Genomic DNA, 288,358 nt, shown 5'->3' on the forward strand with positions numbered 1-288,358 from the left:
TATAGAAAACAGTAGTACCCACAATTCACATTATACCAAACAGTAGTGCCCCCAATTCACATTATACCAAACAGTAGTGCCCACAATTCATATTATACCAAACAGTAGTGCCCACAGTTCACAATATACCAAACAGTAGTGCCCACAATTCATATTATACCGAATAGTAGTGCCCACAGTTCACATAATACCAAACAGTAGTGCCCACAATTCATATTATACCAAACAGTAGTGCCCACAGTTCACATTATACCAAACAGTAGTGCCCACAGTTTACATTATACCAAACAGCAGTGCCACAATTCATATTATACCAGACAGTAGTGCCCACAATTCATATTATACCAAACAGTAGTGCCCAAAATTCATATTATACCAAACAGTAGGGCCCACAATTCATATTATACCAAACAGTAGTGTCCATAATTCATATAATGCCAAAAAGTAGTGCCCACAATTCATATTATATCAAACAGTAGTGTCCACAATTCATAATAAACCAAACAGTAGTGCCCACAATTCATATTATACCAAACAGTAGTGCCCACTATTCATAGTAGACCAAACAGTAGTGTCCACAATTCATATTATACCAAACAGTAGTGCCCACTTTTCATAGTATACCAAACAGTAGTGCCCACAATTCAAAGTTTACCAAACAGTAGTGCCCACAATTCATATTATACCAAACAGTAGTTCCCACAATTCATATTATACCAAACAGTAGTGCCCACAATTCGTAGTATACCAAACAGTAGTGCCCACAATTCATAGTATACCAAACAGTAGTGCCCACAATTCATAGTATACCAAACAGTCTCAATCCTTGACTTGTCGAATAATTTGGAGTTAGATTGAATAGGTTGGAAACCCTTATGACCTAAAAAAGTCAAAAACTGACAGATTTTTTGACAGACAGCAGCTTTCGACTTCAATTGAATATACCCATAAGAATTAATTCATTGGCTGTCCAGGTTCCAACTCCTTGCCAGCACTTTTGTGACCATTGGATAGGCAATAATGTTTTCTAGCCACAACTCTATTTTTATGTTATGCCCACAAGTCATATTATAGAAAACAGTAGTACCCACAATTCACATTATACCAAACAGTAGTGCCCCCAATTCACATTATACCAAACAGTAGTGCCCACAATTCATATTATACCAAACAGTAGTGCCCACAGTTCACAATATACCAAACAGTAGTGCCCACAATTCATATTATACCGAATAGTAGTGCCCACAGTTCACATAATACCAAACAGTAGTGCCCACAATTCATATTATACCAAACAGTAGTGCCCACAGTTCACATTATACCAAACAGTAGTGCCCACAGTTTACATTATACCAAACAGCAGTGCCACAATTCATATTATACCAGACAGTAGTGCCAACAATTCGTATTATAGCAAACAGTAGTGCCCACAATTCATATTATACCAGACAGTAGTGCCCACAATTCATATTATACCAAACAGTAGTGCCCAAAATTCATATTATACCAGACAGTAGTGCCCACAATTCATATTATACCAAACAGTAGTGTCCATAATTCATATAATGCCAAAAAGTAGTGCCCACAATTCATATTATACCAAACAGTAGTGTCCACTATTCATAGTAGACCAAACAGTAGTGTCCACAATTCATATTATACCAAACAGTAGTGTCCACAATTCATATTAAACCAAACAGTAGTGCCCACAATTCATATTATACCAAACAGTAGTGCCCACTATTCATAGTAGACCAAACAGTAGTGCCCACAATACATAGTATACCAAACAGTAGTGCCCACTTTTCATAGTATACCAAACAGTAGTGCCCACAATTCAAAGTTTACCAAACAGTAGTGCCCACAATTCATATTATACCAAACAGTAGTGTCCACTATTCATATTATACCAAACAGTAATGTCCACAATTCATATTATACCAAACAGTAGTGCCCACAATTCATATTATACCAAACAGTAGTGCTCACTATTCATAGTAGACCAAACAGTAGTGTCCACAATTCATATTATACCAAACAGTAGTGCCCACAATTCATATTATACCAAACAGTAGTGCCCACTATTCATAGTAGACCAAACAGTAGTGCCCACAATACATAGTATACCAAACAGTAGTGCCCACTTTTCATAGTATACCAAAGAGTAGTGCCCACAATTCCTATTATACCAAACAGTAGCGCCCACAATTCATAGTATACCAAACAGTAGTGCCCACAATTCATTTTATACCAAACAGTAGTTCCCACAATTCATATTATACCAAACAGTAGTGCCCACAAGTCATAGTATACCAAACAGTCTCATTCCTTGACTTGTCGAATAATTTGGAGTTAGATTGAATAGGTTGGAAACCCTTATGACCTAAAAAAGTCGAAAACTGACAGATTTTTTGACAGACAGCAGCTTTCGACTTCAATTGAATATACCCATAAGAATTAATTCATTGGCTGTCCAGGTTCCAACTCCTTGCCAGCACTTTTGTGACCATTGGATAGGCAATAATGTTTTCTAGCCTCAACTCTATTTTTATGTTATGCCCACAAGTCATATTATAGAAAACAGTAGTACCCACAATTCACATTATACCAAACAGTAGTGCCCCCAATTCACATTATACCAAACAGTAGTGCCCACAATTCATATTATACCAAACAGTAGTGCCCACAGTTCACAATATACCAAACAGTAGTGCCCACAATTCATATTATACCGAATAGTAGTGCCCACAGTTCACATAATACCAAACAGTAGTGCCCACAATTCATATTATACCAAACAGTAGTGCCCACAGTTCACATTATGCCAAACAGTAGTGCCCACAGTTTACATTATACCAAACAGCAGTGCCACAATTCATATTATACCAGACAGTAGTGCCAACAATTCGTATTATAGCAAACAGTAGTGCCCACAATTCATATTATACCAGACAGTAGTGCCCACAATTCATATTATACCAAACAGTAGTGCCCAAAATTCATATTATACCAGACAGTAGTGCCCACAATTCATATTATACCAAACAGTAGTGTCCATAATTCATATAATGCCAAAAAGTAGTGCCCACAATTCATATTATACCAAACAGTAGTGTCCACAATTCATAATAAACCAAACAGTAGTGCCCACAATTCATATTATACCAAACAGTAGTGCCCACTATTCATAGTAGACCAAACAGTAGTGCCCACAATACATAGTATACCAAACAGTAGTGCCAACTTTTCATAGTATACCAAACAGTAGTGCCCACAATTCAAAGTTTACCAAACCGTAGTGCCCACAATTCATAGTTTACCAAACAGTAGTGCCCACAATTCATATTATACCAAACAGTAGTGTCCACTATTCATAGTAGACCAAACAGTAATGTCCACAATTCATATTATACCAAACAGTAGTGCCCACAATTCATATTATACCAAACAGTAGTGCCCACTATTCATAGTAGACCAAACAGTAGTGTCCACAATTCATATTATACCAAACAGTAGTGCCCACAATTCATATTATAACAAACAGTAGTGCCCACTATTCATAGTAGACCAAACAGTAGTGCCCACAATACATAGTATACCAAACAGTAGTGCCCACTTTTCATAGTATACCAAAGAGTAGTGCCCACAATTCCTATTATACCAAATAGTAGCGCCCACAATTCATAGTATACCAAACAGTAGTGCCCACAATTCATATTATACCAAACAGTAGTTCCCACAATTCATATTATACCAAACAGTAGTGCCCACAATTCGTAGTACACCAAACAGTAGTGCCCACAATTCATAGTATACCAAACAGTAGTGCCCACAATTCATAGTATACCAAACAGTCTCATTCCTTGACTTGTCGAATAATTTGGAGTTAGATTGAATAGGTTGGAAACCCTTACGACCTAAAAAAGTCGAAAACTGACAGATTTTTTGACAGACAGCAGCTTTCGACTTCAATTGAATATACCCATAAGAATTAATTCATTGGCTGTCCAGGTTCCAACTCCTTGCCAGAACTTTTGTGACCATTGGATAGGCAATAATGTTTTCTAGCCTCAACTCTATTTTTATGTTATTCCCACAAGTCATATTATAGAAAACAGTAGTACCCACAATTCACATTATACCAAACAGTAGTGCCCCCAATTCTCATTATACCAAACAGTAGTGCCCACAATTCATATTATACCAAACAGTAGTGCCCACAGTTCACAATATACCAAACAGTAGTGCCCACAATTCATATTATACCGAATAGTAGTGCCCACAGTTCACATAATACCAAACAGTAGTGCCCACAATTCATATTATACCAAACAGTAGTGCCCACAGTTCACATTATACCAAACAGTAGTGCCCACTGTTAACATTATACCAAACAGCAGTGCCACAATTCATATTATACCAAACAGTGGTGCCCACAATTCATATTATACCAAACAGTAGTGCTCACAATTCATATTATACCAGACAGTAGTGCCAACAATTCGTATTATAGCAAACAGTAGTGCCCACAATTCATATTATACCAGACAGTAGTGCTCACAATTCATATTATACCAAACAGTAGTGCCCACAATTCATATTATACCAGACAGTAGTGCCCACAATTCATATTATACTAAACAGTAGTGTCCATAATTCATATAATACCAAAAAGTAGTGCCCACAATTCATAGTATACCAAACAGTAGAGCCCACAATTCATAGTTTACCAAACAGTAGTAGCCACAATTCATATTATACCAAACAGTAGTGTCCACTATTCATAGTAGACCAAACAGTAGTGTCCACAATTCATATTATACCAAACAGTAGTGCCCACAATTCCTATTATACCAAACAGTAGCGCCCACAATTCATAGTATACCAAACAGTAGTGCCCACAATTCATATTATACCAAACAGTAGTGCCCACAATTCATAGTATACCAAACAGTAGTGCCCACAATTCATAGTATACTAAACAGTAGTGCCCACAATTCATAGTATACCAAACAGTCTCATTCCTTGACTTTTCGAATAATTTGGAGTTAGATTGAATAGGTCGGAAACCCTTATTACCTAAAAAAGTCGAAAACTGACGTATTTTTTGACAGACGGCAGCTTTCGACTTCAATTGAATATATCCCTAAGAATTAATTAATTGGCTGTCCAGGTTCCAACTACTTGCCAGAACTTTTGTGACCATTGGATAGGCAATAATATTTTCTAGCCTCAACTCTATTTTTATGTCATGCCCACTAGTCATATTATAGAAAACAGTAGTACCCACAATTCACATTATACCAAACAGTAGTGCCCCCAATTCACATTATACCAAACAGTAGTGCCCACAATTCATATTATACCAAACAGTAGTGCCCACAGTTCACATAATACCAAACAGTAGTGTCCACAATTCATATTATTCCAAACAGTAGTGCCCACAGTTCACATTATACCAAACAGTAGTGCCCACAGTTTACATTATACCAAACAGCAGAGCCACAATTCATATTATACCAAACAGTAGTGCCCACAATTCATATTATACCAAACAGTAGGGCCAACAATTCATATTATACCAAACCGTAGTGCCCACAATTCATATTATACTTAATAGTAGTGCCCACAAATCATATTATACCAAACAGTAGTGACCACTATTCATAGTACACCAAACAGTAGTGCCCACAATTCATAGTATACCGAACAATAGTGCCCACTATTCATATTATACCAAACAGTAGTGCCCACAATTCATATTATACCAAACAATAGTGTCCACAATTCATATTATACCAAACAGTAGTGCCCACAATTCATATTATACCAAACAGTAGTGCCCACTATTCATAGTATACCAAACAGTAGTGCCCACTATTCATATTATACCAAACAGTAGTGCCCACAATACATATTATACCACACAGTAGTACCCACTATTCATATTATACCACATAGTAGTGCCCACAATTCATATTATACCACACAGTAGTGCCCACAATTCATATTATACCAAACAGTAGTACCCACTATTCATATTATACCACACAGTAGTGCCCACTATTCATATTATACCAAACACTAGTGTCCACAATTCATATTATACCAAACAGTAGTGCCCACAAGTCATATTATACCAAACAGTAGTGCCAACTATTCATAGTAAACCAAACAGTAGTGCCCACAATACATAGTATAGCAAACAGTTGTGCCCACTTTTCATAGTATACCAAACAGTAATGCCCACAATTCATAGTATACCAAACAGTAGTGCCCACAATTCATAGTTTACAAAACAGTAGTGCCCACAATTCATATTATACCAAACAGTAGTGCCCACAATTCATATTATACCAAACAGTAGTGTCCACAATTCATATTATACCAAACATTAGTGCCCACAGTTCATATTATACCACATAGTAGTGCCCACAATTCATATTATACCACACATTAGTACCCACTATTCATATTATACCACATAGTAGTGCCCACAATTCATATTATACCACACATTAGTACCCACTATTCATATTATACCACATAGTAGTGCCCACAATTCATATTATACCACACAGTAGTGCCCACAATTCATATTATACCACACAGTAGTACCCACTATTCATATTATACCACACAGTAGTGCCCACAATTCATATTATACCACACAGTAGTGCTCATATGATCCACACAGAACTAAGTGCCTCCAGGTAATATGATACACAGAGCAAAGTTACTGTTGTTAATTTTATGGCACAGTGAGCCGGGGCTGGTCCGTAACATGCTCACACACACTCAGATGCTTGTGGATGGAACTAATTGTTCAATTTCAGAATTACAGTCACTAAGTAATACAGTAGGACAAATGGCCCAATTCATGTTTGTATGTAATAGCGATTATTAAGGATTAGGTATTGCTAATGTTAGCAAGTGATTCTGCCACTCAGAAAAGAAGAAAGATGCACACCGGAGCCATCGCAACCTCAATCGCAACTGCGTATACATGTGCATCCTATCTGCAATAACGAGGAGCATCGACTACTAGGGCAGCCCTATGGCTATGCAGACTGGTCGCGGAACTAGCGGTGTTGGCGCCATGCTTCTCTGTGTACATGATCCCAGCTGTAGGCCGATACACACCCCAAAAATACCGCCACCCCCCATTAACTCCCCCAAATGGTCCCATCCTGTCAATCACTCTGCGATTAAGTCGTCACTGCGAGTGCAATTGCAAATGTACCTTGCCGCGTGCTGAATGTATTCACGGCACATATGCATTCTGCCAATACTCGCTCCATTGCGTGACCACTGACCACTGCGTACAAACATGAATAATATCATATTTACGTTATATCCCAATACATACATCTCCATATAACCCTGCTAGTTCCATGTACATATTGCAGTAAGAATACGAAGGAATGCTGGATTTAAAGCGTCCTATTAGGGGAAGGGGGCCGAATGGTCAGTAGTCCAGAGCAAGTGTGTCAGATAAGCTTAAGAAAAACAAAAGTCAGTCAGATGTATCTTTAAAGTCGCTATGTACTGTATGTTGTTTTCTACATTATATAGTTTTTTAAAAACATTTTAAGTTTGCTGCCATTTTGCAAATACAATAATGAACATTAGTAAATATAAGAAGTAAACTTACTGCAGGAGATAATGTGATACGATTTGTATACATACAGTATTTCTGTTATTAGTGCCTTGACACCTCACCTATGAGACAGGTGAGTGAGGATAGTCAGGTAGTAAGGTGTATTGTCAGACCATGTTTGTCTAGTGTATTTCCTGAAGACTCTCCCCAGCTTGCTCTGCACCTCCACATGGTTAGCGGAATGAGCTGCTATGATTGGTAATATGCACCAGCGCCTATATACACTCACATACAGTAGTGACACTATGATGCTGCTATATGGAGAGCATACACTGGGGTCTCATCTCCCTCCACTTCCTAATGTGTGCTCCTGGTCACCTCTGAACCGTCCCTTAGTTTCCTCCATCTTCCACAGCACAGGTTGGGGTCATCAGTACAAAGAAGTACACTCCATCTGTACACCTATCAGTTTATAGAATTCATCCACTGATCAGTTTTACATTTGTTGCAGGTATTGTGCGTCGGTGAATCCCAGACGCAGGGCAGGAACACGGGTGGATCATGCCAGTGACCCTGTATCTCTGTCACATTAATCATCATCATTTCTTCTAATGAATTATGTGATATAGAGGAATTAGATCTTCTGATTTGATGGTGTGATTACTGCTTCTCAATAAATTGTATTCCAAGCATCACTTTAAGTGTTTCTCAAATCATTTTAATACTCTAGGTTTTAAAGAGAAAATAATAAATAATAAATCAGTGCATGCCAGAGATGCTATCAGCATCTCAGCCCAGCGATCGCCTCTGCCTGATTGACAGGCAGAGGCATTCTCTGGACGGGAGGGGGCGGGCCGGCGGCATTGGGCCACCATTTTAGGGGTGCAGTCCGGGCAATGCAGGCGTGCCCGGACCATGTGGGGGGATGTCACCCACAACCGCTGCGACCTGGAGAGCGACAAGTAGCTCCCTGACAGTGCGCAGGTAGGGAGCTACTTGTCAAGTACAAAAGCATCACTGCTGTGCAATGCTTTTGTAGTTGTGCGGGGCGGTAGGGCCTGACATGCAGGGTGGACTAGTACTGTGTTGGGCATCCCCCCGCATGTCAGGGTGGCTGATTGTAGCTATGGACGGCTATGATCAGGTCTGAATTAGGTGTGGCATGGACACAGGAGATCCTGATGTGCCGGCTCTTTCCAACTCCAATATCTACGTAGCCCTGGCTGCACTATTACATGGGAAAATCCATAATCTCACCGGCTACATTCTAATGAAGTGTCAGTATAAGGATTGGAGGTGCAGGGAGGCCATTATTCTGTGTATTGGATAAAGGAGATAGAATGGGGCTCTGTTCTCAAGAGTCTTTCGTGCTCTCAGAATTCATCTTCCTGAAAGCAGACATAAGGCTCATTTTCCTAATTATAGGGAAGATCCATGATAGCAAAGGGATGAGGCTGAGCACAAAGACAGTTTATGTACCCAATTGGTGAGAACATAGAATGGCGCAACTACAGATGTGTCCTCATACACTTTGGCTTTCATTGCGCCAAACAGCCCCCTCTCAGCGCATCAAGTCCTGTGCAACTTGGCCGAGCTGAGCAACTTCCTCGCTCACAATGTGCATCGTATTTGCATAAATAAAACTGGTGGAGACAAAATGACATAGTGTGACATCTGTATATCTGCATAGAAAGTGCTACGATGCAGCGACCACAGCTTTTTATCACGAGTTCTCTATGACTTTGTATGTGCCTAAAACTAATTCCTGTGCAGTTCAAGTCACAGCCCAGCATTCTAGTACCCCCTCAGTGACTAACCCCCCCTACTGCCTAACGCTCCCCCCCCCCCCGGGCCCTAACCTCCACCCCAATACTTACCTTCAGGATGTTGGCTGTTGTTGTTCCTGCACCAGTCTCCTGAGGGATGTCGCGATTCCAGCGTCGGTCACATGACTGCCATCATCCCGACCGCCTGGAAGCCGTATACTGATGCAATTCACAGCAGCCCACCTAGTGGCCACCTGCATCTCCCCTCTTAGAGGTTATAATGGGAGGTTGGCAGGTTAGGGGGAGCTAGGCTGAAGCTTTGCCTATGGTGCAGAGAGACCTTGCACTGGTCATTGGTGGGGGGTGTAGGGATGTTTAGGGTACCTGCTGCCGGGTCCCAGAATGGAGCCATCCTGAATTAGGCAGAGCCAGAGACTGCTATGTTTATATAGAGCCTACCAGAGCTCTGCACCTGTGCTTCATTACTCCAGCCCTACCACCATGTAACAGAGCACTAGCAGCTCTTGAACCTGCCTCTCATGGACTGCTGTATGTGATGGAGGGGACTGACGGGGATCTGACCGGGGGTAGTGGTGGGGGGTGTAGGGGCGGCCAATAATGTTGTACCTCGGGGCCGCCTGACCCTTAAATATGCTACTGGTTGTGGTGTGTCTTATTTCAGTGGTTCCATCTCCTCTTCAGACAGGACATATTGGAGCTGTATCCAGAGTCTTGTTATCTGGCTATCATAGGTCCCACAATGACGTGTGTGATTGGATCAGTCCCTCCCTTTAAGGCTGTTGGGCTAAAACTAAAGTTTTAATAATGTTATGTATATTTTTGCATTAAGTTGCATTCATTACACCATACATTTGCTAGATTAGCAGGCTTTATCATTTTGACACCCTCTAATCTTAAAAGACAATTTGTTATTCTTGATACTTTTAATATATTGCACGTACTGTCATTTTGTTCTGCTCTAATAAATTCTAAACCAGATTTATCATTAATGACAACATAACTCCATAACAAATTAGCGATTAAGTTGTAATCTCAATAGCATTAAACCTTTTCTGGCAGTACTGTCATGTCTCCGTTGCGTGGGTTGTTGGCTTGTCCTGCTGCAAGGTCTAGCGTGCATCAGTGATCCCGATAGCGGCATTATTTATTTATGAACACTTTCTTATATAGCGCAGCAAATTCCGTTGCGCTTTACAATTGGAAATAACAATGATATAACAAAGCTGGGTGATAAACAGTCATAGAGGTAGGATATCTATCCGGTTGATAGATAGACAGTGTCTAGTTAGACAGTCAGTCGATAGACACCATATGTTAGACAGACATTAGGTTGACAGGGTCAAAAGGTAGGGGTGTGGTATAGAAGGTAGATAGTAACTAGGTTGACAGTGTCTAGGTCGACCACCATTGTTCGACAGTAACTAGGTCGACAAGGTCTGTAGGTCGACATGAGTTTTTAATGGTGGGTTTTGTGTAGTTTTCTTCGTAGAGTGACCAGGAACCCCAGTTAGTACACCGCGTTCGCTCGCAATGCTTCGGGCAAGGTGCCTCGCTCCGCTGCGCTCGGCACAGGTTACCGTTCCCAATTGTAGTCCACGTGGATCGTTAAGTATGAAAAGGTTCAAAAAAAGAAAAAAATCATGAAAAACTCAAGTCGACATTTTGACCTGTCGACCTAGAACATGTCGACCTACAGACCCTGTCGACCTACTTACTGTCGACCAATAGTGGTCGACCTAGATAGTGTCGACCTAGTTACTGTCGACCTAGAGACCGGATCCCAAAAGATAGACATGATCAAAAGGTTGCCATGAAAATGGTCGACATAAAAAAGGTAGACACAGTTTTTTTTTCCAATTTTACATGTTTTTGGACTATTTCATACCTTCTCTATCCATGTCGGCATAGAGGTGGATATAAACCTTGTGGCAAACGAAGCGAGCCCCACGAGGGTATGCCTTTCTACAATTGGGGGTCCCATATGACAAAACTATCCACACAAACCCCCAAAAAATGCAAAAAAAATGGAGTCTATCTTTCTTATGGCGACCATTTTCTTGTCGACCTTTTGACCATGTCAACTTTTTGACTTTCTAACATGTGGTGTCGATCTATTGACTGTGTAACTAGACCCTGTCTATCTTTTATACCACACCGGTAAATAGTACTATGAAAGGCATTCAGGCCCTCATTCCGAGTTGATCGCAGAGACTCATCGCATCGCAAACGGGCCGAAAACAAGTAAACGCGCATGCGCAAAAGCGTAAATACGCATGCACGAGCAGACCGATACGACACTTGTGCAGAAATACAACAAAGAAAACTGCTCGTAACACAGAAACGAAAACGGGGAGTGGCGAAGGCGTGACAGAGGCGCGACTTCGCTTTCTGATGACATGGGCATGAAAGTGGGCGTCTAGTGTGGGAGTATGCAACTAGCAGTAGGCGTGTTTTTTGCAAAAATGCTTTTTCGCAGTGAAACTTAACATAGCAAATCCTCGCTATCTTGCTGCAGCAGCCGAGTAGGTCTGCAGTTACTCTGCATTTGCGAAGTAGTGTTACAAGTGTGCATGCACTAATTAGCAGTTAATTGGAGAGCACATTCATCTGTTGTCCAATTACTTGCTAAACACTGTTCTGCTGAAGTACTTCAAACAGCAATTCTAAGCACCTATAAATCTGTCACGCAGCCAAATATGGCTTTTATTTTTGGGCAAGTTTTTTTGGAAAAAAATGATGTTAAGTGCATTCTTTAATGTTTGAAATACTACCAAATGCAAACAAGTGAAATTAACCAAACTTCTAAACTACATCAGCAACATCTAAACTACATAAAATGTTACCTTTGTATATCCCAAATATCAGGACCAACATAATGCAGCATACACTTAATTTTTTGCTTACATAAAACTTTTATCTTTGTTTAGAATATCTGTCAAGGTTTAAATTTCTGTCCTGTTGCCCATAGTAATACAAAACCCGAGTTGTGTCTTTTTTTATAATATGGCAATTAAAGTGTGGTGCAAGTCCAACCTGTTGTATTTTTCAAGATGCAATGCTTGTATGTTTTTTTGTTTTTTTCCCTTGTTCCCCAAGTGTCTATATGCTTTGCTAAACTTTCAAGGACTAAGATTAACATAATGCATTAACTTAAATAAAGGACACAAACTTTTTATTTATTTTTTATTTATTACTACTGTAATATATTTCGTGATCAAAACAACATGGCTACAGGTGAGTATCACAGGCAAAGATGGACCAAGCAGCAAGCAGATGGCATTGACACAAATGACATAGCAGAACTCAGTACTAGGGAAACTCCAGCTTCTGACAAAATAATATTTTAAAACAAAATAAATAATATGGTGTAAACACCCTGCCAGACCAATATATTTGGGGAACTGAGAAAGATTCATGAGCCACCACACACACACAACAATACACAGCACACTAGGAAGAGGAAGATGGCTCTGGTGTACTTGGAAAAAAGCTCACAGGCTACAAATATCTCAAAAAAGAAATAATACATTTCACTAAGACGGAGTTAGCCATTCTGGCCACACAAGCCTACACAAAAAATACATAAAGACAACATGTAAAACATGGGTGCGGCCCATCTGGAGAGACATCACTTTCTTCTTTTTTCCCCCGCCTGATGCTGTTCTTCTTGGCTTGGTCTGCGGAGCGACCTTCGTGGGCCCTGCCCAGTGGGATGTTCTTCCTGGGCAGGGGCAGGGGAGGGAGCCGATGTGGCTGGCTCTCTGCCACTGTGGGCAAGGGAGACAGCGATGGCCTGGAGCCCTTGCAAGATGTTATTTGCAAGGCTTTGGAATGAGGAGGCAAGTTGATCTTGTCCCAGCCTGATCTCTGCCAGACCTTGGCAGAGTTGAGCAACACCTTGCTCAACACTGGTTCGGTGCTCAGTGAGCCGGACAGCTATCTGGCTTACCTCCCGGATGACCCCGTCCTGAAAAGCATTTAGGCTCTCACCATACCTAGCTATTTCAAGCAGGATCTCCGGGATAGCAGAGGGTTGGGTGGGGGGGCCAATTGGAACCTGGATAGGTGGGATTTGTGGTCCCACACTGGCAGACCCACTAGGTCCCTCCACCTCAGCCTCAGCCACATAACCCTCCTGTGACTCTACCTGCTCACCCCCCTGTGCTGTGTTATGTGCAAAGCAAATAGAAGAATGTGTGGAAAAAGTGAAGAAAAAAAAAATATATGAGACTTTTGTTACCAAAAAAAAAACTAAAAAATATGTGTGTAAACTTACCTGGCAAGTCATGTCCCGTCAGTATTTCAGGCAGGTCCGTGTCCATATGAGACACCCCTGTCCCCTCCTCATAACTGACACAGTCCATCGCTATCTCCTCCAACTCGGTATACTCCACAGCGACAGATGGTCCTCCCCCTGTAGCCCTTGAGGCATTCCACTCCGCAGCCCTCTTGCCCTTCAGGCGGGATTTGAAGTCGGCCCAACTACATATGTTAGGGTAAATAGGGGCAAGGTATATTTTTAGTAAAAAATCTTGCTTTAATATATAGGACACATGTTCTGCATTTGGTTGCTATAGACAACATCACATGTAACTAGCTTTTTAACAATACTTTGCACAGATAATGGACTGCCAATATACACTTACCGTCGTCTAACTTCCTGGGATGTTCGGCCTATAGAGCCGACTTCATTCACAGAATAAGTGATGTCCCTCCAGATTCGATCTTTCGTAGCAGCACCCATGTTTTTGGGTCCTCTATGTATTTTTGACATGGCCTGTGTGACCAAAACACGCAACTCCCTCTTAGTGAATGCGGGCTGCCTTTTTTTGCGCCTTGAAGTAGCCTGTGAGCTTTGATCGCGTTCCTCATCACCATCTTCTTCATCACTAGCTGCTTGTGTATGTTGTGGTTGTGCGGATAATGCTGAATCTTCCTCAGTTTCCCCAGTCTGTCTGTCTGTCAGGGTAACCCCTCCTAACTGCTGGGTTTCAGAAGCTGTATTTTCTCTAGTACTGAGTCCTGCTTCTTCAGAATCCGCAGAGGCGGATTCCATCATTTGGCGACGCAATGCGAATTGTCTTTGCGTCAATGCGACCTGCTGCAGCTGCACGCGCTCCATATCTTCCGACAATTCCTCACGAGTAGCCATGTTGCTAATGACATGTCTGTACGCCCAGGTGTGTAGCTATTTATAGCTACGTGCGCAGCGAAAAGTCACACAGGTGTAAATTATGCAAATTGTGTGACTGATTGTACTGCTTATTTAAGAGCCTTGTTTGCAGCCTGTCAGTGGGTGTATGATGTTAAAAACTGCTGTGTTCTCATCGAAGGTGGTCGTCTTTGTTGCTTTGCAGAGTGAGTAATTTTAGCATTAACTTGCAGACAGATGTCCGTTTATCCGTTTTTGCGTTTTTTGGACTAAGTGTATTTTGTGAGTATTCCTACATTAGTCAATTATCAAGCAAAGTATGTATGGTGGTGCAATGGAACTGGCTTTATGTTTTTTTGAGAATATCTGTTTGATATTTAAATTTTTATTTTATTTTAATTTTTAAGAAATTTTAGCTGTACTTTACAGTCTGTATGTTATATTGTTCACACAGTTATTTGGTTTTCTCTTGTAGGTGTCTCTTTTTTGTCGGTCCAAGGCCCATTTTGTTTTCAGCCAAGTGGGCTAAGTTTCAGTTTTTTCTACTTGCCCAATTTCACCCACATTTATTGAGCAGGTAAGTAGCCTATACCTGTGTGTCCTGCTGTTTTTTGTATTTGTCTATATGATCTCTTAGACTCCTTTGTTTTTCTCTTGTAGGTGTCTCTTTTTTGTCGGTCCAAGGCCCATTTTGTTTTCAGCCAAGTGGGCTTAGTTTCAGTTTTTTTCTACTTGCCCAATTTCACCCACATTTATTGAGCAGGTAAGTAGCCTATACCTGTGTGTCCTGCTGTTTTTTGTATTTGTCTATATGATCTCTTAGACTCCTTTGTTTTTCTCTTGTAGGTGTCTCTTTTTTGTCGGTCCAAGGTCCACATAAAGGTCAAAAATATTAGGACTACTTGTTGGTGAGAATTTGAGTCCCTTTTCTAATAAAGAGAGTTCTGATTTCGACAACACTTTATCCGATAAATTAAAAACAGTGGGTTTGGATCTAGATGCTGGATTAATTAGAACCTCCTTGGATTTTTGTGTCCTCCCTCCTCCTCCTCTACATCCTCTATGCTTAGATCTCTGTTTCTTTTGGGAGTGGCTCGTTGTTCGGTGTCCATTGTCCACCTCACATTGGTTTTGGGGCGTGCTCCTAAAAAAACACCCTTTTGTTCATAGTTCTCAGTAGTTCTAGGGGTGTATCTTTCGCTACCTTTTCCCATCTCTGATCTGGTATTCCTGTATCTATTCATATTTGATCTTATTGGTGAATCTATGTCACTATCTTGTATATCCATCAATGGCTGGAATCTATTGTGATTTGTAAAATCACGTTGTTTGGAAGTGTATTGATCTCGTCTTTGTGTTCTATAAGTACCCTGATAAGTATTTTGTTTAAAATGAGTGGTATTTTCTGTGAATCTCTGTTTCTGTCTATACGTACGCACTGAATCATTCTCGTAATCATACAGATCACGTTTGAACTTTTTCTGATTTGTCTCCATGAGACTTTGTTCAAATTTTATGACTCTCTCATTTACAGCTTTATCTTTCCTTTCAAACTGTTCTTCATTTTTATATTTATCCATAGTTCTGTTTAGTTCTTCAATTTCCTTTTCAATCAAGGATACCTTATCATTCCTGCACCTGATAATCAGTTTCATTAGTTCCAGGGAACAATTATCCAATAATTGGTCCCATTCTTTCTGATAATTAGAATTATCATGAAAAATAGATGATTTGAAAAGTCGAAGACCTCTTGGGGATCATTTTCTTATATACATACTGTTGTAAATTAACACTGTCCAACCAGTTTTTAGATTCAGTTTTAAGAAGATTTTCTAATCTATTGAAATCTCTAATCAAATCTGGTTCATCAGGTACAGCTGATTTAACATTAGAGTCCCCTAAATCGGACCAATAGGATTGTCTTCTATCATTACGTTCTTTAACATTAGAAAAACAGCTCATGGCTGCAGCACTTACGGACCAAACAATATAGAAAAGTAAAAAGATATGTAAGTGTGCAGCCAACAGCAGCTGGTAAGGGGATGGTCAAATCCCCGAATATATTTGAAATAAAAACACAAAGTACCAGCGCTGGCTGTAAAAATTATATAAAGACGGTTTGCTGAATAAAATAACAATTTATTAAACCATTAAAAAACCAGGAGTAGATTCCTGTTATTATTCTTAATAACACTTAAAATTATAAATTCCCCCTGGGTATAATCACTTTTGCATCCACTCTCCTTTTACTCTCTTTTACTTTTCCATTTTGTTTTCAGCCAAGTGGGCTTAGTTTCAGTTTTTTCTACTTGCCCAATTTCACCCACATTTATTGAGCAGGTAAGTAGCCTATACCTGTGTGTACTGGAGTGTGTTTTTTTTTTGTGTGCGATTAATCGATGTAGTAGGTTTTTTTTGGGGTTTACTAAGCATTTTTTATAATCTAAGTAATGCTGTTATTTGCTGTATTAGGTACGAAAGTTTTTTTTTTTAAGATTTGGAAAAGGCTTTTACATTATTCATACTTAGTTGTTTGAATGTATTTTGTGTCAGTTATTATATGGGTATGTTTGAAATTGCAAATTAATTTAGATTTGTGATGTTAACCTATGTTAGAAATAATTAGCTAAAGTTTTTTTTTATTTTGTTTCCTTTTTTTTATTTTAACTCTTATTTTATTTGTGAAGAAATGTTGTATGCTCCTGCAGTAAGTTAACACCCATGCACTTTGACTTTGATTATGGCTGACAATGTGTGTTTCTAATTTAATTATTTCATTAAATATTCTTACCTTCATTTTAAGTTGGTGATGCCCATTTATGTGGCTGCTGAAGCCCTCCCACCACAACCCACGGAACCACTCCCACCCCAACCGCTGCATGCCCTCCAACCGCAACCGGCTCCTCATCAACCAAGGCAACGGAGGCGTGCTAGGCCACCAATTTTCCGTACCCGTGTCCTCCTTTTTGGGATGCCTGATGATGTGGTTTTGCGAAGATACAGGCTGCCACCTCATCTAATCCTAGACACTCTCTCCATAATAGAGAGTGATCTAGAACATTCCATTCGGTATCCTACAGCAATACCAGCATTGACACAATTCCTTGCTGTGTTACATTTTGTTGCCACTGGTTCATACCAGCATGTTGTGGGAGATCTGGTTGGCATGTTACAGGGCCAGTTCAGTAAGGTCCTGCGGCGTGTCAGCCAGGCTTTCATCAAGCGTGTGAAGCAATTTATTGCTATGCCTTTGGATGTTGGTGCCCTAGATGTGGTGAAGCGACAATTTGAGGAAGGTGGTAGTCGCTTCCCACATTTTATTGGGGTTGTGGATGGCACACATGTAGCTATTGTACCACCAAGACATAATGAAGAAATTTATAGAAACAGGAAACTGTTTCATTCTCTGAATGTAATGGTTGTTTGTGGGCCATCCCTCCAGATCCTGTCCCTGAATGCGAAGTTCCCTGGGAACTCCCATGATGCCTATGTAATTAGACAATCAGGGATATGGCAGAGATTAAGATCGAGGCAAGGACAAGACATGTGGTTATTGGGTGAGTGTTTTTATTTATTTACATACAATAATATTTATAATATTTACATTCTAATTATTTTCTTGTCTTCTCATCAAACAGGAGACCGTGGATATCCTTGCACCCCCTGGCTCATGACTCCTTACAGTAAGCCCAGGCCAGGACCACAGATGGCATTTAACTCCGCGCTTACTGCCACTAGACAGCTGGTGGAGCGCACAATTGGTGTCCTTAAAGGACGCTTTCGTGTGCTCCACCGCACTGGTGGCGACATCATGTATTCGCCAGAGATGGTAAGTAAAATAGTGGTCCTGTGCGCTATCCTACATAACATCGCTGTAAGGAGTCGCGTGGAGCTTCCTCAAACAGAGGAATTGCCTGATGAGGAGCCAGGGGTTGGGCGGAGATACGGTGGGGGGAGTGTTTCCCGGAGGGGCAGCGAAGTAAGGGCACGCATTGTGCAAGAATATTTCAGGTATAGTATTTTTTTTTATTTTTTTGTTACAGTTAGAAAAAACACTTTCAGTTTTTGTTAATTTTGCTATGATGTAATTAAGGTAGCTATTTAAAGGTCATTGTGTAATTGTTTTTGTGTGTGTGAATATATTATTATTTGTTTATGTAAATATTCAAACATGTTAACCTTACAATGTTTGTTTTAATTGTAAATTTTAATTAAGTTGCTAAATTTTTTTTCTTTCTAATCCTGTTTTCTTTAAATTACTAAACAACATATGATACTAAATGTTGTACACTTTGTGACTGTGCAGCTGATTGTTCATACAAAATGTGGTGAGTACACAGATTTTTTATTATTTTATAGTAAAAGTGTGTGTGTGTGTGTGTGTGTGTGGAATTGTGCGAATCGGTTCGTTTATTATCATACACTTCCGCGACTGCGTATTACCGCAATCGCGAACACCCCTCTACTCTTCACAGCACTGCAGCCAGCAATAAAGTTTCTGCAATGCACACATCAATAAAGTTTATTTAGATGACAGCATAGATTTTAGACCAATCACATGCCAACACACACACACTATAACTATATGCCCAAATATGGAAAACGCCATTACCATGATGCGTGCAGCACCCTTCACCCGGCGTAAGCTCCGCGTGCTGGTGGCGGTGATGGACCGCCGCGTAGGCCGCGTAGGGAACTTTGTCCCAAATAGCGTAAAGCGCGAGGCCTACGCGGAGGTCCGCCGCCTGCTAAGGATCCGTAGCCGGAGGACAATAATCCAGCCTGAAAGGCGCTGGAGCGATCTTAGAAGGCGTACGCCTGACTTGTTGGTGGAGTTACGCCAACAGATCCGGACCCTACGTGGCCGCAGTAAGTTACATTTTGGTATATGACTGATTTTACACATAACCTTTGCATACTTTCACTTGAGGGGGTAATTCCAAGTTTATCGCAGCAGGACATTTTTTAACAGTTGGCCAAAACCATGTGCACTGCACTGCAGGGGGGGCAGATATAACATGTGCAGAGAGAGATAGATTTGGGTGTGGTGAGTTCAATTTGCAATCTAAATTGCAGTGTAAAAATAAAGCAGCCAGTATTTACCCTGCACAGAAACAAAATAACCCACCCAAATCTAACTCTCTCTGCAAATGTTATATCTGCCCCCCCTGCAGTGCACATAGTTTTGCCCAACTGCTAAAAAATGTCCTGCTGCGATAAACTTGGAATAAGAATGGGTAAGTGACAGTGTGACAGTGACAGTGTGAAAATTAGCACACTTACAATAAGCATGAGTGTGTGTGGGTAGGGCAAGCAGTACTGCATACCTCCCAACATGATCCTCTCCAGGAGGGACAGAATAGTCTGCTTCTGGACTTGTCACTTTATTTTTTGTAAAAAGGTGTTTCAGCACAGGTGATGGGAAACATACATTAAGAGGGAAGTGACGGAGCACAACATTCTGTCCCTCCTAGAGAGGGTCATGTTGGGAGGTATGGTACTGACTGTATGTTGTTGTGCATAATTACAACACAGGCTCACAACTGAACACAATAACCTGCTCAGTGGTTTATTATTAAAAATGTTGGTGGTTTTGAGAACTGGTGATGTTGGCTATAACAAACATTCTGATTCTATATATTATCGGATAGAAGGTGCTGCAGAAAGTTACATTATGTTATGATTGGTTGCTAAGGACAACATCACCAGTATAAACATTTTACTAACTTAGTAATGTTACCCCTGTCTCTTTAACATGGGACAGAACAGAGTAATATGAATATGCTGATGTTCTAAATGTATAAGATTACACACTAAAAATTACATATGTCATTCTAGGGCGAGCACAACGGCAAGGTGCTGCTGCTGCTGCAGGGAGGCCACAACAGGCTCAACAACAACTACCATCCCCTTCTGGCTCCCCCTCCACCTCTCCTGCACAATCCCCCTCTCCTGCCCAATCCCACTCTCAAGCCACCTCACCCTCTCCTGCCCAATCCCCCTCTCCTGCCAAATCCCACTCTCAAGCCACCTCACCCTCTCCTGCCCAATCCCCCTCTCCTGCCCAATCCCACTCTCCTGCCCAATCCAACTCTCCTGCCCAATCCCACTCTCAAGCCACCTCACCCTCTCCTGCCCAATCCCCCTCTCCTGCCCAATCCCCCTCTCCTGCCCAATCCCCCTCTCCTGCCCAATCCCTCTCTCCTGCCCAAACCAACTCTCCAGCCACCTCACCCTCTCCAGCCAACTCAGCCTCATTTTCCCACTCACCCTCTCCAGCCCAAGGCCACTCTCTTACCAAATTCCCCTCTCTGCCACCCTCCCCCTTTGTGTCCCCAAAAAACTCACCACCACCCTCACCCTATCATTCCCAAACACCCTCTGAAATTACCTCCCTCTTCCATCCTCTCACCCAATTGGACCCTCCTTCCCCCATCCTGCCTCCTTCCCCCATCCAGCACCCATCTCCCATCCAGCCAACCTCACCCATCCAGCCTACATCCCCCAGCCAGCACACATCCCCCATCCAGCCTCCATCCCCCAGCCAGCCGATGTCACTGACAGAATGGGCAGCAGAGGCCCCGGAGTCACTAGAGGGAAGTGGCAGAGGAGAGTAAGTTCGCACCCATTCATTATTTATATTTTTTTTAAAAACAAGAAACATTAAAAAAAAATGCACTGTTGTACTGTGGCCAATCTTTTGTCTAGGTTAAATGCTTGTCTTCTTCATCATGGTATGGATGATGCATTCACATTTGTGTGCGGGACATTATATGTACAGTGTGTACATCTGGTTGTTAATCACTATGTTGACAGGTTTGCCTGCACAACAAGGTTTGTATGTTAAACATTTTATGCAACACATTTAGACCTGAGTATTATTTTTGTTGTGTTTTTACTTTTACAATTGAGCTTGGGTATTGCAATATTTTCTTACAATAGTCGCAGGAGTCACTTTGTTAGCCAGCCTAATGACACAATGATTTGTGTTGTGAAAATTACACTCACAAAATACTTATTTGCTTTTTCAAAACCTGTTTGACCTTATATTTGTTGTAAGGCAGGCTTACAGGGAGTGTGGGCATGCTAGGATATGTTGTCCTTCTGAAGATGTTGATATGCAGTATGATGATGCAGGTGAAAACTAAAAAAAAAAAAAAAAAAGCTTCACTACAGATGTGAATGAAGACCAGTATGGGGTTATATGTACTAATTTGGGGGTGTGATTCAAGATTGGATGTTTACCATAGCAAACAAACACTAACAACTTTTCTGTAATTTTCCACCTTCTAGAAGAGAAGTTTAATGTGATTGGTTGCTATGGGCAACATCACATCTTAAATATAACTCCCATCTTATGAAATGTACATAATGGTGTGTTAGACTTTTACACATTGTCATTTTGGAATGAAAAACATTGCTGAGTATGCTTGTGTGTTGGTAAGCTACTGTTTTGTCATTTATACATCCATGATGTATATCATTTTATATTAAAGTGTGCTTTGTGGAATTGTGATGTAATAGGTAATGTGAGATATTTTTTACATAACATTTTTACTCTGCATTTCAGATGTTGCCATTGGAGATCCCTCAAGCCTGGCAGGCATCATTGGGCGAATGCAGCATAATTTGGAGGCCATGTTGTGCGAAATTCAAAATTTAAAAGAATTTATTTTCCACAAATAATTATTTTTATTTAAAAAACTGTAAAAAAAAAGTTAAAAATACTTAAAAAAAACACACCTTTGTTTACAAAATAAAAAAAACATTTGAACCGTTATGCGCTTGTGATGTTTTGATTGTCCAAAAATTATAGCATATAGCAAATCAGAAATTGGTTAACTAACAAAAAAACAAAAAAAAATAAAAAGAGTATTAGTCTTATTTATTACATACAAATTAGGTTAGTTAGTAGCTTATTTATTTTAAAAACATGTAAACACATACATTCACACACTAAACATCCACACCAAATTAAACTATTTACATTTCGGCCAGGCACAGTTTACACATCTCTTGCACTTCTTTAAAAATAAACATGGTAATGTCCAATTATGCCTACAAAGTGTTCTTGAGGTATTCTTTGCAGACTTAATTGGTTATGCACACAATCAATTATTACACTAATTGGAATTTTAATTGAGGGACGCTTGCTGAGTTTGAATTGCAAGGTGTCATCTAAATTAGGGGAAAAAACCCATTGCTGTGCGTTTGTTTGCACAAACCTTAGCATATTTAAGATGAATGCGTAAATCTACGATGACATCGTATTTTTGCAAAGATGTTTGTGCGTATGCGTTAGATTCGCAATAATGCGATGTATTTTGGCATACGCCTACCATGTGTAGTACTGCGTGCGAAATAGCAAAATTACGATGTGGGCGGATGTTCGCAATTTTACAACATAATCGCAATTGTGCGATTATGTTGTGCGAACGAAAAATATAGCGAACAACTCGGAATGACCCCCTCAGTCTGTTCCTTAGTCACTGTAAATTGATAAGGGAATCTAGTTTGCTTACAAAGGCATAAGGAAAAAGTGCATGCCGGTGGGAGAGGGTGAGTGTCATTTGGGTTGGTAGCAGCCTAGCAGGGTAGTTCCGGAATGAACCCTCACTAGACAATCACAGTATTATTCTCCACTAGGGCATCAGCTGCTGCATACAGGTTTTCAGATGTCAAACACATTTCGAGCTTTAAAAAAGTTCCTTGAAAAAGAGCCAACTCCTGAACGAGCACATGGATAGTTCCCAACAGCAGCAAAAACATCATTATGACGTGACCGCGGTCAACCGGTCTTTTAAAACAGAAGACAAGGCACTGGTTCTTGTATGCACGAGTGAGAGTAAATTATATGCTCAATGGTGAGGCCCTTATGAAGTCATAGAAGCAGTGGGACCTGTTAACTGTAGGGTTCGACAGGCAGTTAGAAGGAAGGAGGTACAAATCTACCATGTAAATCTGGAAAGAGAGTGCTGGTCAGTACTCACTGGTGGCTAAAAAAAAATCAGCCTTCCGGTGCTTAAAGATTCTGCAATGACTATTACAAGTTAAATATGGTTTCTTGGTTTGATTCCTACCCTATGCCCCGGGTGGGCGAGCTGGTGGAGAACCTTGCAAACAACCAGTATCTCACCACTCTGGATTTGACAAAAGGATATTGGCAGATTCCTATAACTGAGGCTGCTAAGGACAAAACAGCCTTCTCTACCTCAGAGGGCTTATTTCAGTATAAAGTGCTGCCGTTTGGTTTATTGGTGCTCCGACAATTTTCTAGACAGCTATGAACAAGTTGCTGCAACCTCACAGAGAATATGCAGCTGCATATCTAGATGACATAGTCATCTTTAGTTCTGACTAGGAGTCTCACCTTCCAAGGGTAGAGGCAGTGTTATAGTCTTTATGGGCACATGGGTTTACTGCTGATCCTGAGAAGTGTGCCATTGGAATGGTGGAGGTGAAATACTTGGGATATATAATATTGTAGGCAGAGGGCAGGTAAAACCTCAGCCCAGTAAGATGGAAGCGGTCCACACATGGACTAAACCCAAATGTTGATCCGAGCTCAGAACATTCCTTGGCATATCTCCCATCATGACCCTCTCCGGGAGGGACAAAATGCTCTGCTTCTGGATTTTTCTCTTAATTTATGATTGCTGACACCTGTGTTGAACAGGTTAATGGGTTAGAAAGGTGTTTCAGCACAGGTGATGGCAACCATAAATTAAGAGGGAAGTCCAGGAGCAGAGCATTCTGTCCCTCCTGGAGAGGGTCATGTTGGGAGGTATGCCTTGGTCTGGTGGGTTACTACTGCAGATTCATTCGTGATTTTGCCACTAGGGTGGCACCACTAACTGAGTGTCTAAAAAAACAGTCCCCAGACAGAATAATATGGTCTAGACCAGCAGAGGCTGCATGGCAGGATTTAAGGCGTGCCTTGTGTGCAGAGCCTGTTTTGCAGGCTCCTGATTTCAAGAAGCAATTTATATTGCAGACAGGTGCCTCTGGTACAGGATTAGGGGCAGTCCTTTCCCACATTGTAGAAGAAGAAGAGAAACCCATCCTCTGTGTTAGCCGGACATTGCTGTCCAGGTAGTGCAAGTACTCAACTGTAGAACAGGAGTGCTAGACAATCAAGTGGGCTGCAGACTCGTTAAAATTTTATTGGGGTGAGAGTTCTCATTGGTTACCGATCATGGTCCCTTTACAGTGGATGCACATGAACAAAGAAGTGAACGCTCATGTGACCCGCTGGTTTTTGGCCTTGCAGTCATTTAAAATTGAGGTTCAGTATCATCCAGGGAAACAGCAGCTCAATGCTTATGCCCTTTCCAGAAGGTTTGTTGATCCCGATCCTCCAAGCAACTCTATGGTGAAGATAAGGGAGGAGGAGGAAGAGGGGGACGAAGGCGAACTCTGGAATATGGTAGAGGGCTGTGTACCCGGACGGATGGCACAAATTGATGTGGGCGAGGCAGGGAGCTTGCCTGAAAAATTATTAGATTCACCAGGGTGGTTGAAACTTAGGGGGAGGAGTGTGGCAGGGACAGCATAGTTCCACATGTAGTTAATGTGGAATGTCCAGATATCCCAGGTTTAGCAGAGCAAAAGCAGCAGGACTGAAGGGTCCAGTTCAGGTTTGGCCTCAATCAGTAGTCAGCCAGAAACTAAGCTAATTAATTAAACTGCACCTGTAATCAGCCTTTACGAATGTGTTCAGAGCACAGAATGGGGCTTCTGATGGTGACTAGCATCCAGAAGGGGGTGTGGGAATGTCAGGGCCACTGATCTATGCGGTGATAGGATCCTACGCTGCTATGCTGATATGATACTGTGCTACTATGAGCTGATGTGACCCCGTATTGCTGTAACATATGCTGTGTGGAGAACCGACTAACCACCTGAGCTGCAAGCCTGGTGTATGAGCTGTAACCTACCTGTGCTGGTAATAAAGAGTGCTGGACTTTTCATCTGGTATATGTGATTTCTTGTCACATTATGGGGTATATTTACTAAAATTCGTATTTTCCCGTCTGAGGTCAAAGTTCAATCACGAATGACATTGAAAGTGTAAAGTTGCAACTTTTTGAATTTATTACGACTAATTTACTAAGCTGTCGTATTCTGCATTTTCGGTTTTACTGATGTCGATGTCATTCGGTTTTTTTTGCAGTGTTTTACGTGAGTGACTTGTAAAACACTGCCTACTTTAATACAATGAATCTCGGCCGGATCTGAGAGATCCGTGCTGGGCTTTATTGTGCACCTTTTGAAAAATTGAAATCAGTGTTAAAATAAAATAAAAATTGTGTGGGGTCCCCCCTCCTAAGCCAAACCAGCCTCGGGCTCTTTGAGCCGGTCCTGGTTGTAAAAATATGGGGGGAAAAATGTCAGGGGTTCACCAATTTTAAACAACCAGCACCGGGCTCTGCGCCTGGTCCTGGTTCCAAAAATACGGGGGACAAAAAGCGTAGGGGTCCCCCGTATTTCTGAAACCAGCTCCGGGCTCCACTAGCCGGATACATAATGCCACAGCCGGGGGACACTTTTATCTAGGTCCCTGTGGCCCTGGCATTACATAACCAACTAGTAACCCCTGGCCGGGGTACCCTGGAGGAGTGGGGACCCCTTCAATCAAGGGGTCCCCCCCTCCAGCCACCCAAGGACCAGGGGTGAAGCCCGAGGCTGTCCCCCCATCCAAGGGCTGAGGATGGGAGGCTGATAGCCTTTGTGTCAAAAAATAAATATTGTTTTTAGTAGCAGTACTACAAGTCCCAGCAAGCCTCCCCCGCAAGCTGGTACTTGGAGAACCACAAGTACCAGCATGCGGTGGAAAACTGGGCCCACTGGTACCTGTAGTACTACTACTAAAAAAATACCCCAATAAAAACATAAGACACACACCTTGAAAGTAAAACTTTAATACATACATACACACCTCCATATACACATACTTACCTATGTTCACACGAGGGCCGGTCCTCTTCTCCATGTAGAATCCATGGTGTACCTGTTGAAAAAATTATACTCACAAAATCCAGTGTAGATGGCTCCTCTTTTAATCCATTTGTAATCCAGGTACTTTGCAAAATAACAAAACGGACACCCGACCACGCACTGAAAGGGGCCCCATGTTTTCACATGGGACCCCTTTCCCCGAATGCCAGGAACCCCCTCTGACTTATGTCTAAGACGGTTCCATCAGCCAATCAGGGAGCGCCACGTTGTGGCACCCTCCTGATTGGCTGTGTGCTCCTGTAGTGTATGACAGGCAGCACACGGCAGTGTTACAATGTAGCGCCTATGCGCTCCATTGTAACCAATGGTGGGAACTTTGTGGTCAGCGGTTGACCGAAAGTAACCTCACCGCTGACCACAAAGTTCCCATTATTGGTTATAATGGAGCGCATAGGTGCTACATTGTATCACTGCCGGGTGCTGCCTGTCATATAGTACAGGAGCACACACATAGGCGTGCGCAGGGGGGGTTCCTGGTGCGCACAGGCACCCCCTAATGTCTGTCTCCCCCCTCACACACACCGCTGCTGCTGCAGTATCGGCGATTGCCGAGTGTACTCATTTCTGTCCTCCCGCCCCTTGTGCCCGCCACCCCCTCTGGTTGTCATTCATTTGTATGGGTGCAGCATCACTGACATAATCCTGCTCCCAGTTCCTCTAACCTGTGGGATGTGTCGTGATGATGTCATGCCGCGTGCATGCCCGCTCATGCTCCCACCCACGTTCTCTCTCTCCTCATCATGTGCCAACGCCACAGAATACAGCGTTCCTCTTGGAGGAGGACAATTTCAAATTCAGTATCAATATATATTTCGAGAGATTAGGATATAATCTATGGTAATAAAATATACAAATGTAACATATATTAAACAGATTTTATATATATCTTTGCATCAATTCTCTATATTATTTAGTTTGCATTGAGTGCCAATATGTGGTGGTAGACACGCCTGATAGGTGGTGCTACACACGCCCATTAGGTGGTGTTAGACATGCCCAATAGGTGGTGCTAAACACGCCCTTCTAATCGTGCACCCCCTAATAAAATGTCCTGCGCACACCTATGAGCACACAGCCAATCAGGAGGGTGCCACAACGTGGCACTCCCTGATTGGCTGATGGAACCGTCTTAGACATAAGTCAGAGGGGGTTCCTGGCATTCGGGGAAAGGGGTCCCATGTGAAAACATGGGGCCCCTTTCAGTGCGAGGTCGGGTGTCCGTTTTGTTATTTTGCAAAGTACGTGGATTACAAATGGATTAAAAGAGGAGCCATCTACACTGGATTTTGTGAGTATCATTTTTTCAACAGGTACACCATGGATTCTACATGGAGAAGAGGACCGACCCTCGTGTGAACATAGGTAAGTATGTGTATATGGAGGTGTGGATGTATGTATTAAAGTTTTACTTTCAAGGTGTGTGTCTTATGTTTTTATTGGGGTATTTTTTTAGTAGTAGTACTACAGGTACCAGCGGGCCCAGTTTTCCACCGTATGCTGGTACTTGTGGTTCTCCAAGTACCAGCTTGCGGGGGAGGCTTGCTGGGACTTGTAGTACTGCTACTAAAAACAATATTCATTTTTTGACAAAAAGGCTATCAGCCTCCCATCCTCAGCCCTTGGATGGGGGGGACAGCCTCTGGCTTCACCCCTGGTCCTTGGGTGGCTGGAGGGGGGGGGACCCCTTGATTGATGGGGTCCCCACTCCTCCAGGGTACCCCGGCCAGGGGTGACTAGTTGGTTATGTAATGCCAGGGCCGCAGGGACCTAGATAAAAGTGTCCCCCGGCTGTGGCATTATGTATCTGGCTAGTGGAGCCCGGTGCTGGTTTCAGAAATACGGGGGACCCCTACGCTTTTTGTCCCCCGTATTTTTGGAACCAGGACCAAGCGCAGAGCCCGGTGCTGGTTGTTTAAATATGGGGGAACCCCTATAATTTTTTACCCCATATTTTTTCAACCAGGGCCGGCTCAAAGAGCCCGAGGCTGGTTTGGCTTAGGAGGGGGGACCCCACGCATTTTTTTTTTTAAATAACACTTTCCCACCCCTTCCCACTGAAAAACATGCACGGATCTCATGGATCCGTGCATGCCTATCCAATCACGGGGAAAAAAAGCAGGTCTGTTTTTTTTTTTAGCACTTTTTCACGAATTGTATTTCAGCACGGCAGTGTTTGGCTATTGTCGGCAGTGTTTGTAATTTGCACTTTTTAGTAAATGACCGATTTCTACCAAATTGCAGGCGTATTTGACCGATGGTGTATTGATTCGTAATTTTTTCCTAGGACTTCCAAAATATTACGAATGCCCTCATCACTGCAGAGATTTTTGCTTAGTAAATTCCCGAGATGACACTTTGAAGAAAAAACGTAATCTCGGTCAAAATCGGGACCTTAGTAAATATACCCCTATGTATGTATGAGAGAGACAAAGTGTATATGTACTGTATATATGAGAGACAGTTTGTATGTATATATGAATGTATATATGAAAGAGACAGACTAAGTACAGTATGTATGTATTTATGTTTGGATGTATGTATGTATGTATGTATGTATGAGAGACAGAGTATGTATGTATGTATGCATGTATGTATGTATGTATGAGAGACAGAGTATGTATGTATGTATGTATGTATGTATGAGAGACAGAGTATGTATGTATGTATGTATGTATGTATGAGAGACAGAGTATGTATGTATGTATGTATGTATGAGAGACAGAGTATGTATGTATGTATGTATGTATGTATGAGAGACAGAGTGAGTGTGTGTGTATGTATGTATGTATGAGAGACAGAGTATGTATGTATGTATGTATGTATGTATGAGAGACAGAGAATGTATGTATGTATGTATGTATGTATGAGAGACAGAGTATGTATGTATGTATGTATGTATGAGAGATAGAGCATGTATGTATGTATGTATGTATGAGAGACAGAGTATGTATGTATGTATGTATGTATGTATGAATGAGAGACAGAGTATGTATGTATGTATGTATGTATGTATGAGAGACAGAGTATGTATGTATGTATGTATGTATGTATGTATGAGAGAGACAGAGTATGTATGTATGTATGTATGTATGTATGTATGAGAGACAGAGTATGTAAGTACAAAACTATTGGATGATCATTGTGAATGTCTGAGGTAGTGATACAAAGCAAATTTGTTGAGGTGTTGTTTATTTTTCAGGTGGAACCATGGGTCCAACACACGACTTGACTGGGTGACAAAACGGAGCCATTGTTTTTGGCCTGAGAGCATGGCCATAGCCTGAAGGAGGTGGCGGCGTTTGTTGGTGTGTCCTTTGAAGACAGTGAGCAGGGGCAGTATCCACATGGCTTAACGCATTTCAAACCATCAGGTTCTTCCTCAGAAGCATTATGTGGCCCTCACCATCGAGCAGATATAAATACCCCCTTTAAGCATGGCCGCAACAAGGGGGTGCTAGGTGGACGCAAGACCCAGGCACTGGAATTGGGAGGCGCTGAGACCTCCTTCCACCTGCCGCTCCCCTGACCTGCTCACCCTCCGGAATCCCACCTGGTGCTCCTGACTGGTAGCCACATGTGCCGGCCACACATATTGCACAGCCCCGGGCTTACCTGGCTGGAGAGCAGCAAGTCTGCACTGTGCGCCACCGACCAACACAACCCCTGGATCGTCAGCTCCTTCGTCGCTGCATCTGCATCACACGGCCACTGGTGGCTCCCTATACCTGGGCGGGGGCTGTGATCCGACCTCCTCTCATTCCAGCTTGTACCTGTTTAGCTGCACCTCCCTAGTATGTTTCTCTGGATCCAGCCTCCCCCATATTCTCCCAGGCGTAGGACAAGAACAGTACTAGGTGTCCCTGTGTGAGGGCATGAAGATGGAGGGGAGCAGCCGCTGAGGGGCAGAATGTGAGCCATAGAGGAACAGTCATCTACCCACCACATAACTACAGCAGTGACCTCTTCCACCCAGGCAGCCTCCTGGAAAGCCAAGTCTCCAGCTTCACCCCCCAAGCACAGGAGCAAGACAAGAGTATATCATGTTAAGGTACACCCCCCCCCCCCCCATTACATGCACTCCCCCATCTCTTTCTCTCCCTCTTCTCTATGCCTCATCTCTCCTCTATCTTTCAATCCTCTCTCTTTTCCCCCCATCCTCTGTCTTGCGACCTGCTCTCTCATCCCCGTTCTATCTCTCTTCCCCTCTCTCACTCTCTCAAGTTTTTGTTTTGTTTTTTGGAAGAGGGAAGGGGACTAAATTACTGCCTTGCCCCGCGTGCCAGAAGTCCTATTTTCAGCCCTGCTTTAAGTAACTGTAACAGGTGATGTTCATTTTAGCTAAAGTTTGCAAACACTCCCCTTATGTGTGTAACCGGAAGTCCATAAACCAGAACCAAGATGGCCCCTCTGCACCTGGTTGGCATTTCAACATGCATTCCACAAACCCTTCTAATGCATATGCTTGAAGGTCATTAATAAGATGGTCATTTTCTAAGCGGTTTGCGTTCCAGCATGCGTTTCACTTACTCCCTCAATTTACAAATCACAGTGGAGAGGTCTGACGGAGATACTTCCCTTAATGGAAAGCTGCATTAGCCATGATGGGTAGAACCCTGATACATACTTCAAGTTTTATTATGCTGCCAGTGTGATCAGAAGCATTGTGTAAGCTGTGTGTAACACAAGTGTGTCTCCTGTGGGAACTAATGCTGAATGGAATCCCTGGTGTGACATCTCTGGTACTGTATCTATGTAATACTTTCATTTTGTCCATATTATCCAGGGTACCAAAGTGTAGTCGGCATTCAACAAATCGGAGCCAGTCTCCCGGCAATTCTTTCTTTGTTATACAGGGCTGAAAAATAATTCCTTGCTGCCACAATATGACGTGACATTGCTGCTGAGAGGACTCTTGACTTATTTAATTTTTTTAGGAAGGAGACTATAACTCTACACCATTCTTCTTGATACAGTTAGAGGTTCTTAGTTACCTGGGCTGAGCTTGTTCAAGGGGCACAGCGGGGGTGCAGGTCAGCTGATGAGGGGGATGGGGGTGTAATGTGCAAAGGATTTTTCTTGGATATTTTTCGGCGAGGCCACACTTTGCAGATTTGGACACGGCACCTAAGTATCACCCAGATCCACTGTATGATCTCCATTGATGGTTGCCAGCATTGGAGAACATAGCAAAAACCATCAATGGCATGCATTCATTCTATAATGTATCATCGATGTTTCTTACCATCAATGTTTTATGCATGTGCAGAAGATACATGCAGCTCCTGCTGCTGCACTCGCCTTACTGCAGCTGCTCTATCAGACTCAGGACGATTCAGGACGGAGGACTCCGCCGCTGTTTGCTGGGCTCCCGCTCTCTCCACGCTGCTGATGTCATAGTAGACCAGTAGATGCCTGGACCTGTCCCTTCCTGGCATATGCCTCACTATCACACTTCCCCCTCCGAGCCCCCATTGGTTTGTGAGACTGACAAATAAGCGAGCAGCAACCGCCCGCCAGTTTTGTGACTACATTTCCAAGAGCCCCTGCTCACAGAAGTCTACAGCGGAGGATCATGGGAAATGTAGTTGGACAAGTACCAGAGAGCTGTGGGCTGTCACGGACCTGCCTGCCAGGATTGTGTCCACTACCAGCATCCAGCAGATCTGTGCAGCAGCACTCAGTAAGCGTTACAAAAAATAACTACACATTTGGCCCATGTCTACCATCGATGGTGGTTCCCCCCATTGATGGCAAAACTATTATTAATTGGCCATAGACTATTGATGATTTTGAATCTTCTTTGGTCTTCCCTAGTCTCCACAGCCCTGGATACATATTGAATGATATTGAATTGAGTTATTCTGAGATTAATATAATTCCTACTAAGTATCTCCTTTATCATACTGTGCACCACTACAAACATATTAGAGGTTTCCTGATACTAATAGTCATAATAATCGATTTGACCAGTCAGGAGTGCTGGATATCACTAACAATAGGAAACTGTGACAAAATACTTTATTTCCATATTACCCATTATCTTCTCTTTAAAACCTACAGTAATAAAAGACTTTGAGAAACACTTAAAGTGATGCTTGGAATACAATTTATTGAGAAGCAGTAATCACACCATCAAATCAGAAGATCTAATTCCTCTACATCAAATAATTCATTAAAAGAAATGATGATGATTAATGTGACAGAGATACAGGGTCACTGGCATGATCCACCCGTGTTCCTGCCCTGCGTCTGGGATTCACCGACGCACAATACCTGCAACAAATGTAAAACTGATCAGTGGATGAATACTATAAACTGATAGGTGTACAGATGGAGTGTACTTCTTTGTACTGATGACCCCAACCTGTGCTGTGGAAGATGGAGGAAACTAAGGGACGGTTCAGAGGTGACCAGGACCACACATTAGGAAGTGGAGGGAGATGAGACCCCAGTATATGCTCTCCATATAGCGGCATCATAGTGTCACTACTATATGTGAGTGTATATAGGAGCTGGTGCATATTACCAATCGCAGCAGCTCATTCCGCTAACCATGTAGAGGTGCAGAGCAAGCTGGGGAGACACTTCAGTAAAGACACTAGACTAAAGGGCCCTACACACTGGCAGATAACACAGAACGATATGAACGTTCTCATTCATTAATGAACGAGAACTTGTTTATATCGTTCAGTTTGTAGGCACTAATGATGAGCGGGTTCGGTTTCTCGGAAACCGAACCCCCCCGAACTTCACCCATTTTACACGGGTCCGAGGCAGGTTCGAACCTTCCCGCCTTGCTCGGCTAACCCGAGCGCGCCCGAACGTCATCATCCCGCTGTCGGATTCTATATAAGCAGCTGCGCGTCGCCGCCATTTTCACTCGTGCATTGGAGATGATAGGGAGAGGACGTGGCTGGCGTCCTCTCCGTTTATTCACTTTATTGTTGAACTTGATTGCTTAATTGTGGGGAGGACTGGGGAGCAGCTGTTAGGAGGAGTACAGTGCAGAGTTTTGCTGATCAGTGACCACCAGTCCGATCTCTGCCTGAAAAAAACGCTCCATATCTGTGCTCAGTGTGCTGCATAATAATATATCTGTGCTCACACTGCTTAATTGTGGGGACTGGGGAGCAGCTGTATTATATAGCAGGAGTACAGTGCAGAGTTTTGCTGACAGTGACCACCAGTATACGTTGTCTGCCTATAAAACACTCCATATCTGTGCTCAGTGTGCTGCTTTATTGTGGGGACTGGGGACCACCAGTATAATTAATATTATATAGGAGGAGTACAGTGCAGAGTGACCACCAGTATACTATATATAGCAGTACGATTCGGAAGGCCACTGCTGTGCCTACCTCTGTGTCGTCATTAAGTATACTATCCATCTACATTCTATACCTGTGGTGCATTTTAGTTTTGCAGTTTGCCGACACAGTGACCACCAGTATACTATATATAGAAATACGATACGGAAGGCCACTGCTGTGCCTACCTCTGTGTCATCATTAAGTATACTATCCATCTACATTCTATACCTGTGGTGCATTTTAGTTTTGCAGTTTGCTGACACAGTGACCACCAGTATACTATATATAGCAGTACGATACGGAAGGCCACTGCTGTGCCTACCTCTGTGTTGTCATTAAGTATACTATCCATCTACATTCTATACCTGTGGTGCATTTTAGTTTTGCAGTTTGCTGACACAGTGACCACCAGTATACTATATATAGCAGTACGATACGGAAGGCCACTGCTGTGCCTACCGCTGTGTCATCATTAAGTATACTATCCATCTACATTCTATACCTGTGGTGCATTTTAGTTTTGCAGTTTGCCGACACAGTGTCCACCAGTATACTATATATAGCAGTACGATACGGAAGGCCACTGCTGTGCCTACCTCTGTGTTGTCATTAAGTATACTATCCATCTACATTCTATACCTGTGGTGCATTTTAGTTTTGCAGTTTGCTGACACAGTGACCACCAGTATACTATATATAGCAGTACGATACGGAAGGCCACTGCTGTGCCTACCTCTGTGTCATCATTAAGTATACTATCCATCTACATTCTATACCTGTGGTGCATTTTAGTTTTGCAGTTTGCTGACAGTGACCACCAGTATATATATATACAGCGACCTTGGTGCGCCTCTTTTTTTCTTTGCATCATGTGCTGTTTGGGGACAATTTTTTTGAAGTGCCATCCTGCCTGACACTGCAGTGCCACTCCTAGATGGGCCAGGTGTTTGTGTCGGCCACTTGTGTCGCTTAGCTTAGCCATCCAGCGACCTTGATGCGCCTCTTTTTTTCTTTGCATCATGTGCTGTTTGGGGACTATTTTTTTGAAGTGCCATCCTGTCTGACACTGCAGTGCCACTCCTAGATGGGCCAGGTGTTTGTGTCGGCCACTTGTGTCGCTTAGCTTAGTCATCCAGTGACCTTGGTGCACCTCTTTTTTTCTTTGCATCATGTGCTGTTTGGGGACTATTTTTTTTTAAGTGCCATCCTGCCTGACACTGCAGTGCCACTCCTAGATGGGCCAAGTGTTTGTGTCGGCCACTTGTGTCGCTTAGCTTAGTCACACAGCGACCTTGGTGCGCCTCTTTTTTTCTTTGCATCATGTGCTGTTTGGGGACAATTTTTTTGAAGTGCCATCCTGCCTGACACTGCAGTGCCACTCCTAGATGGGTCAGGTGTTTGTGTCGGCCACTTGGGTCGCTTATCTTACTCACACAGCTACCTCATTGCGCCTCTTTTTTTCTTTGCATCATGTGCTGTTTGGGGACTATTTTTTTGAAGTGCCATCCTGTCTGACACTGCAGTGCCACTCCTAGATGGGCCAGGTGTTTGTGTCGGCCACTTCTGTCGCTTAGCTTAGCCATCCAGCGACCTCGGTGCAAATTGTAGGACTAAAAATAATATTGTGAGGTGTGAGGTGTTCAGAATAGACTGAAAATGAGTGTAAATTATGGTTATTGAGGTTAATAATACTATGGGATCAAAATGACCCCGAAATTCTATGATTTAAGCTGTTTTTTAGTGGTTTTTGAAAAAAAAACACCCGAATCCAAAACACACCCGAATCCGACAAAAAAATTTCGGTGAAGTTTTGCCAAAACGCGTCCGAATCCAAAACACGGGCGCGGAACCGAACCCAAAACCAAAACACAAAACCCGAAAAATTTCCGGTGCACATCACTAGAGGCACCAACAATGAACGATGTGCGGTCCCGCGCTTGGTCATCGTTGGTGCAGGGTCGCTTATGCATGCAGGTCAATATGGACAATCTCGTCCATATTAGCATGCACTGCTATGGAGCCGGGTGATGGGGGGAGTGAAGAAACTTCACTCCCCCTGTCACTCCCCTCCTCCCCGTCGCCGGGTCGCCCCGCTGGTCGTATCGGCCAGTAGAAGGTCGTCTAATGTGTAGGGGGCATAACATGGTCTGACAATACACCTTACTACCTGGCTTCTCTCACTCACCTGTCTCATGGTGACACGGCACTAATAACAGAAATACTGTATGTATACAAATCGTATCACATTATTTCCTGCAGTAAGCTTACTTCTCTTCTTATATTTACTAATGTTCATTATTGTATTTGCAAAATGACAGCCAACTTATAATGTCTTAAAAAAAACTATATATATATATATATATATATATATATTAGTGATGAGCGGGTTCGGTTTCCGAGAAACCGAACCCCCCCGAACTTTACCCTTTTTACACGGGTCCGAGCCATACTCGGATTCTCCCGTATGGCTCGGTTAACCCGAGCGCGCCCGAACGTCATCATCCCGCTGTCGGATTCTCGCGAGATTCGGATTCTATATAAGCAGCCGCGCGTCGCCGCCATTTTCACTCGTGCATTGGAGATGATAGGGAGAGGACGTGGCTGACGTTCTCTCCGTTTATTGTAGAACACAGTTGACTTGATTGGTTGTTTTTTATTGCTTAATTGTGGGGAGGACTGGGGAGCAGCTGTTAGGAGGAGTACAGTGCAGAGTTTTGCTGATAAGTGACCACCAGTTTTTTTATCCGTTCTCTGCCTGAAAAAAACGCTCCATACCATATCTGTGCTCAGTGTGCTGCATGATATATATGTGCTGAGTGCTCACACTGCTTAATTGTGGGGACTGGGGAGCAGCTATAGCAGGAGTAGAGTGCAGAGTTTTGCTGACAGTGACCACCAGTATACGTTTGTCTGCCTGAAAAACACTCCATATCTGTGCTCAGTGTGCTGCTTTATTGTGGGGACTGGGGACCACCAGTATAATTAATATTATATAGGAGGAGTACAGTGCAGAGTGCACTGCTGTACCTACCTCTGTGTCGTCACTCGTCATCCATTAAGTATACTATCCATCTACATTGTATATCTGTGGTGCATTTTAGACTAGTTTAGCAGTTTGCTGACAGTGTCCACCAGTATACTATATATAGCAGTACGGTAGGCAACAGCTGTACCTACCTCTGTGTCGTCACTCGTCATCCATTAAGTATACTATCCATCTACATTGTATACCTGTGGTGCATTTTAGACTAGTTTAGCAGTTTGCTGACAGTGTCCACCAGTATACTATATATAGCAGTACGGTAGGCCACTGCTGTACCTACCTCTGTGTCGTCACTCGTCATCCATTAAGTATACTATCCATCTACATTTTATACCTGTGGTGCATTTTAGTTGTGCGCAGTATATATAGTAGTAGGCCATTGCTATTGATACTGGCATATAATTCCACACATTAAAATATGGAGAACAAAAATGTGGTTAAAAAAATAGGGAAAGATCAAGATCGACTTCCACCTCGTGCTGAAGCTGCTGCCACTAGTCATGGCCGAGAAGATGAAATTCCATCAACGTCGTCTGCCAAGGCCGATGCCCAATGTCATAGTACAGAGCATGTAAAATCCAAAACACAAAAGTTCAGTAAAATGACCCAAAAATCAAAATTAAAAGCGTCTGAGGAGAAGCGTAAACTTGCCAATATGCCATTTACGACACGGAGTGGCAAGGAACGGCTGAGGTCCTGGCCTATGTTCATGTTCTAGTGGTTCAGCTTCAAATGAGGATGGAAGCACTCATCCTCTCGCTAGAAAAAAGAAAAGACTTAAGCTGGCAAAAGCACAGCAAAGAACTGTGCGTTCATCGAAATCACAAATCCCCAAGGAGAGTCCAATTGTGTCGGTTGCGATGCCTGACCTTCCCAACACTGGACGGGAAGAGCTTGCGCCTTCCACCATTTGCACGCCCCCTGCAAGTGCTGGAAGGAGCACCCGCAGTCCAGTTCCTGATAGTCAAATTGAAGATGTCAGTGTTGAAGTACACCAGGATGAGGATATGGGTGTTGCTGGCGCTGGGGAGGAAATTGACAAGGAGGATTCTGATGGTGAGGTGGTTTGTTTAAGTCAGGCACCCGGGGAGACACCTGTTGTCCGTGGGAGGAATATGGCCATTGACATGCCTGGTCAAAATACAAAAAAAATCAGCTCTTCGGTGTGGAATTATTGCAACACAAATGCGGACAACAGGTGTCAAGCCGTGTGTTGCCTTTGTCAAGCTGTAATAAGTAGGGGTAAGGACGTTAACCACCTCGGAACATCCTCCCTTATACGTCACCTGCAGCGCATTCATCATAAGTCAGTGACAAGTTCAAAAACTTTGGGTGACAGCGGAAGCAGTCCACTGACCACTAAATCCCTTCCTCTTGTAACCAAGCTCCTGCAAACCACACCACCAACTCCCTCAGTGTCAATTTCCTCCTTACCCAGGAAAGCCAATAATCCTGCAGGCCATGTCACTGGCAAGTCTGACGAGTCCTCTCCTGCCTGGGATTCCTCCGATGCATCCTTGAGTGTAACGCCTACTGCTGCTGGCGCTGCTGTTGTTGCTGCTGGGAGTCGATCGTCATCCCAGAGGGGAAGTCGGAAGACCACTTGTGCTACTTCCAGTAAGCAATTGACTGTCCAACAGTCCTTTGCGAGGAAGATAAAATATCACAGCAGTCATCCTGCTGCAAAGTGGATAACTGAGGCCTTGGCAGCCTGGGCGGTGAGAAACGTGGTTCCGGTATCCATCGTTAATTCAGAGCCAACTATAGACTTGATTGAGGTACTGTGTCCCCGGTACCAAATACCATCTAGGTTCCATTTCTCTAGGCAGGCGATACCGAAAATGTACACAGACCTCAGATAAAGACTCACCAGTGTCCTAAAAAATGCAGTTGTAACCAATGTCCACTTAACCACGGACATGTGGACAAGTGGAGCAGGGCAGACTCAGGACTATATGACTGTGACAGCACACTGGGTAGATGTATTGCCTCCCGCTGCAAGAACAGCAGCGGCGGCACCAGTAGCAGCATCTTGCAAACGCCAACTCGTTCCTAGGCAGGCTACGCTTTGTATCACCGCTTTCCAGAATAGGCACACAGCTGAAAACCTCTTACGGCAACTGAGGAAGATCATCGCAGAATGGCTTACCCCAATTGGACTCTCCTGGGGATTTGTGACATCGGACAACGCCAGCAATATTGTGCGTGCACTACATCTGGGCAAATTCCAGCACGTCCCATGTTTTGCACATACCTTGAATTTGGTGGTGCAGAATTATTTAAAAAACGACAGGGGCGTGCAAGAGATGCTGTCGGTGGCCCGAAGAATTGCGACCCACTTTCGGCATTCATGCACCGCGTACAGAAGACTGGAGCACCACCAAACATTCCTGAACCTGCCCTGCCATCATCTGAAGCAAGAGGTGGTAACGAGGTGGAATCCAACCCTCTATATGCTTCAGAGGATGGAGGAGCAGCAAAAGGCCATTCAAGCCTATACATCTGCCCACGATATAGGCAAAGGAGGTGGAATGCACCTGACTCAAGCGCAGTGGAGAATGATTTCAACGTTGTGCAAGGTTCTGCAACCCTTTGAACTTGCCACACGTGAAGTCAGTTCAGACACTGCCAGCCTGAGTCAGGTCATTCCCCTCATCAGGCTTTTGCAGAAGAAGCTGGAGACATTAAAGGAGGAGCTAAAACAGAGCGATTCCGCTAGGCATGTGGGACTTGTGGATGGAGCCCTTCATTCGCTTAACCAGGATTCACGGGTGGTCAATCTGTTGAAATCAGAACACTACATTTTGGCCACCGTGCTCGATCCTAGATTTAAAACCTACGTTGTATCTCTCTTTCCTGCAGACACAAGTCTGCAGAGGTTCAAAGACCTGCTGGTGAGAAAATTGTCAAGTCAAACGGAACGTGACCAGTCACCATCTCCTCCTTCACATTCTCCCGCAACTGGGGGTGCGAGGAAAACGCTAAGAATTCCGAGCCCACCCGCTGGCGGTGATTCAGGGCAGTCTGGAGCGAGTGCTGACATCTGGTCCGGACTGAAGGACCTGCCAACGATTACTGACATGTCGTCTACTGTCACTGCATATGATTCTCTCACCATTGAAAGAATGGTGGAGGATTATATGAGTGACCGCATCCAAGTAGGCACGTCAGACAGTCCGTACGTATACTGGCAGGAAAAAGAGGCAATTTGGAGGCCCTTGCAGAAACTGGCTTTATTCTACCTAAGTTGCCCTCCCTCCAGTGTGTACTCCGAAAGAGTGTTTAGTGCAGCCGCTCACCTTGTCAGCAATCGGCGTACGAGGTTACTTCCAGAAAATGTGGAGAAGATGATGTTCTTTTAAATAAATTATAATCAATTCCTCCGTGGAGACATTCACCAGCAGCAATTGCATCCAGAAAGTACACGGGGACCTGAGATGGTGGATTCCAGTTGGGACGAATTAATAATCTGTGAGGAGGGGGATGTACACAGTGAAAGGGGTGAGGAATCGGAGGATGATGATGAGGTGGACATCTTGCCTCTGTAGAGCCAGTTTGTACAAGGAGAGATTGATTGCTTCTTTTTTGGTGGGGGCCCAAACCAACCAGTCATTTCAGTCACAGTCGTGTGGCAGACCCTGTCACTGAAATGATGGGTTCGTTAAAGTGTGCATGTCCTGTTTATACAACATAAGGGTGGGTGGGAGGGCCCAAGGACAATTCCATCTTGCACCTCATTTTTCTTTCATTTTTCTTTACATCATGTGCTGTTTGGGGAGTATTTTTTTGAAGGGCCATCCTGCCTGACACTGCAGTGCCACTCCTAGATGGGCCAGGTGTTTGTGTCGGCCACTTGTGTCGCTTAGCTTAGTCACACAGCGACCTTGGTGCGCCTCTTTTTTTCTTTGCATCATGTGCTGTTTGGGGACTATTTTTTTGAAGTGCCATCCTGTCTGACACTGCAGTGCCACTCCTAGATGGGCCAGGTGTTTGTGTCGGCCACTTGGGTCGCTTAGCTTAGTCACACAGCTACCTCATTGCGCCTCTTATTTTCTTTGCATCATGTGCTGTTTGGGGACAATTTTTTTGAAGTGCCATCCTGCCTGACACTGCAGTGCCACTCCTAGATGGGCCAGGTGTTTGTGTCGGCCACTTGTGTCGCTTAGCTTAGCCATCCAGCGACCTCGGTGCAAATTTTAGGACTAAAAATAATATTGTGAGGTGTGAGGTGTTCAGAATAGACTGAAAATGAGTGGAAATTATGGTTATTGAGGTTAACAGTACTATGGGATCAAAATGACCCCCAAATTCTATGATTTAAGCTGTTTTTTAGGGTTTTTTGAAAAAAACACCCGAATCCAAAACACACCCGAATCCGACAAAAAATTTTCGGTGAGGTTTTGCCAAAACGCATCCGAATCCAAAACACGGCCGCGGAACCGAACCCAAAACCAAATCACAAAACCCGAAAAATTTCCGGTGCACATCACTAATATATATATATATATATATATATATATATATATATATATATATAGTAGAAAACAACATATATAACGACTTTAAAGATACATCCGACTGAATTTCAGATGTGTCCACTTACATCTTTGCTATTTTGCTCAATTTGCCACAACATGCAAAACACGGCTAAGCTGTTTTTCATGAGTAGCGAGTGGATGGATTTAAAAAAATTGTTTGCCATAATAAAATATGTATAAAGTAACATTAAAGAAACAAATTAAGAAAAATCACAAGGCATGGCCAAATCTCTGAGTCTATGGCATGCAAAACTGTGCCATACATGGTGGGATACAGCAAAGATGTATGTGGACACATCTGCTTGTCTTTAATCTTATTTGACACACTTGCTCTGGACTACTGACCATTCCGTCCCCCTTCCCCTAATAGGACCCTTCAAATCCTGCATTCCCTTGTTTTATTACTGCAATATGTACATGGAACTAGCAGGGTATATAGAAATGTATGTAATGGGATACAACGTGTATATAATATAATTCATGTTTGTACGCAGTGGTCAGTGTTCACGCAATGGAGCGAGTATTGGCAGACCGCGCATGTGACGTGAATGCATTCAGCAAGCGCCAAGGTACATTTGCAATCGCGCTCACAGTAAGGACTTCATTGTAGAGTGGTTGACAGGATGGGACCATTTGGGGGAGTTAATGGGGGGTGGCGGTATTTTTGGGGTGTGTATCTGCCTTCAGCTGGGATCATGTACACAGAGAAGCATGGCGCCAGTGTTGCTACTTCCACGGCCAGTCTGCGTAGCCATATGGCTGCCCTAGTAGTCGATGCTCCTCGTTATTGCACATAGGATGCACATGTATAGGCAGTTGCGATTGAGGTTGCGTCTTTCTCCTTTTCTGAGTGACAGAATCACCTACTAACATGAGCAATTCCTAATCCTTAATAATCGCTATTACATACAAACATGAATTGGGCCATTTGTCCTACTGTATTACTTAGTGACTGTAATTCTGAAATTGAACAATTAGTTCCATCCACAAGCATCTGAGTGTGTGTGAGCATGTTACAGGGGCTGTGGCCACTGCTCACGGGGGCGTTCCATGAGTCAGGGGGGCCGGCCATTGTGGAGCGCCCCCATCTAACTTTGTCACAGGCATGTACAAGCGAGGGGGCAGGCGGATGGAGAAAAGGAAGGCTGCACATGGCTATGGCATTTCTCTGTGTGGCCAGACCCTTGTGGCATTTACCAGTCCAGCCATAAAATTAACAACAGTAACTTTGCTCTGTGTATCATATTAACTGGAGGCACTTAGTTCTGTGTGGATCATAAGAGCACTACTGTCTAGTATAATATGAATAGTGGGCACTACTGTTTGGTATAAAAGGAATTGTGGGCACTACTGTTTGGTATAATATGAATTGTGGGCACTACTGTTTGCCATAATATGAATTGTGGGCACTACTGTTTGGTATAACAGGAATTGTGGGCACTACTGTTTGGTATAATATGACTTGTGGGCACTACTGTTTGTCATATATACGTAACTTACCGTTGATAACGGTATTTTTCCTAAGTCCACAGGATAACATTGGGATATGATAAAGCAACAGCGGATTTGCACCAATCGGTCAAAGCTTTTCAGCCTCCCAGCATGCAATGGGCCCGTTCATATATCACCGCCTCCTGGCTCAGTCAAATCAGTTGTATTCCCAAAGCTCAAGGCAGGAGCTTCATAGATAGCCCTAATCAGGCAAGAAGAACACACATGCACACCCTTCCGTACAAGAAGGAAAAGGTTAGTGAGTAAAAGAATCCTCAAATCAGAAACATCAGGGTGGGATCCTGTGCATCATGTGGACTTAGGAGAAATACCGCTATCAACAGTAAGTTCTTACCATTATGTATATTTCTCCAGCATGGTCCACAGGTGATCCTCAGGATAACACTGGGATTTACCAAAGCAATTTAGTGGTGGGGACGCTCCTGATTAGATAGGAGAATCCTTTGCTCTAATTCAGCGTCCTGAGAGGCAAAGGTATCCATGGCATAATGTCTAATGAATGTGTTAATGGAAGACCATGTGGCTGCCTTACATATCTGTTCTGCTGAAGCACCACGTTGTGCTGCCCATGATGGACCTACCTTACAAGTAGAGTGAGCAGAAACATTAGCCGATACAGGGAGATCAGCTTGAGAATATACTTCCAAAATCATCATCTGAAGCCACCTTGCCAGTGTCTGCTTATCAGCAGGCCATCCTCTCTTGTGAAATCCATAGAGAATGAAGAGAGAATCTGTCTTCTTATGGCAGTGTTACGATCCACGTAGATCCTTAAGGCACGGACCACATCCAGCGATGCATCTCCTGCAGAAAGGCCCGGTTCCTGGAAAGCTGGGACTAGAATTTCTTCGTTAAGGTGGAATTTAGATGCCACCTTAGGAAGATACCCAGATCTAGTTCTGAGAACTCCTTTATCTGGATAAAATATCAGAAATGGGGAACGACATGACAATGCCCCAAAATCTGACACTCTTCTAGCTGACGCCATGGCCAGTAGAAAGAGAACTTTAGCTGTCAACCATTTAAGATCCACTTTATTAAGTGGTTCAGATGAGGCAACTTTAAGGGCCTTTTGGATTAAACCTAAGTCCCAAGGCACTGTAGGAGGAACAAAAGGAGTTTGAATGTGCAGCATTCCCTGGAAAAAAGTACGCACATCCTGTAAATTGGCAATTTTCTTTTGGAACCATACAGTTAATGCTGACACTTGCACTCTCAAGGAAGCCACCTTCAAACCTTTATCCATTCCTGCCTGAAGGAATGCTAAGACCCTGGAAATTCTGAAAGACCTAGGGTCCATTTTCCATTCACTGCACCAATGAATATAGGTTTGCCATATTCAGTGATAAATTCGAGCTGAGGAAGGTTTCCTTGCTCAGATCATTGTTTGAATTACCTGTTGTGAGAATCCTCTTGACTTCAGGATAGAGGTCTCAAGAGCCATGCCGTCAAAGACAGTCAATCCAGATGTCTGTCAAAACAAGGACCCTGCGTCAGTTGATCTGGACGTTGAGGGAGCAGGAATGGAGCTTCCATTTACATTCTCTGCAGATCTGTGTTCCAATGTCTTCTGCGCCAAGACGGAGCTATTAGTATCATGGAACTCTTTCCTTGCTTTAACTTTCTCACTACCTTGGGTAATAAGGTGATTGGAGGAAACACATAGGGCAGATGAAAATCCCATCTCACCGACAGGGCATCCACAAAGATCGCTCTGGGATCCTTTGTTCTTGACCCGTATGCGAGAACCTTGTTGTTCTGATGGGACACCATGAGATCTATCTCTGGCAACCCCCGCATGTCGACTAGGGTCTGGAAGACCTCCGGATGTAGAGCCCATTCGCTTGCCTGAATAGCATGTCGACTGAGAAAATCCGCATCCCAGTTTAGGACGGTATCCGTTCAGATGGTCGACAATATTAAGATCGACACTCATTAGGTCGACCACTATTTGTCAACATTGACATGGTCGACATGGATAAATTGTCGACACAAAAATGGTCAACACATGAAAAGGTTGACATGAGTTTAAAAAAAAATCTTTTGTGTAACTTTTTCATATTTTACAATCCACGTGGACTACGACTGGGAACGTTAACCTGTGCCGAGCGCAGTGGTAGCGGAGTGAGGCACCTCTCCCAAAGCTTGGCGAGTGAAGCGAGCCAAACGAGGTTCCATGGTGCATTAAATGGGGTTCCCCATCACTTTACGCAGGAAATGTCACCCAAAAAAGTAAAAAAAAAACTAATGTCGACATTTTCATGTGTCGACTTTTCATGTGTCGACCATTTGTCTATGTTGATCATGCCAATGTTGACCAATAGTGGTCGACCTAATGAATGTCGACCTTAACATTGTCGACCATTCATACTGGAACCGTTTAGGACTCCCGGAACGAGTACTGCGGACAAGGCTGGATGATGAAGTTCTGCCCACCTTAGTGTCTAATTTACCTCCTTCTTAGCTTATTAGCTGCGCCGAGTTCCTCTTTGATGGTTGAGGTACGCTACTGCCATTGCATTGTCTGAGCGGATCTGAACTGGTTTTCCCCGAAGGATGTCCTTTGCCTGAATCAGTGCCATGTATATGGCCCGAAGGTCGAATATATTTATTGGTAGGCAACCTTCTTCCTTGGTCCATTGCCCCTGGAAACAAAACCTTCCTGACACTGCTCCCCAGCTCTGGCATCCGTTGTCAGAATTTCCCAATCTGATATCCAAAAGGGTCTCTCCTTGTCCAGATGGGATGCCTGTAGCCACCAGGCTAACAACCTCCTAACTTCCACCATAAGGACCATAGTCTGCGTTTTTATTATCTGATGCAATCCATTCCATTTGGCAAGGATCAGATGCTGCAGAGGCCTTGAGTGGAACTTTGTATACGCCACCTTGTCGAATGTTGACACCATCAATCCCATCACATGCATTGCTGCGTGAATGGATACCTTTTGACTGTGTAGAAACTCCTGAATCCTTGACTGAACTTTGGAAATCTTGTTCAGATATAAAATTACTCTCTGAAGGCTTGAATCCAGTACAGCCCTCAAGTGAGTCATCCACTGTGACGAAACCAGAGACGATTTTGACCAATTTATGAGCCACCCATACTTTTGCAGACACATTATTGTCTGTTGCAGGTGACACAGGAGCAATTCTTGTGACTGTGCAAGGATTAAAAGATCGAAGAGGTATGGAAAAATTCTTATCCCCTGCTGGCGGAAATAAGCTGCAAATACCACCATCATTTTGGTAAGTACTCTGAGGGCTGTGGCTAATCCAATAGGTAGAGCCTGGAACTGAAAATGCTGTTGGAGAATAGCGAACCTGAGATAAGCACTGATGGGACCGAGCTTTAGGAACATGTAGGTCAGCATCCTGGATATCCAGGGATACCATATAATCCCCTGGCTCCATGGCCAAAATGATGGAACGTAAAGTCTCCAGATGAAACCGAGGTACCCAAATGTATTTGTTCAGCACTTTGAGAAACAGGATGGAGTAGAAACCCTGTCCTCATTGTGCAGGAGGAACTAGAATGATTACACCTGACTGAAGCAACTTCTGAACTGCCTCTTGGAAAGCCCTGGCCTTCGTCTCTACCCGAGACAGGCTGGTACAAAAAAAACTTAGAAAAGGGTGCTTCTTGAACGCCAATGCATAACCTAGAGATACCGCTTCCTGCACCCAGGCATCTGTTGTAGACTGATGCCAGATCTGTGCAAACTGAAGAAGTCAGCCCCTCACCCTGGGATCCCCCAGGTGGAGGCACACACCATCAGGCTGATGGCTTATCTTCTGCTTTAGAAACCGGTCCTCTGGTAGCCCAATGCTTTTTAGTCTTACCAGACTTGTTGTATTGGAGCTGCTTGCCATCACTTTTTCCTTTAGCTTATCCTTGAGACCGAAAGGGCCAAAAAGCTGGAACTTTAGGTTTGAATTTGTATGTGGAAGGAAACTTTACCTTGTTGGAGTCTGCTTCTGACTCCAAAATATATGTTAATTATTTACCAAAAAGAATATCTCCAGAAAAAGGCAAAGATTCCAAAACCTTCTAAGATTCTGAATCAGCTTTCCACGTACGTAGCCAAACTGCTCTGCGAGCAGCTATTGTTAAAACTTATGCCCTGGAAGCAATAGTACCTATATCCAGTGCTGCTTCTTCCAAGAATATCGCAGCCTGTTTAAAATGTGCTATATGGGATTTTTGCCTCTAGATGCCATTGAAAAATCCCCTTCCAATGCATCAGCCCAGGTAGCCACTGCCTTTGCCATCCAAGCTGAAGCCATGGCTGGTCTTATGACTGCCCCAGACAGGGAAAAAATGGTTTTTAAAAAACCATCCACTCTCCTATATGTGACATAATTTAATGATGTTGAAGGCAGAGGTTATGTAGATTTTCACACTAATCGAATACATGCGTATCTACTTTGGAAGCCACCTCTCTTTTTAAACAAGCTGGAAGAGGATAATTGGAATCCCATTTCCTAGGAATTCTAAACTACTTCCTGGGCATAGCCCAAGCCTCTTCCATGATTTCCATCAGTTGATCTGACTGAGGAAGCTCAGTTTTAACTGTTTTGGGGTGTTTAAACACAGGTGCCTTGGTTTTTAATACAGGCTCTGCTGATTCCTCTAAGGAATTAACTCAGCTATATCCACTGAGCCTCCTCCTTCCTTCTCCTCTTTGTATGAGTTTATTGAGCTTTCATCCTCCAATTAATCCTCATCTGAAACATGTGTAGCCTGTGAGGATGAAGATTTACTTACCACTGGCTTATCAGCCTGCTTCTTTTGAAATGCTACTGCTGGAAGTTATAAACCGCTGGTGTGAAGCTGCATGTATAGGTTAATCGTGTAACCTATCCCTGGTACAGGAGTTGGAATTATCTGCTCAGCTATACTAGATAATGTTTGTGCAAACATTGCCCAAGGGGGATCAACCTGTACATGAATCTGCCTTGTATTTTTCAAGAGACCCTGGTGAAAGCTAAATAAATTTGCACACAATCCATCCTGAACCAGATTCTGAGAGGTTATCCAACTTTGCAAGACAAACATGATATGAGTGTTGGTGTTGCTGTGTATGTATCTTCCTCACCTTTGCCGCTCTTAGACATTATAAATAATCAACACTTATACAGTATACTACACAATTTGACTGTAATCACTTTAAGCTTTTAAAGTGACATACAATCTGACCCTACCCTGCTATGCACCAGCATTGAGGATTGGAATAGACAAAACTGACAGAATATATAGTAAGTCAGCAATCACACTAGCAGTCAGTCACATGTTATACATTAGTATAGTAAGCAATATGAGCACATAATCAACTACAAATACATTTAATGTATATAGGAGAACATATTACTGAATTATGTTTAAAAAGATCTACTGTATTCAGATGCATAGCAAAAAAAACAACAGTAATAGTATACAGACTCATATGCAATAGGCACTTATCTAACTGTTCGTACTCAAAAGGTAGAGAGACTTAGTGCTGTACTACCCATACTCAGTAGAGTGGGATACAGGGAGACTTACCCCACTTCCAGGACCAATCAATACGTTTGCGAATGCTGAGTGGATCAAGACGCTACTAGTGAACACTGCTGCTCCATGAACCTATAGTGAACACAGATGCTCAGTGAACACAGACGTACCAGTCACACAGCCACCTATGCTGCGACTGGGTCCCCTTCATATACAGCGTCTCAGACAAAAACAGTTCATGGTGGGAGACTCTGAGGAAACTGGTCATGAACCAGGGAAAGGAGTGACCAAGAGAGCGTCTGACTCCCCACTGCTGACATCAACCCTAGGGATCGCGGCCTCATACTATTCCTGGAGCCTATGATCCCTAAGGCCTAGTGCTGGTGCACCAAAGGTGGCAGACGCATCAGCAACTGTTTGCTAGTCTCCTACAAAAACAGTGCAGCTGTGTCCGTATTACTCTTCTAAGCAGAACCGATGCCTTACCTTCTCCCCGTGCTCTGGCCACAACCTGGTAACGTCTGCTGGACCTGCTAGTATATCTGTCACAGACGCCCGCCGAAACAGCACTGTACTCGTGGGTAAGCATTGTTGCAACCCGGCGGAGAGTTGTTGGAGCGACTCTTTCTAAGGTACATATAAGACGCTTTTTAGAAAGATCACTCAAGAAAAAACAGTAAGACTATACAAATAAAATAAGAAAGCTTAGGGCTGCTAAAAACCAGCAGCCCTCTGACCATGGTCCGGCTCCTGCCGCACCAAAAAAAAAAACTGATTTGCCTGAGCCAGGAGGCGGGGATATATGGACAGGCCCGTTGCATGCTGGGAGGCCGAAAAGCTTTGACTGATTGGTGCAAATCTGCTGTCACTTCATCATATCCCAATGTTATCCTGTGGATAACCTGTGGACCCTGCCGGAGAAAATATGAATTGTGGACACTACTGTTTGGTATAATATGAATAGTGGGCATTACTGTTTGCTATAATATGAATTGTGGGCTCCACTATTTGGTATAATATGAATTGTTGGCACTACTGTTTGCTATAATATGAATAGTGGGCACTGCTGTTTGGTATACTATGAATTGTGGGCACTACTGTTTGGTATAATATGAATTGTGGACACTACTGTTTGGTATAATGTGAATTGTGGGCACTACTGTGTGGTATAATATGAATAACGGACACTACTGTTTGGTATAATATGAATTGTGGGAATTACTGTTTGGTATAATATCAATAGTGGACACTCCTGTTTGGTATAATATGAATTGTGAGCTCCACTGTTTGGTATAATATGAATTGTTGGCACTACTGTTTGCTATAATATTAATTGTGGACACTACTGTTTGATATAATATAAATTGTGGGCTCCACTGTTTGCTATAATATGAAATGTTGGCACTACTGTTTGGTATAATATGAATTGTTGGCACTACTGTTTGCTATAATATGAATTGTGTGCACTACTGTTTGCTATAATATGAATTGTGGGCACTACTGTTTGGTATAATATGAAATGTGGGCAGTGTTGTTTAGTATAATATGAATTGTGGACACTACTGTTTGGTATATGAACTGTGGGCACTACTGTTTGGTATAGTATGAATTGTGGGCAATACTGCTTGTATAACATCAAATGTGGGCACTACTGTTTGTTCTAATATGAATTGTGGGCACTACTGTTTGGTATAATATGAATTGTGGGCTCCACTGTTTGGTATAATATGAATTGTTGGCACTACTGTTTGGTATACTATGAATTGTTGGCACTACTGTTTGGCATAATATGAACTGTGGACACTACTGTTTGGTAAAATATGAACTGTGGACACTACTGTGTGGTATAATAGGAATTGTGGGCACTACTGTTTGGTATAATATGAATTGTTTCCACTACTGTTTGGCATAATATGAACTGTGGGCACTACTGTTTGGTATACAATGAATTGTTGGCACTACTGTTTGGCATAATATGAACTGTGGACACTACTGTGTGGTATAATAGGAATTGTGGACACTACTGTGTGTTATAATAGGAATTGTGGACACTACTGTGTGGTAGAGTAGGAATTGTAGACACTACTGTTTGGCATAATATGAACTGTGTGCATGACATAAAAATAGAGTTGAGGCTAGAAAACATTATTGCCTATTATTTTTTTTATATTTTTATAAGTTAAATACGATGAACACAATACATTTAATCATTTTGTTTATCCAACTCAAAACAAAAACAAAAAAATCCTTTAGTAATGACATGGCTCTACTGCGCTGGTAACCACAAAGCACTTGTGAATGGAAAACTTTACTTCTTCTGACACAGTTTTTTTGTTTAAAGTCTGGCAAATTTCTATAACCGCTAAAAACTCTTACTATGGGCTAGCTTGTCCTCATGGTTATAGTATACACTGATTTAAAGAAATGGTAATAGTTGGGGAAACATCAGCGCATAGAAACTTGCAGAAGAGTCTCTGGTGTTTCTCTTACCTGATTATACACTTTTATATACCAGCTATGCATTGCCAACATTTTTCAAGATTGATAAAAATTCCTGAAATTGAGACTTGCTTCCGAAAAGTAAAGCAGATAATATTTTTCTTTCATCCTCAAGTGTATCATGTATAAAACTGTGAGAAATCATATTTTTGACAAGTAACTACAAAAAAAAAGAAAAAAAAATGTTTAGTAACGATTAATATGTTACACTTTATATGGAAAGATAGTATATTAATACAACATTTCAGTACCATGCATCTTAATGTATGTGCAACATTAAATGTTGCATGCGGTGGGGTCAGAAGCAAATAACCATCATAATTAGCAACTTCAAATCTTTCACATTGTGCAGTATCCCGAAATAAGATAAAGCAGAAAGGATCATGGGTAACTCTTGTCTGTCACGCGCATCACTGTCGCTCATCCACCGATAAGTACAAGGGGGGTAATTCTGAGTTGATCGCAGCAGCAAGTTTGTTTGCAATTGGGCAAAACCATGTGCACTGCAGGGGGGGGCAGGTGTAACATTTGCAGAGAGAGTTAGATTTGGGTGGGTTATTTTGGTATAATATGTTTCTGTGCAGGTTAAATACTGGCTGCTGTATTTTTACACTGCAATTTAGATTTCAGTTTGAACACACCCCACCCAAATCTAACTCTCTCTGCACATGTTATATCTGCCCCTCCTGCAGTGCACATGGTTTTGCCCAACTGCTAACGATCAACTCAGAATTAGGCCCAAGGATATACTTTTTGGAAAACGGCTTTTTATGGAATAAATGCATTGAACTTTTCTCACTTATCGTCTGGTGTTCTGGACATTGAAAGATGTGTTTATGAAAATCAACTGAACTGTGAGTTGGGGTACGCTGTTATCTTTGCCACTGCAGAAAGAAACCTTTATGTGCTTTATATACCATCACTTGTTGTGAGTTGGGGTACACCCACTATGCTGTCTTTGGGGATCTAACACATCTGTTTAAAGATACCTTTATATGTTTGAAAATACAGTCCTTTCTGTGAGTTGGGGTATGCATACCCGAATATGACTTCCTAATCTAACTTAAAGGGAAGATATTTATGAACAGACGTGGTGAAGGCTTTGCACTATTCTATACCTCAAACATTAAGTCACTCGGGTGCAATGTGACTTGTAAACCTACTATTTATACTATTTATATTGTATTGCATTGTATCATTTTACATGTACCATCTTCAATGAGAGTAGAAGAAAAGATCTTCGACTGAAAGATAGAGAGAACCATCCTCCATAGGATTCCTGTATCCAAGGGAAGTCCTTTATTTTTTTTATTTTATTTTGGCGCTTGATGCTATGTCTTGGCTTCTACTGTATATATTCTTGATAATCTGTTAGAGAGTGGTGTTCTCTCTGTAGCCACACATTTTTCAGCAGCCAGGTGCGCCTGAAATAGATCCATTCCGTTTTTGTTTTTAGATTAAATTCAGAGTAAATTTGAGAATTTCAGAGACTATGGGCTGTATTCAATTGTTAAAACCGTGAATTCTCTGCGAATCGTGGGAAATTCTCCAAAGCGCCTATTCAATTGTCCGCGAAAACAGATTCAGGGTAGGTTTATCTCCTGAATGACTAATGAGGCACTTAGAAGTTTTTAACTACTTTTAATTGGCCAATAATGACATGTCATTTTTGGGGTGAAAAAGTGCAAAGTGATGGAAATTGGGGTACAAGGTATGGGACAAGTGTATTGGGGTGCTTTATGAGTGGGACAAGTGTTTTTAGACTTACAGGTGGGAGTAATCGTACCCCAAATTTAATTTTCTCAATTGTATAAAAATGCATATAACAGCCATTTGACCCAAATTAATTAGTTTTAGTATGGCCACTAATAGATTTCTACTGCACTTTGGGGTGGATTGTGAGTGGGACAAGTCCTTTTCGACTTGCAGGTGGATATAATTGGTCTGTCTCCACTTGTTTTTTAAAATCCCCTAAAATGACCCAAATATACTTATACCCATTTTTATGTAGCCCACATTTTATTTTTAGCCCTTATTTTGCTGAAAAATTGCTTTCTCCAATTTTTTTTAAAATGCATATAATAGCCATTTAACCCTACTTAAGTACCAGAAATATGTTTATTACAACCAATAATAAACTTTATACTGTTGTCCGGTGTTAGTTTAGCTTTTTGGGGGGTACAGACAGATTTACTTTTCACTTTCGCAACAATTTTAGCATCAATCCCGTTTTTGCAAATTTGCAATTAAATCGGGGGAATCCTGGGGGCCCGCGTACTGCAAAAAGTCTGTTTTTGTGAAAATGGTGAAACCGAGAATTACTGAAAATTATCGCAATTTCGCAACTAATTGAATTCAGCCCTAAGGTGTCCATTGGGCTCATGCACTGACTTTCAGTGGCATAGTGACGTGCGGTGGGGTCGTCCCTGCTGTGGCATATGATCGGATTCAACAGAGACTGCAATTCAATAGACAAATTAAAATAACATCTCTCTCAGCACAATTATAAGAAACACCATAACATTTGTGAAACCTTCTAATCTATTAAGTAGACCTTCTAGCGTATCCAATTCTAGTAACAAACTAGGATTAAAATATAAAGTTGTTAGTAAAAAGTCTGCCTCTTTACCCACTTACCCACTATATTACTTTTTAGAAAATGTTTGTAACAAAGTATACAATGACATGTGACATTGAATGCAGAAAGCACATGATTAAATACTCTCAAACTCTAGTAGGGGGATCAAAGGGCAGCTAGACACCATTCCTGCACTGCTAACGGCATCAGATTTGGGGATCACAGTATTTCCACGATCAACCTTCTCCTTTTCTATCTATATATCATACCTGCTGCCCACACTCCAGTCTCTCATTCTCTGTCCTATAACATCTGGAAAGACGGATGAAAAGCAGAAGTAGGGTGGTTCTAGTGACGCAGGCTTCACTCTCTACCTGTGTTCCTGTATGAACTTATCTCTCTCATTTGCATCACAAAACTATACCTGAAGCTTTCAAAATAGTATCGTGATTTTTTTTATATGTATTCTAACACTGTTCTCCACTACGTATACTCTTGTATTATCTGCCTCAAACCATAAGGTGAATATCAGTACTACTGAAAAACTTGATTTCTTGGAACCAGCCTTTCGGACAAGCCAACTCATTACAGCCAAGCCACACTGGTTATGCCCGATCTCATCTGATCTTGGAATCCAAGCAGTGTTGGGCTTGGTCAGTACTTGGATGGGAGACCACCTGGGAATACCAGCTGCTGGAAATTATTGGTCATTGTTGTACAGTATATGATTGGGGTAGAATCGCTTTTCAGTTGTGGACTGATGAATAGTTATATCCAAATAGCATCGGAGCCTGAGCAGTGATTCAAATCCTGCAGATGTACCTTTCCTGATTGGGATATATGCAGTAGTTATGATGGTCATTATTATTATTTTTTTATATCTAATATATACTTACCGATGGAGCGACGCTTATTGAGTGTGGCTGCTTCGCAGGCGGGGTGAGTGGCGTCCACAGGCGCGCCTGCGCCTCGGCCCACCATCGAGCGTACACAGATGCTCCCATTTAAAGTGAATGGGCCGTGTGTGCATCATAGATGCACATGTATCCCATTCGTGCCCGGCGGTGTGGCCGGCATGGCTCCATCTGTAGGAAAGGTTCCTTTTTCAATAGTGGACACAAGGTCAGTTTTTGTTAGCTGCTGGCCGTATAGTGTGCTGGCCGTATAGTGTCTCCCCGGTTCACCATATCACACAGTCTTTATACTGTATTTGAATAGTTGCTAAGATCTTCATTTGCTTATATAATGTTATTTACACTATGGCTCCACCTTTTTTCCATCTGTTCTTAATGCATTCCTAATTAAAGATTGCTTTATACAGCTTTTCACATGTAAAAACTACCCCATGGAAGAGAGTGCCCCCTACTAGAGCCTCTTCTTCTATTCCTTGTTGTTTATTTCATATGTATTTTGACCCCAGGGAGCACCACTGACAGCCACCAATTTACACCATAGGGACTGATGCATGGTGTCTATCTGTCAGAAACCCTGGGTTACTATAATACCAACAACAAGAAATGTCCTGTGCACTTTCCCAATACCCCACTTTCTGAGGGTGTCGTATGGTATGGCGGCGCTCGGGCTCCCGGCGACCAGCATACCAGCGCCGGGAGCCCGACCGCCAGCATACCGACAGCGTGGCGAGCGCAAAGGAGCCCCTTGCGGGCTCGCTGCGCTCGCCACGCTGCGGGTGCCACACTATTTTATTCTCCCTCCAGGGGGGGTCGTGGACCCCCACGAGGGAGAAAAGCTGTCGGTATGCCGGGTGTCGGGATTCCAGCACCGGTATACTGTGCGCCGGGATCCCGACATTCGGCATACTGAAGACCACCCCTTTCTGATACTCTCAAACTCACAGTATACTTTTGAATATTACTAGACAGAGGTACACTTTTTTATCTTTTCATTTTTTTTTTTACCACATGATTGTTTGTGGTCACCAGTTGATCCTTAAAAAGAATTTGAGGTACTGCCGAAAGTCCTTCCTGTAAGTAAAATTAAAAAGCATTGAGAATAGTAAATTGTAAATACACATTGACAATCGACATTATAATTTTATTTAACATTTTTAATTCACTGATATATATATATATATATATATATCGAGCAGGATGGGCGGCACTCAGGAGTCAATGCAGTAGCATCATGGATGATATGCTAATAAAGCTAATTTCACCGCTACTGCATTGACTCCTGAGTGTTGCCCATCCTGGTCCATATGCCTGGTATCACTTTACCTGGGATGGCACCGGAGCAAGTTACACCTTGCTGATCCACATTGGAGGAGTACCAGAACCAATGGTTTTATATATATATATATATATATATATATATATATAGACACATATATATGACATTTGCATCACTATATATATATATATATATATATATATAAATGTTGATCTACTTTTTGCCTGGGAGTTGAGTCCCTTGAGTGCCGGCCATTTCTATTGCTGCTGGATATATATATATATATATATATATACATCTACTATATATATATATATATATATATATATATAGAAACCAAATAAGTGGAGCACTCACCAGTCTTAGTCCTTAAACATGCACCAGATTTATTTTACTGACAGCATAATTCAGCTGTACCTTACAGCATAATAGGGTATCTCAATAGGGTATCTCAAATGTTTTCGGTCCCACACAGACCATCATCAGGAGAATATCAACAGATGTCAAAGAAAGCTGTCTCATCCACACCCCAAATCATCAGCTGCACATTTGGCCATGCCTCACCGGCTCCTTAAATACCCTAAAATTCAAAAAACGCGCCAAAAGGCGTCATAATGACTAGAGATGAGCGGGTTCGGTTTCTCTGAATCCGAACCCGCCAGAACTTCATGTTTTTTTTCACAGGTCCGAGCGACTCGGATCTTCCCGCCTTGCTCGGTTAACCCGAGCGCGCCCGAACGTCATCATGACGCTGTCGGATTCTCGCGAGGCTCGGATTCTATCGCGAGACTCGGATTCTATATAAGGAGCCGCGCGTCGCCGCCATTTTCACACGTGCATTGAGATTGATAGGGAGAGGACGTGGATGGCGTCCTCTCCATTTAGATTATAAGAGACTGAGAGAGATTTACTGGAGCTGACTAGGAGGAGTACTGTTACTGTAGAAGTGTAGAGACTGAGTGGAGAGAGTTTACTAGTGAGGACAGTGCAGTTTACTTTATAATCCGTTCTCTGCCTGAAAAAAGCGATACACAGCACACAGTGACTCAGTCACATACCATATCTGTGTGCACTGCTCAGGCTCAGGCCAGTGTGCTGCATCATCTATTATCTATATATAATATTATATATATCTGTCTGACTGCTCAGCTCACACAGCTTATAATTGTGGGGGAGACTGGGGAGCACTACTGCAGTGCCAGTTATAGGTTATAGCAGGAGCCAGGAGTACATAATATATTATATAGTGAGTGACCACCAGACACACAGTGCAGTTTATTTAATATATCCGTTCTCTGCCTGAAAAAAGCGATACACACAGTGACTCAGTCAGTCACATACCATATCTGTGTGCACTGCTCAGGCCAGTGTGCTGCATCATCTATATATATTATATATCTGTCTGACTGCTCAGCTCACACAGCTTATAATTGTGGGGGAGACTGGGGAGCACTACTGCAGTGCCAGTTATAGGTTATAGCAGGAGCCAGGAGTACATAATATATTATATAGTGAGTGACCACCAGACACACAGTGCAGTTTATTTAATATATCCGTTCTCTGCTGAAAAAAGCGATACACACAGTGACTCAGTCACATACCATATCTGTGTGCACTGCTCAGGCTCAGGCCAGTGTGCTGCATCATCTATTATCTATATATAATATTATATATATCTGTCTGACTGCTCAGCTCACACAGCTTATAATTGTGGGGGAGACTGGGGAGCACTACTGCAGTGCCAGTTATAGGTTATAGCAGGAGCCAGGAGTACATAATATATTATATAGTGAGTGACCACCAGACACACAGTGCAGTTTATTTAATATATCCGTTCTCTGCCTGAAAAAAGCGATACACACAGTGACTCAGTCAGTCACATACCATATCTGTGTGCACTGCTCAGGCTCAGGCCAGTGTGCTGCATCATCTATTATCTATATATAATATTATATATATCTGTCTGACTGCTCAGCTCACACAGCTTATAATTGTGGGGGAGACTGGGGAGCACTACTGCAGTGCCAGTTATAGGTTATAGCAGGAGCCAGGAGTACATAATATATTATATAGTGAGTGACCACCAGACACACAGTGCAGTTTATTTAATATATCCGTTCTCTGCCTGAAAAAAGCGATACACACAGTGACTCAGTCAGTCACATACCATATCTGTGTGCACTGCTCAGGCTCAGGCCAGTGTGCTGCATCATCTATTATCTATATATAATATTATATATATCTGTCTGACTGCTCAGCTCACACAGCTTATAATTGTGGGGGAGACTGGGGAGCACTACTGCAGTGCCAGTTATAGGTTATAGCAGGAGCCAGGAGTACATAATATATTATATAGTGAGTGACCACCAGACACACAGTGCAGTTTATTTAATATATCCGTTCTCTGCCTGAAAAAAGCGATACACACAGTGACTCAGTCAGTCACATACCATATCTGTGTGCACTGCTCAGGCTCAGGCCAGTGTGCTGCATCATCTATTATCTATATATAATATTATATATATCTGTCTGACTGCTCAGCTCACACAGCTTATAATTGTGGGGGAGACTGGGGAGCACTACTGCAGTGCCAGTTATAGGTTATAGCAGGAGCCAGGAGTACATAATATATTATATAGTGAGTGACCACCAGACACACAGTGCAGTTTATTTAATATATCCATTCTCTGCCTGAAAAAAGCGATACACACAGTGACTCAGTCAGTCACATACCATATCTGTGTGCACTGCTCAGGCTCAGGCCAGTGTGCTGCATCATCTATTATCTATATATAATATTATATATATCTGTCTGACTGCTCAGCTCACACAGCTTATAATTGTGGGGGAGACTGGGGAGCACTACTGCAGTGCCAGTTATAGGTTATAGCAGGAGCCAGGAGTACATAATATATTATATAGTGAGTGACCACCAGACACACAGTGCAGTTTATTTAATATATCCGTTCTCTGCCTGAAAAAAGCGATACACACAGTGACTCAGTCAGTCACATACCATATCTGTGTGCACTGCTCAGGCTCAGGCCAGTGTGCTGCATCATCTATTATCTATATATAATATTATATATATCTGTCTGACTGCTCAGCTCACACAGCTTATAATTGTGGGGGAGACTGGGGAGCACTACTGCAGTGCCAGTTATAGGTTATAGCAGGAGCCAGGAGTACATAATATATTATATAGTGAGTGACCACCAGACACACAGTGCAGTTTATTTAATATATCCGTTCTCTGCCTGAAAAAAGCGATACACACAGTGACTCAGTCAGTCACATACCATATCTGTGTGCACTGCTCAGGCTCAGGCCAGTGTGCTGCATCATCTATATATATTATATATCTGTCTGACTGCTCAGCTCACACAGCTTATAATTGTGGGGGAGACTGGGGAGCACTACTGCAGTGCCAGTTATAGGTTATAGCAGGAGCCAGGAGTACATATTATATTAAAATTAAACAGTGCACACTTTTGCTGCAGGAGTGCCACTGCCAGTGTGACTGACCAGTGACCTGACCACACTGACCACCAGTATAGTTAGTAGTATACTTATATTGTGATTGCCTGAAAAAGTTAAACACTCGTCGTGTGACTTCACTTGTGTGTTTTTTTTTTTTTATTCTATAAAAATAAAACTCATTCTGCTGACAGACAGTGTCCAGCAGGTCCGTCATTATATAATATATAATATATACCTGTCCGGCTGCAGTAGTGATATATATATATTTTTTATATCATTTATCATCCAGTCGCAGCAGACGCAGTACGGTAGTTCACAGCTGTGGCTACCTCTGTGTCTCTGCACTCGGCAGGCAGTCCGTCCATAATTGTAATACCACCTAACCGTGGATTTTTTTCATTCTTCTTTATACATACATAGTTACATAGAGAATCTTCTCTTTATCAACCAGTCTATATTAGCTGCAGACACAGTACAGTACGGTAGTTCACGGCTGTGGCTACCTCTGTGTCTGCACTCGGCAGGCAGTCCGTCCATAATTGTATACCACCTAACCGTGGTTTTTTTTCATTCTTCTTTATACATACATAGTTACATAGACATCTTCTCTTTATCAACCAGTCTATATTAGCTGCAGACACAGTACAGTACGGTAGTTCACGGCTGTGGCTACCTCTGTGTCTGCACTCGGCAGGCAGTCCGTCCATAATTGTATACCACCTAACCGTGGATTTTTTTCAGTCTTCTTTATACATACATAGTTACATAGACATCTTCTCTTTATCAACCAGTCTATATTAGCTGCAGACACAGTACAGTACGGTAGTTCACGGCTGTGGCTACCTCTGTGTCTGCAGTCGGCAGGCAGTCCATAATTGTATACTAGTATCCATCTCCATTGTTTACCTGAGGTGCCTTTTAGTTGTGCCTATTAAAATATGGAGAACAAAAATGTTGAGGTTCCAAAATTAGGGAAAGATCAAGATCCACTTCCACCTCGTGCTGAAGCTGCTGCCACTAGTCATGGCCGAGACGATGAAATGCCAGCAACGTCGTCTGCCAAGGCCGATGCCCAATGTCATAGTACAGAGCATGTCAAATCCAAAACACCAAATATCAGAAAAAAAAGGACTCCAAAACCTAAAATAAAATTGTCGGAGGAGAAGCGTAAACTTGCCAATATGCCATTTACCACACGGAGTGGCAAGGAACGGCTGAGGCCCTGGCCTATGTTCATGGCTAGTGGTTCAGCTTCACATGAGGATGGAAGCACTCAGCCTCTCGCTAGAAAAATGAAAAGACTCAAGCTGGCAAAAGCAGCACAGCAAAGAACTGTGCATTCTTCGAAATCCCAAATCCACAAGGAGAGTCCAATTGTGTCGGTTGCGATGCCTGACCTTCCCAACACTGGACGTGAAGAGCATGCGCCTTCCACCATTTGCACGCCCCCTGCAAGTGCTGGAAGGAGCACCCGCAGTCCAGTTCCTGATAGTCAGATTGAAGATGTCAGTGTTGAAGTACACCAGGATGAGGAGGATATGGGTGTTGCTGGCGCTGGGGAGGAAATTGACCAGGAGGATTCTGATGGTGAGGTGGTTTGTTTAAGTCAGGCACCCGGGGAGACACCTGTTGTCCGTGGGAGGAATATGACCGTTGACATGCCAGGTGAAAATACCAAAAAAATCAGCTCTTCGGTGTGGAGGTATTTCACCAGAAATGCGGACAACAGGTGTCAAGCCGTGTGTTCCCTTTGTCAAGCTGTAATAAGTAGGGGTAAGGACGTTAACCACCTCGGAACATCCTCCCTTATACGTCACCTGCAGCGCATTCATAATAAGTCAGTGACAAGTTCAAAAACTTTGGGTGACAGCGGAAGCAGTCCACTGACCAGTAAATCCCTTCCTCTTGTAACCAAGCTCACGCAAACCACCCCACCAACTCCCTCAGTGTCAATTTCCTCCTTCCCCAGGAATGCCAATAGTCCTGCAGGCCATGTCACTGGCAATTCTGACGAGTCCTCTCCTGCCTGGGATTCCTCCGATGCATCCTTGCGTGTAACGCCTACTGCTACTTGCGCTGCTGTTGTTGCCGCTGGGAGTCGATGGTCATCCCAGAGGGGAAGTCGTAAGCCCACTTGTACTACTTCCAGTAAGCAATTGACTGTTCAACAGTCCTTTGCGAGGAAGATGAAATATCACAGCAGTCATCCTACTGCAAAGCGGATAACTGAGGCCTTGACAACTATGTTGGTGTTAGACGTGCGTCCGGTATCCGCCGTTAGTTCACAGGGAACTAGACAATTTATTGAGGCAGTGTGCCCCCGTTACCAAATACCATCTAGGTTCCACTTCTCTAGGCAGGCGATACCGAGAATGTACACGGACGTCAGAAAAAGACTCACCAGTGTCCTAAAAAATGCAGTTGTACCCAATGTCCACTTAACCACGGACATGTGGACAAGTGGAGCAGGGCAGGGTCAGGACTATATGACTGTGACAGCCCACTGGGTAGATGTATGGACTCCCGCCGCAAGAACAGCAGCGGCGGCACCAGTAGCAGCATCTCGCAAACGCCAACTCTTTCCTAGGCAGGCTACGCTTTGTATCACCGCTTTCCAGAATACGCACACAGCTGAAAACCTCTTACGGCAACTGAGGAAGATCATCGCGGAATGGCTTACCCCAATTGGACTCTCCTGTGGATTTGTGGCATCGGACAACGCCAGCAATATTGTGTGTGCATTAAATATGGGCAAATTCCAGCATGTCCCATGTTTTGCACATACCTTGAATTTGGTGGTGCAGAATTTTTTAAAAAACGACAGAGGCGTGCAAGAGATGCTGTCGGTGGCCAGAAGAATTGCGGGACACTTTCGGCGTACAGGCACCACGTACAGAAGACTGGAGCACCACCAAAAACTACTGAACCTGCCCTGCCATCATCTGAAGCAAGAAGTGGTAACGAGGTGGAATTCAACCCTCTATATGCTTCAGAGGTTGGAGGAGCAGCAAAAGGCCATTCAAGCCTATACAATTGAGCACGATATAGGAGGTGGAATGCACCTGTCTCAAGTGCAGTGGAGAATGATTTCAACGTTGTGCAAGGTTCTGATGCCCTTTGAACTTGCCACACGTGAAGTCAGTTCAGACACTGCCAGCCTGAGTCAGGTCATTCCCCTCATCAGGCTTTTGCAGAAGAAGCTGGAGGCATTGAAGAAGGAGCTAAAAGGGAGCGATTCCGCTAGGCATGTGGGACTTGTGGATGCAGCCCTTAATTCGCTTAACAAGGATTCACGGGTGGTCAATCTGTTGAAATCAGAGCACTACATTTTGGCCACCGTGCTCGATCCTAGATTTAAAGCCTACCTTGGATCTCTCTTTCCGGCAGACACAAGTCTGCTGGGGTTGAAAGACCTGCTGGTGACTAAATTGTCAAGTCAAGCGGAACGCGACCTGTCAACATCTCCTCCTTCACATTCTCCCGCAACTGGGGGTGCGAGGAAAAGGCTCAGAATTCCGAGCCCACCCGCTGGCGGTGATGCAGGGCAGTCTGGAGCGACTGCTGATGCTGACATCTGGTCCGGACTGAAGGACCTGACAACGATTACGGACATGTCGTCTACTGTCACTGCATATGATTCTCTCAACATTGATAGAATGGTGGAGGATTATATGAGTGACCGCATCCAAGTAGGCACGTCACACAGTCCGTACTTATACTGGCAGGAAAAAGAGGCAATTTGGAGGCCCTTGCACAAACTGGCTTTATTCTACCTAAGTTGCCCTCCCACAAGTGTGTACTCCGAAAGAGTGTTTAGTGCCGCCGCTCACCTTGTCAGCAATCGGCGTACGAGGTTACATCCAGAAAATGTGGAGAAGATGATGTTCATTAAAATGAATTATAATCAATTCCTCCGCGGAGACATTGACCAGCAGCAATTGCCTCCACAAAGTACACAGGGAGCTGAGATGGTGGATTCCAGTGGGGACGAATTGATAATCTGTGAGGAGGGGGATGTACACGGTGATATATCGGAGGGTGAAGATGAGGTGGACATCTTGCCTCTGTAGAGCCAGTTTGTGCAAGGAGAGATTAATTGCTTCTTTTTTGGGGGGGGTCCAAACCAACCCGTCATATCAGTCACAGTCGTGTGGCAGACCCTGTCACTGAAATGATGGGTTGGTTAAAGTGTGCATGTCCTGTTTTGTTTATACAACATAAGGGTGGGTGGGAGGGCCCAAGGACAATTCCATCTTGCACCTCTTTTTTCTTTTCTTTTTCTTTGCATCATGTGCTGATTGGGGAGGGTTTTTTGGAAGGGACATCCTGCGTGACACTGCAGTGCCACTCCTAGATGGGCCCGGTGTTTGTGTCGGCCACTAGGGTCGCTAATCTTACTCACACAGCTACCTCATTGCGCCTCTTTTTTTCTTTGCGTCATGTGCTGTTTGGGGAGGGTTTTTTTGAAGGGACATCCTGCGTGACACTGCAGTGCCCCTCCTAGATGGGCCCGGTGTTTGTGTCGGCCACTAGGGTCGCTTATCTTACTCACACAGCGACCTCGGTGCAAATTTTAGGACTAAAAATAATATTGTGAGGTGTGAGGTATTCAGAATAGACTGAAAATGAGTGTAAATTATGGTTTTTGAGGTTAATAATACTATGGGATCAAAATGACCCCCAAATTCTATGATTTAAGCTGTTTTTTAGTGTTTTTTGAAAAAAACACCCGAATCCAAAACACACCCGAATCCGACAAAAAAAATTCGGTGAGGTTTTGCCAAAACGCGTTCGAACCCAAAACACGGCCGCGGAACCGAACCCAAAACCAAAACACAAAACCCGAAAAATTTCAGGCGCTCATCTCTAATAATGACATCACTATATGGGCGGGGCCACCAAAACCGCACTCAGTTATTACCAGTAAATATATTAACCCAATCTATTATACATCACCTACTACTTACTGCACCTCACAATGCCATTAATCGCGTGGCTAATCCACATACCAAAAATGTATATCCACCTCACCTCATGGAGCTGCGATCATCCATGGATGCCTAACAACTCCTTCCTGTATCCAGTGAACCGCAACACGTGACGTCGGGTCACGTGATCACGGAAGTGACGTGCCGCGATTGGTTGCTAAGCAACCACCGACTGGGTACGAACAAGACGACCCAGTCTAATACTACTCAGTGTCACATGACCATTGGGGATACATCCCCTACTGGTCGCATAGCAACCCTAAAAAGGATACATTCAAAACGATATATCTTACCCGTATAATCCTGGAAGGGAAATCCCTTTCATTCATTACAAGGGGTTATAATTTTAAATACACAACCTTATTTGGGACTATATATCCCATTTGTTATTCCCACGGGCTATCTAAACAATAAATGTACAGGTAAGGAGCAATATCGAAACCTCAAGTGGCCTATAATATCAGGTAAACATATACTAATCCAACTATTAAGAGGGCAAGGAGCCGGTGAACCATCGCGGACACTATATAACACATAACAGAAAAATACTCATTAAATCCCACATTGTTAAACAAAAAAAGTCTAATATCCTATCTAAAAGACATTTTACATTTTCTGAAAATTTAAAATCTAATCTTTGAAAAAAAATTTTTTATATATTTTTTATATTTTATATAATTTTTATAAAAATTTTTATTTTATTTTTTATTTTTTTTACATTTTTTTACTGTGCATTGGTCCTATATCTATTATCTCAAAAAGACCCCTAATATTACTAGACAGAGGTGCACTTTTTTATCTTTTAATTTTTTTTTTACCACATGATTGTTTGTGGTCACCAGTTGATCCTTAAAAAGAATTTGAGGTCTTGCCGAAAGTCCTTCCTGTAAGTAAAATTAAAAAGCATTGAGAATAGTAAATTGTAAATACACATTGACAATCGACATTATAATTTTATTTAACATTTTTAATTCACTGATATATATATATATATATATATATATATATATATATCGAGCAGGATGGGCGGCACTCAGGAGTCAATGCAGTAGCATCATGGATGATATGCTAATAAAACTAATTTCACCGCTACTGCATTGACTTCTGAGTGTCGCCCATCCTGGTCCATATGCCTGGTATCACCTTACCTGGGATGGCACCGGAGCAAGTTACACCTTGCTGATCCACATTGGAGGAGTATCAGAACCAATGGTTTTATATATATATATATATATATATATATATATATATAGACACATATATATGACATTTGCATCACTATATATATATATATATATATATAAATGTTGATCTACTTTTTGCCTGGGAGTAGAGTCCCTTGAGTGCCGGCCATTTCTATTGCTGCTGGATATATATATATATATATATATATACACATCTACTATATATATATATATATATATATATATATATATACGTACAATGGTGGTCATTCCGAGTTGTACGCGCTTTGCTGTTTTCGCAACGGAGCGATTAAGGCAAAAATGCGCATGCACATGGTACGCAGCGCGCATGCGCTAAGTATTTTAGCACAAAACTTAGTAAATTTACTCACGTCCGAACTAAGAATTTTCATCGTTGAAGTGATCGGAGTGTGATTGACAGGAAGTGGGTGTTTCTGGGCGGAAACTGTCCATTTTCTGGGAGTGTGCGGAAAAACGCAGGCGTGCCAGGTTAAAATGCGGGAGTGTCTGGAGAAACGGGGGAGTGGCTGACCGAACGCAGGGCGTGTTTGTGATGTCAAACCAGGAATGAAACGGGCTGAGCTGATCGCAATCTGTGAGTAGGTCTGGAGCTACTCAGAAACTGCTAAGAATTATTTAATCGCAATTCTGCTAATCTTTCGTTCGCAATTCTGATAAACTAAGATACACTCCCAGAGGGCGGTGGCTTAGCGTGTGCAATGCTGCTAAAAACAGCTAGCGAGCGAACAACTCGGAATGACCCCCAATATGTAATACAGATGCCGGCATCCCAATGTTTAAAATCCCGACAGGAGCAACGTAAGTATGCTCCCCCCTCTCCCCTACCCCTAACCTTCCCTTACCACAGCCTAGCCCTTTCCTCCCACTTAATGTTTAAGCATAACCGTCCCCCCGGTTGTACCTAATCCTACCCCCCCTCCCAGCAGCCTAACCCTTTCCCCTTAGTGCCTAACCTTCCACCAGTGGTATCTAACCTTAACACGCCCTCCTTCAGTCTAACCCTAACTACCCCCACCCCATCCCCGCAGCCTAACCCTAACCCCCCCCCCCCAGGTGACACCTAAACCTAACCTCCCCCCTGGCTATTACCCTAATGCAGATGCTATAGTTACAGTCAGGACTTCAGCTGTCGGGATATCCGGCATTGGTCTCCTGACCCTGTCATACAGTAGTGCAAATATTAGCATAGATGGTAGCAGTGAGCTATGGATTCTGTGTGGGACTGAAGGGTTCTGCCCATACAGGGAAGAAAAAGTAGCGGTGACCACATCTATTGACTGCTGAGGGAAACCAGCCCAAGTGGGGTTGTAAAAGAAAGCCAGTCAGGCTTCTGTGGCAATCAAAGAGCCCAGTGTGCCAGGAAACTGGAGGGGGCCACTGGAGATACGTATCTTTTTACGACACTGAAGAAGCCGCTGAAACCAGTCCAGGAGGTGGGGAAATGCGTTTGCACAGGACATGATATCAATCCTTTCTTGCAGCATTCACCTGCTCATTTATTATTGTGGAGCCGGCCGGTTCATTGTTTGTTGCAGTTACCCCAGTGTTAAGGGGGAAAGAAATTGGAAGATCTTACCAGCGTGATCCTGGTTAAAGCTGTATACATCTCATCAATGGGGAGAGGTACTACTGTTTTGGGTGCAGTGCATGATGTACCCTAAGTGCTTGCTGGAGGTTGATATATGCTGCATTGCATGTGTGCACTTAAGTGAATACTAACTGCTTTCAAGGATAAACATCATTTGGAGTGAGCTGCATGCTGAAATAACGTGCTTTAAATAACCCATACTAATCCATTGATAATCTTAGTTCTTAATGGACTTTATCTTCTGTTACTTGGCATGTGTGCACATAAATCAGTAACATTAGCTCTATAAGAGAGAGTGCTTCTAATTGTGTAGGAGTTACATGCTGAATCAACCTGCTCAAAATAAATCAGGACTAAAGGCTATTTCTAGGGGGAAACCCCATTGGAACTGAGATTTAGTTTAGTTTAATTCTCCTCTGGGGAGATATAGGAGCCAACGTGTGGAACCTTAGGTGTTATTATAACATTATAAAACTATAACACTGTGATGGTAATGTTTTTAGGTCATTAATTTGTTGATACTGGCTGGTATCTATTTTATTGGTTATTGTGTATGTTTATATATATTTTTATGATAAAATGTATATTAAAGTGAAAAGCGCTGTATCATTATTTGTTTAGTTCTGTTTCTTTGAGGTATTTGGGATCAAATCCTTGAGATTGGCTGCTTTTACTTTAATTAATGACGGCGCCAGGTGTATAATTCTAGTAGAGTTTTTGTGACAGGGAAGGTGGCCCGACTCAGCTCTGGGCCCTTGTGATGCTTCCCAAGCCCTCACTGACTTGCGTCCAACGGTCACAGAATGGGTTTAGGTCACATGAGACCTGGCCAATTAGGGGATTCCCGCTTACCATCAGTAACCACCTGTTACTGACTCCATCCACTGCGCAGTGGGCGGGTACATAGCTGCCACCACCAGGCTCCTTAATTCCGTGACACCTGGAACCACATTTCTGCTCAGGCTCCTACTGTTGGCACGTGGCAAACCGCTTGCTGCTGTGTATGTATCGACCCCCACTGGTCACTGACCAAGCCTCTGAATGGTAGCGTGGCAGAAGGTGGAACTTTGAGACGCTAGGCTCGTACCCTGGACAGCCAGAGAACGGGACTGTTATTGGACATTCCTGGTTGTCGCACGATGGAAGGCAATCGTCGTCTTAAGGCAAAAGATGTTTATTTGCTCAAATCAAGTCCTGAGAAGGACACGACCTGTTTCCAGGGGAACATCAATACAATAAGTTGTTCACAGCAGAATGAAGATGGTATAATAATATCTTACACAGGGCTGTAGCCCTCTTTTTATCTTACTCCAATACACAAGACCCACCCTGTTGTTTCCAACCAATGATTCCACAAGGCATGCTCACCTTTTAACATTGTCCTCTATGGACAGTGGGGAGTGGTCACTCCCCTTTGACCGTCCCCTCCAGGAGCTTTGGTGTCCACCCCAGAGTCGGTCTGTCTAGGGTTGAAGGAAGTTTTCCCGTGTAAACTACTTCCAAGAATCTGCTGGGGGACCCAGCTCACCATCTCTAGCCTGAAATCGGTCTCCAGAGATGGGAAGCTCAGATCCCCGGGCAGGGTTTCCTGCCCACCGAGGGTGATCCCTATGGAGCAACAGTAAAACACTCAGCTTGTTGGAAAGCTGATTCTTCCTTCTGCCTTTCCATGCAGCTCCCAGATTGGAGGCTATTTGGGAAGGCATTCTGTTTTTGTAGGAGAGGGCTAGGAAGGTCCAGCAGCCTGCACAAAGTCCTGGATTCACCCCCGGGACACAACCAACAAGTGCGTTTCACTTTGAATACATTTTAAATAACTGCACACATCTGTTCTAAATATACCCTGAGCCCGTGCCCTGCACCAGGCGCTAACCATAGTGTGCACTGCAGCTGGGGATCTGCTCTCCACAGCTCAGTGCTACACATGCACTTTATAAATAACCTTTGTTTCTTGTGCCTGGTGCCCTGTACCAGGCTTCACATATCCAGGTGCTGCAGGGCCTCACAACACAATATATCATTCTGTTTGTTATACATTATTACTTATGTGTGCCCAGCGCTCAGCGCTCAGTTCCCTGAACCCTCCAGCCTGACAGCTAGGGCTCCCCTAGCGCTGCTGAGGTCTGAGGAGCTGGCAGCTGCAGCAGGGGGTAACTTTTGCATGCCCCAGTGCTGGGCTGGCTTCCCTTAGTCCCGGGATTGTAGTTCTCTCTCCAGGCTCTGCATCCCGTTGTATTGAGGGCACCGGGAGTGCAATTCCTGGTTCCCAGCGTGGAGCCCTGTTGCCCCGTCGCAGCCTCCGGAGGTGATCTGAGGCTGCGGTGCAACCAATCCACCAGTGTGGCACAACACTGCGCACCAGGAGCCGGAAGTGCCGGACTGCTAGCCGCAACACCATGCAGCCGCACAGGGAGCAGGATAGCCTGGTCCCCCTGTGTGCGGCGCAGCAGCTCCCTCACCACCGGCGCACTGGGGGTTAACATTCACTGACGTGACCTCCGGAGAGGCCAGGTGCCGCAGCACATCAAGGCCCGCACATAAGACTGCCGTGCTCTATCGGGGCGGTGGGAGCAGAGCTCCCGGACCCCGGCAGTCGGCACTGAGCGCTGCAGCTGGAAAAGGTCTCCCGACTGCAGCGGATACCCCTTCTCCCCCAGCGCAGCACACCGAGGGGTTAACACTTCACTGCAGCGGCTAATGGAAAGAGGGTCCGACCGCGGCAGTGTAAAACATTTAAAAATACATTTTAAAACAGTTTTCATACTTGGCGCCTAACGCCACCACACATTTGTAAATAGCCGCCAAGCGCACATTGCCTTCACTAAAGGTGGCGCCGCAGCAAGGGGTTGACCCTTTCAGTGCCGTGGCGTCCATTAATCATGTGGCTAGGGGGTCTCCGGCCACAGTCCCATAGCGGCGGTACTCCCTGCACCTATGGTAGCTACGCCCAGTGCTATTTTTCAGCAGGAACCAGCAAGAACTCTGGGGGTGATGTATGAAAAACGTCATAACGGACGTTATGTGCCTGGGGGCGTATCACCACATTATCGTGGTGATACGCCCGCACCCGCCACCACAATGTATTACATGTGTGGCAGCCGATGCGGGAGGGCATTATCTTACCTGTCCCGCGATAGCACGCGATGTCCCTTCTCCCCTGCTTCCTGTCTGTGCCGCCGGAGGCCCCCGGCGCCTGCGCTATAATACTGTGTGGACCAGTAGAACAATGGAACAATGTCCACGTTCAATAAAGTTTATTTAAAAAAATAAATAAATAAGCGAGTGCACTTTTTGCAGACCTCGCCAGCCTGGGGGAGGCGTTCCAGCACGATTGCTTTACGAGACGAAAAGTGACAGCAGAGGAAATCATACATTGCTTCTGCCCTTCATCTCTCATACTCCACTGCGAGGAAACGGTAAGCATCGGGGGCGCACAGTGGTCAATGCACACGACGTTAACACGCCGTTCATACATTAGGGGGAAGCGCTAAATGCAGGCTTATGGTGCGCTCTGGTCAGCGGAAACCACATTGCACTTTCATACATCTCCCCCTCTGTTCCTGAACCTCTCTTTAAATGTGACATAATCAGTGACTGGTTTCCTGAACCTGTCCTGGGCCAAAATATATTTTCCAAAAGATAAGTTTCATTTTAAGTCCATTTTGAGTGGCTTTTAATCTAAAAACTATCTATCTATCTATCTATCTATCTATCTATCTATCTATCTATCTATCGATCTATCATCTCCTTTCTTAATAGCTCCACCTCCAGACTTATAGATCCTAAACCTATTTTACCAGAAAAATATTACTGGCTACGCCCCTGTATATAACCAGAGCCGGCCTTAGTCATAGGCATATTAGGCAATTGCCTAGGGCATTTGGGGTCTCTAGGGGCACAAGCAGCTTAAAATTATTAAAATGATATGCAGCATGCCTATATTCTGTGTGTGACTGCTGCTGTATCTGCATACTGTACAAAATGCTATGTTACAGTGTTTTCCTGGAAATCACTGTAACGTAGTATTTCGTATGCAGATACAGCCAGTCGCACACAGAATACAGGCATGCTGCATATCATTTTATTCAGCAGAAGCTGCTTGTGTGTCCTAGTCATAGCAATGCAAATAAGATGGCAAAAAGGCGTCCGACGTTAGCAGAACTGGCCCAGAAGCTGCATTGCATATTGAGGCAAAATATTTGTGGACACATCTGTATCCAAGCAGAGGTCACAGTGTTAGTGGCTGTGTGAGTGCTGTGTACAGGTGGGTAAGTTGTGCAATGGTGTTCAGCATATGTGTAAGGGGCATTTGGTTTGTTGTGTATAAATGCAATAATAATGGCGGCATATGTGTACACGGCATTATGTGTGTCATTATGTGTATAAGGGCATTAATAATGTGCGGCATATGTGTAAGGGACATTATGTGTATATGGGCATTAATAAAGGTTGGCATAATGTGAAAGGCGCATTATGTTTATAAGGACATTCATAATGTGTGTCATATGTGTAAGGGGCATTACTGTGTGGTATTATGTGTATAAGGTGCTCTACTGTGTATACGTTATATATAGAAAGGACAGTACTGTGTGGTCTAATGTATATGTATAAATAATAATAAAGAGCAATATGGTGTGGTGTAATATGAATAAGGAGCAATATGGTGTGGTGTAATATGAATAAGGAGCAATATAGTGTGGTGTAATGTGAATAAGGAGCAATATGGTGTGGTGTAATGTGAATAAGGAGCAATATGGTGTGGTGTAATATGAATAAGGGGCACTACTGTAAAGAGTAACGTCTAAAAGGTAAAGTGGTACTACTGTGAATAAGGGACACTATCGCATGATATGATGTGAATAAAGTTGCAGTACTGTGTGGCGTAATTTAAATTGGGAGTACTGTTGTGTGGCCATGCTCCTTCCCAGCAAGAAAATGCCCCTTTTTGGGCTGTGCCGCCGAATGTTCGCACTGTTCCTATTTAAAATATAGGGGTTAGGAGCACCAAAATAAGGACTGCTATGGATGAGGGGTGATGGTGCTGGGAAAGGGGTGCATGGTCAGAGGTGGAACTAGTGGCGGTGCTAGTGGGCGCCAGCCAATATCTTGCCTAGGGCATCATATTGGTTAGGGCCGTCTCTGTATATAACACATGTAACTGTGACAGGGAAGGTGGAACTTTCAGCTCTGGCCCCATAGCAGCTGCACTCCCTGCACCAATGGTAGAAACTCCCTGTATATAACACATGTAACTGTGACAGGGAAGGTGGCCCCTCTCAGCTCTGGCCCCATAGCAGCTGCACTCCCTGCACCTATGGCAGCAACTCCCTGTATATAACATATGTAACTGTGACAGGGAAGGTGGCCCCTCTCAGCTCTGGCCACATAGCAGCTGCACTCCCTGCACCTAATGCAGCAACTCCCTGTATATAACACATGCAACTGTGACAGGGAAGGTGGAACTCTCAGCTCTGGCCCCATAGCAGCTGCACTCCCTGCACCTATGGTAGCTACACCCTGTATATAACACATGTAACTGTGACAGGGAAGGTGGCCCCTCTCAGCTCTGGACCCCATAGCAGCTGCACTCCCTGCACCCATGGCAGCTACTCTCTGTATATAACACATGTAACTGTTACAGGGAAGGTGGCCCCTCTCAGCTCTGGGCCCCATAGCAGCTGCACTCCCTGCACCTATGGTAGCTACACCCTATATATAACACATGTAACTGTGACAGGGAAGGTGGCCTCTCTCAGCTCTGGCCCCATAGCAGCTGCACTCCCTGCACCTATGGTAGCTACACCCTGTATATAACACATGTAACTGTGACAGGGAAGGTGGCCCCTCTCAGCTCTGGGCCCCATAGCAGCTGCACTCCCTGCACCTATGGTAGCTACACCCTGTATATAACACATGTAACTGTGACAGGGAAGGTGGCCCCTCTCAGCTCTGGGCCCCATAGCAGCTGCACTCCCTGCACCTATGGTAGCTACACCCCTGTATATAACACATGTAACTGTGACACTGAAGGTGGCCTCTCTCAGCTCTGGCTCCATTGCAGCTGCACTCCCTGCACCTATGGTAGCTACACCCTGTATATAACGCATATAACTGTGATAGGGAAGGGGGCCCCTCTCAGCTCTGGGCCCCATAGCAGCTGCACTCCCTGCACCTATGGTAACTACACCCTGTATATAACACATGTAACTGTGACAGGGAAGGTGGCCCCTCTCAGCTCTGGGCACCTGTAATCCAGACAGGGCTGTGGGCGGAGACTCTGCAGAAGTGAGCTGTGTGTGCAAGGAGCAGGTTGTGAGGAGGTGAGCTCCTGCTGCAGAGAGTTTTACATAGGATGTTTTCCTGCTGGCTTCCCTGGGTGGGATGGATCTCCCCGGGGGAGAAAGCTCCCTGAATATGGACTGCATCCAGAGCACTTAAAGTGCTATGACAGTACATCCTGGAGCCATAGTAATAGGCAGACAGCCAGTGGAAGAAGTGGCCAGTTGTTCCATTAATGCGGACTCCCCCAAACTGCAGGAGGGTGCTCCTCTGAGTGAAGGTGTAACTCAGGGTGGAGTGGCAGCAGCTGTTGCCAGCCTGACTTTTAGTGAAGCGGGGGGTTCCCGGCCTTTGGACGCTGGGGAGAATGTGCCAGCAACCCCAGGAGATACAGAGGATGAGGAGTAGATGGAGATGTATGAAAATTACACTATTATAGAACTGCAGCAAGAAAGCCTGTCTCTGAACAATAAAATAGCAAGTAAAAAGAAGAAAAGGAACTCATGCTATAAATGGGAGCGGCCAATTTTGAAAGAAGAGCTTCTTGTGCTAACATCTGCCCTTGAAAGGGTTAAAGCTCAACTGACAGTGAAGCGGTTACAGGAGAAAAGCAAAGCAAAAAGTGACTTACCTGTTGATTCCTGTGAGTCTGTGGTTAAAGATAATCAAGAAATGGAGGTCTGTTAATCGGACAGACAAAGTTCTGTTGCGGAGGTACCGGTGGCAGCGGAGATTTGGGCTGGGGAGGCGTCTCACCAAGATTCAGCAGTGATGCAGGCAGGAAAGTATGCACAGGATACTGAGGTGGCAGGTGCAGCAGTAATTGCTGCTGAACTTGCTGGGCTGACGCCCATGCTGTGTGAACCTTCTACTGCTGGTGCAGCAGCTGAAAGTGAAGGTCTGGAAGTGGAGCGTTCTGACTTTCAGCTAAGGATGGTTATTATTGGTGTGGAAATCTTGTTGGCGGCAAGGGTGTAAAAGAGCACTGAGGCAGGCACCTCTGGGGCGACTTTGGGTGCAGGTAGGTGTTTGGCACCGAATGGCAAACCAGGGGTTAATGCCCAAGAATTGTTGTCTCTTTCTTCCGCAGGTACAGAACAGCAGTACCAGTGAACAGCACAAGGAATGCCAATTTTGCATAAGAATAAACTGTCATCTGGTGAACAACAGATCATTGAGACTGTATATGGACAAATGCTGGTACCGGAAAGAGCTCAAGTGGCAGCTCAGTTATTGCATAAGGAGCAAGTAAGATTGAATAAGGGGTCTGGGGAAGGTAATGCAATGTCTGTGCCATTGGATGATGTCAATAAGCAGCCAGTCCCAGGTACTATTTCCTATGCTAACATGGTTAATGCTAAGCCAGGTATAAGCGCTAATATTTTCCAAACAAATGTGGGATCAGGTCAGGTGGGGAAGAGGAGAAATTTAATTCAATTTAAATGGCTGGGAAAAGGTGAATCACCTTCCAAAAAAGTTTTCCTGCAAATGATCTTTAATTTGGGGTTCCATGCAACTGACCTATATGCCTGTATCCATCCAGTAAAAACTGCAGATTTCGATCTGAGTTTCATTTCATATCAGGGGCTTCAAGTTTTTGGGAGAAAATGGCAGGTGCGTAGGTCATCTAAGCCATATGATCATATAAGGCAGTGCTGGTTACAAAACAGGATAAGGTGAAGGTGAATATTTTGGTGAGGAATGAATCCATTCCTGTGCAAGATATAAAAAAGAGGAGTGTACTGCGCTGGTTGTTGTTTCTCCAATATTAATAAACAAACGTGGATGAATTAAAATATGTAAACAATTTATTCATTAGACAGTAAATGTACCATAGGGAACTTTGGGGCAGATGTATTAACCTGGAGAAGGCATAAGGAAGTGATAAACCAGTGATATGTGCAAGGTGATAAAGGTACTAGCCAATCAGCTCCAATATGTAAATTAACAGTTAGGATTTGATTGGCTGCTGCCTTTATCCCCTTGCACATATCACTGGTTTATCACTTCCTTATGCCTTCTCCAGGTTAATACATCTGCCCCTTGATCCTTTAGTCCGGGATCCCATGTGGACACACACCAGCAGCTATTTCTATTTGGTTCTCAGTTTTTATTCATGCCCAATTATATGCTTTTAAGTGTTATGGTACATTTACTGTCTAGTGAATAAATTGTTTACATATTTTAATTCATCCACGTTTGTTAATTAATATTGGGGAAACAACAACCAGCGCAGTACACTCCTCTTTTTTGCAGCTGTGTTCTTGGGACGACAATCCCTTACTGGCAGCAGAGACAGCGCATTGGGCCTTGCATTTCTATCTGTGCAAGATATAAAATACTGGTTAACAAGGTTTTGTGATGTGGAATCAGATTTGATAAAGGTTGGCTTTACCATGGGAGTGTGGGGAGGAGCGTGGGCTGCAATGGTCAAATTAAGGAATACAGACAGGGGATTTGCACATATTCTTTCTGCTGCCTATATTGGTAGAGATCATATACAATGTTTTTACCAGGGGCAACCAAGAACATGTTTCCGTTGTGGGGACTTCCGCCACTTAAGTAGCGATTGTACTGTGACTAAATGTACTTTATGTGGTAAACTGGGACATACTTCTAAGGAATGTAATAATATTACATGTAATCTGTGCGGGGAGGAGGGTCACCCCTACAGCAGATGCCCCTGGGCAGAACACAATATGGAGGAGGATGTGCCAACTGGGGGAAAGAAAGATGGTCAGAATCAGGCATTTCAGTGGGTAACAGGTAAGGAAGCAGCAGGCCAGGAGGGAAATCGGAAGACTGTGAGTAAGGAGGTAACATCTGTTGTGGTAGTGGAAAATCCTACAGTAGTGGATAAAAATTATTCCTTTCAAGAAGTAAAGAAAAGTAGTAAGAAAAAGAGAAAGGGAGAGGAAGCACAAGTGAGTTTAAGTAACCGGTTTGATGCTTTTACTTCAGATGAGGAGAATGAAGGGGAAATTGTTAGAAATGGGGAAGAGCCCGTTTTAGTCCCCAAGGTGAACAGACGCAGAGCAAGGAAAGTGGTAGTAAGTCCTAAGGTAGGGGTGGTGCAGGGCAAAAAGAGTAAGGAAAAGAAAAAGAATATTGGAAAGAGACAGGCAGCGGAAATAGAATCTGATGTGGAAATCCAGGACAGTCTGGAATGGGACCCAGTTGGCACAGAGCTGTCAGCCCCTCTCAGCTCTGGGCCCCATAGCAGCTGCACTCCCTGCACCTATGGTAGCTATACCTTGGGGGCTAGGTTGTTTGTTATTTTCTTTTTCATTTATGCTGCCATTGAAGCTCATTTTATTTAATGTAACTGAAAAGTTGTGTGTGACCCTTTGTAAAGTGTGTGTGTGTGTGTGGGTGTGTGTGTGTATGTGTGTGTGTGTGTGTGTGTTTGTGTGTATTTATATATATATATATATATATATGGAAGACATGAGCGGGTCCTGTTCCCTGAGAACTGCCCCCTCCCTCCCCCGCTCATCCCATCCCAAGCCCAGATCTGAGTTCGGCTCTGGACATCCCGCCAAACTCGGAAACCAGAACGAGGCAAAACGTCATCCTCCCACTGTTGGAATCTCGCGGGTTTTGGATTCCATATAAACAGCCACGCATCGCCGCCATTTTCACTCCGGTCTAGGAGAGTGAGGGAGACAGACCTCTGTATCTCTGTGTGTGTGGGGTCAGTGTGTGCTCCTGTCACTGTGGTGTCCCTGTGTTGATAGGGGAGCTGTCCTGGCTGTCACTGGTGTTAAATGTGCTGTTAGGTGCTGCAGCTGTACATGGGTGTTGCTGTCCTGGCTGCCACTGTGTTGTACAGGGGGCAGGGCACTGTCCTCCTGTATGCTCTAAAATATAGGGGTGCTGCTGACCCTGTATGTTGTAAAAATTCAGGGGTGCAGTTGTTAAACATTAAAAGCACACTGCTCCTGTATGCTGTAAAATATAGGGGTGTTGCTGTTAAAATATTATTACACTGGCCCTGTATGCTGTAAAAATGCAGGGGTGCAGTGAAAATCAATGTACACTGGCTCTGTCTTGTATGCTGTAATAATTCTAGGGTGAAGTGAAAATCAATGTACACTGGCCCTGTATTGTATGCTGTAAAAATCCAGGGCTGCAGTGAAAATAAATGTACACTGGACCTGTATGCTGTAAAAATTTAGGGGTGCTGTTGTTAAAATAAAAGTATACTGGTCCTGTATGCTGTAAAACTACAGGGGTCCAGTGAAAATATATGTACCCTGGCTTTGTCTTGTATGCTGTAAAATTACAGGGGTGTTGTGAAAATACAGGGGTGCTGGCACTGTCTGCAGTTGCGATGTGTTGGCCTGACCTTCACAACACTGTGTGGGAAGAGGAGGCTCCTACCACCATTTGCACGCCCCCTGCACCGCCAGTCCAGTTGCTGATATTGAGATTGAGGATGTCACTGTAGAAGTACACCAGGATGAGGAGGATATGGGTGTAGCTGGCGCTGCGGAGTAAATTGTCAATGAGGATTCTGATGGTGATGTGGTTTGTTTGAATAAGTCACCAGTGGAGACAGTTGTTGCCCATGGGATGAAAAAGCCCATTATCATGTCTGGGCAAAAAACCAAAAAATCCACCTCTTCGGTGTGAAATTATTTCTCCACAAATCCAGACAACAGGTGTCAAGCCATCTGATGCCTATGTCAATCCATAATAAGTAGGGGTAAGAACAGTAACCACCTAGGAACATCCTCCCTTATACGTCACCTGCATTGCATTCATCATGAGTCATTGTCAAGTACAGAAACTTTGGGTAATAGCGTAAGCAGTACGCTGACACCTAAATGATGTGGTTTTGTTTGAATATTATTTCTCTGTGAGGATGAGGATGTAAACACTGAAGGGCGGGAATCTGAGGATGAGGACGGCATCTTGCCACTGTAGAGCCAGTTTGTGCAAGGAGAGATTAATTGCTTCTTTTTTGGTGGGGGCCCAACCAAACCAATCATTTCAGCCAGTCATGTGGCAGACCCTGTCACTGACATTATTGGTTTGTTAAAGTGTGCATGTCCTGTTTATACAATAAAATGGTGGGTGGGAGGGCCTGAGGACAATTCCATCTTGCATGTCTTATCTTTTCAACATCATTCCAGGGGTGCTGACCTATATGAGGTGCTGCCCCTCTGCCCTATCAGTCCAGGGGTGCTGCCCCCCTGCCGTTTAAATCCAGGGGTGCTGTTGCCTGTCTGCGGTGCTGTGTAATTCTCCAGGGGTGCTGCCTTTGCTGTATAAGTCCAGGGGTGTTGCGTTATAATTCCAGGGGTGCTGCTGTACTTGATCCTAGGTTTAAATGAAAGCCTAAAGCAGATATGAAACAAGTTTCAACATCCCAAACAGATTTGTGAAAACCAGACGCAAAGGTGGAAATGGAAATTGCCAAAGTGTTTTTAAATAAAGTCGGGGAGACCACATTTGTGGCCAAAGTCAGTGTGACTCAGAAGAGACTGAATCATTATCCAGCACATCTGCCGGAGAGGTAAACGTGAGATTTTCTGCCAGAGCATTAGAGAGAGGTTCTTCTCAATTACTTCATGTTAGGGACTCACTCAACTGAATGGCTCCAATTAGTCAACCTTAATTTTGTTTTTTTATTGATGTTTCACATTTTGGGATTATTTATTTAGAAGATGTGCATTTCTTGTACAGGGTTCTTTTCCTAAGGGCTGCGTAGGGTTATCGCAAGACCTTGTGGTGTTAGAAGAACAGAGGGGGTCATTCCGAGTTGTTCGCTCGCAAGCCGATTTTAGCAGAGTTGCTCACGCTAAGCCGCCGCCTACTGGGAGTGAATCTTAGCATCTTAAAATTGCGAACGACATATTCGCAATATTGCGATTAAACACCTCGTAGCAGTTTCTGAGTAGCTTCAGACTTACTCGGCATCTGCGAGGATTTCAGTGCTTGTCGTTCCTGGTTTGACGTCACAAACACACCCAGCGTTCGCCCAGACACTCCCCCGTTTCTCCAGCCACTCCTGCGTTTTTCCCGGAAACGGTAGCGTTTTTTCCCACACGCACATAAAACGGCGTGTTTCCGCCCAGAAACACCCATTTCCTGTCAATCACATTACGATCGCCAGAACGATAAAAAAGCCGTGAGTAAAATTCCTAACTGCATAGCAAATTTACTTGGCGCAGTCGCAGTGCGAACATTGCGCATGTGCACTAAGCGGGAAATCGCTGCGATACGAAGATTTTTACCGAGCGAACGACTCGGAATGACCCCCAGAGTTTCAGTGATCTTGCATTGCATCAGCTTTCCATTGCACTGCAGCACTAGATGGGTCAGAAGCTACTGTGAAGCACAAATAGTTACTTAATAAGGTAGCTTATGGAGTCTCATGGCGGTTTACAGCCTGGAAGATGGCTGGCTTGCCAGGCTGAGGCATGTTGTGGGCGCAGATGTTAGCATTGCTTCCTCCCACAGTCCTACTTATAATATGAAATGAGTTTGGACTGTAGAGTGGTAAGCTCCACTAGGCAGGGGCTCAATAACAAAAAAAGTTACTGCACAATCGTGCTTAGTACTTTACCGAACCCACCCGAACTCAAGTTGCCCCATCCATGGCTGCTGTATGGACACAGGAGGGGCTGCTAAAACATCTAAGGGGCTGCTTTATTTAAAAATAAAATATGAATAAAATAAACAAGTCACACAGGTATGCTCACATGCATGTAACTGGGACACACAGGTATGCTCACATGCGTGTAACTGGGAGTTGTGATAAACAAAAATAAGCATCTGCCACAAAATATGTAAATAAAAATGCAATAAAAAAATAGGGAAATAAGAAACCCACGAGATTTTCACAAAATAAGTCTCCAGACTCCATTGAGGGAAAAATATCCAATCTTGATCCTGTGGTATACACAAGTTTATTTGCATCCCAGCACTAAATCCGAGATTATCTTAATCCCAGAAAATGGAGAAAGGGTTACAATTTTGGAGGCTTTGGTCCCCCTAGTTTTTCAGTTTGTCCAGTAATGTGGTAATTAATAATTTAAATATTTGCTTGAAGTTCTTTCTGTTCCACACCAATATAGGAGTGGAAGTGAAAGCCTATGTGTTGTTCCTGATTGCGTGTGCCTCTAATTTTTAATCACCTTCATGACACTGTCCTCTTCCTCTTGCCTCTTCTCATAATGTGAAAAGTCATCAAATATGGAGGTGGTATGTTTGTATCTAGCTATGATTTGGAGAACTTAGCAAGCTTTTTCCAGGGGGACCACCTGTCGCTGAAATGATGGGTTTATTAAACTGTGCATGCCCTTTTTAAACAACATAAGGGTGGGTGGGAGACAATTCCATCTTCCCCTCTTTTTTTTTTTTTTGCATGATGTGCTCTTTGGGGTCTAGTTTTTAAAACTGCCATCCTGTCTGTCACTGCAGTGCCACTCCTAGATGGGCCAGGTGTTTGTGCTGCCCACTTGTGTCGCTTAGCTTAGTCATCCAGCTACCTCGTTGCACCTCTTTTTTTTCTTTGCATCGTGCTCTTTGGGGCCTAGTTTTTAAAACTGTCATCCTGTCTGACACTGCAGTGCCACTCCTAGATGGGCCAGGTGTTTGTGCCACACACTTGTGTCGCTTAGCTTAGTCATCCATCTACCTCTTTGCAACAAATTGGCCTAAAAACAATATTGTGAGGTGTGAGGTGTTCAGAATAGACTGGAAATGAGTGGAAATTAATGTTATTGAGGTTAATAATACTGTAGGATCAAAATTACCCCCAAATTCTGTGATTTTAGGTGTTTTTATGTTTTTTTTAAAAATCATCAAGATCCAAAACCAAAACCCGAAAGGGTGGTTTTGGCAAAAACAATCCTGATCCAAAACACGAACAAGGATCAAGATCCAAAACCAAAACATAAAATCCGAAAAGTGCCCGCCGTGCAGCTCTAAAATATATATATATATATATATATATAAAATTCAATTTTTTGCCTTTAACTGCTCACTGTCCATTTTCTACAATAACAACTGTATTATCATGTGTAATATACCATAGGAATGTTGTTTAATAGATAATATTTGTAATGTTCTATGTGATGTAATCACTAGACATATATGCCAACCCCCCCCCCCCCCCCCTTTTTTTTTTGGTTCTAGTTCATTGTTGCGTTTTGGTTTTGCCAAAACTGTGCCCACTGATATTGGTTTTGGGTTTTGAATCTGTATTTGGGTCTTTTTATAAATTGACAAAAAAAACAGCTAAAATAACATAATTTTGACCTTTTTTTTGTTCCTACAGTATTATTAACCCCAATAATCATTTCCAGTCAATTTTGACCACCTCACAGCTCACAATATTGTTATCATAGAAAGTTTTAGAAACAGAGAATTTGACGGCAGATAAGAACCACTTGGCCCATCTAGTCTGCCCTTTTTTTTATTACAATATTTTTATCTCAAACCTTATTTGATCCTTATTTCTTTGTAAGGATATCCTTCTGTCTATCCCATGCATGTTTAAATTGCTCTACTGTCTTAGCTTCTACCACCTCTGATGGGAGGCTATTCCACTTATTACATTTTCTGTGAAGTAATTTTTCCTTAAATTCCCCCTGAACCTCCCCCCCCAGCCTCAGTGCATGTCCTCGTGTCCTATTGCTTCTCTTAATATTGGAGAATGTTTCCTTCCTGGACTTTGTTAAAACCCTTGATATATATGACAGTCTCTATCATGTCCGCCCTTTCCCTTCTCTGCTCCAAACTATACATATTGCGATTTTTTACTCTTTCTGTGTATATTTTGTGATGTAGGCCATGCACCATTTTAGTTGCTCTTCTTTGTATAGTCTCTAATGCAGAGGTTCCCAAACTCGGTCCTCAGGACCCCACACAGTGCATGTTTTGCAGGTCTCCTCACAGAATCACAAGTGAAATAATTAGCTTCTCCTGTGAACCTTTTAAAATGTGTCAGTGAGTAATGAATACACCTGTGCACCTGCTGGGTTACCTGCAAAACATGCACTGTGTGAGGTCCTGAGGACCGAGTTTGAGAACCTATGCTCTAATGTATCAATATCCTTCTGAAGTTATGGCCTCCAGAATTGAACACAGTATTCTAGATGAGGCCGCACCAATGACCTATGCAGTGGCATTATTACTTCTTTCTGCTGTTGGTTCCTCTCCCAATGCAGCCAAGCATCTGACTGGCCTTCCTCATTGCTTTGTTACATTGCTTACCTGCCTTTATGTCACCTGAGAAAGTGACTCCTAGATCCCTTTCCTCCTCAGTAGTTCCCAGTACAGCGCCATTATACTATATTTATCCTTTATGTCACCTGAGATAGTGACTCCTAGATCCCTTTCCTCCTCAGAAGTTTCCAGTATAGTGCCATTAATACTATATTTATCCTTTATGTCACCTGAGATAGTGACTCCTAGATCCCTTTCCTCCTCAGTAGTTCCCAGTATAGTGCCATTATACTATATTTATCCTTTATGTCACCTGAAATAGTGACTCCTAGATCCCTTACTCCTCAGTAGTTCCCAGCATAGTGCCATTAATACTATATTTATCCTTTATGTCACCTGAAATAGTGACTCCTAGATCCCTTTCCTCCTCAGTAGTTTCCAGTATAGTGCCATTAATACTATATTTATCCTTTATGTCACCTGAAATAGTGACTCCTAGATCCCTTTCCTCCTCAGTAGTTTCCAGTATAGTGCCCTTATACTATATTTATCCTTTATGTCACCTGAGATAATGACTCCTAGATCCCTTTCCTCCTCAGTAGTTCCCAGTATAGTGCCAATAATACTATATTTATCCTTTATGTCACCTGAAATAGTGACTCCTAGATCCCTTTCCTCCTCAGTAGTTTCCAGTATAGTGCCATTAATACTATATTTATCCTTTATGTCACCTGAGATAGTGACTCCTACATCCCTTTCCTCCTCAGTAGTTTCCAGTATAGCGCCATTAATACTATATCTTAGCCTTTATGTCACCTGAAATAGTGACTCCTAGATCCCTTTCCTCCTCAGTACTCCCCAGTATAGTGCCATTAATACTATATTTATCCTTTATGTCACCTGAAATAGTGACTCCTAGATCCCTTTCCTCCTCAGTACTCCCCAGTATAGTGCCATTATTACTATATTTAGCCTTTATGTCACCTGAGATAGTGACTCCTAGATCCCTTTCCTCCTCAGTAGTTCCCAGTATAGTGCCATTAATACTATATTTATCCTTTATGTCACCTGAAATAGTGACTCCTAGATCCCTTTCCTCCTCAGTAGTTCCCAGTATAGTGCCATTAATACTATATTTATCCTTTATGTCACCTGAAATAGTGACTCCTAGATCCCTTTCCTCCTCAGTAGTTCCCAGTATGGTGCCATTAATACTATATTTATCCTTTATGTCACCTGAAATAGTGACTCCTACATCCCTTTGCTCCTCAGTAGTTTCCAGTATAGTGCCATTAATACTATATTTATCCTTTATGTCACCTGAAATAGTGACTCCTAGATCCCTTTCCTCCTCAGTAGTTCCCAGTATAGTGCCCTTATACTATATTTATCCTTTATGTCACCTGAGATAATGACTCCTAGATCCCTTTCCTCCTCAGTAGTTCCCAGTATAGTGCCAATAATACTATATTTATCCTTTATGTCACCTGAAACAGTGACTCCTTGATCCCTTTCCTCCTCAGTAGTTCCCAGTATAGTGCCATTAATACTATATCTTAGCCTTTATGTTACCTGAAATAGTGACTCCTAGATCCCTTTCCTCCTCAGTACTCCCCAGTATAGTGCCATTATTACTATATTTAGCCTTTATGTCACCTGAGATAGTGACTCCTAGATCCCTTTCCTCCTCAGTAGTTCCCAGTATAGTGCCATTAATACTATATTTATCCTTTATGTCACCTGAAATAGTGACTCCTAGATCCCTTTCCTCCTCAGTAGTTCCCAGTATAGTGCCATTAATACTATATTTATCCTTTATGTCACCTGAAATAGTTACTCCTAGATCCCTTTCCTCCTCAGTACTCCCCAGTATAGTGCCAGTAATACTATATTTATCCTTTATGTCACCTGAAATAGTGACTCCTAGATCCCTTTCCTTCTCAGTAGTTTCCATTATAGCGCCATTATTACTATATTTAGCCTTTATGTCACCTGAGATAGTGACTCCTAGATCCCTTTCCTCCTCAGTAGTTCCCAGTATAGTGCCATTAATACTATATTTATCCTTTATGTCACCTGAAATAGTGACTCCTAGATCCCTTTCGTCCTCAGTAGTTCCCAGTATAGTGCCATTAATACTATAATTATCCTTTATGTCACCTGAAATAGTGACTCCTAGATCCCTTTCCTCCTCAGTAGTTTCCAGTATAGTGCCATTAATAATATATTTATCCTTTATGTCACCTGAGATAGTGACTCCTAGATCTCTTTCCTCCTCAGTAGTTTCCAGTATAGTGCCATTATTAATATATTTATCCTTTATGTCACCTGAAATAGTGACTCCTAGATCCCTTTTACTCCTCAGTAGTTTCCAGTATAGTGTCATTAATACTATATTTATCCTTTATTTCACCTGAAATAGTGACTCCTAGATCCCTTTCCTCCTCAGTAGTTCCCAGTATGGTGCCATTAATACTATATTTATCCTTTATGTCACCTGAAATAGTGACTCCTAGATCCCTTTCCTCCTCAGTAGTTTCCAGTATAGTGTCATTAATACTATATTTATCCTTTATGTCACCTGAGATAGTGACTCCTAGATCCCTTTCCTCCTCAGTAGTTTCTAGTATAGTGCCATTAATATTATATTCAGCCTTTGGATTTTTGAGACCCAAGTGCGTGATTTTGCATTTTTTGGCATTAAACTGTAATTGCCACGCTCTTGACCATTCCTCTAGTCTACCTAGATCCTCAATCATTTGTTTCACCCCACCTGGTGCGTCTACCCTGTTGCATACCTTTGTGTCATCTGCAAAAAGGCATACTTTCCCTTTATTGCCATTTGCAACGTCACCAATAAAGATATTAAAAAGCACTGGTCCAAGTACAGATCCCTGGGGTACTCCACTGGTAACATTTCAGCAACATAGGCCAAAGCCTGTCAGGCTAAACAAAGCAGCAGAGCAGTGGCACAAACATATGGCAGTAATTTCTGTTTAAAAATGTTTTGCAAATTAGTAATCTATTGGCCATAACCTATCAAACCATCTCACAAGTACTACCAATAGAAAACAAGACAACACAGAAATTTACTAAGAATCGTGTCTAGAATATTATTGCTTTAAAGTATTAGTAGTTACCAAACAGCAAAGAAAAAGTCCCTAACCCATGCGTAAAATAGCAACAGCAGACATGGATGCCCCCTACACATGTGCATATGCCCCCAGCACATGCCTATTCTTCTCACTGCCCAGTCTGTACCTCCCTCCTGGTGGCCCTGGGTCACTGATGACTGGCCCTCTGTGCCCATGTAAAGCCCCAATCAATCAGCCTTTCTGCTGAACAGCTCCTCAAAATAGACAGGCCATTCTCAACTATTGCCTTGAATCTGCCTCCCCTCCCCATTCCCAAATGTCTGGTTTCAGAGTCAATATGAGCCATGGTTTGGGTTGTCCCACCAGGAATGGATTCCTTATCAAGGCAAAACATAATCCTCCTGTTGGAGGACCCCGTGGCGGTTGACTCTGTGCCATATCACTCACGTGACACTGTTGTGTACTGCGTCGTGCTCTGCTGTGTCCATCTATAAGTGACTGTACTGTGTCCATCTACAAGTGGCCGTGCTGTGACCATCTCTAGGGTTTTTTGCATATGCACAAATCTTACAAATTGTTTTTACCATCGAATACTTTTGATGTGATGGTTAGTCATCATTGCATCAAAATTTTAATTTGTGGAAGTCCAGTCATCATTTGATGGTGGGCTTTCAATGTACATCCCTACTCCTTACTATCTAAAAAACAATATTTTCTAAGTCAGAATTCCTGAAAATAGTGCCAGTTGCAATATTTTTACCTTTTTTTTCGTGGGACACGGACCGCCTCTTAAATGTCTACCCGGAAGGTTTGCATCTAACTGAGTTTAACTGAAGTATTTTCACCTAAAAACAACTTAATTGCCAAAATGTTTGCCCCAAAACAGTCCCTTCAACTGATTACAAAATATTATAATTTGTGTCAAATTTTCAAAACTTCAAGTAAAAACTTAAAAAAATGTAAAAAATACAAAAAATTTAATTTAGTTTTAAAAAATTCATTTTTTAAGTTTGTACAACCTGTGTATGCTGTACCCAAGTGAGTTTGTTCACATACATATATATACCCTGTGACTCCATGCAGTGTGATCCAAGCTGCTAGTTGAAAAAATATATAAATATTTTTTTTTGTTATATTAGTTTGTACTGTTCTGTTCATAGCACCCTAGTACACTGTACCCCAGTGTTCTTTGTTCTCTTCATGTACATATAAAAGTGGTCTGACTAGTGGGAGCTGAACTGCGACTTAAAAAATTATAATAATATATATATATATATATATATATATATTTTGTATTATTTGTTTGTACTGTTCTGTGCAATGTACCCCAGTGTTCACATATATAGAAAAGCCCTTTGGATCCATGTGTGAGCTGAGCTGGCATCCTTGCACTGTATTAAGCCCATTGGTGCAGTAGCTTGTTTTGTGGGGGCCCAAACAAACCAGGCACTTCAGCAGAAATGTGGCAGTCCCTATCACTGAAGTGCTTGATTTGTTAACCTGTGCATGTCCATTTTAATATGCAACATAAGGGTGGGTGAGAGGTCCAAAGGACAATTCCATCTTGTAGCACTTTCATTTCTGCCACTGCTGTGTGGCAATGCTATAAACTGCAGTGTGTTTGTGCCCCTGCTCTGTTGATTAGTAGCACGGATGGTGTAATGTTCAGCATTGCTGCCTCACAGCACTGAGGCCATGGGTTCGGTGCCCACCATGGCTCTAATTGTATGGAGTTTGTACTGTATATTCTCGTGTTTGCATGAGTTTTTTCCGGGTGCTCCGGTTTCTTCCAGTTATCCAAAAAATATATATACTGGCTCCTTGTAAATATATACTAGATCCCAATAAATAAAAAAATGAAGCCTAGCGTGAATTTGTGTGTGTGCATGTACATGTGATAGGGAATATAGCTTGTAAGCTCCACTGAGCAGGGATTGATGTGAATAGTCAAATTTTCAATGTAAAAGTGCTGTGGAATATGTGTGCGCTATATAAATAACTGGTATTAAATAATAATAATAATAATAATAGTAACCAGTCAGCTTGCTGCAGCGTCATTACATTTAACGCATGGTGTTAGTTTTCAAATGAAATATTTGTCATTTATATACATTGTTTTTTTGTCTTTAAGTTTCATTAGTGCTTAATTTGCACATAAAGTATACACTTTCTAAATTATGGTGTTCAGAATTCAGGTTTCTTTTATTTATTTATTTCTAAAAAAAAAAGAAAGAAGTAACACAGTAGACAAAAAACAAACATGGAACCTCTACCTCAATAAATTGTGTGTGAAAAATGTAGTAAAAAATGTAACTATCATTTTAATTTAATGAACAAGTGAAAACATTGTACTGAGATCTTACCAAACAGCGCATAACATCTCCAACTATATCGCCGACAGACTTATTTTCTAATAATTGGTCATAGTCTTCAGTCTGGAAACAAAAGTTTATTTTATTATACTTTTATTATTTAACCACATTAGCAGTAAAATCTTTCTTATAGAATTATGTAGATATGCATACCACAAGGAATAAAATATAGGTGGTGATTTCATGAGCTTTTGTTTTTAGGAGGTAAATTGATTATAATCCTAGATGACAAAGACTAATAAACAAGTATGAAACATATAGTAATTTAATTGCTGCCTATCTCCCGTCTTCTCTATGCTTTTAAGATCAGCCCAGTCTATAGTCACCCTAGCACTTCCTCTCCTTTCACTAACTCTTAAACCTCTCTACAGATGGAGGCTTGCTCACCTAGCCTTCTCTGCTGCACCTAGGTGCACCAAGGTCTATTAGCGTAAACCTTTCATCTATTGTTCTCAGCTGCAATACAATACAGAGAGAACAATACTGCAGGGGATTAAATCATTACAGCAGGGGATTAAGTCCCACTGCCCTGGCTCAATTAATCCTATTAAAGGGAAAGATGTGGAGGGCTCCACCGGTAGACTGCTTCATCCACTTCACAGAAATAGTCCTCAAAAAGGTCTTTTATTATCTTCCTCCTGGACCTAAAAGCAGCATGCGAAACAGTGGACCACCCTATCCATCTTCAGACCCTCCAGTGCTTTGGTCTCTGTGGTTCTGTCCTTTCCTAGTTGTCCTCCCACCTCCTTAACCATTGCTTCATGACCTCCTTCTCTGACACATCCTCTACCAATCATAGGCGTGCGCAGCACATTTTATTAGGGGTGCACCGTTGGAGGGGTGTGTCTAGCACCACCTTTTGGGCGTGTTAGCACCATCTATTGACGGTCAACGCAATATAAAATATCCATCCTTGTACCAATCCTAATAATGCAGATACATTGTCAGATGTTGTGGAGTGCACCAAACAAACACCCCTGATGGCACTCACTGCAATTACACTGCTCCTCCTCAGCCTGGTCTGGCTCCCCCGCTCTTTCCCCTGCAAGCTCCAGCAGCTTACTTACAAGTCAGTCACTCACTGACACTGACAGTCGCAGACTAGTACTGCTGCTGCTGGAAAAAACGAGTGACGTGTCAATGCTGCTGCCGACCGCCTGCCAGTATTGAATTTGTTTTCCTAAGAGGAACGCTGGCTGCATGCTGATCCTCATCAGTGGCTGACGTTGGCATAGAATAGAAGGAGAGAGGTGGGCATGTGGCGGGTGGGCGTGCGAGCAGCATGACGTAATCACATCACATCACACTGGTTTTGTACATGGAGGTGGAGCCGGGAGTTTGAAAGCCGGTGGCAGTGGCACCCTTGATTAACCCAGGCGTCCGGTCAGTAATACAGTCCTGACAGGGTGCAGCGCAGAAGAGACTGTAATTAGCTTGCTCGGCGATTGCTGCATCAGGCATGTGAGATTGGGGTGCCAGACATTAGGGGGTGCCTGTGCACACCAGGCACCCCCCCCCCCCCCCCCCCTGCGCACACCTATGCTCCCAATCTCTGTTGGCTTTCCCCAAGGGTCTCTTCTTGGATCCTTTCTCTTCTCCATTTATTCCTCTACCCTTGGAGATCTAACAATCTTGATGCTTCCACATTCACAATACTGTATCTCTAGGAACAGAGCCAACTCTCATTCATGTACTTGTCATCTACTGCTAGAATAATGTGATCTCTTTGACTTTGGCTCTCCTCTCACTCATCTGTCTTTAATTCAATCTACAGATGTGTCCTCATACTTTGCTGCAGTCATTCAAAACAAAACAGCCCCTCTGTCACGCCAGGTGCCATGAGACTCTGCTACAGTAGCTCCTGGAAGCTTTTTTGCTTAAATTGCGTCTTAGGTACAATGTGAGGACACTGTGCTGATTAATCTGATATGCAACCCTTAACACAGAAACATAGAATTTGATGCCAGATAAGAACCACTTGGCCCATCTAGTGTGCCCCCTTTTTTAATCCTTTGGGTAATCGCAACCCTATTTGATCCTTAATTCTTTGTAAGGATATTCATATGCCTATCCCAAGCATGTTTCTATGTCTGTGTGTGGCTTAGGAGTCTATTTACTAAGCCTTAGACAGAGATAAAGGGGACAGAGATAAAGTACCAGCCAACCAGCTCCTGTTATTTTTCAAACCCAGCCTGCGACATGGCAGTTAGGAGCTGATTGGCTGCTGCTTTATCTCTGTCCACTTTAGCATTATCCAAGGCTTAGTAAATAGACCCCTGAGTCTCTAAATCTGCATACACAATGCTACGATGCAGCGCCCATGGCTTTTTCCCATACAAGGTTCTGTTATGCTTCGTATACAGATTCAGTTACCACCTCTCCAATCCACCACCTCACTGTCACTAAAGTCCTCAGTCACCCCACTTCCTCCAACATTTCTGACCTCATTTCTGTCCACACTTCCTCCCACCCTCTACACTGACTGCCGGTCCTTATCTCTACTTTTATCACTTACTGTCACTCCAATATTCAAAATGTCTTCCATGCTGATGCTTCACTCTGGAAATCACACCCTCACACTATCAAACCTTTGGTAAGTTTCCACACTTTCATTGAAGCCCTCAAGAATCACTACTTAATGCAACCCTATCAGCCATTCCACCCTAGGTGTTACTCCCATCCCACTAGACTGTAAGCCCTCACAGGCAGGACCTTCTTCCTTCATTCAGCCCTCCTAGCACTATCACTGACACATATGTACATACAGTATACTGTATTTCCATTTATATTTTCTCTTATCCTGACTGTCCAGCAACATATTGGGTATAAGTAGTGTCAGCGCAGTTTCCTCCATACTCCCCTCCTGTGCGATCCATCATTGCTTGGCTTTCCAAACTTTAGCTAGTCTCTCTATCCTCACCTATACTCCACTGTTTTTAGTTTTTCAAATGAGTTTATAATTATCATATACGCATTTTTGTAATAATTACAGAATTGCATTGTGACTTTTTTGCACTGCAGATATATTATGGTGTCCTATACATTATAATAGTAATATATAAAAGACCTACCACGACTAATTCAACACGTTCATCTGTATATCCCTAAACAGTGCACAAAAATAACAAAAACAAAACAGATAAATAAATAAAAAATCATAAACTGTATTTAAAAAAAATTAATCCTTATATGAGAGTTTATGTAAATGTAGCACCTTCTCCAATGGTGTATGGCGGTGACATAGCTGGGGGGGGGGTGCAGGGGTCACTCCCCCCGCTGACAAACTGTAATTACTGCTTCTATGCAGTGTCAGTTCTAGGCACCTAGTGCAAGGGGTGTAAAGTGTCTCCTGTACTACACAATGGAGTTTAGAGGTGGTGCTGCTATCTACCAGGCCTTGCTACCTCTGATCCAGTTCCTTGTGGGTTTTTTGTTGCACAGCGCAGTATAGCACGGCACAGTATAGCACGGCGCAGTATAGCACGGCGCAGTATACATCATGGGGTTTTCACACAGCCAAAGGGAGGAGAAGTTGTGAAGAGGAGCAGGCCGGCTGACAAATAGTAAGTTAAAGGGGGCAGGAAGGGGTGTTTTGGTTATAGATTGGCAAAGGGGGTACAAGGTTGGAGGAGACACAGAGGGCACAAGACCAGAGGTTACAAGGGCAACAAGGCGGGAAATGACACTGAGGTGCACAAGGGTGGAAGAGTTACAGGTGGTATAAGGCTGAGAGTGAAACTGGGGGCAAAGTGATGCAGGGGGCTTGTGGCTGGAGTGACACGACACTAGATAGTCACATGGGATATGAGGCTGGAGAGAACTAGGGGCATGGGACTGGGGTGAAGAGTTTGGAGATTATTTACGATTAACCGGCTTAGAAGAAAATGCTGGGGCACAGTAATCTTCATTAAGACACCAAGTCTAAAGAATCTTATGAGTACAAATGGTATACCAAATCACCAAATACAGCTAAATGTCACAAAATTGTCCAGGAAAGTTCACAAAATGATGTATTGTCTGGTTGTACATTTTGTCTGGATGACTTTGGTTATATCACTACACAAGGCATTTTCCAGACCTTATGATCTTATATATGAATAGTGAACAGCGAAGGACTTGGGGCGCTAAAGCGGCTCGGGCACTTGTGAACGCGCGCTTTTCACGGGGGCACGCCACCACGATGTACAGGGGCGTGCGGCAAGTCATGGGGGCATGGACTCGTGGCATGCCCCCATTACCATGGCGATGCTTGCTGGGGGCGGGGGCACACCGCGAGTCCTGGGGCGTGGACTGGCCGCACGCCCCCATTTCCATGGAGACCGGTGGGGGCGGCTGAACCGGAGAGCCGGAGGCTACGCTGTGCTCGGCCTTCCCAGCTCTATGAGGGACCAGACCGCCCCACCTGCCCATCGGCCCTACTACCATGTCCGGCCCTGGTAGTGAATACTTAATGCCCATTGAGGATCAATTTCTTCAGAGGTTCCGCTTTGCTGAGATGCCACCATATTGTCAATAGGTCAGTTTATTTAGTTCACACTAAAAACAATGTGATCGCAGCTGTGCTAAATTTAGCACAGCTACGATCAGGCACACTGACAAGCGGGGGGACGCCCAGCACAGGGCTATCCCGCCCCGCATGTCAGTCCTTGCACCGTCGCACAAGTACAAAAGCATCGCACAGCGGCGATGCTTTTGTACTGTAGGAGTAGCTCCCGACCAGCGCAGCTTCTGCGCGCTGGCAGGAGTTACTCGTTGCTGTGAGAGCAGCAGTGGCTGCGTGTGATGTCATGCAGCCACTGCGGCCCACCTCACGATGGTCCGGGCATGCCTGTTGCCTGGACCGCTCCCCATACAGGCTCGGACTGGCCCACAGGGGTACAGGGGAAACCACCGGTAGGCCCCACTGCCGGGGGGGGGCCCTCCTCCTCTAAGGATCAGGTTCTAGACTGTGCACTTGAATTATATATTATACATATGTTACCTTATACTGCACAGGATTATGATGTATTCTCTACAGTACATTGCTGTCATTAATCTGGCACATTATCATGCATGCACTAGCATTAATTACTATATAAATTATCAAGGAGTCCAGACCAGGTACGCTATAATGGTTAGCCAAACCTCTGTGGTGGCTGGCCACACCCCCTCTGGAGGCTGACCACACCTCTAATCATGGGCACCTACCACTGCATACCCTGCATTGCCTCCAGAACGTGCACAGGAACCTGTGATGGTGGATTCCAGTGGGGACGAATTAATACTCAGTGAGGAGGATGTACATGGTGAAAGGGATGAGGAATCAGAGGATGATGATGAGATGGACATCTTGCCTCTGTAGAGCCAGTTTGTGCAAGGAGAGATTGATTGCTTCTTTTTTGGTGGGGGCCCAAACAAACCAGTCATTTCAGCCAGTCGTGTGGAAAACCCTGTCGCTGAAATGATTGGTTTGTTAAAGTGTGCATGTCCTGTTTATACAACATAAGGGTGGGTGGGAGGGCCCAAGGACAATTCCATCTTACACCTCTTTTTCTTCTTTGCATCATGTGCTGTTTGGGGACTAGTTTTTTTTAAGTGCCATCCTGTCTGACACTGCAGTGCCACTCCTAGATGGGCCAGGTGTTTGTGCCGCCCTCTTGTGTCGCTTAGCTTTGTCATACAGCTACCTCGGTGGAACTTTTAGGCCTAAAAACAATATTGTGAGGTTTTCAGAATAGACTGGAAACTAGTGATGAGCGCCTGAAATTTTTCGGGTTTTGTGTTTTGGTTTTGGGTTCGGTTCCGCGGCCGTGTTTTGGGTTCGACCGCGTTTTGGCAAAACCTCACCGAATTTTTTTTGTCGGATTCGGGTGTGTTTTGGATTCGGGTGTTTTTTTCAAAAAACCCTAAAAAACAGCTTAAATCATAGAATTTGGGGGTCATTTTGATCCCATATTATTATTAACCTCAAAAACCATAATTTCCACTCATTTTCAGTCTATTCTGAATACCTCACACCTCACAATATTATTTTTAGTCCTAAAATTTGCACCGAGGTCGCTGGATGACTAAGCTAAGCGACCCTAGTGGCCGACACAAACACCTGGCCCATCTAGGAGTGGCACTGCAGTGTCACGCAGGATGTCCCTTCCAAAAAACCCTCCCCAAACAGCACATGACGCAAAGAAAAAAAGAGGCGCAATGAGGTAGCTGTGTGAGTAAGATTAGCGACCGTAGTGGCCGACACAAACACCGGGCCCATTTAGGAGTGGCACTGCAGTGTCACGCAGGATGTCCCTTCCAAAAAACCCTCCCCAAACAGCACATGACGCAAAGAAAAAAAGAGGCGCAATGAGGTAGCTGTGTGAGTAAGATTAGCGACCCTAGTGGCCGACACAAACACCGGGCCCATTTAGGAGTGGCACTGCAGTGTCACGCAGGATGTCCCTTCCAAAAAACCCTCCCCAAACAGCACATGACGCAAAGAAAAAAAAGAGGCGCAATGAGGTAGCTGTGTGAGTAAGATTAGCGACCGTAGTGGCCGACACAAACACCGGGCCCATTTAGGAGTGGCACTGCAGTGTCACGCAGGATGTCCCTTCCAAAAAACCCTCCCCAAACAGCACATGACGCAAAGAAAAAAAGAGGCGCAATGAGGTAGCTGTGTGAGTAAGATTAGCGACCCTAGTGGCCGACACAAACACCGGGCCCATCTAGGAGTGGCACTGCAGTGTCACGCAGGATGGCCCTTCCAAAAAACCCTCCCCAAACAGCACATGACGCAAAGAAAAAAAGAGGCGCAATGAGGTAGCTGACTGTGTGAGTAAGATAAGCGACCCTAGTGGCCGACACAAACACCGGGCCCATTTAGGAGTGGCACTGCAGTGTCACGCAGGATGTCCCTTCCAAAAAACCCTCCCCAAACAGCACATGACGCAAAGAAAAAAAGAGGCGCAATGAGGTAGCTGACTGTGTGAGTAAGATAAGCGACCCTAGTGGCCGACACAAACACCGGGCCCATTTAGGAGTGGCACTGCAGTGTCACGCAGGATGTCCCTTCCAAAAAACCCTCCCCAAACAGCACATGACGCAAAGAAAAATAAAAGAAAAAAGAGGTGCAAGATGGAATTGTCCTTGGGCCCTCCCACCCACCCTTATGTTGTATAAACAAAACAGGACATGCACACTTTAACCAACCCATCATTTCAGTGACAGGGTCTGCCACACGACTGTGACTGATATGACGGGTTGGTTTGGACCCCCCCCAAAAAAGAAGCAATTAATCTCTCCTTGCACAAACTGGCTCTACAGAGGCAAGATGTCCACCTCATCATCATCCTCCGATATATCACCGTGTACATCCCCCTCCTCACAGATTATCAATTCGTCCCCACTGGAATCCACCATCTCAGCTCCCTGTGTACTTTGTGGAGGCAATTGCTGCTGGTCAATGTCTCCGCGGAGGAATTGATTATAATTCATTTTAATGAACATCATCTTCTCCACATTTTCTGGATGTAACCTCGTACGCCGATTGCTGACAAGGTGAGCGGCGGCACTAAACACTCTTTCGGAGTACACACTTGTGGGAGGGCAACTTAGGTAGAATAAAGCCAGTTTGTGCAATGGCCTCCAAATTGCCTCTTTTTCCTGCCAGTATAAGTATGGACTGTGTGACGTGCCTACTTGGATGCGGTCACTCATATAATCCTCCACCATTCTTTCAATGGTGAGAGAATCATATGCAGTGACAGTAGACGACATGTCCGTAATCGTTGTCAGGTCCTTCAGTCCGGACCAGATGTCAGCATCAGCAGTCGCTCCAGACTGCCCTGCATCACCGCCAGCGGGTGGGCTCGGAATTCTGAGCCTTTTCCTCGCACCCCCAGTTGCGGGAGAATGTGAAGGAGGAGATGTTGACAGGTCGCGTTCCGCTTGACTTGACAGTTTTCTCACCAGCAGGTCTTTCAACCCCAGCAGACTTGTGTCTGCCGGAAAGAGAGATCCAAGGTAGGCTTTAAATCTAGGATCGAGCATGGTGGCCAAAATGTAGTGCTCTGATTTCAACAGATTGACCACCCGTGAATCCTTGTTAAGCGAATTAAGGGCTCCATCCACAAGTCCCACATGCCTAGCCAAATCGCTCCGTGTTAGCTCCTCCTTCAATGTCTCCAGCTTCTTCTGCAAAAGCCTGATGAGGGGAATGACCTGACTCAGGCTGGCAGTGTCTGAACTGACTTCACGTGTGGCAAGTTCAAAGGGCAGCAGAACCTTGCACAACGTTGAAATCATTCTCCACTGCGCTTGAGACAGGTGCATTCCACCTCCTATATCGTGCTCAATTGTATAGGCTTGAATGGCCTTTTGCTGCTCCTCCAACCTCTGAAGCATATAGAGGGTTGAATTCCACCTCGTTACCACTTCTTGCTTCAGATGATGGCAGGGCAGGTTCAGTAGTTTTTGGTGGTGCTCCAGTCTTCTGTACGTGGTGCCTGTACGCCGAAAGTGTCCCGCAATTCTTCTGGCCACCGACAGCATCTCTTGCACGCCCCTGTCGTTTTTTAAATAATTCTGCGCCACCAAATTCAAGGTATGTGCAAAACATGGGACGTGCTGGAATTTGCCCATATTTAATGCACACACAATATTGCTGGCGTTGTCCGATGCCACAAATCCACAGGAGAGTCCAATTGGGGTAAGCCATTCCGCGATGATCTTCCTCAGTTGCCGTAAGAGGTTTTCAGCTGTGTGCGTATTCTGGAAGGCGGTGATACAAAGCGTAGCCTGCCTAGGAAAGAGTTGGCGTTTGCGAGATGCTGCTACTGGTGCCGCCGCTGCTGTTCTTGCGGCGGGAGTCCATACATCTACCCAGTGGGCTGTCACAGTCATATAGTCCTGACCCTGCCCTGCTCCACTTGTCCACATGTCCGTGGTTAAGTGGACATTGGGTACAGCTGCATTTTTTAGGACACTGGTGACTCTTTTTCTGAGGTCTGTGTACATTTTCGGTATCGCCTGCCTAGAGAAATGGAACCTAGATGGTATTTGGTACCGGGGACACAGTACCTCCAACAAGTCTCTAGTTGGCTCTGCAGTAATGATGGATACCGGAACCACGTTTCTCACCACCCAGGATGCCAAGGCCTCAGTTATCCGCTTTGCAGTAGGATGACTGCTGTGATATTTCATCTTCCTCGCAAAGGACTGTTGGACAGTCAATTGCTTGGTGGAAGTAGTAAAAGTGGTCTTACGACTTCCCCTCTGGGATGACCATCGACTCCCAGCAGCAACAACAGCAGCGCCAGCAGCAGTAGGCGTTACACGCAAGGATGCATCGGAGGAATCCCAGGCAGGAGAGGACTCGTCAGAATTGCCAGTGACATGGCCTGCAGGACTATTGGCATTCCTGGGGAAGGAGGAAATTGACACTGAGGGAGTTGGTGGGGTGGTTTGCGTGAGCTTGGTTACAAGAGGAAGGGATTTACTGGTCAGTGGACTGCTTCCGCTGTCACCCAAAGTTTTTGAACTTGTCACTGACTTATTATGAATGCGCTGCAGGTGACGTATAAGGGAGGATGTTCCGAGGTGGTTAACGTCCTTACCCCTACTTATTACAGCTTGACAAAGGGAACACACGGCTTGACACCTGTTGTCCGCATTTCTGTTGAAATACCTCCACACCGAAGAGCTGATTTTTTTGGTATTTTCACCAGGCATGTCAACGGCCATATTCCTCCCACGGACAACAGGTGTCTCCCCGGGTGCCTGACTTAAACAAACCACCTCACCATCAGAATCCTCCTGGTCAATTTCCTCCCCAGCGCCAGCAACACCCATATCCTCCTCATCCTGGTGTACTTCAACACTGACATCTTCAATCTGACTATCAGGAACTGGACTGCGGGTGCTCCTTCCAGCACTTGCAGGGGGCGGGCAAATGGTGGAAGGCGCATGCTCTTCACGTCCAGTGTTGGGAAGGTCAGGCATCGCAACCGACACAATTGGACTCTCCTTGTGGATTTGGGATTTCGAAGAACGCACAGTTCTTTGCGGTGCTACTGCTTTTGCCAGCTTGAGTCTTTTCATTTTTCTAGCGAGAGGCTGAGTGCCTCCATCCTCATGTGAAGCTGAACCACTAGCCATGAACATAGGCCAGGGCCTCAGCCGTTCCTTGCCACTCCGTGTGGTAAATGGCATATTGGCAAGTTTACGCTTCTCCTCCGACAATTTTATTTTAGGTTTTGGAGTCCTTTTTTTACTGATATTTGGTGTTTTGGATTTGACATGCTCTGTACTATGACATTGGGCATCGGCCTTGGCAGACGACGTTGCTGGCATTTCATCGTCTCGGCCATGACTAGTGGCAGCAGCTTCAGCACGAGGTGGAAGTGGATCTTGATCTTTCCCTAATTTTGGAACCTCAACATTTTTGTTCTCCATATTTTAATAGGCACAACTAAAAGGCACCTCAGGTAAACAATGGAGATGGATGGATACTAGTATACAATTATGGACGGACTGCCGAGTGCCGACACAGAGGTAGCTACAGCCGTGAACTACCGTACTGTACTGTGTCTGCTGCTAATATAGACTGGTTGATAAAGAGATGTAGTAGTATGTATAAGTATAAAGAAGAAAGAAAAAAAAACCACGGGTAGGTGGTATACAATTATGGACGGACTGCCGAGTGCCGACACAGAGGTAGCTACAGCCATGGACTACCGTACTGTACTGTGTCTGCTGCTAATATAGACTGGTTGATAAAGAGATGTAGTAGTATGTATAAGTATAAAGAAGAAAGAAAAAAACCACGGGTAGGTGGTATACAATTATGGACGGACTGCCGAGTGCCGACACAGAGGTAGCTACAGCCGTGGACTACCGTACTGTACTGTGTCTGCTGCTAATATAGACTGGTTGATAAAGAGATGTAGTAGTATGTATAAGTATAAAGAAGAAAGAAAAAAAAACCACGGGTAGGTGGTATACAATTATGGACGGACTGCCGAGTGCCGACACAGAGGTAGCTACAGCCGTGGACTACCGTACTGTACTGTGTCTGCTGCTAATATAGACTGGTTGATAAAGAGATGTAGTAGTATGTATGTATAAAGAAGAAAGAAAAAAAAACCTCGGGTAGGTGGTATACAATTATGGACGGACTTCCGAGTGCCGACACAGAGGTAGCTACAGCCGTGAACTACCGTACTGTACTGTGTCTGCTGCTAATATAGACTGGTTGATAAAGAGATGTAGTAGTATGTATGTATAAAGAAGAAAGAAAAAAAAACCTCGGGTAGGTGGTATACAATTATGGACGGACTGCCGAGTGCCGACACAGAGGTAGCTACAGCCGTGAACTACCGTACTGTACTGTGTCTGCTGCTAATATAGACTGGTTGATAAAGAGATGTAGTAGTATGTATGTATAAAGACGAAAGAAAAAAAAACCTCGGGTAGGTGGTATACAATTATGGACGGACTGCCGAGTGCCGACACAGAGGTAGCTACAGCCGTGAACTACCGTACTGTACTGTGTCTGCTGCTAATATAGACTGGTTGATAAAGAGATGTAGTAGTATGTATGTATAAAGAAGAAAGAAAAAAAAACCACGGGTAGGTGGTATACAATTATGGACGGACTGCCGAGTGCCGACACAGAGGTAGCTACAGCCGTGGTCTACCGTACTGTACTGTGTCTGCTGCTAATATAGACTGGTTGATAAAGAGATGTAGTAGTATGTATGTATAAAGAAGAAAGAAAAAAAAACCACGGGTAGGTGGTATACAATTATGGATGGACTGCCGAGTGCCGACACAGAGGTAGCTACAGCCGTGAACTACCGTACTGTGTCTGCTGCGACTGGATGATAAATAATGATATAAAAAATATATATATATCACTACTGCAGCCGGACAGGTATATATTATATAATGACGGACCTGCTGGACACTGTCTGTCAGCAGAATGAGTTTTTTATAGAATAAAAAAAAAAAACACCACACAAGTGAAGTCACACGACGAGTGTTTAACTTTTTCAGGCAATCACAATATAGTATACTACTAACTATACTGGTGGTCAGTGTGGTCAGGTCACTGGTCAGTCACACTGGCAGTGGCACTCCTGCAGCAAAAGTGTGCACTGTTTAATTTTAATATAATATGTACTCCTGGCTCCTGCTATAACCTATAACTGGCACTGCAGTGCTCCCCAGTCTCCCCCACAATTATAAGCTGTGTGAGCTGAGCACAGTCAGATATATACATAGATGATGCAGCACACTGGGCTGAGCAGTGCACACAGATATGGTATGTGACTGAGTCACTGTGTGTATCGTTTTTTTCAGGCAGAGAACGGATATATTAAATAAAACTGCACTGTCTGGTGGTCACTGTGGTCAGTCACTAGTAAACTCTGCACTCTCTACACTTCTACAGTACTCCTAAGCTCCAGTAAATCAGGTCAATCTCTCTCTCTCTCTCTTCTAATCTAAATGGAGAGGACGCCAGCCACGTCCTCTCCCTATCAATCTCAATGCACGTGTGAAAATGGCGGCGACGCGCGGCTCCTTATATAGAATCCGAGTCTCGCGAGAATCCGACAGCGTCATGATGATGTTCGGGCGCGCTCGGGTTAACCGAGCAAGGTGGGAGGATCCGAGTCTGCTCGGACCCGTGAAAAAAACCATGAAGTTTGGGCGGGTTCGGATTCAGAGAAACCGAACCCGCTCATCTCTACTGGAAACGAGTGGAAATGAATGTTATTGAGGTTAAAAATACTGTAGGAGCAAAATTACCCCCAAATTCTGTGATTTAAGCTGTTTTTATGTTTTTTTTCTCCAAAAATCATCCAGATCCAAAACCAAAACACGAAAATGGAATTAGAACCAAAACCAAAACATAAAACACGAAAAGTGCCTGCCGCGCATCTCTAATAAATACCTTATGAAGATGATAGGACTACTATCCTAATGGAGACACTTGTGCTAATACAGGTTGAGTATCCCTTATCCAAAATGCTTGGGACCAGAGGTATTTTGAATATCGGATTTTTCCGTATTTTGGAATAATTGCATACCATAATGAGATATCATGGTGATGGGACCTAAGTTTAAGCTCAGAATGCATTTATGTTTCATATACACCTTATACACACAGCCTGAAGGTCATTTTAGACAATATTTTTTATAACTTTATGCATTAAACAAAGTGTGTCTACATTCACACAATTCATTTATGTTTCATATACACCTTATACACACAGCCTGAAAGTCATTTAATACAATATTTTTAATAACTTTGTGTATTAAACAAGGTTTGTGTACATTGAGCCATCAAAAAACAAAAGTTTCACTATCTCAGTCTCACTCAACAAAGTCCGTATTTCGGAATATTCCGTATTTAGGATATTTGGATATGGGATACTCAACCTGTACTGCATCTTATGGAAATTATTTTATCGGTCAATTGTTGGTCTTCACTTGAACATTATAAAAATTCTGAAATAATTACACAATGCGGGTGTAAAAATTGTTAAATTATGTGAACGAACAAACATTCAGTGACTGTACAGCAGAGTATAATACTGTATATTTGCACTAAGTAATGCTAACAGCAAAAGACTTAAAAAAACTGTTTCAAAATGCATATTAAATTCTGCAAAATATTATAAAAGCACTCCACTGGACTCCAATATAAAATTAAATTACGAAGATTGATTTCTTGTGTGAGTAAATATAATATTACAATGTAAGAAATGGGCTCACCAGTAATTTTAATAGAGTCTTAAACTCACATCCCAATTCAAAGGCTATTATTTTCTGGAAAGAAAAAAAAACACATGAGAATAATAATATACGTTAACACATTCACAATTATGTGTTACAGTCAAGTTTCAGCTGCATGAAAAGCAATTTTAATTAAGATTAATGTAAACTTCTATTATTGTATATCCAGCTAATTATAATTGGGGACAATGTGGAAATTACACTTCTTTTAAAACAGTAATATGGTCTAATATGTATATACTGTATATGACACTTTTTGTTTTATATTAATTACATCACTTTTACTAAATCACTTTCCAAGTGTATAGGTGGGGGCACTGGTGTCATTATTTGCAGCCCACCCTTGGAAAGGTTGAATCCCCTTTTGTCTTACAGAACCCGGCCATATTAGTACAGTAGACACTACAAAAGGGGGGTACATATGTATAAAGCTATTTTTTTTCCCAAAACTGTCCCCAAAATTGTGGATTTTTTTAATTGATGAAATGATGTGAATAAGAGCCATTTATCCCTTATTCAGTATGATTTTATTAACACATCTGCAAATTTGTTAATACAATTATAGTGAATGAAGGTTAAATCGCTACTATTTACATAATTTGATCATTTAAAAGAATCTACAATTTTTGGGTCATTTTTTTTTTAAACATTAGCTAGCTAAGTGGTTATAAGAATATAAGTGACTATCACTGTATTAACTCCACATTACAGACCAAAGGTATACAATTACCAGCAAGCTGTAGGACTGGTCAGCTACACATTGTCCTCTTGTTGCTCTCTCACTTTCAGAGCAATTCTGCAAAGGTGATAAAAAGCAGATTTGTATCTAGTGTATGCCATATTTATTATTGGTAAATCTCCACTTATAGGTCACACAGTGACATCACATGCATCATATTAACAGGTTATAAAGTACTGTTATAATGAATTACCATGTAACTGAGATTATCCATGACACTGTCGTGTAATAATAAACCTATAACAGTCTGAACAGGTAAATCATGGAACACGGCTAATACCAAGATTGTTCTAATAATATGTCGGAAAGATTTATGTTAAAAAACCATTAAACTCATTTCTGCAGCTGTTAGAGCGCCTTTATACTATTTTGAGTGCTGAACCAATTATCTCCATTTTGATATCTTGTAGCTGTTTTTGCTCCTGGTGGGGCCGGTATTACACCATTGACCATGACGTGGTGGTTTTTGTCAAGAGGCAAGAGTTTGTTTTGCAGGATAGAAGTATCAAAACATCCCACACCAACACAATCTACTTTTATTGTCAGCTTGTGCAAAATTTAGGTAACAGATATTTTTTTTTTTAGGTTTGAGATATTTAATAGTGAGCGTCTCCCCTCACCATATACAACAGCAAACCGCCAGCACAATGCGGGATTCTGTATCCCCCCCCTGCTCCCTGTCAAAGTCGAAAAATATTGTAATACATGCCCCATGTACTAACCCCATGCACATGCCCGCTGCTCGTGCACTCAGTCCTCCGTTCGTGCACATATCCGCAATTTGCGTAGGATCGCTCCGGCGATCATGCGCGTGATATGGGTATTTACTAGAGATGTGCACTTGAAATTTTTCGGGTTTTGGTTTTGGGTTCGGTTCCGCGGCCGTGTTTTGGGTTCGACCGCGTTTTGGCAAAACCTCACCGAATTTTTTTTGTCGGATTCGGGTGTGTTTTGGATTCGGGTGTTTTTTTCAAAAAACACTAAAAAACAGCTTAAATCATAGAATTTGGGGGTCATTTTGATCCCAAAGTATTATTAACCTCAAAAACCATAATTTCCACTCATTTTCAGTCTATTCTGAATACCTCACACCTCACAATATTATTTTTAGTCCTAAAATTTGCACCGAGGTCGCTGGATGACTAAGCTAAGCGACCCTAGTGGCCGACACAAACACCTGGCCCATCTAGGAGTGGCACTGCAGTGTCACGCAGGATGGCCCTTCCAAAAAACACTCCCCAAACAGCACATGATGCAAAGAAAAAAAGAGGCGCAATGAGGTAGCTGTGTGAGTAAGATAAGCGACCCTAGTGGCCGACACAAACACCTGGCCCATCTAGGAGTGGCACTGCAGTGTCACGCAGGATGGCCCTTCCAAAAAACACTCCCCAAACAGCACATGACGCAAAGAAAAAAAGAGGCGCAATGAGGTAGCTGTGTGAGTAAGATAAGCGACCCTAGTGGCCGACACAAACACCTGGCCCATCTAGGAGTGGCACTGCAGTGTCACGCAGGATGGCCCTTCCAAAAAACACTCCCCAAACAGCACATGACGCAAAGAAAAAAAGAGGCGCAATGAAGTAGCTGTGTGAGTAAGATAAGCGACCCTAGTGGCCGACACAAACACCTGGCCCATCTAGGAGTGGCACTGCAGTGTCACGCAGGATGGCCCTTCCAAAAAACACTCCCCAAACAGCACATGACGCAAAGAAAAAAAGAGGCGCAATGAGGTAGCTGTGTGAGTAAGATAAGCGACCCTAGTGGCCGACACAAACACCTGGCCCATCTAGGAGTGGCACTGCAGTGTCACGCAGGATGGCCCTTCCAAAAAACACTCCCCAAACAGCACATGACGCAAAGAAAAAAAGAGGCGCAATGAGGTAGCTGTGTGAGTAAGATAAGCGACCCTAGTGGCCGACACAAACACCGGGCCCATCTAGGAGTGGCACTGCAGTGTCACGCAGGATGGTCCTTCCAAAAAACACTCCCCAAACAGCACATGACGCAAATAAAAAAAGAGGCGCAATGAGGTAGCTGTGTGAGTAAGCTAAGCGACCCTAGTGGCCGACACAAACACCTGGCCCATCTAGGAGTGGCACTGCAGTGTCACGCAGGATGGCCCTTCCAAAAAACACTCCCCAAACAGCACATGACGCAAAGAAAAAAAGAGGCGCAATGAGGTAGCTGTGTGAGTAAGCTAAGCGACCCTAGTGGCCGACACAAACACCTGGCCCATCTAGGAGTGGCACTGCAGTGTCACGCAGGATGGCCCTTCCAAAAAACACTCCCCAAACAGCACATGACGCAAAGAAAAAAAAAGGCGCAATGAGGTAGCTGTGTGAGTAAGCTAAGCGACCCTAGTGGCCGACACAAACACCTGGCCCATCTAGGAGTGGCACTGCAGTGTCACGCAGGATGGCCCTTCCAAAAAACACTCCCCAAACAGCACATGACGCAAAGAAGAAAAAAAGAGGCGCAATGAGGTAGCTGTGTGAGTAAGCTAAGCGACCCTAGTGGCCGACACAAACACCTGGCCCAACTAGGAGTGGCACTGCAGTGTCACGCAGGATGGCCCTTCCAAAAAACACTCCCCAAACAGCACATGACGCAAATAAAAATGAAAGAAAAAAGAGGTGCAAGATGGAATTGTCCTTGGGCCCTCCCACCCACCCTTATGTTGTATAAACAGGACATGCACACTTTAACCAACCCATCATTTCAGTGACAGGGTCTGCCACACGACTGTGACTGAAATGACGGGTTGGTTTGGACCCCCACTGAAAAAGAAGCAATTAATCTCTCCTTGCACAAACTGGCTCTACAGAGGCAAGATGTCCACCTCATCATCATCCTCCGATATATCACCGTGTACATCCCGCTCCTCACAGATTATCAATTCGTCCCCACTGGAATCCACCATCTCAGCTCCCTGTGTACTTTGTGGAGGCAATTGCTGCTGGTCAATGTCTCCACGGAGGAATTGATTATAATTCATTTTAATGAACATCATCTTCTCCACATTTTCTGGAAGTAACCTCGTACGCCGATTGCTGACAAGGTGAGCGGCGGCACTAAACACTCTTTCGGAGTACACACTTGTGGGAGGGCAACTTAGGTAGAATAAAGCCAGTTTGTGCAAGGGCCTCCAAATTGCCTCTTTTTCCTGCCAGTATAAGTACGGACTGTCTGACGTGCCTACTTGGATGCGGTCACTCATATAATCCTCCACCATTCTTTCAATGGGGAGAGAATCATATGCAGTGACAGTAGACGACATGTCCGTAATCGTTGTCAGGTCCTTCAGTCCGGACCAGATGTCAGCATCAGCAGTCGCTCCAGACTGCCCTGCATCACCGCCAGCGGGTGGGCTCGGAATTCTGAGCCTTTTCCTCGCACCCCCAGTTGCTGGAGAATGTGAAGGAGGAGATGTTGACAGGTCGCGTTCCGCTTGACTTGACAATTTTCTCACCAGCAGGTCTTTGAACCCCAGCAGACTTGTGTCTGCCGGAAAGAGAGATCCAAGGTAGGTTTTAAATCTAGGATCGAGCACGGTGGCCAAAATGTAGTGCTCTGATTTCAACAGATTGACCACCCGTGAATCCTTGTTAAGCGAATTAAGGGCTCCATCCACAAGTCCCACATGCCTAGCGGAATCGCTCCCTTTTAGCTCCTCCTTCAATGCCTCCAGCTTCTTCTGCAAAAGCCTGATGAGGGGAATGACCTGACTCAGGCTGGCAGTGTCTGAACTGACTTCACGTGTTGCAAGTTCAAAAGGTTGCAGAACCTTGCACAACGTTGAAATCATTCTCCACTGCGCTTGAGACAGGTACATTCCACCTCCTATATCGTGCTCAATTGTATAGGCTTGAATGGCCTTTTGCTGCTCCTCCAACCTCTGAAGCATATATAGGGTTGAATTCCACCTCGTTACCACTTCTTGCTTCAGATGATGCTCCAGTCTTCTGTACGTGGTGCCTGTACGCCGAAAGTGTCCCGCAATTCTTCTGGCCACCGACAGCATCTCTTGCACGCCCCTGTCGTTTTTTAAAAAATTCTGCACCACCAAATTCAAGGTATGTGCAAAACATGGGACGTGCTGGAATTTGCCCATATTTAATGCACACACAATATTGCTGGCGTTGTCCGATGCCACAAATCCACAGGAGAGTCCAATTGGGGTAAGCCATTCCGCGATGATCTTCCTCAGTTGCCGTAAGAGGTTTTCAGCTGTGTGGTTATTCTGGAAACCGGTGATACAAAGCGTAGCCTGCCTAGGAAAGAGTTGGCGTTTGCGAGATGCTGCTACTGGTGCCGCCGCTGCTGTTCTTGCGGCGGGAGTCCATACATCTACCCAGTGGGCTGTCACAGTCATATAGTCCTGACCCTGCCCTGCTCCACTTGTCCACATGTCCGTGGTTAAGTGGACATTGGGTACAACTGCATTTTTTAGGACACCGGTGAGTCTTTTTCTGACGTCCGTGTACATTCTCGGTATCGCCTGCCTAGAGAAGTGGAACCTAGATGGTATTTGGTAACGGGGGCACACTACCTCAAGAAATTGTCTAGTTCCCTGTGAACTAACGGCGGATACCGGACGCACGTCTAACACCAACATAGTTGTCAAGGCCTCAGTTATCCGCTTTGCAACAGGATGACTGCTGTGATATTTCATCTTCCTCGCAAAGGACTGTTGGACAGTCAATTGCTTGGTGGAAGTAGTAAAAGTGGGCTTACGACTTCCCCTCTGGGATGACCATCGACTCCCAGCAGCAACAACAGCAGCGCCAGCAGCAGTAGGCGTTACACGCAAGGATGCATCGGAGGAATCCCAGGCAGGAGAGGACTCGTCAGAATTGCCAGTGACATGGCCTGCAGGACTATTGGCATTCCTGGGGAAGGAGGAAATTGACACTGAGGGAGTTGCTGGGGTGGTTTGCGTGAGCTTGGTTACAAGAGGAAGGGATTTACTGGTCAGTGGACTGCTTCCGCTGTCGCCCAAAGTTTTTGAACTTGTCACTGACTTATTATGAATGCGCTGCAGGTGACGTATAAGGGAGGATGTTCCGAGGTGGTTAACGTCCTTACCCCTACTTATTACAGCTTGACAAAGGCAACACACGGCTTGACAAATGTTGTCCGCATTTCTGTTGAAATACTTCCACACCGAAGAGCTGATTTTTTTGGTATTTTCACCAGGCATGTCAACGGCCCTATTCCTCCCACGGACAACAGGTGTCTCCCCGGGTGCCTGACTTAAACAAACCACCTCACCATCAGAATCCTCCTTGTCAATTTCCTCCCCAGCGCCAGCAACACCCATATCCTCCTCATCCTGGTGTACTTCAACACTGACATCTTCAATCTGACTATCAGGAACTGGACTGCGGGTGCTCCTTCCAGCACTTGCAGGGGGCGTGCAAATGGTGGAAGGCGCATGCTCTTCACGTCCAGTGTTGGGAAGGTCAGGCATCGCAACCGACACAATTGGACTCTCCTTGTGGATTTGGGATTTCGAAGAACGCACAGTTCTTTGCAGTGCTTTTGCCAGCTTGAGTCTTTTCATTTTTCTAGCGAGAGGCTGAGTGCTTCCATCCTCATGTGAAGCTGAACCACTAGCCATGAACATAGGCCAGGGCCTCAGCCGTTCCTTGCCACTCCGTGTGGTAAATGGCATATTGGCAAGTTTACGCTTCTCCTCCGACAATTTTATTTTAGATTTTGGAGTCCTTTTTTTACTGATATTTGGTGTTTTGGATTTTACATGCTCTGTACAATAACATTGGGCATCGGCCTTGGCAGACGACGTTGCTGGCATTTCATCGTCTCGGCCATGACTAGTGGCAGCAGCTTCAGCACGAGGTGGAAGTGGATCTTGATCTTTCCCTGATTTTGGAACCTCAACAACTAAAAGGCACCTCAGGTAAACAATGGAGATGGATGGATACTAGTATACTTATGGATGGACCAGCGACTGCCGACACAGAGGTAGCTACAGCCGTGGACTACCGTACTGTGTCTGCTGCTAATATAGACTGGATGATAATGAGATGAAATTAATATATATATATATATATATATATATAATATCACTAGTACTGCAGCCGGACAGGTATATATATTTATTATGTAATGACTGATGATGGACCTGCTGGACACTGTCAGCTCAGCAGCACCGCAGACTGCTACAGTAAGCTACTATAGTAGTATGTATCAAGAAGAAAGAAAAACAAAAAAAACACGGGTAGGTGGTATACAATTATGGATGGACCAGCGACTGCCGACACAGAGGTAGCTACAGCCGTGGACTACCGTACTGTGTCTGCTGCTAATATAGACTGGATGATAATGAGATGAAATTAATATATATATATATATAATATCACTAGTACTGCAGCCGGACAGGTATATATATTTATTATGTAATGACTGATGACGGACCTGCTGGACACTGTCAGCTCAGCAGCACCGCAGACTGCTACAGTAAGCTACTATAGTAGTATGTATCAAGAAGAAAGAAAAAAAAAAAAACCACGGGTAGGTGGTATACAATTATGGATGGACCAGCGACTGCCGACACAGAGGTAGCTACAGCCGTGGACTACCGTACTGTGTCTGCTGCTAATATAGACTGGATGATAATGAGATGAAATTAATATATATATATATATATATAATATCACTAGTACTGCAGCCGGACAGGTATATATATTTATTATGTAATGACTGATGACGGACCTGCTGGACACTGTCAGCTCAGCAGCACCGCAGACTGCTACAGTAAGCTACTATAGTAGTATGTATCAAGAAGAAAGAAAAAAAAAAAAAAACACGGGTAGGTGGTATACAATTATGGATGGACCAGCGACTGCCGACACAGAGGTAGCTACAGCCGTGGACTACCGTACTGTGTCTGCTGCTAATATAGACTGGATGATAATGAGATGAAATGAATATATATATATATATATATAATATCACTAGTACTGCAGCCAGACAGGTATATATATTTATTATGTAATGACTGATGACGGACCTGCTGGACACTGTCAGCTCAGCAGCACCGCAGACTGCTACAGTAAGCTACTATAGTAGTATGTATCAAGAAGAAAGAAAAAAAAAAAAAACACGGGTAGGTGGTATACAATTATGGATGGACCAGCGACTGCCGACACAGAGGTAGCTACAGCCGTGGACTACCGTACTGTGTCTGCTGCTAATATAGACTGGATGATAATGAGATGAAATTAATATATATATATATATATAATATCACTAGTACTGCAGCCGGACAGGTATATATATTTATTATGTAATGACTGATGACGGACCTGCTGGACACTGTCAGCTCAGCAGCACCGCAGACTGCTACAGTAAGCTACTATAGTAGTATGTATCAAGAAGAAAGAAAAAAAAAAACACGGGTAGGTGGTATGCAATTATATATATATTATATACAATTATATATATATATATATTTAACTGGTGGTGATTAATTAAACTGGTGGTCAGGTCACTGGTCACACTATCAGCAACTTGCAAGTAGTACTCGAGTCCTAAGCAGACAATCACAATATATACTGGTGGTCAGTGTGGTCACAATGGCAGTGTGGCACTCTGGCAGCAAAAGTGTGCACTGTACGTTAAAATATGTACTCCTGCTCTCAGACTCTAACTGCTCCCCACTGTCTCCCCCACAAGTCAGATATACAGTCACACTATCACTTCAGCAAGTAGTAGTACTCCTCCTAATGCTCCCCAAAATTACTAAAGTAAATACTGTGTCTCTCTCTACTCTAGTCTCACTCTCTTCTCTATAAACGGAGAGGACGCCAGCCACGTCCTCTCCCTATCAATCTCAATGCACGTGTGAAAATGGCGGCGACGCGCGGCTCCTTATTTAGAATCCGAGTCTCGTGATAGAATCCGAGCCTCGCGAGAATCCGACAGCGGGATGATGACGTTCGGGCGCGCTCGGGTTAACCGAGCATGGCGGGAAGATCCGAGTCGCTCGGCCCCGTGTAAAAAAACCTGAAGTTCGGGCGGGTTCGGATTCCGAGGAACCGAACCCGCTCATCTCTAGTATTTACGGCGGAGTTTGTGAGCGCGTAGAGGGTTATTAGAACATTACATATTTAACCCAAATAGTGCACATTGTACACATAGCCCCCTGCACCACATCAGAAAGAAATAGCTGTTTAAAATGATAACAGAACAAAGGGATTCACCTTTACAGGATAGGAGGGGACAGAACAAGGTTACAAGGTGGTGTTTGGTATCCAGCTGTAGGGTATTTTAAGGGAAACATTCTGGTGTTGGTTTGAGGAAAATCGCATGTTCCTGAGGATAGTTAGATGCAGAAGCAGAATATAGGTTTAAACTTTATTTGCTGTGTATTGTGTATGCGGGGGGAATCCAGAGGAGACCACCCACAGGAGCAGTTGAGAAAGACATAGCCCACCTTTTAAAATCAACCTATGACCCCTCCCGTAATGAAAAGGTACATCTCTGTGTCCAATAGACAAAGGGATTACAGTGACCATTGTATTGTTTTGGATGAAGTGAATAAAGAGAGCTTGCAGCAGGCTTGGGGACACAAGACACTGAACGCTATCTGTATGACCAGCGGAGGACCGACTCGGGTTGCGCTTGCGAAACATTCTCACGTATGTACATTCTCTGTAGCCATTATTCTGTTTAGAATTTCTTGTTAGCCTGTAGTGTATAAATTGTATTGTTTACCTTTTTAGAATCAATCCACAGTGGCCTTAGAACCCTGTGGTTTCAACTACAAATCGGTGTGGTGTCTTCAATTTCCTGCAAGGGAGTTTAAAGGGTATTTATCTGTATAAGGTGTATACGTATTGATAAGGTGTATGCACTGCGGGTACTTTATACCATCAGCGCTACTTAAGGTTTAAGGTATAACATCATTGCAGAGCTTTGCTGCATAAGGTTTAAAGTGTAATCATATCATTGCATTGTATAACTGTATAAGGTTTTAAGGTGTATTAAATGTGTGCGCGCACGCTGTGTGTGCTTTGTACCCACAGTGCGTCGTTTGTACGCTGAGTGCAAATACGGTACGGGACTCTGTGCGCAAATAGCGTACGAAGTACGTAGCGTGAGCTAGCGACCGCAGCAGCTCCATGGTAAAGGTGTGTTTAAAGGTATAGCTTTATGGTTTAAGATAATATCAACATTATCATCCCTTCCCCTCCGATGTCCCCAGGTCCTGTGTCCCTCCTATCCCTCTCTCCACCCTCATGTCCCCAGGGACTGTGTCCCTCCTATTCCTCTCTCCACCCTCATTTCCCCAGGGACTGTGTCCCTCCTTTCCCTCTCTCCCCCCCATGTCCCCAGGACCTGTGTCCCTACTTTCCCTCTCCCCCCCCCCATGTCCCCAGGTCCCGTGTCCCTACTTTCCCTCTCTCCACCCTCATGTCCCCAAGGACTGTGTCCCTCCTATTCCTCTCTCCACCCTCATTTCCCCAGGGACTGTGTCCCTACTTTCCCTCTCTCCACCCTCATGTCCGCAGGGACTGTGTTCCTCCTATCCCTCTCTCCACCCTCATGTCCCCAGGTCCTGTGTCCCTACTTTCCCTCTCTCCACCCTCATGTCCCCAGGTTCTGTGTCCCTACTTTCCCTCTCTCCCCCCCCATGTCCCCAGGTCCTGTGTCCCTACTTTCCCTCTCTCCACCCTCATGTCCCCAGGTCCTGTGTCCCTACTTTCCCTCTCTCCCCCACCATGTCCCCAGGTCCTGTGTCCCTATTTTCCCTCTCTCCCCCCCCCATGTCCCCAGGTCCTGTGTCCCTACTTTCCCTCTCTCCACCCCCATGTCCCCAGGTCCTGTGTCCCTACTTTCCCTCTCTCCACCCTCATGTCCCCAGGGACTGTGTCTCTCCTATCCCTCTCTCCACCCTCATGTCCCCAGGGACTGTGTCCCTCCTATCCCTCTCTACACCCCCATGTCCCCAGGTCCTGTGTCCCTCCTATCCCTCTATCCACTCCCATGTCCCCAGGTCCTTTGTCCCTCCTATCCCACTCTCCACCCTCATGTCCCCAGGGACTGTGTCCCTCCTATCCATCTCTCCACCCCCATGTCCCCAGGTCCTGTGTCCCTCCTATCCCTCTCTCCACCCTCATGTCCCCAGGGACTGTGTCTCTCCTATCCCTCTCTCCACCCTCATGTCCCCAGGGACTGTGTCCCTCCTATCCCTCTCTCCACCCCCATGTCCCCAGGTCCTGTGTCCCTCCTATCCCTCTATCCACTCCCATGTCCCCAGGTCCTTTGTCCCTCCTATCCCACACTCCACCCTCATGTCCCCAGGGACTGTGTCCCTCCTATCCATCTCTCCACCCCCATGTACCCAGGACCTGTGTCCCTCCTATCCATCTCTCCACCCCCATGTCCCCAGGTCCTGTGTCCCTCCTATCTCTCTCTCCACCCCCATGTCCCCAGGGACTGTGTCCCTCCTATCCCCCAGGTCCTGTGTCCCTCCTATCCCTCTCTCCACACCCATGTCCCCAGGGACTGTGTCCCTCCTATTCTTCTCTCCACCCCCATGTCCCCAGGTCCTGTGTCCCTACTTTCCATCTCTCCACCCCCATGTCCCCAGGGACTGTGTCCCTCCTATCCCTCTATCCACCATTATGTCCCCAGGGACTGTGTCACCTCCTATTCCTCTCTCCACCCCCATGTCCCCAGGGACTGTGTCACCTCCTCTCCCTCATGTGCCCAGGTCTTGTGTCAACCCCCATGTACTGTGTAACCCCCTTATGCCCCCAAGTCCTCTTTCCCCCCATCCCCTCCTGCCCCCCTGGGTGTGGATCATAGGGTCAACTGTGTCTAGGTTGACAGTGACTAGGTCGACACCTGAAATTGGTCGACATGGTTTATTTTTAATTTTTTTGAGTGTCGTTTTCTTCGTATAGCGACCATAAACCTCAACTGGTGCACCATGTCCCCTCGCTCGGCACAGGTTACCGTTCCCAATTGTAGTCCATGTGGATCGTAAAGTTTTAAAAAGTTTTTAAAAAAAAAGAAAAAAATTGTGAAAAAATCATGTTGGCCTTTTTCCATGTCGACCTAGTACACGTTGACCAATAGTGGTCGACCTAATGAGCGTCGACCTAAGTGCAGTCGACCTAAGGACTGGATCCCGCCCCCTCATGTCCTGTGTCACAGCTTCACCAGGCTCCTGCATCGCTACAGGGGGGAGGAAGGCTGAAGTTTTGCCTGGGGTACAAAGAAACCTTGCACCGGCCCTGGATAAAGCAGTGATAAGTGCAAGGTGATAACGCACAAGCCAATCAGCTTCAATGTGTAAATTGACAGTGTGGAGCTGATTGGCTGGTGCGTTATCACCTTGCACTTATCACTGCTTTATCACTTCTCCAAGCTTAATACATCTGCCCCAATGATTAATTGCTATTGTAGTTGTGAGCCCGTGATGCATAATATAATGTATTATAGGCATTTTCTAAATGAGTATATCATACATAATAATAAATAACAATTCTGCAGATTACCACCTGTGTTCTTGTATCATATTAGATATCAGGATGCTCCGTAATATTCTATAATGATATTTACCCTGTAATCTTCCTCAGCCTTTAATATGGAGAGTGCAGTATTGATATAAGCTTGCAGTGTGCATTTCTGAAACAGAGTAAAATGTTATTATCATACAGTACATTGGGGGTCATTCCGAGTCGATCGCTCGCTAGCAGATTTTAGCAGCCGTGCAAACGCTATGCCGCCGCCCACTGGGAGTGTATCTTAGCTTAGCAGAAGTGCGAACGAAAGGATCGGAGAGCGGCTACAAAATAATTTTGTGCGGTTTCAGAGTAGCTTCAGACCTACTCAGCGCTTGCGATCACTTCAGACTATTCAGTTCCTGTTTTGACGTCACAAACACGCCCTGCGTTCGCCCAGCCACGCCAGCGTTTTTCCTGGCACTCCCTGAAAATGATCAGTTGACACCCAGGAACGCCCACTACATGTCAATCACTCTGCGGTCAGCAGTGCGACTGAAAAGCTTCGCTAGACCCTGTGTGAAACTACATAGTTTGTTGTAATAGTACATCACGCGTGCGCATTGCGCCACATACGCATGCGCAGAAATGCCGATTTTTTTGCCTCATTGCTGCGCAGCGGCCGAAAGCAGCTAGCGATCAACTCGGAATGACCACCATAGTCACAGCATCCAAATCACAAACGTTACGTTATTAATACAGGGCCGGATTATGGGGCCCATTTATTAACATTATTTTTACTAAAATAATGTGAAAAGGGGAGTTTTCTGTTTTCACACCCTTTTCACATTATTTTAGTATCACCTGAATGAAGTAAAGGGCACTTGGAGCAGTTTTCACGAAAAAACTATGTAAAAAAATACTGCAGTGTGCCCTGTGGTAATCTCGCCAGTTTAGGCTGGTGTAATTATCACAGGGCAGCACTGCCATCTGCACCCTTTTGCCCTTGGCAGGGAAAGTTGTGCAGGAACTGGGCTCCAGTGATCAGCTTTGTGTGTCCGATGGACACACAAGCTGATCACAGTGTTAAAAATAAAAAAATCATACTTACCAGCCCCAGGAGCCGGTGGTAGCTGCGTCTGTGAGCTCTGCCGGGCGCCGGGTGCCCCATTTGCTGCGCTGTGACCCCAGTTCAGTAAAGTGATGCTGCAAAGTGGCAGCGCACTTTACAGCATCGGGGGTCGCAGCGCAGAAGAAGGGCCTGGCGCCCGGCAGCGCTCACCGGAGCAGCGGACATCAGCTCCTGGACTGGTAAGTATGAAATACGGGGGAGGGGGGCTCTTTTGTACACAGACGTAGTCGCGGCGGAGGGATCCCAGCGGCGGTAGTAAAGGGCGACGGCGCATGCGCAGCAGGACATCGGGGTATTTTTTTACTTGGGGGGCCTGGGGCACAGGGATGTGCGGTGAGGTAAATGGCTCAGGAGGCACTGGCTAGTACCAGAGCCAGATTTAAAAAAAAAATGATGAGCCAAAGGGTGCGTGTGGGCATTATACACAGGTGCAGCAGTATATACATGAGGGCATTATACACAGGTGCAGCAGTATATACATGTGGGCATTATACACAGGTGCAGCAGTATATACATGTGGTCATTATATACAGGTGCAGCTGTATATACATGTGGTCATTATACACAGGTGCAGCAGTATATACATGAGGGCATTATACACAGGTGCAGCAGTATATACATGTGGGCATTATACACAGGTGCAGCAGTATATACATGTGGGCATTATACACAGGTGCAGAAGTATATACATGTGGGCATTATACACAGGTGCAGCAGTATATACATGAGGGCATTATACACAGGTGCAGCAGTATATACATGTGGGCATTAAACACAGGTGCAGCAGTATATACATGTGGGCATTAAACACAGGTGCAGCAGTATATACATGTGGGCATTAAACACAGGTGCAGCAGTATATACATGTGGGCATTATACACAGGTGCAGCAGTATTTACATGTGGGCATTATACACAGGTGCAGCAGTATATACATGTGGGCATTATACACAGGTGCAGCAGTATATACATGTGGGCATTATACACAGGTGCAGCAGTATATACATGTGGGCATTAAACACAGGTGCAGCGGTATATACATGTGGGCATTATACACAGGTGCATCTGTATATACATGTGGGCATTATACACAGGTGCAGTGGTATATACATGTGGGCATTATACACAGGTGCATCGGTATATACATGTGGGCATTATACACAGGTGCAGCTGTATATACATGTGCATTATACACAGGTGCAGCAGTATATACATGTGGACATTATACACAGGTGCAGCAGTATATACATGTGGGCATTATACACAGGTGCAGCAGTATATACATGTGGGAATTATACACAGGTGCAGCGGTATATACATGTGGGCATTATACACAGGTGCATCGGTATATACATGTGGGCATTATACACAGGTGCAGCAGTATATACATGTGGGCATTATACACAGGTGCAGCGGTCTATACATGTGGGCATTATACACAGGTGCATCGGTATATACATGTGGGCGTTATACACAGGTGCAGCAGTATATACAATAATTGTGGTAACATGATGTTTTATATGGTAATAAACAGGAATAGTAGAGGTTTCTTACATCCAGAGGTTTCAGTTTCGGAATCTGATATGAGACACCATCTGTAAAAAGGGTAAAAAAAAATTACAAAACCATTAACAACATACAGTAAATGCATTAAAACAATAGTTTTGATAATTCTTATTACTTAATTTCTTTTTGATCAATATACATATACCGTACATGTAGGAATATACTGCCAGGGCCGGCTCCAGTCCTACTAGCACCCTGAGCTAGAATCTTTGACGCCCCCCACCCCAATGCGTGCTCCTAAGGCGCATGCGCTCCTGGGAAGGTGGGCGTGGCCTTGCAACTATATATTAGGTTATCAAACTATATATATATAAAAGCGCTGAACGGCGCTGAAACGTTGCCTTAAAACAGCCGACTTGTGTCATTTTTACTTGAACCTTTGAGTGCCGCCATTGGAGGGATATATATCTATATATATATATATATATATATATAAAATATCACACACCCCTCTATACACACAATTGGCAGCCTAAAGCTGGGTACACACTGGAGCGATGTCGTTCCAAAATGCTGTTGTGTACGCAGGATTGCCCACGCACATGAACGCTTGTGACATACGCTAGGTTTGATGTGTTGCACAACAAACCTAGCGATATCGGCAGCGTCATCATTTATGCTAATGAAGGACGGAACATGGCCATTCCATCCTTTATTAACATCAGGCATTTGAATGCCTGTCATCCCAGTGTGTACCCAGCTTTACACATAATGCCCACAGTAGTGCTCCTTACACATATTGCCCCCAGTGATGAGGATTGGGGGGAAAACACAACGGTCGGAAACATATGGGGAGGCTGTAATCTCTCTCTCCCTATCTCCCTGGTTACTGCTGGCATATACACACCCCAGTTTGGTTTCCCTCTCCTGTCTCCAGCAGCGGCCATCTCAAATATGGTGGTGGTTCATGAGTTCGCGAGCTTTGCTTGGCTTACAGCCGGCACCACATTAGAAATGGATGGCCACCCTTAAAAGCCCGGTGCCGCTCAAGACCACTCCAGTTGAACGTGCCTGGAATCTGCACTGTATAGTGTTATTGAATATCACACCAAGGGGATTATTTATGTAGCCAAATTATAGCTAACGTGTCAGTAATATAAATGTGTATAGTATGAGAATATATATGTGTTAAAATTGTGAGGTAAAAGTTCCTTTATTTATATATGTATATATACTAGGTGATTAATTGTGCCCTACGGGCGCTCTTCACACCGTCATAAAGGGCTATGCCCTCTTAACCCTTGCACGCCCTTGTGGCATGCAATATTTGTATTTTCTCTGACGTCCTAGTGGATGCTGGGAACTCCGTAAGGACCATGGGGAATAGCGGCTCCGCAGGAGACTGGGCACAACTAAAGAAAGCTTTAGGACTACCTGGTGTGCACTGGCTCCTCCCACTATGACCCTCCTCCAGACCTCAGTTAGAATCTTGTGAGCTGGATGCACACTAGGGGCTCTCCTGAGCTCCTAGAAAGAAAGTATATTTTAGGTTTTTTATTTTACAGTGAGATCTGCTGGCAACAGGCTCACTGCAACGAGGGACTAAGGGGAGAAGAAGCGAACCTACCTAACTGGTGGTAGTTTGGGCTTCTTAGGCTACTGGACACCATTAGCTCCAGAGGGATCGACCGCAGGACCCGTCCTTGGTGTTCGTTCCCGGAGCCGCGCCGCCGTCCCCCTTACAGAGCCAGAAGCATGAAGATGGTCCGGAAAATCGGCGGCAGAAGACTTCGGTCTTCACCAAGGTAGCGCACAGCACTGCAGCTGTTCGCCATTGCTCCTCATGTACACCTCACACTCCGGTCACTGATGGGTGCAGGGCGCTGGGGGGGGGGGCGCCCTGAGGGCAATATTACACACCTTGGCTGGCAAATCTACACCATATATAATCCCAGAGGCTATATAGGTGTAAATTAATACCCCTGCCAGAGTTTCAAAAACGCGGAAGAAGTCAGCCGAAAAAGGGGCGGGGCTATCTCCCTCAGCACACTGGCGCCATTTTTCCCTCACAGCTCCGCTGGAAGGAAGCTCCCTGGCTCTCCCCTGCAGTCTACAAGCTACAGAAGGGTAAAAAAGAGAGGGGGGGCACTAAATTTAGGCGCAGTATATATATAGCAGCTATAAGGGGATATAATTCAGTTAGTCCCTATATTATATAGCGCTCTGGTCTGTGCTGGTACACTCTCTCTCTGTCTGCCCAAAGGGCTTTGTGGGGTCCTGTCCTCTGTCAGAGCATTCCCTGTGTGTGTGCGGTGTGTCGGTACGGCTGTGTCGACATGTTTGATGAGGAGGCTTATGTGGAGGCGGAGCAGATGCCTATAAATATGATGTCACCCCCTGCGGGGCGGACACCTGAGTGGATGGACTTATGGAAGGAATTACGTGAAAGTGTCGACTCCTTACATAAAAAATTTGACGACATGCCAAATGCGGGACAGCCAGCTTCTCAGCTCGTGCCTGCCCAGGCGTCTGAAAGGCCATCAGGGGCTCTAAAACGCCCGCTACCTCAGATCGCAGACACAGATGTCGACACGGATACTGATACCAGTGTCGACGACGAAGAGACTAATGTAATGTCCAATAGTGCCACTCGTTACATAATTGAGGCAATGAAAAATGTATTACACATTTCTGATATTACCCCAGGTACCACAAAAAAGGGTATTATGTTTGGGGAGAAAAAACTACCAGTGGTTTTTCCCCCTTCTGAAGAATTAAATGAAGTGTGTGAAGTAGCGTGGGCTTCCCCCGATAAAAAATTGGTAATTTCTAAAAGGTTACTAATGACGTACCCTTTCCCGCCAGAGGATAGGTCACGTTGGGAGACACCCCCTACGGTGGATAAAGCGCTCACACGCTTGTCAAAGAAGGTGGCACTACCGTCTCCGGATACGGCCGCCCTAAAGGAGCCTGCTGATAGAAAGCAGGAGGCTATCCTGAAGTCTGTATATACACACTCAGGCATTATACTGAGACCAGCTATTGCTTCAGCATGGATGTGCAGTGCTGCAGCTGCGTGGTCAGATTCCCTGTCGGAAAATATTGACACCCTAGACAGGGACACTATATTGCTAACCATAGAGCATATAAAAGACGCAGTCTTATACATGAGAGATGCATAGAGGGATATCTGCCGGCTGGCATCTAAAATAAGTGCAATGTCCATTTCTGCCAGGAGAGGCTTATGGACTCGGCAGTGGACAGGGGATGCAGATTCTAAAAGGCACATGGAAGTTTTGCCTTATAAGGGTGAGGAGTTATTCAGGGATGGTCTCTCAGACCTGGTTTCCACAGCAACAGCTGGGAAGTCAGCATTTTTGCCCCATGTTCCCTCACAGCCTAAGAAAGCACCGTATTATCAGGTACAGTCCTTTCGGTCCCAGAAAAGCAGGCGGGGAAAAGGCGCGTCCTTTCTGCCCAGAGGCAGAGGTAGGGGGAAAAAGCTGCAACAAACAGCCGGTTCCCAGGAGCAAAAGTCCTCCCCCGCTTCCTTCAAGTCCGCCGCATGACGGTGGGGCTCCACAGGCGGAGCCAGGTACGGTGGGGGGCGCCTCAAAAATTTCAGCGATCAGTGGGCTCGCTCACAGGTGGATCCCTGGATCCTTCAAGTAGTATCTCAGGGGTACAAGCTGGAATTCGAGACGTCTCCCCCCCGCCGTTTCCTCAAATCTGCCTTGCCGACAACTCCCTCAGGCAGGGAGGCTGTGCTAGAGGCAATTCACAAGCTGTATTCCCAGCAGGTGATAGTCAAGGTGCCCCTATTTCAACAAGGACGGGGTTACTATTCCACAATGTTTGTGGTACCGAAACCGGACGGTTCGGCTAGACCCATTTTAAATTTGAAATCCTTGAACACATATATAAAAAAATTCAAGTTCAAGATGGAATCGCTCAGGGCGGTTATTGCAAGCTTGGACGAGGGGGATTACATGGTATCCCTGGACATCAAGGATGCTTACCTGCATGTCCCCATTTACCATCCTCACCAGGAGTACCTCAGATTTGTGGTACAGGATTGTCATTACCAATTCCAGACGCTGCCGTTTGGGCTGTCCACTGCACCGAGGGTATTTACCAAGGTAATGGCCGAAATGATGATACTCCTTCGAAAAAAGGGAGTTTTAATTATCCCGTACTTGGACGATCTCCTGATAAAGGCGCGGTCCAAGGAGCAGTTGTTGGTCGGGGTAGCACTATCTCGGGAAGTGCTACAACAGCACGGTTGGATTCTAAACATTCCAAAGTCACAGCTGGTTCCTACGACACGTCTACTGTTCCTGGGGATGGTTCTGGACACAGACCAGAAAAAAGTGTTTCTCCCGGAGGAGAAAGCCAAGGAGCTATCATCTCTAGTCAGAGGCCTCCTGCAACCAAAACAGGTATCGGTGCATAACTGCACGCGAGTCCAGGGAAAAATGGTAGCTTCATACGAAGCAATTCCATTCGGCAGGTTCCATGCAAGAACTTTTCAGTGGGACCTGTTGGACAAGTGGTCCGGATCGCATCTTCAGATGCATCGGCTGATAACCCTGTCTCCAAGGACCAGGGTATCTCTGCTGTGGTGGCTGCAGAGTGCTCATCTTCAAGAGGGCCGCAGATTCGGCATACAGGACTGGGTCCTGGTGACCAAGGATGCCAGCCTTCGAGGCTGGGGGGCAGTCACACAGGGAAGAAACTTCCAGGGACTATGGTCAAATCAGGAGATTTCCCTACACATAAAAATTCTGGAACTAAGGGCCATTTCCAATGCCCTAAGTCAAGCAAGACCCCTGCTTCAAAACCAACCGGTACTGATTCAATCAGACAACATCACGGCAGTCGCCCATGTAAATCGACAGGGCGGCACAAGAAGCAGGATGGCGATGGCAGAAGCCACAAAGATTCTCAGATTGGTGGAAAATCACATGTTAGCACTGTCAGCAGTGTTCATTCCGGGAGTGGGCAACTGGGAAGCAGACTTCCTCAGCAGGCACGACCTCCACCCGGGAGAGTGGGGACTTCATCCAGAAGTCTTCCAAATGCTGGTAAACCGTTGGGAAAGGCCACAGGTGGACATGATGGCTTCTCGCCTCAACAAAAAGTTACAAAGATATTGCGCCAGGTCAAGGGACCCTCAGGCGATAGCTGTGGACGCTCTAGTGACACCGTGGGTGTACCAGTCGGTTTATGTGTTCCCTCCTCTGCCTCTCATACCAAAGGTACTGAGAATAATAAGAAGACGAGGAGTAATAACGATACTCGTGGTTTCGGATTGGCCAAGAAGAGCTTGGTACCCAGAACTTCAAGAAATGATATCAGAGGACCCATGGCCTCTGCATCTCAGACAGGATCTGCTACAGCAGGGGCCCTGTCTGTTCCAAGACTTACCGCGGCTGCGTTTGACGGCATGGCGGTTGAACACCGGATCCTAAAAGAAAGGCCCCAACAGAGGAATTTCAGCTGGGTCGATTTCTGCACTTCCTACAGTCAGGAGTGACTATGGGCCTAAAATTGGGTTCCATTAAGGTCCAGATTTTGGCTCTGTCGATTTTCTTCCAGAAAGAACTGGCTTCACTGCCTGAAGTTCAGACATTTGTAAAGGGAGTGCTGCATATTCAGCCCCCTTTTGTGCCTCCAGTGGCACCTTGGGATCTCAACGTAGTGTTGAGTTTCCTAAAATCACATTGGTTTGAGTCACTTAAAACCGTGGATCTGAAATATCTCACGTGGAAAGTGGTCATGTTGTTGGCCTTGGCTTCGGCCAGGCGTGTGTCAGAATTGGCGGCTTTGTCGTGTAAAAGCCCTTATCTGATTTTCCATATGGATAGGGCAGAATTGAAGACTCGTCCCCAGTTTCTCCCTAAGGTGGTATCAGCTTTTCATTTGAACCAACCTATTGTGGTGCCTGCTGCTACTAGGGACTTGGAGGATTCCAAGTTACTGGATGTAGTCAGGGCCTTGAAAATGTATGTTTCCAGGACGGCTGGAGTCAGGAAAACTGACTCGATATTTATCCTGTATGCACCCAACAAGCTGGGTGCTCCTGCTTCTAAGCAGACGATTGCTCGCTGGATTTGTAGCACAATTCAGCTGGCGCATTCTGCAGCTGGACTGCCGCATCCTAAATCTGTAAAAGCCCATTCCACAAGGAAGGTAGGCTCTTCTTGGGCGGCTGCCCGAGGGGTCTCGGCTTTACAACTTTGCCGAGCTGCTACTTGGTCAGGGTCAAACATGTTTGCAAAATTCTACAAATTTGATACCCTGGCTGAGGAGGACCTTGAGTTCTCTCATTCGGTGCTGCAGAGTCATCCGCACTCTCCCGCCCGTTTGGGAGATTTGGTATAATCCCCATGGTCCTTACGGAGTTCCCAGCATCCACTAGGACGTCAGAGAAAATAAGATTTTACTCACCGGTAAATCTATTTCTCATAGTCCGTAGTGGATGCTGGGCGCCCATCCCAAGTGCGGATTGTCTGTAATACTTGTATATAGGGGGTCATTCCGAGTTGTTCGCTCGCAAGTGAATTTTAGCAGATTTGCTCATGCTAAGCCGCCGCCTACTGGGAGTGAATCTTAGCATCTTAAAATTGCGAACGATGTATTCGCAATATTGCGATTACACACCTCGTAGCAGTTTCTGAGTTGCTTCAGACTTACTCGGCATCTGCGATCATTTCACTGCTTGTCGTTCCTGGTTTGACGTCACAAACACACCCAGCGTTCGCCCAGACACTCCCCCGTTTCTCCAGCCACTCCTGCGTTTTTTCCGGAAACGGTAGCGTTTTTTCCCACACGCCCATAAAACGGCCTGTTTCCGCCCAGTAACACCCATTTCCTGTCAATCACATTACGATCGCCAGAACTATGAAAATGCCGTGAGTAAAATTCCTAAGTGCATAGCAAATTTACTTGGCGCAGTCGCAGTGCAGACATTGCGCATGCGCATTAAGCGGAAAATCGCTGCGATGCGAAGATTTTTACCGAGCGAACAACTCGGAATGACCCCCATAGTTATTGCCTAACTAAAGGGTTATTGTTATGAGCCATCTGTTGAGAGGCTCAGTTATAGTTCATACTGTTAACTGGGTATAGTATCACGAGTTATACGGTGTGATTGGTGTGGCTGGTATGAGTCTTACCCGGGATTCAAAATCCTTCCTTATTGTGTCAGCTCTTCCGGGCACCGTATCCTAACTGAGGTCTGGAGGAGGGTCATAGTGGGAGGAGCCAGTGCACACCAGGTAGTCCTAAAGCTTTCTTTAGTTGTGCCCAGTCTCCTGCGGAGCCGCTATTCCCCATGGTCCTTACGGAGTTCCCAGCATCCACTACGGACTACGAGAAATAGATTTACCGGTGAGTAAAATCTTATTATATGGAGTATTACCTCCAATTAAAATTGTGTGAGTGGTTAAATATTGCACGGACAAAGGGCGTCCGATGGTTAATGGGTCAAAGCTCCTTGCAACAACGTGAACAGCGCACGCAGAGCCTGATGAATCACCTAGTAGGTGCTGTGGTTGGGGGAGAGGCAGGTGCGGGGAGACGCAGATGGGGGAGAGGGTCCGAAACCACCACGGGTGGGGGAGGAGCGATTGCGGGGGTGTTGTGGGTGGGGGAGGGGTGGGTGCGGTGGTGCTGCAGGTGGTGAAGGGGCGGGGGTGCTGCGGGTGGGGGAGGGTGTCCGGAGCCACCGTGGGTGGTGGAGGGGGTGTGTGGGTGTGCCGCGGAAGGGGCCCAGAGGGACTGCAAGTGGGGGAGGGGCGGGAAATGCTTCTCCTGCTTCTCCTCCTGGAAGCAGCTAATCTTCTGCCCCCCCCCCCCCCCCCCCCCCCCCCCCCTTTGGCAGTGGCTCTCCCGGAGACTCGCACAGCAGCCAGTCACTATTGTTAACGCCGGTGTCCCAACGCGCCGCATTACAGGGAAGAAGATGCACTCAATGAACTACAGTTCCCAGCAGCCGTAAGGGGCGGAATGCTTCGGCGTTATGGGCTGCTGGGAGCTGTAGTTTATTTAGTGTGTCTTCTTCCCTGTAATGCGGCGCGTTGGGACACCGGTGATAACAATAGTGACTGGCTGGCAGAACTGACTGACTCTCTGAATCAATGTAAAAGGTGAGAGTGCTGTGAAGTGTGACACTGCACACCCACTGCACTGCACAGCACTGTCACCTTTTACATTGATCCAGCGTCCAGACATTACCCTCCGCGATATCACTAGTGATGTGCACCGGAAATTTTTTCGAGTTTTGTGTTTTGGTTTTGGGTTCGGATCCGCGGCCGTGTTTTGGGTTCGAGCGCGTTTTGGCAAAACCTCACCGAATTTTTTTTGTCGGATTCGGGTGTTTTATGGATTCGGGTGTTTTTTTCAAAAAACCCTAAAAAACAGCTTAAATCATAGAATTTGGGGGTCATTTTGATCCCATAGTATTATTAACCTCAATAACTATAATTTACACTCATTTCCAGTCTATTCTCAACACCTCACAATATTATTTTTAGTCCTAAAATTTGCACCAAGGTCGCTGGATGACTAAGATAAGCGACCCAATTGGCCGACACAAACACCTGGCCCATCTAGGAGTGGCACTGCAGTGTCAGGCAGGATGGCCCTTCAAAAAAATACTCCCCAAACAGCACATGACGCAAAGAAAAAAAGAGGCGCAATGAGGTAGCTGTGTGACTAAGATAAGCGACCCAAGTGGCCGACACAAACACCTGGCCCATCTAGGAGTGGCACTGCAGTGTCACGCAGGATGGCCCTTCAAAAAAATACTCCCCAAACAGCACATGACGCAAAGAAAAAAAGAGGCGCAATGAGGTAGCTGTGTGACTAAGATAAGCGACCCAAGTGGCCGACACAAACACCTGGCCCATCTAGGAGTGGCACTGCAGTGTCACGCAGGATGGCCCTTCAAAAAAATACTCCCCAAACAGCACATGACGCAAAGAAAAATTAAAGAAAAAAGAGGTGCAAGATGGAATTGTCCTTGGGCCCTCCCACCCACCCTTATGTTGTATAAACAGGACATGCACACTTTAACGAACCAATCATTTCAGCGACAGGGTCTGCCACACGACTGTGACTGAAATGACTGGTTGGTTTGGGCCCCCACCAAAAAAGAAGCAATCAATCTCTCCTTGCACAAACTGGCTCTACAGAGGCAAGATGTCCACCTCATCATCATCGTCCAATTCATCACCCCTTTCACTGTGTACAGCCCCCTCCTCACAGATTATTAATTCGTCCCCACTGGAATCCACCAGCTCAGGTCCCCGTGTACTTTCTGGAGGCAATTGCTGCTGGTGAATGTCTCCACGGAGGAATTGATTATAATTCATTTTAATGAACATCATCTTCTCCACATTTTCTGGAAGTAACCTCGTACGCCGATTGCTGACAAGGTGAGCGGCTGCACTAAACACTCTTTCGGAGTACACACTGGAGGGAGGGCAACTTAGGTAGAATAAAACCAGTTTCTGCAAGGGCTTCCAAATTGCCTCTTTTTCCTGCCAGTATACGTACGGACTGTCTGACGTGCCTACTTGGATGCGGTCACTCATATAATCCTCCACCATTCTTTCAATGGTGAGAGAATCATATGCAGTGACAGTAGATGACATGTCAGTAATCGTTGCCAGGTCCTTCAGTCCGGACCAGATGTCAGCACTCGCTCCAGACTGCCCTGCATCACCGCCAGTGGGTGTGCTCGGAATTCTTAGCCTTTTCCTTGCAGCCCCAGTTGCGGGAGAATGTGAAGTAGGAGCTGTTGACGGGTCACGTTCCGCTTGACTTGACAATTTTCTCACCAGCAGGTCTTTGAACCTCTGCAGACTTGTGTCTGCCGGAAAGAGAGATACAACGTAGGTTTTAAATCTAGGATTGAGCACGGTGGCCAAAATGTAGTGCTCTGATTTCAACAGATTGACCACCCATGAATCCTGGTTAAGCGAATGAAGGGCTCCATCCACAAGTCCCACATGCCTAGTGGAATCGCTCTGTTTTAGCTCCTCCTTCAATGTCTCCAGCTTCTTCTGCAAAAGCCTGATGAGGGGAATGACCTGACTCAGGCTGGCAGTGTCTGAACAGACTTCACGTGTGGCAAGTTCAAAAGGTTGCAGAACCTTGCACAACGTTGAAATCATTCTCCACTGCGCTTGAGACAGGTGCATTTCACCTCCTTTGCCTATATCGTGGGCAGATGTATAGGCTTGAATGGCCTTTTGCTGCTCCTCCATCCTCTGAAGCATATAGAGGGTTGAATTCCACCTCGTTACCACCTCTTGCTTCAGATGATGGCAGGGCAGGTTCAGGTGTTTTTGGTGGTGCTCCAGTGTTCTGTACGCGGTGCCTGTACGCCGAACGTGGCCCGCAATTCTTCTGGCCACCGACAGCATCTCTCGCACGCCCCTGTAATTTTTTAAATAATTCTGCACCACCAAATTTAAGGTATGTGCAAAACATGGGACGTGCTGGAATTTGCCCAGATGTAATGCACGCACAATATTGCTGGCGTTGTCCGATGCCACAAATCCCCAGAAGAGTCCAATTGGGGTAAGCCATTCTGCGATGAACTTCCTCAGTTGCCGTAAGAGGTTTTCAGCTGTGTGCTTATTCTGGAAAGTGGTGATACAAAGCGTAGCCTGCCTAGGAATGAGTTGGCGTTTGCGAGATGCTGCTACTGGTGCCGCCGCTGCTGTTCTTGCAGCGGGATGCAATACATCTACCCAGTGGGCTGTCACAGTCATGTAGTCCTGAGTCTGCCCTGCTCCACTTGTCCACATGTCCGTGGTTAAGTTGACATTGGGTACAACTGCATTTTTTAGGACACTGGTGACTCTTTTTCTGACATCTGTGTACATTTTCGGTATCGCCTGCCTAGAGAAATGGAACCTAGATGGTATTTGGTACCGGGGACACAGTACCTCAATCAAGTCTATAGTTGGCTCTGAAGTAACGATGGATACCGGAACCACGTTTCTCACCGCCCAGGCTGCCAAGGCCTCAGTTATCCGCTTTGCAGCAGGATGACTGCTTTGATATTTCATCTTCCTCGCAAAGGACTGTTGGACAGTCAATTGCTTACTGGAAGTAGTACAAGTGGTCTTCCGACTTCCCCTCTGGGATGACGATCGACTCCCAGCAGCAACAACAGCAGCGCCAGCAGCAGTAGGCGTTACACTCAAGGATGCATCGAAGGAATCCCAGGCAGGAGAGGACTCGCCAGACTTGCCAGTGACATGGCCTGCAGGACTATTGGCATTCCTGGGTAAGGAGGAAATTGACACTGAGGGAGTTGGTGGTGTGGTTTGCAGGAGCTTGGTTACAAGAGGAAGGGATTTACTGGTCAGTGGACTGCTTCCGCTGTCGCCCAAAGTTTTTGAACTTGTCACTGACTTATGATGAATGCGCTGCAGGTGATGTATAAGGGAGGATGTTCCAAGGTGGTTAACGTCCTTACCCCTACTTATTACAGCTTGACAAAGGCAACACACGGCTTGACACCTGTTGTCCGCATTTGTGTTGAAATAATTCCACAACGAAGAGGTGATTTTTTTTGTATTTTGACCAGGCATGTCAATGGCCATATTCCTCCCACGGACAACAGGTGTCTCCCCGGGTGCCTGACTTAAACAAACCACCTCACCATCAGAATCCTCCTTGTCAATTTCCTCCCCTGCGCCAGCAACACCCATATCCTCATCCTGGTGTAATTCAACACTGACATCTTCAATTTGACTATCAGGAACTGGACTGCGGGTGCTCCTTCCAGCACTTGCAGGTCCAGCACTTGCAGGGGGCGTGCAAATGGTGGAAAGCGCAAGTTCATCCCGTCCAGTGTTGGGAAGGTCAGGCATCGCAACCGACACAATTGGACTCTCCTTGGGGATTTGTAATTTCGAAGAACGCACAGTTCTTTGCTGAGCTTTTGCCAGCTTAAGTTGTTTCCATTTTCAAGCGAGAGGATGAGTGCTTCCATCCTCATGTGAAGCTGAACCACTAGCCATGAACATAGGCCAGGGCCTCAGCCGTTCCTTGCCACTCCGTGTCGTAAATGGCATATTGGCAAGTTTACGCTTCTCCTCAGATGCTTTTAATTTTGATTTTTGGGTCATTTTTTTACTGATCTTTTGTGTTTTGGATTTTACATGCTCTGTACTATGACATTGGGCATCGGCCTTGGCAGACGACGTTGATGGCATTTCATCGTCTCGGTCATGACTAGTGGCAGCAGCTTCAGCACGAGGTGGAAGTGGATCTTGATCTTTCCCTATTTTTTTAACCTCCACATTTTTGTTCTCCATATTTTAATGCGCACAACTAAAAGCCACCACAGGTATACAATGTAGATGGATGGATAGTATAGTATTATATTACTTATGGAGGACGAGTGACAACACAGAGGTAGGTACAGCCGTGGCCTACCGTACTGCTATATATATATATAATATACTGTATAATAATAACGGACCTGGTGGACACTGTCAGCAGACTGCTAAACTAGTATGAAAAAAAAAAAAGCCACCACAGGTATACAATGTTGATGGATGGATAGTATAATATTATATTACTTATGGAGGACGAGTGCACTGACGACACAGAGGTAGGTACAGCCGTGGCCTACCGTACTGCTATATATATATATATATATCCAAGCTATTTGTCCCGGCACTCCCTGTTCATGTAGATGAATGGCTGCGGTGCCCTCCCAGGTAAGATGAATACAATCTCCCAGTATGCAGTATAAGTAACAATGAGCGGCACTCAGCAGGCTTGTAGTAGAGAAAATGCAGTTAGTTTAATCCGACATGTTTCGGGGACAACCCCGTCCTCAGGGCCTAACCAGCCAAATAAGTGACATACTGGAGATATAAATACACACATGCCCAGGTGCAAAACATAATAAACAATTATACTCACCTGTTCAGCGGCGCCTGACTCCCGCTCGTGGGTCCGGCATCCATCGCGTCGCCTCCCGCTGACGTCAGTGGCCGGCCGCGTCACCCGCCCGTCTCCATGGGAACACCCGGAGACGTCAATACGCAGCCCTGCCGCCCGCCCCTCACGGAGGACGTGTTGTTGGTATAGCCAATCACAGCTGAGAGTCGGGCCGCCTCACAAGTGTTGCATAGCAACCTAAAGGAAAACAATAATAAACGAAGAAAAAATGTGATGTGAAACTAAACACGGTACATGAGATAAAAGACAATTAAAAACAACAAGACGTGTACCAAAGGTACTAACCAGTGGGGTAACTCCTACGGCTGGCCCCTAGCGTCCCTAGACCCTTATATTAGAATATTAAATAGTATTAAGCTTAGATAACTTCTATCACTATACTGACCTCTTACTAGGAAAACACTAAAGAAAACACTGGATGCCTAGATTCTCGTTAAGACCTCCAGGCGAAAGTGTGCCTAATTGGAAAATCCAGCGCGATTCCTTCTGTAAAAGAATCCTGTCCCTATTACCTCCCCTGAGTGTGTTAGGTACATGATCGATCAATATGGCCCTAATGCTGGCCACCCCATGTTTAGCCTGGACACAATGCCGGGCAAAGGGTTGGTCACTCGTTCCTTTCTCGTGGGCTTTCTTAATAGCACTCCTATGGAGTGCCATACGTTCTCGAAACTGCCTAATCGTTTTGCCGATATAGGCCAGCCCACAGGGGCAAGTAATTAAATAAATCACGTGTGTGGTCGTACAGGTAAGTCGATGTTTAATTTGATAAATTTTGCCAGTGGAGGGGTGTTTAAATGATGTGCCCGTAATCAACGTGTTACATGTAGCACAGCCAAGGCACCTGTAGCACCCATTCTTGGACCTGAGAAAATGACTCTCACGGTTTTTTGTAAGATCTGATATGTCCAACTTCATGACATAATCCCCTATGTTTCTGCCACGGGTGTGACTCGGTAATAATGATGTTTCAGCTAAGGTGGACAAAGAGGGGTCTGTCTGTATCATAGGCCACAGGTTTTTAGCTCGTCTCACCCTGTCCCTGGTTGCCGTGATGTATTTATTGACCCAAGGGAGTTTAGGGCCTGGCTGTGACTGCAATCTACTACTGGGGCACAGGGCTTGTGCTCTGGGAATCTGTAGTGCCCGGGCCCTTGCACTACGCAGTTCCTTAATAGGGTAACCCCTTTCAGCAAACTTAATTAGCATCTGATCCATGGTTCTGGCTGTCTCATCCGGGTCCGAAGTGATTCGTCGGACCCGCATGAACTGTGAGAAAGGTAGGCCTCTACGTAATGAAGGTGGATGGAAACTTTGATAGGCCATCAGTGTGTTTCTATCGGTACTTTTTACATAAAGTGAAGTGCTCAATTGGTCATTAATAATAGTAATAGTAACATCAAGATAATTGATAGTGCTGTCATCTATCTTATAGGTAAATTGTACAGCATGTTGGGTACTGTTATGGTCTTCCCATATGGCCATGAGTTGTTCCCTGGGTCCCTGCCACAGCACAATGAGGTCATCTATGTAGCGCCTATAATAGACGACCCGTATGGCTATGGCAGGGTCCAAGGTGAACATTTGTTTCTCTACCAAAGACATGAAGGCATTCGCGTACGATGGGGCCACTGCTGACCCCATCGCACAGCCTGCTAATTGTAACCAGAATTTGCCATTGTACACAAAATAATTCCTTCTAAGGACCTTATCCAACAAGGACAAGAAGAATGTTATATCAGGGCCCTGGTACCAGACATTATCCTGAATCAATTGTCTTACAGCCTCCACACCTGCCTCATGGGGAATGCAGGTGTAGAGGCTGGAGACATCAGCGCTACATAGTAAGGTCCCTTCAGGTAGAGGGCCCAACTCCTGTAGCTGTACCAGGAGGTTAGTAGTATCCTTTAGATACGACGGCAACTTCTGTACACATGGGTTCAAGTATGCATCAAGAAACACAGATATGGGGTGATACAGGGAACCCCTGGCCGATACTATCGGTCGGCCAGGGGGGTCCACCAGGCTTTTGTGGACCTTAGGCACTGTATAGAACAATGGTGCCTTAGGATGTTCTATTTTAAGCATGTTACAAGTCTTTGAAGGAATGATGTCTTGCCCAACCGCCGAATCCAAAAGAGAGTCCAACTCTTTCTTGTAATCTCTGGTGGGATCCATGGTCAAACGTTTGTATGTGTTGCTGTCACTGAGCTGACGTTCACTCTCCTTAATGTAGTCGTCAAGATCCTGTATGACTATAGATCCTCCCTTATCCGCCTTGCGGATTACTATGTCCGATCTGCAGGACAGTTCTTTAAGCGTTTCCAGTTCGGATCTGGTCATGTTAGTTGATATCGGTTTGTTCTCGGCATCTTGTTCCAACATTCGCGTGAAGGTTCGTATGGAAGGGTTTAGGCTGGGGGGATCAAATAGTGAGCGTGGGGCTATTTTTTGTACTTGCTTCGGTATCACCGATGTGGATGAATCGGGATCTGTCTCCATGTTGTTGAATAATTCACTCCTTCTAAGTGATCTATTGAGACGATGCACCTCTACCTTCCACTCTAATGGGTCCGGGGGGACCGTAGGGACAAAGGACAGTCCTTTTGATAAAGTCCGGTATTCAATTTCAGTTAACGGAGTGGAGGATAGATTAAATACTGTTTCTTTTAAGGTCGAGGAGGCCTGGGCGCGGATGGCTCTCTGGTTTTGGCCCGCCCTCCTCGTCCTCGTCCTCGTCCGCGGCCTGCGTTGGGGGTGCGGTTGGAACGGGGTTCTGTCCCCTGCGGCTGTACTCCTAAAGGGATACGGCCTCCTTGTGAGTGAGACACCCCTGTGCTTCCTTCCGACTCACTGGCTGACGTGCTAGTGCCTCCATAATATTCGCGTCCTCTGCGGGTACGTTGTCGTCGATTTGGATGTTCCTGTGGAGTGCGTTGTCCTCCTAGCCAGGGATAAACCTGTCGCTGCTGGTAATCCCTTTGGACAATACCAAGTTTCTCCTTTTTAAACCGCACCAGGTCCTGGCGGTATTGCTCCACTTGGGTATTTAATTTGGATATCCAATCAGTGTGTGTGTCAAGTGTTAGGACCGGTTTGTGTTCTCCTTCAAACACTAAAAGTTGTTCCCTGATGCTGTTAAGTTCCCTGGTAGACTCTTCAACTACCAGTAGGATGAGGTCCATTGAACACTTGTTAAGGATAGCAACCCACCGACGGCAAAATGAGGTGTTATAACGGCCGTGTTTAGTTTCACATCACATTTTTTCTTCGTTCATTATTGTTTTCCTTTAGGTTGCTATGCAACACTTGTGAGGCGGCCCGACTCTCAGCTGTGATTGGCTATACCAACAACACGTCCTCCGTGAGGGGCGGGCGGCAGGGCTGCGTATTGACGTCTCCGGGTGTTCCCATGGAGACGGGCGGGTGACGCGGCCGGCCACTGACGTCAGCGGGAGGCGACGCGATGGATGCCGGACCCACGAGCGGGAGTCAGGCGCCGCTGAACAGGTGAGTATAATTGTTTATTATGTTTTGCACCTGGGCATGTGTGTATTTATATCTCCAGTATGTCACTTATTTGGCTGGTTAGGCCCTGAGGACGGGGTTGTCCCCGAAACATGTCGGATTAAACTAACTGCATTTTCTCTACTACAAGCCTGCTGAGTGCCGCTCATTGTTACTTATACTGCATACTGGGAGATTGTATTCATCTTACCTGGGAGGGCACCGCAGCCATTCATCTACATGAACAGGGAGTGCCGGGACAAATAGCTTGGATATTCCTGGAGTCAAGGTGGGCTGGTGGCCCCAGCACTTTGGTTCAATCCAAGGCACCCCACATCTTTATCTTATGTGCACTAATTGCCGACACAGGTCCAACAACGTTTTAAACAGTTAACCTAACTGCATTTATCACCAGTGGAGTCCACGGCTGTTACCCCAGTTTATTTCACTACCCCTTTGGAATTATAAACCCAGCTCGGATGTCTAATACCGGCTCAGAAGTGGATGCGGCCCTGGAATTGATACAGCGAGATGCCAGCGAACGACTGAGCTTCTCAGACGCTGAGGCGAGGGCTATCTTGGTGGACAGAAAGCTTGAGGATGAAACCACCAAAAGTAGTAATGATGATTTATACAAAAAATGGCTGAGGATGAAACAAAAGGAGTGTGATTTTTTGTATCATGGTATATCCTTATCCGACTACTATAGGAACAACATGATACCCCGGGGCTTCAGGATACGCAACTCACCGACAATAGGCCGTTATAACACCTCATTTTGCCGTCGGTGGGTTGCTATCCTTAACAAGTGTTCAATGGACCTCATCCTACTGGTAGTTGAAGAGTCTACCAGGGAACTTAACAGCATCAGGGAACAACTTTTAGTGTTTGAAGGAGAACACAAACCGGTCCTAACACTTGACACACACACTGATTGGATATCCAAATTAAATACCCAAGTGGAGCAATACCGCCAGGACCTGGTGCGGTTTAAAAAGGAGAAACTTGGTATTGTCCAAAGGGATTACCAGCAGCGACAGGTTTATCCCTGGCTAGGAGGACAACGCACTCCACAGGAACATCCAAATCGACGACAACGTACCCGCAGAGGACGCGAATATTATGGAGGCACTAGCACGTCAGCCAGTGAGTCGGAAGGAAGCACAGGGGTGTCTCACTCACAAGGAGGCCGTATCCCTTTAGGAGTACAGCCGCAGGGGACAGAACCCCGTTCCAACCGCACCCCCAACGCAGGCCGCGGACGAGGACGAGGACGAGGAGGGCGGGCCAAAACCAGAGAGCCATCCGCCCCCAGGCCTCCTCGACCTTAAAAGAAACAGTATTTAATCTATCCTCCACTCCGTTAACTGAAATTGAATACCGGACTTTATCAAAAGGACTGTCCTTTGTCCCTACGGTCCCCCCGGACCCATTAGAGTGGAAGGTAGAGGTGCATCGTCTCAATAGATCACTTAGAAGGAGTGAATTCTTCAACAACATGGAGACAGATCCCGATTCATCCACATCGGTGATACCGAAGCAAGTACAAAAAATAGCCCCACGCTCACTATTTGATCCCCCCAGCCTAAACCCTTCCATACGAACCTTCACGCGAATGTTGGAACAAGATGCCGAGAACAAACCGATATCAACTAACATGACCAGATCCGAACTGGAAACGCTTAAAGAACTGTCCTGCAGATCGGACATAGTAATCCGCAAGGCGGATAAGGGAGGATCTATAGTCATACAGGATCTTGACGACTACATTAAGGAGAGTGAACGTCAGCTCAGTGACAGCAACACATACAAACGTTTGACCATGGATCCCACCAGAGATTACAAGAAAGAGTTGGACTCTCTTTTGGATTCGGCGGTTGGGCAAGACATCATTCCTTCAAAGACTTGTAACATGCTTAAAATAGAACATCCTAAGGCACCATTGTTCTATACAGTGCCTAAGGTCCACAAAAGCCTGGTGGACCCCCCTGGCCGACCGATAGTATCGGCCAGGGGTTCCCTGTATCACCCCATATCTGTGTTCCTTGATGCATACTTGAACCCATGTGTACAGAAGTTGCCGTCGTATCTAAAGGATACTACTAACCTCCTGGTACAGCTACAGGAGTTGGGCCCTCTACCTGAAGGGACCTTACTATGTAGCGCTGATGTCTCCAGCCTCTACACCTGCATTCCCCATGAGGCAGGTGTGGAGGCTGTAAGACAATTGATTCAGGATAATGTCTGGTACCAGGGCCCTGATATAACATTCTTCTTGTCCTTGTTGGATAAGGTCCTTAGAAGGAATTATTTTGTGTACAATGGCAAATTCTGGTTACAATTAGCAGGCTGTGCGATGGGGTCAGCAGTGGCCCCATCGTACGCGAATGCCTTCATGTCTTTGGTAGAGAAACAAATGTTCACCTTGGACCCTGCCATAGCCATACGGGTCGTCTATTATAGGCGCTACATAGATGACCTCATTGTGCTGTGGCAGGGCCCCAGGGAACAACTCATGGCCATATGGGAAGACCATAACAGTACCCAACATGCTGTACAATTTACCTATAAGATAGATGACAGCACTATCAATTATCTTGATGTTACTATTACTATTATTAATGACCAATTGAGCACTTCACTTTATGTAAAAAGTACCGATAGAAACACACTGATGGCCTATCAAAGTTTCCATCCACCTTCATTACGTAGAGGCCTACCTTTCTCACAGTTCATGCGGGTCCGACGAATCACTTCGGACCCGGATGTGACAGCCAGAACCATGGATCAGATGCTAATTAAGTTTGCTGAAAGGGGTTACCCTATTAAGGAACTGCGTAGTGCAAGGGCCCGGGCACTACAGATTCCCAGAGCACAAGCCCTGTGCCCCAGTAGTAGATTGCAGTCACAGCCAGGCCCTAAACTCCCTTGGGTCAATAAATACACCACGGCAACCAGGGACAGGGTGAGACGAGCTAAAAACCTGTGGCCTATGATACAGACAGACCCCTCTTTGTCCACCTTAGCTGAAACATCATTATTACCGAGTCACACCCGTGGCAGAAACATAGGGGATTATGTCATGAAGTTGGACATATCAGATCTTACAAAAAACCGTGAGAGTCATTTTCTCAGGTCCAAGAATGGGTGCTACAGGTGCCTTGGCTGTGCTACATGTAACACGTTGATTACGGGCACATCATTTAAACACCCCTCCACTGGCAAAATTTATCAAATTAAACATCGACTTACCTGTACGACCACACACGTGATTTATTTAATTACTTGCCCCTGTGGGCTGGCCTATATCGGCAAAACGATTAGGCAGTTTCGAGAACGTATGGCACTCCATAGGAGTTCTATTAAGAAAGCCCACGAGAAAGGAACGAGTGACCAACCCTTTGCCCGGCATTGTGTCCAGGCTAAACATGGGGTGGCCAGCATTAGGGCCATATTGATCGATCATGTACCTAACACACTCAGGGGAGGTAATAGGGACAGGATTCTTTTACAGAAGGAATCGCGCTGGATTTTCCAATTAGGCACACTTTCGCCTGGAGGTCTTAACGAGAATCTAGGCATCCAGTGTTTTCTTTAGTGTTTTCCTAGTAAGAGGTCAGTATAGTGATAGAAGTTATCTAAGCTTAATACTATTTAATATTCTAATATAAGGGTCTAGGGACGCTAGGGGCCAGCCGTAGGAGTTACCCCACTGGTTAGTACCTTTGGTACACGTCTTGTTGTTTTTAATTGTCTTTTATCTCATGTACCGTGTTTAGTTTCACATCACATTTTTTCTTCGTTTATTATTGTTTTCCTTTAGGTTGCTATGCAACACTTGTGAGGCGGCCCGACTCTCAGCTGTGATTGGCTATACCAACAACACGTCCTCCGTGAGGGGCGGGCGGCAGGGCTGCGTATTGACGTCTCCGGGTGTTCCCATGGAGACGGGCGGGTGACGCGGCCGGCCACTGACGTCAGCGGGAGGCGACGCGATGGATGCCGGACCCACGAGCGGGAGTCAGGCGCCGCTGAACAGGTGAGTATAATTGTTTATTATGTTTTGCACCTGGGCATGTGTGTATTTATATCTCCAGTATGTCACTTATTTGGCTGGTTAGGCCCTGAGGACGGGGGTTGTCCCCGAAACATGTCGGATTAAACTAACTGCATTTTCTCTACTACAAGCCTGCTGAGTGCCGCTCATTGTTACTTATACTATATATATATATATATATATATAACATACTGTATAATAATAAGGGACCTGGTGGACACTGTCAGCAGACTGCTAAACTAGTATGAAGAAAAAAAAAGCCACCACAGGTTTGCAATGTAGATGGAGGGATAGTATAGTATTATATTACTTATGGAGGATGAGTGCACTGATGACACAGAGGTAGGTACAGCCGTGGCCTACCGTACTGCTATATATATATATATATATATATATATATATATAATATACTGTATAATAATAACGGACCTGGTGGACACTGTCAGCAGACTGCTAAACTAGTATGAAGGGAAAAAAAGCCACCACAGGTATACAATGTAGATGGATGGATAGTATAGTATTATATTACTTATGGAGGACGAGTGCACTGACGACACAGAGGTAGGTACAGCCGTGGCCTACCGTACTGCTATATATATATATAATATACTGTATAATAATAATGGACCTAGTGGACACTGTCAGCAGACTGCTAAACTAGTATGAAGAAAAAAAAAGCCACCACAGGTATACAATGTAGATGGATGGATAGTATAGTATTATATTACTTATGGACGACGAGTGCACTGACGACACAGAGGTAGGTACAGCCGTGGCCTACCGTACTACTATATATATATATAATATACTGTATAATAATAACGGACCTGGTGGACACTGTCAGCAGACTGCTAAACTAGTATGAAGAAAAAAAAAGCCACCACAGGAGTGTTTTTCAGGCAGACAAACGTATACTGGACTGGTGGTCACTGTCAGCAAAACTGTGCACTGTACTCCTGCTATAACTGCTCCCCAGTCCCCACAATTAGGCAGTGTGAGCAGTGCACTCAGCACAGATATATCATCCAGCAGTGCAGCACACTGAGCACAGATATGGTGGAGCGTTTTTTTCAGGCAGAGAACCAACGGATTAAACTGGTGGTCACTACTATTATAATCAAAACCCTGCACTGTACTCCCTAACAGCAGCTCCCCGTCCCCAATCCTCCCCACAATTATAACTAAGTCACTCTTTTCTACTATAACGGAGAGGACGCCAGCCACGTCCTCTCCCTATCAATCTCAATGCACGTGTGAAAATGACGGAGATGCGCGGCTGCTTATATAGAATCCGAGTCTCGCGAGAATCCGACAGCGGGATGATGACGTTCGGGCACGCTCGGTTTACCCGAGCCACACGGGAGAATCCGAGCACGGCTCGGACCCGTGTAAAAAGGCTGAAGTTCGGGGGGGTTCGGTTTCCGAGAAACCGAACCCGCTCATCACTAGATATCACCCACTCTATCCGTTACATTAGCCATCTCGGGGCTTCCAGACCGCCAGCCCAGGTGCAGTGTTGCGGAGTCAGGGCCTCTGGGGATCTGGGCGCGGCTGTGGCGGGGAGGCACTTCTGTGACATCACACGCAGAGGGGGCTCGGGGCTCAGAGAGTATGTGGCACAGGGAGGGCTATGAAAGCCCTCCGCTGCGCCGCTTTCATACACATCTATGCCGGTGGGCGCAGCAGGTTTTGTTCCACCTGCACCGTGGCTAGGGAGAGGGGATTGTTGATGCCGGGGGGGGGGGGGCAGGTGGACTGGCTGCAGAACATAGGGGGTCATGCCGGCCTGATTGCTAGCAGGCTACTTTTAGCACTGCTGCGATCAGGTAGTCGCCGCCTACAGGGGAGGGGGGAATCACTGCGCAGGGCTGCAAACGCTTGTGCAGAGAGCTCAGTCTCTGCACAGCTCAGGACTTACTCACCTGCTGCGATCATCCAGGACGGAGCTGACGTCATGGTCCCTCCTTGGAAACGGCTGGGCATGCCTGCATTCGGATGGACACTGCCTGAAAACGGTCAGTTGACGCCTCCGGCCTCTTCCTATCAATCTTCTTGCATTTGCATACGCAGTTCTGACCCGTTCGCACGGCTGCGAAAAAGTGCAGCGTGCGAACGGGTCGGAATGGCCCCCATAGGACGCTGCAGTAAAAGTTTTTTTTCCCCCTATCTACAGCGCAGAGACTTGCTGCAGATACAGTGGCATACACTCCAGCTGCACCTTGTTGGCAGGTACAGTCCCTTTTTTTATGTTCTGTACCGATTTTTGGCTCTCCAAACGTTCATTGAAAGTATAGGACAGTGACTTTCAACCTTTTTTTACTCGCGGCACACCGAACAATATTTTTAAATTGCTAAGGCGCACCATCAGTTCCCCACAGAAAAAAAACAAAAAACACACATTGGAACTCATAGTAAAAAAAAAATCCACACATACAGTGGCAGATCCAGGGGGGGGGGGGCACTAGGGCCCGTGCCCCCCTGTCATTTGTGGCCCCATCCGTCCCGTCCCCCTCTTGTGTCACTGAGACACGCTGCCGCTCAATCCAGCGGCAGCGTGTCTCAGCTGTCAGGAGGAGAGCGCGGCTATCTGGCGGCGTGTTGCAGACTTCAAACCAGCCACCGGTTCCTGAGCCAATCAGAGCTCGCGGACCGGCAGCCATTCAGGAGCCGCCGGTCCGTGAGCTCTGATTGGCTCACGAACTGGCGGCTAGTTTGAAGTCCTACTCGCAGCCAGACATAGCCGCGCTCTCCTCCTGACACCCTCAAAGCCGGCAGAGAAGCAGCAGCAGCGGTAAGCAGCTGCAGAACTGCTGTGGGGGCATTTGTATAGTATACCTGCTGTGGGGGCATTTGTATACCTGGCACTGTGAGGGCAATTGTATACCTGGCACTGTGTGGGCAACTGTTTACCCGGCACTGTGATTGCAATTGTTTACCTGGCACTGTGGGGGCATTTTTGGATCTGGCACTGTAGGGGCATTTTTGGATCTGGCACTGTAGGGGCATTTTTGATCTGGCAATGTGGGGGCATTTGTGGATCTGGCACTGTGGGGGCATTTTTTGATCTGGCACTGTGGGGGCATTTTTGTATCTGGCACTGTGGGTGCATTTGTGGATCTGGCACTGTGGGGGCATTTTTGCTCTGGCACTGTGGGGGCATTTTTGGATCTGGCACTGTGGGGGCATTTGTGGATCTGGCACTGTGGGGGCATTTGTGGATCTGGCACTGTGGGTGCAATTGTGGATCTGGCACTGCACTATTGGGAGCACATGTCTGTGTATCACGTCTCATTTTAATTGGCCACACTCACTAAATGACTGCGGGCATTACTACAGGCAACATTACTACTGGGGGCAATACAGGCATTGCATAAGGGGCACCACTACTATGGGGTCTATATAAGGGGCACTACCAGTACAGTGGACATTGCATAATGAGCGCTACAACTGTGGGCATTGTATAAGAAGCGCCACCTCACATGCACCGAAGCCGCACGCAAATGTACTTGCCCCTTCCATGGTGCCCCCCCTATCATTTTCTTCTGGATTCGCCCCTGCACACATACATTGGCCTATGCAGAAAAAACAATCACATTGGTCTCCACATAAATCCTATTGCTCCCTACATAAATCCTATTGCTCCCCACATGAATTTTTCACATTGTTCCCCCCATAAATCCATAAATTCTTATTCTTCCCACATGAATCCTATTGTTCCCCACAGGAGAAATAAAACAACAAATATTAGCCCCTAGCAGTCAGCTATCCTCCCCCCTGTCCCTCAGTGGCGGGGGTTGTTCATAGTGGAGTGCTGTGAATACTGAGCAGCGAGTGGTCGGGCAGGTGTGGATGTGGCTGGGCAAGGAAAGCTGTGTATGCAGGCGGGAACTGGAAGATGTGTATGCAGGCGGGTGGGCTGGCTGGGTGGTGAGACGCGGTGGCCGTGACCTATGTTATCACACCGCCGCGTCTTCAAAGCATACATCATGGGCGGTGCACGACTAATCCTCTAAGAAGAGCCCAGACCAACAGTTCACTCTGAAGGTGCACGAAGCTGCTCTCGCTCCACGGCACACCTTGCAACTGGTCGCGGCACACTGGTTGAAAAAGCCTGGTATAGGAAAAGGGGCGTGATCACGTCCCTTTACCCGTGGCCATGCCACTTTCTCAAATTTGTATCAATTTTTATTAGAGATGAGCGCCTGAAATTTTTCGGGTTTTGTGTTTTGGTTTTGGGTTCGGTTCCGCGGCCGTGTTTTGGGTTCGAACGCGTTTTGGCAAAACCTCACCGAATTTTTTTTGTCGGATTCGGGTGTGTTTTGGATTCGGGTATTTTTTTCAAAAAACACTAAAAAACAGCTTAAATCATAGAATTTGGGGGTCATTTTGATCCCAAAGTATTATTAACCTCAAAAACCATAATTTACACTCATTTTCAGTCTATTCTGAATACCTCACACCTCACAATATTATTTTTAGTCCTAAAATTTGCACCGAGGTCGCTGTGTGAGTAAGATAAGCGACCCTAGTGGCCGACACAAACACCGGGCCCATCTAGGAGTGGCACTGCAGTGTCACGCAGGATGTCCCTTCCAAAAAACCCTCCCCAAACAGCACATGACGCAAAGAAAAAAAGAGGCGCAATGAGGTAGCTGTGTGAGTAAGATTAGCGACCCTAGTGGCCGACACAAACACCGGGCCCATCTAGGAGTGGCACTGCAGTGTCACGCAGGATGGCCCTTCCAAAAAACCCTCCCCAAACAGCACATGACGCAAAGAAAAAAAGAGGCGCAATGAGGTAGCTGTGTGAGTAAGATTAGCGACCCTAGTGGCCGACACAAACACCGGGCCCATCTAGGAGTGGCACTGCAGTGTCACGCAGGATGTCCCTTCCAAAAAACCCTCCCCAAACAGCACATGACGCAAAGAAAAAAAGAGGCGCAATGAGGTAGCTGTGTGAGTAAGATTAGCGACCCTAGTGGCCGACACAAACACCGGGCCCATCTAGGAGTGGCACTGCAGTGTCACGCAGGATGTCCCTTCCAAAAAACCCTCCCCAAACAGCACATGACGCAAAGAAAAAAAGAGGCGCAATGAGGTAGCTGTGTGAGTAAGATTAGCGACCCTAGTGGCCGACACAAACACCGGGCCCATCTAGGAGTGGCACTGCAGTGTCACGCAGGATGTCCCTTCCAAAAAACCCTCCCCAAACAGCACATGACGCAAAGAAAAAAAGAGGCGCAATGAGGTAGCTGACTGTGTGAGTAAGATTAGCGACCCTAGTGGCCGACACAAACACCGGGCCCATTTAGGAGTGGCACTGCAGTGTCACGCAGGATGTCCCTTCCAAAAAACCCTCCCCAATCAGCACATGATGCAAAGAAAAAGAAAAGAAAAAAGAGGTGCAAGATGGAATTGTCCTTGGGCCCTCCCACCCACCCTTATGTTGTATAAACAAAACAGGACATGCACACTTTAACCAACCCATCATTTCAGTGACAGGGTCTGCCACACGACTGTGACTGATATGACGGGTTGGTTTGGATCCCCCCCAAAAAAGAAGCAATTAATCTCTCCTTGCACAAACTGGCTCTACAGAGGCAAGATGTCCACCTCATCATCACCCTCCGATATATCACCGTGTACATCCCCCTCCTCACAGATTATCAATTCGTCCCCACTGGAATCCACCATCTCAGCTCCCTGTGTACTTTGTGGAGGCAATTGCTGCTGGTCAATGTCTCCGCGGAGGAATTGATTATAATTCATTTTAATGAACATCATCTTCTCCACATTTTCTGGATGTAACCTCGTACTAGAGATGAGCGCCGGAAATTTTTCGGGTTTTGTGTTTTGGTTTTGGGTTCGGTTCCGCGGCCGTGTTTTGGGTTCGACCGCGTTTTGGCAAAACCTCACCGAATTTTTTTTGTCGGATTCGGGTGTGTTTTGGATTCGGGTGTTTTTTTCAAAAAACCCTAAAAAACAGCTTAAATCATAGAATTTGGGGGTAATTTTGATCCCAAAGTATTATTAACCTCAAAAAACATAATTTACACTCATTTTCAGCCTATTCTGAACACATCACACCTCACAATATTATTTTTAGTCCTAAAATTTGCACCGAGGTCGCTGTGTGAGTAAGATAAGCGACCCTAGTGGCCGACACAAACACCGGGCCCATCTAGGAGTGGCACTGCAGTGTCACGCAGGATGTCCCTTCCAAAAAACCCTCCCCAAACAGCACATGACGCAAAGAAAAAAAGAGGCGCAATGAGGTAGCTGTGTGAGTAAGATTAGCGACCCTAGTGGCCGACACAAACACCGGGCCCATCTAGGAGTGGCACTGCAGTGTCACGCAGGATGTCCCTTCCAAAAAACCCTCCCCAACAAGCACATGACGCAAAGAAAAAAAGAGGCGCAATGAGGTAGCTGACTGTGTGAGAAAGATAAGCGACCCTAGTGGCCGACACAAACACCGGGCCCATCTAGGAGTGGCACTGCAGTGTCACGCAGGATGTCCCTTCCAAAAAACCCTCCCCAAACAGCACATGACGCAAAGAAAAAAAGAGGCGCAATGAGGTAGCTGACTGTGTGAGAAAGATAAGCGACCCTAGTGGCCGACACAAACACCGGGCCCATCTAGGAGTGGCACTGCAGTGTCACGCAGGATGTCCCTTCCAAAAAACCCTCCCCAAACAGCACATGACGCAAAGAAAAAAAGAGGCGCAATGAGGTAGCTGTGTGAGAAAGATAAGCGACCCTAGTGGCCGACACAAACACCGGGCCCATCTAGGAGTGGCACTGCAGTGTCACGCAGGATGTCCCTTCCAAAAAACCCTCCCCAAACAGCACATGACGCAAAGAAAAAAAGAGGCGCAATGAGGTAGCTGTGTGAGTAAGATTAGCGACCCTAGTGGCCGACACAAACACCGGGCCCATCTAGGAGTGGCACTGCAGTGTCACGCAGGATGGCCCTTCCAAAAAACCCTCCCCAAACAGCACATGACGCAAAGAAAAAAAGAGGCGCAATGAGGTAGCTGACTGTGTGAGTAAGATTAGCGACCCTAGTGGCCGACACAAACACCGGGCACATCTAGGAGTGGCACTGCAGTGTCACGCAGGATGTCCCTTCCAAAAAACCCTCCCCAAACAGCACATGACGCAAAGAAAAAAAGAGGCGCAATGAGGTAGCTGTGTGAGTAAGATTAGCGACCCTAGTGGCCGACACAAACACCGGGCCCATCTAGGAGTGGCACTGCAGTGTCACGCAGGATGTCCCTTCCAAAAAACCCTCCCCAATCAGCACATGATGCAAAGAAAAAGAAAAGAAAAAAGAGGTGCAAGATGGAATTATCCTTGGGCCCTCCCACCCACCCTTATGTTGTATAAACAAAACAGGACATGCACACTTTAACCAACCCATCATTTCAGTGACAGGGTCTGCCACACGACTGTGACTGATATGACGGGTTGGTTTGGACCCCCCCCAAAAAAGAAGCAATTAATCTCTCCTTGCACAAACTGGCTCTACAGAGGCAAGATGTCCACCTCATCTTCACCCTCCGATATATCACCGTGTACATCCCCCTCCTCACAGATTATCAATTCGTCCCCACTGGAATCCACCATCTCAGCTCCCTGTGTACTTTGTGGAGGCAATTGCTGCTGGTCAATGTCTCCGCGGAGGAATTGATTATAATTCATTTTAATGAACATCATCTTCTCCACATTTTCTGGATGTAACCTCGTACGCCGATTGCTGACAAGGTGAGCGGCGGCACTAAACACTCTTTCGGAGTACACACTTGTGGGAGGGCAACTTAGGTAGAATAAAGCCAGTTTGTGCAAGGGCCTCCAAATTGCCTCTTTTTCCTGCCAGTTTAAGTACGGACTGTGTGACGTGCCTACTTGGATGCGGTCACTCATATAATCCTCCACCATTCTATCAATGTTGAGAGAATCATATGCAGTGACAGTAGACGACATGTCCGTAATCGTTGTCAGGTCCTTCAGTCCGGACCAGATGTCAGCATCAGCAGTCGCTCCAGACTGCCCTGCATCACCGCCAGCGGGTGGGCTCGGAATTCTGAGCCTTTTCCTCGCACCCCCAGTTGCGGGAGAATGTGAAGGAGGAGATGTTGACAGGTCGCGTTCCGCTTGACTTGACAATTTTGTCACCAGCAGGTCTTTCAACCCCAGCAGACCTGTGTCTGCCGGAAAGAGAGATCCAAGGTAGGCTTTAAATCTAGGATCGAGCACGGTGGCCAAAATGTAGTGCTCTGATTTCAACAGATTGACCACCCGTGAATCCTTGTTAAGCGAATTAAGGGCTGCATCCACAAGTCCCACATGCCTAGCGGAATCGCTCCGTGTTAGCTCCTTCTTCAATGCCTCCAGCTTCTTCTGCAAAAGCCTGATGAGGGGAATGACCTGACTCAGGCTGGCAGTGTCTGAACTGACTTCACGTGTGGCAAGTTCAAAGGGCATCAGAACCTTGCACAACGTTGAAATCATTCTCCACTGCACTTGAGACAGGTGCATTCCATCTCCTATATCGTGCTCAATTGTATAGGCTTGAATGGCCTTTTGCTGCTCCTCCAACCTCTGAAGCATATAGAGGGTTGAATTCCACCTCGTTACCACTTCTTGCTTCAGATGATGGCAGGGCAGGTTCAGTAGTTTTTGGTGGTGCTCCAGTCTTCTGTACGTGGTGCCTGTACGCCGAAAGTGTCCCGCAATTTTTCTGGCCACCGACAGCATCTCTTGCACGCCCCTGTCGTTTTTTAAAAAATTCTGCACCACCAAATTCAAGGTATGTGCAAAACATGGGACGTGCTGGAATTTGCCCATATTTAATGCACACACAATATTGCTGGCGTTGTCCGATGCCACAAATCCACAGGAGAGTCCAATTGGGGTAAGCCATTCCGCGATGATCTTCCTCAGTTGCCGTAAGAGGTTTTCAGCTGTGTGCGTATTCTGGAAAGCGGTGATACAAAGCGTAGCCTGCCTAGGAAAGAGTTGGCGTTTGCGAGATGCTGCTACTGGTGCCGCCGCTGCTGTTCTTGCGGCGGGAGTCCATACATCTACCCAGTGGGCTGTCACAGTCATATAGTCCTGACCCTGCCCTGCTCCACTTGTCCACATGTCCGTGGTTAAGTGGACATTGGGTACAACTGCATTTTTTAGGACACTGGTGAGTCTTTTTCTGACGTCCGTGTACATTCTCGGTATCGCCTGCCTAGAGAAGTGGAACCTAGATGGTATTTGGTAACGGGGGCACACTGCCTCAATAAATTGTCTAGTTCCCTGTGAACTAACGGCGGATACCGGACGCACGTCTAACACCAACATAGTTGTCAAGGACTCAGTTATCCGCTTTGCAGTAGGATGACTGCTGTGATATTTCATCTTCCTCGCAAAGGACTGTTGAACAGTCAATTGCTTACTGGAAGTAGTACAAGTGGGCTTACGACTTCCCCTCTGGGATGACCATCGACTCCCAGCGGCAACAACAGCAGCGCCAGCAGCAGTAGGCGTTACACGCAAGGATGCATCGGAGGAATCCCAGGCAGGAGAGGACTCGTCAGACTTGCCAGTGACATGGCCTGCAGGACTATTGGCATTCCTGGGGAAGGAGGAAATTGACACTGAGGGAGTTGGTGGGGTGGTTTGCGTGAGCTTGGTTACAAGAGGAAGGGATTTACTGGTCAGTGGACTGCTTCCGCTGTCACCCAAAGTTTTTGAACTTGTCACTGACTTATTATGAATGCGCTGCAGGTGACGTATAAGGGAGGATGTTCCGAGGTGGTTAACGTCCTTACCCCTACTTATTACAGCTTGACAAAGGGAACACACGGCTTGACACCTGTTGTCCGCATTTCTGGTGAAATACCTCCACACCGAAGAGCTGATTTTTTTGGTATTTTCACCTGGCATGTCAACGGCCATATTCCTCCCACGGACAACAGGTGTCTCCCCGGGTGCCTGACTTAAACAAACCACCTCACCATCAGAATCCTCCTGGTCAATTTCCTCCCCAGCGCCAGCAACACCCATATCCTCCTCATCCTGGTGTACTTCAACACTGACATCTTCAATCTGACTATCAGGAACTGGACTGCGGGTGCTCCTTCCAGCACTTGCAGGGGGCATGCAAATAGTGGAAGGCGCATGCTCTTCACGTCCAGTGTTGGGAAGGTCAGGCATCGCAAACGACACAATTGGACTCTCCTTGTGGATTTGGGATTTCAAAGAACGCACAGTTCTTTGCGGTGCTTTTGCCAGCTTGAGTCTTTTCAGTTTTCTAGCGAGAGGCTGAGTGCTTCCATCCTCATGTGAAGCTGAACCACTAGCCATGAACATAGGCCAGGGCCTCAGCCGTTCCTTGCCACTCCGTGTGGTAAATGGCATATTGGCAAGTTTACGCTTCTCCTCCGACAATTTTATTTTAGGTTTTGGAGTCCTTTTTTTTCTGATATTTGGTGTTTTGGATTTGACATGCTCTGTACTATGACATTGGGCATCGGCCTTGGCAGACGACGTTGCTGGCATTTCATTGTCTCGGCCATGACTAGTGGCAGCAGCTTCAGCACGAGGTGGAAGTGGATCTTGATCTTTCCCTAATTTTGGAACCTCAACTTTTTTGTTCTCCATATTTTATAGGCAGAACTAAAAGGCACCTCAGGTAAACAATGGAGATGGATGGATTGGATACTAGTATACAATTATGGACGGACTGCCACGGTTAGGTGGTATAAAAAAACCACGGTTAGGTGGTATATATTATAATAATAATACAATTATGGATGGACGGACTGCCTGCCGACTGCCGACACAGAGGTAGCCACAGCCGTGAACTACCGCACTGTACACTGGTTGATAAAGAGATAGTAGTATACTCGTAACAACTAGTATGACACTATGACGACGGTATAAAGAATGAAAAAAAAACCACGGTTAGGTGGTATATATTATAATAATAATACAATTATGGATGGACGGACTGCCTGCCGACTGCCGACACAGAGGTAGCCACAGCCGTGAACTACCGCACTGTACACTGGTTGATAAAGAGATAGTAGTATACTCGTAACAACTAGTATGACACTATGACGACGGTATAAAGAATGAAAAAAAAACCACGGTTAGGTGGTATATATTATAATAATAATACAATTATGGATGGACGGACTGCCTGCCGACTGCCGACACAGAGGTAGCCACAGCCGTGAACTACCGCACTGTACACTGGTTGATAAAGAGATAGTAGTATACTCGTAACAACTAGTATGACACTATGACGACGGTATAAAGAATGAAAAAAAAACCACGGTTAGGTGGTATATATTATAATAATAATACAATTATGGATGGACGGACTGCCTGCCGACTGCCGACACAGAGGTAGCCACAGCCGTGAACTACCGCACTGTACACTGGTTGATAAAGAGATAGTAGTATACTCGTAACAACTAGTATGACACTATGACGACGGTATAAAGAAAGAAAAAAAAATACCACAGTTAGGTGGTATATATTATAATAATAATACAATTATGGATGGACGGACTGCCTGCCGACTGCCGACACAGAGGTAGCCACAGCCGTGAACTACCGCACTGTACACTGGTTGATAAAGAGATAGTAGTATACTCGTAACAACTAGTATGACACTATGACGACGGTATAAAGAATGAAAAAAAAACCACGGTTAGGTGGTATATATTATAATAATAATACAATTATGGATGGACGGACTGCCTGCCGACTGCCGACACAGAGGTAGCCACAGCCGTGAACTACCGCACTGTACACTGGTTGATAAAGAGATAGTAGTATACTCGTAACAACTAGTATGACACTATGACGACGGTATAAAGAATGAAAAAAAAACCACGGTTAGGTGGTATATATTATAATAATAATACAATTATGGATGGACGGACTGCCTGCCGACTGCCGACACAGAGGTAGCCACAGCCGTGAACTACCGCACTGTACACTGGTTGATAAAGAGATAGTAGTATACTCGTAACAACTAGTATGACACTATGACGACGGTATAAAGAATGAAAAAAAAACCACGGTTAGGTGGTATATATTATAATAATAATACAATTATGGATGGACGGACTGCCTGCCGACTGCCGACACAGAGGTAGCCACAGCCGTGAACTACCGCACTGTACACTGGTTGATAAAGAGATAGTAGTATACTCGTAACAACTAGTATGACACTATGACGGTATAAAGAATGAAAAAAAAACCACGGTTAAGTGGTATATATTATAATAATAATACAATTATGGATGGACGGACTGCCTGCCGACTGCCGACACAGAGGTAGCCACAGCCGTGAACTACCGCACTGTACACTGGTTGATAAAGAGATAGTAGTATACTCGTAACAACTAGTATGACACTATGACGACGGTATAAAGAAAGAAAAAAAAATACCACGGTTAGGTGGTATATATTGTAATACAATTATGGATGGACGGACTGCCTGCCGAGTTCCGACTGCCGACACAGAGGTAGCCACAGCCGTGAACTACCGCACTGTACTGTGTCTGCTGCTAATATAGACTGGTTGATAAAGAGATAGTATACAATACATACAACAATATACTACTATACTGGTGGTCAGGCACTGGTCACCACTAGTCACACTGGCAGTGGCACTCCTGCAGCAAAAGTGTGCACTGTTTAATTTTAAATTAATATAATATTATGTACTCCTGGGGGCTCCTGCTATAACAACCTGCAGTGCTCCCCAGTCTCCCCCACAATTATTATAAGCTTTGCCTTTTATACATTGATGTGCAGCACACTGGGCTGAGCTGAGTGCACACAGACTGAGTCACACTGTGTGACTGGCTGCTGCTGTGTATCGTTTTTTTTCAGGCAGAGAACGGATATAGCAGAGAACGGATATATTATATTAAAATAAATAAAAGTTAACTAACAACAACTGCACTGGTCACTGTGGTAAACTCTGTCTGACTCTGCACAATCTCTCTCTCTCTTCTAATCTAATTTCTAATGGAGAGGACGCCAGCCACGTCCTCTCCCTATCAATCTCAATGCACGTGTGAAAATGGCGGCGACGCGCGGCTCCTTATATAGAATCCGAGTCTCGCGAGAATCCGACAGCGTCATGATGACGTTCGGGCGCGCTCGGGTTAACCGAGCAAGGCGGGAGGATCCGAGTCTGCTCGGACCCGTGAAAAAAACATGAAGTTCGTGCGGGTTCGGTTTCAGAGAAACCGAACCCGCTCATCTCTACCTCGTACGCCGATTGCTGACAAGGTGAGCGGCGGCACTAAACACTCTTTCGGAGTACACACTTGTGGGAGGGCAACTTAGGTAGAATAAAGCCAGTTTGTGCAAGAGCCTCCAAATTGCCTCTTTTTCCTGCCAGTATAAGTACGGACTGTGTGACGTGCCTACTTGGATGCGGTCACTCATATAATCCTCCACCATTCTATCAATGTTGAGAGAATCATATGCAGTGACAGTAGACGACATGTCCGTAATCGTTGTCAGGTCCTTCAGTCCGGACCAGATGTCAGCATCAGCAGTCGCTCCAGACTGCCCTGCATCACCGCCAGCGGGTGGGCTCGGAATTCTGAGCCTTTTCCTCGCACCCCCAGTTGCGGGAGAATGTGAAGGAGGAGATGTTGACAGGTCGCGTTCCGCTTGACTTGACAATTTTGTCACCAGCAGGTCTTTCAACCCCAGCAGACTTGTGTCTGCCGGAAAGAGAGATCCAAGGTAGGCTTTAAATCTAGGATCGAGCACGGTGGCCAAAATGTAGTGCTCTGATTTCAACAGATTGACCACCCGTGAATCCTTGTTAAGCGAATTAAGGGCTCCATCCACAAGTCCCACATGCCTAGCGGAATCGCTCCGTGTTAGCTCCTCCTTCAATGTCTCCAGCTTCTTCTGCAAAAGCCTGATGAGGGGAATGACCTGACTCAGGCTGGCAGTGTCTGAACTGACTTCAGGTGTGGCAAGTTCAAAGGGCATCAGAACCTTGCACAACGTTGAAATCATTCTCCACTGCGCTTGAGACAGGTGCATTCCACCTACTATATCGTGCTCAATTGTATAGGCTTGAATGGCCTTTTGCTGCTCCTCCAACCTCTGAAGCATATAGAGGGTTGAATTCCACCTCGTTACCACTTCTTGCTTCAGATGATGGCAGGGCAGGTTCAGTAGTTTTTGGTGGTGCTCCAGTCTTCTGTACGTGGTGCCTGTACGCCGAAAGTGTCCCGCAATTCTTCTGGCCACCGACAGCATCTCTTGCACGCCCCTGTCGTTTTTTAAAAAATTCTGCACCACCAAATTCAAGGTATGTGCAAAACATGGGACGTGCTGGAATTTGCCCATATTTAATGCACACACAATATTGCTGGCGTTGTCCGATGCCACAAATCCACAGGAGAGTCCAATTGGGGTAAGCCATTCCGCGATGATCTTCCTCAGTTGCCGTAAGAGGTTTTCAGCTGTGTGCGTATTCTGGAAAGCGGTGATACAAAGCGTAGCCTGCCTAGGAAAGAGTTGGCGTTTGCGAGATGCTGCTACTGGTGCCGCCGCTGCTGTTCTTGCGGCGGGAGTCCATACATCTACCCAGTGGGCTGTCACAGTCATATAGTCCTGACCCTGCCTTGCTCCACTTGTCCACATGTCCGTGGTTAAGTGGACATTGGGTACAACTGCATTTTTTAGGACACTGGTGAGTCTTTTTCTGACGTCCGTGTACATTCTCGGTATCGCCTGCCTAGAGAAGTGGAACCTAGATGGTATTTGGTAACGGGGGCACACTGCCTCAATAAATTGTCTAGTTCCCTGTGAACTAACGGCGGATACCGGACGCACGTCTAACACCAACATAGTTGTCAAGGCCTCAGTTATCCGCTTTGCAGCAGGATGACTGCTGTGATATTTCATCTTCCTCGCAAAGGACTGTTGAACAGTCAATTGCTTACTGGAAGTAGTACAAGTGGGCTTACGACTTCCCCTCTGGGATGACCATCGACTCCCAGCAGCAACAACAGCAGCGCCAGCAGCAGTAGGCGTTACACGCAAGGATGCATCGGAGGAATCCCAGGCAGGAGAGGACTCGTCAGAATTGCCAGTGACATGGCCTGCAGGACTATTGGCATTCCTGGGGAAGGAGGAAATTGACACTGAGGGAGTTGGTGGGGTGGTTTGCGTGAGCTTGGTTACAAGAGGAAGGGATTTACTGGTCAGTGGACTGCTTCCGCTGTCACCCAAAGTTTTTGAACTTGTCACTGACTTATTATGAATGCGCTTCAGGTGACGTATAAGGGAGGATGTTCCGAGGTGGTTAACGTCCTTACCCCTACTTATTACAGCTTGACAAAGGGAACACACGGCTTGACACCTGTTGTCCGCATTTCTGGTGAAATACCTCCACACCGAAGAGCTGATTTTTTTGGTATTTTCACCTGGCATGTCAACGGCCATATTCCTCCCACGGACAACAGGTGTCTCCCCGGGTGCCTGACTTAAACAAACCACCTCACCATCAGAATCCTCCTGGTCAATTTCCTCCCCAGCGCCAGCAACACCCATATCCTCCTCATCCTGGTGTACTTCAACACTGACATCTTCAATCTGACTATCAGGAACTGGACTGCGGGTGCTCCTTCCAGCACTTGCAGGGGGCGTGCAAATGGTGGAAGGCGCATGCTCTTCACGTCCAGTGTTGGGAAGGTCAGGCATCGCAACCGACACAATTGGACTCTCCTTGTGGATTTGGGATTTCGAAGAATGCACAGTTCTTTGCTGTGCTGCTTTTGCCAGCTTGAGTCTTTTCATTTTTCTAGCGAGAGGCTGAGTGCTTCCATCCTCATGTGAAGCTGATCCACTAGCCATGAACATAGGCCAGGGCCTCAGCCGTTCCTTGCCACTCCGTGTCGTAAATGGCATATTGGCAAGTTTACGCTTCTCCTCCGACAATTTTATTTTAGGTTTTGGAGTCCTTTTTTTTCTGATATTTGGTGTTTTGGATTTGACATGCTCTGTACTATGACATTGGGCATCGGCCTTGGCAGACGACGTTGCTGGCATTTCATCGTCTCGGCCATGACTAGTGGCAGCAGCTTCAGCACGAGGTGGAAGTGGATCTTGATCTTTCCCTAATTTTGGAACCTCAACATTTTTGTTCTCCATATTTTAATAGGCACAACTAAAAGGCACCTCAGGTAAACAATGGAGATGGATACTAGTATACAATTATGGACTGCCTGCCGAGTGCAGACACAGAGGTAGCCACAGCCGTGAACTACCGTACTGTACTGTGTCTGCTGCTAATATAGACTGGTTGATAAAGAGATGTCTATGTAACTATGTATGTATAAAGAAGAAAGAAAAAAAAACCACGGTTAGGTGGTATACAATTATGGACGGACTGCCTGCCGAGTGCAGACACAGAGGTAGCCACAGCCGTGAACTACCGTACTGTACTGTGTCTGCTGCTAATATAGACTGGTTGATAAAGAGATGTCTATGTAACTATGTATGTATAAAGAAGAAAGAAAAAAAAACCACGGTTAGGTGGTATACAATTATGGATGGACTGCCTGCCGAGTGCAGACACAGAGGTAGCCACAGCCGTGAACTACCGTACTGTACTGTGTCTGCTGCTAATATAGACTGGTTGATAAAGAGATGTCTATGTAACTATGTATGTATAAAGAAGAAAGAAAAAAAAACCACGGTTAGGTGGTATACAATTATGGACGGACTGCCTGCCGAGTGCAGACACAGAGGTAGCCACAGCCGTGAACTACCGTACTGTACTGTGTCTGCTGCTAATATAGACTGGTTGATAAAGAGATGTCTATGTAACTATGTATGTATAAAGAAGAAAGAAAAAAAAACCACGGTTAGGTGGTATACAATTATGGACGGACTGCCTTCCGAGTGCAGACACAGAGGTAGCCACAGCCGTGAACTACCGTACTGTGTCTGCTGCGACTGGATGATAAATGATATAAAAAATATATATATATCACTACTGCAGCCGGACAGGTATATATTATATATTATATAATGACGGACCTGCTGGATACTGTCTGTCAGCAGAATGAGTTTTATTTTTATAGAATAAAAAAAACAACAACACACAAGTGAAGTCACACGACGAGTGTTTAACTTTTTCAGGCAATCACAATATAAGTATACTACTAACTATACTGGTGGTCAGTGTGGTCAGGTCACTGGTCAGTCACACTGGCAGTGGCACTCCTGCAGCAAAAGTGTGCACTGTTTAATTTTAATATAATATTATGTACTCCTGGCTCCTGCTATAACCTATAACTGGCACTGCAGTGCTCCCCAGTCTCCCCCACAATTATAAGCTGTGTGAGCTGAGCAGTCAGACAGATATATAATATATATAGATGATGCAGCACACTGGGCTGAGCCTGAGCAGTGCACACAGATATGGTATGTGACTGAGTCACTGTGTGTATCGCTTTTTTCAGGCAGAGAACGGATATATTAAATAAACTGCACTGTCTGGTGGTCACTCACTATATAATATTATGTACTCCTGGCTCCTGCTATAACCTATAACTGGCACTGCAGTGCTCCCCAGTCTCCCCCACAATTATAAGCTGTGTGAGCTGAGCAGTCAGACAGATATATAATATATATAGATGATGCAGCACACTGGGCTGAGCCTGAGCAGTGCACACAGATATGGTATGTGACTGAGTCACTGTGTGTATCGCTTTTTTCAGGCAGAGAACGGATATATTAAATAAACTGCACTGTCTGGTGGTCACTCACTATATAATATTATGTACTCCTGGCTCCTGCTATAACCTATAACTGGCACTGCAGTGCTCCCCAGTCTCCCCCACAATTATAAGCTGTGTGAGCTGAGCAGTCAGACAGATATATAATATATATAGATGATGCAGCACACTGGGCTGAGCCTGAGCAGTGCACACAGATATGGTATGTGACTGAGTCACTGTGTGTATCATAATCTAAATGGAGAGGACGCCAGCCACGTCCTCTCCCTATCAATCTCAATGCACGTGTGAAAATGGCGGCGACGCGCGGCTCCTTATATAGAATCCGAGTCTCGCGATAGAATCCGAGCCTCGCGAGAATCCGACAGCGTCATGATGACGTTCGGGCGCGCTCGGGTTAACCGAGCAAGGCGGGAAGATCCGAGTCGCTCGGACCCGTGAAAAAAAACATGAAGTTCGGGCGGGTTCGGATTCAGAGAAACCGAACCCGCTCATCTCTAATTTTTATGTGTAAACTGTTGGAGGCTGTGTTGCTGCAGATGCAGGGGGCCTATTTTGGGGTGTGGACCTGGAGCTGCAGCTCCATCAGCCCCATTGTTAATCCTGCTCTCGGAACACACAGAAGCCATAGGGCAGAGCCTCCCATTGGATGTAACCTGTGTGGGAGGGCTTTTCTCACCCAATCAGCTGTGGACTGGGTGTGATAGACCTGCTGCTAACCCAATGAGAGCTCCTGGCCACGCCCAGCATTATACACACAGGCAAAGTCACAGATCTGGGTTATTATTTAGGATATATATATATATATATATATATATATATATATATATAAAATATTGAGGGATAGACTGAATACTGTACTACATGTTTTAAATATATAAAAATGATTTAAATTGATAGTAATGTTATATGTTATAACTATAGGCCATTATGGAGGTTAAGGGGTCCCATTGAAGAAGTTAATTTGTCAGTTCACTAAGTAGCAGAATTTACAATCCTTTTTCATCGCATGCTGGGGGCCACCCATTGCAGAGCAAGGACACCCAGCATGCTCCCCCTGAGATCACGCTGAAATTGCGGTCATAACGCAATTTCAGCGTGATCGTTAAAAATAGGGTAGCCTCCTGTCGGCACAGCCTGCTGCGACCGCCGGAGGCCTACCGCCATCTTTGTGCTCTCTGTGGCTGCGTGATGCCCCGATCATGCTCACACCATGCACCCGTTTGACTTCCACCGCCACCGTTTTCATGCCGCCACCGCAATTCTCTGTCTCCACCTAGGAAACGGAGCATTGCCGCCTGCCCTACAAACACGTCTGCCTGATTGACAAGCAGAGGCCTTCGCATTTACTGTGGGGCGCCTGCAGAAAATCCGGGCGCACGTGCAGGACGGGCCCTGCGCATGCGCCCGCGTTATCTAAGTCATTTTTGCTGTTGGATCGCTAGTTGTTATCCAACCTGAGTGAAGAGAAGTGAAAGACTTTAGCTAGAGAGGGAAAGATGATCATTTACCAGCTGCAGTATTTGTACAGGTTACGGAATGAACACATTTTAAAGGCCATATCCCTGATTAAAGCCGTCTGATCGAGCTTGCTGAAGGCTAAATAAGAACTTAATGCTGCATCAAGATAGTGTTTCGTCAAAGGGTAACAGTTCATTGACTGAATTGTGGTTAAACTGGCCACCTGAGATACATATGTGTCCACATACATCTTTGCTATATCCCGCCATGTATGGTTAGGTTTTGCATGCCATAGACTCAGAGATTTAGCCATTCTATAATATGTTACTTTATACATATTCTATTATGAAAAACAAACATTTTCAAATCCATCCACTCGCTACTCGTGAAAAACAGCTTAGCCGTGTTTTGCGTGTTGTGCCAAATTTAGCAAAATAGCAAAGATGTATACTGTATCCAATTTATGTAAACCTCAGCACTGCAGAAGAGGACTGACCGCAATGTTTTTTTAGCAGCAAAGATTGAGTTCACTGTAACAAGAACTGTGATGGGATCTCATCTGCGGCAGCTCCTACTTTTGTGGAGGAGGGGAGCTGCCTCTGGCCATGCTGACTGGTCTGGAGGAGTACGGCCCCAGTTGCTGGGCACAAGTAGCCGCTTGACTGCGTATGTGCAAACCACCGACTTCTATGAACCGCAACCCACAGAAGCCAAAATGGACTGACAATCAGGTAGGTAGTGGCTTCCTACAGGAAACCATTTCTCTGCTAATAGCAGCTGGTCTGGCGGTCCCAGGGGGAGGACACATCTCCCAATGGGACTGCCTGTACTGTGGTTGACTGACAGAAAGGACTTTCTATAGGATGTACAGTAACTGCCAGAGACAGGGTACCCAGGGCAGTAATGAACTGCAACAGGCTCACTGCAGTGGCAAATTTTACTGGGGTAGGGAGGCGGGTGTAGTACGGGTGACCGGTGGTCTCCTGACCGCCGGTCACCTTACCGACGCCGGGAACCCGGCAGCATACCGACGCTGGGATCCCGGCGGGGAGGGGTGAGTGCAGCAAACCCCTTACGGTCGCCACGGGTTCTATTCCCACTCTATGGGTGTTGTGGACACCCACGAGTGGAAATAGTCCCTGTTGGTCAGCATGCCGACCATCGGGATAGTGAGCCGTCGGGCTCACGGAGGAGGTCATGTGACTGTCGGTCAGCCGACCGGCGGTCACACGACTACCACCCAGGGAGGCTGCAGCCCATAGGTAAAATCAGCCACTGAATCTAATATAATGAAAGGAAATACCTGAAAAATCTGGTTCTGGTATTCACAGAATTTATTAATATTTCCAATTAATTAATCCAAATACAGAACATTAGCCATAGATATTAATATTTCTGGACCCAGACACATAAAGTACAGGATAATATAGTTTGAAGTTCAATAAGTGTATTCAGAGATACCATATAAACTTATATTGGAATAGCTACAAATTTCTTCCATCCTATCTATTGGCCCCAAAGCTTCACATAAAACTGCAGTTGATTGAGTATATATTTAGACTACCCAGGTATTCAGGTACTAAGACTGTGATATAAGTTTTATATCTGAAAAGCATTTTTTGAATTGCATGCACTATTTACTGTAATAGGTATAGTAGAGTAAGATTGTATGTGATTTATATTTCTCTGTTTAGCCTATCAGACAACTAAAATACAAGTCTAACTGTTGTGTTGATAACATCTATATTAAAATACCTATGGTTACTGTTATTGTGGAGTTTTTGCCTGGAAACTGATCTGAAGAATCTGGAAAAGAAGACAGGTATAACTGTAAATTATATACTGTAAGTGTATTAAATTGATTTCAAATTTATAAACACATTGAGGTACACAAGCAAACAGTAGGCTTTCCCAAGCAAGCCTAGAATAGAAATACAGCTAAGGTGGTGGCACATGTAGTAACCTTCTAATAAGAAACCCCTAGTTCAGAGGTTCCCAAACTTTTTTGAATCACGGCACCCTAGAGTATTAGATTTTTTTTTCACGGCACCCCTAGGCCAAAAGTTTCTCATTGAGAAATTTAGAAAGAAATATTGACTGAAGTAAATTTTGTTTATGTGTCATTCATAGGTTCAGTTATATGGTAAGGGACAAGATTTGCTTCTGTTTGTCCACATATATTATTACTGACAGCCACCAGCACTTGTTTTTACCTATTACATTGACAATTAATAGTTGGAATTGGTTCTAGACCACCAACCCAGGGCACCCCTGCAAGGGTCCCGAGGCACCCCAGGGTGCCACGGCACACAGTTTGGGAACCACTGCCCTAGTTGGAGTAGAGGGTAACATTTTGGTGGCACCGCTGGGATAGGAAATGATATCCTATATATTTACCCAGATCTGTGACTTTATGCCTCATTTTCTAATGCTGAGCGTGGCTAGGAGCTCTCATTGGGTTAGCAGCTGATTGGGAGAGAAACACTCTCCCACACAGGTTACATCCAATGGGAGGCTCTGCCCTTTGGCTGCTGTGTGTTCCCTGGACTCCATTTGGCTGCAGAGGGACTTGCCGTTGGGGGAAAGCTGTGGTGCCTGGACCAGACACAGGAGCCTTCAGTGGTTGATGTAAGGAGCACCACCAAAGGTAAGTAGCTTAGCTGCTACCAGTAGGAGCACCTCCAGCCCCTTCCCCATTCGCGGCACACCCACACCCACCTACCCCACCCATGATGGAACCAGACCCCCTCTTCCACCCATGGAACCACCGCACCTGCCCCTCCCCCACCCATCACACCCCCACAACTGCCCCACCTGTGGCACCCCCGTAACTGCCCCTCCCCCACCTGTGGCACCCATGCACCTGCCCCACCCCCACCCATGACAAAACCCACACCTGCCCCTACCCCACCCGTGCCAGCTCTGAACCCCATCACCTACCCACAGCATCCTTTCCTCCCCCACCCACGGCACCCCTGCAACCGCCCCTCCCCCACCTGCAGCACACCCTCACCCACACCTCCCCCACCCATGGCACACCCGCACCCACCACTCTCCCCCACCCGCAGTGCCTCCTGACTCCCTCCCCCACCTGCAGCACCTCTGTAACCCCTCACCCAACTATAGTACCTCTTCATATGCCCCTCCCCCAAATGCACCCCCCCCTGCAGCCACACTTACCCCACACATAGCACCTCCAGACCCCCTCCTTCATTTACTCTCATCCCTCCCCCACCCACAACACCTCTGGACCTTCTCCCCATCCCCTCCACACCCCCATCACCTCGGGATCCCCTCCCCCATCCTAGTAATGAGGGAGGAGAGAGTCATGTGACTCACTGAGTCCTGCGATTGGTCCTTCTTCATTAGGAGACCACAAGGAGCAATGGCGGCACCCATAGACCGGTGCCAGTGGGAGCTCCCATTGTCAGCAAACTGAAGATGCCAGCCTCCGCAATAGATCCTGCCACCGCCCCGGGACTCCAGTACAAAGCGGAGCGGTAAGCTCAGCGGCTGCTGCTCCAGGATTATGACAGTGGGTGAACTTGGAACAATATGTGCTATGTTAATAAAGACAGATAGACATGTATATGCCAGTGTAATTCCCCTAATGGTAGTGGCTGATAAAGACACAGGAAAATGATGGAGTATTATATGGGCAGTTACAAGAGAAGAAGAAACGACTGAATCCTCACCAGTGAATGGCATATCTAGTTCACCAAAATCCTATTCTGAGAGGATGGAAGGAGTTGTTTTGTGCCTCCTAGTAGTGAAGATTGGTTAGAAGGTCAGTTAGAAACTATAATGGATAGAGTAGTCACACAAATTGAGCGGTGGCATTATGAAGGGAGGTACAGGAGATTACAGATCTTTTCTGTAATTCAGCCTGTGCCTCAAGGAGAGGAAACATGTGAAGCTTGGAAAGAAGTGGCATTACAAGAAACACAGGAATGGCAAAGTCCACATCACATAAAACATGGTATTAGAAAGCCTAAAAGGTCCTGCCATGGGTGTGATACAAGCCGCGAGGTGTATAAATCCCAATGCCACTATAGAAACTTACTTAGAGGCATTAGATTATACATTTGGGACACTAGATGTAGGGGATCTAGTTTCTATATTCCAACACACTTTCATGAGCCCGGAGAAAAATTAAGTATTTTCCTGTTTTGGATAGATTATTATATAATGGAACAAAGGGTTTTACAGATGTATGTGCACAACAAAATTAGTGTGCAGCTACAAGTGTGCAAAAAAGAGGTGTATCCCACACATCAAACAGAGTAAAGCATGTAAACAAAATGAATGCACAACAGGTTGCAGCGCTCACCAAATACCATGATGCCCCATGTGTATAGTGAACATAGTGGTAGGAAATAAAAGCATTCACCCTTAATAGGATGGTATTCCTCAATAAAATAGCAGTATCGGACGTCAAGTCCTTCCTCAGAAGCGTGTGTGGAAGAAGGAAAGACTTGACACACACACCTTGAAAGTAAAGATTTATTACATACATGCACACAAACATACATACATACTTACCTTATGTTCACACGCAGGTCGGTCCTCTTCTCCAGTAGAATCCAAGGGGTACCTGTTGAATAAATTCTACTCACCAGATCCAGGGTCCCAGGGTCCTCGGGGCAACCATTTGTAATCCAGGTACTTGAATAAAAAAACAAAACTGATTCCCGAGCCACGAACTGAAAGGGGCCCCATGTTTTCACATGGGACTCCTTTCCCCGAATGCCAGAAACCCACTCTGACTTCTATACACTATCTCATCTCTAATCACACTCCTGTATACACTATCTCATCTCTAATCACACTCCTCCATACACTATCTCATCTCTAATCACACTCCTGTATACACTATCTCATCTCTAATCACACTCCTGTATACACTATCTCATCTCTAATCACACTCCTGTATACACTATCTCATCTCTAATCACACTCCTGTATACACTATATCATCTGTAATCACACTCCTGTATACACTATCTTCATCTCTAATCACACTCCTGTATACACTATCTCATCTCTAATCACATTCCTGCATACACTATCTCATCTCTAATCACACTCCTGTATACACTATCTCATCTCTAATCACACTCCTGTATACACTATCTCATCTCTAATCACACTCCTACATACACTATCTCATCTCTAATCACACTCCTGTATACACTATCTCATCTCTAATCACACTCCTCCATACACTATCTCATCTCTAATCACACTCCTGTATACACTATCTCATCTCTAATCACACTCCTGCATACACTATCTCATCTCTAATCACACTCCTACATACACTATCTCATCTCTAATCACACTCCCGTATACACTATCTCATCTCTAATCACACTCCTGTATACACTATCTTATCTCTAATCACACTCCCGTATACACTATCTCATCTCTAATCACACTCCTGTATACACTATCTCATCTCTAATCACACTCCTGCATACACTATCTCATCTCTAATCACACTCCTACATACTAAAGATGTGCACTTGAAATTTTTCGGGTTTTGTGTTTTGGTTTTGGGTTCGGTTCCGCGGCCGTGTTTTGGGTTCGACCGAGTTTTGGCAAAACCTCACCGAATTTCTTTTGTCGGATCGGGTGTGTTTTGGATTCGGGTGTTTTTTTCAAAAAACACTAAAAAACAGCTTAAATCATAGAGTTTGGGGGTCATTTTGATCCCAAAGTATTATTAACCTCAAAAACCATAATTTCCACTCATTTTCAGTCTATTCTGAATACCTCACACCTCACAATATTATTTTTAGTCCTAAAATTTGCACCGAGGTCGCTGGATGACTAAGCTAAGCGACCCTAGTGGCCGACACAAACACCTGGCCCATCTAGGAGTGTCACTGCAGTGTCACGCAGGATGGCCCTTCCAAAAAATACTCCCCAAACAGCACATGACGCAAAGAAAAAAAGAGGCGCAATGAGGTAGCTGTGTGAGTAAGATAAGCGACCCTAGTGGCCGACACAAACACCTGGCCCATCTAGGAGTGGCACTGCAGTGTCACGCAGGATGGCCCTTCCAAAAAACACTCCCCAAACAGCACATGACGCAAAGAAAAAAAGAGGCGCAATGAGGTAGCTGTGTGAGTAAGATAAGCGACCCTAGTGGCCGACACAAACACCGGGCCCATCTAGGAGTGGCACTGCAGTGTCACGCAGGATGGCCCTTCCAAAAAACACTCCCCAAACAGCACATGACGCAAAGAAAAAAAGAGGCGCAATGAGGTAGCTGTGTGAGTAAGATAAGCGACCCTAGTGGCCGACACAAACACCGGGCCCATCTAGGAGTGGCACTGCAGTGTCACGCAGGATGGCCCTTCCAAAAAAACCCTCCCCAAACAGCACATGACGCAAAGAAAAAAAGAGGCGCAATGAGGTAGCTGTGTGAGTAAGATAAGCGACCCTAGTGGCCGACACAAACACTGGGCCCATCTAGGAGTGGCACTGCACTGTCACGCAGGATGGCCCTTCCAAAAAATACTCCCCAAACAGCACATGACGCAAATAAAAATGAAAGAAAAAAGAGGTGCAAGATGGAATTGTCCTTGGGCCCTCCCACCCACCCTTATGTTGTATAAACAGGACATGCACACTTTAACCAACCCATCATTTCAGTGACAGGGTCTGCCACACGACTGTGACTGAAATGACGGGTTGGTTTGGACCCCCACCGAAAAAGAAGCAATTAATCTCTCCTTGCACAAACTGGCTCTACAGAGGCAAGATGTCCACCTCATCATCATCCTCCGATATATCACCGTGTACATCCCCCTCCTCACAGATTATCAATTCGTCCCCACTGGAATCCACCATCTCAGCTCCCTGTGTACTTTGTGGAGGCAATTGCTGCTGGTCAATGTCTCCACGGAGGAATTGATTATAATTCATTTTAATGAACATCATCTTCTCCACATTTTCTGGATGTAACCTCGTACGCCGATTGCTGACAAGGTGAGCGGCGGCACTAAACACTCTTTCGGAGTACACACTTGTGGGAGGGCAACTTAGGTAGAATAAAGCCAGTTTGTGCAAGGGCCTCCAAATTGCCTCTTTTTTCTGCCAGTATACGTACGGACTGTCTGACGTGCCTACTTGGATGCGGTCACTCATATAATCCTCCACCATTCTTTCAATGGTGAGAGAATCATATGCAGTGACAGTAGACGACATGTCCGTAATCGTTGTCAGGTCCTTCAGTCCGGACCAGATGTCAGCATCAGCAGTCGCTCCAGACTGCCCTGCATCACCGCCAGCGTGTGGGCTCGGAATTCTGAGCCTTTTCCTCGCACCCCCAGTTGCGGGAGAATGTGAAGGAGGAGATGTTGACAGGTCGCGTTCCGCTTGACTTGACAATTTTCTCACCAGCAGGTCTTTGAACCCCAGCAGACTTGTGTCTGCCGGAAAGAGAGATCCAAGGTAGGCTTTAAATCTAGGATCGAGCATGGTGGCCAAAATGTAGTGCTCTGATTTCAACAGATTGACCACCCGTGAATCCTTGTTAAGCGAATTAAGGGCTCCATCCACAAGTCCCACATGCCTAGCGGAATCGCTCCGTGTTAGCTCCTCCTTCAATGTCTCCAGCTTCTTCTGCAAAAGCCTGATGAGGGGAATGACCTGACTCAGGCTGGCAGTGTCTGAACTGACTTCACGTGTGGCAAGTTCAAAGGGCATCAGAACCTTGCACAACGTTGAAATCATTCTCCACTGCGCTTGAGACAGGTGCATTCCACCTACTATATCGTGCTCAATTGTATAGGCTTGAATGGCCTTTTGCTGCTCCTCCAACCTCTGAAGCATATAGAGGGTTGAATTCCACCTCGTTACCACTTCTTGCTTCAGATGATGGCAGGGCAGGTTCAGTTGTTTTTGGTGGTGCTCCAGTCATCTGTACGTGGTGCCTGTACGCCGAAAGTGTCCCGCAATTCTTCTGGCCACCGACAGCATCTCTTGCACGCCCCTGTCGTTTTTTAAAAAATTCTGCACCACCAAATTCAAGGTATGTGCAAAACATGGGACGTGCTGGAATTTGCCCAGATTTAATGCACACACAATATTGCTGGCGTTGTCCGATGCCACAAATCCACAGGAGAGTCCAATTGGGGTAAGCCATTCCGCGATGATCTTCCTCAGTTGCCGAAAGAGGTTTTCAGCTGTGTGCGTATTCTGGAAAGCGGTGATACAAAGCGTAGCCTGCCTAGGAAAGAGTTGGCGTTTGTGAGATGCTGCTACTGGTGCCGCCGCTGCTGTTCTTGCGGCGGGAGTCCATACATCTACCCAGTGGGCTGTCACAGTCATATAGTCCTGACCCTGCCCTGCTCCACTTGTCCACATGTCCGTGGTTAAGTGGACATTGGGTACAACTGCATTTTTTAGGACACTGGTGAGTCTTTTTCTGACGTCCGTGTACATTCTCGGTATCGCCTGCCTAGAGAAGTGGAACCTAGATGGTATTTGGTAACGGGGGCACACTACCTCAAGAAATTGTCTAGTTCCCTGTGAACTAACGGCGGATACCGGACGCACGTCTAACACCAACATAGTTGTCAAGGCCTCAGTTATCCGCTTTGCAGCAGGATGACTGCTGTGATATTTCATCTTCCTCGCAAAGGACTGTTGGACAGTCAATTGCTTACTGGAAGTAGTACAAGTGGTCTTCCGACTTCCCCTCTGGGATGACCATCGACTCCCAGCAGCAACAACAGCAGCGCCAGCAGCAGTAGGCGTTACACGCAAGGATGCATCGGAGGAATCCCAGGCAGGAGAGGACTCGTCAGAATTGCCAGTGACATGGCCTGCAGGACTATTGGCATTCCTGGGGAAGGAGGAAATTGACACTGAGGGAGTTGGTGGGGTGGTTTGCGTGAGCTTGGTTACAAGAGGAAGGGATTTACTGGTCAGTGGACTGCTTCCGCTGTCACCCAAAGTTTTTGAACTTGTCACTGACTTATTATGAATGCGCTGCAGGTGACGTATAAGGGAGGATGTTCCGAGGTGGTTAACGTCCTTACCCCTACTTATTACAGCTTGACAAAGGCAACACACGGCTTGACACCTGTTGTCCGCATTTCTGTTGAAATACTTCCACACCGAAGAGCTGATTTTTTTGGTATTTTCACCAGGCATGTCAATGGCCATATTCCTCCAACGGACAACAGGTGTCTCCCCGGGTGCCTGACTTAAACAAACCACCTCACCATCAGAATCCTCCTGGTCAATTTCCTCCCCAGCACCAGCAACACCCATATCCTCCTCATCCTGGTGTACTTCAACACTGACATCTTCAATCTGACTATCAGGAACTGGACTGCGGGTGCTCCTTCCAGCACTTGCAGGGGGCGTACAAATGGTGGAAGGTGCATGCTCTTCACGTCCAGTGTTGGGAAGGTCAGGCATCGCAACCGACACAATTGGAATCGGACTCTCCTTGTGGATTTGGGATTTCGAAGAACGCACAGTTCTTTGCGGTGCTACTGCTTTTGCCATCTTGAGTCTTTTCATTTTTCTAGCGAGAGGCTGAGTGCTTCCATCCTCATGTGAAGCTGAACCACTAGCCATGAACATAGGCCAGGGCCTCAGCCGTTCCTTGCCACTCCGTGTGGTAAATGGCATATTGGCAAGTTTACGCTTCTCCTCCGACAATTTTATTTTAGGTTTTGGAGTCCTTTTTTTACTGATATTTGGTGTTTTGGATTTTACATGCTCTGTACTATGACATTGGGCATTGGCCTTGGCAGACGATGTTGCTGGCATTTCATCGTCTCAGCCATGACTAGTGGCAGCAGCTTCAGCACGAGGTGGAAGTGGATCTTGATCTTTCCCTAATTTTGGAACCCCAACATTTTTGTTCTCCATATTTTAATAGGCACAACTAAAAGGCACCTCAGGTAAACAATGGAGATGGATGGATACTAGTATACTTATGGATGGACTGCCGACTGCCGACACAGAGGTAGCTACAGCCGTGGACTACCGTACTGTGTCTGCTGCTAATATAGACTGGATGATAATGAGATGAAATCAAAATATATGTATATATAATATCACTAGTACTGCAGCCGGACAGGTATATATATTTATTATGTAATGACTGATGACGGACCTGCTGGACACTGTCAGCTCAGCAGCACCGCAGACTGCTACAGTAAGCTACTATAGTAGTATGTATAAAGAAGAAAGAAAAAAAAAACCACGGGTAGGTGGTATACAATTATGGATGGACTGCCGAGTGCCGACACAGAGGTAGCTACAGCCGTGGACTACCGTACTGTGTCTGCTGCTAATATAGACTGGATGATAATGAGATGAAATTAATATATATATTATATATATAATATCACTAGTACTGCAGCCGGACAGGTATATATATTTATTATGTAATGACTGATGACGGACCTGCTGGACACTGTCAGCTCAGCAGCACCGCAGACTGCTACAGTAAGCTACTATAGTAGTATGTATAAAGAAGAAAGAAAAAAAAAACCACGGGTAGGTGGTATACAATTATGGATGGACTGCCGAGTGCCGACACAGAGGTAGCTACAGCCGTGGACTAACGTACTGTGTCTGCTGATAATATAGACTGTATGATAATGAGATGAAATCAATATATATGTATATATAATATCACTAGTACTGCAGCCGGACAGGTATATATGTTTATTATGTAATGACTGATGACGGACCTGCTGGACACTGTAAGCTCAGCAGCACCGCAGACTGCTACAGTAAGCTACTATAGTAGTATGTATAAAGAAGAAAGAAAAAAAAAAAACACGGGTAGGTGGTATACAATTATGGATGGACTGCCGAGTGCCGACACAGAGGTAGCTACAGCCGTGGACTACCGTACTGTGTCTGCTGCTAATATAGACTGGATGATAATGAGATGATCTCAATATATATATATATATATATATATATATATATAATATCACTAGTACTGCAGCCGGACAGGTATATATATTTGTTATGTAATGACTGATGACGGACCTGCTGGACACTGTCAGCTCAGCAGCACCGCAGACTGCTACAGTAAGCTACTATAGTAGTATGTATAAAGAAGAAAGAAAAAAAAAACACGGGTAGGTGGTATACAATATTATATATATATATTATATACAATTATATATATATATATATATATATATATATTAAACTCATAAACTGGTGGTGATTATTAAACTGGTGGTCAGGTCACTGGTCACACTATCAGCAACTTGCAAGTAGTACTCCTAAGCAGACAATCACAATATATATTATACTGGTGGTCAGTGTGGTCACAATGGCAGTGTGACACTCTGGCAGCAAAAGTGTGCACTGTACGTTATATGTACTCCTGAGTCCTGAGTCCTGCTCTCAGACTCTAACTGCTCCCCACTGTCAGTGTCTCCCCCACAAGTCAGATAATACAGTCACACTATCTATCACTTCAGCAAGTACTAGTAGTAGTAGTACTCCTCCTAATGCTCCCCAAAATTACTACTGTGTCTCTCTCTACTGTCTCACTCTCTTCTCGAATCTCTATAAACGGAGAGGACGCCAGCCACGTCCTCTCCCTATGAATCTCAATGCACGTGTGAAAATGGCGGCGACGCGCGGCTCCTTATATAGAATCCGAGTCTCGCGATAGAATCCGAGCCTCGCGAGAATCCGACAGCGTGATGATGACGTTCGGGCGCGCTTGGGTTAACCGAGCAAGGCGGGAAGATCCGAGTCGCTCGGACCCGTGTAAAAAAAACTGAAGTTCGGGCGGGTTCGGATTCCGAGGAACCGAACCCGCTCATCTCTACTACATACACTATCTCATCTCTAATCACACTCCCGTATACACTATCTCATCTCTAATCACACTCCTGTATACACTATCTCATCTCTAATCACACTCCTGTATACACTATCTCATCTCTAATCACACTCCTACATACACTATCTCATCTCTAATCACACTCCTGTATACACTATCTCATCTCTAATCACACTACTGTATATACTATCTCATCTCTAATCACACTCCTCCATACACTATCTCATCTCTAATCACACTCCTGTATACACTATCTCATTTTTAAGCACACTCCTGTATATACTATCTCATCTCTAATCACACTCCTCCATACACTATCTCATCTCTAATCACACTCCTGTATACACTATCTCATCTCTAAGCACACTCCTGTATACTAGAGATGAGCGGATTCGGTTTTACTCGGTTTTACTCGGTTCTCAAAACCGAATCTTATTGGCTATCCAAAACACGTGACATCCGTGAGCCAATTAGATGCCGTTTTGAGAACCGAGTAAAACCGAGTAAAACCGAACCCGCTCATCTCTACTGTATACACTATCTCATCTCTAATCACACTCCTACATACACTATCTCATCTCTAATCACACTCCTGTATACACTATCTCATCTCTAATCACACTCCTGTATACACTATCTCATCTCTCATCACACTCCTGTATACACTATCTCATCTCTAAGCACACTCCTGTATACACTATCTCATCTCTAATCACACTCCTGTATACACTATCTCATCTCTAATCACACTCCTGTATACACTATCTCATCTCTAATCACACTCCTACATACACTATCTCATCTCTAATCACACTCCTCCATACACTATCTCATCTCTAATCACACTCCTGTATACACTATCTAATTTTTAAGCACACTCCTGTATATACTATCTCATCTCTAATCACACTCCTCCATACACTATCTCATCTCTAATCACACTCCTGTATACACTATCTCATCTCTAAGCACACTCCTGTATACTAGAGATGAGCGGATTCGGTTTTACTCGGTTTTACTCGGTTCTCAAAACCGAATCTTATTGGCTATCCAAAACACGTGACATCCGTGAGCCAATTAGATGCCGTTTTGAGAACCGAGTAAAACCGAGTAAAACCGAACCCGCTCATCTCTACTGTATACACTATCTCATCTCTAATCACACTCCTACATACACTATCTCATCTCTAATCACACTCCTGTATACACTATCTCATCTCTAATCACACTCCTGTATACACTATCTCATCTCTCATCACACTCCTGTATACACTATCTCATCTCTAAGCACACTCCTGTATACACTATCTCATCTCTAATCACACTCCTGTATACACTATCTCATCTCTAATCACACTCCTGTATACACTATCTCATCTCTAATCACACTCCTACATACACTATCTCATCTCTAATCACACTCCTGTATACACTATCTCATCTCTAATCACACTCCTGTATACACTATCTCATCTCTAATCACACTCCTGTATACACTATCTCATCTCTAATCACACTCCTACATACACTATCTCATCTCTAATCACACTCCCGTATACACTATCTCATCTCTAATCACACTTCTGTATACACTATCTCATCTCTAATCACACTCCTGTATACACTATCTCATCTCTAAGCACACTCCTGTATACACTATCTCATCTCTAATCACACTCCTGTATACACTATCTCATCTCTAATCACACTCCTGTATACACTATCTCATCTCTAATCACACTCCTACATACACTATCTCATCTCTAATCACACTCCCGTATACACTATCTCATCTCTAATCACACTTCTGTATACACTATCTCATCTCTAATCACACTCCTGTATACACTATCTCATCTCTAAGCACACTCCTGTATACACTATCTCATCTCTAATCACACTCCTACATACACTATCTCATCTCTAATCACTCTCCTGTATACACTATCTCATCTCTAATCACACTCCTGTATACACTATCTTATCTCTAATCACACTCCTACATACACTATCTCATCTCTAATCACACTCCTGTATACACTATCTCATCTCTAATCACACTCCTACATACACTATCTCATCTCTAATCACACTCCTGTATACACTATATCATCTCTAATCACACTCCTGTATACACTATCTTATCTCTAATCACACTCCTACATACACTATCTCATCTCTAATCACACTCCTGTATACACTGTCTCATCTCTAATCACACTCCTGTATACACTATCTCATCTCTAATCACACTCCTGTATACACTATATCATCTCTAATCACACTCCTGTATACACTATCTCATCTCTAAGCACACTCAGGCATACACTGTGACATGGATATGGAAAAACCTCTTTCCACATAAAAAAAAAAAGCATTTCTGCTTATTGCATTTCTAGTTAAAGTGCTGAAGAAGGAAACGTACCATGAGCATTGGTGAGGTTCAGAATAAGGATGAGGAAGACGGCAATCTTCATGGTGAGAATATGGGGTGTCAGGCACGGAGCTGCAATAACAAGTGACGGTTCTCAGAGAAGAACGTTCTCCTTACATGCCTCAGGATAATGCTGGAGGGAGAACTTGTCTTTTTCCTTATTTGCTGATTGGCATGGAGTAAAACGTTGTCATCATTCCAGCCCTTAATTACAAGGATGTGCTGTTTACTCTAAGTACTGTAATTATCAATGTGAATTGAAAGATACATTTTTTAGTTTAATTTAACTTATATTCGAATTTAGTTAACTCGGTAAATGATTGTGTCGTTTTATCCCTTCGTTGCACCTCTAGGGGGTTATTCAGGTTTATTAGCAAATCAAAAAAAGCAAAACCATGTGCACTGCAGGTGGGGCAGATGTAACATGTGCAGAGAGACTTGGGTAACACCATGCTGCACTGCAGGTGGTGCAGATGTAACATGTGCAGAGAGCCTTGGGTAACACCATGCTGCACTGCAGGTGGGGCAGATGTAACATGTGCAGAGAGACTTTGGTAATACCATGCTGCACTGCAGGTGGGGCAGATGTAACATGTGCAGAGAGAGTTATATTTATGTACGCACATTTTAAGTAAATGATAACAATAATTAATGCTGAACAACGGACAGCACACTGCCAACCATCAAGTGACCCCCTGTGTGATGTGCTGTGCTGCTTTATGCCATTCCCATGGGCACCAGGCTGTACTGGTAGGCATTATGCCATTCCCATGGGCACCAGGCTGTACTGGTAGGCATTATGCCATTCCCATGGGCACCAGGCTGTACTGGTAGGCATTATGCCATTCTCCTGGGCACCAGGCTGTACTGATAGGCATTATGCCATTCCCATGGGCACCAGGCTGTACTGGTAGGCATTCTGCCAATCTCATGGGCATCAGGCTGTACAGGTAGGCATTATGCCATTCTCCTGGGTACCAGGCTGTACTGGTAGGCATTATGCCATTCCCATGGGCACCAGGCTGTACTGGTAGGCATTCTGCCAATCTCATGGGCACCAGGCTGTACAGGTAGGCATTATGCCATTCTCCCGGGCACAAGGTTGTACTGGTAGGCATTATGCCATTCTCATGGGCACCAGGCTATACTGGTAGGCATTATGCCATTCTAGTGGGCACCAGGCTGTACTGGTAGGCATTATGCCATTCTCCTGGGCACCAGGCTGTACTGGTAGGCATTATGCCATTCTCCTGGGCACCAGGCTGTACTGGTAGGCATTATGCCATTCTCCTGGGCACCAGACTGTACTGGTAGGCATTATGCCATTCCCATGGGCACCAGGCTGTGCTGGTAGGATTTATGCCATTCTCCTGGGCACCAGGCTGTACTGGTAGGCATTATGCCATTCTCATAGGCACTAGGCTGTACTGGTAGGCATTATGCCATTCCCATGGGCACCAGGCTGTACTGGTAGGCATTATGCCATTCTCCTGGGCACCAGGCTGTACTGGTAGGCATTATGCCATTCTCCTGGGCACCAGGCTGTACTGGTAGGCATTATGTCATTCCCATGGGCACCAGGCTGTACTGGTAGGCATTATGCCATCCCATGGGCACCAGGCTGTACTGGTAGGCATTATGCCATTCTCCCGGGCACAAGGTTGTACTGGTAGGCATTATGCCATTCTCATGGGCACCAGGCTATACTGGTAGGCATTATGCCATTCTAGTGGGCACCAGGCTGTACTGGTAGGCATTATGCCATTCTCCTGGGCACCAGGCTGTACTGGTAGGCATTATGCCATTCCCATGGGCACCAGGCTGTACTGGTAAGCATTATGCCATTCCCATTGGCACCAGGCTGTACTGGTAGGCATTATGCCATTCCCATGGGCACCAGGCTGTACTGGTAAGCATTATGCCATTCCCATTGGCACCAGGCTGTACTGGTAGGAATTATGCCATTCTCATGGGAACCAGGCTGTACTGGTAGGCATTATGCCATTCCCATGGGCACCAGGCTGTACTGGTAGGAATTATGCCATTCTCATAGGCACCAGGCTGTACTGGTAGGCATTATGCCATTCCCATGGGCACCAGGCTGTACTGGTAGGCATTATGCCATTCTCCTGGGCACCAGGCTGTACTGGTAGGCATTATGCCATTCCCATGGGCACCAGGCTGTACTGGTAGGCATTATGCCATTCCCATGGGCACCAGGCTGTACTGGTAGGCATTATGCCATTCCCATGGGCACCAGGCTGTACTGGTAGGAATTATGCCATTCCCATGGGCACCAGGCTGTACTGGTAGGAATTATGCCATTCTCATAGGCACCAGGCTGTACTGGTAGGCATTATGCTATTCCCATGGGCACCAGGCTGTACTGGTAGGCACTATGCCATTCTCCTGGGCACCAGGCTGTACTGGTAGGCATTATGCCATTCCCATGGGCACCAGGCTGTACTAGTAGGAATTATGCTATTCTCATAGGCACCAGGCTGTACTGATACGCATTATGCCATTCTCCTGGGCACTAGGCTGTACTAGTAGGCATTATGCCATTCTCCTGGGCACTAGGCTGTACTAGTAGGCATTATGCCATTCTCCTGGGCACCAGGCTGTACTGGTAGGCATTATGCCATTCTCCTGGACACTAGGCTGTACTGGTAGGCATTATGCCATTCTGAGCACCAGGCTGTACTGGTAGGCATTATGCCATTCCCATGGGCACCAGGCTGTACTGATAGGCATTATGCCATTCTCCTGGGCACCAGGCTGTACTGATAGGCATTATGCCATTCTCCTGGGCACCAGGCTGTACTGGTAGGCATTATGCCATTCTCCTGGGCACCAGGCTGTACTGGTAGGCATTATGCCATTCTCCTGGGCACCAGGCTGTACTGGTAGGCATTATGCCATTCTCGTGGGCACCAGGCTGTACTGGTAGGCATTATGCCATTCTCCTGGGCACCAGGCTGTACTGGTAGGCATTATGCCATTCTCCCGGGCACCACGCTGTACTGGTAGGATGATACTGGTTTGTTAATTGTAATTACATGATTGCATTTAATGAATATCAGGTTGTCCAATGTAGCAGAGGGATGGCTTTGTATTTACATGTATTTTAGTAATCAAGTTTATTTATTTATTTATTTATTGTCAGTTTCTTATATAGCGCAGCAAATTCCGTTGCGCTTTACAACTGGACACAATTAGAAGACAAAATTGGGTAATAAACAAACAGTCATAGAGGTAGGAGGTCCCTGCTCGCACGCTTACACTCTATGGGGAAACAGGCATATGTACACAAGGATAGGTGCTGTCTATTGCAGAGTTGTCCACCAGATTGTAAAGGTTCTAGGTGGACTGTATGATATCACATCACAGCAATGATGAACCAGGGTCGGGAGGAAGGAGAGTGAAGAAAGAGAATGTGTGAGGATGTGTGTGGACTGTACTGTGAGGATATAATTGGATAGGAAAGCTTATGGAGGTAATGTGAGCGGTTCTGGAATTTGACAGTTGCATTATTTACTGGATAACAAGACCTGTTTTATAATCTTGATATGTTTCTATTGAGTAGATTTTCACTGAGACTTATGTGACAATGGATGTTTGGATGTTTGGATATTAGGCCACTTTAGGGACTGATAATGTGATCCGGCTCTGTAGGACAAAACGGAGGAGGATTTGGTGACTAATTCTAATAGGATTTGCAGGAGCAGTGGAGTGGAGTGTAACTTCATCAGTGGTTCCCCTGGAGGAGGAGGTTTGGCCGACACTGCTCCAGGTCAGGCACAGGAGTATAGAGCAATGGATATAGAGGAAGCACTGGAGCCAGGTAGTGAGCCGAGGCTGAGATTTATATAGGAGAACTTCATGTGAAAGTGGTGCATTCCCTATGTCAGCCGTCACACACGCCTAAAGCAATAATGGTTCAACATCTACAGGACCAACGGGTGTACAGGTCTCTGGAGCTAACAGTAACCTGGTCCACCTTGACAGAGACCTTTTTCAATTCAAGCACTTACCCAGGAACGTCTGTGTTTTGTTTACTCCTAGTGCTGCTTTGTCTGCCTCCTCCTTCTCTGTACTTTCCTTCCCTCACTTCCTCGCTGCTGTTTTTATTCTATTGACCGTCGTATTTTGCCTCTTTCCCTTCTCCATATGCAGCCCCCGTAATGCTCTGCAGCCTTACCCGTATTTTTCCTGGATGGGAGCAGATATTTAACTGGGCTGTGGCCTGGTTGTGTCTTCACAGTTTTAACGTACTCGGGTGGCCACTCCTTCTCCTCCTCCTTGCGTTTCTAGCCCACCATACTGTCTAATCTCCCTAGCCCACCATGCTGTCTAATCTCCCTAGCCCACCATGCTGTCTAATCTCCCTAGCTCAACGTGCTGTCTAATCCCCCTAGCCCACCGTGCTGTCTAATCTCCCCAGTCCACCGTGCTGTCTAATCTCCATAGCCCACCATGCTGTCTAATCTCCATAGCCCACCATGCTGTCTAATCTCCCTAGCCCACCATGCTGTCTAATCTCCCTGGGCTGTGTTGTGTGAAAATGACTGCACACCTTTTGCAATCTCGACAGTGCTTGATCTCACACTAGGTCTAGGGATGGCCATTGACTATCGATGACTCCTAATCATCAATGAATAGTTTTGCCGCCGATGGGAGAGAACCAGATGGTTTCTCTCCATCGATAGCTTAGCCTAAGCAAGTATTTTATTTTTATTTTTTTTCAAGATGCTGAGACACGGAGCATAGCTCTGCCCCCAGCACCTGTGAAGCCCCACCCCTGGTCTGTGATTGGCCCGTGGGTCATTCACAGAAATAATAGGGATGGCCATCGATGAGTGAAACCGTAAATGGTCTCCCATAGCATAGTTAGTGACCATCGAAGGTCACTCACAGTTTCACCATTGATGGCAACCATCGATGGTAAACACACCGATGGCCATCCCTAGCTGGTCTTACCCTGCTTCTGGCCCCCTGTGGAATCTTTGATTCTTATGGCCTGTTTCATTCCCCTATGTCCTCACCTCTTGTACAGGGATTGGGCGGTCAGTTGTGCGTACATTTCACACATGCAGTGGGAGTCGCCTGCTTTGCCCTTACTTGACCCTGAGTTCTGGCTGGGACCTGTGCTGGTTGTTGTGGGTTCTGGTGTACGTACTGTACCGTATGTGCACTGCTGGCTTCCAGAAATTGTTTTCTACTGCGTATTAATTAGCTGGTGCCCACTGTGAGCAGGTCAATGGTGGGGTCACTGAGGTGACTGACTTCATAGCCATGGAGAGTACTGTTGTACATGTGGTTCTGGCACCAGTCCCCATCTGAGGTGCAGTGGCAGCTGAATCCTGTTACCAGTGCTCTTACTCTCTACTTCAGCCCAGCCTGCAGTGGTAGCATTTATTTCCTGCAGTGGTGCAGGAGGTCTCTGTGGGTGCATGGGTGGGAGAGGGGTGGCTATAGGGGTGCAGAGTGGTGCAGGGGGTCTCTGTGGGTGCATGGGTGGAAGAGGGGTGGCTACAAGGGTGCAGAGTGGTATAGAGGTGTCTCTGTGGATGTATGGGTGGGGGAGGGGTGGATATAGGGGTGCGGAGTGGTGCAGGGTGTCTGTAGATGCATGGATGGGGGAGGGTGGCTATAGGAGTGCAGAGTGGTGCAGGGATGCCTCTGTGGGTGCATGGGTGGGGGAGAGGGGTGGCTATAGGAATGCAGAGTGGTGAAGGGGTGTCTCTGTGGGTGCATGGGTGGGGGAGGGTTGCTATAGGGGTGCAGAGTGGTGCAGGGTTGTCTCTGTGGGTGGGTGTGGGAGGGAGGCTATAGGAGGGCAGAGCGGTGCAGGGATGCCTCTGTGGGTGCATGGGAGGGAGAGCGGTGGTTATAGGAGTGCGGAGTGGTGCAGGGATGCCTCTGTGGGTGCATGAGTGGGAGAGGGGTAGCTATAGGGGTGCGGGGTGGTACAAGGGTGTCTCTGTGGGTGCATGGGTGGGGGAGGGTGGCTATAGGAGTGCAGAGTGGTGCAGGGGTGCCTCTGTGGGTGCATGTGTGGGGGAGGGTGGCTATAGGAGTGCAGAGTGGTGCAGGGGTGCCTCTGTGGGTGCATGGGTTGGAAATGGGTGACTATAGGAGTGCAGAGTGGTGCAGGGATATCTCTGTGGGTGCATGGGTGGGGGAGGGTGGCTATAGGAGTGCAGAGTGGTGCAGGTGTGCCTCTGTGCATGCATGGGTGGGAGAGGGGTGACTATAGGAGTGCAGAGTGGTGCAGGGGTGCCTCTGTGGGTGCATGTGTGGGGGAATGCTGGCTATAGGTGTGCAGAGTGGTGCAGGGGTGTCTCTGTGGGTGCATGCATAGGGGAAGGGTGGCTATAGCGGTGCGGAGTGGTGCAGGGGTGCCTCTGTGGGTGCATGGATTTGAGAGAGGTGGCTACAGGGGTGCAGAGTGGTGTAGGGCTGCCTCTGTAGATGTATGGGTATGGGGAGGGGTGGTTATAGTGGTGCAACGTGGGTGCATGGCTGTGCAGGGGTGCCTCTGTGGGTGCATGGGTGGGAGAGGGATGCAGAATGGTGCAGGGATGCTTCTGCGGGTGCATGGGTGGGAGATTGGTGGCTATAGGAGTGCAGAGTAGTGCAGGGATGCCTCTGTGGGTGCATGGGTGGGAGAGGGGTGGCTATAGAGGTGCAGAGTGGTGCAGGGGTGTCTCTGTGGGTGCATGGGTGGGGCAGGGTGGCTGTAGGGGTCCGGAGTGGTGCAGGGCTGTCTCTGTGGGTGCATGGGTGTGGCAGCGTGGCTATAGGAGTGCAGAGTAGTGCAGAGATGCCTCTGTGGGTGCATGGGTGGGAGAGGGGTGGCTATAGGAGAGCAGTGTGTTGCATGGATGTCTCTGTGGGTGGGGATTCATGGGTGGGTGAGGGGTGGCTCTATGGGTGCATTGGTGGGGGAGGGTGGCTATAGGGGTGGGGAGTGGTACAGGGGTGTCTCTATGGGTGCATGAGTGGGGGAGGGTGGCTATAGGAGTGCATAGCAGTGCAGGGATGCCTCTGTGGGTGCATGGGTGGAGGAGGGAGGCTATAGGAGTGCAGAGTAGTGCATGGATGCCTCTGTCGGTGCATGGGTGGTGGGGTGAAGCTATAGGAGTGCAGGGAAGCCTCTGTAGGTGCATGGGTGGAAGAGGAGTGGCTATAGGGGTGCAGAGTGGTGCAGGGGTGTCTCTGTGGGTGCATGGGTGGGGGAGGGTGGCTGTAGGGGTCCGGAGTGGTGCAGGGATGCCACTGTGGGTGCATAGGTGGGGAAGGGGTGGCTCTAGAAGAGCAGAGTGGTGCATGGATGTCTCTGTAGGTGCATTGGTGGGAGAGGGGTGGCTATAGAAGAGCAGAGTGGTGCATGGATGTCTCTGTGGGTGCATGGGTGGGAGAGGGGTGGCTCTATGGGTGCTGAGTGGTGTAGGGGTGTCTCTGTTGGTACATGAGTGGGGAGTGTGGCTATAGGAGTGCATAGCAGTGCAGGGATTCCTCTATGGGTGCATGGGTGTGGGAGGGAGGCAATAGGAGTGCAGAGTAGCGCAGGGATGCCTCTGTGGGTGCATGAGTGGTAGAGGGAGGCTATAGGAGTGCAGCGAAGCCTCTGTGCGTGCATGGGTGGAAGAGGGGTGGCTATAGGGGTGCAGAGTGGGTGCAGGGGTGTCTCTGTGGGTGCATGGGTGGGGGGAGGGTGGCTGTAGGTGTGTGGATTCAGTATGTTTTACAGGTGGACGGGATGTCGGCTCTCCATATCCCGACAGCAAAATCCCACCTGTCAGAATGCCGACAGCGGGGCGAACGCTAAGAGTCCCCGTGTGGGCTCGCTGCACTCGCCACAGGACCTATTCCCACTTTATGGGTCTCGTGGACACTAACGAGTGAGTATAGTCTTGTTTTGATAGGAATCCAGCTGGCGGGATTACGGCATCGGTATCCTGACCACCAGGATCCTGACAGTGGGCAAATGAAATGCATCCGGTAAAATTGAGCTTCCTAAAAACATAAAAGGAACAAGATGCCCCTACAAGACTCCCTCTGCATCCATGTCTATAATTCCATAATTCAGAGTCTGCAAATGAACTGAGTTTTAAACCGTGTTCTGCAAACTTACCTCAGAAAGCTTGTTTGTTTAATGTAATTTATTGCTACTGCTGTGTCCTCATTCACCTTTACTGCAGTCAAGCCACACTACCTCTCTTGGCACGCCAGATCACGTGAGAATATTCTAGCATCATGCTTCATTTTTTCTTCCCTTTTTTGTGGAAAATGCATCTTTATTGCAACACAATGTGAATAGGACGCACGAGGAGACTGTGCTGATTAGTGTGCTGTATGACACTTGTATATTGTGTGTGACTGAGTCTCTGATTTGTACATGAAATGCTACAATGTAGCAGCCACAGCTTTTTTCCTATACAAGTTCTGTTCTGCTCTTTATACAGACTAGATAGATAGATAGATAGATAGATAGATAGATAGATAGATAGATAGATAGATAGATAGATAATGCTGCTATGCAGGACTGGCATCAGCAGTGCCCAGGACTGGCAGATGAGGTAGGGTGAAACCTTCAGCATCCTGGACATAACCCGTCTTGATTACAAAGAGTTCAAAGTGTCTGGGATATTCCGAGGCAGGTGGAAAACTGCACACAAACTATATAACAGCAGCACTACTGCTTCACATAGTAATTCTTCTGATCCACCGTGCTGCTGGGTCACTCCACCTACTGCTGCCCACTTTCCTCTTTAACTGCCTCCCCCTTAGTAAGCATATAAACTGGATGGAGCGGTAGTAGCAGCTACCTGTCCTGTTGGCATGGCTCTAGCAGGGCAGCTGGGGCTGCAGTTGAATACACCCAAACTCTCCCCAGGTATTCCCCTGCATGAAATAATGCAGGATCGAGTGGCAGTGGTTGCTATTGAGGAAGATAGATGTATTTAGCTTAAGCATGTCAGCCATTTTGTTAAGTAGCAGCCATGATGTAGTGAATAAGAAGTATGCTTTGCTGAGTTAATCATAATAATGCTGACATTTCATAGTTAGTACACTCTGTGAGAAGCAAGGTCGTAGCTATACGTCTTGAAAACATGTTATTAGACAGTCTCTGTGTGTTTAGACTTCTCCTGAAGGACACGTAGGAGGGTGACAGCCTGAGAGGAGTTATGAGAAGAGATGCATTATTGTGTTTTTTTTAAATGTGATGTGTATCAAGTATTCATGCAAGTAGCTTTATATAAGTGAAGGTAGTCTCATTTTGCTGGACATAACTGACGTGAGTTGTCTGCTTCCTGGGATTCCCAATCGATTGGTAAACAAAGGGTAACGAACAGACAATTGAAGGAGATTGATAGAAGGCAACTTATCTCCAACAGTTACATGGGGGCTATTGTCCGGGATCGATGAGTTTATCAGATGACGCGACTGCTGGATGTGTGAGCAACTGCTAACATACCCAGGTAAGTAATCTGAAGCTTGATCATTATATATATATATTTATATATATATCAATTGGATTACTTTGTCAGTAATTGTATATATATTCATCTGGTCTGTTCATCTGATTAGGTAAGCAATACTTGATTATTTGGACCCAATTGTCTGTCTGTTTGATAAACATTCATTATTTGTCTTTGTGCGCTGATAAGTTTTAGGTTCACTGTTGCAAGGGAAAAATGTGGCTTTATATTAGAGTTAAAAGTTTCAGTTTCAGTTTTGCAAGGAAAATGTGGTTTTATTTTTAGATAATGTGTCATAACTGCAAATGTTGAGAATTTTTGTGGGGTAATCCTGCTATTGAGTCAGAATATTGTGACTTTAAAGGTATATTTGCAAAACAGTGATTTCAGTTTTATAAGGAACCTAAGACAGGTTTTGCAACAGTTGTGGGGTGTCATGTTGATAAGGTGGTGATATAAAAATGTTTTCGTGATACATTTCTGTATTGTCTTGATAAATTACCTGTTAATTATTTACTCCTTGGTTCCAGAGCTATAGTTGGTGAAGGAAATCCTTCTGACTATAAACAACATTTAACCAGATGGCATAGACTTAGGTTAAGGCATTTAAAACCATACTCAGTCCAGTACAGCCAGTTTGTGTGTGTGTGTGTGTGTGTGCGCGCGCGTGTGTGTGCGCGTGTGTGTGCGTGTGTGTGTGTGTGTGTGTCTGTTAATACACGAAAACTGCAGTCAGTTTGACATATAAGATTTGGTAATAGTGGTATCAGTTTTTCATAGAAAAGTGCACTAGCTGATATATTGCAGTATATTGTCTACGCTTGTCCATCTATTAATCACTTGTCACCAGAATTTATTCCTGACTGTTCAAAGAGTTTAACATTATTAAAAGAAAAAACGTTAAATCTATTTTTGCCAAAGGTAATTTATTTGCATATGAGAAGACATATGAATCCATAATTTGGGAGGTCTTTGTGAACTAGATGGTTTTAAGTCAGTAATGACAGATTTTGGTTTGTTGTGTCAGACGATTAAAAATCCAAGTGGTTTGCTTCATTTTGGTCCCGCATTGCTGATGAATATAGAAAACACTTAAATAAGAAGTGTGATGTTTAAGGGAGGTAAGTCTCTTAAAATGAGGTATTTTCCTAAGCAACCACTTAATTCAAGTAAATGTGCTGTTTAGAATTCTGTTTTCTACACTGAGAGTTCCCTAGAAAAAACTTATCACTGTAAGTGTGATGCTTGAAGGAGTTAATTCTTTAAAGATGAGGTATATACTGACTTGTTGTTTTGATACTGCGCAGTACAATTAAAGGTGCAGCCCAAAGGATTTCGCAAAGTGAGCCCCTGTCAGTACTAGGGAAGGAAAAATAGGCACAATCTGTATAAGGGTAGAGATGTGCACTTGAAATTTTTCGGGTTTTGTGTTTTGGTTTTGGGTTCGGTTCCGCGGCCGTGTTTTGGGTTCGACCGCGTTTTGGCAAAACCTCACAGAATTTTTTTTGTCGGATTCGGGTGTGTTTTGGATTCGGGTGTTTTTTTCAAAAAACCTTAAAAAATAGCTTAAATCATAGAATTTGGGGGTCATTTTGATCCCAAAGTATTATTAACCTCAAAAACCATAATTTCCACTCATTTTCAGTCTATTCTGAACACCTCACACCTCACAATATTATTTTTAGTCCTAAAATTTGCACCGAGGTCGCTGGATGACTAAGCTAAGCGACCCTAGTGGCCGACACAAACACCTGGCCCACCTAGGAGTGGCACTGCAGTGTCAGACAGGATGGCAGATTTAAAAAATACTCCCCAAACAGCACATGATGCAAAGAAATAAAGAGGTGCAATGAGGCAGCTGTGTGAGTAAGCTAAGCGACCCTAGTGGCCGACACAAACACCTGGCCCATATAGGAGTGTCACTGCAGTGTCACGCAGGATGGCCCTTCCAAAAAACACTCCCCAAACAGCACATGACGCAAAGAAAATAAGAGGCGCAATGAGGTAGCTGTGTGAGTAAGCTAAGCGACCCTAGTGGCCGAAACAAACACCTGGCCCATCTAGGAGTGGCACTGCAGTGTCACGCAGGATGGCCCTTCCAAAAAACACTCCCCAAACAGCACATGACGCAAAGAAAAAAAGAGGCGCAATGAGGTAGCTGTGTGAGTAAGATAAGCGACCCTAGTGGCCGACACAAACACCTGGCCCATCTAGGAGTGGCACTGCAGTGTCACGCAGGATGGCCCTTCCAAAAAACACTCCCCAAACAGCACATGACGCAAAGAAAAAAAGAGGCGCAATGAGGTAGCTGTGTGAGTAAGATAAGCGACCCTAGTGGCCGACACAAACACCTGGCCCATCTAGGAGTGGCACTGCAGTGTCACGCAGGATGGCCCTTCCAAAAAACACTCCCCAAACAGCACATGACGCAAATAAAAATGAAAGAAAAAAGAGGTGCAAGATGGAATTGTCCTTGGGCCCTCCCACCCACCCTTATGTTGTATAAACAGGACATGCACACTTTAACCAACCCATCATTTCAGTGACAGGGTCTGCCACACGACTGTGACTGAAATGACGGGTTGGTTTGGACTCCCACCGAAAAAGAAGCAATTAACCTCTCCTTGCACAAACTGGCTCTACAGAGGCAAGATGTCCACCTCATCATCATCCTCCGATATATCACCGTGTACATCCCGCTCCTCACAGATTATCAATTCGTCCCCACTGGAATCCACCATCTTAGCTCCCTGTGTACTTTGTGGAGGCAATTGCTGCTGGTCAATGTCTCCACGGAGGAATTGATTATAATTCATTTTAATGAACATCATCTTCTCCACATTTTCTGGAAGTAACCTCGTACGCCGATTGCTGACAAGGTGAGCGGCGGCACTAAACACTCTTTCGGAGTACACACTTGTGGGAGGGCAACTTAGGTAGAATAAAGCCAGTTTGTGCAAGGGCCTCCAAATTGCCTCTTTTTCCTGCCAGTATAAGTACGGACTGTCTGACGTGCCTACTTGGATGCGGTCACTCATATAATCCTCCACCATTCTTTCAATGGGGAGAGAATCATATGCAGTGACAGTAGATGACATGTCCATAATTGTTGTCATTGTCAGGTCCTTCAGTCCGGACCAGATGTCAGCATCAGCAGTCGCTCCAGACTGCCCTGCATCACCGCCAGCGTGTGGGCTCTGAATTCTGAACCTTTTCCTCGCACCCCCAGTTGCGGGAGAATGTGAAGGAGGAGATGTTGACAGGTCGCGTTCCGCTTGACTTGACAATTTTGTCACCAGCAGGTCTTTGAACCCCAGCAGACTTGTGTGTGCCGGAAAGAGAGATCCAAGGTAGGTTTTAAATCTAGGATCGAGCACGGTGGCCAAAATGTAGTGCTCTGATTTCAACAGATTGACCACCCGTGAATCCTTGTTTAGCGAATTAAGGGCTCCATCCACAAGTCCCACATGCCTAGCGGAATCGCTCCCTTTTAGCTCCTCCTTCAATGCCTCCAGCTTCTTCTGCAAAAGCCTGATGAGGGGAATGACCTGACTCAGGCTGGCAGTGTCTGAACTGACTTCACGTGTGGCAATTTCAAAAGGTTGCAGAACCTTGCACAACATTGAAATCCTTCTCCACTGCGCTTGAGACAGGTACATTCCACCTCCTATATCGTGCTCAATTGTATAGGCTTGAATGGCCTTTTGCTGCTCCTCCAACCTCTGAAGCATATATAGGGTTGAATTCCACCTCGTTACCACTTCTTGCTTCAGATGATGGCAGGGCAGGTTCAGGCGTTTTTGGTGGTGCTCCAGTCTTCTGTACGTGGTGCCTGTACGCCGAAAGTGTCCCGCAATTCTTCTGGCCACCGACAGCATCTCTTGCACGCCCCTCTCGTTTTTAAAATAATTCTGCACCACCAAATTCAAGGTATGTGCAAAACATGGGACGTGCTGGAATTTGCCCATATTTAATGCACACACAATATTGCTGGCATTGTCCGATGCCACAAATCCACAGGAGAGTCCAATTGGGGTAAGCCATTCCGCGATGATCTTCCTCAGTTGCCGTAAGAGGTTTTCAGCTGTGTGCGTATTCTGGAAACCGGTGATACAAAGCGTAGCCTGCCTAGGAAAGAGTTGGCGTTTGCGAGATGCTGCTACTGGGGCCGCCGCTGCTGTTCTTGCGGTGGGAGTCCATACATCTACCCAGTGGGCTGTCACAGTCATATAGTCCTGACCCTGCCCTGCTCCACTTGTCCACATGTCCGTGGTTAAGTGGACATTGGGTACAACTGCATTTTTTAGGACACTGGTGAGTCTTTTTCTGACGTCCGTGTACATTCTCGGTATCGCCTGCCTAGAGAAGTGGAACCTAGATGGTATTTGGTAACGGGGGCACACTACCTCAAGAAATTGTCTAGTTCCCTGTGAACTAACGGCGGATACCGGACGCACGTCTAACATCAACATAGTTGTCAAGGCCTCAGTTATCCGCTTTGCAACAGGATGACTGCTGTGATATTTCATCTTCCTCGCAAAGGACTGTTGGACAGTCAATTGCTTGGTGGAAGTAGTAAAAGTGGGCTTACGACTTCCCCTCTGGGATGACCATCGACTCCCAGCAGCAACAACAGCAGCGCCAGCAGCAGTAGGCGTTACACGCAAGGATGCATCGGAGGAATCCCAGGCAGGAGAGGACTCGTCAGAATTGCCAGTGACATGGCCTGCAGGACTATTGGCATTCCTGGGGAAGGAGGAAATTGACACTGAGGGAGTTGGTGGGGTGGTTTGCGTGAGCTTGGTTACAAGAGGAAGGGATTTACTGGTCAGTGGACTGCTTCCGCTGTCGCCCAAAGTTTTTGAACTTGTCACTGACTTATTATGAATGCGCTGCAGGTGACGTATAAGGGAGAATGTTCCGAGGTGGTTAACGTCCTTACCCCTACTTATTACAGCTTGACAAAGGCAACACACGGCTTGACAAATGTTGTCCGCATTTCTGGTGAAATACTTCCACACCGAAGAGCTGATTTTTTTGGTATTTTCACCAGGCATGTCAATGGCCATATTCCTCCCACGGACAACAGGTGTTTCCCCGGGTGCCTGACTTAAACAAACCACCTCACCATCAGAATCCTCCTTGTCAATTTCCTCCCCAGCGCCAGCAACACCCATATCCTCCTCATCCTGGTGTACTTCAACACTGACATCTTCAATCTGACTATCAGGAACTGGACTGCGGGTGCTCCTTCCAGCACTTGCAGGGGGCGTGCAAATGGTGGAAGGCGCATGCTCTTCACGTCCAGTGTTGGGAAGGTCAGGCATCGCAGCCGACACAATTGGACTCTCCTTGTGGATTTGGGATTTCGAAGAACGCACAGTTCTTTGCTGTGCTTTTGCCAGCTTGAGTCTTTTCATTTTTCTAGTGAGAGGCTGAGTGCTTCCATCCTCATGTGAAGCTGAACCACTAGCCATGAACATAGGCCAGGGCCTCAGCCGTTCCTTGCCACTCCGTGTGGTAAATGGCATATTGGCAAGTTTACGCTTCTCCTCCGACAATTTTATTTTAGATTTTTGAGTCCTTTTTTTACTGATATTTGGTGTTTTGGATTTTACATGCTCTGTACTATGACATTGGGCATCGGCCTTGACAGACGACGTTGCTAGCATTTCATCGTCTCGGCCATGACTAGTGGCAGCAGCTTCAGCACGAGGTGGAAGTGGATCTTGATCTTTCCCTATTTTTGGAACCTCAACATTTTTGTTCTCCATATTTTAATAGGCATAACTAAAAGGCACCTCAGGTAAACAATGGAGATGGATGGATACTAGTATACTTATGGATGGACGAGCGACTGCCGACACAGAGGTAGCTACAGCCGTGGACTACCGTACTGTGTCTGCTGCTAATATTGACTGGATGATAATGAGATAAAATTAAAATATATATATATATCACACTAGTACTGCAGCCGGACAGGTATATATTATGTAATGACGGACCTGCTGGACACTGTCTGTCAGACTCAGCACTGCAGACTCCTAAAGTAAGCTACTAGTATCAAGAAGATAGAAAAGAAAAAAAAACCACGGGTAGGTGGTATACAATTATGGATGGACGAGCGACTGCCGACACAGAGGTAGCTACAGCCGTGGACTACCGTACTGTGTCTGCTGCTAATATAGACTGGATGATAATGAGATAAAATTAAAATATATATATATATCACACTAGTACTGCAGCCGGACAGGTATATATTATGTAATGACGGACCTGCTGGACACTGTCTGTCAGCACTGCAGACTCCTAAAGTAAGCTACTAGTATCAAGAAGATAGAAAAGAAAAAAAAACCACGGGTAGGTGGTATACAATTATGGATGGACGAGCGACTGCTGACACAGAGGTAGCTACAGCCGTGGACTACCGTACTGTGTCTGCTGCTAATATAGACTGGATGATAATGAGATAAAATTAAAATATATATATATATCACACTAGTACTGCAGCCGGACAGGTATATATTATGTAATGACGGACCTGCTGGACACTGTCTGCAGAATGCGTTTATAAAAACACCACACGACGAGTGTTTAACTTTTTCAGGCAGACAATCACAATATACTGGTGGTCAGCAGACAATCACAATACTGGTGGTCAGTGGTCACTGGTCAGTCACACTGGCAGTGGCACTCTGGCAGCAAAAGTGTGCACTGTACTTAAAATATGTACTCCTGCTATAACTGCTCCCCAGTCTCCCCCACAATTAAGCTGTGTGAGCAGTGACCACTCAGCACAGTCAGATAATGATATACAGTATTACATATGATGCAGCACACTGGGCTGAGCACAGATATAGTATGTGACTGTGTCACACTGTGTATCGTTTTTTTTCAGGCAGAGAACGGATTAATTAAACTGGTGGTCACTGGTCACACTATCAGCAGCAAGTAGTACTCCTCCTAGTAATAATATGCTCCCCAAAATTTGTGTCTCTCTCTAGTACTCTAGTCTAACTCTAAACGGAGAGGACGCCAGCCACGTCCTCTCCCTATCAATCTCAATGCACGTGTGAAAATGGAGGCGACGCGCGGCTCCTTATATAGAATCCCAGTCTCGCGATAGAATACGAGCCTCGCGAGAATCCGACAGCGGGATGATGACGTTCGGGCGCGCTCGGGTTAACCGAGCAAGGCGGGAGGATCCGAGTCGTTCGGACCCGTGTAAAAAAAGCTGAAGTTCGGGCGGGTTCGGATTCCGAGGAACCGAACCCGCTCATCTCTATATAAGGGGCAAACTTCCTAGAGGAAGGGAAGTGTTTACTAATTAGGGAGATTTGAAGAAAACAACAAACACTGAATTGAAAAACAAGGTTTTACTGACACTGTTAAGAATTTGACAAACTGTTTCAGGGGCATAAGGTTTAATACATCACCTGTATGACTATCTAGTTAAAATCATATATACATGTTGACAGAAGACGTATGCTCAGAATGTTTGTGTGTGGCATTTATAGAAAAGACAGGGCAGGGTCCTTTTATATACTCAGTAGAAAGTGTTTATATATTGATAGGATGTCACTTTATTCCAAAACCAAATGATATTGGTAGAGAGTGGTTGAGTTTCCTTGCTATGTCAGGAAATCGAGCACATAGCTGCATATCCTACGATCCTTTGGATCCTGCATATTGATACTTGGAAAAGTACCTAAGTGTTAAATGTTAAAATACTTAATGGTTTGGTTGTATCCAACCTCCAGAACAGTTTTATGTCATCCACAAGAACAGTGGATCCAAATTGTTCCCTGGTTTATACAAACTGTAATTTCTCCTTCATCCACTAGGGGCCACTGGAGTGTAGTTACAATGGGGATATAGTAGGTAGTAATTGAGAGCTGGCACTTTAAAAATTCTCACACTGTGGCTAGCTCCTCCCCTACTATCTCCCCACCAAGCCAGTCTTAGTCTTAGTTTAGTGCCCGAGGTAGCTGGTTCACTTGGGTTTAGCTGAAGAAATTGTTATTTTTTCTTTATTATTTTATTTTTTTCTAACTTACACTCACAGACTGGCAGCTCTGCCACTGCCAGTCTGCACCGTGGGAGCTGCCGGCGGGGTCCCATCGCAGCTGCGTGCGGCTCGGGATGGGCCCCGGCTGAGGGAGACACTGAGCTCTCCTGAGTTGGCGGACACCGCTGCGTGCGGCGCGTGTCGCGGCCACTCTATCCAGCAGAAGATTCCGGCAGCATGGCAGATGGTAAGTCTCAAAAGTGACCGGACACCGCTGCGTGCGGCGCGTGTCGGGCCACTCCATCACAGAAGATTCCGGCCGGACACCGCTGCGTGCGGCGCGTGTCGGGGTCGCTCTGTCGAGCAGAGTATAAGTCAACACCGCTGAGTGCGGCGCGTGTCGAGACATCTGGACAGCGGTGAGTACAGTCTCCCCCCCTCCAGACTGATATATGATGGATGTACATTAATTGTGCAAGGTGGTGGTTGAACCCCACCCCCCCACCCCCCCCTCATACTCCCCAGTCAGAGACAGGATGGCGGGTTTTCAGAGGCGCACTTATTATTTACACTGCCCGCTTATTTTTACAACTTCTGCGGGTTTCATTTGAACAGCAAGTGAAAGCCTCATGGCTTAGGGGGCTAATGCTCTATATTGTGGTTCACATAGACCTGTGTTCGAGTCCCACCACAATCCTAAATTAATTTTACAGCCGGGGGGGGGATATACGTTGACTCTCCGCTCCCCAGCCGCAGCATACAGGCGGCCGGGAGGGATACAAGGCGCTTCCCGCTCACTGCAGTTTTCAAACTTGGCGCCGAATTGGGGAGGGGGGCGGAGCTAACTCCCGCTCCGTACGGCGGCTCTGCGCTCACTCCAGACCGCTCCCCGGACAAGCACAAGCCCTCCGCTCCCCGTACCGCTGCAGCACAAGCCCTCCGCTCCCCGGACCGCGGCAGCACAAGCCCTCCGCTCCCCGGACCGCTGCAGCACAAGCCCTCCGCTCCCCGGACCGCTGCAGCACAAGCCCTCCGCTCCCCGGACCGCTGCAGCACAAGTCCTCTGCTCCCCAGACCGCGGCAAGCTCCTTCCCTCTGCCTGGCTGTTCAAGGAGCATATTTTACTTTTAAAAGGTAGGAAGCTGATTCCCGCTTTACTCAATGGGCTCCCCTCCGGCGGATCGCAGCACTCATTGTCTCTCTGCATATGCTGGCTGCCATTCCTTCCTGCAAGGGAGTCATTTCAGAGAGGTTGTAGATCAGGAACCTGCTCTATTAAAGGAGCTGGTGCTCAGCTCATTAATGATTAAATAGGGTGCAAGTATTTATCTATATCTACCCTGCTATTTATATAAACTTTTAGATGCTATTTATATACCCTGTTAGAGGGTTCACATAGACAGCATTTATCTACTCTGTTGCGTTCACTGTGTGTATATGTGTGTGTACATATATATATATATATATATATACATTACCTGATATAGGGAATAAAACAATGGGACAGTGTGGCTCAGCACACTAATCCCCTAAACACCCAACTGTAGAGACCTGGGTTCAAGTACCACTTCAGACACCTTGCTACATAACATTTTCCCCCATCTTTTCTCGCAGACTGGCCACCATTTTAGAAAGCCAGCGGAACCTCCGAGAAACATCTGGTGCACCTAAATTAGGACAGGGGGTTGCCTTACCTTTATTATTCCTTGGTGTCACTAGTTACTAATGCTATTGGTAATTTGGGGAATGTGTGTGGGCATCAGACAGATAGCGCTGCGACTCAGTACGCTAGTAATGGGTATCTGAACACCAGGGTTTCAATCTCGATTAAAAAAAAAAAAAAACTTTAAGGGACTCCTGTCCTACAGTGCAGCGTTACTGGTTCAGGTCTCCGCTGCTCCAGAAAGTTTATTTGAATCGTATCGGTCACTACACGTTATAGTGCAGACCTTACATAGGGCGGTGTCTATTTAACCCACCTTTTTCTCTTTTCGTTTGTCTCACCTGGGATAGTCAAGGAATTCCCTCTTAGGTGGGAAGTGTGAGGTGAAGCCATCTGCTTAGCCCTCCACGCACCTGCGGGAGGCATCTGTTTGAACAGTTCAGATTATGCAGGTAATGTCACTGTTAACAGAGACCTTGTAAGTCATTTCCCTTCTCCAGGTTTCAAAAAGAACCTTGCTAACCTTCCATGGTACACGGATTGGCGGTGGAAAGGCCTCTCTGGAAGGAGGCGAGAGATGTCCAGGATACTGATGATGTCTGTTTTCGGTGGAGTCTGAACCAGTGTATCAGAATATCCAGGTATATTATACAGCAGTTCGTCTGATACAGCAGGTAAAGGAACTGCCAGGGACAATGTTAAAGTTGTGGCCGATGTGTTGACAATAATTATTTTTTAAGGCGGGCACGTCAGGTCCATCAGGGTTCCACGCCAATGACGAAATGACAGCGACTGGTCCATTTTCGGATGAGCTGGGCAGGCTCCGGTAGGCGGCCGACAGACACCCGAATGCACAATATCAGGTATCAAACAATGTTTGTTTTCCTATTCTTTCCCCGCAGACGGCAGGAGATGGTATCAAAACCTCTCTAGGGTATACACCACAGTGTATCGCCGGTCCATCAAGCATATACGGCAGCGCGGTTCTACCGTGTCCGGAAAGGTAGGTTGGGAATCAATTGTCCTCTAGGTTACAGGATGTTTCGCATCAGGATCAATTGATACTTTGGTACAGGTCAGAATCACGATTCTGCTTTATGTTCTTCGGAGGTTTCCACGTCTGCAGATTCGGACCCTGCATCTTCGCTTGGGCTGTCTTAACCCGACGACCTCTGGGGCTGCGACAGTGACAGGTGAACATGAAATCCTACGGGGCAGATGGTTCTGGGGAAGGAACTTTCTGCAGGATTTCTTGAACCATTGGAGGTGAGTCCACTTTGCTTTCTCCTACTACTGCCCCAGCTCCAAGACAGACCTTTACTGGTCTTTCCTTTAGATTTTTCCGTGCCCTTTCAGGCTTTCGTCTCCACACGGGCGATATCTCCGTCTCCAAGGGTTTCTCAGGGTAAAAAGCTGAAGCAGAGGTTCAACATCCTTGGTCCAGTCTGATTTTATGTCATCCTATACACCCATTACACAGACTTTCCTACCACCTAGAGGGTCCCAGGGTAGGCGCAGGTCGATGGGAGAAGGCTTAGGCGGTTACAACCGTCTCAGGAGTCCCTCGGCATGGGTCGGCCGATTTACGATGACAAGAGAGTCATACTGCAGGCTGCGCTCCATAGGCTTCTAACCGCAAAGGGTGTTGATCCCTGTTTTTTCACTTATCATTTGAATCAGGACAGTTCTCAGGCCTTTGTTTTCTTTTCATGTTCCGAAGCCAGTTGGCTCGGACAGGCCTATTCTGGCCTTAGAATCCTTTTAGTCTGTGATTGCTAGTTTGAATAAGAAAGGGAGTTTTTACGTGTCCCTTGTCTTCAGAGATGCCTGTTTACTGATTTCCGTTGGACGGGCTTTTCTCAGATTCACATTACAGGATTCTCATTTTTACTGTCAGTCCTTTCCTCTCGGTCTCTCTTCCGCTCCCACAGTCTTTAGGAAGATCACAGAATAACTCTTTTTCAAGGGCAGTGGGTGACGTTGGTTCCCTAATGGGACAATTTACTGCTACTATCCCACGCGGTACATTAGGTGGCTTCTGAATATCCGAAGGATCCAGGAGCTTCGGATTCGACACAGATTCAATTTATGCTCCGCATAGACGTTTCTCAACACGGTCCGTCAGAGGAATTTTCCTTCCTCGGCACCAGGTACTCTATTCCTTCAGTCAAGTGGAGACGCAATGAGTGGTCGCCTCCATTCCTCTCTGAGCGGGGGGACAACAATCTTCTTTCCAGGTCAAGCCACCAGATCAGACTCCCGGGTGAGGGAACATTCCCCGGAGTTTTGTCAGCTGGTCCGCTGTGGGCGGAGATTTCGGATCGACCTCAGGGAGTTCTGACTAACTCTTTAACCCTTTATTACTCTCGGACGTGAGCTCTGGCGGCAGTAGCCGAGGAGGCCCTCAGGGCTCCGGGGAGTTTTCTGGTTATTCTATCCTGCCTCCTTTTCTATTTCTACCTCATGTTCGGTAACACAGGTGGGAATTATGTGTGCTAGTCCTCTCGGTGGCGCTGGCTGGGCCACGCATGACTTGAAGATACAGATACGCCTGTTGTCAGTAGAGGAGCCTTGGCTCCTACATCGACTGGACTGTCTACTTCAACAGGCTCCTTTTTTCTCTATGTTCAATCTTACACTGGTTTCGTTTAACCGTGTGACTGGTCACGAGACCTCAGAAGGGAGGAGTTCCCTAGTTCGGTTAGGCCTACTGGGCCCCGATTTCAGAAGTCTGTTACCTCTTCTCGCTTTTGCCACTTTTGGAAAACTTTATGGGACATAATAAGGATAAGAGGGGTTTTTCCCCCTTTTTCAGTTACCATTCATCCTTGGTTTCTCTGGGAGGTTTTACTCCGCTGTGCTTCAAACCACACTGACCGGAATTTTAGGTCTCTGCCTTTTTCGTTTTTTCTTCCAAATGAGATTAGCCTAGCGGCTGTAAGTTCGGCCTCTTTTTCAGGGAGTACTCTATGGCAACTCCCCTGGCTGAGCTTCGGCCTCAACGGTCGTTTCTTCCAGAGGGGATGTCCATTTTTTCATATAAATCTGACACTAGTGTTTTTCAATACTCTCTGAATGTTGTCAGGGCTCGCCGACTCTCTCTACAGAGGTCTCAGGCTATTCGATGAAGTGTTTTTCTTCTTTGTTCTGTACGATGCTCCAGCGCTAAATAGCCGGGGTCCCAGCATACGCTGGGCCGTTGGATACATCTGACCATCAGACAGTCTTCTTGGCGGTTACTAGGGAACCTCCGTTTTCCATTTCAACGCACTTTACGCGCATTGTAAGACCTTCGTGGGCGGCTGCCCGTGGGGTCTCCATGAATGTTTGGTCAAATTCTACAAGTTTGACACTTTTGCGGCCTCTTCATCACCGTTTGGCCAAGCAGTTTTTACAGGACTCTCAGCGCTTTCCCACCCGTTTTTGGGAGCTCTGGGACGTCCCCATTGTAACTACACTCCAGTGGCCCCTAGTGGATGAAGGAGAAATCAGGATTTTGGTACTTACCGATAAATCCCTTTCTCCGATTCCACAGGGGCCACTGGACGCCCGCCCAGCGCTGTTCCTCCTGGGTTTTTGCTTAACGGTTGCAGATCACCATATGACTGCTTGTTGAGTTCGGGCTAGCCTGGTTTTTTGTCAGGTTCTGTTCCAGGTTTAGTTTGTGTTCTCCTGGTTTACAGGACGTCGTTAACCTCCTCTACATTAAGGTTTGTTTATTACAGCTCTCCTCGGGCACAGTTTTACGTAGACTGGCTTGGTGGGGAGATAGTAGGGGAGGAGCTAGCCACAGTGTGAGAATTTTTAAAGTGCCAGCTCCCAATTACCACCTACTATTTCCCCATTGTAACTACACTCCAGTGGCCCCTGTGGAATCGGAGAAAGGGATTTATCGGTAAGTACCAAAATCCTGATTTTCCTAGCTCTGGAAAAAGCAGAACTGATGAGTCTGGCATACTGCCCACAGCACGTACTGCTAGAAGTGGTAATAAGGAGAGTTAAGGGTTACTCCCTATAAGCAAGGTTCCTGGAAATGTGAATGTTCTCAGACCAAGTTATACATAGCAATACATCATCTAGATTGCAATAGCAAAGAGAAAGGAACCGCTAGAGCCCGTCTATGTTGTAAATCCCTCAGGAAAACCACAAAGGCTGATTCCAGATGACCAAAGTACTAATGTGTAAATCCAAAATATTACAAAATCTGAACAATAGATAATTGATATATCAAAGTTTTATCGTAGTAGTAAGTTAGTAACATTGTCAATTGTAATCTGTTGTTCTATGTGCTCTGTAAATATACAGGCTGGGGATAGGATGTGTGGTAACAATTCACCTGTAAGTTCTATGTGACTAATGACATGCGGATGTACAAATGTTTATGGCTACGGAATATGGATAATATAATATAATATATATATAACATAACAGTAGAGAAAAATTGCATTAGAAAAATAATTGTCATTTTATTTCTTAAGGTCTTAGAATGTTTTAAAGATAATTAGAAAGCAGTAAGCTTTATAAGAACATGCTACTGCAAAGTATATTAATGGGTGACTACGCAGATTTATATATATTTCCATAAAGTCACTTTTTTCACATATGCAATGTGTATTTTAGTTTTGGGTTAGAGAATAATTCTCAGCTGTCAGGTAGCTGAAGGAGAGTAAGCATATTGCTCATTATTACAGTGCTTTATTATTAGTATTATTAGTATTATTATTTAAAATACTAACAGTTCTGTGATGCAGTTTTTGATACAGGGGAAAAATGAGTTAGACATGGCAGCTCCAAACATATTGATTGAGAATATTACATACCATGGTGTCAGTAAAATGTGTTGGGAATTGTAAACAAGTTGCCTGATATGAGGGAATAAAATCCTGCTGCATTCTTTGAGTAAATACGTATATGATGTATGATATATATGTATATATATATATATATATATATATATATATAGACCCCGTTAAGTAAATTTAGAACAGGTTTCAAAAGCTCGGCAGCAGGTTTATTATCAGCCATACATTAGGTAGCACACACGAGATGATAGAATGTGAGGATGTACAGCCCCTGTGTCAGCAGCAAGTGACTTTACCCACAGGAGACACAAGGGTTTCAAGAGCTGTTTTTATGCACAGCCAGATTCCTCCACATTTACTTACAGATCAGGCCATTGCAATGACTGGATTGGGAGGTCAAGCTCTACCCCCTGCAAGAAAGTAAAATGTACCTACAACATTCCAGCAAAAATGGAACCTGAAATACAAGCTGCTATACAAGTCTACCTCTCACAGGAAAAGTAAGACAAAGAGGAACAACAACTCCCAGCATGAACATCATTATGTTGAACACCAGCATGGGTGGACTTGGAACTAAGAAGATGACATGCCAGCAGCAGTGGGAAAGAATATTCATGTGAAGAAAGGACAAAGGATGAAGAATAATGGATGAATCATAAAGAGAGGTGATTGGAAAAAAGAAAAGTTGAGAAGCAATATGAAGGTTGCATGAAAGTTTGGAGACTAAAGGAAGTCTGCTTTAAGAAGGACAAAGAAAGACATCTGACAAGTGGTCAGTACTGCATGGCAAGATTACAGAGATGATGCCATGTTTAGAAGATTTAAAGCACCAGCAGCTCTAGGGTTGAAAGCAAATAATAAGGAACAAGACAGAAAAATTCCCAGAAGACAAATGAATGATGCTCCTTCTGCCAATATGAAGTACAAGCTTCTTCAGGTACTCCCCAGTGAACATAATGTTCCCAGAGGAAACAGCAGAAGGTATGATTACAGTCACCTTGCCCATTGGAGAAGTACGTTTGTGTCTAATGAATACTGGAGCCAGCACACGCAGAAGACAGCAAAGGGAGATACCACAAGAACTGATGATATCAGAAATACTTAAAAAGGACAGGAGATGCAAGTACTACAGTCAACAATACCAGCCCAGTTCTTGACCTCACAGTACATGTCCAGTGACTTTGCTGGAGCACAATTTACTGAAGATTATCCAAGGAGAATACAGTACACACCAGCAGAAGCTAAACTTTCCAGCAACTTATCAAAGGAAAGAACAAAACCATTAAGAAGGAAGTCAGAACAGAAGTTCAGTATTGGCTCATTCCCGCAGTACCAGTTGTGGAAGAAAGTGAGCAATGCTACTGGACCAGAAAACCCCAGGGAGGGGCTACAGCACCCAGTGATTTATCCAGAAGACACAACTAATATAGGATGTGAATGAACTGCTGATTGCCACCACTACTAAAAGAGGTACCAAGAAGAGACCGTGTCCTTATTGAAGTTTCTGGAAGGACAAGACTGCAGAGCCTCAGAAGGAGAAATTGCAGCTAGCCAAGCAAGAGGTAATCATTCTAGGACACTCAAGGTACCCGACATCTAACAAAAGTGAGAAGGGAGAAATTCATACTGCAAGCTAAGATGCCAACTAGTGTCAAGCAAGTCAGATGATCATTCCTGGGCCTAGTAGGACACTACAGAACATGGATACCTCTAGTACCAGTCTACATGCAAGCATTGTATGACAACACTGAAAGGGAGGAGGGTCCGCATCCCACACACAGCAACAGAAGAATGAAGTAATTTAACAATTGGAAGTGACAGTTGCCTCATCTCAAGCCCTAGACCTACCTGACTATTGCAATAGGAGGCCATACATAGAAGTCCTTATGCAAAATTATGGACTGAGGCGAAGACCAGTGGCCTACCTCTCAAGTAAGCTTGACAGCATTACTCTAGGAGCACAGACACAGTGCTGAATCAGCAGTCCTAAAAGAGGACAAGAGCACAGGCATAGTGCTGAACCACGAGCTTATCATCCAGGTACCACATACAGGTACAGAAAAGCTTCAGCAAGCAATAACCAAACACCTGTCAGCAGCAAGGCTGACCATGTATGAAGTAGCACTGCTAAGCCCAACAATGTAACCATGAGAAGATGTACTACCCTTAACCCAGCAACCCTTGTCCAGCATTAATCAATAAAAGTGTTGAATCTCAAGATTCAAAAGGAGGGAAGAACAGATTATCTGGAGGGAAAAACAGATTATCTACTGATGACTCGGAAAGCAAGAAGTTGATGATAAGGACCAGGAAGGTGGTCGAGAAGAGCAAGATACAGACAGATCATCATGGATGCAGGACCTGAGGGATAGTCCAGAAGAGGAAGAGAATAATTCTAGTAATCAAAAATTTTCCTTTTCCTTGTGTGGCGTTAATGGAACAAGAACCTCAACTTGCCATATGTTACATACACAGCCCTAACTAATGCTCAGCATGAGCTATATGTGGATGGATCAAGGTACCATGAGGATGGAATTGCTTATACAGGAGTAAGTGACCACTGAACATGAAGTTGTGGATTCAGGATCCTACCATCCCAGTACAAGTGTGTGGGCCAGATATGGAAAAGCAGAGGCTTCAAGAAGGCAAGTGGTGAAGACATACAACATGCTTCCCTGATCAGACACCAGTTCAGAGCTTTGCAAGGGCCACAGAAAAGGTTGCAGTAATGAAGATCCAGGCACATGCAAGAAATGACACTCCTGAAACAAGAGGCAACAATCTGGAAAGATGCTGAAGCCAAGAGGGCAGCAAGATGCCCCCAGCAGGAAAGGCAAGTCTATCCAGTAACCATTCCAGTGCCAGACCAAATGCCTTATTATGCTACACTGACTGAACTTCAGAACCAAGCAGGAGAGAGTGAGAAAGTAGCCTGTGGAAAGAGAAAGCAACCAAACAACCAGTAAAAGGTAGCCATCTACACCATACAGACAGAAGTAACAGAAAGAAGCAATGCCTCAAATGCCAGATCTACAGGATTTGAAGAAATTTCAGGAACAAGCAGTGCCAGAAGAAAAAGCAGCATGGCAAAGAAGAAGAGCCAGACACGAAGAAGACACTGGCTTATGAAAATTAGAAGAGAAGTTATACTTACCCAGAAGCTTATATCCACATATGTGTTAAGTCAGCCATGGACACACACATCTGGGAGAGGATCAAATGGAAAATTTAGTTAATGGAAGATGGATAGCTCCAGGATGTTATCCAGCCGCAACCAAGTTTGTACAAGCCTACTAGATATGTGGAAATGTCCAATCCAGGACAGAAGGTCAAGTCAACCCTTGGAGCAATCCCCCAAAAGTTATTTTCCATTTCAAAGACTGCAAATTGACTATATCTAACTGCCAAAGATGTATTGGTAGCCACAGACATTTTCAGTTATTTGCCAATGGCAAAAGCCACAGCAAAATCAATAGCTAGAAAAATAGTTTCAGAAGTTATGTGCAAATATGGAGTACCAGAAGTTATAGTAGCAGATAGCGGTATTTATTTCATTAAATAAATAATGTAGTACATAAGGTATGATTTGGGAATACAACAGGCATTCCATGTATCCCCCACATGTTAGTGGGTGTGTTACAGAAACCAGAAAGGGATGCTAAGGTGTTTATTTTTAGTACTGGTTAATAGTAGAACCATATTCAGTAAAATCATAGGTTATTCACCTTATGAAATATTGTTTGATAACATACCTAAGATAAAATGTTATTATCCGTAAGGGTTACAGCATACATATGGTAATTTGACTGCATATGTTAAAAAAGTCTTACTGTATTTTCTAGGTGGCCTTTCTCCCAGATTCAGGAGCAAATTTGAATCCCGACGAGCTTTAACCAGGATATTGGGTGTATCTGGAAAGACGCGTGAAAGAGTCATTTGAGCCCAGATTTGATGGTCCATATGGAGTGTTGCTGACCACGCCCACTTCTGTGTCAATTAAGGAAAGAGAGACTTGGGTTCCACTGCAAATTTTTTCAAGTTAAGTTTGAACAATTAAATACATAACCGTGCAGAGGCTAATTGGGCCTAAACTAAACAGACCACTATGGGTCATTATATTGGGAACTTCAGTACTCGTCATAATATACTCTATATCTCTCACAGGAGAGGGCAGGGACTGGCATGTACGCCAATCCAAAGTTACGTACCAGTGTTTAGTATATAAGTATATACTTTTTATATATGTAGTTTATGTAGTATGTGCTTCTTATCTATATAGTATATAAGAAGTGTGGTATCACACTAGAGCTTGTGTTAGTCAAGTTAAAGTAAAGATCATGAAATCTCTAGAAGTTCAAAGATACCAGTTAATTAAGAAATGCTGGGCTCACATGGGCCCACATCTGGAAAAGGAGGGGAATGGACATCTGTCCCCACTACATATAAGAGTATAAGGGTTTTAATTGGTTTAAAGCAAATACATACTACTAAATAGAGTGTAATATTTTTAGACTATGTGTGGTGCCCCACTGTTGTGAAGATGATAATTGTGCACCACGGTAGTAACTATAGTGGTATTGTTGTCACCCACTGGGCAGTGAATTTATTGTATCTAAATTTATTGTATTTATTGTATTGAATTTATTGTATCTAAAAATCTGTGCTGCATGAACAATAGTCTGGGGGGACCCGCACATGGGGGATATGGAGAGAGACTGGCCCTGCACGAGAATAAAACTGTTGGGTCCCGGCGGAAGGATACGGGGACTCGGGGAAAGGAGGTGAAGGGGAGTGAGGACTGGTCATTTGGCAGTTGAGCAACGGATGAGAGAGGGACTGAGCTAATGAAGCAGGGGAAGCGCTGTAAGGCTACGGAGCTTGAAGACAGGGTTTGATCTCCCTTTGCGATCAGCGACTCTCACCCGGTGTTTGGCACCCAGCAGCAGTAGCGATGTGAGCTCTCCCTCGGCAGCAGTGAGCGGAAAATCCACGCCGGCGGGACCCGGGACGCAAGCCTCCAGCGGCGGTGGTGAGGAGCTAAGCTGAGGCGGCTGGCAGTGATGCAGAGATCCGGAGGGAGAGGAGAGGAGCGGCCTGTTGGTGAGTGACGGCCAGGGAGGCGGAACCATCTATAATAAAAAGAAACAAAGAGTCAGCCACAGCTGAGAGTATAGGAAAAGTACCTTAACTTTATTAATCCTACAACTCCACGCAGGCACACCACACAGAGAGTCAAGCTACCTGCAAATAGCAATAAGTTCACTTATTAAACAGACTGAAAAGTAGTAAAAGACACACTGCAGTGTAATTCAGCATTGATTCAACACGTTCATATAGTAGTCCGGAGGCAGCAATCGACACAACTAGTAAGCGTTGATAGGAGAGAAGATTGTATTGCAGTTAAGAGCTATCACATTTCCGTCAGGAATCAAGCCTCTGCTACCCTACTATGCTAACAACAAAGAGAGGGAGTCAGTGTAATACGTCCTAAAGTCAGGAGAATGAACTGAATCCGTCAAGTTACATAGATGTGCATGTCCACCCAGTGAGAGAGGAATACCAGTGACTTGGTAATGGAGTGACTAATAAATACCTTCATTAAGGCACTCACAGTCATTTAGAGTAACAGGGCATTTTACAGATCTCAACAGTAAATTCTGAACGAGAGACTATAGCTTGGACGGGAATTAATTGAGATAGATCCACTGAGGGACGTCACCCATATTAGAGTGGTAACTGTATTCGTCCATCGTTAAGGACAAGTTCAATTAACATGATAAAAGTAGTACCCAATTGAACTGCATTGTGAAGTCAGACTTGGGGAGTACCGGGGACGTGATTCATGTACTAATCTTACAAAGTTGTAGTACGTACATTTAACCAGCAATACTGGTCTGTTACCAAATGTTTTATGCTTGTATTCACTTATAACCGGCATGTTATTAGAGAAAGTTGGGTATCCATTTATTTACAGGCGGAATTGACAGCACGGAGTAGTGTAATAAACACGGTTACTAACTGTAAAGTTAATTATTCTGTTGACAATGAAACCGTATTGTGATGGTTTATCGAATTAATACTTATTTAACTTACCAGGAATTTCTTAAGCACCATTGCTATATCAATAAATTGAAATTAATTCTAAGCAACTAAAGGCAACGGTTATTTCTTATGAGTTGTCCGACACACCTCTCCACAAAGTTCTATACTGCTAAAGGTCCAGGCGGCAGGAATAAAAAGGTAACTCAACCAATCATCATATCCGTCCAAACCCGATACTTACCTGGTTTGTCACATTGTGGCGTCACGAACAGGATTCGTACAAGAGTCAGGGTTAGTCCCCGTGGAATTAAACAAAATGACTCAAGGAGATGACCAGGCCCAATCAGGTGCAGGAGAAACATCTGACCGGGAAGGGCCCGCTATGCCCGCATCCGCCCCTATTACCATGCCATACTATTTTGGCGCACCTTGGCTCCTCACGTTTTCGGGAGATGATCCTTCCACAAGAGCAAAGGAATTTAGGGACTTCAAGGATCAAATCGAGGCTATGTTCCGGTTGTACCCGTTAAATGAATCTCAAAAGATTGAGATAGTCATAGGGCAATTGAAAGGCCTAGCGCGACGGGAAGTGAAGTCGTGGCCCGCTAGACAAAGGAAAACTGCCAAAGAAATATTAGAGAAAATGGCTAACATGTATGATGCCAAGACACTGTCAGAACTAAAGACGCGTCTCTACGCCAGGAAGCAACAGCCCCGAGAGGGTTTACGTGAATTCGCTGTAGAATTACAAGAAGCGCTACAAGCCATTAAACTGTGCGAACCCACTGAAATTATACCGGAAGACGACACTCTTATAAAGCAATTCATAGACGGAATTTATAGCGACCGTACGAAGGGCCAAATAAAAATGTTGCGACGCCAAGAACCGACGTGCAGCTTCCAGGAGTTCAAGGAGCTGGCAATCAAGATTTTTGGGGATACGCCCCCGCTCAGACCATCTACTGTAACCTTGGAGGCAGTAGCACAAGGGAACCAGTCGACAGTTACAATTGATGCTCAAGACGTAATGAGAAGGCAGATAGCTGAATTAACCCAGGGAATGACGGAACTGTATCGGGAGCTTAAAGCTTTGAAGGAAACGCCTAAGTTGCAAGGACAAGAGTAGCAAGGAGAAAGGAGAACACATTATGTCAATAGAAGAGACGCGGCCTGGACTTCTCGCCGACTATCAACAGATCAATTCGATGACCAAGGCAGGCCGATTTGCCGACGCTGTCAGGAGAGTGGGCATGTGGAACGCAATTGTCAGCAACGGGAGCCTTTAAACCCCGATATCCCGAGGGCCAGGGACCACCCCTCGGGAGAATCCTCCACAGTAGGTCCCGCACATCGAGAGTGGTGGCCTCAGTATGTGGGTCCATGCCCATCGATAGAAATTAAGATCAATGGGGTTGCCATGACAGCGCTTTTAGATACAGGGTCTCAGGTTACCACTATCCAATGGAATGAGTTTGCTCGACACTGGGGAGAAGAGGATATGACCACACCACCGCCGGCCTGGTTGAACTTGCTAGCCAGCAATGGCCAAGGAATTGAGTGCTATGTGTATTGGGAAGTGGAAGTGGAAATCGGTCAAGCTCAACTACCAAGACAGGGCTGTCTCGTTACTACGGTGGATGATAAGAACTTTCCACCTGTCATCATTGGAATGAATATTCTTAGGAGTTGCCCTGGAGAATTAGTCACGATATTAAAAAAAGAATCATTCAATCGTACCTGCATAGCAAAACGAACGTTACAACACACCATTCGATTCCTCCAGTGCCAGCAACGGTTCGCACCTTCGAATGGGGAAATCGGCACTGTCAGAGTAGCTGAAAAGCGAACTATACTGTTACCGCCAAACTCGGAAAATATCGTGTGGTGTAAGACCAGAATAGGACCCAGAGGAAGAAACTACGAAGCCATAATCGAAAGGAATCAGAGAGGCTGGACTGATTACTTCACGGTGGCTAGAAGTGTAGTAACGGTAAACCAAGGTCGAGTGCCTATACGAGTCTTAAACCCTCATAATCACCCAATTAGATTATATCGGTATCAACCTATTGCACAGATTTTTGAAGTTACGTTCCAAGATATAGTTGGCGTGGATGGCCTGGGGCCCATTGTAGCTCAACAGAGCCTGGCAACAAGCAGCCCTACTGAAAAAGAGGAAGACGGCCCCTGGTGGAAAGGAATAACTATTGGTGATCAAAATACCCTGGAAGAAGAAAAGGTGGGAGCCCTACATCTAGTAAAGAAGAATGAGAAAACCTTCAGTAAAAATCCATCAGATTTCGGGTCCGTGGAGGGCATTCGACATCATATTCCGACAGGGAAGGCTGCTCCCGTCCGGGAACGCCATCGCCCTATCCCACCTGCGCTATATCAACCAGTGAAGAGTATGATAGAAGAAATGAAGGCGACTGGAGTGATTAGAGAAAGTCACAGTCCTTGGGCCGCACCCCTGGTACTGGTCAAGAAAAAGGATGGAAGTTTGCGTTTTTGCGTAGACTACAGGAAGTTGAATTCAGTCACACACTGAGATGCCTATCCCCTACCACGAATAGGGGAATCTTTAGCAGCCTTGCGGTCGGCTGCTTATTTTTCCACCCTGGATTTAACTAGTGGGTATTGGCAAGTATCGGTGGTCCCGGAGGACAGAGAAAAAACGGTCTTTACTACCCCAATGGGACTATTTGAATTTGACAGGATGCCCTTTGGATTATGTAACGCTCCCGCCACCTTCCAGCGAGTAATGGAACACTGTTTGGGGTATCGTAACTTCGACATGCTCTTTCTTTACCTCGACGATATTATCGTCTTCTCCAAAAATTATCAAGAGCATTTACAGCATCTGGATGAAGTTTTCGGTCGACTCGCCAATTATGGGTTTAAACTGAAGCCATCTAAGTGCTATTTACTCAAGTCCAAGGTACAATACTTAGGCCATATTGTCAGCGCCAAGGGGGTGGAGCCTGACCCCGAAAAAGTAAGAGTGGTAAGAGACTGGCCTATCCCTACAACGATCCGAGATGTAAGACGCTTCTTGGGATTCGTAGGCTTTTATAGAAGGTTTATAGCCAATTTTGCGAAAATTGCCGCTCCACTACACGAACTGTTGAGAAACGATTCAGGAAATGAAATAAGGAGGAATACCATCATCAAGTGGACGAATCGCCAGGATGAAGCATTTGAGAGATTGAAGACATTACTTACAGAAGCCCCACTCCTAGCTTATCCCAACTATGAGATTCCATTTAAAGTGTATACCGATGCAAGTACTCAAGGTTTGGGCGCGGTCTTGGCGCAAGATCAGGAAGGAAAAGAAAGAGTAATTGCTTACGCAAGTAGGGGGCTAAGGAAAACCGAAAGGAATGATGAAAATTACAGTGCCTTCAAACTAGAACTATTAGCACTGATTTGGGCCGTAACAGATAAATTTAAAGATTACCTGGCTGCAACTCCGTGTGTTATCTATACGGATAATAACCCCCTAGCACACCTCCAGACAGCGCGGTTAGGGGCGTTAGAACAGAGATGGATGGCCCGGCTGGAAAACTTCCAATATCGAATCAAATTCAGGAGTGGACGGTCTAATGTTAATGCCGATGCACTATCTCGACTGCCCGAAAGTCCGGAAGAAGAAGTAGAGGACCAATGGGAAGAAGTAGAAATCCCTATGTTCGGACCAGGACCAAGTAAACAACGGGTGGCGGTTATTAACCATACAGAAATCCACATCTCTGCAGTAACTGATGACATTCTAAGTCAGCATGATATGGATTGGAAAAAGATTCAAGATGGAAGTCCAGTACTGCGACAACTCAAACAAATCATTTCTACAAGAAAAATTCCAAACAGTACCGAACGACAAGGATTAGATCCCGAGCTCCTTCAGTTACTAAGGCATAGGGATCGCGTTAGTTATGCCCAGGGGATTATGGTCCGCAGCACTATAGACCCAAGAACCCACCAGGCTGTGAATCAGATTATAGTGCCACAACAACAGAAGGATCAGATATTACAAGCCTATCACGACCGTTCCGGGCATTTTGGAGTCAAGAAGACCGAGACAGCCATAAGAAAGAAATTCTTTTGGGTCGGCTTACGGTTGGACATAGAGAAATGGATAGAAAGGTGTTCTGCCTGTGTGGTGAGAAGAGACGTTCAGCCGGGGCAGAAAGCACCATTACATCCCATTTCTAGTCAACGCCCCTTGGACCTCGTAGCCTTGGATCATGTCAAGTTAGGGCCTAGTAATGCCGGATATCAATATGCCCTCATGATTATCGATCATTACTCCAAATTTATTGTAACAGTTCCGGTCCGGGATATCACCGCCAAAACCACAGCAGAAATCTTCTTGAAGAGTTTTGTCCGACCATATATGTATCCGGAACGCATTTTAACGGATCAAGGCCCCGCGTTCGAATCGTTGCTGTTTACAGAATTGTGCAAAATCTATGGGTGTAGGAAATTTCGGACCACCCCATACCACCCACAAAGTAATGGGTTATGCGAGCGAGCAAACCAGACCCTATTGGAAATGATCCAGTCGATTCCGTTGCCCCAAAGACTAAACTGGCCTGTGTTGTTGCCAGAATTGACCTATCTTTATAATAATATGGAACAGGCATCTACTGGGTATACACCATTCTACCTTTTGTTCGGAAGGCTGGGAAAACTACCCGCAGATCTTGAGTTAAATACGATCCCGGAAGATGCCCTCGTCCCACAAACCCAATGGGTGACGGAGCATAAAGGTCGCATTGAGGAAGCTAAGGAAGCGGTAGAAAGGAAGATGGAAGAAGTACATCGACGACAGGAGGATTATTACAACAGAGATGCGCTGGCTGAACCATTACAAGTCGGAGAAAGGGTCTGGAAAAAGAACACTCAGCGTAAGAACAAATTGGATAATAAATGGGAACTCATACCATATATAGTAATTAACCTTCCCACTCCGGACACTGTTGTCTACGAGATAAAGAAGGAAGAAGGAATTGAAGGTAGAACGATAATGGTACATCGAAATCAGCTTAAGCTATGCGTATCCAAAGCAATGTCAGAGGGTGTACAAATAGAAACCATTCCTGCAATAAAAAGTTGGGAAGATGCAAACCGTTATCCTTTACGAGATCCAGTTGAATTATTACTATTTATGAGTGGGCCCTTTCCATCCAGTAGAGGAGTTGTAGATGCCCTACCGCCTGCAAGCAACCCAGTGAATGAGAACGTCATGGAACCCAAACCGGTTCAGGAAAATGAGGATGAGAGCAATATGGAAATAAGCTCAAAAAGGCCAGTTAGAAGCACTAGGGGAGTCAAACCACTCCGGTTTAGACAATTGTAAGTCCACTCTAAGTATGCATGAGATATTGTATCACACTGATTTAAGTCATTAGTATACGCAGTAATTTAGGAAAATTGTAAGACATTTTGTAACTGTTTGGTGGAAAAGTAAGATGCATGAGGACAAGCATCATTTAAGTGGGGCTGAATGTGGTGCCCCACTGTTGTGAAGATGATAATTGTGCACCACGGTAGTAACTATAGTGGTATTGTTGTCACCCACTGGGCAGTGAATTTATTGTATCTAAATTTATTGTATTTATTGTATTGAATTTATTGTATCTAAAAATCTGTGCTGTATGAACAATAGTCTGGGGGGACCCGCACATGGGGGATATGGAGAGAGACTGGCCCTGCACGAGAATAAAACTGTTGGGTCCCAGCGGAAAGATACAGGGACTCGGGGAAAGGAGGTGAAGGGGAGTGAGGACTGGTCAGTTGGCAGTTGAGCAACGGATGAGAGAGGGACTGAGCTAACGAAGCAGGGGAAGCGCTGTAAGGCTACGGAGCTTGAGGACAGGCACACCACACAGAGAGTCAAGCTACCTGCAAATAGCAATAAGTGCACTTATTAAACAGAGTGAAAAGTAGTAAAAGACACACTGCAGTGTAATTCAGCATTGATTCAACACGTTCATATAGTAGTCCGGAGGCAGCAATCGACACAACTAGTAAGCGTCGATAGGAGAGAAGATTGTATTGCAGTTAAGAGCTATCACATTTCCGTCAGGAATCAAGCCTCTGCTACCCTACTATGCTAACAACAAAGAGAGGGAGTCAGTGTAATACGTCCTAAAGTCAGGAGAATGAACTGAATCCGTCAAGTTACATAGATGTGCATGTCCACCCAGTGAGAGAGGAATACCAGTGACTTGGTAATGGAGTGACTAATAAATACCTTCATTAAGGCACTCACAGTCATTTAGAGTAACAGGGCATTTTACAGATCTCAACAGTAAATTCTGAACGAGAGACTATAGCTTGGACGGGAATTAATTGTGATAGATCCACTGAGGGACGTCACCCATATTAGAGTGGTAACTGTATTCGTCCATCGTTAAGGACAAGTTCAATTAACATGATAAAAGTAGTACCCAATTGAACTGCATTGTGAAGTCAGACTTAGGGAGTACCGGGGATTTGATTCATGTACTAATCTTACAAAGTTGTAGTACGTACATTTAACCAGCAATACTGGTCTGTTAGAGTTTTACCAAATGTTTTATGCTTGTATTCACTTATAACCGGCATGTTATTAGAGAAAGTTGGGTATCCATTTATTTACAGGCGGAATTGACAGCACGGAGTAGTGTAATAAACACGGTTACTAACTGTAAAGTTAATTATTCTGTTGACAATGAAACCGTATTGTGATGGTTTATCGAATTAATACTTATTTAACTTACCAGGAATTTCTTAAGCACCATTGCTATATCAATAAATTGAAATTAATTCTAAGCAACTAAAGGCAACGGTTATTTCTTAGGAGTTGTCCGACACACCTCTCAGCAAAGTTCTATACTGCTAAAGGTCCAGGCGGCAGGAATAAAAAGGTAACTCAACCAATCATCATATCCGTCCAAACCCGATACTTACCTGGTTTGTCACATATGTATGAAGAGAACTCCAAGAATGTGTTGTATACTTATTACTAATGAAACAAATAGTGCACAAGAAGTGGTTTAGAGAAATGTTCAGCTCAAACCCAGCTAATTGGTTTAGCGGGATCAAAGAGTAGATTGTTGAAATAGTGATGTTTTTTATTAAAAATTGTTGGCTTAGCAATTTGCATATAATCTGTGTTTTAAGATGCTATTTTGTTTCCTTTCCTTTCAGCTTGAAAGAAATCTGTAAACTCAAAGATGTGAATCTTCCGAGCTTAAGAAACTACAGAAGAGCTTGGCAAGAAGGAGCCGTGAACAGTCTACCTTAATGGATATGATGTGAACGGTTCTTTACCTTCCGTGGGATAGAGTGACAAGCACAGTCCTATGGGAACATAGCCTTTAGCACCATTATAGCTAGACTGTTTGCTTAGTCTCTTATAGGTAGAGTTTGTGTGATGCCTTGTAGCGCAACTGTAATGTCATATTATCAACTGTAATGTCATTTTATTATGAAAGGAGGGACTGAGGAAGATAGATGTATTTATCTTAAGCAGTGTCAGCCATTTTGTTATGCAGCAGCCATGATGTAGTGAGTAAGAAGTATGCTTTGCTGGAGAAATCATAATAATGCTGACTTTCATAGTTACATACAGTATGTTCTGTGCAAAGCAAGGTCATAGCTATAAGTCTTGAAAACATGTTATTAGACAGTCTCTGTGTGTTTAGACTTCTCCTGAAGGACATGTAGGAGGATGTCAGCCTAAGAGGAGTTATGAGAAGAGATTAATTATTGTTTTGAAATATGACGTGTATCAAGTATGCATGCATGTACCTTTTTCTATATAACGCCCTGCTGAATAAAGTGGAGCCAGTCTCATTTTGCTGGACATAACTGGCGTGTGGTGTCTGCTTTCTGGGATTCCAAATCGATTGGTAAACAAAGGGTAACAAACAGACAATTGAAGGGGATTGATAGAAGGAAGTTTATCTCCAACAGATGCAATGGTGCTGGAGCAGGCATATTTTGAACAGATTGGCACCCGGAACCTTCTCTAGCCAGATCCTCCAACTGTTGATCCAAGCCTGGCCACCATACAAAACCTCTGGCAAGTGCCTTCATTTTGACCATGCCCAAATGACCCACATGGAGCTCCTATAAAACTCTTGCACATAGCTTGACAGGCACGATGATCTGCAACCCCCAGAGGAAGCAGCCAGTAACAAATATCAACTCAAGCCTCCGATGAAAGTAAGTGGCCAGCTGCCGACGCACAGGTGCAACCTACCCTTTTTGAGTGGCTGTGAGTACTTGAGCCAGGATAGGGTCCCGAACAGTCTCACATCTGATCATACTGGCAGTTATGGGAAGTCATTGTGAAAGCATTCCACGTATCTTCAGTTGTCTGTAAAGGCAGTCGGGACAACTCATCTACATTGGCATGTTGTGCAGTCCGCTTTAATTTAATATTATAGCAATGTCCACCTAAGAACAGGACCCAGCACTTACCCTTAAAGATGGACAAAAGCGGTTGATGGTCAATCACGAGTGTGAATTTCTTGCCATATAAATACTGATTGAATCGTTTAACTCCCCAAACCAGGCTTAAGGCTTCTCTGTCAATCTGTGCATAGTTACGTTCAGCCTTGGATAATGCCTGAGATGGGAGCTGGTCTAACTCCAGCTCCACCTTCTGTCTGATAGTGTACAGTGTTATTTTATTATTACCAGTTATTTATATAGCGCACACATATTCCGCAGCGCTTTACAGAGAATGTTTGACCATTCACATCAGTCCCTGCCCCAGTGGAGCTTACAATCTATATTCCCTACCACATGTACACACATATACACTAGGGTTAATTTTGTTAGGAGCCAATTAATCTATCAGTATATTTTTGGAATGTGGGAGGAAACCTGAGGAAACCCACGCAAGTACGGGGAGAATATAGAAACTCCACACAGTTGGGGCCGTGGTGGGAATCGAACCAATGACCTCAGTGCTGTGAAGCAGTAATGCTAACCATTCCACCATCCGTACTGCCCATGCTTTATGGAACCTGGGAACAGCTCGATGTTTGAGCACTAGCTTTCCTTTTATGTGTTGCAGAGTCCCAATGCCTGGTTGAAAACCAGCTGTAGCTTGGTTAAGGACTGTTTTTCAGGGACAAGGGCAGGGTGTGTGTAACGCTCAGGCGTTTGATGACTGTCCAGTCTAATTACATTTTTCATAGCCATTCGCGAACCCACAATGCTAGGCCGCCTTTATGAACAATGTATAAGTCCAGAGTCTTCTGCACAAGTACGGGCAATACCCTGCATGGAATCATTTTCTCCCCAGTATATGTTTTAAGCAGCACTGAAGTTTTTGTTTCATTTCACATTGTTCAAATGGCGTTTGTACTCTTGCTGTGACACTGCAGAGACTGCTGAGACCTTACAGAGACTGCTGACCCTGTGTCCAGTTCCATTTTAATCGGGTGGCCATTGATTTGTGGAGTGACCCAAATTGCTTGGTTGCCACCCCCTTTCACTGCAAACACTTCCAAACTGCCCAGATTATTGCCGCTGTCTGAGGCCACCTCGTGGTCTTTCAAAACATATGTATTCCTTAATGTACTGTGATTCTTTCTCCTGCCAGTGGCTTCAGCCTGATATGACTGCGACCGGTAACACGTTTAATATACCCTTTTTGTTACTTTTCCTACACAGTTCATGTTTAAACCTACAGTCCCTGGATGGATGTGTATCTGCTACAGCGGTAGTATACTTCTATTGGGGGACCATGGGCATGCAAGGGCGTTGTGTTCGTTGTTGCTGTCACCATTTTGTGAACTTGTGATGCAGACTTGCCAGCTACTATATTTGGAGCTCCATCACATCCTTAGCTGCAGTTTCCATTGATAGTGCCACTTGTACTGCGCATGTTAACGTGAGCTCTCACACACCAGATGGTCTCTCAGGATATCATTCAGGCCATCTGCAAACTGACGGTGCTCTGACAGTCTTTTTAATTCTGCCACATATGCATATCCACTGATTCCCCCTCCTCTTGGTTCCGATTATGAAATCTGCACCGTCCTGCTATCAGGAGAGGCTTAGGGGCAGGTGTTCTTGTAAAATCTTAACAATAACTGCATAAGACTTAGTAGCAGGTTTCACAGGGGATGTCAAATTGTGGAGCAGACCAGAGGCTTTTCCTCCAATTGCACTTTATAGTACTGGTTCTTGTTTGTCTACAGCAATGTTATTTGCCAGAAAATACTGTTCTAGCCTTTCAGTATAGAGGAGCCAGTCATCTTTTTCAATGTCAAAGTCACTTAAGGTGCCTATATGTAGAGCCATGGCAATGGTTCCTTACCAGTGCTTGCAGCTGAACAGAGTGCACGGTGATTCCTTCACAAACACTTCCACTTCTTTCTAGTCTAAAAAGATGTGGCTTGGGTTCAGAAGCCATTAGTCGCCAATTGTTGTGTCCGTGTAAGTGCTCATTGGCACAAACAGACATGGAGACCAGGAGCTGAGACCAGCATGCTGCTTTCATTTTACTTAACTGCAAACTAACATAAAGCAACAGGCTTTTGCAGTAGGCTGCACAATAGCACTGAACAACAGACAGTGGAACTGCAAGTGTACAACAGAAATGCACAGCAGTGTGAATCTGGCATAGCCAGATTCTAATATCTAATACTTATCAGATAAAAAATTTTTTGGTTCTTAATTTTTGCATCTTGGATTTTACATGCCCTCTATGACATTGGCGGAATTGCATCATCAATGTCATGACTGGTGGCAGCAGAAGTTTCAGCACTAGTACTAGGAATTGGAAGTGGTTCCTGATCTTTCACAATTTTTTCAAAGCACCCCTGTATACTTAAAGCACAGAAGACAGGGCCAGTGTACATTTATTTTCACAGCACCCCTGTATTTTTACAGCACACAAGACAGTGCAAGCACCCCTGTATTTTCACAACACCCCTGTACTTTTACAGCATACAAGACAGGGCCAGTGTAAATTTAATTTCATTGCATCCCTGAATTTTTACAGCATACAAGACAGGGCCAATGTACATTCATTTTCACAGCACCCCTGTATTTTTACAGCATACAAGACAGGGCCAGTGTACATTTATTTTCACTGCACCCCTGTATTTTTACAGCCTAAAAGACAGGGCCAGTGTACATTTATTTTAACAACAGCACCCCTGTATTTTTACACCATACAAGACAGGGCCAGTGTACATTTATTTTCACTGCACCCCTGAATTTTTGCAGCATACAAGACAGGGCCAGTGTACATTTAATTTCACTGCACCCCTGAAATTTTACAGCATACAATACAGGGCCAGTGTATTTTTATTTTCACTGCACCCCTTAACTTTTACAGCATACAAGACAGGGCCAGTGTAAATTTAATTTCACTGCACCCCTGGAGTTTTACAGCATACAAGACAGGGCCAGTGTACATTTATGTTCAGTGCACCCCTGAATTTTTACAGCATATTAGACAGGGCCAGTGTACATTTATTTTCACTGCACCCCTGAATTTTTGCAGCATACAAGACAGGACCAGTGTACATTTATGTTCAGTGCACCCCTGAATTTTTACAGCATATTAGACAGGGCCAGTGTACATTTAATTTCACTGCACCCCTGTACTTTTACAGCATACAAGACAGGGACAGTGTACATTAATTTTCACAGCACCCCTGTATTTTTACAGCATACATGAAAGGGCCAGTGTTAATTTATTTTCACTGCACCCCTGTATTTTTACAGCCTAAAAGACAGGGCCAGTGTACATTTATTTTAACAACAGCACCCCTGTATTTTTACAGCATACAAGACAGGACCAGTGTACATATATTTTCAGTGCACCCCTATATTTTTACAGCATACATGATAGGGCCAGTGTACATTTTTTTCACTGCACCCCTGTATTTTTACAGCCTAAAAGACAGGGCCAGTGTACATTTATTTTAACAACAGCAATCCTGTATTTTTACAGCATACAAGACAGGGCCAGTGTACATTTATTTTCACTGCACCCCTGAATTTTTGCAGCATACAAGACAGGGCCAGTGTACATTTATTTTCACTGCACCCCTGAATTTTTACAGCACATTAGACAGGGCCAGTGTACATTTATTTTCACTGCACCCCTGAATTTTTACAGCACATTAGACATGGCCAGCACCCCTGTATTTTCGGAGCATACATGAAGACAGTGCCCCTGCCCCCTGTATAGCACAGTGACAGCCAGGACAGCAACACCCATGTACAGTTGCAGCACCCCTAACAGCACATGAAACACCAGTGACAGCCAGGACAGCACCCCTAACATCACAGGGACACCACAGAGGCAGGACAGCACCCCTGTCATCGGTATCCATTTGGCAGGTCAACCCTACTTAGGTAGACACTCACTAGGACGACCACTATTGGTCGACATTGACATGGTCAACCTGGACAAATGGTCAACATGTGAAAATCGGTGACACAGGACAGATTGATAGATGAATAGGTCAACATGGCTTTTTTTAAAACAAAATATTTTTCATACTTTACCATCCAAGTGTACAGTCATTAGGTCGACCAATAGTGGTCGACCTAATGACTGTCGACCTTGACATGGTCGATCATTCATACCAGAACCCCTAACATCACAGGGACACCACAGTGACTGGACAGCACCCCTAGAGAGCACACACTGACCCCACCCAATGCCACCAACCACAGGGAGAGACAGAGGTCTGTTTCCCTCACTCTCCAAGTCCGGCGTGAAAATGGCGGCGATGCGCGGCTTCTTATATGGAATCCAAAACCCGCAAGAATCCGACAGCGGGATGATGACGTTTTGCCACGTTCTGAGATCTGAGTCTGGTGGGAAGTCCCGAGCTGGGCTCGGTTCTCGACTCGGATTGTGAAGTTCGGGGGGTTCGGTTCACTGAGAACCAAACCCGCTCATCTCTAATTACAATAGCTGACATTAAGCATTTGGGAGGTTGTTGGCCACTGGACATTTGCACTTCTGTCTCCCTGCCACCATTATTCAGAAAGTTAATTCGATTGCCATTTTCTTTTTTCTTTTTGGTGTTTATTATTAAAGGCTTGACCAGTTTTAAATGCCACACACATTGTCAGTGTCTTCATTTCGATAAGTGTAAGTAAGGTATACAGCATCTGTCCATAGGTAGTTTATAGAAGAACATACATTAACGGGTCCATTTACTGTTTATTGAGGTTTAGACTCGATATACTGTATAGAATTTCTTATTGCTGCTATGAGGGCAATAACAAATGTATTTCTGTCAAGATGTAATAAAAATCACATTCAGGGACAGGTACTCCGATAGACGCCCGTCCCAGCAATACGTAAACTAAAGTGATTGCATCAGGGATCACTTTACTTACTGCCCTACTGCCCATATATGGTTATTAGCCAGCAGATGTACCAGAGCCTGTTACCAGGGAGGGATTGAGGTGCCACATTCATCTGATGAGGGCAGTGATGACAAGCCCATGCAATGCACCAGGATCAAAATGGGCCACAATGTCAAGTTTATATTTGAAAAAAATATGGCCCTGGTGCATGAGGTGATGAAACACCACCGCCAGCTCCTTGGATGTGAGGCTACCAAGGTGTTGAGCTGCAAGAATAATGCCATCTGGAAGGAAGCTGGTCACATCGGTCAGTGACGGAAAAGGAGGTGTTGCACAGGACCAACTACACCTTCAGGAAGTGCTTTTATGATATCAAGCACTGTGTGAAGGCAAAAATGGCCAAGGAGGCCAAGGCGGCATGGCAGACAGGAGGTGGTTTTCCTTATGTGGCCACCTACCTGAAGTATGAGGAGCCCCTTCAGGTCCTGATCTCACCAGAGGCCATCTGAGCAACTCAGATGTGCCAAGGATGGCTGGTAAGTATTCACACACTTTACTGTATGTATTTTTGCAGGTATCCGGTCTATAGATCTACACTAAAAAGGTCTACAGTCAATAGGTTGACTACTAATGGTCAACATGCATATTGAGGTTAAATTCACTCTCTCACAGAACTTAATAACGGTATAATCTTCGTGTACAGAAATCCCCTTAGTGTCTCGGAGTGTTCTTTATCACTAATAACTTTTGAAATTCAATATTATTCACTATTATTTCTTACATGGTTAGATATGGTTTTAATGGCATATTGTAACTAAAGTTATTATTTACTTTTATATTAATTCCATACTGAAAGACGAGAAAATGGGGTATGGCTATTAGAAGACACCAGTGCCTAAGGATGCTCCTGAGTTAGAATCAGAATCAGAATCAGAATCAGCTTTATTGGTCAGGTGTACTCACGTACACTAGGAATTCTTTGTGGTACAATCCATCGCCAAGCAGCAACATGAAGGGGGAATACATGGCATAAGAAGGAGGAAAAACGTAGAATACATTACAAACATTACACGTATGAGTTCATACTGCACATTGCAACTGTACGATAGACTCGACATATTAGACATATTATACATGTAAGACTAAAAAAGAAGGCTACGTGACAGAGCAGCACAGAGGCAGCCATCCACGGCGCCAACTAGAACTCAAACAATGCACATAATACAGAAGATTTAAGTATTACATCAAAAGATAAACCACACAGACATAAAAACAAAAACCTTGAGCACACAGAAAGCATAATGTAGGATTGATGTAGGCATTTTGGGTAATAACCTCCAAGGGTTGCTTATTCCACCCTCACAAGGTACTAGGTGTGGCAGCCATCTTAGGTGGATTACCCTGGGTGGAATAGTCCACCCCTAGAAGAGAACACAAAATGGGGAGATTGCAGAGTCCTAAAGTTCAGAGTAGGGTTCCAACAAAACCATCAGGTCCATGTATTTTTCATCCCATCCACAAGCGCACAAGATAAGGCAGCCACTATGAAGGTTACACAGTGGGAGATGAGCCATACAAGGGCTAAATGCATGTATGGGAAAACTGACACGTGTGTAGGAGTATGCTATACCCTGCATGGAAAGATCCGAATGAAGCACACCCTGCCCACAGAGGAACCATCCAAGGCAGCCATGTGGGGCGCACTGCGTAGGTTACTGCTGGCAGGGTGTACAACCAATGGAGGTACACATTACAGGAATAGCACACAGTGGGGTGGAAGTACGCTGTAAGAAGAAAGAGAAGAGAAAAACACATTTGCAGGAAAACGGTACTAACATTATTTTGCAGAAATTATAAATGACCTGGTCTTGTGAGAGCAGTGCGGGTGGGTGTGAGAATTTGGGGAGCACACTAATGTCCAATACAAATGACCCAGCAAAGTCTGGTCCTGGTGCGCACATCCCTCAGTTCCCTGCTCAGCTTGAGGGGTAGTCCCGGGGGCAGTCATGATCTTCTTGGACAGAGGAGTAGTAGGCATTGGTCCTGGTGTTCTCATGGCAGAGGTGAGGAGAGGCCACATTATGGTCCTGAGTTGCAGTTTTTGGGGAACTAGTTTAATTATAGATTCTAGCATAGTCCAAATCTTGTTCAAACTCTGGTTCTAAATTCATCCTTAAAATACATCCTTAACAAATGCATACTTCACAAATGCTTGCAGGCCAAGTCCTGACTGCAGGCCTTGATAATATTGCTCTTAAATGCTACACACTATATCAGTTGGCAAAGTGGGAGGTGTGCAATCAGAAGTTCAGCTACTGTAATTAACAGAGGGGATTTTGCATTAAAGACAGATCACAGACATTTGCAGACAAACTTTCTTGGGGTGTGAAAAGTGTAGCTAGAGAGAGATGATAGACTCAGATATACAAGCACGAAGATGGTGTTTTTACTTCACAAATGCAAGCAGGCCAAGTCCTGACTGCAGGCCTTGATAATATTAGAGAGGACAGAAGATTTCATTCTGTCAGGTAAACTTGCTAAGAATCGTGTTTTTACTTTTAAACCAAATCACTGGTCATCACCATTAGTTTAGAAGGTCAAAATCACAAACATGCTATAGAGTGTTTTGAGTGTCTATCTTGTTCCAATGGTGATACTCACCTGTTTCTGCCGTGTGCGATTCTTTTTGGATTCTGCCTTTATAATAGACTCTGATGACAAATAGAAATATGATCTGTGCAGGCTTTGCTGTATTATAGCATAAAGAAAGGGTAATGTCTAAGAAATACATTTGTGTGTCGTCCCCCCAGCAGCTTAACCAGCCCCAGGCTTCTAAGCCTTGTCTATTACTGGAAGATCTAAGTAAAAAAATAGAATGAGGTCCTCCTGATTTATCTAGTAATAGACAATTACTTTCTTTAATTGAAATCTATCTGTGCAGTGCTTGGGCAAAACCCGCTGCTCACTGGAGGGTCTATTTTTATTCTTTTATGATTTAATTTTGGTGTGATTTTGTTTTTAATAACATGATTCCTAACAAATTCATTATTTGTATTATCAGTACTCTGCTCCAAGACACAGAATGGGGGACAATGGATGAGAGATGCCTCCTTCAGGACAGGAGCTCGGCTACAACCGAATTCATTGTCTCCAGCAGTTCCTCCCCTGCCATAAAGAACCTTTTGAGATTTGTCCTTTTTTTTGTAGAAATCAATTTAACTAAATCATGTTACATATGCATATGTGCAGAAAATTAGACCAGGTATAGTTGCGTTAATGAGAGTTTATTTTTTTTTTTGCATATTTTGGGGTATTATTAATATAAATGCATACTATAAAACCAAAGAAAGCTTGGGTAAGATAGAGAAATATATAAAAATATATATAGAAAAACACATATATCAGGAGATACAATGCTGTCAGAATTTGAGTATCGGGCTGCAACTCAGAAATTGTCTTCTATTCTTTCCTCAGGCCACAACATTTTCTACAAATGTGAGTCTAATTCTGTATTTCTGTTTTATTTGTTTCAGTTTAAAAGCTGTTTTACATTTTTTTATTGAGTTCCAAAGGGCAAAAAACTTGATTAAAACATCAGGATAGATGCATTTTATTATATAGTTTGACATTATTGCACGAAATTAATGTCTCTTGCAAGCCACATTGACATTGTTAGGTTGATGGAACATTACCTTGTGTTATTTATCTTGTTTCCAAGATGTCTTTCTTGAGTCACAGTCCATATGGAAAATACTAAGAGGAAAAGCTCATTTGGACAAGCCAAATATTTTGTCTTATTCAATGAAATTTGTGCACTTCTTCCATATGACCTTTTTGACCTCTTGGTTCCTCAAACTGTATATAATTGGATTCAACATGGGTATCACCACCGAGTAGAAGACAGAGACCACTTTGTCTTGTTGATTAAATACACTGGCAGATGGGTGGAGGTAGTTAAAGAGAGCCGTTCCGTAAAAAATGGAGACACACATGAGATGTGAGGAACATGTACTGAATGCCTTTTGCCGTCCTTCACTGGATTTCATCCGTAAAATGGAAGACACTATTAGAGTGTAGGAGACCAGGACTGTCACCATAGAGCTAATACCAGACATAAATGTAGAGATAACCGTTATAACATCACATGGAAGAGTTTTAGAGCAGGACAATGTGAGCAATGGAGGGACGTCACAGTAGAAGTGGTTTATAACATTTGATCCACAGAACTGCAGACTGAATATACAGCTGGTCAGCATTGATGACTGCAAGAAGCCAACGGATAAAGATAGGAGAACCAGACACACACATTTATTATAGGTCATAATTAAGACATAATAGAGAGGATGGCAGATGGCGATATATCGGTCATAGGACATGCTGGCGAGCAGAAGAGTCTCTGTGCCTACTAAGACCGCAAAGAAGAAGAACTGAAGAGCACAACCAGCGAATGAGATGGACTTTATCTTGGACAGAAGGTCAAAGAGCATTTTAGGTGTTATCACTGAGGAGTAACTGAGGTCAGCCAGGGCGAGGTAACTCAGGAGATAGTACATTGGAGTGTGGAGGGTGGACGTCTTATGGACTACAGCTATAATGCCAACATTGCCAACTATGGTCACCAAGTAAACAAGCAAGAAGAAGAGGAAGAGAAAGGGGACAAGTGCTTCATTGTCTGTTAGACCGGAAAACACGAAGACTCTCACTTGTGTCTTGTTTACAATGTCCATTGTTTCAGTAATCTGTATGGAGAAAAGAGGTAGAAATAATTTTTTTTACAGATGTGATATAAACAGTATAACATGCAAGAGATGAGATAAAGCCGGGAAATAAGCGGAAAGATCTGGGTGAGAACTTGCGTCAATGTTATTATTACTGTTTATTGTGTAACATCCCCATACTAAGTAAGGCTTTCCATAGAATATTGAATTAAACAATGATTAAGCCTTCTCCCCTGATAAATAAAGGATTTGATAAAGAAGTTGGTCATGAGAGTCCAATTGATGTTTTGAAGCAAGGAAGAGAGTCTGATAAGAAGAGACAAAGAGTTCCAGAAGTAGGGAGAAGCACAAACAAAATCACGGTGGTGAGAGTGATAGGAAGTAAACATTTGGGAGGACAGTCTGCATTCATTTGTAGAGTGAAAAGGGTGAGGGCTTTGTATGTGAAAAGCTTGAATTGGGTTCTGAAGGGGAGGCCATTTAAGTCTAATAATAGAGCAGGAGGCGAGTAGGGCACAGGTCTGGTTGCACAGGAGGTGCCAGCACACAGTAAATAGCCACACACTGTAGGGTCGGAGCTAGGTGCTGAGGGGAGGATGACCCAGGAGGCAGGTGGAGAAGAGCTGTGGGGAGGGAGGAGATGAAGTTGCCATCCTGATGCTGCCTGCTGTAACCCTAGATATCAGCTGCAATGCTCTCCGTGACCTAGTACATTGAGGTGACTCACTCTGAGGAGCAGTGATAGGACTAGGCAGTGGGAATGGTCAAGAGCATGGCAATTACAGTTTAATGCCAAAAAATGCAAAATCATGCACTTGGGTCTCAAAAATCCAAAGGCTAAATATAGTATTAATGGCACTATACTGGGTCTACTGAGGAGGAAAGGGATCTAGGAGTCACTATTTCAGGTGACTTAAAAGCAGGTAAGCAATGTAACACAATAATGAGGAAGGCTAGTCAGATGCTTGGCTGCATTGTGAGAGGAAGCAGCAGTAGAATGAAAGAAGTAATAATACCACTGTATAGGTCATTGGTACGGCCTCATCTAGAATACTGTGTTCAATTCTGGAGGCCATATCTTCAGAAGGATATTAATACATTAGAGACCATACAAAGAAGGGCAACTAAAATGGTGCATGGCCTGCATCACAAAACATACCCAGAAAGACTAAAAAAAATCTCAATATGTATAGTTTGGAGCAGAGAAGGGAATGGAGGGGTCATGATAGAAACTTTCAAATACTGTAGATCAAGGGTTTTTAACAAAGTCAAGGAGGGAAACATTTTCCAGATGAAGAGAAGTATTAGAACATGAGGACAGGCACTGAAACTGGAGGGAGGGAGGTAGGTTCAGGGGAAATTTGAAGGAAAAAAGGGTAGTGGACAAGTGGAATAGCCTCCCATCAGAGGTGGTAGAGGCTAAGAGAGTAGAGCAATGTAAACATGCATGGGATAGACATACTGTAAGGATATCCTTACATAGAAATGAAGATCAAATAAAGTTTGAGGTAAAAATATGGTAATAAAGGGGCAGACTAGATGGGCCAAGTGGTTCTTATTTTATGTTTCTATGAATATGATCTAACTTACACAGATAAAATAAGTTGTGCCATAATTTTATATTGGAAATATACTGTATATATGTCAACAATGCCTACAGTTATGATGTTATGGCAGGCAATGTGTCAATTTGAGTATATCAAAAAATTAAATGTCAACATTAGGGTCAGTGGCATAACTCCCAGAGACAATGGAGACATTTGCCGCTGGGCTCTAGCTGTAAGAGGGGCACCAAAATAGAAAGACAGAGGGGGCTGCTGAACTAGGACAGATCTCTCTCCGCTCATTTCATAGTGATTTTGGGCAGTCACTATTGACTGCTGTCCAAGCTCACAAACCCCCCTTGAAGACCCTTTCAGCTGAAGAGTCTGGAATGTGTCTGATAACTGATCAAAATGTGTACAATGAGTTACAGCTGTCAAAGTCAGAAAAATATACCCATACACACTGCGATATTTGCACCGCACACTGGTCCGTGCTGCGCATGCGTGCGCTTTCCCGTGAAGGCGCATACCCGCTGTAACGTGCACCCGCTCGCACTCGGTATGCGTATTTACGGTAAAGAGTATGTAGTCGTAGCGTGCGACTCATTCGTTACATATTTTCACAATTAATGTAGTTTGTAGATCATGGTCCCTTTGATAGATTCTGAAAGTTTGGTTAATATAGAATGTCCCTGAACGGAGGGATCCCTCTTTGTATTGTAGGAAGGGTCTAACAGGAGTCATACAACAGTGTTTGGTACCCATCGGAAGAGTATTTAAATAGCAATATTCCGGTGTTGGTTTGGAGCGTATTAATCGCTCGTGCGAATAGTTATGGACATAAGAAGTTTATGTCCATTACTATTATTTACTCTTACTCAGGTATGCGGCGGGAAACCTAGTTTCCCACCCACCTGAGCTGTTTGAAATCGTCACAGCCCACCTGTATGAATCACCCTATGACCTTTTGTTATGATGCGAAGCCGAATTCCTGCGTCCAATGGACAATGAGATTGAAGGGACCATTGGATTGCATTGTGTCTGTAGCATAAAAGACGGGTCTGTGGCATCCAGTTTTGCACTTCTCATCAAACGGTTCTCATTGCTGATAATCGGGAAGCTGGATGTCCAGAAGCGCTTGCGATCGTTACCCTTGTGCGTAAGTTTCTCTCCGTAATCATATTGTCTTACTGTGAGCCAATTTCTCTCATATCTCTCTCTCTCCCTCTCTCCTCTTTCTCTCGTATTTTCCCTTGATTAGTATTGTATTGTATTGTATTTCTTGTATAGTTATTTGGTTAGGAAGTCTCTGTTATATTGTAGTGTATCATTTGTACTGTGATTCCTTTCTGCAAGTATATTAGTTATAATACATATAATAGGCTTTGGACCCTAAACAAGTATCTGTGTATTTTCTCATAGTGTTAAGTGTTCACAGAGCGTCGGTGACGCTCAAGCAGCTTTGTAGTTAATCAGGTTACACCAGGTTGCACTTACACATTGTCTCTACATAAAGGTATACTGTGTATCTCATTGTTAAAGGTATAGATATCAAGGTATAGCGTTGTGAGCGTCTGCGCCGCTGGTGATCTCCTCGTGGTCTCGAGCGTCCGCTACGCCATAGCGAATCATTACGTTAGTCTCAGCCAATAGCGTGCCTGCCTGTGATCTCTGGGCCGTGAGCGAACGTGACGCTTGAGCGTCTCGCCTACGGCTGAGCGATCGTTACGCAACTAGCGTACCCTTACGGTACTTCTTAAGTAAACAGCGTACAGTGTTCTTAGACCTCATAAAGGGTTGTTTATACGATAAAAGAATTCAGCTTTATCAATTGGGGGCCGTCCAGTCCTTCACATATCTGCACTAGGTAGATCAGCAGACATTATCCCTCAGCAAAGGGCGGGAGGTTGTCTCGCAGTGCTGACGGGATAAGCGTCTGCTTCGCTTAGATAAAGAGTGCTGAAGGAATCCGGGAACCGGAGGTAAGAATAAAACGCTTGTGTCTTTTAAAACTGTTTATTTGTCTTCTGTCTTGCGTACACACGCACGCATAAATACATCTGCATTTCTTTTTCATTTTCGTATATCATTATCCTGTTTGCCAATTTTATAGTTGATAGAAAAGTGCTAAAAGAGACTTGCTGTTATTTCATAGTTTAAGAATAGAGGTAATAGTTAAAAGTGTAGACAAACACACAGGTTTGCCTGGGAGATAAGGCAAAGCCAGTGGGGTACGCGGTGGATGATCAGGGATCATCTACATTGATAAAAGTATAAATTGTGTTACGGTGGATCTTTGCTTTGCATACACGTGTCCCTAACAAAAGACTTGCGTACGCAATCCAAAGGCAGACGCACGCAGCGTACACTACGCAGCGTAGCGTCCGGTTACGCCCACGTAGCTCAAATCGCGATAAGTTGAAGTAACGCAAAGGCGATAATTAGCGCAAAGCGGTAGATAACGCGACGCGGTAAATAACGCAAGTCTATTTTTGGAAATCTGAAATTTAGTTTAACAGATCCTGCTCCTAATTGGTAACACAGCTGGGCTAAAGAAAATTTCTGCGCAGAAATAGAAATAGAAACAAAAGTGTACATGTGGTGAGTGAGTGGTTTTGTTTGTATTATACATAAGTTTATATAACTTTAAGGTGGAACCACAAGGAAAGTCGGGTACTCGTCAGGAACATACGTGTAAGTGACATATACGGTGGCTAGGGAGGCATCCTTGGTTAAAAATAATATTTGAGCATTAGAGTATAGCGGACCACAAGGTAACAGACCAGGAGGTCATAAGGTAACAGACCAGGAGGTCATAAGGCAACAAGTACAAGGAAGTCCGCTATAAAGGTAAGAGGCACAACCCCGGGGGTTGGTGCAGAACCCATATAGGCCATACAAGCTCTTGCTGAAGGAATTCGCAGCCGAAATTTTCGATTCCATTGATCTCTCGGTACATAAGAAGTAGTCTTATGTACTGAACGATTGTACCGCACGTCATTGTGTGCATTAGTAAACCTGACCAGTATCATTTTGTGTACAAAGGTCATAAACGCTATTTGTACATTCTGACGTGATTTGTGTAATTTTTTATTTTTGGAAGGGAAGTTCGCTGGTCACTCAGGAACTATCCAACAACCAATACTTGCTGGGGAACGCGCCCCAGTAAATAAAGGTTCACAGGGGCCCTGAGTTGGGTACCGCAGCTCTGGATACAGTGATTGCAGTACTGGCCAACGTGGGCGAGAAGTGAGTGGGGTACTTGGTAAACCGCCACCGCCAGCCTGCCCAGGACATCTTGGTTTGTTTGTAAGGGTTCGCTGAAAACCTTGATATAGAGATCCAAGGAGGAATAAGCAACACCTGCAGATTATGGGGGCCAGTTGTTCAGGTAGGGGGCGATCAACCTCGGTTCGGGTTGATTTAGGGAACCGGCCAGTCGGGTCGGCACGATATGTGATGTGTGAGAAATATGGAAATCACGCAGAAGTTTTATGTGATGAATGGGAAAGAATGACTGTACATGATGGGGAGAAGTTCCCAAATATAGGCAGCTTTAACCCAAAAGTGTTACAAAATTTAAGGAGGAGGATATGTCTCATTGAACCAACAAAGAGACGAAGTAAACATTATAATTATTTACAGTTATGGCAACAGGAAGGTGAATTACAAAGAGATTCAATTGACTTTTCTGACTCTTATCTTGAGGGGAGAGATATGGCAGCAGGGAGGATTGTGGTTGCGGAGAAAAGCACAAGGTTGAACAATAAAAACGCTCTTAGCAACTGTAGTATAGATTATAAGAATGAGTGTAATAAATGTAACAATGATTATTGTAATACTGTTGAATGTACAACTATTAACCTATGCAAGTTGCATCCCATGTCAAACTTCCCTCAGGAATACAAACCAGAAAGTGAGCCCAGAACGATGTCAGCACCTCTTCCAGCAACCATCACAAAAGCCATCCAGGTGGACGCGACCAAATTGGTAAAGGCAATAATCGAACCCCCTAACGGAGGGTCAGGTGAGGTCGTGTCCACAGGTACGTACAATGTTTCATATCACGCACAAACAGATGTACCCCAAAATGTAAGACCAACACAAGATGATGTAACTGAGTTCGATCTGGCCAGGGTGATCTCAGTCCCCAATGGGAAGACTGACGATCAGGGAATCATTCCCGTCAAGGACAGTGCAATGCGCTGTCTCTGGTCCCGGACCGAATTGAGATCAATTATGTCTGAATTTCCTGATCCTAGGAAAAATCTAGCCAAATGTCAAAGGTTTATTAAAGAACTAGGAAACGCCACAGAACCCACCAACAAAGAGTGGCGGACAGTGCTGAGGGCATGTTTGCCCTCCAGTGTTGACCCTGCAAAATTCATTGCTGATTGTAAATTAGACACGGAGGTACCTTGTATGGAGGAACACAATCAGGAATGTATTAGGCAGATTAACCGACAGTTAGGAATATATTTCCCAGCCGCTGTCAAGTGGAATGACATTTTCTCCATAAGGCAAAACGAAAGGGAAAATGTTTCTAATTATTTCAATCGAGCACTGCAAATAATGGCTAGAAACACTGGGATCGCAGACATCAAGACAAATGCACAACATAAAGGAATAGCGGTTAAGGTATTAATGAATGGTTTAAAGGATGAATTAAAAACAAGGGTACAGACCACCAACCCAAACTGGAGAGAGATCTCGGTGGCCGCACTAAGAGAGGCCGTCATTAATCATGATCAGAATATCACCAGATACAGAGAGTCACTAAGAGATAAGTTAATGGCAGCAAATATACAGGCCCTAACCACAAGACCACCCCAACAAAAGCCCCACACCCCTGCGAGAAATCCAGATATGGAAGTCTGTTACAATTGTCATAAAAAGGGACACTTTGCAAGAGATTGTAGATCAAGAGAAAGACAACACCATAATCATGAAATCCAAAGAATCAGGGAAGTACAGGGGAAACGGTTGATGATGATGAGCATCCGAGCGTTTGAGGAGGCATCAAATCAACCAAAACCTCAGGTCATTGACACGTGGAGGAAGCCCAGGATTTGTTATCATTGTAGAAGAGAAGGGCATTATGCTAGCAACTGTAACAGCCCACATAAAGTTAGACCCCCTAGACCAAGAAATGAGCAAAGTAAGGACACACCAAATTATAATCAGAGATCCGACAGGAAAAATTCTGGCCCACACTCATGATATGTAGTCAGGAAAGGTGAACATTAGAACTGATGGTAAGCCTGAGGTAACGGTTAATAAAGTGGGAGGTCATTCACTGAAGACACAGGAATGACCAGGTGAAAAGTTGTAAATGTATTTGTGAAAAATGTTTTTTTCTCTCTCTCTCTATCCCCATCTCTGACGAGTATTGGTAAGAATTCACACATTGCATATCCACTTGGTCCTTGCAGAAGTCTACCAAACCCCAGCATGACCTCCGCCACAATGTATTTCTGGCCAGATACAGACAGTGGAGTAATGCAGGTGCTGGTGGGGAGGGACTGCTCAAGGAGACCATTAGACACATAGATATGACAGCCTAATAAGTCTGACAATGTTTTTCTAATGCTAACAATGTTTTCTTAATGTTGACAATGTTTAAAAATGTTTTGTTTCTCTTTTCTTATTGATGGTTATTGTCGAGTTATGTAATGTATATATGCACATGAATTGTTCTCTATCTCTTTTGTTTTTTTGTTGTCTCTCTCTTCCCACTCATGTTTTCATGGTTTGAAGATGCTATGTCACCCCTCAGTTGGACCAATGGTAATGCCAGATTTTTGCTCCTTACAGAAAGATCGTCGGTTGGGAAGGAATATTGCATCACCAGAATGTTCGTTTGGAAGACTGAGAGACAGCACCTTTGAGAGGACAGCAGAACAAGAAGAACAACAAGACGAGAGAACTTATTATCGTAACAAGTTCTCTCCCCCTCAAACTGTTTTCTTATACCCCCTTTACAAATTTCTTCTTTTCTCCTCCTGTAAGATGGACTTGCCCCAAGAGACTGTGATATGGATTTTTCCGTTAACCATGATGTTGACCAGAGCAGTCTGTTTCGGTGAGAGTACCAGTGAGGTCGAGAAAGGATCCAGAAAGGTTCTAATGACTGAGACGGAGGTGTAAATTTCCAATAGCAACTCAATCACCAAGCAAAGGCGAGTACCGGGCACGATCTAACAACCATGTTATCTGTAAACATTTTCTTTGAAGGATTGTTAGCTGAAGAAAACTGTATCTGTAGGCTCTGTGACAATTTGGTTGAGGATGGGTGCATAAAGAAATGCCAATCCAGTTTTAATATCCATATGGACCGGCATCCATTGAGTGACTATCACTCCTTAGTGGGTAATGTGTTAAACAAAACCGATTGTTGGGTATGCTCTCAAGTACCTCAGGGTCATAGCAAATCAGGGCTAGTACCATTTCCTTTAACGATAGGGGAGGTACTTGAGTTAAATGGTGGGAGACCGGTGGACAGGAGGTTTAATATCTCCAGCCCTCCTAGTTTGAAGCTCCACCAATACCATGTGGATAGGTCCCTCTTATGTTTCAACATCTCCAATCCCAGAAGGCCGGGAAATTGGGAAGTGTCATGGAGTAACCACACCATGACCTTTTGGCATAGAGCAGATAGAATGCCAACAGATACAGAACTTGTACGCCACATAGCCAGTAGAGGAAAATCTTTCCGGTATAGGTACACCTTAGGAAATAGGATTACTAGAGTTGGAGAAGTATCACCAGGATACTGTGCACATATCGTACAACCTGATACGTGTATTAAGCAGATGGAAGAATTAGGGTCAGGAGATTTCACCTGGAAGGTATGTAATATGGTAATGTCCTACTCCGTCCCATATGTTCTCCCCGATGATGCTTATTTCATATGCGGGAGAAAGGCGTACAAGTGGCTTGCCCCAAACTCTGAAGGATTGTGTTATATTGGAAAAGTATTGCCAGAAGTGATGACTGTAACACATGACAAAATGAAAGACATACACCGTGGTGCCCAAGCTCCTTATACTCACACTCATTACGAGCACCGAGTTAAAAGACAACTGTCAGAAAGGTTAGAGCATCCGGCCTCTGACCTAATCCATGAATCCACTGGGATTCAGGTTCTGGTGGCGTTAGATTTCACTCGCACCGCTCGAGGAGTGATGAATTATAGATACATCTCTGCGCTTGCAAATTTGTTAGATAATATCACTGAAATGTATGATGACACGTTTAGATACACTGGAAGAGAACTCCAAGCTTATAAAACAGAACTGGTACAGCATAGAATGGTTCTTAATTACCTCACAGCAGTGACAGGCGGATATTGTGTTACATTGGCAACACAGTACGGCGTGAAGTGTTGCACGTATATCACGAATAGCACCGAGGATCCGGTAGAGGTCATAGACCAAAAGATGGACGATATTCTCCAATTAAAGTGGGAATTTCGCCGAAAACACAATCTCACCCTTGCTGCTGTAGGTAATGAGCTGACTAGTTGGGTGTCATGGTTGAACCCGCGAAATTGGTTCTCCGGTTCAGGAGACTGGGCTCAAGGAGTCATAATGGATGTTGGAAAGTTTCTCCTATGTATTTTAGGTGTCGTTATATCTATTGGATTGATATTTAGATGCGGGCAGGCTTTAATGAGGTGCAAACAAAGTACAAGAGTGATGAGTTTGTGGAGTGAGGAAACTATAATTAACCTGGATTTGATTTATGACCCAATGATAGAAACCAGGATGTGATGAAAATGCGATTATACGGTCTATTTCTTTCACCTGTTTTTCTGCTTTTCTCCAAGATAAAAAGACCCCCTTGGACGAGGAAGTTGACGAGACCCTATACAGACAACGGATGGACCAAAGATAAAGTTTTGACCACTTGAGAAATGGACATTTGATGAACTTTGCCATGGATCCCCAGTTTCCCTAGTATTTTTAAACTCACGCTAGCCCAACATTTTTTGTAAATCTAATGGCACTGACAAAGCTTATTGCTCACGCCTAAGGAGCAAAACAGCGCAAAGAAGACGACTTTCAACTGATACCGAACAAAACTTCGACGACAGATGTACATTTACCTGACATAGAATATCATTGCATTTTCCATAAGTGTTCTTTATCTTCATCTCTACAACCCTCAGGTAATGACACACATAGTCGATAGGGAATACAGGCACAGATATCAGCAACCACATACCTCCCCTATTCGTGTATCATCAACTAAAATGTGCTTCCCCATTTTGTTACAACCACAGCCGAAATGAGCTCGGTAGAGTTTGACAGCCCATCCACAGACCCTTGATACGGGATAAGAAGGAATTCAAATGTATACTTCGCAATACCTCGAAGCTTGATTTACAACACGTACGGCACGATGATACATGACCCCCCAAACATGGACTCATACACACATGCTTCTGCTATCTCACTAGGTCATACCCTCTTCACACCTACTCCTCTCTTCTTCCTTACCCAACCATGGAAATGAATTAACTCCTGACTTATATTTTTCTCCTTTTGAAATGTTTTGAAGGTGGCAGTTATTATTGACTGCTAAAGGGTGGACTGTCAAAGTCAGAAAAATATACCCATACACACTGCCATATTTGCACCGCACACTGGTCCGTGCTGCGCATGCGTGCGCTTTCCCGTGAAGGCGCATACCCGCTGTTACGTGCACCCGCTCGCACTCGGTATGCGTATTTACGGTAAAGAGTATGTAGTCGTAGCGTGCGACTCATTCGTTACATATTTTCACAATTAATGTAGTTTGTAGATCATGGTCCCTTTGATAGATTCTGAAAGTTTGGTTAATATAGAATGTCCCTGAACGGAGGGATCCCTCTTTGTATTGTAGGAAGGGTCTAACAGGAGTCATACAACAGTGTTTGGTACCCATCGGAAGAGTATTTAAATAGCAATATTCCGGTGTTGGTTTGGAGCGTATTAATCGCTCGTGCGAATAGTTATGGACATAAGAAGTTTATGTCCATTACTATTATTTACTCTTACTCAGGTATGCGGCGGGAAACCTAGTTTCCCACCCACCTGAGCTGTTTGAAATCGTCACAGCCCACCTGTATGAATCACCCTATGACCTTTTGTTATGATGCGAAGCCGAATTCCTGCGTCCAATGGACAATGAGATTGAAGGGACCATTGGATTGCATTGTGTGTGTAGCATAAAAGACGGGTCTGTGGCATCCAGTTTTGCACTTCTCATCAAACGGTTCTCATTGCTGATAATCGGGAAGCTGGATGTCCAGAAGCGCTTGCGATCGTTACCCTTGTGCGTTAGTTTCTCTCCGTAATCATATTGTCTTACTGTGAGCCAATTTCTCTCATATCTCTCTCTCTCCCTCTCTCCTCTTTCTCTCGTATTTTCCCTTGATTAGTATTGTATTGTATTGTATTTCTTGTATAGTTATTTGGTTAGGAAGTCTCTGTTATATTGTAGTGTATCATTTGTACTGTGATTCCTTTCTGCAAGTATATTAGTTATAATACATATAATAGGCTTTGGACCCTAAACAAGTATCTGTGTATTTTCTCATAGTGTTAAGTGTTCACAGAGCGTCGGTGACGCTCAAGCAGCTTTGTAGTTAATCAGGTTACACCAGGTTGCACTTACACATTGTCTCTACATAAAGGTATACTGTGTATCTCATTGTTAAAGGTATAGATATCAAGGTATAGCGTTGTGAGCGTCTGCGCCGCTGGTGATCTCCTCGTGGTCTCGAGCGTCCGCTACGCCATAGCGAATCATTACGTTAGTCTCAGCCAATAGCGTGCCTGCCTGTGATCTCTGGGCCGTGAGCGAACGTGACGCTTGAGCGTCTCGCCTACGGCTGAGCGATCGTTACGCAACTAGCGTACCCTTACGGTACTTCTTAAGTAAACAGCGTACAGTGTTCTTAGACCTCATAAAGGGTTGTTTATACGATAAAAGAATTCAGCTTTATCACAGCTCTAAAACTGCGTCTTATAAGAGGAAAGCAAGGAGAGTAGAAGTTGTTTTTAAGAAAATGCACAAAACTTTTAAGGGGGGTATTTATCCAACTTGGAGAGAGATAAAATTGTGAGAGATAAAGTACCAACCAATCCGCTCCTGTCATTTTTTTAAACACAGCCTGTAAAATGTAAGGCAGAAGCTGATTGGCTGGTACTTTATCTCTCACAATTTTATCTCTCTCTGAGCTTTGATTAAACCCCTCCTCATGGCTCTATTTATTATTATTTACAGCCAGCACCCAAAAATAAAGATTCCTTACCACCACAATTAGCTGCAATAAGGAATCTTTATCCTCCCAGATGTACCATTGACAAGTCGCTGGGATGTCAACGCATGTGTAAGACAGAGCCACTTGGGGGAAACACCTGACCTCCGGGCACCTGGTATGAACTTACGCCCCTGATTCGGGTTAGGGTGCAAGGAGAGGTCAGGGTTAGGCTGTGTGTATGTGGGTAGGTGTTAGGGATTAGGGCTAAGGAAGACATATCTACTAGAACACTGGAGAATCTGAGGTCTGACCTGGAAGTGATGGTCATGTGACCGCTGGGACCTGAAACACAGAGCTGGAGCCGCTGCAGCCACCAGGGACACCAGGGTCAACATTCTAACATGGCGACATTTCATACCCAACCCTAATTTACCATGTGATTTCTTTTTTATGTTTAAGTTGGGCTGGTTACAGTTGCAAACAACCCAAGTAGCCCAATTGTGTGATTTATTTCCCCAGGTAATATCTCAGGTACATTTACCAGAAATGAAGAATCAGGAGCAGTTTCACATAATCGTAGATAAGTGGAAACATTTACCCCTGTATCATCCAGTTCTCCATTAATATTACATATCAGACACATACTGATAAGTTCTGCAGAACATCTTATATGTAGAGACCAGAGACTCACCCCATTCTGCCCTCCCAGGTCATACACATCTGTGATACAACACAGGGGCACCAACCCAACAACAGGACAATGCATGACGCAGGCTCCACGTGGTTTTATCACACATCAGTGTGACACATGTATAGTAACTGTGCAAAATGTGTTTCCTTTACAATGTAACATATTCATTATCTCAGCTGAAATTGTAGCAATTGCAGCTGAAACAGTTTTTACTGTATATCTCCCCCAAAGTGTATAACGTCTCTGCAGTAGAGGATGAGTGGGACTTGTCCTTTTTATATATATATATATATATATATTAGAGTTGTGCAACGGACAGGGCCGGCCCGCTCATTACAAGTGGTATGCGCACGGGTCAGGCGCCACAGTGTTGAAGGCGCCGACAGCCGCAGGGGTGGCCAAACAGTCGATCACTATCCGCCGCCCATCCACAACAGGCGAGGAGAGCGCAGCGAGCACCTCTCCTGCCTGCCGCCCTGCCCCTCAGTCTGGTCTCCGGCAGTGACGGCGGAGTGTATAGCTCAAATCAGGTGCGGGTTCATTAGCCAATCAGAGCTCGCAGACCGGCGCCTGATTTGAGATATACACGCTGCCGTCACCGCCGGAGACCAGACTGAGGGGCAGGGCGGCAGGCAGGAAAAGCGCCCGCTGCATTTTCCTCAAAGCAGCAAAACGGTGAGCAGCACTATGGGGGCATATGTATCACTGTGGGGGTATATTTGGCACTGTGGGGGCATATGTGGCACTGTGGGGGCATAGCTAGCAATGTGGGCACATGGCACTGTGGGGGCATATCCAGCACTGTGGGGTCATATGTGGTACTGTGGGAGCATAGCTAGCACTGTGGTGTCATATGTGGCACTGTGGGGTCATATGTGGCACTATGGGGGCATATCTAGCACTGTGGTGGCATATCTAGCACTGTGGTGGCATATGTGGCACTCTGGGGGTATATCTGGCATTGTGGGCACAAGGCACTGTGGGGGCATATCTGTCACTGTGGTGGCATATCTGTCACTGTGGGGGCATATGTGGCACTCTGGGGGTATATCTGGCATTGTGGGCACATGGCACTGGGGGGGCATATCTGGCACTGTGGGCACATTTCACTGTGGGGTCATATCATCTGTATCTAGGACATGGCACTGTGGGGGCATATCTGTATCTGGCACTATGGGGGTATATCTGGCACTGTGGGGCACATGGCACTATGGGGGCATATCTGTATCTGGCACTGTGGGGTCACATGTGGCACTGTGGGGGCATATCTGGCACATGGCACTGTGTGGGCATATCTGGCACATGGCACTGTGGGGTCATATGTGGCACTGTGGGGTCATATGTGGCACTGTGGGGGCATATCTAGCATTGTGGGGTCATATATGGCACTGTGGGGTCATATGTGGCACTGTGGGGGCATATCTAGCACTGTGGGGGCATATCTGGCACTGTGGGGGCATATCTGGCACTGTGGGGGCATATGTGGCACTCTGGAGGCATATCTGGCATTGTGGGCACATGGCACTGTGGGGGCATATCTGACACTGTGGGGTCATATCATCTGTATCTGGCACATGGCACTGTGGGGGCATATCTGTATCTGGCACTGTGGGGGCATATCTGGCACTGTGGGGAACATGGCACTATGGGGGCATATCTGTATCTGGCACTGTGGGGTCATATGTGGCACTGTGTGGGCATATCTGGCACATGGCACTGTGGGGGCATAACTGGCACATGGCACTGTGGGGGCATATCTGGCACTGTGGGAGCATATGTGGCACTGTAGAGTCATAGCTAGCACTATGGACAAATGGCACTGTGGGGTCATATGACACTGTGGGGGCATATCTAGCACTGTGGGGGCATATCTGGCACTTTGGGGGCATATCTGTCACATGGTGCTGTGGAGGCATATCTGTATCTGGCACTTTGGGGGCATATCTGGCACTGTGGGCACATGGCACTGTGGGGGCATATCTGTATCTGGCACTGTGGAGGCATATCTGTATCTGGCACTGTGGGGGCATATCTGGCACTGTGGGCACATGGCACTGTGGGGGCATATCTGTATCTGGCACTGTGGGGGCATATCTGCCACTGTGGGCACATGGCACTGTGGGGGCATATCTGTATCTGGCACTGTGGCGTCATATGTGGCACTGTGGGGGCATATCTAGCACTGTGGGCACATGTCACCCACTATCTCCCTGTCACCCACTATCTCCCTGTGACCCCAGCCTCCTCATCACCTCTGCCACCCAGTCACGCACTTTCTCCCTGTCACTGACAATCTCCCTGGACCCCTAGGGGTACTATTGTGTGGCCACGCCCCTTCCTTGTGAGTCCACACCTCTTTTAAAATTTGATCCCATCAAGGGGCGCTAAATTCTAAATTTGCTTACCAAAAAAATTAAGCTCGGGCCGGCCCTGGCGGCGGACACTTTTCAGGTTTCGTTTTTTGGTTTTGGATTTGGATCCCCACTCGTGTTTTGGATCTGGATTGGTTTTGCGAAAACCACCCTTTCGGGTTTTGGTTTTGGATCTGGATGATTTTTGAAAAACACATAAAAAAAGAAAAACAGCTAAAATCAAATAATTTGGGGGTAATTTTGATCCTACGGTATTATTAACCTCAATAACATTCATTTCCACTCATTTCCAGTCTATTCTGAACACCTCACACCTCACAATAGTGGTCATTCCGAGTTGTTCGCTCTGTATTTTTCTTCGCATCGCAGCGATTTTCCGCTTATTGCGCATGCGCAATATTCGCACTGCGACTGCGCCAAGTAAATTTGCTATGCAGTTAGGAATTTTACTCACGGCTTTTTCATCGTTCTGGTGATCGTAACGTGATTGACAGGAAGTGGGTGTTACTGGGCGGAAACTGGCCGTTTTATGGGTGTGTGCAGAATAACGCTACCGTTTCTGGGAAAAACGCGGGAGTGGCTGGAGAAACGGAGGAGTGTCTGGGCGAACGCTGGGTGTGTTTGTGACGTCAAACCAGGAACGACAAGCACTGAACTGATCGCAGATGCCGAGTAAGTCTGGAGCTACTCTGAAACTGCTAAGAGAGGTCTAATCGCAATATTGCGAATCCGTCGGTCGCAATTTTAAGAAGCTAAGATTCACTCCCAGTAGGCGGCGACTTAGCGTGAGTAAATCTGCTAAAAGCAGCTTGCGAGCGAACAACTCGGAATGACCACCATTGTTTTTATGCCAAAAGGTTGCACCAAGGTCGCTGGATGACTAAGCTAAGAGACACAAGTGTGTGGCACAAAAATTCTGCACCACCAAATTAATTGTATGTGCAAAAACAGGATTTTAATACCTACCGGTAAATCCTTTTCACCTAGTCCGTAGAGGATGCTGGGGTCCACTTCAGTACCATGGGGTATAGATGGTTCCGCAGGAGCCATGGGCACTTTAAGACTTTTTCAGAGTGTGAACTGGCTCCTCCCTCTATGCCCCTCCTCCAGACCTCAGTATAGGAATGGTGCCCAGGGAGACGGACATTTCGAGAAAAGGATTTACTTTTAAGTTAAGGTGAGATTCATACTAGCTCACAATTCTACCATGCCGCACAACATGGCATTCAACAAAACATGAACATTACAGCAAACGTGCTGAAAACATTTTCAACAAATTAACACTGCAGGTAAAGTACGCACTGGGCTGGGTGCCCAGCATCCTCTATGGACTAGGAGAAAAGGATTTATTACCGGTAGGTATTAAAATCCTGTTTTCTCATACGTCCTAGAGGATGCTGGGGTCCACTTCAGTACCATGGGGTTATTCCAAAGCTCCAGTACGGGCGGGAGAGTGCGGATGTCCCTGCAGCACCGATTGACCAAACTTTAGGTCCTCCTCGGCCAAGGTGTCAAACTTGTAAAATTTAGCAAACGTGTTTGCCCCTGACCAAGTAGCTGCTCTGCAAAGTTGTAATGCCGAGACCCCCTGGGCAGCTGCCCAGTATGAGCCCACCTTCCTAGTAGAATGGGCAGTCACCGAATTCAGTATTGGCAATCCTGCCGTGGAATGAGCGTGCTGAATCATACCTCTAATCCAGCGCGCAATAGTTTGCTTAGAAGCAGGACAACCAATCTTGTTGGGATCATACAGGACAAACAGAGCCTCTGTTTTCCGTATTTGAGCCATTCTTGCAACATAAATTCTCAAAGCTCTGACCACATCCAGAGACTTTAAAGCAGCGAAGGTGTCAGTAGCCAGTGGCACCACAATAGGTTGGTTTATATGGAAAGAAGAAACCACCTTTGGAAGAAATTGCTGACGAGTTCTTAACTCCACCCTACTGTATCTTCGTGGAAAATCAAGTAAGGGCTCTTGTGAGACAAGGCCCCTAACTCAGACACCCTCCTTGCGGATGCCAAGGCCAACAGAATGTCCACTTTCCAAGTGAGAAACTTCAACTCTATCTCCTGGAGAGGTTCAAACCAATCCGACTGAAGGAACTGCAACACCACGTTAAGATCCCATGGTGCCACAGGAGGCACAAATGAAGGTTTGATGTGCAGAACCCATTTCACAAATGTCTGAACTTCTGGAAGGGAGGCTAATTGTTTCTGAAAGAAAACGGACAAGGCCGAAATCTGGACCTTGATCGAACCCAATCGTAGGCCTGCATCCACACCCGCCTGGAGAAAATGGAGAAAACATCCTAACTGAAACTCTTCCATTGGAGCCTTCTTGGTTTCACACCAAGCCACATATTTTCTCCAAATACGGTGGTAATTTCTAGACGTTACTCCATTCCTGGCCTGAATAAGAGTGGGAATGATTTCTTTGGGAATACCCTTTCGGGGTAGGATCCGGTGCTCAACAGCCATGCCGTCAAACGTAGCCATGGTAAGTCTTGATACACGCACTTCCCCTGATGAAGCAAGTATTCTCAAAGAGGAAGAGGCCGAGGATCTTCTATGAGCAACTCCTGAAGATCTGGATACCAAGCCCTCCTTGGCCAGTCTGGGACAATGAGGATCGCTCGAACCCCTGTTCTTATGATCTTGAGAACTTTCGGTATGAGTGGAAGTAGAGGGAAGACATATACCAACCGAAACACCCACTGGGTCACTAGTGCATCCACTGCTATTGCTTGAGGGTCTCTCGACCTGGAACAATATCCCTGAAGCTTCTTGTTGAGACAAGATGCCATCATGTCTATTTGAGGAACCCACCAAAGACTTGTCACGTCTGTGAAGACTTCTTGGTGGAGGCCCCATTCTCCTGGATGGAGATCGTGTCTGCTGAGGAAGTCTGCTTCCCAGTTGTCCACTCCCAGAATGAAAATTGCCGACAGAGCTCTTGCATGTCTTTCTGCCCAGAGGAGAATCCTTGTCACCTCTGCCATTGCCGCTCTGCTTTTCGTTCCGCCCTGATGGTTTATGCACGCGACTGCTGTTACATTGTCTGACTGCATGTGTACGGGTTGATCTTGAAGAAGATGCCTTGCTTGTAGAAGGCCGTTGTAAATGGCTCTCAACTCCAGAACGTTTTTGTGAAGACAAGTTTCTTGACTTGACCATCTTCCTTGGAAGCTTTCCCCCTGTGTGACTGCTCCCCAGCCTCGGAGACTTACATCCGTGGTTACTAGGACCCAGTCCTGAATCCCGAACCTGCGTCCCTCTAGCAGGTGAGAACTGTGTTTCCCACCACAGGAGCGAAATTCTGGCTATTGATGACAGGATTATCCTCTGATGCATGTGTAGATGGGATCCGGACCACTTGTCCAACAGGTCCCACTGGAATACTCTGGCATGGAATCGGCCAAACTGTATGGCCTCGTAGGCCGCTACCATCTTGCCCAACAACCGAATGCACTGATGAATCGACACCCTTGTTGGTTTCAGAATTTGTTTGACTAGTCTCTGGATTTCCAGAGCCTTTTCTACTGGAAGAAATACCCTCTGCACCTCTGTGTCCAGTATCATCCCGAGAAAGGACAATCTTGTCGTCGGGTCCAACTGTGACTATGGAAAATTTATGATCCAACCGTGTTGTTAAAGTACTGTCAGGGAGAGTGCAATGTTCTGCACCAACCTTTCTCTGGACCTTGCTTTTATCAGGACATTGTCCAGGTAAGGAATTATATTGACTCCTTGTTGTCGAAGGAGGACCATCATTTCCGCCATCACCTTGGTGAACACTTTTTGTGCTGTGGAGAGTCCGAGCGACAACATCTGAAATTGGTATTGACAATCCTGCACTGCGAATCTCAGATAAGCTTGATGTGGATGATAGATAGGGACATGTATGTAGGCATCTTTTATGTCCACTGACACCATGAAGTCCCTCTCCTCCAGACTGGAAATCACTGCCCTCAGAGATTCCATCTTGAATTTGAACCTTTGTAGGTAGAGATTCAGTGTTTTTAGATTTAGAATCGGTCTGAATGAGCCGTCCGATTTTGGAACTACGAAAAAGCTTGAATAAAACCCTTCTCCTTGTTGCGACAAGGGAACCAGGACAATCACTTGCTCCTGGCTCAATTTTTGTATTGCTGCTGATACCACTTCCCTGTCTGGGATAGAAGCTGGTAAGGCCGATTTGAAAAATCGTCATGGGAGAATGTCTTGAAACTCCAGCTTGTACCCTTGGGACACTATTTGTACAACCTACGGTCCAGGCCGGATTGAACCCAGAACTGGCTGAAGAGTTTCAGATGTGCCCCCACCTGAGCGGACTCCCACAAGGGAGCCGCAGCGTCATGCTGAAGATTTTGCAGAAGTAGAGGTTGATTTCTGCTCCTGTGATCCTGGAGACACTGTGGACTTTTTTCCTTTTCCCCTTCCTTTACCCGCAAAGAAAGGGGAACCTTTACCATTTTTGTATTTATTGGGCCGAAAGGTCTGCATCTGAGAGTGATGTGTCTTTTTCGCCAGCGCAGGAGCATAAGGCAAAAATGTCGACTTACCTGCGGTAGCCGCAGAAACTAAGGCATCCAGCCTCTCTCCAAACAAGTCCTCTCCTTTATACGGGAGAGCCTCCATATTCCTTTTGGAATCTGCGTCAGCATTCCATTGGCGAATCCACAATGCCCTCCATGCTGAAATTGCCCTGGTAGCGCCTCTTGAACCCAAGAGACCAATATCTTTCATGGCCTCTAGCATGTACGCAGCAGCGTCTTTGCTATGACCTAACGTTAGGAGTATCTTGTCTCTATCTAATGTGTCAATGTCTGATGACAAGTTTTCTGACCACTTTTCAATAGCACTACTAACCCACGCACAGGCAATGGTGGGCCTGAGTAGTGTCCCATTGGCCACATAAATAGATTTCAACGTATTCTCAAACTTGCGGTCTGCCTGCTCCTTAAGTTAAGCCGTCCCAGGCGCAGGGAGAATCACCTTTTTTGTTAACCACGACAGGGCACTGTCTAAAACAGGGGGTGACTCCCACCTTTTCCTGTGATCTGCAGGGAAAGGGTAAGCTACCTGAATTCTTTTGGGAACCTGAAATTTCTTTTCAGGATTGGTTCATACTCCCTCAAAGAGACTGTTCAGCTCATGAAATGGAGGAAAAGTTATATAAATTTTCTATTCTTTACAAAATTAAGCCTTCTCCTGCAAATGACCGTTTATGTGATCCAGATGGGTCCCCTGTGGATGAAAGGGCAAAACTACTAAAAATCACATCTTCGACAGGTTTTCTCCAGTTTTCTGCATGAGACTCAGACTTATCCAATCTCTTACTGATATGATTCACACTATCACGTTATTCTTTCACGCATTCAGGCTCTTGGTGTGACGGTAGCGCCACCACATTACAACTCTGTGTCCCTAAAATGGCTCCCTCAGGGGAAGAGCTCCCTGCCTCAGACATGTCACACACGTGCACAATCACACCACAGACACTCCGGGGCTTATAGGGGACAGACCCACAGTAAAATCTGTCAGAGGGGCACAGAAAGGAATTGCCAGTCAGAACTCAGCGCTCAAAGAAAAAATCCCTGTGTTGTGTAATTTGTACAGAGACTTTCCGCGCTATATATATTGCCAATATAGGTTATTGTACACAATATACACTTTCCCCCCCCTTTTTTCCCTTGATACTTGAGTCAGAAGTGGAGAGGAGGATCAGCGTTTCTTCCCCTGCTGTCTGCTGGAAGAAAATGGCACTGAGCAGTGTGCTGGCTGCCTGAGGAAGAAGCCCCCCCCCCCCCCCCCTGCAATGGCGCGTTCTTCCTCAGCTATTGAAATTAGACATTTATACTGGCGGCGGTGTAGGACTATGCCACAGCATCATAAGCCCCATTTTGCCAGTGAGAGTAGGTTTAATGCTGCCCAGGGCCATACCTGTGCGCTGTATATGGAAGCATGTTCGTGCAGCGTTCCCGCTCGCTGCGCGGTACCTAAAGCCGTCACGATGACCGGAGATCCCTCTCTGCAGACCTCCGGTAATACTACTCACCAGTCTTCTGACTGCTGGCTCTGTGAGGGGGGTGACGGCGTGCTGTGGGAGTGAGCGCATAGCCGCAGCTAGCGTTCAGTACCCTTCAGGAACTAATGGTGTCCTGTCAGCAGAAGCAGAGCCATGAAACTATTCATGAAGTTGGTTCCTACTTCCTTCCCCTAAGTCCCACGAAGCAGGGAGACTGTTGCCAGCAGTCTCTCTGAAAATAAAAAACCTAAATAAAGTCTTTTAGTAGAGTTCAGTAGTGCTCCACTAGAGTGCGACCAGTCTGCCTGGGCACATTTCTAAACTGAGGTCTGGAGGAGGGGCATAGAGGGAGGAGCCAGTTCACACTCTGAAAAAGTCTTAAAGTGCCCATGGCTCCTGTGGAACCGTCTATATCCCATGGTACTAAAGAGGACCCCAGCATCCTCTAGGATGTATGAGAAACATGGGACATGCTGGAATTTGCCCAGATGTAATGCACGCACAATACTGGTATCGTTGTCAGATATCAAAAATCCACAGAAGAGTCTAAGTGGGGTAAGACATTGTGAGATGATGTCCCTCAGTTTCCGTAAGAGGTTGTCAGCAGTGAGCCTCTTAAGGAAACTGATGATACACAGCGTAGCCTGCCTAGGAACAAGTTGGCCTTTGTGAGATGCTGCAGGTGCCGCTGCTGTTGTTGCTGTGGGAGGCAATACATCTACCCAGTGGGCTGTGAAAGTCATATAGTCCTTAGTTTGCCCTGCTCCACTTGTCCACATGTCCATGGATAAGTGGACAGTGGGTACAACAACATTTTTCAGGGCACTGAGGACACTTTTCTTAATGTCCCTGTACAGTACGGGAATCACTTGCATGGTGAAGTGGAGTCTACATGGGATTTGGTAGCGGGGACACAGTACGTCCATCAACTGTCTATATCCCACTGCACTAATGGCGGATACCAGACACACGTCTACTAACAGCATAGTTGTTATGGACTCAGTTATCCACTTTGCAACAGGGTGACTGCTGTCATATTTCATCTTCCTCGCAAAGGACTGTTTGGACAGTCAATTGCTTACTTGAAGAAGTACAAGTGGTCTTCCGACTTCCGCTCTGGGATGAGTATCGACACCCAGCAGCAGCAACAGCAGCGGCAGCAGAAGTAGGCGTACCACTCAAGGATACTCCGGAGGAATCCCGGTTAGGAGAGGACTCATCAGTAATGCAAGTGATATGGCCTGCAGGACTACTTACGTTCATGACTGAGGAGGAAATTGACGTTGAGGGAGTTGGTGGTGTGGCTTTCAGGAGCTTGGGTACAAGAGGAAGAAGGGATTTAGGTGTCAGTGGACTGATTACGCTCTTACCCAAAGTTTCTGTACTTGACAATGACTTCTGATTAATATGCTGCAGGTGACGTATAAGGGAGGATGTTCCTAGGTGGTTTACGTCCTTACCCCTACTTATTATGGATTGACAATGGGCTTTCTTATCCTATTGCCATTGGTACCTTATTCAAACAAACCACATCACCATCAGAATCCTCATCGTCAACTTCCTCCTCAGCGCCAGCTACACCCATATCCTCATCCTGGTGTACTTCTACAGTGACATCCTCAATCTCAATATCAGCAACTGGACAGGCGGTGCATGGGGCGTGCAAATGGTGGTAGGAGACTCCTCTTCCAATACAGTGTTGTGAAGGTCTAGATATCGCAACTGCCGACACACTTGTACTCTCCTTGGGGATTTGTGATATCTCTGAACGCACATTTGTTTTCTCCTGTGCTTTAGCAAGCTTAATTTTTTTTTTCCAGTGGGAGGAGGGCTTCCATCCTTATGAGAAGCTTAGCCACCAGTCATGAACATAGGCCAAGGCATTAGCCTTTCCTTGCCACTTCATGTCGTGAATGGCATATTGTCAATTTTCCTTTTCTCATTAGATCATTTCTTTTTCCCACCCCTAATTATTCATTTTTGCTTCTTGGATTTTACAAGCCTTTTATTACATTGGGCATCGGCCTTAGCAGACGATGTTGATGGAATTGCATAGTCAATGTCATGACTGGTGGCAGCAGCAGCTTCAGCACTAGTACTAGGAACTGAAAGTGGTTCCTGATCTTCCACTATTTTTTCCTTCAAATTGTTATTCTCCATTTCACAGGACAGCACCCCTTTATTATTACAGCACACAGAACAGTGCCCCTTTGTTTTCACAGCACCCCTGTATTCTTACAGCATACAGGACCAGTGTGCTTTTATTTTAACAACAGTTGCACCCTGAATTTTTACGGCATACAGGACTGGGCCAGCACCCCTGAATTTTTACAGCATACAAGACTGGGCCAGCACCCCTGGATTTTTACAGCATACAGGACAAGTGTGCTTTTATTTTAACAACTGCACCCCTGGATTTTCACAGCATAAAGGACCAGTGTGCTTTTATTTTAACAACAGCTGCACCCCTTAATTTTCACATCATATAAGACTGGGCCAGCACCCCTGTATTTTTACAGCATACAGGACCACTGTGCTTTTATTTTAACAACTGCACCTTTGAATTTTTATAGTACACAAGACTGGGCAAGCACCCCTTTTATTTTTTTACAGCATACAGGACAAGTGTGCTTTTATTTTAACAACTGCACCCCTGTATTTTCACAGCATAAAGGACCAGTGTGCTTTTATTTTAACAGCTGCACCCCTTAATTTTTACATCATGCAAGACTGGGCCAGCACCCCTGTATTTTTACAGCATACAGGAGGACAGTGCCCCTGCCCCCTGTACAACACAGTGACAACCCGGACAGCAACACCCATGTGCAGCTGCAGCACCCGTAACAGCACACATGTAACACCAGTGACAGCCAGGACTGCCAGGAAAGCACCCCTAACAGCACAGGGACACCACAGTGACAGGAGCAGCACACCTACAGAGCACACACTGACCCGACCCGACGCCACCACCCAAAGAGAGACAGAGGTCTGTCTGTCTCCCTCACTTTCCATTTCCGGAGTGAAAATGGCGGCAACACGTGGCGGTTTATACGGAATCCAAAACCTGTGAGATTCTGCCAGCGGGGATTATTCGCCTCGTTCTGGTTTCTGAGTCTGGCGGGAAGTCCCGAGCTGTCCTCGGATCCAGGCTCGGAGCATGAAGTTGGGGGGGGTACGGTGCTCTGGGAACCGAACTCGCTCGTCTCTAATGCACGTCCCTGATATATATATAAAGACTGCAGAACGGTCCTCCCCAGCAATAGGGAGGATGCAATATTGACATTGACCCTTCTGGTCCAGCCCACCAGTAGGGACTGCTGGCAGCGGCTGTGGGTGACGAGGAAGTGTCACTATTGTAAAAAAAAAACCAATGTATAAGGTGGGGTAAATGAAAATGTCATTGTATACAGTCTGATTTGTTGTCATTTTCCCGCACATCTCCACTTTTGGCTGGAATGGCAGAACCTTATGGCTATTCCATGTCCGCATGTAGGCTTAGTGTACTGAGGGCATGCGTTCTTGGTCTGTCAGTGCGACTGCAGCCGAGATGTGGGCGATCCGCGTGACTTTCGCAGGATATCTTGTACAAGTATTGCTGCTAATAATAAAGGCTTTCAGGAATTTGCAGACATATACAGTATATGCATACAGCTCTGCCTGCAGCCAAACATCCGCATTTATTCCCATGCAGGCGTTGCGAGCGCAATGCGTCTGACTTGTCTGCAGCTCCCGCATCAGCCTCTAAATGACTGAGAAGGAAATGTTTACTAATCACTTAAGGTTTCTATATGAGCGGATCTTATAGAGCAAGTGTGTGTATGACAGGCTATAAGGGCCTATGGGGGTTATTCAGGTTTGGAAGCAAATCAAAAAAGTAAGTATCTGGGTAAAACCATGGGGGTGATTCAGAGCTGATTGCTGTGCTGCTAATGTTACTGTCCTGTGATCGATTAGTTGCTGCAGAAGGGGGAGTGGAAATTCGCCTGCGCAAGTGTGCGTTCGCATGCGGGCAGCTGCCAATCCGTTCGCACCTCACTCAGTGTGTGCAGTGTGTGCGCAGCCCAGGACTTACTCCCACAGTGCTAAAAGTACTTCCTTATCGAGTCAGGAGCTGACCTCAGACAACCTCCCTGAAAACTGTCAGTTACCACCCACAAACGGCCTCTTCCTGTCAATCACCTTGCAAATGGCTGTGCGTTCGGAATTTTTGCACCGTCCTGTTGTTGTTGGCCGACGGGCGCGTACATTGCGGTGCATACGCATGCACGGTTAATCGCTGATTGCCCGCTGTGCGAAAACGCATAGCAGCGATCAGATCTGAATCGCCCCCCGTGTGCACTGCAGGTGGGGCAGATGTAACATGTGCAGAGAGAGTTAGATTTGGGTGGGTTATATTGTTTCTGCGCAGGATAAATACTGGCTGCTTTATTTTTACTCTGCAATTTAGATTTCAGTTTGAACACACCACACCCAAATGTAACTCTCTCTGCACATGTTACATCTGCCCCACCTGCATTGCAGCACGGTGTTACCCAGTTGTGTTCTTTTTTTTTATTTGCTTCCAAATATGAATAAGGCCTTATGTGCTTTCTGTATTTTGTATTTTATTTTATTTTCTCAGCAATTTTTGAAAATCAGAAAATTGTATCATGCGGAATTTTCTGATTTTCTAAATATTGTTTGGGGAACAAAATGGTGTAAGTTTCTTTTTATGTTCAGAACATATGTAATTTACTTTTTTGTAGCTTCATATGCGTCCTCTTATACCTAGCATCAATACCCCATAAGGCACAAGTCGCCTGTCGTGACTGAATTGCTCCTAGAGGAGTGGCGTACCATCCTTTCTTTAAATTTTGCATTTTATTCATATACAGAAGCAGCAAAACATTACTCAGACCACACTACAGATGCCGGACTGAGGCTTTAACCACACAGGAATTAATTTTAAACACGTTCACAGTCCCAGATGAAGCGCAACGGAACCTAGCGTGAGAAAACGCTGCGGCTGCTGCATCGTATTGATCTGTGCAAATTAATTTTGCAGCTCCCATTTGGTTTGTGTGTACTATATGATACGATGCACGCTATGAGGGAACAGATGATGTTCGAGGCTGAGTCACATGTGATATGGCGCACTGAGAGGGGCTGTCTAAAGCCCCAATGTATGAAGACACTTCTGTATGTGATCACAGTTACTTGTTTCTCCTAGTCCAGCCATTGAGCCTAAAGACAACCCGTGTAATTAACCCTTTTAGAATAGGAAATAGACACATATTACTTAGCCATCCCCGTTACATCCCAGGAACACCCACTAAAGACCACACTTCCGGTATCCAAATTAGTTCTGCATCTCGGGAAGGGGGGGGGGGGGGAGGGGCGGCTAATTCAGACCTGATCGCACGCTAGGTGTTTTCGCTGCACTGCGATCAGGTCAGAACTGCGCAAGCGTGTCGTACGGGTACAAAGCGGATCGTTGCTGAGCGATGGATTTAACGAAGAATCCATTCGCACAGTCGATCGCAAGGAGATTGACAGGAAGAAGGCGTTTGTGGGTGGCAACTGACCGTTTTCTGGGAGCAGTTGGAAAAACGCAGGCGTGTCCAAGCATTTCCAGGGCGGGTGTCTGACGTCAATTCCGGCCGCGAACAGGCTGAAGTGAACGCAGCGGCTGAGTAAGTTCTGGGCAACTCAGAAACTGCACAAAACTTTTTTGTACCGCTCGGCTGCACATGCGATCGCACACTTGCAAACAAAAATACACTCCCCTATGGGCGGCGACTATCTTATCGCAGCGCAAAAAAAAACTAGCGAGCGATCAGGTCTGAATTAGGCCCTCGGTAACAACTGGGATACACGTGCAGAATTTAAAACATTGGCCACCTGCCGTTATGCGATGATGGTCGCTAGTCGTGGGCTCTTTGCAGCCAGTCAGTCATATGGTGGCGTTTGTGCTATACTAGTAACGAGCCTGATTCCTGCGTTAGGAGATGTGAGTCCGTCACTTACCTGCCTGGTGCATCATTGTCTTCCATCCGGGATCCTAATGGTTTCTCATCACCGCAAATCATTGCGCTTTATTATATCCCCCCCAGTGACCCCGGAGTATAATTATACTCAGTCCCAGCGCACAGACTGATATACATAGACACAAACAGTCGTCACGTAATTGCTGTAGTGACATTGCTCTGGGGATCAGAATACAGAAGCCGGCTTTCATAATAATTGAATGTATTACTGTCACATTATGTGCCTAGAAAACTTATACAGGAGAAGGAAACGTCAATAATCTCTATTGTATAGTTCACCGAGATCCGAACCCCCCCGAACTTCACCTATTTTACATGGGTCTGAGGCAGCCTCGGATCTTCCAGCCTTGCTCGGTTAACCCAAACACGGACGAACGTCATCATCCCGCTGTCGGATTCTCGCGAGATTCGTATTCTATATAAAGAGCCACGCGTCGCCGCCATTTTCACTCGTGCATTGGAGATTGAACGGAGAGGACGTGGCTGCGTTCTCTCCCTGAAAAGCTCCGTAATCTGTGCTCAGTGTGCTGCAAATATCTGTGCTCAGTGTGCTGCAAATATCTGTGCTCAGTGTGCTGCATTGTGGGGACTGGGGACCACCAGTATATAATTATAGTAGTACAGTACAGTAGGCCATTGCTGTATCTTGCAGCTCTGTGTCAAGTATACTATCTCTGTGCTGCATTATTGTGAGCAGTATATAGTAGGACAGTGCAGCATTTTGGTGACCAGCAGTATACATATATAGGGGGTAATTCCAAGTTGATCGCAGCAGGATTTTTGTTAGCAATTGGGCAAAACCATGTGCACTGCAGGGGAGGCAGATATAACATGTGCAGTGAGAGTTAGATTTGGGTGGGGTGTGTTCAATCTGCAATCTAATTTGCAGTGTAAAAATAAAGCAGCCAGTATTTACCCTGCACAGAAACAAAATAACCCTCCCAAATCTAACACTTTCTGCACATGTTATATCTGCCTCCCCTGCAGTGCACATGGTTTTGCCCATTTGCTAACAAAAATCCTGCTGCGATCAACTTAGAATTATCCCCATAGTACAGTACAGTAGGCCATTGCTGTATCTTGCAGCTCTGTGTCAAGTATACTATCTTTGTGCTGCATTATAGTGAGCAGTATATGGTAGGACAGTGCAGCATTTTGGTGACCAGCATTATACATATATAGATGATAGCGGGTTCGGTTCCTCAGAATCCGAACCCCCCCGACCTTCACCCATTTTACACGGGTCCGCGGCAGACTCGGATCCTCCCGCCTTGCTCGGTTAACCCGAGCGCGCCCGAACGTCATCATCCCGCTGTCGGATTCTCGCGAGATTCGTATTCTATATAAGGAGCAGCGCATCGCCGCCATTTTCACTCGTGCATTGGAGATGATAGGGAGACGACGTGTGCAGCGTTCTCTCAGTTGTGTTCAGTGGGCTGCAAATATTTGTGCTCAGTGTGCTGCAAATATCTGTGCTCAGTGTGCTTGCAAATATCTGTGCTCAGTGTGCTGAAAATATCTACGTTCTCTGCCTGAAAAGAGCTCCATATCTGTGCTGCAATGTAGTATATAGTAGGAGGACAGTGCAGAATTTTGCTGACCAGTGACCACCAGTATTATATCAGTACGGTACAGTAGTCCACTGCTCTACCTACTTCTGTGTCGTCAAGTATACTATCCATCCATACCTGTGGTGCATTTAAGTTTTGCGCAGTATATATAGTAGGAGGACAGTGCATAATTTTGCTGACCAACAGTATATAATATATAGCAGTACGATACAGTAGGCCACTGCTCTACCTACCTCTGTGTTGTCAAGTATACTATCCATCCATACCTGTGGTGCATTTTAGTTGTAGTGCGCAGTATATATAGTAGGAGGACAGTGCATAATTTTGCTGACCACCAGTATATAATATATAGCAGTACGGTACAGTAGGCCACTGCTTTACCTACCTCTGTGTCGTCAAGTATACTATTATCCATCCATACCTGTGGTGCATTTTAGTTGTTGTGCGCAGTATATATAGTAGGAGGACAGTGCATAATTTTGCTGACCACCAGTATATAATATATAGCAGTACGGTACAGTAGGCCCCTGCTCTACCTACCTCTGTGTCGTCAAGTATAATATCCATCCATACCTATGGTGCATTTTAGTTGTTGTGCGCATTATATATAGTGGGAGGACAGTGCATGATTTTGCTGACCACCAGTATATAATATATAGCAGTACGGTACAGTAGGCCATTGCTATTGATATATTACTGGCATATAATTCCACACATTAAAAAATGGAGAACAAAAATGTGGAGGGTAAAATAGGGAAAGATCAAGATCCACTTCCCCCTCGTGCTGAAGCTGCTGCCACTAGTCAGGGCTGAGATGATGAAATGCCATCAACGTCGTCTGCCAAGGCCGATGCCCAATGTCATAGTAGATAGCATGTAAAATCCAAAAAACAAAAGTTCAATAAAATGACCCAAAAATCTAAATTAAAAGCGTCTGAGGAGAAGCGTAAACTTGTCAATATGCCATTTACGACACGGAGTGGCAAGGAACGGCTGAGGCTCTCTCCTATGTTCCTCATGACTAGTGGGTCAGCTTCACATGAGGATGGAAGCACTCATCCTCCCACTAGAAAAAAGAAAAGACTTAAGCTGGCAAAAGCACAGCAAAGAACTGTGCGTTCTTCTAAATCACAAATCCCCAAGGAGAGTCCAATTGTGTCGGTTGCGATGCCTGACCTTCCCAACACTGGACGGGAAAAGGTGGCGCCTTCCACCATTTGCACGCCCCCTGCAAGTGCTGGAAGGAGCACCCGCAGTCCAGTTCCTGATAGTCAAATTGAAGATGTCACTGTTGAAGTACACCAGGATGAGGATATGGGTGTTGCTAGCGCTGAGGAGTAAATTGACAAGGAGGATTCTGATGGTGAGGTGGTTTGTTTAAGTCAGGCACCCGGGGAGACACCGGTTGTCTGTGGGATGCATATGGTCATTGACATGCCTGGTCAAATTACAAAAAAAATCACCTCGTCGGTGTGGAATTATTTTAACAGAAATGCGGACAACATTTGTCAAGCCGTGTGTTGCCTTTGTCAAGCTGTAATAAGTAGGGGTAAGGACGTTAACCACCTAGGAACATCCTCCCTTATACGTCACCTGGAGCGCATTCATCAGAAGTCATTGACAAGTTCAAAAACTTTGTGTGACAGCGGAAGCAGTCCACTGACAACTAAATCCCTTCCTCTTGTAACCAAGCTCCTGCAAACCACACCACCAACTCCCTCAGTGTCAATTTCCTCCTTAGACAGGAAAGCCAATAGTCCTGCAGGCCATGTCACTGACAAGTATGACGAGTCCTCTCCTGCCTGGGATTCCTCCGATGCATCCTTGAGTGTAACGCCTACTGCTGCTGGCGTTGCTGTTGTTGCAGCTGGAAGTCGATCGTCATCCCAGAGGGGAAGTCGGAAGACCACTTGTACTACTTCCAGTAAGCAATTGACTGTCCAACAGTCCTTTGCGAGGAAGATGAAATATCACAGCAGTCATCCTGCTGCAAAGCGGATAACTCAGGCCTTGGCAGCCTGGGCGGTGTTAAACGTGTTTCCGGTATTCACCGTTAATTCACAGGGAACTAGAGTATTGCTTGAGGTACTGTGTCCCCGGTACCAACTACCATCTAGGTTCCACTTGTCTAGGCAGGCGATATTGAGAATGTACACAGACGTCAGAAAAAAAGGGTCACCAGTGTCCTAAAAAATGCAGTTGTACCCAATGTCCACTTAAACACGGACATGTGGACAAGTGGACAAGGGCAGACTCAGGACTATATGACTGTGACAGCCCACTGGGTAGATGTATTGCCTCCCGCAGCAAGAACAGCAGCGGCGGCACCAGTAGCAGCATCTCGCAAACGCCAACTCATTCCTAGGCAGGCTACGCTTTGTATCACCGCTTTCCATAAGAGGCACACAGCTGACAACCTCTTACGGAAACTGAGGAAGATCATCGCGGAATGGCTTACCCCAATTGGACTCTCCTGGGGATTTGTGACATTGGACAACGCCAGCAATATCTGGGCAAATTCCAGCACGTCCCATGTTTTGCACATAGGTTGAATTTGGTGGTGCAGAATTTTTTTAAAAAAGACAGGGGCGTGCAAGAGATGCTGTCGGTGGCCCGGAGAATTGCGGTCCACTTTCGGCATTCAGCCACCGCGTGCCGAAGACTGGAGCACCAGCAAACACTCCAGAATCTGCCCTGCCATCATCTGAAGCAAGAGGTGGTAACGAGGTGGAATTCAACCCTCTATATGCTTCAGAGGATGGAGGAGTAGCAAAAGGCCATTCAAGCCTATACATCTGCCCACAATATAGGCAAAGGAGGGGGAATGCACCTAACTCAAGCGCAGTGGAGAATGATTTCAGCGTTGTGCAAGGTTCTGCAACCCTTTGAACTTGCCACACGTGAAGTCAAAATCTGGACAAGAGAGCGCAGGCAGACTCCACTGAAATTTCACAATTTTAATATACACAGAGATCACATAATATGGTATACATATACCTATTTAATACTAAAATAAAACCAATAAAAATCCGCACTACAACTCCATATATTCCAAACAATCTAGAGCACTGATAGACTGATATAATGATGATATATGAATTGATATGTCCCAAGAGTTGACAGCTGATGTTTAAATGCTGAAAGTCTGGATATTACCCATATAACAGTCTCATATTTGAAATTGATTTGTTCAGGTTAGAGTCAGATGAATACAAAACAAGTGCACTGTAGGTTATAAATTAGACCTCTATTGATTACCCCAAGTCGACACCGCACCTGTTCTGTTCTATTTAGTGTAGCCTCATATCGGGGTGATGACGCTTACCACTTCCTCGGTGTACATATAGCACTGACAAGTGCTCGGCTGCCACTAGCTCCAGCGGCTAAGTCCGATGCTCTCTCCTTGCTGTAGCGTGTCAGACTAGTAACCGCTCACCGCTTCTACGGATCATCTGGCGGTGCTGTGATTATCCAAGATGCCGTTGATCCGAGGCGATGAGCTGGCAGCCACGGTCCCCGTATTGCATAAGTGACCAGTGCAGGTGGCTCTGCTCGGGCAAATTAGACCCGACAGTGGAGTAGAGCTGGAACGAGTAAAAGGCCGTAAGAGGTAAAGGTGGTCAGATGAGAAGTAGTCGGATCCTAAAACAGCCCTGACGCGTTTCTCGACCGGCACAATCTGGTCGTTTCCTCAGAGGGTTATGATGGTGAAGTCAGTTCAGACACTGCCAGCCTGAGTCAGGTCATTCCCCTCATCAGGCTTTTGCAGAAGAAGCTGGAGAGATTGAAGGAGGAGCTAAAACAGAGCGATTCCGCTAGGCATGTGGGACTTGTGGATGGAGCCCTTCATTCGCTTAACCAGGATTCACGTGTGGTCAATCTGTTGAAATCAGAGCACTACATTTTGGCCACCGTGCTCGATCCTAGATTTAAAACCTACGTTGTATCTCTCTTTCCAGCAGACACAAGTCTGCAGGGGTTCAAAGACCTGCTGGTGAGAAAATTGTCAAGTCAAGCGGAACGTGACCCGTCCACAGCTCCTCCTTCACATTCTCCCGCAACTGGGGCTGCGAGGAAAAGGCTAAGAATTCCGAGCCCACCCGGTGGCGGTGATGCAGGGCAGTCTGGAGCGAGTGCTGACATCTGGTCCGGACTGAAGGACCTGCCAACGATTACTGACATGTCGTCTACTGTCACTGCATTTGATTCTGTCACCATTGAAAGAATGGTGGAGGATTATATGAGTGACCGCATCCAAGTAGGCACGTCAGACAGTCCGTACGTATACTGGCAGGAAAAAGAGGCAATTTGGAGGTCCTTGCAGAAACTGGCTTTATTTTACCTAAGTTGCCCCCCCATCCAGTGTGTACTCCGAAAGAGTGTTTAGTGCAGCCGCTCACCTTGTCAGCAATCGTCGTACGAGGTTACTTACAGAAAATGTGGAGAAGATGATGTTCATCAAATGAATTATAATCAATTCCTCCGTGGAGACATTCACCAGCAATTGCCTCCAGAAAGTACACAGGGACCTGAGATGGTGGATTCCAGTGGGGACGAATTAATACTCTGTGAGGAGGGGGATGTACACAGTGAAAGGGGTGAGGAATCGGAGGATGAGGAGGAGGGTGACATCTTGCCTCTGTAGAGCCAGTTTGTGCAAGGAAAAATTGATTGCTTCTTTTTTGGTGGGGGCCCAAACCAACCAGTCATTTCAGTCACAGTCGTGTGGCAGACCCTGTCGCTAAAATGATGGGTTTGTTAAAGTGTGCATGTCCTGTTTATACAACATAAGGGTGGGTGGGAGGGCCCAAGGACAATTCCATCTGGCACCTCTTTTTTCTTTAATTTATATTTGCATCATGTGCTGTTTGGGGACAATTTATTGAAGTGCCATCCTATCTGACACTGCAGTGCCACTCCTAGATGGGCCAGTTGTTTGTGTCGGCCACTTGGGTCGCTTAGCTTAACCATCCAGCGACCTTGGTGCACCTCTTTTTTTATTTGCATCATGTGCTGTTTGGGTACTATTTTTTGAAGTGCCATCTTGTCTGACACTGCAGTGCCACTCCTAGATGGGCCAGGTGTTTCTGTCGGCCACTTGGGTCGCTTAGCTTAGTCACACAGCTACCTCATTGCACCTCTTTTTTTCTTTGCATCATGTGCTGTTTGGGGACTATTTTTTAAATCTGCCATCCTGTCTGACACTGCAGTGCCACTCCTAGATGGGCCAGGTGTTTGTGTCAGCCACTTGGGTTGCTTAGCTTAGTCACACAGCTACCTCATTGCACCTCTTTTTTTCTTTGCATCATGTGCTGTTTGGGGACTATTTTTTGAAGTGCCATCCTGTCTGACACTGCAGTGCTGCGCCTAGATGGGCCAGGTGTTTGTGTCGGCCACTTGGGTCGCTTAGCTTAGTCACTCAGCTACCTCATTGCACCTCTTTTTTTCTTTGCATCATGTGCTGTTTGGGGACTAATTTTTAAATCTGCCATCCTGTCTGACACTGCAGTGCCACTCCTAGATGGGCCAGGTGTTTGTGACGGCCACCTGGGTCGCTTAGCTTAGTCATCCAGCAACCTCGGTGCAAATTTTAAGTCTAAAAATAATATTGTGAGGTGTGAGGTGTTCAGAATAGACTGGAAATTAGTGGAAATTATGGTTATTGAGGTTAATAATACTATGGGATCAAAATGACCCCCAAATTCTATGATTTAAGCTGTTTTTGAGGGGTTTTTTGTAAAAAAACACCCGAATCCAAAACACACCCGAATCCGCCAAAAATTTTCAGGGAGGTTTTACCAAAACGCGTCCGAATCCAAAACACGGCCGCGGAACCGAATCCAAAACCAAAACACAAAACACGAAAAATGTCCGGTGCACATCACTAATAGATAGTACAGTACAGTAGGCCAATGCTGTATCTTGCAGCTCTGCGTCAAGTATACTATCTTTGTGCTGCATTATTGTGAGCAGTATATAGTAGGACAGTGCAGCATTTTAGTGACCAGCAGTATACATATATAGTACAGTACAGTAGGCCATTGCTGTATCTTGCAGCTCTGTGTCAAGTATACTATCTCTGTGCTGCATTATTGTGAGCAGCATATAGTAGGACAGTGCAGCATTTTGGTGACCAGCAGTATACAAATATAGTACAGTACAGTAGGCCATTGCTGTATCTTGCAGCTCTGTGTCAAGTATACTATCTCTGTGCTGCAATACTGTGAGCAGTATATAGTAGGACAGTGCAGCATTTTGGTGACCAGCAGTATACATATATAGTACAGTACAGTAGGCCATTGCCGTATCTTGCAGCTCTGTGTCAAGTATACTGGGCCAGATGTACTAAGCCTTAAAAGTGATAAATATCACTGTGATAAAGCACCAGCCAATCGGCTCCTAACTGTCATTTTTCAAACACAGCTGGTGACATGGCAGTTAGGAGCCGATTGGCTGGTGCTTTATCACAGTGATATTTATCACTTTTCAGGCTTAGTACATCTCCCCCACTATCTCTGTGCTGCATTATTGTGAGCAGCATATAGTAGGACAGTGCAGCATTTTGGTGACCAGCAGTATACAAATATAGTACAGTACAGTAGGCCATTGCTGTATCTTGCAGCTCTGTGTCAAGTATACTATCTCTGTGCTGCAATATTGTGAGCAGTATATAGTAGGACAGTGCAGCATTTTGGTGACCAGCAGTATACATATAGTACAGTACAGTAGGCCATTGCTATTAATATATTACTGGCATATAATTCCACACATTAAAAAATGGAGAACAAAAATGTGGAGGGTTAAATAGGGAAAGATCAAGATCCACTTCCACCTCGTGCTGAAGCTGCTGCCACTAGTCATGGCCGAGACGATGAAATGCCATCAACATTGTCTGCCAAGGCCGATGCCCAATGTCATAGTAGAGAGCATGTAAAATCCAAAAAAACTAAAGTTCGGTAAAATGACCCAAAATTCGAAATGAAAAGCGTCTGAGGAGAAGCGTAAACTTGCCAATATGCCATTTACGACACGGAGTGGCAAGGAACGGCTAAGGCCCTTTCTTATGTTCCTCATGACTAGTGGTTCAGCTTCACATGACGATGGAAGCACTCATCCTCCCACTAGAAAAATGAAAAGACTTAAGCTGGCAAAAGCACAGCAAAGAACTGTGCGTTCTTCTAAATCACAAATCCCCAAGGAGAGTCCAATTGTGTCGGTTGCGATGCCTGACCTTCCCAACACTGGACGGGAAGAGGTGGCGCCTTCCACCATTTGCACGCCCCCTGCAAGTGCTGGAAGGAGCACCCACAGTCCAGTTCCTGATAGTCAAATTCAAGATGTCACTGTTAAAGTACACCAGGATGAGGATATGCGTGTTGCTGGCGCTGAGGAGGAAATTGACAAGGAGGATTCTGATGGTGATGTGGTTTGTTTAAGTCAGGCACCCGGGGAGACACCTGTTGTCAGTGGGATGAATTTGGCCATTGACATGCCTTGTCAAATTACAAAAAAAATCACCTCTTCGGTGTGGAATTATTTTCACAGAAATGCGAACAACAGGTGTCAAGCCATGTGTTGCCTTTGTCAAGCTGTAATAAGTAGGGGTAAGGACGTTAACCACCTAGGAACAACCTCCCTTATACGTCACCTGTAGCGCATTCTTTAGAAGTCATTGACAAGTTCAAAAACTTTTGGTGACAGCGGAAGCAGTCCACTGACAACTAAATCCCTTCTTCCTCTTGTACCCAAGCTCCTTCAAACCACACCACCAACTCCCTCAGTGTCAATTTCCTCTTTAGACAGGAACACCAATAGTCCTGCAGGCCATGTCACTGGCAAGTCTGACGAGTCCTCTCCTAACTGGGATTCCTCCGATGGATCCTTGAGTGTAACGCCTACTGCTGCTGGCGCTGCTGTTGTTGATGCTGGGAGTCGATTGTCATCCCAGAGGGGAAGTCAGAAGACCACTTGTACTACTTCCAGTAAGCAATTGACTGTCCAACAGTCCTTTGCGAGGAAGATGAAATATCACAGCAGTCATCCTGCTGCAAAGCGGATAACTCAGGCTTTGGCAGCTGTGTTGGTATTAAACGTGTGTCCGGTATCCACCGTTAATTCACAGGGAATTAGAGAATTGCTTGAGGTACTGTGTCCCCAGTACCAAATACCATCTAGGTTCCACTTCTCTAGGCAGGCGATACCGAGAATGTACACAGACGTCAGAAAAAGAGTGACCAGTGTCCTAAAAAATGCAGTTGTACCCAATGTCCACTTAACCACGGACATGTGGACAAGTGGAGCAGGGCAGACTCAGGACTATATGATTGTGACAGGCTACAGCCCACTGGGTAGATGTATTGCCTCCTGCAGCAAGAACAGCAGCGGCGGCACCAGTAGCAGCATCTCGCAAACGCCAACTCGTTCCTAGGCAGGCTACGCTTTGTATCACCGCTTTCCATAAGAGGCACACAGCTGACAACCTCTTACGGAAACTGAGGAACATCATCGCAGAATGACTTACCCCAATTGAACTCTCCTGGGGATTTGTGACATCGGACAACGCTACCAATATTGTGTGTGCATTACATATGGGCAAATGGTCCCATGTTTTGCACATACATTGAATTTGGTGGTGCAGAATTATTTAAAAAATGATAGGGGCGTGCAAGAGATGCTGTCGGTGGCCCGAAGAATTGCGGGCCACTTTCGGCATTCAGCCACCACGTGCCGAAGACTGGAGCACCAGCAAACACTCCTGAACCTGCCCCGCCATCATCTGAAGCAAGAGGTGGTAACGAGGTGGAATTCAACCCTCTATATGCTTCAGAGGATGGAGGAGCAGCAAAAGGCCATTCAAGCCTATACATCTGCCTATGATATAGGCAAAGGAGGGGGAATGCACCTGATTCAAGCGCAGTGGAGAATGATTTCAACGTTGTGCAAGGTTCTGCAACCTTTTGAACTTGCCACACGTGAAGTCAGTTCAGACACTGCCAGCCTGAGTCAGGTCATTCCCCTCATCAGGCTTTTGCAGAAGCAGCTGGAGAGATTGAAGGAGGAGCTAAAACGGAGCGATTCCGCTAGGCATGTGGGACTTGTGGATGGAGCCCTTCATTCGCTTAACCAGGATTCACGGGTGGTCAATCTGTTGAAATCAGAGCACTACATTTTGGCCACCGTGCTCGATCCTAGGTTTAAAGCCTACGTTGTATCTCTCTTTCCGGCAGACACAAGTCTGCAGAGGTTCAAAGACCTGCTGGTGAGAAAATTGTCAAGTCAAGCGGAACGTGACCCGTCAACATCTCCTCCTTCACATTCTCCCGCAACTGGGGCTGCGAGGAAAAGGCTAAGAATTCTGAGCCCATCCGCTGGCGGTGATGCAGGGCATCTGGAGCGAGTGCTGACATCTGGTCCGGACTGAAGGACCTGCCAATGATTACTGACATGTCGTCTACTGTCACTGCATATGATTCTGTCACCATTGAAAGAATGGTGGAGGATTATATGAGTGACCGCATCCAAGTAGGCACGTCAGACAGTCCGTACGTATACTGGCAGGAAAAAGAGGCAATTTGGAGGCCCTTGCACAAACTGGCTTTATTTTACCTAAGTTGCCCCCCCTCCAGTGTGTACTCCAAAACACACCCGAATCCGACAAAAAAATTTCAGTCCGAATCAAAAACACGGCCGCGGAACCGAATCCAAAACCAAAACACAAAACCCGAAAAATTTTCGGTGCACATCTCTAGTAACAAGTAAGGGTCTGGAAATGTTATAAAATGCTGTAGTTTGTGTGGCACTAGTTGTGCCCACCCAGGACATTACCATGGCTGCAGGGCTGGCAACAGAAATTTTGGGGCCCGGTACACTGATATCTCTGTGGCCCCCAACTACCAATGAGCCTGCACTTTTAAAGTAGAAGGTGTTTTTTTTTAAAATAGACTGTATATATATATATATATATATATATATATACACACACACACACACACACACACACACACACACACACACATACACTGACACTATACAGGGGTCCTTTATATATGATCGAGGTGGGGGGGGCACATTTAATATAATAATGCAGCACTGTTGGGCTGAACAGGTTCTCAGCACTCAGATACTCACTTACTGGCATTAGCTGATCTGCTGCACCGGTCCTGCTGATCCTGCTCTTCCTCCATTGCTGCTGTGATCCAGGGCTGGTTGTCACGGGTGCCAGCAGGGGGAGTAGGGAGGGGTGCACAGTAATAATTTGAGGGGGGAAGGTGCGGTGGATATGTGTGCCAGATGGGGGGAGCGGTGCGCGGTGATGAGTGTGGGGAGGTGCGGTGGATACCCACACCCAATAATGACACTTACATTTCTAGGGGTCTCCTGTGTATTGCCAGGGGTTTCATGCATGTTGCCAGGGGTCTCCTGTGCATTGCCAGGGGTTTCCTGCGTGTTGTCAGGTATCTCCTGGCCGCTGCCCCAGTAAAGTTAGGGAGGGTGGGTGCGGGCATCAGTGGTTACTGCTAGCCCCCGAAGTAGATTGAGATGCGCTAGGGGATGCGGAAGCGCTTCTGTACAATAGCAGTGCAAAAAAACACCCTCTTAAAATGCCCGTCGCCGAGGAGGCAGGCACTAGAGGTCAAATGTGACCTCTAACGTCTGTCTCTTCCTTGGCGGCGGCCATTTTGGTTGTTTTTTTACATTGCTATGGTACAGAAGATCTTCCGCAGCCCCCAGCGCGTCTCAATCTATTGCGGGGACTGCGGTGCTGCGGGGGCAGCGGAGGCTAGCTCTACTGGGGCAGCAGCTGGTTCTGTGGGTGCTCCTCGCGGTCCGTGGGTGCTCGGGCCCGGGAGCACCCACGGAATCGGCGCCTATGGATGACACTTCAAGAGCTCACCGCTCCGTAGCCAAAGGACTGGCTTATAACCACAGAAGAACAATAACTACATCCGTCTCTTAACTTTCTTTCCTTTCATTAAATACGCTTCTAAATGAATTCCAGTGACGAAGCGCGAGCATTAATCTAATATATCATCTATATCCATCAGATTGCAGAGGAGTAACTCTCCTATCAGTGCTGGGTCCTGGGGTTATTAGGAAATAAATGTCCCACAGAAGCTCCGTTCCACAGAACCCAAAGAGTTGATGGACATTTACAATGACAGCGTATTATTAGAATAGAATTGGGAGATTATATCAATTAATTAATATAATTTTGTTTCTTAGGGAGTGTTTAATTATATATATATATGCACAGGTGAATGCAGGTAGAAATTGCTGACCGCTATGAAAATATGCAGCAAATGAATCTGGAGGTAGAATACTGAGCGCAAAACTCTACGGTTATTCTCTCTCTACTCACCCGGTATCATTTACTGGGTCATTAGCTCCCATCTATGATCCTAACATTTGTATCCCGAATTAGATAGGCTTCATATATGTGTTCTAGATTTGTGGCATGATTAATATGATCTACATTAGGGGTTTATAGAATCTTTAATAAATGACATAATTTCTATTAGTGATGAGCGGGTTCGGTTCCTCGGAATCCGAACCCCCCCGAACTTCAGCCTTTTTACACGGATCCGAGGCAGACTCGGATCTTTCCGCCTTGCTCGGCTAACCCGAGCGCGCCCGAACGTTATCATCCCGCTGTCGGATTATCGCGAGACTCGGATTCTATATAAGGAGCCGCGCGTCGCCGCCATTTTCACACGTGCATTGAGATTCATAGGGAGAGGACGTGGCTGGCGTCCTCTCCATTTAGATTAGAAGAGAGAGAGTGAGAGTGAGACACTTGATTTACTGGAGCTTAGGAGTGCTACTCAGAGAGTGCAGAGTTTACTAGTGACTGACCAGTGACCACCAGTGCAGTTTTATTATATTATTATTTAATATAATCCGTTCTCTGCCTGAAAAAAAACGATACACAGTGACACAGTAACAGTATACCATATCTGTGCTCAGCCTCAGTGTGCTGCATCATCTATGTATATCTGACTGTGCTGAGTGCTCAGTGCTCACACAGCTTAATTGTGGGGGAGACTGGGGAGCAGTTATAGCAGGAGTACATATTATTTAACAGTGCACACTTTTGCTGCCAGAGTGCCACTGCCAGTGTGACTGACCAGTGACCAGTGACCACCAGTATATTGTGATTGTCTGCCTGAAAAAGTTAAACACTCGTCGTGTGGTGTTTTTATTCTATAAACGCATTCTGCTGACAGTGTCCAGCAGGTCCGTCATTAATTATATAATATATACCTGTCCGGCTGCAGTAGTGATATATATATATATATATATTTTATATCATTATCATCCAGTCTATATTAGCAGCAGACGCAGTACGGTAGTCCACGGCTGTAGCTACCTCTGTGTCGGCAGTCGCTCGTCCATCCATAATTGTATACCACCTACCTGTGGTGTTTTTTTTTTTTCTATCTTCTTGATACTAGTAGCTTACTTTAGGAGTTTGCAGTGCTGACAGTGTCCAGCAGGTCCGTCATTATAATATATACCTGTCCGGCTGCAGTAGTGATATATATATATTTTTTATATCATTATCATCCAGTCTATATTAGCAGCAGACGCAGTACGGTAGTCCACAGCTGTAGCTACCTCTGTGTCGGCAGTCGCTCGTCCATCCATAATTGTATACCACCTACCTGTGGTGTTTTTTTTTTTTCTATCTTCTTGATACTACTAGTAGCTTACTTTAGGAGTCTGCAGTGCTGCTGACAGTGTCCAGCAGGTCCGTCATTATATAATATATACCTGTCCGGCTGCAGTAGTGATATATATATATTTTTTATATCATTATCATCCAGTCTATATTAGCAGCAGACACAGTATGGTAGTCCACGGCTGTAGCTACCTCTGTGTCGGCAGTCGCTCGTCCATCCATAAGTATACTAGTATCCATCCATCTCCATTGTTTACCTGAGGTGCCTTTTAGTTGTGCTTATTAAAATATGGAGAACAAAAATGTTGAGGTTCCAAAAATAGGGAAAGATCAAGATCGACTTCCACCTCGTGCTGAAGCTGCTGCCACTAGTCATGGCCGAGACGATGAAATGCCAGCAACGTCGTCTGCCAAGGCCGATGCCCAATGTCATAGTACAGAGCATGTAAAATCCAAAACACCAAATATCAGTAAAAAAAGGATTCAAAAATCTAAAATAAAATTGTCGGAGGAGAAGCGTAAACTTGCCAATATGCCATTTACCACACGGAGTGGCAAGGAACGGCTGAGGCCCTGGCCTATGTTCATGGCTAGTGGTTCAGCTTCACATGAGGATGGAAGCACTCAGCCTCTCGCTAGAAAAATGAAAAGACTCAAGCTGGCAAAAGCACAGCAAAGAACTGTGCGTTCTTCGAAATCACAAATCCACAAGGAGAGTCCAATTGTGTCGTTTGCGATGCCTGACCTTCCCAACACTGGACGTGAAGAGCATGCGCCTTCCACCATTTGCACGCCCCCTGCAAGTGCTGGAAGGAGCACCCGCAGTCCAGTTCCTGATAGTCAGATTGAAGATGTCAGTGTTGAAGTACACCAGGATGAGGAGGATATGGGTGTTGCTGGCGCTGGGGAAATTGACCAGGAGGATTCTGATGGTGAAGTGGTTTGTTTAAGTCAGGCACCCGGGGAGACACCTGTTGTCCGTGGGAGGAATAGGTCCATTGACATGCCTGGTGAAAATACCAAAAAAATCAGCTCTTCGGTGTGGAAGTATTTCAACAGAAATGCGGACAACATTTGTCAAGCCGTGTGTTGCCTTTGTCAAGCTGTAATAAGTAGGGGTAAGGACGTTAACCACCTCGGAACATCCTCCCTTATACGTCACCTGCAGCGCATTCATCATAAGTCAGTGACAAGTTCAAAAACTTTGGGCGACAGCGGAAGCAGTCCACTGACCAGTAAATCCCTTCCTCTTGTAACCAAGCTCACGCAAACCACCCCACCAACTCCCTCAGTGTCAATTTCCTCCTTCCCCAGGAATGCCAATAGTCCTGCAGGCCATGTCACTGGCAATTCTGACGAGTCCTCTCCTGCCTCGTATTCCTCCGATGCATCCTTGCGTGTAACGCCTACTGCTGCTGGCGCTGCTGTTGTTGCTGCTGGGAGTCGATGGTCATCCCAGAGGGGAAGTCGTACTCGTAAGACCACTTTTACTTCTTCCACCAAGCAATTGACTGTCCAACAGTCCTTTGCGAGGAATATGAAATATCACAGCAGTCATCCTGCTGCAAAGCGGATAACTGAGGCTTTGGCATCCTGGGCGGTGAGAAACGTGGTTCCGGTATCCATCATTACTGCAGAGCCAACTAGAGACTTGTTGGAGGTACTGTGTCCTTGGTACCAAATACCATCTAGGTTCCATTTCTCTAGGCAGGCGATACCGAAAATGTACACAGACCGCAGAAAAAGACTCACCAGTGTCCTAAAAAATGCAGTTGTACCCAATGTCCACTTAACCACGGACATGTGGACAAGTGGAGCAGGGCAGGCTCAGGACTATATGACTGTGATAGCCCACTGGGTAGATGTATGGACTCCCGCCGCAAGAACAGCAGCGGCGGCACCAGTAGCAGCATCTTGCAAACGCCAACTCTTTCCTAGGCAGGCTAGGCTTTGTATCACCGCTTTCCAGAATACGCACACAGCTAAAAACCTCTTACGGCAACTGAGGAAGATCATCGCAGAATGGCTTACCCCAATTGGACTCTCCTGTGGATTTGTGGCATCGGACAACGCCAGCAATATTGTGTGTGCATTAAATCTGGGCAAATTCCAGCACGTCCCATGTTTTGCACATACCTTGAATTTGGTGGTGCAGAATTTTTTAAAAAACGACAGGGGCGTGCAAGAGATGCTGTCGGTGGCCAGAAGAATTGCGGGACACTTTCGGCGTACAGGCACCATGTACAGAAGACTGGAGCACCACCAAAAACGCCTGAACCTGCCCTGCCATCATCTGAAGCAAGAAGTGGTAACGAGGTGGAATTCAACCCTCTATATGCTTCAGAGGTTGGAGGAGCAGCAAAAGGCCATTCAAGCCTATACAACTGAGCACGATATAGGAGGTGGAATGCACCTGTCTCAAGCGCAGTGGAGAATGATTTCAACGTTGTGCAAGGTTCTGCAACCTTTTGAACTTGCCACACGTGAAGTCAGTTCAGACACTGCCAGCCTGAGTCAGGTCATTCCCCTCATCAGGCTTTTGCAGAAGAAGCTGGAGACATTGAAGGAGGAGCTAACACAGAGCGATTCCGCTTGGCATGTGGGACTTGTGGATGGAGCCCTTAATTCGCTTAACAAGGATTCACGGGTGGTCAATCTGTTGAAATCAGAGCACTACATTTTGGCCACCGTGCTCGATCCTAGATTTAAAACCTACCTTGGATCTCTCTTTCCGGCAGACACAAGTCTGCTGGGGTTCAAAGAACTGCTGGTGACAAAATTGTCAAGTCAAGCGGAACGCGACCTGTCAACATCTCCTCCTTCACATTCTCCCGCAACTGGGGGTGCGAGGAAAAGGCTAAGAATTCCGAGCCCACCCGCTGGCGGTGATGCAGGGCAGTCTGGAGCGACTGCTGATGCTGACATCAGGTCCGGACTGAAGGACCTGACAACGATTACGGACATGTCGTCTACTGTCACTGCATATGATTCTCTCCCCATTGAAAGAATGGTGGAGGATTATATGAGTGACCGCATCCAAGTAGGCACGTCAGACAGTCCGTACGTATACTGGCAGGAAAAAGAGGCAATTTGGAGGCCCTTGCACAAACTGGCTTTATTCTACCTAAGTTGCCCTCCCACAAGTGTGTACTCCGAAAATAAGAATTTACTTACCGATAATTCTATTTCTCGTAGTCCGTAGTGGATGCTGGGGACGCCGTAAGGACCATGGGGAATAGCGGCTCCGCAGGAGACTGGGCACATCTAAAGAAAGCTTTAGGACTATCTGGTGTGCACTGGCTCCTCCCCCTATGACCCTCCTCCAAGCCTCAGTTAGGATACTGTGCCCGGACGAGCGTACACAATAAGGAAGGATTTTGAATCCCGGGTAAGACTCATACCAGCCACACCAATCACACTGTACAACTTGTGATCTGAACCCAGTTAACAGCATGATAACAGAGGAGCCTCTAGAAAAGATGGCTCACTACAGCAATAACCCGATTTTTTGGTAACAATAACTATGTACCAGTATTGCAGACAATCCGCACTTGGGATGGGCGCCCAGCATCCACTACGGACTACGAGAAATAGAATTATCGGTAAGTAAATTCTTATTTTCTCTAACGTCCTAAGTGGATGCTGGGGACTCCGTAAGGACCATGGGGATTATACCAAAGCTCCCAAACGGGCGGGAGAGTGCGGATGACTCTGCAGCACCAAATGAGAGAACTCCAGGTCCTCCTCAGCCAGGGTATCAATTTTGTCGAATTTTACAAACGTATTTGCTCCTGACCAAGTAGCTGCTCGGCAAAGTTGTAAAGCCGAGACCCCTCGGGCAGCCGCCCAAGATGAGCCCACCTTCCTTGTGGAGTGGGCATTTACAGATTTTTGGCTGTGGCAGGCCTGCCACAGAATGTGCAAGCTGAATTGTACTACAAATCCAACGAGCAATAGTCTGCTTAGAAGCAGGAGCACCCAGCTTGTTGGGTGCATACAGGATAAACAGCGAGTCAGATTTCCTGACTCCAGCCGTCCTGGAAACATATATTTTCAGGCCCTGACAACGTCTAGCAACTTGGAGTCCTCCAAGTCCCTAGTAGCCGCAGGCACCACAATAGGTTGGTTCAGGTGAAACGCTGAAACCACCTTAGGGAGAAACTGAGGACGAGTCCTCAATTCCGCCCTGTCCGAATGGAAAATCAGATAAGGGCTTTTACAGGATAAAGCCGCCAATTCTGACACGCGCCTGGCCCAGGCCAGGGCCAACAGCATGACCACTTTCCATGTGAGATATTTTAACTCCACAGATTTAAGTGGTTCAAACCAATGTAACTTTTGGAACCCAAAAACTACATTGAGATCCCAAAGTGCCACTGGAGGCACAAAAGGAGGCTGTATATGCAGTACCCCTTTTACAAACGTCTGAACTTCAGGGACTGAAGCTAGTTCTTTTTGGAAGAAAATTGACAGAGCCGAAATTTGAACCTAAATGGACCCCAATTTCAGGCCCATAGACACTCCTGTTTGCAGGAAATGTAGGAATCGACCCAGTTGAATTTCCTCCTTCGGGGCCTTACTGGCCTCGCACCACGCAACATATTTTCGCCAAATGCGGTGATAATGTTTTGCGGTTACATTCTTCCTAGCTTTGATCAGGATAGGGATGACTTCATCCGGAATGCCTTTTTTCCTTCAGGATCCGGCGTTCAACCGCCATGCCGTCAAACGCAGCCGCGGAAAGTCTTGGAACAGACAGGGTCCTTGCTGGAGCAGGTCCCTTCTTAGAGGTAGAGGCCACGGATCCTCCGTGAGCATCTCTTGAAGTTCCGGTTACCAAGTCCTTCTTGGCCAATCCGGAGCCACGAATATAGTGCTTACTCCTCTCCATCTTATCAATCTCAGTACCTTGGGTATGAGAGGCAGAGGAGGGAACACATACACTGACTGGTACACCCACGGTGTTACCAGAGCGTCTACAGCTATTGCCTGAGGGTCCCTTGACCTGGCGCAATACCTGTCGAGTTTTTAATCATGTGGAAGACTTCTGGGTGAAGTCCCCACTCTCCCGGGTGGAGGTCGTGTTGAGGAAGTCTGCTTCCCAGTTGTCCACTCCCGGAATGACTACTGCTGACAGTGCTATCACATGATTTTCCGCCCAGCGAAAAATCCTTGCAGCTTCTGCCATTGCCCTCCTGCTTCTTGTGCCACCCTGTCTGTTTACGTGGGTGACTGCCGTGATGTTGTCCGACTGGATCAACACCGGCTGACCTTGAAGCAGAGGTCTTACTAAGCTTAGAGCATTGTAAATGGCCCTTAGCTTCAGGATATTTATGTGAAGTGATGTCTCCAGGCTTGACCATAAGCCCTGGATATTCCTTCCCTGTGTGACTGCTCCCCAGCCTCGCAGGCTGGCGTCCGTGGTCACCAGGACCCAGTCCTGAATGCCGATTCTGCGGCCCTCTAGAAGATGAGCACTCTGCAACCACCACAGGAGGGATACCCTTGTCCTTGGTGACAGGGTTATCCGCTGATGCATCTGAAGATGCGACCCGGACCATTTGTCCAGCAGGTCCCACTGGAAAGTTCTTGCGTGGAATCTGAAAAATGGGATTGCTTCGTAGGAAGCCACCATTTTACCCAGAACCCTTGTGCATTGATGCACTGAGACATGGCTCGGTTTTAGGAGGTTCCTGACTAGCTCGGATAACTCCCTGGCTTTCTCCTCCGGGAGAAACACCTTTATCTGGACTGTGTCCAGGATCATCCCTAGGAACAGAAGACAAGTCGTCGGAACCAGCTGCGATTTTGGAATATTGAGAATCCAATTGTGCTGCCGCAACACTACCTGAGATAGTGCTACACCGACCTCCAACTGTTCCCTGGATCTTACCCTTATCAGGGAATCGTCCAAGTAAGGTAACTAAAATTCCCTTCCTTCGAAGGAATATCATCATTTCGGTCATTACCTTGGTAAAGACCCGGGGTGCCGTGGACCATCCATACGGCAGCGTCTGAACTGATAGTGACAGTTCTGTACCATAAACCTGAGGTACCCTTGGTGAGAAGGGTAAATTTTGACATGAAGGTAAGCATCCTTGATGTCCCGAGACATCATGTAGTCCCCTTCTTCCAGGTTCGCAATCACTGCTCTGAGTGACTCAATCTTGAATTTGAACCTCTGTATGTAAGTGTTCAAAGATTTTAGATTTAGAATCGGTCTCACCGAGCCGTCTGGCTTCGGTACCACAACAGTGTGGAATAATACCCCGTTCCCTGTTGCAGGAGGGGTACCTTGATTATCACCTGCTGGGAATACAGTGTCAGGAATCGACTCACCACTGTTATGTCGGTCCGCCGGAGCGGACTCCGTCTGGGGTCACTGCATGTTGCTGTCACCTGTCGCCCAGCTCATGGATGTCGCCGCGGGCCTGGAGGCGCCTCTGGAGTCAACGGGCGTGTGAGTGCGCTGCGTCCCTGCCGGGCCGCGGCATGGGCGCCGCCATGACAGTATTCCCCAGTGTAAGTGCGGCGGCCAATCCGGAGCTTGGCCGCACCCCCTTGTCTCACTCCAGCCAATGCCTGCCGGCCAGGGGGTATATCAGGAGCTGCTGGGTGAGTCAGAGGTTGTCCTGAACTTTGTGTCACTCCTGCGACTCGTGTGTTTGGACCTGTTATCCTGTTCCTCCGTGTTCCTGGATATTCACCTGATCCTCCGTGTTCCTGGATACTCCCCTGTGTCTCCGTGTTCCTGGATATTCTCCTGTATCTGCTACTCCGTGGAACTACAAGCACCAGCACCACAGCAATACCTTTCTGGCTTCACACCTTCCACACCTGCAGTGTGCTCCAGCCATCAGCAGTAGAGACTCCCTATCCAGGTGCATTCTAACAACTCACCTGTGATTCAGCCTGCAAGCTGATTGTGCTTTCCACCAGCACAGTGGACATTAACACCACGTCTCCTGCATTGCTACCAGGTTTGCTACTACTATTCCTATCTCTGCTGGCTCCACGTTTTAACCATTCCGGTTTCATTTCCATGCTACAAACTCTGCCATAGACTTTCAGTTTCAAACCATACTATTCCATTGCCATTACCATTGCCGTTACCATTGTCATTTCCATTGCATTCGTTTGTTTACTTTCTGCTGCATTATTATCTGGACTTTTCTGTTATTAATAAATCTACATTGTGCACATGCGCAGAAACCCAGTACAGCCTCCTCACTTCATTCCACCTACCTCCACTGACCCACTAGCGCCCCCTCCGGGGACACAAACAAAACCGTCTCTGACAGTAAGTTCAGGACCGATGGACTCGGACGGTGGTCAGAGTGTGGGGTCAGGGGCCTTAAAAAATCTGGTCTCCCGTTTGGATGGACAAGAGGTTGTGCAGCAGCAGATATTCCAGTTTCTGCAAGGGATGTCTTCCCGGATTGATACGTTACAACAATCTCTGCTAAGTGCGCCTGCACCTCCAGTTCCTGTTACCCCTGCACATGCCAGTGTTGGGGGTTCTTCTTCTTCTCCGGCTGCATCTGCTCCTGTATCTCGTTTGCACTTGCCTGTGCCTAGCAGGTATGATGGCAGTCCGAAGTTATGCCGTGGGTTCCTCAACCAGTGTGAAGTCCAGTTTGAACTTTTACCTCATAATTTTCCCACGCCAAGATCCAAGGTTGCTTATATCATCTCACTGCTCTCTGGATCAGCCCTGAGCTGGGTGTCTCCTCTGTGGGAACGTGCCGACCCGTTGATGAACAACTATGCCGAGTTTGTTTCCATCTTCAGACGCATCTTCGATGAACCGGGTCGTGCAACTTCAGCCTCCGCAGATCTTCTCCAGCTCCGTCAAGGGACTCGCAGTATGGGTCAATACGTCATCCAGTTCCAGACGCTAGCCGCAGAGATCCAGTGGAATAACCAAGCCTTAGTAGCAGCCTTCTGGCATGGACTCTCAGAGAGGATAAAAGATGAACTGGCAACTCGTGATATTCCTGAGCAATTACCCGAGCTAATCTCCCTATGTATCAAGTTGGACTCTCGCATCCGCGAACGCAACAATGAGCGTGCTCGTGCTGAGTGTCGCAAACCAAGAATGGTACCTCCTGTACAGTTGCAGCCTCCACCTTCTGATGAGCCTATGCAAATTAATAGGTCCCGCTTAACTGCTGAGGAGCGGTCAAGGAGACTCCGTGAGAGACTGTGTCTTTACTGTGCGGCAGTAGGCCACCAAATAAGTTCTTGTCCAGTGCGTTCGGGAAACGCCAGATCCTGACTTGTAAGGGAGGAGTCAAGTTGGGATCTTTCAAGCAAGCTCCTTCTACCCAAGATCTCATTCTTCCTGTGACCTTAGAGACGGCGGCTGGACTCCAATCTGCAACTGCGTTGGTAGACTGTGGTGCAGCGGGGAATTTCATCACTCAAGCTGCGGTAGACAAGTTTCATCTGCCGGTCTGTGAACTTTCATGTCCCGTCTACATTACGGCAGTAGATGGTAGCCGTATCTCTAAGCGGTATATCACTCAACAAACCAGGCCAGTGATACTGGGGGTTGGGTTCCTACATTCTGAGTTAATTAAGTTTTTAGTTATTCCACAGGCAACTCAGGAGATTGTGTTAGGTATGCCCTGGCTCCAGCTACATAACCCACAGATTGACTGGTCTACATTACAACTAACTGCTTGGGGGTCACATTGCCGTCAGTCTTGTTTAGCCCAAGTTGTTCCTGTCAAGACTTCTGAAATCAAGACCCCGTCTACTCTTCCTACGGCCTACCAAGACTTCGCTGACGTCTTCAGCGAAAAGGCCGCTGATGTTCTACCGCCCCATAGAGAGTGGGATTGCCCCATCGACCTTGTTCCTGGCAAAAAACCACCTAGGGGGCGCACCTACCCGTTATCTGTTCCTGAAACCGAAGCGATGAGTAAATACATCCAAGAAAATCTACAGAAAGGATTCATCCGTCCCTCATCATCACCTGCTGGGGCAGGTTTCTTTTTTGTTAAAAAGAAAGATGGAGGACTACGTCCATGTATTGACTACCGGGGACTTAATGACATTACCATTAAGAACAGCTACCCGTTACCTCTTATTACCGAGTTATTTGATAGGGTCAAAGGAGCCCGCATCTTCACCAAGTTAGATCTCCGCGGTGCCTATAATCTCATCAGAATCCGCAGCGGTGATGAATGGAAGACGGCTTTCAATACTCGGGATGGCCATTACGAGTACCTGGTAATGCCATTCGGGTTGAGCAATGCCCCAGCAGTGTTCCAGCACTTTGTTAATGAAATCTTCCGGGACGTTCTGTACAAATATCTCGTAGTTTACCTGGACGATATCCTCATCTTCTCTCAAGACCTCTCCTCTCATCGTCTCCAAGTCCGTGAAGTTCTCCGACGTCTTCGTGAGAATCGTCTCTACGGCAAGTTGTCCAAGTGCACCTTCGAAGTTGCCTCCGTACCCTTCCTGGGGTATATAATTTCTGGATCGGATCTTCAGATGGACCCGGCAAAATTGGAAGCCATTGCCAATTGGTCCATTCCGAATACTCTCAAGTCAATTCAACGATTCCTGGGCTTCGCCAATTATTATAGGAAATTCATCCGAGGCTTTTCAACTCTCATTGCTCCTATTACCAGCTTAACTCGAAAAGGGGCAGATCATTCCAACTGGTCAGAAGATGCCCTGGCTGCGTTTCAGAAAATCAAGATGGCTTTTATGACCGCACCAGTCTTGCTACAACCTGATGTTAATAAGCCATTCGAGTTGGAGGTGGATGCCTCCACAGTAGGAGTGGGAGCTGTTCTCTCTCAGATAGGAGCTGACGGGAAGATCCATCCCTGTGGATTCTTTTCCCGCAAATTTCTTCCTGCTGAAGTTAATTATTCCATCGGAGATCAAGAGCTTCTGGCGATTAAACTGGCCCTTGAGGAATGGAGGTATCTCCTGGAAGGGGCGAAGTTTCCATTTAACATCTATACGGATCATAAAAACCTGCTCTATCTGAAGGCAGCTCAGTGCCTTAATCCTCGCCAGTCCCGATGGGCTATGTTCTTCTCCCGTTTTAATTTTAAGCTCCATTTCCGCCCAGGTTCTCAGAATACCAAAGCAGATGCCCTGTCTCGATCCATGGAATCCGAGGACGAGATGTCCGATTCAGCACCACGCTCCATCCTGGATCCTGTGGCATTTGCCTCATCACAAGTTTCTCCAGCTCCGCCTCCTGGTAAGATTTTTGTTGCTCCTGAACTCCGTTCTAAGTTGCTGTCTTGGGCCCATCAGTCTAAGTTTACTGGGCATCCTGGTGTCCTAAAGACTTTTAAATTTCTCTCCGGGACATATTGGTGGCCAAAAATGAAAGTTGACATCAAGGACTTTGTAGCGTCTTGTCCTAAATGTGTGCAGCACAAGACTCCTCGTCAGTCTCCAGCAGGTCAACTACAGCCATTATCCATCCCCAGCCGTCCTTGGTCACATCTGTCGATGGATTTCGTCTCTGACCTTCCCTCCTCCCAAGGATACAACACCATCTGGGTAGTGGTCGACAGATTCACCAAAATGGCTCATTTTGTTCCACTCCAAGGACTTCCTTCAGCTCCAAAACTGGCTCAAATCTTCCTGCGGGAGATTTTCCGTTTACATGGACTACCCACTGAAATAATATCTGACCGTGGAGTCCAGTTTGTGGCAAGGTTTTGGAGAGCTCTCTGTTCTGCCATGCAGGTCCATCTCAAGTTCTCGTCAGCATATCATCCTCAGACGAATGGGCAGACAGAGAGGGTAAACCAGGAGTTGGAAACTTTCCTGAGACTGTACGTATCATCTTCCCAAGATGACTGGGTGGATTTGCTCCCGTGGGCCGAATTCGCTCACAATTTCCGCTACCACACAGCTACTGAAACCACTCCGTTCTTCGCTGTTTATGGGCAACATCCACGAGTTCATGATTTTCAAGACCTTCCTAGCATCGATGTTCCTGCTGCCACTACTGTCCTCAGTCAGTTCTCAACCATCTGGAGGAAGATTCATACTTCACTCAAAAAGGCTTCTGCTCGGTACAAATTCTTTGCCGACCGCAAGAGACGTGCAGTTCCCAGCTTGAAACCTGGGGATAAAGTCTGGCTGTCAACCCGGAATCTTCGTCTTAAAGTGCCTTCGATGAAGTTTGCACCACGCTTCATCGGTCCTTTCTCCATCGAAAGAGTTCTAAATCCTGTGGCTTACAAGCTCAAGTTACCCTCTTCTTTGCGTATTCCTAATGCTTTCCATGTCTCTCTCCTCAGACCATTAGTCCTGAATCGCTTCCAAAGAGCCCTTCCAGTTGGCCCCAGCATTCCAACTCAGCGGGGCATAGAGTTCGAGATAGAGAAGATCCTGGACTCCCGTCACCGGTATGGTCGTCTGCAATATCTCATCGACTGGGCCGGTTATGGTCCTGAGGAGAGGAGTTGGGTGAACTCTGCTGATGTCCACGCTCCCAGGTTGGTCCGTGTTTTCCACAGGTCTCATCCTTCCAAGCCACGTGGGTGTTCGGTGCCCACCCATAAAGGAGGGGGTACTGTCAGGAATCGACTCACCACTGTTATGTCGGTCCGCCGGAGCGGACTCCGTCTGGGGTCACTGCATGTTGCTGTCACCTGTCGCCCTGCTCATGGATGTCGCCGCGGGCCTGGAGGCGCCTCTGGAGTCAACGGGCGTGTGAGTGCGCCGCGTCCCTGCCGGGCCGCGGCATGGGCGCCGCCATGACAGTATTCCCCAGTGTAAGTGCGGCGGCCAATCCGGAGCTTGGCCGCACCCCCTTGTCTCACTCCAGCCAATGCCTGCCGGCAAGGGGGTATATCAGGAGCTGCTGGGTGAGTCAGAGGTTGTCCTGAACTTTGTGTCACTCCTGCGACTCGTGTGTTTGGACCTGTTATCCTGTTCCTCCGTGTTCCTGGATATTCACCTGATCCTCCGTGTTCCTGGATACTCCCCTGTGTCTCCGTGTTCCTGGATATTCTCCTGTATCTGCTACTCCGTGGAACTACAAGCACCAGCACCACAGCAATACCTTTCTGGCTTCACACCTTCCACACCTGCAGTGTGCTCCAGCCATCAGCAGTAGAGACTCCCTATCCAGGTGCATTCTAACAACTCACCTGTGATTCAGCCTGCAAGCTGATTGTGCTTTCCACCAGCACAGTGGACATTAACACCACGTCTCCTGCATTGCTACCAGGTTTGCTACTACTATTCCTATCTCTGCTGGCTCCACGTTTTAACCATTCCGGTTTCATTTCCATGCTACAAACTCTGCCATAGACTTTCAGTTTCAAACCATACTATTCCATTGCCATTACCATTGCCGTTACCATTGTCATTTCCATTGCATTCGTTTGTTTACTTTCTGCTGCATTATTATCTGGACTTTTCTGTTATTAATAAATCTACATTGTGCACATGCGCAGAAACCCAGTACAGCCTCCTCACTTCATTCCACCTACCTCCACTGACCCACTAGCGCCCCCTCCGGGGACACAAACAAAACCGTCTCTGACATACAGCTTGTGAATAGCTTCCAAAACTGTCTCCGTGTCAGAAGGAGACATCGGTAAAGCCGACTTTAGGAAACGGCGAGGGGGAGACGTCTCGAATTCTAATTTGTACCCCTGAGATATCACCTGAAGGATCCAGGGGTCTACTTGCGAGTGAGCCCACTGCGCGCTGAAATTCATTGAGACGAGCCCACCACCGTGCATGATTCTGCTTGTAAAGCCCCAGCGTCATACTGAGGGCTTGGCAGAGGCGGGAGAGGGTTTCTGTTCCTGGGAACTGGCTGATTTCTGCAGCCTTTTTCCTCTCCCTCTGTCACGGGGCAGAAATGAGGAACCTTTTGCCCCTTGTCCACGAAAAGACTGCGCCTGATAATACGGCGTCTTCTCATGTTGAGAGGCGACCTGGGGTACAAACGTGGATTTCACAGCTTTTGCCGTGGCCACCAGGTCTGAAAGACCGACCCCAAATAACTCCTCCCCTTAATAAGGCAATACTTCCAAATGCCGTTTGGAATACGCATCACCTGACCACTGACGTGTCCATAACCCTCTACTGGTAGAAATGGACAACGCACTTAGACTCGATGCCAGTCGGCAAATATTCCGCTGTGCATCACGCATAAATAGAAATGCATCTTTTAAATGCTCTATAGGCAAAAATATACTGTCCCTATCTAGGGTATCAATATTTTCAGTCAGGGAATCCGACCACGCCAACCCAGCACTGCACATCCAGGCTGAGGCTATTGCTGGTCGCAGTATAACACCAGTATGTGTGTAAATACATTTTAGGATACCCTCCTGCTTTCTATCAGCAGGATCCTTAAGGGCGGCCATCTCAGGAGAGGGTAGAGCCCTTACAAGCGTGTGAGCGCTTTATCCCCCCTAGGGGGTGTTTCCCAACGCACCCTAACCTCTGGCGGGAAAGGATATAATGCCAATAACATTTTAGAAATTATCAGTTGTTATCGGGGGAAAACCACGCATCATCACACACCTCATTTAATTTCTCAGATTCAGGAAAACTACAGGTAGTTTTTCCTCACCGAACATAATACCCCTTTTTGGTGGTACTCGTATTATCAGAAATGTGTAAAACATTTTTCATTGCCTCAATCATGTAACGTGTGGCCCTACTGGAAGTCACATTTGTCTCTTCACCGTCGACACTGGAGTCAGTATCCGTGTCGGCGTCTATATCTGCCATCTGAGGTAACGGGCGCTTTAGAGCCCCTGACGGCCTATGAGACGTCTGGACAGGCACAAGCTGAGTAGCCGGCTGTCTCATGTCAACCACTGTCTTTTATACAGAGCTGACACTGTCACGTAATTCCTTCCAACAGTTCATCCACTCAGGTGTCGACTCCCTAGGGGGTGACATCCCTATTAGACAGGGAGCTTCCCTCCAACGGAGCTGTGAGGGAAAATGGCGCCAGTGTGCTGAGGAGATAAGGCCGCCGATAAGGGGGCGGAGCCTATCTCCCGTTTTTCTATGTATTCTGGCAGGGGTTAAATGCATCCATATAGACCTGGAGCTATATGTGATGCATTTTTTGCCATCCAAGGTGTTTTTTATTGCGTCTCAGGGCGCCTCCCCCAGCGCCCTGCACCCTCAGTGACCGGAGTGTGAAGTGTGCTGAGAGCAATGGCGCACAGCTGCAGTGCTGTGCGCTACCTTGTTGAAGACAGACGTCTTCTGCCGCCGATTTTCCGGACCTCTTCTGCCTTCTGGCTCTGTAAGGGGGCCGGCGGCGCGGCTCTGGGACCCATCCAGGCTGGGCCTGTGATCGTCCCTCTGGAGCTAATGTCCAGTAGCCTAAGAAGCCCAATCCACTCTGCACGCAGGTGAGTTCGCTTCTTCTCCCCTTAGTCCCTCGATGCAGTGAGCCTGTTGCCAGCAGGTCTCACTGAAAATAAAAAACCTAAACTAAAACTTTCACTAAGAAGCTCAGGAGAGCCCCTAGTGTGCACCCTTCTCGTACGGGCACAGAGATCTAACTGAGGCTTAGAGGAGGGTCATAGGGGGAGGAGCCAGTGCACACCAGATAGTCCTAAAGCTTTCTTTAGATGTGCCCAGTCTCCTGCGGAGCCGCTATTCCCCATGGTCCTTACGGAGTCCCCAGCATCCACTTAGGACGTTAGAGAAAGAGTGTTTAGTGCCGCCGCTCACCTTGTCAGCAATCGGCGTACGAGGTTACATCCAGAAAATGTGGAGAAGATGATGTTCATTAAAATGAATTATAATCAATTCCTCCGTGGAGACATTCACCAGCAGCAATTGCCTGCACAAAGTACACAGGGAGCTGAGATGGTGGATTCCAGTGGGGACAAATTGATAATCTGTGAGGAGGGGGATGTACACGGTGATATATCGGAGGATGATGATGAGGTGGACATCTTGCCTCTGTAGAGCCAGTTTGTGCAAGGAGAGATTAATTGCTTCTTTTTTGGTGGGGGTCGAAACCAACCCGTCATTTCAGTCACAGTCGTGTGGCAGACCCTGTCACTGAAATGATGGGTTGGTTAAAGTGTGCATGTCCTGTTTATACAACATAAGGGTGGGTGGGAGGGCCCAAGGACAATTCCATCTTGCACCTCTTTTTTCTTTCATTTTTCTTTGCGTCATGTGCTGTTTAGGGGGTGTTTTTTGGAAGGGCCATCCTGCGTGACACTGCAGTGCCACTCCTAGATGGGCCAGGTGTTTGTGTCGGCCACTAGGGTCGCTTAGCTTAGTCACACAGCTACCTCATTGCGCCTCTTTTTTTTCTTCTTTGCGTCATGTGCTGTTTGGGGACTAGTTTTTTGAAGGGCCATCCTGCGTGACACTGCAGTGCCACTCCTAGATGGGCCAGGTGTTTGTGTCGGCCACTTGAGTCGCTTATCTTAGTCACACAGCTACCTCATTGCGCCTCTTTTTTTTCTTCTTTGCGTCATGTGCTGTTTGGGGAGTGTTTTTTGGAAGGGCCATCCTGCGTGACACTGCAGTGCCACTCCTAGATGGGCCAGGTGTTTGTGTCGGCCACTTGGGTCGCTTATCTTACTCACACAGCTACCTCATTGCGCCTCTTTTTTTCTTTGCGTCATGTGCTGTTTGGGGAGTGTTTTTTGGAAGGGCCATCCTGCGTGACACTGCAGTGCCACTCCTAGATGGGCCAGGTGTTTGTGTCGGCCACTTGGGTCGCTGAGCTTAGTCATCCAGCAACCTCGGTGCAAATTTTAGGACTAAAAATAATATTGTGAGGTGTGAGGTGTTCAGAATAGACTGAAAATTAGTGGAAATAATGGTTATTGAGGTTAATAATACTTTGGGATCAAAATTACCCCCAAATTCTATGATTTAAGCTGTTTTTTAGGGTTTTTAGGAAAAAAAAACCTGAATCCAAAACACACCCGAATCCGACAAAAAAAATTCGGTGAGGTTTTGCCAAAACGCGTTCGAACCCAAAACACGGCCACGGAACCGAACCCAAAACCAAAACACAAAACCCGAAAAATTTCCGGTGCTCATCACTAATTTCTATATCAGTAATGTTCGGCTCTTCACCTCGAACGTGTTCCTCAGTACCGGTCTTTCTCCTCTCAAGCGAGTTACACAGCCTGAGGAGCTGAGAAGCGTATTTATCAATATTGGGCAGAAGAAAGATTTATTTATTTATTTACCAATGCAGAAGTAGTAATAAAGCATTTTCCCCATTACTGCCCGCGGAGACGGCGATAGTGATGGGAGGGCAGCGCTGCTACCGGTTAAATAAGTGATCGCTATCTTGCCCATGCAGAGCCGGCGATGCTCGATGATAGCCACTCCTGGTGATATCCTTTGATAGGGATGTAGTCTTCACGCTGAGAACCGAACACGCCAGAACTTGGGGATCCGAGCCCACATCCGAGACAGGCTTGGTTTTTCGCGCATGTCTCGGATCCAAAAATGAGGCAAAACGTCATAATCATCCCACTGTGATATCTCGTTGGTTTTGGATTCTATATATAGTCCCGATCAGAGGTGGATTTAGATGTCACGGGGCCCTAAGCAAGATACCGGTTAAGGGCCCCCCTCCCTCAAACAATAAAAATAACTATATTTTTTTCCTGATTTATGCCTCTTACATTATTTGTTATTTTTCCTTCTTATATTCTATTACAATATATTACTTTTCCTTTCACTGATTGTGCCATGTCCCCTCACCTCTAACTTCCATTATTACACCACTCAGTTACTGCATTTTAGATCTGTGCTCCCCTCACTGAATGTAGCAGGTCCTCTTACCCCATTATTACACCCTCACTTACTGGGGTAAATTTACAAGATGGGAGTTCTATTTAAGATGGGATGTTACCCATAGAAACCAAACAGATTCCAAGTATTATCTTCTAGAAGGTGATAGATAAATGAAAAGTAGAATCTGATTGGTTGCTTTGAGCAACATCCCATCTTACGTAGAACTCCCTTCCTAGTAAATGTACAGTACCCCACTGTCTGCATTGTATATGAGTGATCGAGGCTTACAACACTGCAGGACTATAGACACAGGCATGAGCTGGAGCCGGCATTGGACAGCTGTCTAATCATTGACAGTCTGCTGGGAGTATTCAGCCAGCCCAGTGCTCCGACATTTTTAATGCCTGACGCATTCTGCCGGAACTGCCCTCATTACAGCCTTTTTGGTGGGCCCTCCTGGGACCCACAGTGCCCCTTGAGGGCTATAAGCAGCTGCCTTGGTTGCCTTGTGGTAAATCCTTCTCTGGTCCCAGTGATCAGCACCATCTTCACTCTGGACTTGGAGAGTGCACAGTAAGAACGTGTTCCTTCTGTGCTGTTAGGGAGGGAGCAAGCAAGGACAGAGTAAAGGGGGCCAGGAGAGAGCAGAGGGGGCATGTCAGGAATCGGCGCTCTGCTTCGTCTCACCTACCAGCGCGCTGGTGTGCAGGCCTCCGGAGGTCATGGCCCCAGTTACGGCTGCAGGTGTGTATGGACCGCAAGCGTCATCTTCCGCATTGCTGAGTACCCCTGAGTCCGGTCCTGTGTACATTCTGCTGTGTGCCGGCGTCCTGCCTGTGAGGTCGTTGCCATGACTCCTGCACTCAGCTGATCCGGGTGTGCAATCCAGCACTGTGTCTCCACCCAGAGTTCAGTGACCAATCACTGCAGAGCCATGGGTATAACTCCCAGTCCGTGGCTCACTCACATTGCCTCAGACAACGAGTCACATACGGTGTGCCTTGTTCTCCGGACTCCTGCGTTCCTGTTCCCAGCGATTCCCTGTGGTTACCTCCTGTCATCTCATCTCACTTCAACTCTCCTGTTTTCTTCAGACTTCATCCACAGACAGTTACCAGCTCATCAAGCAGTAGAGACTCTCCTCAGGTGATTCATTCATTACTACCTGTGCACTGCTAATTGCATACCATCTGTGCATCTCTGCAAGTATATCGGCCCTCATTCCGAGTTGTTCGCTCGGAGATTTTCATCGCATCGCAGTGAGAATTCTCTTAGTGCGCATGCGCAATGTTCGCACTGCGCATGCGCCAAGTAACTTTACTAAGAAGAAAGTATTTTTACTCACGGCTTTTTCTTCGCTCCGGCGATCGTAGTATGATTGACAGGAAATGGGTGTTACTGGGCGGAAACACGGCGTTTTATGGGCGTGTGGCTGAAAACGCTACCGTTTCCGGAAAAAACGCAGGAGTGGCTGGAGAAACGGTGGGAGTGCCTGGACAAACGCTGGGTGTGTTTGTGACGTCAGCCAGGACCGAAAAGCACAGAACTGATCGCACAGGCAGAGTAAGTCTGAAGCTACTCTAAAACTGCTAACTCGTTTGTGATCGCAATATTGCGAATACATCGGTCGCACATTTAAGAAGCTAAGATACACTCCCAGTAGGCGGCGGCTTAGCGTGTGTAACTCTGCTACATTCGCCTTGCGAGCGAACAACTCGGAATGAGGGCCATCATCTCATTGCATAGAGACTGTCTCCTGCTTGGGCCTAGTGTGGCCATAAGGACTTTGTTATACAGAGACTGTGTGTTTTACAAGTCTTACCGGAGTTCTGTTTATTTCATTCACATTCAGCATCAAGTCATTTTATATTTCTGTTGCAAGAGACTCTTCAGTTGTTTTGGATTCAATTACCAATCACTGTTACTTTATTGCCTGGTTTCAGTTTGTCATTCACTGCTATACCATCTACTCTGTGATCCCTGTGTAATAAACATCAGCGCTTATGCGCCGGACTTTCATATCTGCTTCCCTGCTTTGTACATCGCACCAACACTGACCCACTGGCGCCCCCGCCGGGGACAGACAAACCCAGAGACCTGACAGTTTGTCTGAGGCCCATGGACCCGGACGGTGGTCAGAGTGTGGGGTCAGGGACACTCCAAGGCTTAGTGTCACGACTAGATGGTCAAGAGGCTGCGCAGCAGCAGATTATACAATTTCTGCAAGAAATGTCTTCTCGCTTAGATACTCTGCAACAGACATTTCCAACTTCAGTTTCTTCAGTGTCCTCATCAGTTTCTGCTCCTGTTCCTAGTTCCACAGTTTCTAGTTCTCCAGTTGCTCCTGTTCCTATGTCTCGCATCCATCTACCTACTCCAAGTAAATTTGATGGTAATGCTAAGATGTGTCGTGGATTTTTGAATCAATGCGAGGTTCATTTTGAATTGCAACCTCAGAACTTTCCAACACCTAGAACAAAGGTTGCTTATATTGTTTCTCTTTTAGCCGGCTCTGCCCTGAACTGGGTCTCTCCGCTGTGGGAGCGAGCAGATGCTTTGTTGAACAACTATACAGAGTTTGTTGCCACATTCCGACGCATCTTTGACGAACCTGGGCGAACGACCTCTGCTTCTTCAGACCTCCTTCAGATCCGCCAGGGAACACGTACTGTGGGTCAGTACGTTATCCAGTTCCAGATATTGGCATCAGAGGTAAAGTGGAACAACCAGGCATTGGTTGCCGCCTTCTGGCATGGTCTCTCTGACCGCATAAAGGATGAGTTGACTACCCGAGACTTACCAGAGCAACTGGAAGCTCTAATTTCTCTATGCGTCAAGTTGGATCTACGTTTACGCGAGCGAGCCTGTGAACGCTCTCGAGGTGATCTTCGCAAGCACCGAGCTATGCCTCCTGTACAGTCTCTACCCATTATTGCTGATGAACCCATGCAGGTAAACAAGTTTCGTTTAACACCTGAGGAGCGGTCCAGAAGATTAATGGAAAGACTGTGTCTCTATTGTGCTGCTGCTGGTCATCTGATTGGTTCCTGTCCTGCTCGGTCGGGAAACGCCAGAGGAGGAGTCAAGTTAGGGACCTTGAATAAAGCTCCTTCTTTTCAAGACCTTACATTACCTGTCACTTTGGAAATGCCAGATGGACTCCAGTCTCTGTCCGCCTTAGTGGATTGTGGTGCTGCTGGGAATTTTATCACACAAGCTGCAGTGGATAGACTTCATCTCCCAGTGTCTAAACTGTGTCGTCCAGTATATCTCACTGCCGTGGACGGAAGCCGTATTCCTGAAGGTTCCATCATTCAGCAAACCAAGCCAGTGGTTCTGGGAGTAGGCTTCCTGCATTCCGAGCTTATTGAATTCCTGGTTATACCTAAAGCTGGCTATGAGATCGTACTGGGTATGCCTTGGCTTCAATTACACAATCCGCAATTCGACTGGTCTACATTACAGTTAACAGCATGGAGTTCCTCTTGTCATCAGTCATGTCTGGCTCAAGTACTTCCAATCAAGTCTTCAAGTGTAAAGTCTCAGTCTGGTCTTCCGGAGGCCTATCAGGAATTCACTGACGTCTTCAGTGAGAAAGCAGCAGATGTCTTGCCTCCCCATCGAGAGTGGGATTGTCCCATTGATTTGGTTCCAGGAAGCAAGCCGCCTAGAGGGCGTACATACCCTCTTTCAGTTCCAGAGACCCAAGCAATGAGTGTATACATTAAAGAAAATTTACAGAAAGGGTTCATCCGTCCATCCTCTTCCCCAGCTGGTGCTGGATTCTTCTTCGTCAAGAAGAAAGATGGAGGACTTCGTCCCTGTATCGATTATCGGGGTTTAAATGACAACACGATTAAAAATAGCTACCCGTTACCTCTCATCACAGAGTTGTTCGACAGAGTTAAAGGTGCGTCCATCTTCACGAAACTGGATCTTCGCGGGGCTTATAATCTTATCAGGATTCGAAGTGGTGATGAGTGGAAAACCGCCTTCAATACTCGTGACGGCCACTATGAATACCTAGTGATGCCCTTCGGCTTGAGTAACGCCCCGGCCGTGTTTCAGAACTTTGTCAACGAAGTATTCAGAGATCTTCTGTATAAATGTGTGGTAGTATACCTCGATGACATCTTGATATTCTCTCGTGATTTGGTTTCTCATCGCCAACAAGTAAAAGAGGTTCTTCGACGTCTTCGACAGAATCATCTGTATGGCAAGCTGTCCAAATGCACATTTGAAGCTTCTTCAATATCTTTCTTGGGATACATTATTTCCGGAACAGACCTTCAAATGGACCCAGCTAAACTGGAAGCTATAGAGAGCTGGGCTCTTCCAACAACACTCAAGTCAGTTCAACGTTTCATAGGCTTTGCTAATTACTACAGAAAGTTTATTAAAGGCTTCTCCACGTTAATTGCTCCAATCACCTGCCTTACCCGGAAAGGGGGGAATCCTTCCCAATGGTCTGACGCTGCACTGTCTGCTTTTCATAAAATAAAACAAGCTTTTATTTCAGCTCCTGTGTTACAACAGCCGGATGTCAACAAGGCCTTCATCTTGGAAGTAGATGCCTCAACCGTTGGCGTGGGCGCAGTCCTGTCCCAGGTGGGCATTGATGGTAAGACTCACCCCTGTGGGTTTTTCTCTCGTAGGTTCTCACCCGCTGAAATTAACTATACCATCGGTGACCAGGAGCTGTTGGCAATCAAATTGGCCCTTGAAGAATGGAGGTATCTGCTGGAGGGTACGAGATTCCCTATTACCATCTACACGGATCACAAGAACCTTCTTTACCTGAAAGCTGCGCAGTGCCTGAATCCTCGGCAAGCAAGGTGGGCCTTATTCTTTTCCCGTTTTGACTTTAAGTTAATGTTTAGGCCTGGCTCACAAAACGTTAAAGCAGATGCTTTGTCTCGCTCTATGAGCTCAAATGAGGAATCTTCAGAACAGGCTGCTCGACCAGTATTAAATCCTGTGGTCTTCACAGCTACAGGGGTGTCGCAAGTTCCACCTCCAGGCAAGATGTTTGTCTCTCCAGAGCTTCGTTATAATCTCCTGTCCTGGGCTCATACGTCCAAATTTAATGGTCACCCTGGGGTTCTCAAGACTTTCAAGTTCCTGTCCCAAACGTATTGGTGGCCACGAATGAAAATAGATATTCAAGAATTTATAGCTTCATGTCCCAAATGTGCTCAGCATAAAGTTTCTCGTCAGGCTCCCGCAGGCCAATTGTTACCCAATTCCATTCCCAGGCGCCCTTGGTCTCACTTATCGATGGATTTTATTTCAGATCTCCCTCCATCCAAAGGGTATGACACTATCTGGGTAGTAGTCGATAGGTTTTCAAAAATGGCGCACTTCATTCCACTCATGGGGTTACCCTCTGCTCCAAAATTGGCACAGTTGTTTTGTCACGAAATATTTAGGTTACATGGACTTCCAACAGAAATTATATCTGACCGAGGTGTACAGTTTGTGGCCAAGTTCTGGAGGGCTCTGTGTTCAGCGCTACAAGTAAAACTGAAATTCTCTACGGCCTATCACCCTCAAACAAATGGGCAGACAGAGAGGGTAAATCAAGAGCTTGAGACCTATTTGAGACTGTATATCTCTTCTTCACAGGATGACTGGGTAGAATTATTGCCCTGGGCAGAGTTTGCTCATAATTTTCGTTATCATACTTCTACAGATACAACTCCTTTTTTCGCAGTTTATGGACAGCATCCTAGAGTACCTGATTTCCAAGAGTTACCCGTCGTAGATGTGCCTGCGGCTGCTTCTGCTCTTCAGCGGTTCGCTCAAATTTGGAAGAAGATTCATTTATCTCTTAAACAAGTTTCTCAACGGTATAAAATGTTTGCTGATAGAAAGAGACGAACAGTTCCTAGTTTAAAACCGGGCGAAAAAGTCTGGTTATCTACCCGAAATCTCCGTCTCAGAGTTCCATCAATGAAATTTGCTCCACGGTTTATTGGGCCATTCCCGGTGGAAAGTGTTATTAATCCAGTGGCTTATAAGTTAAAACTGCCTGCTTTTTTGAAAGTTCCCAACTCATTCCATATTTCTCTCCTCAGACCACTAATTCTCAATCGTTTCCAGAGAACGCTTCCAGCAGCTCCAAAGGTACAAACTCATCGGGGCGTGGAATACGAGGTGGAAAAGATCTTAGACTCTCGACATCGTTATGGTCATTTGCAATACCTGATTGACTGGTCTGGATATGGTCCTGAAGAGAGGAGTTGGGTAAACGCCACGGATGTCCATGCTCCACGGTTGGTCCAAGCCTTCCACAGACTCTTCCCTGCCAAGCCTCGTGGGTGTTCGGTGCCCACCCATAAAGGAGGGGGTACTGTCAGGAATCGGCGCTCTGCTTCGTCTCACCTACCAGCGCGCTGGTGTGCAGGCCTCCGGAGGTCATGGCCCCAGTTACGGCTGCAGGTGTGTATGGACCGCAAGCGTCATCTTCCGCATTGCTGAGTACCCCTGAGTCCGGTCCTGTGTGCATTCTGCTGCGTGCCGGCGTCCTGCCTGTGAGGTTGTTGCCATGACTCCTGCACTCAGCTGATCCAGGTGTGCAATCCAGCACTGTGTCTCCACCCAGAGTTCAGTGACCAATCACTGCAGAGCCATGGGTATAACTCCCAGTCCGTGGCTCACTCACATTGCCTCAGACAACGAGTCACATACGGTGTGCCTTGTTCTCCGGACTCCTGCGTTCCTGTTCCCAGTGATTCCCTGTGGTTACCTCCTGTCATCTCATCTCACTTCAACTCTCCTGTTTTCTTCAGACTTCATCCACAGCCAGTTACCAGCTCATCAAGCAGTAAGAGACTCTCCTCAGGTGATTCGTTCATTACTACCTGTGCACTGCTAATTGCAAACCATCTGTGCTTCTCTGCAAGTATACCATCTCATTGCATAGAGACTGTCTCCTGCTTGGGCCTAGTGAGGCCATAAGGACTTTGTTATACAGAAACTGTGTGTTTTTCAAGTCTTACCGGAGTTCTGTTTATTTCATTTACATTCAGCATCAAGTCATTTTATATTTCTGTTGCAAGAGACTCTTCAGTTGTTTTGGATTCAATTACCAATCACTGTTACTTTATTGCCTGGTTTCAGTTTGTCATTCACTGCTATACCATCTACTCTGTGATCCCTGTGTAATAAACATCAGCGCTTATGCGCCGGACTTTCATATCTGCTTCCCTGCTTTGTACATCGCACCAACACTGACCCACTGGCGCCCCCGCCGGGGACAGACAAACCCAGAGACCTGACAGGGCAGGAGAGAGCAAAGGGAGGCAGAAGAGAGCAGATGGGGCAGGAGAGAGTAGAGGGGTTGTTTTGCAGGAGAGTTGAGTTGGGTGCTTGGGTGTGCTGTCACTGTCTTAGGGCTCTGCATGGTAGCATACTGTGGGTGTGTATAGGACCAGGGGTTCTCTGTCTATAAGTGGCTGTGTACTGCCTTACACTACTGCTATATATCCTATGTGTGTGATCCAAAGCAAAAAATATATTTCTATTGGTGTGTTGCTCTGACTGCTAGAACTTCGACTGCCGTACACCACTGAAATATATCTGTGTGTGATCCAAAGCAAAAAATATATTTCTATTGGTGCTCACTCTGACTACTAGTACTGCAGCTGGCGTACACTACTGCTATATATCCTCTGTGTGTGATCCAGAGCTAAAAATATATATTTCTATTGGTTCGTCACTCTGACTACTAGTACTGCGGCTGCCGAACACTACTCATATATATCTGTCTGTGATCCAAAGCAAAAAATATATTTCTATTGGTGCGTCACTCTGACTACTAGTACTGTGGCTGCCGAACACTAATAATAATAATAATAATAATAATAATAATTTTATTTATATAGCGCTCATTCTCCAATAGGACCCAAGGCGCTTAACAGATACATAGCATAATATAGTACAGAAAATAATGAAATACATTTTCATAAAATACAGAAGCATGAAGATACTAAAAGGGACATTATGGAAATGCTTGAGTAAACAGAAAAGTCTTGAGTCTACTTTTGAAGGATTCTATAGTTGGGGCCTCTCGCACTGTGCGGGGAAGTGAGTTCCACTACTGATATATATCTGTGTGTGATCCAAAGTAAAAAATATATTTCTCTTGGTGCGTCACTCTGACTACTAGTACTGCGGCTGGAGTACACTACTGCTATGTATATGTGTGTGATCCAAGGCAAAATATATATTTCTATTGGTGCGTGACTCTGACTACTAGTACTTCGGTTGCCGTACACTACTGATATATATATCTGTGTGTGATCCAGAACAAAAAATATATTTCTATTGGTGCGTCACTCTGACTACTAGTACTGCAGCTGCCGTACACTACTGCTATATATCTGTGTTTGATCCAAAACAAAAAATATATTTCTATTGGTGCGTCACTCAGTGATGACTACCAGTATTGCCGTACACTACTGCTATATATCTGTGTGTGATCCAAAGCAAAAAATATATTTCTATTGGTGCGTCACTCAGTGATGACTACCAGTATTGCCGTACACTACTGCTATATATCTGTGTGTGATCCAAAGCAAAAAATATATTTCTATTGGTGTGTCGCTCTGACTACTAGTACTGCGGCTGCCGTACACTACTGCTATATATCTGTGTGTGATCCAAAGCAAAAAATATATTTCTATTGGTGCATCACTCTGACTACTAGTACTGTGGCTGGCGTACACTACTGCTATATGTCTGTGTGTGATCCAAAGCTAAAAATATATTTCTATTATTGCGTCACTCTGACTACTTTGTACTGTGGCTGCGAGGAAAAACCTAAATTTTCCGAAGAGACCCGCAGATCAGTCCGGAATAAGTTTTGACATCTGGTCCGGACTGAAGGAGCTGCCTACAATTACTGACATGTCTACTGTCACGGCATATGATGCTGTCGCCATTGAATGAATGGTTGATGACTATTTCAGTGATACTATAGAATCCAAATAGGCATGTCAGATAGTCTGTATCAATACTGGCAGAAAAAAACGGCAATTTGGAGGCCCTTGCACAAACTGGCTTTGTTTTACTTAAGTTTCCCCCCCTCCAGTGTGTACTCAGAAACAGTTTTTAGCGCATCCGGGAACCTTGTCAGCATCCGGCGTAGAAGGTTACTTCCCCAAAATGTGGAGAAGATGATGTTCATCAAAATGAATTATAAATTCTACAAAGATAACCTTTACCAGCAATTACCTCCAAAAAGTACAGGGGGACCTGTGATGGTAGATTCCAGCGGCAACTAAATATTAGTCTGTGAAGACAAGGATGTAGGCCCTGATGGGGGTGAGGAAACAGAGGATGAGGAGGAGGTGGACATCTTGCCTCTGTAGAGCCAGTTTGTGCAAGGAGAGATTGATTGCTTCTTTTTTGGTGGGGGCACAAACCAACCGAGTCATTTCAGCCACAGTCATGTGGCAGACCCTGTCGCTGAAATGATGGGTTTGTTAAAGTGTGCATGTTCTGTTTATACAACATAAGGGTGGGTGGGAGGGCCCAAGGACAATTCCATCTTGCACCTCTTTTTTCTTTCATTTATATTTGCATCATGTGCTGTTTGGGGACTATTTTTTGAAGTGCCATCCTGTCTGACCCTGCAGTGCCACTCCTAGATGGGCCAGTTGTTTTTTGTCGGCCACTTGGGTCGCTTAGCTTAACCATCCAGCGACCTTGGTGCACCTTCTTGCATTTTTTTCTTTGCGTTATGTGCTCTTTGGAGCATTTTTTGGGCATAGTTTGTAAATCTGCCATCCTGCCTGACACTGCAGTGTCACTCCTAGATGGGCCAGGTGTTTGTGCCGCACACTTGTGTCACTTAGCTTAGTCATCCAGCCACCTCGGTGCAACCTTTTTGCCTACAAACAATATTGTGAGGTGTGAGGTGTTCAGAATAGACTGGAAATGAGTGTAAATGAATGTTATTGAGGTTAATACTGTAGGAACAACACAGCTATAATCATGTCATTTTTGCATTCCATAACCCACAGCACTGAGGCCATGAGTTCAGTTCCTGGCCATGACTCTACTGTGTGGAGCTTCCTTGCCATGCAGGGTCGGTGCAAGGTTTCTCGGCACCCTAGGCAAAAGTTCTGCCTACTGCCCCTTCCCCCTAACCGGCCTTCAGGTGAAAAGCATACTGCTGCCCTCCCCCAACCCCAGTCTGTTGCATGGCTGCTCTCTTCTCCGCATCTCCATAGTCTGTGTGGATTCCTGCTGCTCTCACCCCCCCCCCACTCTTTTAAATGTCTTCTGTCCTATCCCCTCCACCATCTGTGTTCATGCTGCTGCTCACCCACCCCAGATAGTGTGCATGCCTGCTGCTCATCTCAGCACCTGCCCCCCAAAGACTGCTGCTCTCCCCCCTCTTTCCTTATCAAATGCGGACAGTGCACTGTGTAGCCACCTCACCTGCAGGCTGCGATGCAGAGATGGCACTGAGTAATCTGTGAAAGAGCCTGGAATGAAGAGCAGCGCCGCATGTCACCCTGCAATACAGGAGCTTGGCAGTCGTGGCTATTGCAGATACGAGTGCTGAGGGGATTGCGGCAGTTGTGAGAGGTAGGACCACGCTACCTTTTTCATGCAGCTGTAGCAGGCCGCCCCCTCAGGTCCCGGCGCCCCTAGGCAGCTGCCTAAAGCTGCCTAGTGGAAGCACCGGCCCTGCTGCCATGGCCTGTGTTAGTGTGGTGCAGTGGCCATTTTCCCAGTGCAATTGTACAGCTGAGATTTGTCACTGGGAACATGGTGGATGCCATGTTTCCGTAGGCCTGAGCATGCACACTAGAGATTAGTCGCCAGGGAGTATGGTGGGTGCCATGCTGCTGGAGACCGGTGTATGCACAGAGCACTGCTGATAGGAGAGGGCTAACACATTCACACAGGCCCCCTCCTCCCTTAAATCACTCCTGGTTTTAATAATGGGTTTATCTCTCTTAAAACAAAATCTGTCAAATACCTTTCCTTGCAACCTGTCAACAGTGACCAGTGGTGCCTCTATGATCGGAGAGGGAAGAAACGTGAGGACCTTAGTCACAATCCCCTATGCCACAGAAGGCCACCAGCCAGTCAAACCACACGCCTGTACAAATCCCTTCACAAGGGAGCAGGGAAGGGGAATTATGGACCACTAATGTTGCCAACACTCAGAGCGTTACAAAATCATGTTATTTTAATTTTCCCACGGACATTACTTTGACAGTACAGGACCCATTTCCCTTTATGTATAGCTTTGGAGATTATTCCTACTGGGCGCTCCCAAAGAAGATGATAAAATAAAAGTACTCATGGAAATGTGTGTGGCTCAGCATTGCCCTTAGTTGTGTACAATAGGTTCCAGAGCATGTCCAGTGCAAACACACGGAAGACACAGTCCACAAGTGTGCGATCACACAGGACGTGCCATAATCAGGGTATCTGCATGTGGACATCTGCCCCTGGAAATGGTACAATAAAGGCCCTCATTCCGAGTTGTTCACTCGCTAGCTGCTTTTAGCAGCATTACACACGCTAAGCCGCCGCCCTCTGGGAGTGTATCTTAGCTTAGCAGAATTGCGAACGAAGTATTCGCAATATAGCGTAAAGAAATTTCTTTGCAGTTTCTGAGTAGCTCGAGACTTACTCTGCAAGTGCGATCAGTTCAGTCCTTTTCGTTCCTAGTTTGACGTCACAAACACACCCAGCGTTCGCCCAGC

General features: G+C 45.5%; 2 protein-coding genes and 1 pseudogene across 4 annotated transcripts; 1 reads left to right on the plus strand and 2 right to left on the minus strand.

Moving 5' to 3' along the window:
• Positions 1 to 32,640: 32,640 nt before the first annotated feature.
• On the minus strand, positions 32,641 to 170,833 carry LOC134934755 (uncharacterized). 3 transcript variants are annotated; one of them, XM_063930120.1, is made up of 12 exons: positions 170,638 to 170,830; positions 158,120 to 158,170; positions 116,597 to 116,637; positions 114,030 to 114,095; positions 102,426 to 102,491; positions 101,675 to 101,728; positions 91,000 to 91,032; positions 87,920 to 87,991; positions 65,007 to 65,072; positions 55,450 to 55,515; positions 50,944 to 51,112; positions 32,641 to 32,830 (listed from the first exon to the last, which is right to left on the minus strand). In XM_063930120.1, exons 1-11 carry the CDS (start codon positions 170,687 to 170,689, stop codon positions 50,969 to 50,971), a joined length of 711 nt encoding a protein of 236 aa, XP_063786190.1. In that variant the 5' UTR covers positions 170,690 to 170,830; the 3' UTR covers positions 32,641 to 32,830; positions 50,944 to 50,968. The 3 variants fall into 3 exon arrangements, with proteins under 3 accessions (XP_063786190.1, XP_063786191.1, XP_063786192.1); XM_063930121.1 differs by lacking the exon at positions 91,000 to 91,032 and having other exon boundaries at positions 170,638 to 170,833; XM_063930122.1 differs by lacking the exon at positions 158,120 to 158,170 and having other exon boundaries at positions 170,638 to 170,826.
• On the plus strand, positions 54,114 to 54,232 carry LOC134937237 (5S ribosomal RNA; annotated as a pseudogene).
• A 46,954-nt stretch (positions 170,834 to 217,787) lies between the features above and the next one.
• On the minus strand, positions 217,788 to 218,732 carry LOC134933938 (olfactory receptor 5AP2-like). The gene has a single exon (XM_063929478.1). It carries the CDS (start codon positions 218,718 to 218,720, stop codon positions 217,788 to 217,790), a length of 933 nt encoding a protein of 310 aa, XP_063785548.1. The 5' UTR covers positions 218,721 to 218,732.
• Positions 218,733 to 288,358: the final 69,626 nt, after the last annotated feature.

The sequence above is a fragment of the Pseudophryne corroboree genome, chromosome 6, assembly GCF_028390025.1.
Source record: "Pseudophryne corroboree isolate aPseCor3 chromosome 6, aPseCor3.hap2, whole genome shotgun sequence".
Lineage (NCBI taxonomy): Eukaryota > Metazoa > Chordata > Amphibia > Anura > Myobatrachidae > Pseudophryne > Pseudophryne corroboree.

What these genes read in the sequence shown, in the direction of transcription:
- LOC134934755 (XM_063930120.1), bottom strand. Translation starts at nt 170,689, where the DNA reads ATGAAGATTGCCGTCTTCCTCATCCTTATTCTGAACCTCACCAATGCT. An exon ending in ACCAGTCCTACAGCTTGCTG is followed by an intron (nt 101,729 to 102,425) that starts GTAATTGTATAC and finishes TTTTCTTTCCAG; the next exon opens with AAAATAATAGCCTTTGAATT. An exon ending in TGACCACAAACAATCATGTG is followed by an intron (nt 51,113 to 55,449) that starts GTAAAAAAAAAA and finishes TTTTTTTTGTAG; the next exon opens with TTACTTGTCAAAAATATGAT.
- LOC134933938 (XM_063929478.1), bottom strand. Translation starts at nt 218,720, where the DNA reads ATGGACATTGTAAACAAGACACAAGTGAGAGTCTTCGTGTTTTCCGGT.